The 281,256-nt window shown below is 37.0% G+C and overlaps 11 protein-coding genes, 1 long non-coding RNA gene and 4 other non-coding genes across 16 annotated transcripts; 7 read left to right on the forward strand and 9 right to left on the reverse strand.

Annotated features, from left to right (window-relative positions):
• Positions 1-31,320: 31,320 nt before the first annotated feature.
• Positions 31,321-42,290, reverse strand: nfkbiz (nuclear factor of kappa light polypeptide gene enhancer in B-cells inhibitor, zeta). The gene is made up of 12 exons (XM_007254824.4): positions 41,583-42,290; positions 40,118-40,224; positions 39,875-39,908; positions 39,685-39,782; positions 39,099-39,475; positions 38,810-38,915; positions 37,707-37,853; positions 35,757-35,820; positions 35,249-35,418; positions 35,045-35,155; positions 34,044-34,211; positions 31,321-33,147 (listed from the first exon to the last, which is right to left on the reverse strand). The coding sequence occupies exons 1-12, from the start codon at positions 41,812-41,814 to the stop codon at positions 33,094-33,096; spliced, it is 1,668 nt and encodes a 555-aa protein (XP_007254886.3). The 5' UTR covers positions 41,815-42,290; the 3' UTR covers positions 31,321-33,093.
• A 5,121-nt stretch (positions 42,291-47,411) lies between these two features.
• On the reverse strand, positions 47,412-63,251 carry cep97 (centrosomal protein 97). Its single transcript, XM_007254825.4, has 11 exons — positions 63,013-63,251; positions 58,733-58,878; positions 58,477-58,635; positions 58,288-58,389; positions 55,715-55,828; positions 55,434-55,600; positions 53,995-54,159; positions 53,666-53,814; positions 51,767-52,412; positions 51,121-51,196; positions 47,412-49,891 (listed from the first exon to the last, which is right to left on the reverse strand). The coding sequence occupies exons 1-11, from the start codon at positions 63,074-63,076 to the stop codon at positions 49,409-49,411; spliced, it is 2,271 nt and encodes a 756-aa protein (XP_007254887.3). The 5' UTR covers positions 63,077-63,251; the 3' UTR covers positions 47,412-49,408.
• On the forward strand, positions 63,220-74,169 carry rpl24 (ribosomal protein L24). The gene is made up of 6 exons (XM_007254826.4): positions 63,220-63,306; positions 63,434-63,509; positions 67,174-67,284; positions 67,612-67,748; positions 72,644-72,707; positions 74,047-74,169. The coding sequence occupies exons 1-6, from the start codon at positions 63,302-63,304 to the stop codon at positions 74,125-74,127; spliced, it is 474 nt and encodes a 157-aa protein (XP_007254888.1). The 5' UTR covers positions 63,220-63,301; the 3' UTR covers positions 74,128-74,169.
• On the forward strand, positions 66,719-66,848 carry LOC125786175 (small nucleolar RNA SNORA17). Its single transcript, XR_007428307.1, has one exon. It is a non-coding gene; the product is annotated as a small nucleolar RNA SNORA17 (small nucleolar RNA).
• LOC125786178 (small nucleolar RNA SNORA17) lies at positions 67,365-67,498 on the forward strand. The gene has a single exon (XR_007428309.1). It is a non-coding gene; the product is annotated as a small nucleolar RNA SNORA17 (small nucleolar RNA).
• On the forward strand, positions 68,217-68,346 carry LOC125786176 (small nucleolar RNA SNORA17). Its single transcript, XR_007428308.1, has one exon. It is a non-coding gene; the product is annotated as a small nucleolar RNA SNORA17 (small nucleolar RNA).
• Positions 73,524-73,658, forward strand: LOC125786179 (small nucleolar RNA SNORA17). Its single transcript, XR_007428310.1, has one exon. It is a non-coding gene; the product is annotated as a small nucleolar RNA SNORA17 (small nucleolar RNA).
• Positions 74,170-74,387: 218 nt separating the features above from the next.
• On the reverse strand, positions 74,388-90,377 carry LOC103039009 (interferon-induced GTP-binding protein Mx1; the record flags this gene model as incomplete). The annotated part of the gene is made up of 12 exons (XM_007254827.4): positions 74,388-76,637; positions 77,834-78,064; positions 79,510-79,586; positions 80,066-80,224; positions 81,249-81,384; positions 82,161-82,283; positions 83,223-83,301; positions 83,391-83,589; positions 85,715-85,853; positions 86,609-86,763; positions 87,058-87,195; positions 90,137-90,377. Coding segments are annotated over 12 exons (1,902 nt in total), but the record flags the coding sequence as incomplete, so codon positions are not given.
• A 4,916-nt stretch (positions 90,378-95,293) lies between these two features.
• Positions 95,294-145,342, reverse strand: LOC103039332 (interferon-induced GTP-binding protein Mx1). Its single transcript, XM_022674836.2, has 14 exons — positions 145,288-145,342; positions 114,600-114,672; positions 114,321-114,517; positions 109,593-109,730; positions 107,909-108,063; positions 107,134-107,272; positions 104,554-104,752; positions 104,106-104,184; positions 103,795-103,917; positions 102,517-102,649; positions 101,866-102,024; positions 98,588-98,664; positions 98,224-98,445; positions 95,294-97,119 (listed from the first exon to the last, which is right to left on the reverse strand). The coding sequence occupies exons 2-14, from the start codon at positions 114,653-114,655 to the stop codon at positions 96,895-96,897; spliced, it is 1,902 nt and encodes a 633-aa protein (XP_022530557.2). The 5' UTR covers positions 114,656-114,672; positions 145,288-145,342; the 3' UTR covers positions 95,294-96,894.
• Positions 98,660-99,769, forward strand: LOC111193551 (uncharacterized). Its single transcript, XR_002650595.2, has 2 exons — positions 98,660-99,207; positions 99,651-99,769. It is a non-coding gene; the product is annotated as an uncharacterized LOC111193551 (long non-coding RNA).
• On the reverse strand, positions 125,681-145,182 carry LOC103026741 (interferon-induced GTP-binding protein Mx1). The gene is made up of 13 exons (XM_022674838.2): positions 145,112-145,182; positions 144,834-145,030; positions 140,469-140,606; positions 139,685-139,839; positions 138,911-139,049; positions 136,280-136,478; positions 135,329-135,407; positions 135,018-135,140; positions 133,772-133,904; positions 133,191-133,349; positions 131,304-131,380; positions 130,940-131,161; positions 125,681-126,169 (listed from the first exon to the last, which is right to left on the reverse strand). The coding sequence occupies exons 1-13, from the start codon at positions 145,165-145,167 to the stop codon at positions 125,945-125,947; spliced, it is 1,902 nt and encodes a 633-aa protein (XP_022530559.2). The 5' UTR covers positions 145,168-145,182; the 3' UTR covers positions 125,681-125,944.
• Positions 145,343-156,782: 11,440 nt separating the features above from the next.
• LOC103034347 (interferon-induced GTP-binding protein Mx1-like) lies at positions 156,783-171,588 on the reverse strand. The gene is made up of 13 exons (XM_022674839.2): positions 170,221-171,588; positions 169,942-170,138; positions 169,054-169,191; positions 168,542-168,696; positions 167,844-167,982; positions 164,503-164,701; positions 163,616-163,694; positions 163,227-163,349; positions 161,464-161,596; positions 160,933-161,091; positions 159,130-159,206; positions 158,790-159,011; positions 156,783-157,901 (listed from the first exon to the last, which is right to left on the reverse strand). Exons 1-13 carry the CDS (start codon positions 170,340-170,342, stop codon positions 157,677-157,679), a joined length of 1,968 nt encoding a protein of 655 aa, XP_022530560.2. The 5' UTR covers positions 170,343-171,588; the 3' UTR covers positions 156,783-157,676.
• A 1,861-nt stretch (positions 171,589-173,449) lies between these two features.
• Positions 173,450-184,125, reverse strand: mxh (myxovirus (influenza virus) resistance H). Its single transcript, XM_007254830.4, has 13 exons — positions 184,064-184,125; positions 183,739-183,953; positions 182,854-182,991; positions 180,698-180,852; positions 180,308-180,446; positions 179,498-179,696; positions 179,337-179,415; positions 179,134-179,256; positions 178,089-178,221; positions 177,287-177,442; positions 177,122-177,198; positions 175,257-175,514; positions 173,450-173,935 (listed from the first exon to the last, which is right to left on the reverse strand). The coding sequence occupies exons 1-13, from the start codon at positions 184,120-184,122 to the stop codon at positions 173,705-173,707; spliced, it is 1,962 nt and encodes a 653-aa protein (XP_007254892.3). The 5' UTR covers positions 184,123-184,125; the 3' UTR covers positions 173,450-173,704.
• A 3,718-nt stretch (positions 184,126-187,843) lies between these two features.
• LOC103026133 (interferon-induced GTP-binding protein Mx3) lies at positions 187,844-200,887 on the reverse strand. The gene is made up of 14 exons (XM_007254874.3): positions 200,737-200,887; positions 200,544-200,574; positions 199,406-199,614; positions 197,180-197,311; positions 196,934-197,088; positions 195,175-195,313; positions 194,515-194,713; positions 193,947-194,025; positions 193,699-193,821; positions 191,882-192,014; positions 191,158-191,316; positions 190,958-191,034; positions 189,737-189,991; positions 187,844-189,021 (listed from the first exon to the last, which is right to left on the reverse strand). The coding sequence occupies exons 2-14, from the start codon at positions 200,564-200,566 to the stop codon at positions 188,797-188,799; spliced, it is 1,908 nt and encodes a 635-aa protein (XP_007254936.3). The 5' UTR covers positions 200,567-200,574; positions 200,737-200,887; the 3' UTR covers positions 187,844-188,796.
• A 2,626-nt stretch (positions 200,888-203,513) lies between these two features.
• LOC103037318 (adrenodoxin) lies at positions 203,514-219,241 on the forward strand. Its single transcript, XM_007254822.4, has 4 exons — positions 203,514-204,447; positions 210,312-210,436; positions 210,729-210,858; positions 218,460-219,241. The coding sequence occupies exons 1-4, from the start codon at positions 204,290-204,292 to the stop codon at positions 218,563-218,565; spliced, it is 519 nt and encodes a 172-aa protein (XP_007254884.3). The 5' UTR covers positions 203,514-204,289; the 3' UTR covers positions 218,566-219,241.
• Positions 219,242-227,378: 8,137 nt separating this feature from the next.
• Positions 227,379-280,468, reverse strand: LOC103036999 (rho GTPase-activating protein 20). Its single transcript, XM_007254821.4, has 15 exons — positions 280,124-280,468; positions 262,544-262,629; positions 253,611-253,781; positions 249,288-249,437; positions 246,395-246,436; positions 244,048-244,123; positions 243,870-243,944; positions 243,481-243,547; positions 242,121-242,318; positions 241,840-242,021; positions 240,441-240,605; positions 238,031-238,146; positions 237,725-237,914; positions 233,509-233,623; positions 227,379-233,381 (listed from the first exon to the last, which is right to left on the reverse strand). The coding sequence occupies exons 1-15, from the start codon at positions 280,214-280,216 to the stop codon at positions 231,688-231,690; spliced, it is 3,420 nt and encodes a 1,139-aa protein (XP_007254883.3). The 5' UTR covers positions 280,217-280,468; the 3' UTR covers positions 227,379-231,687.
• Between the last annotated feature and the right edge of the window lie 788 nt (positions 280,469-281,256).

A 281,256-nucleotide genomic window follows, 5' to 3' on the forward strand; every position in this document is an offset into this window, starting at 1 on the left:
AAATTTGTGGTTAAAATATATGTTTAACATCACATTCATTTTGAGGAGTGTATATAAACTAGTAAAAACAAAAGCAAGATATCTCATTGCTGCAAGGATCAGCTATAAAGTTATTGTACCTACACTAAACTGAGTAAAGTACATTTTTTAATTGTAGAATTGTAACACAGAAAAATGAATCATCACAGTTTTAATTTGTCAACACAAAATTAATGTTTTGGTAGCAGATTTTTACTGAAGTACAGTTTTTTATTGCAAAAATATCAGCTCCTAGGACACATTTAATAAAAGTATAGTTTTATCATATGGCACAGTTTCATGAAATATAAGCATATATTTTTTATTAAGAACAACACCAGTACAAAATTAGCTCATCCAAATAAAATATTATTATTATTAGGACACCTAATAAAAAATGTTTTTTAACATATTTAAAAAATATTTACATTTATACTTCAGTTATACAATATTGAGAGATGGATGTAATAGAACTGAACACATAAATCTAACACTATAAGGAACTTCTAATTTAGCAGGTCTCAGCGCTGGGTGGTGGTGGTGGGGGGGGGGGGGGGGTTGTAGCTAACTAAGTTAAGTAAAGCTAAGCTAAATAAACAAAACTGTAATAAAAAAGACTTTCTTTGTGTAAAAAATACAGTAATACATGAAGCAGGAAATCTGGGCACATGTCTTGATAAATCTGGTTGATCAATGTATGGATGATGTTTAAGTCACTGGTATGTAATACTCCAACTCCTCTGTAAGAAAAGGGAAGATTTTTGTTTTTCCATCATACTGCCCTTGTGCACTGTGTCCTTGCTGTGTCAGGTGAAGAAACCCAACCTCAGATCCTGATGGCTGTTTTATTACAGCACAAAAAGCTGCGCTCTGGGATATTAATTCAGTATATCATATTCCACTCTGTGGAATACAAATCAGGGTCATCCTGGTATATTACAAAACCTGTGGGTGTGTTCGGGCTGGGTTATGGGTTATGCAATCGGCCTGCTACTTTCTTGGAAGTATGTCAAGCCTTTACATACAAGTCCCAGCAGCTCAGGCCTCAGTTCTGTTAACCTTTTCTGCTCCCGAGTTCCTGGTGGGTTGAAACTGAAGGCTCATTCATGTTGACTTCTCTGGAAAAGAATGTGTGGGAGTGAACTTTCACTATCTGTATGTCTGTGGGTTAAGTTAATTGAAAGATGGACACAAAGTAGATTTTTCTAGGAATTTGTGACTCATTTGTCATCATATGTCACTTTTCTTATGCAAAGAAAGATATATAAACATACTTGTGTTGTGGCAGGTAATCTGAGTTCAACATCTTCCTCATCATACTTTGACATAAGTGTAAAAAAAATGTGATTTATGGAAAAATATAATGTGAGCAGTGTATATGTGTGTATGTATGTATGCAATAGACTTGAACTTTGGTCCAGAGGTGGGGAAAGTACATTACAAAAAAATGTAATCTTAGCTGGTTCAATAATTTATAATCTAGTTTTATTATCAGCAGATTTTTTGTAGAATATTCAACACATTTCTAACATTTTTATTTAATTTAACCTATTGATCTTTCCATTAGCAGATATTTCTGCTTGTTTTAAGCATTATTAGATTTGAACGACCATCCCTGCTAAGCCTGATATATTTATTAAAAAAATTGGGGTTTTGGGTCCCTTTTCGTGGGAGTTCTTCTGGCCACGTCACGCGCCTTCACGTACTTACGTCACACGTACAGCCTCTTAAAGAGGATCTGGCTCAGTTTTACTGAACACGAGTGGCTGGAGGAGCAATGGAGACTTCAGAAGGGGAAACTCAAACCTCACATTCACTCATAGTAAAACCAAAGAAACAAAGAAGTGACGTTTCTGACTGAGTGTGCTCTCTATCTCTCTCTGACGAAACATAACCTGGAATCGGATTAATTCGCTTTGAAAGGAGACCGCATCACACCCACCCAGTTTAAAATTATTCTTCCGCATGATGGTGCAATTACCCATTCTCACCAGAAAGGGGCCCTAAATTCCAAAACTTACAGACATCAGCTTTAAGCAAAATTCTCCAACAATACAATAGGACACTTTAAGTAGATCAAACACTTAAAACAACCATAAGTTAGTTATTAACAATCATTTAGTAATTAAGGTGTCAAAAGTATTAACATTCATTACTCAGGTAAAAGTATAGATACTAGGGTTTAAAAATACAGATTTGAAAAAGTACAGATAATTGAGTGATAATATAAGGAGTAAAAGTAAAAATAATTACTCCAGAAAAGAATAGATTCTTTCAATTTCAATGCTTGACACCACTTGTAATCAATTCTTATAATACTGCTTTAATAATCTCAAAATTAGGAATATTAGATATTTAGACTACATTTAATAAAAATCACTTGGTAAGATATCATTTATCAGCTATTCAGTTCTGCTCCTAAATATATTTATTTAATTGGAGCCTGTTTGATTTTCTGCTTTGTCAGATGCTTTACAATCAGGCTGACCAATCAGAGTGGAGCTCCATTGAGAAGCAGAGCTCCATCATTATGGCTGCAGGCCAAACAAAAGCTATGAGAACCTTATACTTACGCTAAGCTTCTATTAAGAACAGCAACATGTACTTAATATAAAACTGTTAAGACACAGTGTCACAGTTCAGTTGATATGGTGATACAGTGTTTATGCCAGTAGTGATTAGTCATCTACAAACCTTCTATCAGGGACCATCAAAGTAAAAAGTTACCTTTTTTTTTTTTTTTTTTTTTTTTTACAGAAAAACAATATGAAAACTCAACAAACAAACAAACAGACAAAACATGATGTATGGACTCAACACAGAGTAAGAAACCCTAACTCAACGCAAGCATGTACTAAAAATGTGTCATTTGGGTATAACTTAAGTGCTAAACTGTACAGAAAACTCAGAAGAGTACAGAATGTTGTAATGGAGTGTCAGTACAGGGAATTCATCAAAATGTTTAGCTTCTAAATATGGAGCTGTACATGCAACTGCTGGGTTAGCCTCTTCAACAGAAACAATAATGTCAGCATTTTGAAAATGAACTCTCTGTCTCCTAAATTATCTCCTATACATTATGGTGGCTGTGGAATTTTCTTTTTTCGCAAAGAATACTGCTGTAAATTTACTGACATTAAATACTTTTTAAAGCAATTGTGTTTAATACAAAGGAAAGGGCTTCCCCTTAACAACAATAAGGGCTAATGTCTGCATGGCATGACGAGCATGGCAGATTTGATCAATTCTGAACCCAAGCGAGCATATTTAAGCAAAATCCCCTGCCAATCAGTGTTAGTGTTTGTTGCGCTGGTATAAGCGGATCAGACACAGCAGTGCTGCTGGAGTGTTTAAACACCTCAGTGTCTCTGATGATCTGAGACTAATTCACCAACCTGTGACCTGTGAGCAGTGCTGTTTGGGAAGCATCCTGTGACCACAGATTAAGACTCACCTTTATAAAGTAATGAAGTTTTGCTCTTTTGCGTATTTGCCTCAGTTTAGGAGGGTAAACAGTTCAGGCAAGTTTTGGATTTAGGTCACATTAAAATAATGTGTGATCAGCCTAAATAAGTTTAAAATTTGGTCACAAAAAATAGTACTTGAGCCTTTTCACTTTATTGTCAAGCTAGATGGGAAAATGTAGCTTAAAGCCACTGCAAAGAGAAACATGTCTATATGTAGCTGGACAAATCAAAGACAATCAAATCAGCAGCAAGAATTTAGACTTCAAATGACATTTTCTTATACTACAAAGTTAAAAATAGAATCTGTACCCTGACCCAAGGTCCATTCATCTCGATAAGGATGGAAACTCCACAGCTGCTGGAGAAGACAAAGGGTCTGGAGGAAGCTAAGAGGATTAAGCAATGCCGCATTATTCAACAGGAGCTTCAGAAGTTGTGAAAAGAAGTTCAGATTCACTTGCTTGTGGTTTTTAAATCACGTTTGAACTTGCCACTGAAGGTCAAGCATTACACATTATTTTTGCTTTTTAGTTTTTTAAAGTGTTTCTGTCACATAGGCTTTTAAATTTTCCTATAGCTTCACTTTATAACTCATTTAAGACCAAACAATAACTTCTAGGACCTGGCGTTGTGTTAAGACACAAAATAAATGTTTTGCACATCATTACTAATTGCACCTTTATTGTGTTCTATCCAAATATAAAACTAAAGTCCTCAAATGTGGACATAATATTTCTTAAAAACTCCATTGTATAAAAAGATCATTCTTTGTTTTTACACTAATCAAGTGCCAATTAGCCCAAATAGTAAAAAAAAAAAAAAAAAACATGCCATGCAAGACTTCAGGTTTTACAGGGGTTTATGTAATTTTGTCTAGTTTGGCATTTATTTGCTTACAGTATTTAGGCCGGATTTCCTTTTCAATTTAGTCATATCCAATTTCGCCCCACAGACTAGTAATACTCCCCGGTCACACAATGCTAACAATAAAGATGAGTGGTGTCGGTTTTAGTAGAGAAAAACAGGTTTCCCATCAGGAAGCACCACAATTACCCTCTCTTTGGTAAGGACTTAAAAATCAGGTACATGCAGCACAAACTGATGAGCTTTCTAACAAAGCCAAGCCATGAAGGCCTCATTGTTTCTACACCTATCATCCATATTGATAGCTTCACTGATCTTATAGGAACACTTTCTAGTTCTATAATTACAGACTGCATTGACACTGATTGACATGGTATTGACATAAGTGTTTCTATATTCATACAGGTAGGTAAATAATGAGAAGAAAGGTCACTGACTGCATTATTACTAGGATTTCTTGTAGCATGTTCAAGTTTGGCAGAAAGAACCAATCAGCTTGCTGATTGTGCAGAGAGCCGTGGAGGGAGAAAAGCCTCCCTTGTTGTGGAGATCTGCGCTGGTGCAGTATCCATAAAGAGCTGAAAAATCATGTTTTTGAGTTGAACGCTATAAACAGTTCATGAGGTTATTTTTATCAGATTGTTTCAGAGGAAATCGTAATCTGAGCGTTGGTGTCCTACATTTTGGTCCCTCCCTATTCAAACAGATAGGACGCTGGTCTTGCATGACTGTAAATGACTGCCCAATTGTTTTTTCAAAAACACAGAGGTTGAGATATGTGCCATCTAATTAAGTTTAAACATATATCCCAAGTATTAGTGTAAGTTTGTGACCTTGCTCTACCTAAGCAGTAGTTGTGCCTCACTGTATTCATCCTTTTTTCCTGAAACCTCTGAAACAATAATATGCTAAAATAATAATACGTTTAAAAATTTGAGATTAGAGTGATTTATGGATAGAAGCTTATAGAAAAATGAGTATTACTGAAAGAGCTAGGAAACTATAGAGCAAGTTTTAATCTAATGTACTGTACCTTTGCTGATTTACAGAGGTTGAGTTCAGTCCATCCCCTTCTTTAACAAAATATAGCGACTTAAATGTGCTCCACCAAATGGTTGAGCAGAGGTTAAAGGGTTAAGTAACTGAATCTGCATTTAAATAACTGTCACACTTTGGTAATTGTTAGATATTTGGTACGATGCGCTGAACTCCATATCTCTGGACAAAAGCATTATTCAATGGACAAAAATGGCCTGTTTAATTCTAAGGGATGACATTATTAATATGGTCATGATTTGGAAGGACAACTACACTGAAATGTAAAAAAGCTGCAAAAAAGTTAAAATTAGCCTGAAACACGGCTAGGACACTGCAAGATCTTATTTTTGTCTTTTTCTTAAGCCACTCCTTTTGTTATGAGTCATTGTCTTGCTGGAAGACCCATCCACATCTCATCTTTAGCTTCTCAAGATTATACGGTACCTTCTTAGTTCTTGGAATCATATTTAGCATTTCTCCGCCTCAAACATGGCAAGTTAGAATTAATTTAAGAGATAAAATAACCATGTCACATTCTCCCAATCCTTTTCTAAAGCATTCAGATGTTTATTGGCAAACCTCAGATGAGATGTACATTAGCCTTTTTTAGCAGAGGGACTTTGCGGGCAGAAAAAAAAAACGCAGATTAGCAGACCTGTAAAAGTTATAATTAGCCTGAAACACGTGTCAGTTTGCAACGGTACGCTAAACAGCCATCTGCAACTGCCCTTTTTCTCTTCCCTCTTTTTGAAATGCGAATTTATAAACTGTTGACGTGGCTCAAACCGATGCACTTGTTGTACTCAGACATTTCAAATATGGGGTTTCTAAAAAAGTTCCACTACTTCCTCCCGAGTCTTTATATAGGAAAGTCAGAATTATTGCTGAACATTACAAAACACAAATGGAAAGTGGAAGATAGAGGAGAGGAGCGTCCTCATATTATGTGTGATGAGGAAATGGGCAAAGCCCCCTTTGAAAGGGGAGAGAGAATGAAAGGAAAAGGAGAAATTGATGTTGGGAGTTCCTGAGAAAGAATGAAAGGATATTATATTTTCACACAGTTTGGATCCTTACAAGAAAAGGGTTTTAGCAGATCTCACAGACCTCACACCTGTTATATAATGCTATCAAATTTTTCAGAGGCCTGTTACACTTTCTTGGTGGGAGCGTCAGTTCTGGTTATCCATCTGATGTAATAATTTTATATTGCCGCATCATATCATGTTGATCCACAGTGCGCAGCTTGTTGTGGGAATAAATGTAGCCCTGTGGGAGTGTAAGTGATAGGCTGCTAAACCAAAAAAAGAGAAGAATAAAAAAAGAATGAGGGCCATGTTTCTTGGTGGATCACTGCCGGGAACCTCCGCTGAGAGAGGAAATGCTCGAGCAAGAAGAAGTGGGAGTTCCCACACTATGTAACCTCGGTGTTAACCCGTGTTAACCACTGAGACTGCAGCCCATCTGTCACTCTCGGCCTCCAAGCCACTGAGGCTGCACTTTAGCCACAGTCCTGCTTCTTTCTGGAGGAAGCAAGCAGTGATCCATATCATTTGCTCATATTAAACAGGGAAATTATAAACCTAACCACAATGTTCTTTCTCACGAAGTGGATGAGGATCAGAGGAAGACCTGTTATTTTACATTTAACTTCCCCTTGCTTCATTGCAATACATGTAAATCAATATTCAATCCCATGGAGTGATTCATCACAGTTCATTTCTCTCATGAGGACATGCAGTGGAGCATCATTATGTGACGCTGTAATATCACTACAGTTGATGTAAAAAGTGGAAATAAATATTTAATCCACAAGCAAAACAGCAAAACATAATTTATAGTACTTGGTGGAAGATAGAAACTCTTGTTAGCAAGCACAGACTTGTAGTTGGTCACCAGGTTTGCATACATCTCAGGGGGAATTTTGGCCCACTCCTTTTCACCTAAAATCTCCAAATTCTAAAGGTTTTGAGAATGCCGTTTGGTAACTTGAGTTAAGTTTGAGATCCCTCCAGAGATTTTTTATGGGAGTAAGGTCAGGAGACAAGCTAAGCCACTCCAGGATTTGAATGTTCTTCTTTTTAAGCCACTCCTTTGTTGCTCTGGTAGTAAATTTTGGGTCATTGTCATGCTGGAAGGCCCATCCACGTCCCAACTTCAGTGTTCTGGCTGAGGCCAGGAGGTTCTCTTTTCAAGATTCTCAGCAACTGAGCTGCTGGTTAAGTAGTTACATTTAGATCATTGCATGTCTTCAGAAAGGTGGCATATGGTGCTGCAATTAATTAGTATTGTCCATTCCTTAATTTCTCTTTGAGGGGAAGCTGAAATTAGTTGTAATTAACTTTTATTTTTTAAATTCCATCTTAAATGCTGCAGTATGTGACATCTGTTAAACCATTTAAGGTGGAACGGTTAAGTTAGCTACTGAGATAAAATACTAGCAATTTTTTATGCTTGTTATGAAAAACTGGTCTTAAACCATTTAAATATGGTATTATAGTGGTTAACTTAATTTTTAGAAAGAACTTGCATGTTTTCTTGAGTTGCTTGTGCCGCCATCTTGCCAGTGATTCTCATAGCCTTCTGATTTGAATGAGTCTTTAAAAAATGTCAGTTTGAAGAGTGTTGTAGAAAAGAAAAAGAAAGGTGGGTTTCCCCCCACCCCTCATCCGGGGTACAACTCCCCTACGTGTTCGTTTTGATAGAGTCGCAGACAGGTGGAGTGAAGTTGAAAGCAAACCAAGTATTTATTACAAAGTACTGAATTCAGGAGATACAAGACAGTTACCAGCCGTCCCAGTAAAAGTTCTGACCCCCCTCTGATCTGACTCCATGTTTTATACCCCAAATGACGTGAAACCTGCTGATGAGGCGTTGCTAAAATCATCTCATGTTAGCATGCATAATTTCACGTGTTAGTACTCAAGTTTCACGTGTCTGACCGGACCACTAGTGTCTGACCTTGACTGTGTTCTTCCAGAATTGAACATTGTGGCATTATCTGTGTGAGTGTGCGTCACCCCCGCTTTGAAGCAGCTGCAGGTTTCAGGGAGGCACCCCCACACACACAGAAGGCCGCTTTGATCTAAGAGCCTCCTCTGTAGCAATTAAATTCATACAGAGTGTACCAGTCGAGTTCATACAGAGTGTACCAGCCGATGATTGATGGCCGTTAGTTAGGGTCATGCAGTGAACGAAATGCCTCAAGCATGAGCTACCCTAGTCACACAATAGATTTCATATGTTATATGCTAATGTGTTAATAATGCGTGGTTAGTACGCCATACAATAGATCCTATGTGTTAGTAAATGCCTGATCAAACAATGTTTTACTATATGTGTAAAGAATATATATTGTGATTATTGGTTAATCTTCTATATAAATGCTTATAAAATACAATGTGAGTAATATAAATGCGTATCAAATACAATGTGAGTATTGGTTAATGCATATAAAATACAAGGTTTCACACCTTTATGTAATTATAGATACTAAGTTAAATAATCATAATTGGAAGATATCTGTAAGGTTTCACACAATGATTATGTAATTATAGATGCTAAAGTTAAGTAATCATAATTGAAAGATCTTTGTGAATACACCCAAGGTATAATAAACAGTTACTCTTCAAGAGCTATATACCCCTAACACTTCCCTGGTGTGTTAAGGGTGATGGGCCGTGCTGCTATTCTGCCATACTTTAAATTTAGGCCAAAAGTTCAACTTTGGTCTCATCTGACCACAGCACCTTTTTATTTCTACAGCTCCTCCAGAGTGACCATTGGCCATTTGGCTGCTTCTCTGACCAGTGCTCTCCTTGCAAGGCATCTAGGCCACTTGTCAGCCAGCTACTGTCGTCTTTATTAGCAGTGGTGGTGTGAACAAGACAACTGGACTGCTACTAACTGGAACCTTTCTGTTTTGGATCCAACAATTGGAGGTTGACTGGAGTATGAAGGCGTTGTGGTGAATGCTTCAATCCTGCCTTTTGCTGTGGTGTGACACAATATCTCAACAGTGATTAGTCATTTCATCAACTGCACTTTCTTTATACATTTGCTGTCTTATCTTATCAGCTCTATTTTGGACGTTGTAAGACGTCTATTTTATTTCTGTTTTATTAAAATTATCCATTCCTCTTGTTAGGTGTTGTCCTGACCATGTAAAGAAACGCATAGTTGCTAGGTTACCTGTATGTGGTGGAGTAATACATGGAGAGCTTCTGTTACAATGCATTACCGGCTGATAGCGGCACTCATAGAACGTCTCTCAGCCAATCACATTGCAGGGTCGGAACTAAATGTGGTATAATTTTAGAACTAGAACTACAATCACTCTTATAATGTATCATGAGCTGATAGAAATGACAGTGAGCGAAGATATATATAGGGTATATTAATATTAGGGCTTATCAGAGTATTTAGCCTGTGAATTCTGAGTGAAATTATGCAAAATAAAGACAGTTGTGCTCTTCAAAAACAACATGTAGATTCTGATTTATGCTCTTGTGATTTTTCTGTGGGTACAATCAACAACAGACATTTTTTGCACCAAATGTGGAAGTGTGCTTATCTAACCTGCCTGTGAAAAACATTCCATGGAATGCAGATGTGCGTCAGTTTTTTTCTGTGGGAATCTAATTACAGCTCTAAAGCTGTAAAACTGCCTCGAGTGCTGCTTTAGGTCCTGCGCTTCTGTTGTCATAAATGCAATTAGTGTTGACTTTTGCTCCAGTCATCTGTCAGCATACAGATACATGAAGAAAGGCTTGTTTGAAGGTTGTTGTACGTTGAGCGTATCTGAGAACAAGTTTTTAAACCCACAAACTTTGATGACCTTAGCAAACGAAGGAAAAAATACATGTTGATGAGCATTATATGAGTGATCTGCTATTATCTAGACCCCACCCTCAGAAAAAAACGCTACCAAACTGGGGTGGGTGCCTTGTTTATTGGTGGTGTGATGCCCTTAAGGGTATGTCTGCAGTATTTAGATTTACTAACTTCAGATGTATTTATTAAACTGTAATAAACTGTTTACTAAACTGTAATAAAAGCAAATGTTGCATCTTTCTTCCCTGAAAGTGAATATTGTCGCTGTCCAAAAGCGAGAGAAAAAAGCTTCTAATCTTTCAATGAAAGTCAATGTAAAAATAGTTCATTTCAGGTCAATTTGAAGTAGTTCTATTGGTCCGTTTATCAGGAAAAATAAATCAACAACAATGGAGATACTTGTTTTTCATTGGACAGCGATGATATACACTACAGTTGCAAGAAAAAGTATGTGAACCCTTTGGGATAACTTGGATTTCTGCATAAATTGATCATTAAATGTGTTCTGATCTTCATCTAAGTCACAACAATAGACAAACACAGTCTGCTTAAACTAAGACCACACAAAAATGATATGTTTGCATGATTTTATTGAACACAACATGGTAACATTAACAGTGCAGGATGGAAAAGGTATGTGAACCCCTAGGCTAATGACTTTTTTAAGAGCTAATTGAAGCCAGGATGTGATGAGATTTGATGTGTTGGGTAAAGCTGCCCTGCCCTATAAAAACATACCCCAGTCTTGATTTTGCTGTTTTTAAGAAGCATTGCTTGATGTGAATCATACCTCACTCAAAAGAGCTCTCTGAAGACCTACGTTCAAGAATTGTTGACTTGCATGAAGCTGGAAAGGGTTTAAAAGTATCTCTAAAAGCCTTGATGTTCATGTGTCAACAGTAAGACAGACGGTCTACAAATGGAGAAAGTTCAGCACTGTTTCTACTCTCCCTAGGCATGAAAATGGTTCACATACTTTTTCTTGCAACTGTATATTGCCAAAAGTATCTGCTCATCTGCTCTTGCGTTTGGAGATGTAAGACATGGATGAAGCTGCTCAGTCATGGTAGCCCATTCCATGAAACTCTCTACACTCTACTGTTCTTGAGCTAATCTGAAGGCCACATGAAGTTTGGAGGTCTGTAGTGATTGATTCTGCAGAAAGTTGGAAACCTTTGCACACTATTTTACTTGGAAATGTTTTACCTTATTTTACTTTGCGAACCCATCTGAATGTGAACCACTGACTATAAAGTTGAGCACTCAAATGTTTAAATAACATAAAATGCCTAATCCTACTAGTGGTGCTTGTGATAAATAACCTAGCTAAGTTTAGCTAACCTTAGCTGAAGCTCATTGCTTACCTGTTGATTGAAAAAAATGGCATCTCTGCATCTGTGCACCTGCGTCTTGTAGTCCTTTTGGGCTCCAAGTCTTCTGTATATCAAACGCCAGTATTTACTTAAATTGTACTCCATCTTGGTTAGGAAAATGACAATTTTCTTATTGTACTACGGTTATTCCTTTTTTTTTTCCTGATAGTACTGGGAGGTGTTTGTTGTAGGAGGGATGTGTTTAGACTGGCATTATATGTTGCTCACATTTGTCTCCCAATATGCCACAGTGGTCCTATGAAGGTTTTTAAAAGGTTCCTTATTGTGATGTCACAAAATATGCATAATATGTCCCCTTTTTAGTTTAGGACACCCAGATCACAAATTTTCTTTGTTTCAATGGTGACATTTGGTCAAAGGCATTGATTTGAGTACTTTTATTAGCTGAAAATTTAAAGTTGAATCAATACTGTTATCAGGAAATATTTTTTATATTTAAATATCCTATCCTCGGAAAATCTGTTGTTGATTCAACATTCATTTCTGTTTGGTTGATTTATTGTTGAAAGTAAATTCAATTTTCATCAATGCAAAATCATGTTAAAATAGGCTATTAATCACTTGAGTCAGTCAACACCTTAGGGAATCCCATTTGTAATTTTCATAATGATTTTTTTTAAAAGGAACAAATCCATTAGATAAGAGATCTGAGTGGGCGATCTCCACGCGCTGAAGCACTGCATTTCCCTACTGCTCCCTTATTCTGCTACACGGGCATCACACTGAAAGCCTGGATAAATTGAATTTACAAAAAAAAAATACGGAAACCGGTTGCCTTAAAAAAGTTAAGAACATCAAGTTATTACAACTAAAGGAAAAGTTAATTTAACTTTTTTATTTTTGTTATATTGTAAGACCAGATATGTTGAATTTACTTAAAAAAATTAAGGAAACCGGTTGCCTTAAAAAAAATAAGGAATGGGGAATGAAAACTTGAGTTAGCATAAATTAAAACATCAAGTTATTACAACTAAAGGGGAACTTGATTTATTTCTATGGTAGCCTGGGGGGGAATCACTACACACTGATGGTGAGTGTTAGTCAGAAACAGTTGTACACACCCAGTATTCAAATAGATTGTGACAGAAGCCAATAGAAAAAAAGCTGTTAATGGCAACAAACTAAACTCAGTTATTATAAGTTGGTTCAAATCAAAGGTCTCAGTTTGAATATACAGTATGTGTGCCCACAAATGTTCAAATAACTCAAAATAGTTGAGTATTGTTTAGAAAATATCCAATTTTATGTAAAACAGACTTAAATCATTTGAGTTCAAACAACTTCTGGGTTTACAGTGCACCAGGATTCATCCGTGAGTAGTGTGCATATACACTCATTGTGCCCAAAAAATAACTTACCAATGAGTAGTTGTTGAAATCGAATGATTTATGATTGTAGAGGCCTCAGAGTTGCAGCTGGGCTTGTAGATCCTGCACACTCTTATGCTGCAGAAACTGGTCCCATGCTTAATTGCCGATAAATCTGGTGAAACTACCAGTTGGATGCCTTGCCATGACAGCCAACACATGTGGCTGCAGGATGTGATTTACATTTGCCTTTTTACAGTATATGCTGTTTTTTTGCACCCCTGGACACTTGTTACTTTACAGTACATCCTGTACATTTGCACCCCTGGACACTACATTACACATCTAACTTAAATACAATACTTACTTGCACAGGTTATATATTTATGTATATATTTTTAAGTCTCAGTTTAGAATTTTTCTATCTATCTATCTATCTATCTATCTATCTATCTATCTATCTATCTATCTATCTATCTATCTATCTATCTATCTATCTATCTATCTATCTATCTATCTATCTATCTATCTATCTATCTATCTATCTATCTATCTATCTATCTATCTATCTATCTATCTATCTATCTATCTATCTATCTATCTATCTAATCACTTCTCCCCAAATCATCAAACTAGCAGATTTGACAGTGGGTTTCTCCACAGCAAAGGCAGTACTTATTAAAGCAGGTGTAATGCATGTCTGTTAAGGCAGACCTATTTAATTTTAACAAGTTGGCACAACTATTATATACATCCAAATGGAGATCTTTCAGTTAAACCAGCTTACAATAACTGAGTTTAGTCTGTTGCCATTAACAGCTTCTTTTCCATTGGCTTCTGGCAAAATCTATTTACATACTGGGTGTGTCCCCCATTTTCTGAAACTCACCATCAGTGTGTAGTGATTCACCCCGGGCTACCTTAGGTAAACTTGTAGCTCATATATCATAAATAACTGCTTGGCCTCTGTGTTGTTTTAAGCTGTAAGAACAAGCATCATTCTTCTGAGCTGCTAACTCCTTATTGGCTGTGCTCTCAATACTGTTCACTGTATAGCTAATTTATGTGAACGAATAATTTTAAGAATTAACTCCACACAGTTTTAAAATTAACTAAAAAGTTACTAAATAGTTTTGAAAAATTCATTTGCGGCAACAAATTACCTAAAAATGAGTCCAAAATACTTAAACACACTAACAATGTGAACAGGGATTAGCACAAGTCACTTCATTTACTCAATTCTATATAACAATGATTATGTGCATTATTCACACTCATTAAAAAAAATAATTATGGTCAAATTGTTTGAGTTATTAAACTTAAATGGTTTAAGGCACTCGGTTTTCCAAAATCGTTTGAGTTTATTTAACTTGTCAAGTTTTACATTGCAGACATTTTGTGCTATAGCACGTTCACTAACCAAGAATCTCTCAAACCCAGATTAAGCCTTAACTTAACTTATAGAATTAAAGGCAGTTGATTGGTTTGTTTGCTTTGTAACAATGGGCATGGGCTTAAAAAAAGAGTTTGTGGTGCGTTTCTGCTTTTTCTGTGGTTAGGGCTAGAATTCTTGGTGGGACATATCTGCATATTTCTGATATTAGGTGTCACACAGACCAACCATTGTAACTGAACTGCTTATTAATGTTTTTTAAGTATTCAAAACATAATGAATAACCTTGTTTATAAACTATTTATAACCCCTTTACAAAGTAGCCTTATTTTAAGTGACATCCATAATTTGATTTCAAAAAATGATTTTTTTTTTAAATAAAATCAGGTTTTTTTTGTACTGTACACAGAAACAGAAAGTAGTCTGACAGGATGTCTTTATTTACAGTGCAGTGTTGCACAAGCGTTTTGTTTTTGTATGAAATGATAGCAATGTTGCAATGATAGTGGTACGTTGGCTCTTCTGATGGTGGTTTCAGTCGACTCTCTGCATTCTCTCTCTTTCACCTTTAGGTTAAAAAAAAGAGCACTTCCTCTTAAGGCGTATAGTTTCATGCTATATATGTGTCATTTAGTATTAGTCACTTCTTGAAGCAATCCTCTGACAGAAACTATACTGAACTTATTTATTACATTCCTGGAGGTTAAAAGGTCATACTACATCAGACATCAAATGCCAAAGGTTTTTTGTTAAGAAATATATATTTATATATTTACACGAGACAAGATAAAAAAGTAAACTGATCGCGACGAGCTGTCGAGGTCTATCAGGGAACCATCTCTGATCTGATTCGCCAACTGCACAGCTGTTTTCATCATCACATGCAAAAAATTCCTGCCTGGGTCACAAGGGTTTATGCCTCGTCTTGTATGTGTGTGTGTGTGTTTTCTATGCAAAAACTCTGGTCACAAAATGCTGTTTTTTTTTTTTAAATATAAGAGAGAGTGAAACACGCAACAACACAAAGACCCTCTGACATTCAACTACAGCTTTATTTACATACAGCAGTCCAGTCAAATTATAGCTCGTGTATCAGTGAGTGAGTTTGCGCAGCCAAATAAGAGAGATAAAGAGCCGTTCATTGAAATTGGACATGAAATACCTTTACTGCCTTTACTGCTCTGTAAACGAAAATTTAAATGAGGCTTAGGCGTTGCGTGGCACGTCTTTGCACAGCTTGCATAGACGCAGCCGGCCACAGAGACAACAATAAACTCCTGTGTACAGCAAATGTGCTTGGTTGCAAACATACGCATATCGTTATGAAAATGGAATAACCATAAATAGTGCTGTAAAAACATATTTACCCAAACATATTTCTTTTTTTTTTTAATCATACTTACTATTTTTCAGATTATCAAACCCATTTGTCAGGAAAAGCAATGGTCAGCAAATGGCATTTTGAACCGGTGCATGTTTAATTATCCTTTATGTTTAAAAATCCTTACAAGTACTGTAAATATATTTTTTACTAACTCCATTGCTAATTATTCTATCAATATTTAGTGCAACAGTGTTCCTTACCTCTTACAGGTAATGGTTCAATTAGGATAATTCACTCGTTTTTCATAAAAAAAATACGTTCAAACTTTTTAAATGTTTCACTACTTTATTTATTTTAAAAGACCAACATTTAAACAGTAGTTTCACATAACATTGAAACATAACATTGCAATTTGATTGCAAATATGTGAGATGAACCATTTTTATATTATATGTTGATAACACAAATTAAGGCAAGCAGAAGAAGTTTCATACTGAAGAAATACTTTTAACTATTTTTCCTAGATCTTCAAACTTTAAAACGGGTCAAAATGACCCAGAACATAACAGGAGGGTTAATATGAGACAAAGATATCCTTAAAAAAACTATCTAATCTACCCAAACCAACCTGACCCTATATAAAAATAATTTGTCCTCTAAGCCTGATAACTTGGTTATCTGTTTTCTTTGGCAGCAACAACTGCTGTGAAGCATTTGACATAACTGGCAACGAGTCTTTCACATCTCTGTGGAGAAATTTTGTTTCACTCTTTATTACAGAATTGTTTTAATTCAGCCACATTGGAGGGTTTTTCAGCACGAACAGCCTGTTTAAGGTCATCCACAACATCTCAATCAGACTTTGACTAGGCTACTCCAAAACCTTTGTTTTGTTTTTGTTTTTTAGCCATTCATAGGTGCACTTGTTTGTGTGCTTTGGATCATTGTCCTGCTGCAGAACCCAAGTACTCCTGAGCTTGAGGTCACAAACTGATGACCGGATTACCAGACATGCTACTTCAGGATTGTCTGGTAAACAGCAGAATTCATGGTTCCATCTATTACAGCAAGTTATCCAGGTCCTGACACAACAAAGCAGCCCCAGACCATCGCACTACCACCACCATGCTTTACGTTCAGTATGATTATCTTTTTCTGAAATTATGTGTTGGTTTTACATCAGATGTAACGGAACACACAACTTTCAAAAAGTTTCACTTTTGTCTCATCAGTCCACAGACTATTAACCCAAAGTCCTTTGCAAATACTGTATGTGAAATGGGCCTTTGTCTTATTTTTGGTCAGCAGTGTTTTTTGCTTTGAAAGAGACCCGTTTTGACCAGTCTCTATCTTAATATTAAATCATTAACACTGACCTTAACTGAGGCAAGTGAGACCTGCAGTTCTTTAAATGTTGTTATAGGTCATTTTATCCTGATTTATGTTGTCCGACAGGTTCTATTTAAATGATTCCTTGATTCTACAGGTTTGGCAGTAACAAGGCCTTTTTGTGGCTAGTAAAATTGGATTTTGTTAATCATATTTAATTCAGAGGGAGGCAACTACTTTTACCCATAGGGCCAGGTTGGTTTGGATTGCTTTTTACCTTAATAAATAAAATCTTCATTTAAAACATATTTACTCACATTATGTTTTTCTGATATTAAAGTTTGTTTAAAAAAAAAAAGACTTTTACTGCACTGTATCAACAATTTCTCCATTGGGAGTAATCTAGTGATCTTTAACGTCTGCCATTTGTTTGGGAAGTGCAACCTTGATGAATAAAACTCAGACGCTTTCCACTGGCTCCTGGTACCATTAATTTGCATACTTGATGTCTTCCTATAATTGACACTCACCTTTAGTTTGTAGTTGTTTCCTCAGGCTTCGTTCTCTCAGGCATGGAAAATGTTGTAAAGCCTACAGTAGCCACTCTACTAATGCTCTAATGCTGAATTATGCCATTGGAGAAAATAGTATTTGTTGTTGTTTTGTCCAGTTGTGCCCAATCCTGGTCGTGGAGATATAACACCCTAAAAAGTTTAGACAAAACACACCTGTCATCAGTTCATAATCAGTCAATAGGCTTGTCTCTATACTTCTTGAAAAAATCAGCCTAGTCTTTCTGTTCTTCTTGCTAATAGTGGTTTTCATCTACTGTTTTTGTGCTTTTGTTCATTAAGTGTGTTCTGTGAACAGAAGATTGTGATACCTTCATTTCTGCCCTATGGAGGTTGTTGCTTATTTCATAACAGTTGTTTTTGTATTTATTTTGTTTTTACAACATTCACAATGTTTCTGTCATAAACTGCTGTGGTTTTCTTTGGTCTGTTCAAAAGTCTATAACTTAGTACACCAGTGATGACTTTCTTCTTCAGGGCATTATAATACTTTTGTGTGGGTTCAAACTAAAGGTGCTGAATCTTCTGAACTGTGCATCAGATCCAAATGTAAATACCTGGAAATAAAAACTGATATGTTGATTTCATGTCAAACCCAATTGTTTTTAGTCTACAGCAGAAATAAAGAGATTAGCCTTAATGTTCCAATATTTGTGCAGGGGAGTGTACATATGTGTATATCAAATTTATTTTCAAACAAGTAATTCACAGTTTCTGCATTTACATTTTTGTAGAAAGAGTGTGAGAGAGAGATATTTATGCATAGGGATCTTCACAGTTTAACTCATCAGTCTACTGATCTGTGAATGTTATGCAATTTCTCTCTCTCTATCTCTCTCTATCTTTCTCACACAAAGGTCTTTTTTTTCTCTCTGTTGACTTCTTCTTCCTTCTCAAACAATCCCCACTGTACCCCATGGGCCCAAGTAAAAAAAAATGTACCTATGCATATAGTTAAAGAACATATTGTACAGATTATGCTATCCCTGTATGAGTCAATCTAGATAAGAGCATCTGGAAAGGTGGAAAAAAAAAGAAAATCTATATTCTCCTACCTTTTTAGCAGAAATTGTACAATGTTTGATACTTTTGTGAGTAGCACTTTACACCTGCCTAGCCAACGTTCTCATGTGGGGCTTACATGGGTTGAATGTGGGTCCGGGATCCAAGTGAACATAGGCTCTAACAGGGTTTGTATTACACACTGGAAAAAATGATGAGTTAATTTTTTTTTTCAAGTTTTAAATTAATTTCAGATACATTTAAATTTCAGATAAATTTACCTAATTTCTGTATACAATGTTACCTAATTACATTTACTTAATTTATACAATATTACTAAAATAATTTATGATACATAATATATTATTAAGATAGATAGATGGATGGATAGATAGATAGATAGATAGATAGATAGATAGATAGATAGATAGATAGATAGATAGATAGATAGATAGATAGATAGATAGATAGGTATGCAGATAGATAGATAGATAGATAGATAGATAGATAGATAGATAGATAGATAGGAATGCAGATAGATAGATAGATAGATAGATAGATAGATAGATAGATAGATAGATAGATAGATAGATAGATAGATAGATAATTACTCTGACTGTCACTATAACGCTGTTACCATTTCCGACACCCCGTTACGGCACGTTACTTTAGTAGCTCAATGAACTTGAAAAAAGATTTTTTTTTTTTACTTATCGCATACAGACAAAGGCGCAAGTGTGTGTGTGCGCACTCTATTCATCTGGCTTATGAAACACGCTCTTAGAAGGTGGGGGCCAGGGGGGGGTTACGGAGGCGAGAAATAAAAGTAACACAATAATTACTTTTACTGGTAACTAGTTACTTTTATAATGGAGTAAGTCAGTTAGTAACTCAGCTGCTTTTTTAGAGAAGTAACTAGTAACTATAACTAGTTACTTTTTTAAAGTAACGTGCCCAACACTGTGTATTTCTGACATTCATGTGTGGGGTCTACATGGAATAAGGCTTCCCATACAGGGGCAAACTTAAGCATGGGTATCTGGTTACTCATTCAAGCTATCATATATAGCCTGTTTATCACATGAAAGCAGAACAGTGGATTACATAATCCAGATAAAGGTCAGCAACTGAACACCAACTGCTCATTACCCTTTCTATCTTAACACTTCAGGATCTTCACAAATGGGTCCTTGGAGACATGGTTATTGTTATAACACTGAAGTAAAAGGGGTAATCGTATAGCCTAAAGATAAACCAGTTCTACCAGTAGACTCCAGATGTGAAAAACCTTTAACATAAACAATATTTATAGTAAAAAATCTAAAAAAGGCAAGTGGATGGGATCAACCTGGTGGTGGTGGGGAGGATAAAGGCAGCTTCAGAAAGAAAACTTTTAGAGGTATTTTAAAGTCTGTGCTTGTACTCGTTCAGAAGATAGTATCTGATACGTGCAGCAGATAGTCTGGTCTGCAGTAGGGTCCCACAGTTTCAGTATCTGTTCTCTGTTCCATGAGGATGAGTTTGACACACAATTGGGAACAACAACAATCCAAATCAAACAAAGCAAGTAGGGGCAACACACCTAGGAAGCCGTCCAACAAATATTTACACACTCTTATCAGCTTAACACACTGTCTGCGAGTGATTTTCACTCTTTATTTTAGCAGAGTTGCTTCAGACTGTTCAGGTTGGTTGAATGATGCTTGTGGACCACAACAGATATGTTGTTCTTGACTCATTTACCATTTAACATTTACCATTTTAACCACTCCTGTTTCACAGATCAAGCCTAAAACTCTTATTTGGAAAGGATTAGTTTTAGGTTTTGGTGAAGAAATGTATTTTTACTACAGTATGTTCTCACATAAGAGTTATCTGCATAAATGACTGAGATGGGAGTGGCTACTCGATTTACACTCAATGAATCTTATAACCCTCTTATAGTAATATTGAAATTAGAGTTTGGAAGAAAGCAGCTACATATTTATAACACGCATGTAGCCATTGAGGTTCGACTGACCCGAAGTGTCTGTGCCATTCACAACAAAACTAAATAATTGAGGAAACCACAAAAAACTTCAAATTCCACAGCTTATGAAAAGAACCCCAAGGTTATTTTTTTTACAGTTTGCACAAGGTAAAAGGTGAAAGGCTCCAAAAACAATGACTGACATGAATAATTCTGACTTAATTCAGACTTAATTCTGACTTAATTCAGAATTAAAATCACTAAGCAACTGGTAATAATTACACTACCCCTCCTTTGCAGGTTAAAACTAATCCTGTTTAAACAGGGCTTAAGACAAATTGTTTTGCAGTATCTCCTTGTATATTACAACATTCATTAATATCCCCACAACATGATGCTGCCACGCCCATGTTTCACTGCTCTAGACTGGATTTTTCCAAACAACAGACACTAATCAAAAGTGCAAAATCCAATGAGAGAAAACAAATGGTGAAATAAACTCGGTACATTGAAAAAGCAGACCAAAAAGTCACACTTGGTTTGTAGCTAATTTAGGGTTGGCAACACTTTACAACAAGGTGTACAAACAGGCATATATATATATATATATTTTGCGTACAAATAGCTGGCTTTTAACTCAGTAATGGTATTTCTCAATCAGTTCAAGTATACACTTAACTAGAGTATTCTTGGATGGATTTCACAGTCTGTGCATAAGTAAAAAAACAGTAACTGAGCAGTGTTTAACACCTATTAAATAGTGATAATCAGAGTGTGGGAACTGTATTAGCTTATACACTGAAAAACAGAGGTGCGACAAAAGTACTTTCCTATACTTTTCATAATTGTACCCTTAAAGGCAGCTAACTAAGTTAAGTAAAGCTAAGCTAAGTAAACAAAACTGTAATAAAAAAGAGTTTCTTTTAAAGTCAGAAGAGATTTCTCTTTGAAAAACTGTTTATTTGGGTGAGTAAAGCGCTGTAATTTACAGTAAGCTTAGATTGACATTTCTTCAGCTAGATAACTGCTAGCTCTAGCCTCCCGACAGAGCTACACTCAGGAACCCTGAGTGTTCCGGTAAACCAGGGCACTATTAGCTAGTGATCCATCCCGAAAATACTTACCTCTGAAAGGGGAAATAACTACTGCAGTTGACAGGTAATGATAATGCTGCTCCAGCACTGCTAGCCGGGGTTAGGAGCAGGCTACAAGCTGATAACAATCACCTCTGAACAGGGAAAGAGCTAGCTCGGTTAGCGGGTAATGCTAAGGCTGCTCCAGCACTGCTAGCTGGATTAGCAGCAGGCTACAGGCAGATAATACTCACCTCTGAATGGGAAAAAAGCGGTTAGCTTTCACTTTAGAACTGGCTGTACTTCACCAGAGTGGCTTTACTGAAAATTCACACATAAGGCGCACCAGATTAAAAGGCACATTGACGATTTTTGTGAAAATAAAAGGATTTTAAGTGAGTCTTATAGTGTTACAAATATGGTACTTTAATAAATGAAGATCAGTCAATTAAAAAAATGTCAAGAACTTTGAAAGTATATTTTTGTTTGTTTATTGTTTTAAGTTACTACATGATTCCTTATGTGTTCCTTCATAGTCTGGATTCCTTCATAGTCTGAACTTTTGACTGGTACTGTATGGTCAGTGATGGGTTACTTTTTTCAGTAACGAGTAATCTATCTAATTACTCTGACTGTCACTATAACACCGTTACCATTTCTGACACCCCGTAACTGCGCGTTACTTTAGCCGCTCAATGAACTTCTTTTTTTTTTTTACTTCGCACTTACAGACAAAGGTGCAAGTGTGTGTGTGTGTGTGTGTGTGTGTGTGAGTCAAAAGGAAGGGAAGCAATGATTGGCCTAAGCAATGATTGGCTAAGGTATAGTAAGATTAAGTCTTCAGCCAATCAGAGAAAAAAGGTGGGTGGGTGTTTAGAGCGCATGCATAGTGGCAAAATATCCTTTTCCAGATGGAAATTTCAAACTCACTGAGTCAAAGGTAAAAATGTGCACGTCGACATATAAAGACACTCAGTGTCATTCTCATGGTTAAAAAGGTCAGAAATGAATACAAAATAAAAAGAAAAATGAGAAATGAACCCAATGCCACCAACAGTGTTATCACTTCATTTTCACTGGGTTAAAACAGTCATGCTGTTCTTAGGGGCTTTGTCTCTTTCTTCCTGTCTCTGCTGGGAGATCAACGATGCGCTTCACAGCACTGCACTTTCTCACTTCACTTTTTTCAAGTGAAACGTGTGAAATGACGTAAGGTTACTCTGAATTAACATCCTACTGAGAAACACACTAATGGCTAGTTGTCATTTCAAATTATTAGTAACCAAAAAGTACAGGGCTTTGTAGTCCTGATTCATCATGCCATACATCATGCTATACGAACATACATACATACGCAGTTGAAGGTTCTCCATGCACTGGTGGTCATGATGCTAAGCAAGGTTAAGTGAGACACAATCAGCTGACATTTTCTCTGTTACCTAAGCACTGAAGTGAAAGATTCACTCAACATTAAAGCCTTTTTAAAACACTTTCTGCATTCTTTAATGAAAGACATACCACTCACAGCTACTTGCTACCTGTCACGTAGCACACTGCCTGAGGCTAGAATGCAAACATGCATGACCTGTATGTATATACATGCTTGTTTAAGCAGTAGATCTTTACTTTTCCACCTGATAACTTTTGTTTCATTCATTTTTTCCATTTCTGCAAAATATTCTGACATTATGGAAGCCTTCTGTTGATTGCAAAACGTTTTGGTTGGATACTCACAGACATAGAAAGGCATGAGAATAGCTTTGGATGCCAGACCATTGAAACTTTCAAAGGTAAAAGTTTTTTACTTGTTTTTTTCAAAGCTTGAGTCATGTGTCATTATGTTTTTATTAGCTCAAGCTGAATATTAACACACAAGTCAGTTTGCACAGAATCAATATAACCAGAGGTTCATTTTGCAATATCTCCCTGTATATCACAGCATCCATTGGTATCCCAACAACACGATGCTGCCGCCACCATGTTTCACTGCTGGACTGTGTCAGGGAGATGAATGAGAACAGTCAGCTTTAAATGCTATGTTGAAACTGCCGCATCAGTACAAAAAATTGGACACACCTTAAATTAATAAAGTTTTTTTTTTTAGAATGTTTTGCACAGCAAAATAATACTTAAGTCATCCAAACTGTGAAGAAAAACATATGGAGCTATTTAGTAAACAGAAAAAAACACTTAAACAAAACAGAATATGTTTTACATTTTAGATTCTTTAAAGTAGCTTGGATGATGGCTTCGTAAATCTTAGCTTTATGAGGTAGAGTCATTTGGAATGGCTTTAAGTTAACAGCTGTGCTGAACTTGTTAAGAGTTCATTACTTGACTTTCTTGCCTCTTAATGTGTTTGAGAGCATCATTTGTAAAGTTGTAAAGAGGTAGAGTTACTGGTATACAGTGAATAGCTTTATTTGAGTAATGTTCTAATCCATGTTATGGCTAGAACTACTCAACTCAAGTCCAATAATTTCAAGTATTCAAGTCAACTTTGAAAGTCCCCTCAAGTTCAGTCACAAGGCCCACCAAAAAACTTTGAACAATGATAAAACTGTCACTCATCAGGGCCGTCCCAAGAAAGGAAGAGCAAGAGTAACCTCTATTGCACAGGATAACTTTATCAGAGTTTCCAGCTTCAGAAACCGCAAGTTAACATCACCCAAGATAAGAGCACCTAAATGTTTCACAGAGTCGTAATATACAAAAAAATATACTGTTACGTGATCACTTGAGGGAGTGATGTCAGTGTGAGGGGCATTCTGGGTATCGTAGTCCGGAGACTGGAGACCGCAGTTAGAGCTGAGTATGGGAAAGACAGAAGCACATTTTGACTGGTACTGTTTGTTTTTCCTAGCTTAAACACAATATCTGTCTCTCACAACTCTTAAGAATGTGTAAGTGGCCAGCGATTACATACATTGAAAAGACACCCACACACAAAAATATATTTTTCCATGTCGCATGGAAGCTAAAGAATGCTGTAATGACCTGAGAGATATGCATGTGGAAACTCCTGCAATAAATGTAAATGTGATTGCTGTTATTTCCAGTCCATTGTCTGTTCACATGGACACTTCTAGACAGATTCTGTTAGTCACCATCATTACCACCCACTGCACTGCTATGTCCTCGCAGCACTCTTTACAACGGGCACTTCGGGGCATCCACCTGTCCCTGCGAAATAATTGATTTTTACACAGTTATCCAGGCTCAAAGTAGCCCCACACCTCATTGGTAGAATTCAGAGAGCCCTGACATTTAAGATGAGGCATTAATAACTTTAAAACTGCTTATTAAAAACTACTGTTTACAACCAGTCATGATGAGTACAGTGATGGCGGCACCCAGAGTTTAGCTTACGCTACGGGTTGTAAACAGTTTCAAATGTCAGGGCTCTCTGGATTCTACAAACGAGGTGTTGGGCTACTATGAGCCTGGATAATGGTGCAAAAATGATTTATCAGGGGCAAGTGGATGCCCCAAAGTGCCCGTTGTAAAGAGTGCTGGGCAAAAAGCTCAAAATTAATAGATCTAGGAAAGCTGCAGGAGAGCGGAGGTGGGCTATTTAACCACAGTTAGTACTCTTTATTATGTTTTACTACACCAAAAGTCAATTTTACACCGGAGTTCTCCTTTAAGGCTAAAGATACGAGCTGAAGGGGTGCCGAGTGGTCCAGCGGTCTAATGCGCTGCCACAATGAGCGGGAGGTCGCAGGTTCGAACCCCAGCTCATGCAGCTTTGCCATCAGCTGCCGGTGTTCAGAGGGAGCACAATTGGCCCCGCTCCCTCCGGGTGGGTAGATGGCGCTCTCTCCCCATCACGCTTAAAGGTGGTGTCGGGCGGCACGAGGCGTCTGTGAGCAGATGAATCGGAACCTAGCCGCTGTGCTTTCCTCCGAGCGCGCTAGCTGCTCAGGCAGCAGCTTGGAAAAAGGGGTGACTGACTTCACACGTGTCGGAGGAGGCGTGTGCTCGTCCACATCCTCCAAGAGTCGCAGGTGCCTCCGGTGATGGGGACGCACAAAAGGGGTGGGACAATTGGATAACCAAATTGGGAGAAAATGGAAAAAAATATATATACTAGCTGTTTGGCCATGCACTCGCTAGACCACTGGTTGAAGTATAAATAACAAATGTAACTGTCTGTTACGGTTTAGTGGGGGAGGTGGACTCAAATGCAGAGTTATTTTATTTACCTATTTTATTTATTTTTATTTGCTTATTTATTAGTCTTATTATTTATTGGTAATATTATATTTGATATTACTGATGTGTCTGTATGTGTGTGCAGTTGGTTTGAACTCCCAACCTTTGTAACTGCAGACGGGTGTGCTACCACTGCACTACTTAGAGGCTTTGGATGAGGGCCTTAAATGTGGCAGTGAAGAAAAAGGGCGGGAAAATCAAACAAAGGATCTGCTGCCACATGGCATGGCTCAAACAAAGGAAATTAACTAAAACTTTAAGAAACTTAGGAAAGACTTCTTGAAAATAAAAACTTCAAAAATAAACTGAGATCTGTTCTCTCTCTTTTGCAGCTTCTTTTAAGATCTCTCTCTTTTTTTTGTGAGCCTTTGTTTCTTTTGAGATCTTTTTTTTGTGGCTTCTTTCAATATATATATATATATATTTTTTTTTGTGAGCCTTTATTTCTTTTAAGATCTTTTTTTTGTGGCTTCTTTTAAGATCTTTTTTTGTGAGCCTTTGTTTCTTTTAGGATCTCTCCTTTTTGTGGCTTCTTTTAAGAGTTCTTTTCTTTCTAATCTTTTTCTTTTGTACCCACTGTTACCGGTCACCCCTCTACAAAGGTGTGACGGTGAACTGAGGTTTGGCTGGGGTTTTTAAGCTGTGTTCACAGCTGAGCCTGATTTGAACTAATTACCGCTGGGGATTCTGGGACTTGGAGTTTTTTGCCCCAGATCCACCAGCTCCTCCACCGCAGTGTCCAGGCCCTCTGCTGGTGGTTGGCGGCATATGCCGCTTTCTTACACTGTCCGCATATTTGTTCATGTGTTACGCGTTTTACTGGAGGTTTCCACAAAAGGGCAACCAAAACAGCACTTTGGCTAAGCCTCGACTCCAATTCTTTATCATTGTACACCGGTCACGGACGTAGCACTGTTGGGTTTGTTTTCATTTCATTTGACAAGTTTCCACATCAATGTTTAAGAAGCATCTCTGTTGCTGTGCAACAAAAAGGACACATCTTACAGATGTGAGTAGTTTCTGACTTGGTCACACAGCTGCTCATCAAAACGTTTCGTCGTTTATAGAAACGGCTGATGCGAGTGCTGCACTGCCCCTAGTGGTTTCGTAAGTACTGCACCTTGCATACACACTGCATTCATTTTTAATGATTCACATGATCATCACATTGTAAACTGAAGAGTCAAAAATTGTGAGGCAGCCACCATGCATACTTAACTTAATTGTAGTTAACAGCAAGTACTGTATATCTTAACCCTAAACTGACACACACTCAGGCCTCATATGACCTCTGGCCACAGTTCAACCCCACTCACAAGATAACATCTCACAACTTATACAGGTGTGGGTATTCCCAAGACATCCAAGAGGTAACATTTCATTCAAAAGAATTGCAATTGCAGTACAAATCTCTACAACATTAGAATACACACAAATAAACCTGAACACAGCCAACAGAAGAGTGTGTTTTTGTGAGTAAAGTTATAAGTATTTTGGAACTTGCCACAGTGTACTGTCTCAGTCTCTGCATGAATAAGAATATGACATGTGATCTAATCTGAGGTATCTATGCATGACCTGAATCTTAATCTAAATCTAAAATGTGTTTTGATTTCACTAAGACCTTCAGCAGCTGGATTTTAAGAATAAAGTATCTGTAGTCCAAACAATACAGTCAATTATTAAGTCATAACACAGCATTAAATCTACACCCAATGATGCCTAAACCAAATTTCCATTCATCTCAGGGTGTTTTTTTCCACAGATGTGGAGATAAATGTGGAAACTAAAATACAAAAATAGCATGAACATCATGGCCAAGTCCCTGTCCTTACCTAAACCTCTCTGGAATGCTGAAGTCTAATCTGACACATGCTTGAAATACCAAAAATACACATGAACTGAAACCAAAATACCTCAGCACAGTACTTAGGCTGGTATTAAGAAAATGTTTCCTGGTCTCAGATTCACTGTCATGGCTGGACAGGTGCAGTTTAAGAACTTTATTAAATAAAGTTGAGGTACAGAAAGTGGTTAAAACAAGCAAGGTCAACACCAGCAAACAACAGCAGTAGGGAATACATTTGCCATAAACGAGAGACAGTCCAAGATTTTTACACAACAAGGAGATATTGTAGTCTGGCAAAGATCAGGGTCAAAAGATACAAAACAAGGTCGGAAACGAGAGAGCTAACACAGGCAATAGGTAAACAATTTGCAGAGTGGCAAACCAACAATACTCTGCGATGAGTAAGTGTGGGGAAGGTGAATTTATAGCGGGTGGAACAGGTGTAGTCAATATTCTGGTGATAAGCTTCTTGGGTATCGTAGTCTGGTGGCTGGGGTTCGCAGGTAGAGTTGTGTAGCTTTTAGAGTATAACAGGAGATGTTTTTGTGGTTGCGCACAGCTTTGTTTTGCAGGAATACATTATTCCTGCTAATATTTTCACTATTTTATTAGTTTTGTTTAATGAAACATGTAATGTATCAATTACCATAGCCAGATTAATAAAATATATGATGTGAGCTTTTTTAGTTTAAAATGGAAGACACTATGCTACATTTGCTAACAAACACCGCTTTGTCCCTAGTGTTTTTTAGTTAAATACAAGCCAATTTCTTAATGTATTTGCTTCAAGTTGCCTCAAATATCTTTTAAAAAATTGGTTCTGGGCTCCTCCCTTTCCTGACCTGAAACAAAATCCTACTGGAACCTCCATTTTGTTTCTTCTGTTTTGGTGGCAGGGAGTTAGAGTAGTTTTGTGTATTACTGTTTATTTTCAGGTTTATTTAGTTGTCTTTCTTGGTTAGTTGGTTTTGTTTGTTGATTTGGCCTGTCCTCACCCCTGAAGTTGTACTTTCCATAATTTTTGTCAATAAAATCATCCTGGTTTATTTCATTTCCAGTGTCCAGTGTTTAGTCTGGCAGAGGATCTAGGAAGTGAGCCTGCTCTGATTTACAGTTCTGGTCTGACCCTCGACCAGGAAGCAATTTAGAGAAAAAAACTTGTAACATTTTGAGACAAACTTGTAATATTTTGTGATTAAAGTTATAATAATTTGAGAATAAAGTTGTATTATTTCGAGAATAATGTCATGATGTATTTTGATAAAAAAAAGTTGTTCGGTATGGCATTTCAAAAATAAAGTCATAATATTTCGAGAATGAAGTCATGATGTATTTTAATAAAAAAGTAGTTCAGTATGGCATTTTGAGAATAAAATAATATTTGGACAAAACTTGTAATGTTTAGATAAAAAGTTATACAGTATGGCATTTTGAGAATAAAGTTGTAATATTTTGAGAAAACTCATAATGTCATAATGTCATAATGTATTTTGATAAAAAAGTAGTTTAAGTATGCCATTTTGAAAATAAATGGTAATATTTGAAGTAAAATGACATACAATATGGCATTTTGAGAAAAAAAATCTAATATTTTTATTATAAATTTGTTATATTTTAAGAATAAAGTTGAAATATTTTGTGATTTACATATGGTATGAAACATATATAACTATGCTGTGAAAACAAAAGGCATGTTATATTGATATTGACCCCTCTATCTGGACAGATCAGCTAAATCAAGCTGCTTTTAATTTCCAGTAAAGGCAGTTTCACATGGAAATTCATTTTGCCAGCATGTTTTGATAAGCCATACCATTCAGATGTGGCTTAATATGTGCAAAAACATTCCCACACCCAGAGCAGTGGAGATAATGCCTTCTGGATCTCCACATCACAGATGGCTGAGGAATCGTTAAGATTCAAATTAGGCATCAAATTAGTGAGATATCTGTGGACAGTTACACCATTTGGGAGGCCCCCCAAAACTACTGAGATGGCCATTCCAGAACGGTGTACTTGTTCCTCTGCATGAAGGCTTTAGTAGATATTGAGCTGTGTTTTCTTACTGATTCTTAAACATTGTTCTCAAGAATCTGCTGATACTGACTGAAATCCATGCGACCCTCAACTTTAAAAAGATTCCCAGTACCTGCACTGATCACACAGCCCCACAGCATGAACCACCACCAAATTTTACTGTGGATAGCAGTAAAGTGTTTGTCTTGGAATGCTGTGTTCTTTTTCCGCCATACCGTCCTGCAAAGAACTCAATTTTAGTTTCATCAGTCCACAGTTCCTTATTCCAAAATGAATCTGGCTTGTCTAAAGGTGCCTTAGCTTTAGCATACCTCAAGCAACTCTGTTTGTGGCGTGTGCTCAGAAAAGGTTTCTTCTGCATTACTCTCCCATACAGCCTCTCCAGTGACTCCATCTGCAGTAAGATGATGTTTTTAGGTCTTTGGAGCGCTGGGGGTCTGTGGGTTGACTATGACTGTTCTCACCATCCTTATTCTCTGCTTATCTGAGATTTTTCTTGTTCTGCCATTTCAGCCCTTAACTAGAACTGTATTTGTGTTCTTCCATTTCCTCACAGTGTAAACTGCAGCTGAAATCTCTTGACATTTGAGCTTTTTGTATCTGTCCCCTAAACCATGATGTTGATCTTTGTTTTCAGGTCATTTAAGAGTTGTGTTTTGAGGCTCACATGTTGCCACTTTTCAGAGAAGATGCAAAGAGGAGAAAAACTTGCCTTGCAATTGGTCACGTTAACCTTTTCTCATAATTGAATTCACCTGTGTATGTAGGTCAAGGGCCAGTGAGCTTACCAAACTAATTGTGTGTTCCAGTAATTAGTGCTAAATGTATTCAAATCAATAAAACAACAAGGGTGCCCAAACATATCGTCACTGTCCAATGAAAAACACTTATCTCCATTTTTGTCGATTTTTAGTTTTCTACATAATCTGAACAGACAAACTGTCCTTTACACTTTGCCAAAATTTCTTGATGAACGGACCAATAGAAACTCTTCAAAATGACCTGAAATAAACTCTTTTTACATTGACTTCTATTGAAAGTTGACAAGTTTTTTCTCTCTCCTGTAAAGTTGCTGTTTTGGAGATAAGTGTTTTTCATTGGACAGCGACGATATGCACCTGCCTAATTTTTTGTTTAAAGAATTATTGCACGCTTTCTGTAAATCCTATAAACGTAATTTCACTGCTTAAATATCACTGTTTTCGGCTGCTGAATGATATATTTAACTGAAATTGCCACTGTAATTTTGCTCATAACATGTACTCAAATTTAGACTCTACACAGTAACTGTAAATAACCCCAAAGGTTAATTTTTATTCTTTTCTAATAGTGGAAAAGCATTTAATGCTGTTTATAAAAAAACTGGACTTTTATTTTGAAGGCAGCCTCCGGGACTGCGCGGGGGAAAAAGCGCGCACCGCAAGAGAGTACACGGCAGCGCTGCAGAAAGACAGAGCTGATCACAGGGTTTAGCCCCCGTTTGTAAAGGCACAAGCTTTTACGTAGATTAATGTCGGATTGTTTTTTTTTTTGTTACTTCAAGTTGTGCTCAAGACTGTGAAAAATAAAACCACATTAAACCTTCAGTAAAGTTTCACGCCGTCTACAAATGGGGATGCTACAGTAACACTCACAATGACATTATCAAGCCTTTATTAAGGTGTCAGTGTACAATTATATTATAACAAACATGGAAAGAAAAAACAAGAAACCGAAACTGTCTTTTTAATATCTGTCTATGAGACATACTTAAAACTCCACCAACAGTGTAATTAAGAAAGCTTAGGTTATTTCAGTGATTAACAAATGTAGAAAAGGTACATACACAATACATCAATACAGTGAATAAAAGAAAGTAAAATCCTTCAAATATGTTTCCAGCATCAGGAATATCAAATTAGAACATTTCATTACATTAAAAACAAAACAAAAACACAACTAACAAAAAAAATCCCATTGCCAAGATTATCATTGTTAAAGATTTACAGTATTGTCTTTAGAGCATTAGTCATTGTAACAACAAAAACAACAATAAAAGTTGTGAATAGTAACCCTTCTACCTAACCCACACCACTGTAGACTTGAATTGTATTTATGATGCAAATGTCTGGGATACAAGCAAATCAGCAAATTATACACATCAACTTACATCTGAATATTTAAAAATATCAGTAAAAATATATATAGAAGTTTCATAAAAAGGAGTAGCGAACGCTTGACTAAAACACCGTACCTAAAATTCCCCCGTGTGCTCACATTCTGAGCTTTCGAAGACACTTTCGGTGATGACATGCCAGAACATCTTATGAGTCATTGACTCTCAAGTCATCGACAGTGTTTCGTAAAGTTTCTTGGCACGGATGACGTGCAGAACTGCTTTAACGATCGAGCTTAATCTCAAAGCAGATAAAGAAGATATGGAAGGCTGCACAACCATGATGACAAGCACCAAAAAAGTCTGGGCAGAGGTTGTATGAGATCACACAGCCAACAAATAACTTTTTTTTTTTTTTACAATGTGATTAGTCTGGTTTTTACTGTGCTCATCTTTAAAGCAGCAGACCTTCAGAGCAGTAGTGCAAAAAATACAGTAATAGATGGTGTCAATGTTGCAGTATGTTAAACTGCAACATTTTAAAATATTTATTCTAAAAGCAGAGTGGTCTGGTAGGTTTTTCTGTCCACGTCACATGACTTTATTTACACATAACGTACTTAAATCTCATGCGCAGCCTCTGAAATTGAGATTTTAGATTTTAGAGTCTTCATCTGCTCACCCAAATCCTCCAAAAAACTTATGGACTGTTGCTTCAAACATGGCAAAAAGAGTAAAAAAAAAGAAAATTATCATTGCAGTCATGCAAAAGCTTTGTAACTCAGCTTTTCCTGTTTTTCACTTTTAGAAATAAAGTGAACATTTATATCAGTTTCAAATGTCATCTTGAATTGACCAATAGAAATGCATCCAAATGACTTGGAAGTAAATCCTTTATATATTTAAAGCTATTTTTGTTTGTTTGTTTTGAGATACAAGATTTTTTTTTTGCATGACAACAGCAACACTGTACATTTACAATTACAAATCAACATCAACATTAAAAAAAATATATATATATAATACAAAACAAACCTTTACTATCCGGAGCCCATTGCTAAACAAATTTTAATGTAACCCTCAACAAACGAATCAGAAAATCCTGACTCTTCTAATCGTTTGATGATGGCTGATCTATTCGTTTTAGCTCTGGACTCAACCTCCATATTCCTTCAACTACGCAGTAGTGAACAACTGTAATTGTTTCATAGAAACAACTGACATCTGCCTCATATCGGCAAATGAAACTGTACACAGATTGGACTGCCTAACTGACAGTGTTTCTGACGGAAGGGATCGGCGGGTCGGCTCCTGTTACGGCACAAAAGACCGGGACTGGGCAGAGCGGCCTTTCAGGATCCGACGCACCTGAAGAAAGGAAAAAAGTAGTGGAACGTGATTAGTCTTTAGAAGTTTCTGACTCACATCCCTCACATGAGATTACCACAGGCTAGTTCATCTAGTCTTTTAAGTCTTTTATTTTGAAATAGTTTCTGTAGTTTCTGTACATCCTCTGTAGTTTCATTATGTGTTCATCCATTTCTTGACGCAAGTTCTTCATTGACTGACTATTAGAGGTAATTAGTAATTAGTCAACATGTTGAGTGGGCCAATTTTTGCAAATTGCAGGGAGTGTTGTACAGTTTCTGTTGCGCAACCCACAATTTTTTTTATTGTTTTAAAGCAAGGGGAGCTTTCACGATAATGGTGGCACTGTGAAGCCTTATGTTTCTCTTGTTAAGAAATAGCAGTATATTTACTGTAAAGCTTTAGAAATACTTTTTATATAATTGTTTATGTTTCCAATTTATATGCATGTACTAAATAACCTATACTAGAGTTTGGTAGCTGATTTTTTTTGGGTTAAAATGCAAATTATTATACTAAATAAAACTTAACATACAAATAAGAGATCACTTAAAAATGATGAGTTTCTTTAATTTTACCAAATTGAAAACCTCTGGAATATAATCAAGAGGAAGATGGATGATCACAAGCCATCAAACCAAGCTGAACTGGAGTGGCATAAAGTTATCCAAAAGCAGTGTGTAAGACTGGTCAAAAATCAGAGAAAACTGATGTATAGACTAAAGTGGTCTCTTAATTATTTACAGGGCTGTATTTAAGACTCTTCAATAGACTAATTTAAGACTAATTCAATTTAAGCCTAATTCAATAGATTTAATACAAGTAGAGCTAATGAATCAACCAATTAAAGGAATAAACCATTTTTGCAGCCCAGTTGAATTTACACAGCCACTCACCTGATCCCCAACGGTTCCTTCGGGTACCAGCTGAATGGGTTGCTCATTCTCCAGGTTCTTAGAACTGGGGTCAGCTCCTCTTCTCATCAGCAGCTGCACCGCATGCACCTGTGCCTGCCGCCCCTGCTGTGCTGCAGCCACGTGGAGTGCTGTGTTCCCGTTATAAGCCTGGGTAAAACAGTGTGTATAGGTTTTTAGGTGTTTATAAAGCTGTAGCTAAATGAATGCATGGTCCCTATTTTAGCAATCTATGGGTGAGCAGTCAACAGTGCACTGTGCAGCTTGATTTAGGGCATGAGTATGACTTTGCTATCGTAACGACGGGAAAAGTACACCTTAATTCTAGTAATTAATCATGGGTGTGTTTTGGGTGTAACATAAAATAAATCTATCAGCGTGTCACTTGCCATTCCCTTTAAGAGCCAGGTGTGCTCTGACTTTGGAGAGTTGGTATTTTACCGACGCAGAGCTTCTGCTGAACTTCTTAGCAGAGTAAACTGAGCTATGGATTCGTTTTGTGAAGGTGCGCGAACAGCTAATTTATGGGAAAAGCATGTTATTTTAATCTGTATTCCGTTTATTGTTAATGGAAAAGTTGTGTTTGTGCACTGCTGTTTGTCCTACATATTGTCCTTTGTCCTGTACAGTGCACCTGTGTAGATAAGATAGGAACGGACGTCTGACAGGTGACTGTTATCAACGTTGTAATCAGTCAGTGGCGCACCTGTGGCAAGATAGCAATACGCCAGAAATTAACCTAAACACACCTCAGTTCCAGACCACCATGCCCATTTGTGTATATATATATTCACAAGCACTGTTGCTATTTAAACAACCCAGGTGCAAGATGTAAATATATATATATATATATATATATAGACTCTTGACGGGGTGTTAGATAGCAATGAGCATTGTGACACGCTATGTGCAGGGTGTAAGACATGGCCCCATATTTTATTCATATGATACAGTATTTTGAATCATTAAAAGGGATTCCTCACCTTGGCATTGACCACAGTGAAAGAGTTTGGCTGATCCAGGAAAAGACGCAGGAGCTCGACGTTGGCCTCCTCGGCAGCCATATGCAGGGCAGTGCGTCCACTTTTACGGTCCTAAAACAAGCGCAAACCATCTTTAATGAAGGGCAACTCTTGCACACAAATTATACTCATTAGCACAGCTCTTTCTGATGTAGCAGCTCTTACCGTTGTGCCATACGAGGCACCCATCTGCAGGAGAGTGTTGATACATTCCCCGAGCAGCTTTCTTCTTTGCATCAGAGCTGTGGTTTGTGGGGACTGAGGAGCTCCTATACGGCTCAGCTCCTGAACCACAGCATTGTGGGACAAGACAGCAATGTGGAGGGCGGTGAGACCTGAGTTAATTGTGGAAAAAAACAACAATAAATCATGCTGAACAATAATTTGTGAATTGTTGTACTAAATTGTTCCTTCAGAATAAAAAAGCTACCACAATGACAGTAGACAAGACAGGCAAGTCCGAATAAAAAAGATAGAATTATAATTGGAGCTGCTTTTTCAATGAATCCTTTTTTTTTTACTGTATTGCAACATTAATTTTTCGCAAGAAAAAGAATAATGGAATGGCTTGTTGAAACATGTTTGTGCGTCAATAGTCTAGACGCACAGGAACATGCTTGCGTAGCGCAGATTTAAAATAATGAACGTGTTTTTGTCAGAGACTATTACTCACCATCATAATTCACTGCTTCAACATTCACTCTCTGGCCATTGTTGTCCATCGCTCTTTGAATGGCCTGGGTGGAGACAGAATCAAACCACATCACTTTTAGTCAACAACCAACTCAAATCAACTCAACCACTGATCTGACTTGATACAAAAGTAAACTTCACAACAAACTACACAGTCCCTACATTTTGGTCCTATTTCGAACAGAACCTCTGTAAAAGACACTTAAAGCAACAGTCTGTTGGTGGGTTTTTTTTGGTGATTTGGGGATTTAACGACTTGGTGAGAATGTGTCATTACACAGAGCATATAGTATATTTTTAATTATAAGGTTAATGTAAAAAAATTTCTCCGAGTGCGCTTTGATGCTACTCTGCAATGCTGCATCAGCAGCAGTTTAAAAAAAGAGGCGGTGACTGACTTCACATGTATTAGAGGAGGAATGTGCTAGTTAGTCTTCACCCTCCTAATGAGTGGATTGGGTAATTGGCCGTGTAAATTTGGTAGGATTGGGATAAAAATTAGAATTATTATTTTTTTAAATAATATATATATATATATATATATATATATATATATATATATATATATATATATATATATATATCACATCACACCAGGACAAGAATGCTGCTAGTTAGTATATTTTGTTACCTCTCAACTCATTTTTATTCACGGCTTTCAATTTGTAGGAACAAAAATTTTAAAGAATGCTGCTTTTGTTTTTTAAATTGTCTGCGTTTGTGTGTACAGGGTGTAATAATAACAGTCACTAAACACTGGGTATATTCCTGCAATGCTTTCCCCAAGCTGCACAGATAAAGGAAGGGTTAATTATTAGGGCAGAGTTTGCGTGCCAAGTGCAGTTCACAGTTAATGATTGATAGCAATGTAGAGATGTTTGTCTCGCTTTAAAAAGGAGACTTGTGTTGTGGAACCAGTTTCACTGGATGAGGGGAATTTGTGGCTGCTGCTTTGAGGAAATGAACTTGAGTTTGTAGTTTGTAGGAGGAAGTTGGGAGATATAATAGATATAAAATGTAACAGAGAGAGAAAGAGAGAGACCACAAACGTCAACAGAAACATAAAAGGTTTACAGTGGAATTTTTTTGTTTAATAGGCTGCTTTTCAAAAAGTGTGCATTTATGAGTCATAAATAATTTGTTATTGTATATAACCAATTACGGATTAAACACTACAGATGTTTTCATTTTTACGACTTTTTTTACGAATACTTTTCAGGATTCTTAGGGAGTATGAATTTATCAGCACTGGGGTTGTGAGTTGATGAGAGTCTGGCAATAGTACATAGATCACAATACAGGGGTTATGATACAATATGATACATAGTGATATATTGTGATGCTATAAGTGATTTATAAAGTGATTTATTGCAAATTTAGGAAAACTGCATATTTAGAAAATTTGTATGCATGTTACGTGATTGAAAGTAATAACCAGTTTATGCCTGCAGAGCCATCTAAATAACTGTTAATCATTTCTTACCTTCACATGTACAGATTTGTAAGAAGTACAGTATGTTACAGTATCGATAATTCAATGTATCATATTATATTACTGGATAAAAACTGTTTTTTAGCAATATTATGTTGTATTATAACTTTTTGTACTGTTTTATTATGTTTTTTTTTTACTGCTCTTATCAGATCACAGCATTTGTTCTGTACTGTTTGGTTAACCGTAGCGCATACTCAGTGTTGGACTATTTTAAAAAAGCATGCTGTATTGTTTATTCGATTAGACACGTGATATACATATATATGTATTGTGCAAGAGACACGTCAAACTGGACAAAGCAACTGGTCAAAAGATAAGGACATGTTAACAGTCATCTGGTGCCTTATGAATTAATCTAGGGTGTATTCGACATGCTTGGACAATAAAAATAAAATAAAATAAATGAGTGTAAGTTATGGGTGGATAGAACCTCACCTGTAAGGTCAGGGTGTGGCCCTTCTCAGCACACACATGCAGAGGGGAACGGCCCCAGCAGTCTGCAGTGTTCACCTGGGCTCCCAGAGAGAGAAGGTCTTGTGCAATCAGGTGCTGGTTGGCTGCCACACTCACTTGGAATGCACTCTGAGTTGAAAAAGAAGGAGATAGCTTATTACGTTCTGAAACCTGTTCAAGCCTCGTCCTGTTTCGCCAGTCTGAAGCTGAAACTGTGCGTCACTAAGAAAACGGACAGGCGAGAGTTACATCATAAACTGTATGATTTACGTACTACAGTTAGGCCTGAAACAAAAATTACATTAGCATATAATTGTACAAAAATATGTAATAATCGTGACATTGTCTATTGTGTTTATTTGTATGTTTGTTCACAAATACAATAATATATTTAACAGTATAACCGCATCTCCATACATGCAGTGTGGACTGAAGGAGGTGGGAAAAAACAAAAAGTACATATTTAAACTCTGATAAATTTAGCTAAATAAATTGGCAAAATATTAAAGAGTAAAAAAAGAATGCTCATTCTAACTCATTTTGATATTTGAGTATCTGTGAATTTGAGTTAATGAATGGATATCTGGATGAATGCACAGGAAGGCAAAACAAGGATAGAAGTTATACATATAAAATGATTAATGTTAATTGTTTCAAAAATAGTAAAAAAAAAAAAAAGTAGTTCTAATATTGCATCATTGAAAGTGGCCTCATCTTTAAATGTAAAAATCCAAATATTTCAAAGATTTCAGTACTCCGATACTGACACCTCAATTACTTACGCTAGGTGCCTGTGCACATTCCTAGTATAACACAGTCAAAAACTGGGTGGGCGCCATCTATGTTGGATGGTTGCTATGTGAGTGGGTGAGCGTATTTGTATGTTGGCTTAGAGAAGTTGCATAAATGTATAAATGTAAACATACAAATAAAGGAGTACTGTCAAACATGTCATCTTATACTAAAACATATATATTTATGTATTTGTAGGTTTGGTCCCTATTTGTAGATGATTCAATTCACCTCACATTACTTTTAAGGAAAGAAAATTTAACCTTAAGCGTTTTAAGGTAAATGTTAGTTACCTGATTGTTATGTTCCTTCAGGTCAAGCATGCCAAGGTCGGCCATTTTCTTTGCGAGCACATAAGCCAGAGCTCTTCTCCCCTGGGCTACTGCGATGTGAAGGAACCTGTCAAACATGAACGTTCACCATTAGTTTCCTTATGATCACTTCTTCCTCTTTGTCTAGTTTCTCTTTGAACAGTGAGGTTTCTGTGTATTTTAATTCACAGAATGTAAATGCAAGACTTTGTGGAGCCATTTCCACCATTCTCTACTAAGCTTTTTTTCTGAGAAGTCCTAGAATACTCACGTGTCTCCATCAGCATCCTTGGACATGAGGTCCTGAGGGGTCAAGTTGGCTAGTTTCTCCTCCTCCTGCTGGATCTGCCACTGGAAGAAAGACACTGGAGCGGCTGTGGACACACAGGGCGTGAAGCCTTGCTGTGGGCTCGGGCTTTGGAAAGGGGACATGTATGGGCTTTCTTGAACCTGGGAGAGCTGGCAGCTGGAGTACTGGGGGCTGGGGGTTGTGGTGTAGTAGGTGGGCAGGGGCTCCTGTGGCTCTGGAAGTGGACTGCTCTGTACCTTCACAGAGTCGATAGACAGGCCTCCACTGCTGAAGAGGTCACCAAAACCTGTACAGATGGTTTGTTCTTTTGGGATGATCTCGCTGAGACAACATGAAGACTAGAAAAGAAAAAATGAGAGAACAGACTTATTCAGGGGTTTTTGTAGATACCTTACACACAAAAACACTTTTTTTTTCATAAAAAAAAATCAAGCAATGGTTTATTAGAGTTATTAAAGTCATTATTAGAGTCGTATCTATAATGTCTGAAACAGATGTGTAGTGCAGTGTCTCCTGCATATATGTGTATATAAATATAAATAATTACCAGCACATTGTTTTGTGAAGTAGCAGGCCTTTTAGGGACAGTTTGAGGAAAGTCACTCTCATATTTACGTTTTGCAGACTGCAGCAATTGTGTTATGGCTAAAACAAAAAAAAAAAACACAAGAATAAAAATCATTCACAATATTCATCAAATAGCAGACATTAAATGTAGTTTGTCTTAAAATATTTACCTGGAAATTCTGTTTCGTTGTTAGATTTCTGTGTCTGCAAAGAAAAACAGAGAATATATATCAATAGTTTTCTAGAAATAGAAACACTGATATCTGAAGCTATTTGTGATAACCACCATGCAAATGTATGTATATGTGCATTAGTCAAAAAGGAAGCCACCATTTAAACCAAGTCTCTTTAAGTAAAAGATAAAAATCAGAATACTGTTTTTAATTTACACAAGTGATGAAGTACATGCCTACCTGAATGTCACAGCTCCGTTTCTGCATAATGAGATCCCTGACTGTATTTTTCACTCTTACTCCCTGGTACCGACTTGAATGCTGTAAAACGTCCAGGGGAGAGTCCACTGCAGAGAAAAAAAAACACCACGTCATCTTAAGAAGCTCAAAGATCAAATCTAAACAAATTAAGCTACAAACCACATAATAAACAGAAACAGGAAACATTTATACAGTATAATGACAAAAATCTGTTTCAAAATAAAGCATAAAATATAACATATTTCATTACTCATGTATGTATTTGTTTTAGTTCCTCTTTCTTTCAGGGGAAAGTACTTTGTACAGGCCCTTTGTGTTTTATATACTTTCCCTACACCTTCTTACATTGGAGTTATCTTATTCAGTTGGGTTACTATACCTACTACAAATATTTTCATGTTAACAAATTAATACTACTACTACTACTACAAATAATAATAATAATAATTTGTTGTTATTATTCTATGAACTTATTGTTACACCTTCTTCATTAGTTAAATAATAAATGCTATATATTGCCTCTTTTATTCAAAGATTTACAAAAAGAAACATTTTAAAAACAAAATAGTAATAAATAATACATTAATAAAGTTACAAATGTAATCAGCAACACAATAGAAGTGCGTTAATGATGTATGTTTGAATTAAAATTACATTATATTATATACTTAAATATATTATGAAAGCACATTTCTAATATTTCAGAAAGTAAAATAATAATGTAATAATTTTTATTATATAAAATGTTGCATTGTAACGCCTTATTTCAATCAGTTCGTTAATTATCTAAAAAAAACTGTAGACTGCCACAAAAACAAAGCAACTTTTGCTTTAAAAACCTACAGATAAGCATTTGAATAATAAAATACAAAACAATTCATTTTAAATTTAGCAAAAACAATCATTTTTTTAACCCTCTACAGCATTTGATGAGAAGAAATATTTTAGCTTTTTTAACTTTTTGAGCGCTAGCCATTATTAAAAATTAATAACCACTTTAGTTTTAGTATGATTGTTATGTAGTTAATTTAGCTCAGTTAACTGCATAATATAGCAAATAAAATTAAATTAAACCGTTTTAGAAATAAAATGAAAACAAAATAGATACAATAATATTAATAATAATAATTAAGTTATATAATTATTATTATTATTATTATTATTATTATTATTATTATTATTATTGTAAAAATTATATTATTAAAATAAAAACTGACAGAACAACGTAATAGTTTTGCCTAAAAACACAAAACCACAGAGGGTTAAGTTAACCGCTTAAGTTAAGTATAACAGGTGGTGGTAAACTCCAGCTAGAAACAGCCAGGGTATTAAAGTGTTAACTAGGTTAAATACAAAAACTAATTATTAACAGTTACAGCTATTTATAGTAAATAATTAAATAATTCAGACTTCCGTTAGTAGTGTGTTTTTTGAGGTACGGTACCGGTAACGCTGCCCTGCAGTCCGAGCTCGGTCAGCGGAGGACTCGCCGCGCTGCCCCAGCTCCGCTCCGACTCTCCCGGGGACCAGGGCGACTGCTGCCCGCTGCAGCTGCTCGGCTCCGTGGCGGGAGAAGAGCAGCCGTAAAAGGACCAGAGATGAACCGGACTGGTCATTACATCTGTGTCTCTGTCGAGAACAGCTGAATAGCCCTCGGAGATTCGGTCGATAATCATCTTTTATCGCTTTCAGGACTCTGAACACTAACCCGGACTGAACTACGGGACAAGAGCGAGTCCGAGCATTTATTTAACCGGCAGGTTTAGCCCCGCCCATGATAAATAAATGATGTGACTGTCGACCAATTAGACATTGGTGCTGTCGACCAAAGAACTGTCGACCAATGAGAACACGGCTTTCCTCCGCTAAGCCATTTGGTTCCGCCTACTGCCCTAGCATCCATTCACGTAATGCTGTTCATAAACACTACATAAAAGACTCTAAAAAAGACTTTTAACAGAAAGAGTAAAGTCTGACACCCTCTCAAATCTAAAGACTAGTCACAGACTTGGCTATCACATTTTTTAAAACTGTGTAACAGAGTAAGAAAATCCCTGTGTTTTAAATGAATTTCATAAAATTAGACTCTTTAATGTTCTAAAATGGAGTTTTGGCGGCCCCTACTGGTAAGTGGTGAACTGCAGTTACGCTCTTTGATCCTTCTGAGCCACCATCCCTCAGCAGCAGTCTCTGATTCTCTGTGCTGCGGGTAGGTGCTGAGCTCCGAGTTTTCTTAATAAATAATAATTAAAAACATATTTTAGGTTAAAAATTGTGCTCTAACTGCAACTAGATTCTTTCAGAGATTATTTCCCATCATGCTTCTGGTGGAGTTTACATACAATACATATTACATATTAAGTTACAAATAATGTGTATATTAATACTGTGATTTATCATAGACTCACAACTTGGTCCCCATTAACAGTTTATTTTTCTGTCACACTATTAGTTCTTGATATTTTTTAAGAGAATACATTTTGTGTTCAACTCTGCCTATAAGCTTCTTTCCCCCTTTTTTTGCTATTAACATTGTATAGCAAAGAATCACAATTTCACTGGTATAAACTTGCCATCCTTACACCTAAAGATTTTCAAGTGGTTTCACCGTCGCAGACAAATTTCCAAAGTCGGGTTAAAATCACGAGAGTTATGATATAGTCAAATAGAGTCAAATAGAGGTTGCCTCATCTCGATCGTTTAGTATAAGGTGGTTAAGATTTAAAATTTTAGTCAGTCTTTTTCATGTCCCGGCGTTTAGATAAAATCAACCATGTTTAATATTGAGACCTGGCTCACGCAAATAGTGACGTAAACAATGTCAACAACCAATAGGAGAGCTACGGGAAGCAGCAAGGCAATAATATTTTACACAAGTGTTTCCAAATGATTTGAAAAAGAACACATTTTGCAGTTAATATGCCTTATATAGTTCTTACTTTAATATGTACAGTATTTTAAACACAGGTAGCAATTTAAAGTCATTATATTTAAAGTTAAACAAGGTTGTACAAGGTTGAGGCAAAAAAGGGGGAAAGAAGCTTATAGGCAGAGTTGAATACAAAATGTATTCTATTAAACATGTATCAAGAACTAACATTGTGGCAGAAAAGTAAACTGTTTATGGCGACAAAAGTTGTGAGTCTCTGATAAATCACAGTATTGATACACACATTATTTGTAACTTAATATGTATTGTATTTAAACTCCACCAGAAGCATAATGGAAAATATTTTTAGAAAGAGTCTAGTTGCAGTCTTGCAAAAAGTGATTCCCAGCCTTTGCAAAATCTTAGTCTGTGAGTAAAAAGTCTGTATCTTGTATTTAGATGTGAGAGGGAGTCGGACTTTAGTCTATTTAAAAGTCTTTTCAGAGTCCTTCTAAAGTCTTGTAGTGTATGGACAGCATTAAGAGAACCAACCGATTTGTACGAACAGTCAGTGGTTCAGTGAATCAAACTGTTTGGTTCAGTTCAATTCAGATCACTGATTCAGATTTCATCTATTCCATTGTGCGAATTCGGTTCAGCAAATGACTCGGTAATGAAATGCTGATTCAAGTCCAAGTAGTGCTTAAATAAATGTGAATTAATGTACATTTTACACAGTAGACGTTTAATTGAACACATATGAATCAATTCTGAAATAACCAGACTGAACCGAATCAGAAGAACGACTCAGTCTGAGTATGAGAGAGAGCAATGCTAAGTTAGCTAACCATTAACTATAGCTAAAAGCAGAAGCTAAGTAACCTATTTATTCATGTTGTCTGTTAGCTAAGCTAGCTATAGGTTATATATTTGTTAGCTTAGTTTATTCACAGTTCACTAAGTTACATCACTTATCCACATATTTTATATCCTAGTATAGACTGACAGGCTGTTTTAGTTCTAGTTTTAAAGGTAGTAAGACTATCTACTTTTAAAGTCATTCTATAGTAGCTGATTGTAATTAAAGTACTTCAGCTTTTATGGCTGGGCAAAGTCTAAGCCAGTTAGTGTTTTGTTTTGTTTTGTTTTCCATCCAAACATTTTATATTAAAGCATTTAGATTAAACTCATTCTGTTTTGGCAGTTGGGTTGTAGAATGTCTGTGTGTGTGTGAGTTATATATACAGACTTACCTGAAGCTTCATGCTTGGTCTCTGTGCAGCTTTCCCTCCATATTCAGTCCAGTTTTTAGAAGTGTGAAGTGTGAGAACGACGGAGTTGAACTGAAACCATTATAATAATTTAGTGAGTCAGCTTTTATGGGTCAGCTCTGATTGTCCAGGAACATTCAGTAAGGGAATTCCCAGAACTACAGGGAGAACTCCCAGAGCAATGTTTTCACACACAGTTCACATTGGAGTGTTTTGAAAGTTCCGGAGGCACAGGGTAAAGAAAGTATTTTATCTACTTATCTACAGTGGTATGAAAAAGTTTGGGCACCTCTGATAATTTTCATGATTTTCCTTTATAAATCATTGGTTGTTTGGATCATCAATTTTAGGTAAATATATCACATAGCAGACGAACACAGTGATATTTGAGGAGTGCAATGAAGTTTATAGGATTTACAGACTGTTCAATAATTCTTTAAACAAAAAAAAGTGTATAAATTTGGTGTTTTATTGATTTGAACACTAATTAATGGAGCACAGAATTTGTTTGATAAGCCCTTGACCTACATACACAGATGAATTCAATTATAAGAAAGGGTTTAGGTGAACAATTGCCAGTTTTTCATCTTCTCTGAAAAGTGGCAACATGGGAACCTTAAAACAACTCTCAAATGACCCAAAAACAAAGATTGTTTAACATCATGGTTTAGGAGAAGGATACAAAAATCTAACGCTTTGCTTGATCAGTGTATAATGATATACAGTACAGTAGGTGATCTGTGGTCTGACAATTGCTGTGACTTAAGAAACGTACATCTGATATGTATTCATATTTGTATATTTTCCAGAATAACAATAATTGTGATTAAAAAAGCCACAATGTAAATTATGGAATGTAACATAACAGAACTGGAATGAAACAAACCAGACCCCTGGATGAGGCTAGCTTTAACCTGATGAAACACAATGTACTCACAGTCTTGTCTTTTTGTTCTGTGGTACAATGACAGGGTCTGTCAATAATTTACTATATAAACAGTAAAATAATGAAGGTGAATTCTGTCCAATTTTTTGTAGTCAGGTTCTCATAAACAGTAATGTGTAACTGCTAAGACTGTTTTATGATTCACAGGAAAAACTACAGAATGTTTAAATACAGTTTTTCCTCTCTCACTTTGGAGCATCTGTAACATCAGAATCGAATTTCTCAAAACCAGTTGTTTAAACTGCACATCACCCAGTCACTTGTGCACATCTCAGAAGCCATTTCTCATTTATTTTATAAAAAACAGCAAATTAATGTATATAACTGTCTGCTGTTTCCCAAATCATCAATTGCTTTTGTCATGCAGATCACAATATATTATTATACAGTGAGTATGTACAATGAGGTATTTTAGTATCACAAATCATCTATTTTTCTAACTACATAGCGCCATCTGGTGCAGGGAACGTGTTTCACCTCTCAATACAAAACCCACTGATGTAAAACAGCAACAAATGATAAAGACAGTCTATGGCCTATCACTATTATAAAATCAACAAAAGCCATCAAAGGCCAAAAGATTAGAGCAGGGGTTTCTAGGATCAGAGGTTTAGAGGTGTTAAGCCACACCCCTACCCTAAAAAACACAGACTGTTAATTAATTTGAGAAGAGTTCCTAGGAGGCATCATATCAGAAAAATATAATAATTTAGATACAAATCAGACACACAAACTATTTTGTACAGGGCATAGGTGTGTTCCTTTTTAAACATCAATTCAGCAGATAAAAAGAGAAAACCTTTTTAAATAATTCTATTAAAAATACTTCCTGGAGCTTCGTTATCTGGTCTAAAGGTCTTCACATGAATCTGAATATGGCCCTTTATTCTGGAAAACAAACTGTGTGTGTGTATGGAGGCTGGTGTGTGAGATGGAACTCTGGGCCCCCTATTGATTCCTAAAGGGGAAAATTTGCTTTTTGCAAAGTTTTGCAAGTTTGAAACTCTGTAAAAAGTTCAAAGTTCAAGTATCAATTTTCATGGTTCTAGCTAATAAGTTATTGTAGAGCAGTTTGAAATTTTTGACAAAAGTTTAGGGACACTTTTAAACGGATTCCTATGGGGAAATGTCCCAAGCCTAAAAACGTTCCAAGCCAATTTAATGAGAAAAATAAAAATAAATTATAACTTGTGACATAATGCTCAGTGGTATAATACTTAAAAATATAAAAATACAATAAATACAATACGATACACAAATTAATCAGTGATTCAAAATAGAGGTGTGACATATAGTATTATAGGCAATAATATCACTAAAATCTTTTATTGCAAAAAATACCAGAAAATATTGTGTTATTTTATTTTTATTATTATTTTTATTTTGTTCTATTTGTAGCAAAAGCAGAATTTATATTGTTCTAATTTCCAATTAAATATCTACTAAATACAGATTATATATGTCCAGTATCATTTACAGCTCTAAAAATAAATAAGAGAGCACTTAAAAATGATTAGTTTATTTGATTTTACCAAATTTAAAACCTCTTTAATATAATCAAGAGGAAGATGGAGGATCACAGCCTAAGCATCAAACCAAGCTGAACTGCTTGAATTTTTGCACCAGGAGTGGTATAAAGTTATCCAAAAACAGTGTGTAAGACTGGTGGAGGAGAACATGCAAAGGTGCATGAAAACTGTGATTAAAAACCAGGGTTATTCCACCAAATATTGATTTTAAACTCTTAAAACATTTTTTTGTTATTTCAACTTCATGCTTCGGTTATTCTAGAGCTGTATTTCACTTCAGTCCAAGATTAAAGATCTATGGAGTGCTTTATTTTTATCAAGACATGTTGGATCATTGACTTCTGCTACAATCTGTTGAAAAGAAAATCTAATTTATGGGCGTGTCATATTGTATGCAATAATATCAGCAAATAAATTAAATGTTTTTTTGTTTAGTTTTTTGCCGTGGTTTATTATTGAAATTATTACTTTTTTAATTTCAGTGCTTTGTCAAACACCAATAATATTGTTATTGCAAAAATCCCTGAAACATTGTGATTATTATTTTAGGGCCATATCACCCATTCCCTAATTTAAAATCAATGCTTGTGTTACTGAGGATTAAATATAATTCTAAGAGATAATCCGGTTAGAATTTAAAGAGTAACTAAGAAACCGCTGAACATAACATTTTATTTTCAAAAGTGCATTCATAAAACATTTAAAAAATCCAGTGTGAAATAAATAAAAACTAATTCCAAATGCAACACTGAATACCCTTAGCTGATGCACTGTGTAAAACAACTGAACGTACACAAAACCAGTATGTGCAATGAAGGCATTTCATTCAGTATTTCAGTATGTTCTCAGTGTGATCGGTCTGCAGAGATACTCACTAACAGCAGGGCTACACTGTCTGTCATTGTTTCATTATGTATCTGTACAACTGTACCATTCATTAAGTTACAGTAAAGGGAAAGTTCCTTAAGTAAATAAGCTACAACATGTCAGTTGGCACTCTTTGTGTGTAAGGGTGCAGAATCGCAGAATGTAACTCTGTGATTGAGATCTGAAGCTGTTATGTACATTCTTTAAGTTGACACACTAAGTGCTTGTATCTGTACATAGATCTGTGTAGGTTTGGGAAAAGAAAGGAGTTAAAGGAAACCTACATACAAGGCTGTGCATGGTTTGTTTCTTGGCTTCGATGGTGAAGAGAAGGCTAAGTACATTTTCAAAACCATGAAAAAAGTTGTCTCACAGCTACCCTCAGGGGCTGCTATCAAAAAGCACCATCAAAGTGGAAGTGTTATGCTAGTATTTGAACAGTTTTGGCAAATGAGGCATCATTCCTAGAAGAAGCAAGTGTCCACAGGGGCAATGATGATGCAGTGCTTCACCCCAAAACTGCCATATGGTCCTCGATAGATTTTTACTGCTAGCCATTTTGGCATCTTCTGGGTGAATTATTTCCCATAATGCTGTTTGGAAAGGGTGAAAGGAATATTCCAGCAATTTTCAACTTTCACACTTGCCTTATTTAGTCTGGACTTTCAGGCTTTTCAGTTTGCTCCAGACCAAAATTATAGGGATGTGTAATAAAAGTGCTGTGAACCACAGTCTAGAGCAAAGGACCAACATTTGGTCTGACCAAAAGAGAAGGTCTTGGTCCAGATCAACTAAACTGTGGCTCTTTTCCAGATGGTCCTGTGTTTTAGAGCAATTACAGAATTTTTGAAGCAGGCTATCGTCAACCATAGAGGAAAAACAGAAGCTGCAAACACTTGAGCTTGTGCCCAATGACTTCTATTGAATGCTATGAATGAAATTAAGTTTCACAGGGTGGTTCCTTTGAAAATTGCTGGAGTATTTCTTATATTTAGGCCCAATTCCATTTCACCTCTTGGCTGTACCACTTCCTCTATCCCTCTGTTTTGCATGCGCATGCCAATGGATAGGGGTGTCCCGATTCTTGTTAGGCTGGAGGGGTAGGGGGAAGAGATAGGGCTTTTTAGGCCTTCATACAGAGATTTTTCAGATGCACACTTAAAACCGAGGGTTATGAGAATCACTGGTAAGAACAAGCGACCAACAAGAAACCCACAAATGTAACAATTTTACTTGTTAAAAGTGACAATTAGCACTATAGTACCAGAGTTTAACGAGTACTTTTAATGTTTTATGGCCAAAATCGTCATAACAAGCATAAAAAAAATTGCTAGTAGTTGTAGTAGTCTCAGTAGCTAGGTACTACCTAACTTTCCCGTTCCACCTTAAATGGTGGAACAGATGGCAGGAGCTGCAGCATGTAAGGGGGAATCAAATAAAAGTAAATTATAGCTCATATTAGCTCCCCATCACAGAGAAATTAAGAAATAGATAATAATAATTATTAATTTCTGCATCATCTACCCTCATTCTTAAGACATATGATGCCCTAAAGTTAACTAGTTAACCAGCAGCTAGGCTACTGAACTTTAGCGCTCCTGATGACGTATCGGGTGCTTAAAAGATTGTCCCAATTCTTAGATGGGGGATTTTACCCTTGGAACAGAGTTACAAGAGGAAGGGTTACACTCAAAAAAAGGGGTAGGGGCAAGTGGTAGGGCCAAGGTGTGAAATGGGATTGGGCCTTTATATCTTTCAGCATTTTCCTTTTTATTCATATTTCAGCCTTCAGCAGGGGGCGCTGTCTTTCTGCCTCTGTCTATCGGGAGAGGAGGAGGGCTCCGAGCCTCTCGATGGAGAGAGAACCGACGTGTCCAGTGGCGTTCCTGTCCTGTCTGAAGCTCGTTCTCCTTCCTCTTCAGTCTGGTCCTCTTCTTCCTCCTGTCGCTGCACAGAGGACAGGTACTGCTCCAGCAAGCTGCCGTCCTGACTGTCCCCGGCCATTCCAGGCGACCGTCCAGCCCCTGCAGACCGCACAGTTTCAGGGGATCCGGCTGTGGCTGTGCTGCTCAGACTGTCCTCCAGCACCCCCTGTCGTTCCCCGGGGGAATGGAAGCCTGATTCTGGGATGGAGAGTTCACTTCGCATGGGGGGAGCTGTGGATGTGTCTTTAGGGACAGCAGGAATAGGGCCCAAGGCAGAGCTGCGCGAGGGGGACAGACAGCTGAGCTGCTCTTTGACTGAAGACTGCCACTCCAGCATGGCCTGAAACTAATAAGAAAACAGAAAAAAAGAGAAAACAAGTGTTTTTTTGTGCCATTTGATGTGCTACATTTATGATTGGAATGCACAAATGCATTGAATTAACTGATTATAAATTGTATTAAAGATTACAAAAAAATGTAATAATTATGTATGACAATTTATATCAACTGGTTCTATTGAGTGGGGAAAAATATTGTGTGCTAATTGTACCTTTTACCCATAACATCAACATTACTCATTCTTTCTACATTAAATATCAGAGTTGTCAATCTCAAATTGGACCTTATCTCAGGTCTTTGTAGGTTGAGACGTGGTTAAGTCTTAAGTCCAGGTTATGTCTAAAGTCTCTAAAAAGTAAGTCTCATGTTTCATCTGGTTGTAATGAGACTTCTATTGTCCAGTCTGCTATGATATTCAAAACATCTACAGTATTATTATTACAGAATTATCGAATTTCAATACCCAGCCATAGTAGGGAGTGATTCGGGAAGGGACTTGATTTTGATACTGCAGACTTTGCAGTCTGTGTTTCTTTTACTGCTGCTGTCTTGTTTGAAGTTCTAATAACTAAATGTAACTACAAGCGATACAACAGCGTGTAGTGTTATCGTCATTTGAGGTACTATTGTGTGAGGTATGTACAAGTGTAATATGGTTACCATGACAAACAGAAAGGAAGCTAGTCAGACGTTTCAAAGTTTCCTCTATGTTAATATGGCAAAAATATAAAATATCCCAAAAATCCGGTCTGAAGTCTCTGCTTGTACACCTTAAGTGCATCTTGTGTCCCCATCTCTGATGAATATTCATTAATATTTTTTGTGCTGCTTTTTCTGTTCCTTTTTTATTTGTTTACGTAAAATATAAAAATAAATAATTAAACATAAAATGAAAGGGAAAATAAATTCTTTAAAACTACTGAAGAAAACCAATGCCTCCCTTTCTGTGATCTTATTCAGCATGTGTTTATCTTGGCAGCAAACTGTGCTGATAAATGTGATTTCAGCCGTCCACCCACAAACCAGACTCACTGTCATCTTGCTGTTACATCTAAATGGTTCCTTATGGTCTATATTATAGGCTGTCACGGTTGCTATGACACAGATCTCCACTGTTAGTGAGCAGTCCTGTCCAGCCACGGATCATCGAATATATATGAGTGACTGTTGCCAGGATTATGTTTAAACAAAGAAGGAAGACAATAAGTGTGTGTGTGTGTGTGTGTTAATACTGACTTGCTTCCAGAGGAACTTCACAGCTTCTTCCTGAACCATCCTCTGCAATTTTTCTTCTTCTTGTTGCCGCCGTACCCTAATCAAACACACAGATAACAGACAAAAGACAAAAGATGTAAAAATCTACAGAGCATACTAGGGTTTTAAACTGGTAAGAACGTGGTGTTATGATACATATGATGATACAGGGGTTACAATTTAATATTTTACAATACATGTATTTTATGATACCTTAAGCAAGGCAATATATAGCAACTGTTTAAATCTTATTTTAGGAAAACTCCCATATTATTTTTAAAAAATGTATAGATGTTTATATTAACGTTAATAAAACTACCGTACATTTCGCACTTAAAATCTTTACATTTTTCCCAAAAATCCTCAGTGCGCCTTATGTATGAATTTTACCAGTCATGTTGTAAGGAGCAGTAAAGCCACTGGAGTAGTATTAGCTTTAGCTGCTAATCATGCTAAGCTCTTGCTCTTTTGCCATTCAGAAATGAGTATTATCGGCCTGTAGCCTGCTGCTAACCCCAGCTAGCACTGCTGGAGCAGCATTAGCATTAGCCACTAATCAGGCTAAGCGCTAGTTAGATTAACATCCAGTGCTCATTTGACTTTGAAAGAAAATACAGTATATATTTACCTCTCCAGTTCTGCTGTCAGGTAGACAATGTGATCCTGCATCCTGCGCAGCCGAATCTCGCAGCGCACCTCTTTGGCCTGTGGGTGCTGGTGTCGAGTCCAATGCCCCCGCCACCATGCCTGAATCTTCACAGCTGCTTCATTTGGCTGGCACTGAGTAGCTTTAGGACTCTGCTTTCTGGGCTGAGAGGCTGTTTTCTCTGTGCTGTTTTCTAGTACAGCCTCTCCATTCAGAAGAAAGCTTTGGTCACTGGTGGTGTTTAAAAAGACTCCTGCATCAGCCTGGGCGACTGATGTTAACTGGTCAGCACTGACTCTTTGAGTTTCAGGGGTTTTAATTTGAGAGCTCTTTTCCGCTTCCATTTTCCCAGGGTGAGAGCGGACAGGATTAGGTGGAGCCAGAGAATCAGGCTCATCTAGCTCCTCTTCTTCACTGTCTGGGGGAGAAGGTGAGGCAACGGCAGAGCTGACTGGAAGAAAGGCTGACTCTGAGGAGAGGAGGCTGCCATGAAGCTTCTCTTCATCTGTCTGCACATCCTCCAGAAGCAGACTCTCTTCACCAGACGGGGGAGCCTGAACGGCTGTATATTTAGCTGGAGACACACTGCCCATCCAAGAGTTCACCCGAGGAACTAGTTCAGGAGGATCTGTTAACAACAATGTACAGAAAGAACAGGGGGTCAGGGGGAGATAAATGGAGAACTATGTTAAAGATTTCTTATCAGATTTCTAGAAGACACTAAGTATTTTTTGCACTATAAGGCAGACTAAAATCCCCAAAATCATCAGTGCACCGTATAATCCAGTGTATTATGCATCAATTTTAACAGTCAGGTTGTTAGGAGCAGTAAAGCCACTCTGCTGAGGTACAGCGTTATACAGGAGTTTCAGTTTAGTTCTCATTAGCCGATAACTATGCTAAGAGCTAGCTCTTTTGGCGTTCAGAGGTATATTGGACATTTTTGTTTACTTAACTTTACAGGTCTCACCACCCAGCGGCAAGACCTGCTGAATTAGAAGGAAAACCTCCCATTTTCTTACTAGTTTAGCATAATGCACATAATCCGGTGCGCCTTATGTATGAAAATAGACCAGGAAATAGACGTTTATTGATAATTTATACAATTTATATATGTTATATATAGTTGATGTGTGAAGTTTACATGCAGTCATTATTGGTGTGAGGGTTATGGCAAAAAAAATAGATATCTGCCATTTATGAAAGCTGATTAAATCATATTCTGAAGTTCGTTGTAGAGTGGGTTTGGTCACAGACGCTCATTAAAATCCAGCATTGTACTCGTCAATGTGTATTTAGACTTCGCTCCTTCACCTTAACCATATCTGACTTAAACTCACATATTTACTCACATATATGTACTTGGTCCACAACTAGGCTTTCAGTGTGTATAAGATTTAACTGTATCTGTTGTTTAAGGTTACGCTGAAGAAATCTGAGATAGCCCTTATTTTTCTCACTACATTCACTTTGCTTAACAGTTGGTGTTGTTTCAGCTGATGCCTCACCAATACTCCTCCATAGGTATATCTGGTTACCGCGGCCAAACAAACAAATTTTAAATAAAATCGTATGAGACCCTAAAATGTTCATCAAAAAGATTATTTTTTGCATGATGTGGAAACCAAAGAATGTATTTATTCACTGTTGCAAATAATATCTATTTATGTTGTTTTTAGGCACAGACAATTTGAGCAAGAAAGACTTTTTTTTTAATACATCAAATATTCTCTACAAAACAGCTAAGCCATGTAACTTATGCATGGACTAGGACTACCCACCAATCATTTGCAAAGCTTTGAACACTAGACAGTTTAGTACAAGCGCATGCTTCTCTGATACCTACTCTCACATTAATCTAAGATGTACTTGGTAACCAACCTGACTGACTGATGACCGTACAGTTCTCAATTATCGCCCCTCTGTCTTTGGCTGGATCAGTCATGTGCTGTTCCACATCCAGCTGAGTTGGGCGAGGAGGACTTGGAGAGTCACGGTGACCTCCCTGGAGCAGCTGTCTCTGATGATGCCTGCAGAAAACATAGGTAGAATGTACAGGACAGAAAAGCCCAGTAAAGATAATGAAGGGGTTGAAATAATGCATAACATTTATGTTCCCTTTAATTCATCTATTCATTACTGAAATAGCAGTGCTGCTACATTAGATGATATTTAAAAGGTTCCTAAGATAAGATGGATCTCTGAGGCACCTCTGCTTGTTGAGAATTCTCTCCAGCTTGGCATCCTCAGCAGACTGAAGGGCTGATGTGGAAGTTAAAGGACACGTAGAAGCCAAGTACTGGACTAGCTGTATGTGTTGCCCTGGACGGTATGTGCGACCTTTCCCTTGACTGTACAGCCACTCTGCTTTCAGTCTGAAAAGCATCCAAAAGAAGACAGTACATAAAACATTATTAAAGGGGCATATAGTAGACTCTATCAATTATTACGGTAGACTTAATTTAATAGTTTAAACATGTATTTCAGTAAATCTTAATGCAAGATTGTTTTCAGATATTCAAATACTCTTTCATGCAAAATACTGTTATTTCTTTTTTTTCATCCAATTAAACAGGATTTTTTACACTCTCTGTAATGAAGTGTACAGTCTGGTATGCATCATTTGAAGCTCTCATTCTTTTTTCATTGATTTTGAAATGTCTAGTTGTGGTCTCTAGTATGAATAAATGCCATGTGAACTGTTTTTTGTGAAAAAAACGTGCTCTGGTGATCCGGTATAACGCTGCCTTAGTCCGGTGGAGGAGTGGTGTGGGGAAAAATACAATAAGATTTTGGCTCTTGCTCATGAATATTCATACATTTTGCCTACGACTGGCTAACATCATTAAGAGGCAAAGAGATGGACAACAGTTACAAACGTTTTAAAATAAAGACATTTTTACACTAATAACAGTCTTTGCAGTTTCATATGTTACCTTACAATAGGTGTTATGCCCTGCTTAGTGCAGTTTAGCTTCTGACCTAGTCTTAGAGTCTCTGTAAAATGCAAAATCCAGCGGAGATTCTATATAAGCCTAGTTACTCACACACAGAGTTCCAGAAGGTAAAATTGTGGATTTGTACTTTTATCTAGTGTAAACAGAACTGTTTTTTAACAAACATCTATCTATCTCAATTGTACTTCATTGGTGGTGTTCCATAGACAAATTCTAACCGTTTGTTCCTTAGCTAAAGCATAGAACACTGATGTGTTATTTGCACAAATAACACAGGAATGAACTACCATGCTGTTCCTAGATCTGTTAGCTCCTGTCTAATGAGACGTGCCTTGCTGCTTGGCTTCAGTGCTGCCTCTGGGCAGTTGCAAGTCAAGGTGGGTGAGGCCATGAATACTAATTCATGAGTTGGCGTAGACACTGTGATTTTCCTGATCGACTCGTTTTTTTTTAGAATATTTTCTTTTATTAGCTACTTCAGGCAGTGGAGTTTAAGGAACAATTTTATGTGCAATACTACTATTATCAAAAAAAATTATATTTTTGGCATTGCTATAATATTACTGAGAACAATACAATACTGTAGCATATTTAGAAATATTATGTCAGATATGATTAGTATATGTGAACAACTAGTGTTTCACACAGCATGAGTTTCACACAGCATGACCAGCACTCCCACTTCCACTCACCCTTCTTTCTGTGACACAATGTATCCATCAAGAACCTTCAAATTGAGGCACCAGCTCACGACATACGGACGATAATCAAACCCGGGCAGAGAGGGTGTATCCATTACACAGGGGTTGTTCATGATGGACAGCTGCTCAAGGTCAAGTAGAGGAGCCAAGTAGGACACCTGAGAAAGAAATAATATCATAATAATGGAAATTCATTTCATTATTGAAATGAAACGTACCTAATGAGTGTACTTTATTTATAAATATAAATAAATAAATAAATTGGTAACTACCTCACTGAGGTCCCGTATCTCGTTCTCAGCCAATGAGAGAACGGTCAGGCTTAAGGGGAAATGAGCAGGGGCTGTGCGTAGAGTTGTGATGATGTTACCATGGAGAAGCAGCGTCTGGGGGGGATCAAACATTGCATTTATATTTTGTCCTACATCTGTTTGTTTTTTTAAACAGCCATTACAATGTATTACTTTTCTGAAACATCAGATGCAACAGATATTTGGCAGCCAAAGTTATTCTAGGGCTGGGGCGACGCGTCGACATAATCGACGTCATCGATTACAAAAATACATCGATTTGCATAACGTGCGTCGGCGCGTCGTAAACATGGCGGCGCCTGTGGAGAGCATTAGAGGTTAGATCGGGCCCAAAAATTCCAACTGGCTGTTTTCGGGCTGTTTTAATGAGCGAAATATGATCAGAATTATGTTAATTAACACGGTAACATAGAAGCATAGAACTATTATTTAATTAAAATGATTTTTAAGAACAGCTAAACACAGTTCTGCAAGTCAAACGCGGAGGAGTTCACGTGCGAGAGACACAGAGAGAGAGAGAGAGAGAGAGAGAGAGAGAGAGAGAGCTACTCACAGGTGAAGGTTCTCTTTGATCTCCTCGTGCTCATATTCTAGTCCCATTCATAATTCTGCAGCTCCCTCAGTGTTTTCTGCCGTATTTTGCGGCTAGCGCGAGCGCTTACAACTGCGCGAGGTGCCGCCGCGTTTGTGCCGAATCCGACTCTCTGCTGAATCTGACTCCCGCTTCGCGGACAGAATCGGCACAACACCCCCGCTGTAGAACTGCGGTAGTGAAAACAGCGCTTATAAATAAATTAGTTTAGTTTCACTTTCAGTTTTCGTTATTTTTTTTTTAAATAAAAATATAATTAAAAAACAGACGCCTACATCTCGGACTATTTTCTGGAGCCCGGGTCGGATTTACGGGCGGGCCTCGGGTCATGTCGGGTTCGGGCAGAGAATCTAAGCTCTAGAGAGCTTGGACTCCGGAGAGCAATCTCCAGCTACAAAAAAACGCCAGCGGGCATCTAAAGTTTGGGAGCATTTCACGCAAAAGGGCAACAATGTGGTCCTCTGCCATACGTGCAAAAGGAGCACTTGAAGCGCAAACATCCAGGAGCACTATGTCAACAGGGTCACACAGTAAGTTACCGTTTACATCAGGGTCTCCGCGGGTGTCCTTAAAAAGACTTAAGGCTGTCTACCAAAGGTTTTAAACCTGCCACAGGCAGAAATTATACATTTTTGGTTTATATTTGTGCATGGCATTTCGCAGTTTCCAGAAACAGTAGCATTATTCATACGTTCAGGTGTTTAGCTAAGCTAGCTGCCTTAAGTTATTTTAGCTAGCGCCGTCGGCGCTGCGGTGTCACACCGTTTTCTGTCACCGTCGGAATTTTGTGACCAGTGCTCACGGTTATGAGCGTTCATTGGCAAAACGGAAGCTTTCTATACCTACACCTTACCCTCAGCCCTAAACTGAACCGTTTTGGCCAGTCGGGGTAAACATTAGAAACGAACACGTTTCGAATCGGCCAGTGCACCGGTCTGCTGAGAACTACTTGCCAGTGGTCACAAAATCTAGCGGTCACAGAAAACAGTGCAACACACGGTTGTGATGTATGGGAGCTTATCCATTTTTAGCGTTATAGATCTAAACAACGTGTTGTACATGTAAGTGATTATAAGTGTGGGGTTTGGTTTAGTAGGCTTGTGTTGTTGTTGTTGTTGTTGTTGTTATTATATATAAATATAGTAATTTATCGTTTGCTTTAAAACGTAAAATAATTATTTAAATATTTTTCTCAATGAATAGATTAGTCGACTAATCGAAAAAAAATAATCGTTAGAATAATCGTTTAAAAAATAATCGTTAGGGACAGCCCTAAGTTATTCATTCAAAAATCAGTCAAAAATGATGTAAAATTTATGCAGTACACCATATAGGTTTTTGAAGTGAAAGATGAGTTTTACAGGGCTAGGATAATAGCTAGCGTATTAATCTCATGTGTAACTTTCAACTCACATGTGACTTTAGTAGCGCTACTGAGGCAAATTTATGATTAGAATAGCACTACTAAGGTAGATTTATGATTAAAACAGCTCTACTGATGTACATTTATGGCTAGAATAGCCTTGCAGAGGTGAATATAATGTGTAATTGTATAATGTATAATTACCATATTGGATTAGTTCTACAGAAGAAAACCTATAATTATTAAAGGACTGTTAAGGTATATTTGTGATTAGAACAGCACTTCTGAGGTAAATCTGTGTCTAGAGTAGTTCTGCTGATGTAAATGTACTGTGCTTTGTTGGTATGCCTGCTGGGATATTACAACTGTTCGGAGTTTAATAAATAAAAATATATATAAAGTGCTAAAGTACCTTTATTCCTGTTTTTTTGTTTTGAAAAGCAAGACAAAAATACATTCAAGCTATTTATTTGTTTCAAGAAGAAAATAAAGTGGCACACTTAATGAAAACATGAAAAAACAGCTAAATATTTTCATTTCATCCATCCCTAGTTCTAACTGTCATTCTGCAGGACCCACCTTTAAGGCAGTGAGCTTAGACAGATCCCCTGTGCTGGAAATGTTGTTGTCAGATAAATCCAGATGCTGCAGAGCCCCACAGCTGTTCAGCTGCTCAATCACCTTAGAGAATAGAGAACCACAGGATCATCAGAGACCCCAGAATGTCAGTATAGTACTTAAGTTTTATTTTTCTGTTACTATACCAACCTTTATGTTGTTGCCTGCCAAGTTAAGCCACTCAAGGTGCACCAGGTCTTTCAGGCCCTCGATGTAGCCAATACTGTTGTTAGGCAGGTTCAAGACCCTTAGTTCTGTAAGCCTCGACACCCCCATCATGCGAACTAGACGATTACAGGCCACAGATAACTGTTTAAAGGAAGAAGAATACAGACCATCAATATGCAGAACTTTAATAGATTTTAATAAACATTTGAGGTAGGTGTGAAGCACACACTACAGGTACCTGCAGAAGAGCTGCATTCTTCTCCAGATTTTCCAGCTTGATGATGTGGTTCTGGTCTAAGATGAGGGTGTGGGTGTCCGGAGAACAGGAGAAGTTGGGGTCCAGCTTGTGAAGGCCCTGACTTGAAAGGTCAGCTAAACCAGGTCCTACACAACAAAATCAACCAGAACAGTTTAGATTATACAGTAACTCACTCGCAGTGTCATACAAACAACAAACACCGCAAAGTTTGTGTACACTAGACTCCAAATTCACATTTTTGACACATTTTAAACTTTAGAATAACAAAGTTGGTCTGGTTTAAGGACGTCATGATTATACTGTCACTATATGTAAGCCAGCAGATCGTTTAAGGGAGCAGCAATGTTATTTTACACTTTATTCTGTTTATTGTTGATGTAAAAGCTGGATACTGCTACTGCATAGCTAAGATAGAATTAGGTGGCTGTCTGTTGACTGTGGTCAGGGTTTTAATCAGTCAGTGGCGCACTTGTATTTCCCACCACCAAGATAGAAACACACCAGATATTTACCTGAACACACCTCACTTCCTGACCACCACACCCATCGGCGTAGTAAGTATGTCTACATTCTGTTAGCTGGGTGTAAGATAGCAATGAGTACCCATTTGCACTGGGTGTACAATAGGGCCCTATGTGTTACTTAAAGAACCAAGGATTCTACCACTGGGCCTGAAAGGATCTTGTGTTTTGGCAAGAACCTTGTAAATAGCATACTCAACCCGATTATAATTCAGTATTGTACGATATATTACAATACTGTAAACAAGGCAAAGTATTGCAATATTTTTCAAATCATATTTTAGGAAAAATGTCTTTAAATAAATGTCTTAAAAAAAAACACCATTAGAAACATTCAGAAAAGTGAGATCTAATGGCAGAATTGCTAGAATCTAGTGTGCAGGGTTTAAATACAACACATTTTAAACCACTGAACTGAAACTTTCCATGTACACTAATAATTAAAAATCAATACTGGGATTTTAATAATCCATATAGTATTTCAAACCCTAATATCACAATACACCTCTAACAGATTTATACAATCAGTCCCCACTGAAAACAGAAACTTACAAAAATGTTTGGGAGTTCATGTAAACATCAAGAAAGCATGTACATTATCATATCATTGCTGTCATGTAAAATCATTGTATCTCCAAGACAATTACTTTATAGGAGAAAGAAAAAGATCAAGACAATATAGAAATACTTTATTCCAAGTCATTTGGAGTGTTTCTATTTAGACACAAGGTAAAAAAAAAAACTGTCAAAACGGGAAAACAAAAAAGGAGACTTTTGACTATGTATATCAACAGCAGCAACAAACATAGTTTTTTATTTTTATTAATACAATATTGCAAATATAAGTCTAGTGTAGGGGTGTGCCATCTTGTACCGTACGCAATAATATCACCAACATTTTTGAATATTATAAAGAATATTATACCATGAAATATCCACCCACTAATCACCCACTAGCATGAAGTGCTGTAAGATTTTCGGTGAAAACACTGCGCTGACTTTAGACTTGATAAAACACAGTGGATCAACACCAGCAGATGACATGTCTCTCCAAACCATCACTGATTGTAGAAACTTCACACTAGAGCTCAAGCAGCTTGAACTGTGTTTCTCTCCACTCTTCCTCCAGATTCTGCTTCCTTGATTTCCAAATGTAATGCAATGCAATGCAATGCAATTTACTGACGGTCAGTGATGTTTGGAGAGTCATGTATTTTGCTGGTGTTGGTCCACTGTGTTATATCAAGTCCAAAGTCAGTGAAGTGTTTTCCCAAAAAATCTTACAGCACTTTGTTAACAACTTTTATGGAGATACGGATTTCATTTTCCAGCAGGGTTTTATTTGGATTTTCAGTGACTGTAAGCCATAATCGTCACCAATAAATGAAATAAACGCTTAAAACAGAACACTCTGTGTGTAATACATCTACAGTTGTGGTCAAAAGTTTACATACACTTGTAAAAAAACATAATGTTATGGCTGTCTTGAGTTTTCAATAAGTTCTACAACTCTTATTTTTCTGTGATAGAGTGATCGGAACACATACATGTTTGTCACAAAAAACAGTCATAAAATTTGGTTCTTTCATAAATTTATTATGGGTCTGCTGAAAATGTCACCAAATCTGCTGGGTCAAAAATATACATACAGCAACAAAAATTGTCAATTTTGGTGATGTAGCGAGTTGTGTCAATCAAATTAGCTTCATGTCATGGCCTCTTCACTTCTTGTAAGTGATTCTGATTGACTACAGCTGTTGACTTCTCATGAGCCCATTTAAATAGGGCTCATTTGACCCAGTGATTAGACTCAGCTACAAAAGCTACAATGGGAAAGTCAAAGGAACTCAGTGTGGATCTGAAAAAGCGAATTATTGACTTGAACAAGTCAGGGAAGTCACTTGGAGCCATTTCAAAGCAGCTACAGGTCCCAAGAGCAACTGTGCAGACAATTATACGCAAGTATAAAGTGCATGGAACAGTTGTGTCACTGCCACGATCAGGAAGAAAACGCAAGCTATCACATGCTGCCGAGAGGAGATTGGTCAGGATGGTCAAGAGTCAACCAAGAATCACCAAGAAGCAGGTCTGCAAGGATTTGGAAGCTGATGGAACACAGGTGTCAGTCTCCACAGTCAAGTGTGTTTTACATCGCCATGGACTGAGAGGCTGCCGTGCAAGAAAGAAGCCCTTGCTCCAGAAAAGGCACCTTAAGACTCGGCTGAAGTTTGCTGCTGATCACATGGACAAAGATAAAACCTTCTGGAGGAAAGTTCTCTGGTCAGACGAAACAAAAATTGAGCTGTTTGGCCACAACACCCAGCGATATGTTTGGAGGAGAAAAGGTGAGGCCTTTAATCCCAGGAACACCATGCCTACTGTCAAGCATGGTGGTGGTAGTATTATGCTCTGGGGATGTTTTGCTGCCAGTGGAACTGGTTCTTTGCAGAAAGTAAATGGGATAATGAAGAAGGAGGATTACCTCCAAATTCTGCAGGAAAACTTAAAACCATCAGCCCGAAGGTTGGGTCTTGGGCGCAGTTGGGTGTTCCAACAAGACAATGACCCAAAACACACATCAAAAGTGGTAAAGGAATGGCTAAACCAGGCTAGAATTAAGGTTTTAGAATGGCCTTCCCAAAGTCCTGACTTAAACCCCATTGAGAACATGTGGACAGTGCTAAAGAAACGGGTTCATGCAAGAAAACCATCACATTTAGCTGAACTGCACCAATTCTGTCAAGAAGAGTGGTCAAACATTCGACCTGAAGCTTGCCAGGAGCTTGTGGATGGCTACCAAAAGCGCCTAGTTGCCGTGAAAATGGCCAAGGGACATGTAACCAAATACTAATGTTGCTGTATGTATATTTTTGACCCAGCAGATTTGGTGACATTTTCAGCAGACCCATAATAAATTTATGAAAGAACCAAATTTTATGACTGTTTTTTGTGACAAACATGTATGTGTTCCGATCACTCTATCACAGAAAAATAAGAGTTGTAGAACTTATTGAAAACTCAAGACAGCCATAACATTATGTTTTTTTACAAGTGTATGTAAACTTTTGACCACAACTGTATATAACATATACATTTCCTATTTTGAACTTAATTACTGAAATGACTTCTGACCTTCAGCAGAATTACAGAACCTTAAACCTACAAACACCTTAAAATGCCTTTACAGTGTTTCCAGTAGAAGATATACTCGATACAAACTATAACTTACATACCTACAGATATGAACTGAACAGGTTACATAAAGCGAATAAAGCTCTGACAGATTAATCCCTCGCTTCTAGCTAACAGCAGTAACTGCTAACACGAACAATACAGCTGCGTTACCGACAGTACACACACACAGCTTGTCAACACGAACCTAACGATAACAGACACTCAGGCTAAGCTAGCGCAGCAGTATAACTACTCAATACTAGAGGTGACTAACTCAGGTCCGGTTGGTAAAAATCCACCCCAGGGTTTTGTACAAACTGCCTGTGCCTGTGTGTAGCTCAACTGCAGAAGAGCCATCCAGGCCGTTGGTACAAAATCCTGGGATGGAATTTTACTTTCCGGACCTGGGTTAGCCATATTTCTTTACTTTCTGGATCTGGGTTAGCAACCTCTACTCAATACCAGAAATGCGTCTATCCTTATATCACAGCACTGCCTCAGGTATCATTAATAAACCAAAATATCATAAACACGCCGGTTACAAATCCCAGCACAGCTCCGTACCTTCATAATTAGTCATTTGTGTGACCGGATCAGATACGATAGCTCGCCTCTCCGTCGCCGCCATGCTTCCCGCTTGAGTCGTCCACCGCCAGGCAACCGACGGCAAATCTGATTGGTTGATTTAATTAAAATTTAAAAATATTTTTGCACATTTTTGCGAGACTCTGCTTCAAAATACGATTCCAGCTGTGTGGTCCTTTTGCGTAAATATGACGTTTTCACCAAGTCGGTATCTTTATAAACCGGATACCCACAATTCCTTTTCCTCTTCCCTGTCGGATTCGCCGCCATGAAGTAAGCGCAGTCCCGAATAATCCGTAAACATCTACCTCTAAATCCATTAAATATCCGTGTTTTTTTGGTCCGGGGGTGAATTAAAAGTATGTTATTTAGATATTCTTGTGATATTTGTGACTTGCAGGGTCGACTTGTGCAGTTTCAGCGGGTACAAAATCTATCCCGGCCATGGCCGGCGATATGCCAGAATCGACGGAAAGGTAACGCTTAGCTACACTGAACCGAACACGCCACAGAGTTGTTATTCATTTCACACTTATTTATACGTGTTTTATAATGTAATGTAGCTTAATGTAATCAAACATTGTGTTCTCATTGGTTGCAGTGTGCTGTTTGAAATCTGACTAAACTAGTGGTAGTTTATTTAGTTGGTGGCTAACTAGCTTAGCTAGCTTGCTTCAACCCGGCCTGTGGACGCCACGGGCAGCTTCTGTACAGGTCAACTTAGCTAATGCGCTGTGTAATGGCTGTTTGGCCAAAACTAACTTAAGTTACCGTTTTTGTTTGGGTGTAACGAGACTACTATGGTGGCTTTGCTGTACCAGTAGGGTATTTAGCTAGCTAGCTGGCTAACCAGGTCCCGGTGCTTTTGGCTGGGTTTCTGAACTAACTAACTAACTTAACTGACTGCCTTTTAAGATGTTTGTAGAAATGTTGACAAGTCAGCTCCACTTGTAACGTGGCTAGTTAATAGTGTGCAGTGTATAATTATTATTTTAACTGGGACCCAGACATGTGTATCTAACCTAGTTAGCTAAGTAACTACAAACCCACTCAGAGCCCATGCCTATCTAGAACCCTCCTAGCCTTGCCCATGTCCAGGGTTCATACAGGCATGAAAAACCTGGAATAGTCCTGGAATTTGAAAACAGGAATTTCTAGGCCTAACTACGTTTTTTTTGGATAAATAAAATACCCTTAAGTTTTGTAAAAGTCATTTTGGGTACAATTCTGTGTTTATTGATGGAGATAATTGAGCTAATATGCATCAGCTCAGAATTAATTTTGTAATTTAGTCCTACATAATGAAGCTCAGGATCTGACACACATTTTATTATTAAAATTGTCAGCATTTATTAGGTATATTTTAGGCCTACTATAATCAATTTGCCTTGTCTTGAAGATGCAGAAAAGTCATGGTACATAAGACAAATATTGTATATAGTGTAGGTAACACATGCACAGTTCCTTTAGGCAGCACGAATCGATGGGTATCATGCGAGTCCCACATGAGTAGTTTTGTTGGCCGAGTATATATTCAGGATAAGGGTCTACCCACTGGTAATATATTTACTTTTTGCTAGACACCCTGACTGGGTTGCACTTGTTTTGCGCAAGTTATTTTCTTTAATTTGTTTGTAAAGTCTCTACCAAGTCTTGTTACTGCTAGTTGGCTTTTTACTATCCTTTCATTAATATGGTTGCACCACAAATGCATGTCATATCTTAACTAGTAACAACTAATAACTTGTGCGCTGAGTAATAATTGTCACTTTTACATGAAGGAAAAAACTGACAATCTACGTGTTGCCATGGAAATGTGGTTGATCATGACGGATGTTTTATCGATGACCGTTTTAAACAGCCTTAACAGCATTACTCTGTTAGTGCTAGTGTGGATCGTGTGGTCATGCCTCTTCAGCCTTGGGGCCATTTGGACCCCAGCAATTCAAACCAGCCAAAAATGATTTTAACTAATTTTGTTGGTAAAATCTGTGCCACGGGATTAGTGGTTCTTGCATTACAACATCACTACATAGTGTTGTTGGCTTAGGTCATACTAATCTCACTATTTCCTCAAATGTGTGAAACATTTTATTTCTTATAGCAAAAATAGCTAAAACAGCCTGGGGTCAAACTGGCCACTCAAATAACTAATTTTGTATGGTGCATAAATATGTACAGGACTTCGAAATTGTAAAAGTATTAACTTTACTTACGTGCACTGAGATCTGTTGGCTCATCACAACAAGAGGAGCCAAATCTTTCAGCTCATCTTTTACCTACTTTGTAGAGGTGTGCCAAAAAATCGATTCACATAAGAATCTTGATTCTCATTTACTACGATTCAGAATCGATTTAAAATGTCCCAAAATCGATTCTAAGGTCCAATCCCATTTCTTCCCTTGGCCCTACCCCTCACTGTAAGTTCACACTGCAGCGGCACGAAGCGTTTTTCGCTCCGCCTCCCACTGCCCAAAGCGACAAGTGGCCGCTGCAGTTTGAACTTACCGTCAGACCCACACAGAGCGTAGGTGTATGAGAATCACCGGTAAGATGGCAGAACAAGCATTATATTACCTTAGATTAACGTGTAGTTTTAATGTTTTATGGCAGAATGCTTCATAACAAGCATAAAAAAGATCGCTAGTAGTTAGTTTCCGTTTCTGTTAGCTAGCTAACTAGCTAACTTTCCAGTTCCACCTTAAATAATGCAACAGGTGGCAGCGGGCTGCAGCATTTAAGGCGGAACGGAAAAATAACAATAAGCTAATCAGAGCTAATTTCAGCTCCTCATCACAGAGGAATTAAGGAATGGACAATATGAATTAATTTCTCCACCTCCTGCCCCCTTTCTGAAGAAATACAACGGCCTAAAATTAACTAGTTAATCAGCAGCTGCTCCTGAACTTTAGCGCTCCACTGCTATCATCACATCAGCCCAGCAGCGTCACCTACACACCACCGCTAGTAGCCTGGTAATAAAGCAGTGTTATTTATTATTTATTTATTGTTCATTAACGTCATTGTGATATCCCAGTGATTCCTCTGTCACTGAAGACCCACATTCCTGCACATTTTATTGTTTTTGTAACACATTACCTTCTCCAGGACCAGTGTATATTATGGAGGCTTTTTTTCAATAAGATTCATAAGCCAGAAGCAGAAATTTTTATAAATCAAATCGTTTTGAGTCAAAAATCGATTTTGAATCGAATCGTGGCCCCCAAAATCGGAATCGAATCGAATCGTGAGATAGTAAAAGATTCCCACCCCTACTACTTTGTATAAAGTGTTTGAACAAAAAATTGCAAGTCAGTTCCCAAAGCTCACTCAAGAGCTCCATTGCCCTCAGGACATTTATCTAGCTAAACTGTATGATTTGTTGGTGCTTTTCACAAGTTGACTCCACTTGTAACTAGCTAGCTAATAGTGTGCAGTGTATAATTATTATAACAACCAGGTCCCAGTAATGAGACGAATACAAATTTATTCATAGTCCATGCCCCCTAGAAACCTCATCAAGCTGTGCCCATGTTCATCCATGTGAGTCTCACATGAGTATGATGATTTATAGTGTATGCCCAGTGGCAATATGTTTAGGATTTCTTAGACACCTGCTAATTCTACATTTATTTATTTATTAATTTGTGTTTTATGGAGAGAAGTTTGCTCCTTCTTTGCTAGGATTGCCCCTTGAGGCGTTGCAATGCGACTGACCTGTCGTATTTGTGTCATAAGGTGGCATAGAACAAAGGGCTATGTTTACGCCTCAAACCCTCTTCAATGGGTTCTCAGTGTCTTTATAGTCCTACAAGATTTAACAATTTAACAATTGCCATTCTAGGAAAGATATTAAGTAGACATTAGAAAAATGTTTGGTGGAATTAAGCCACAAGATCGTTAGGTCATGTAGTAAAGGTTGGTGATCAGTCTTGGGCAATTCACACTTAACAATTCTCATGGTTCATCACAATTTACCTGATGCTTGGTATTAGCTATAGTGACCTTCTTTTACTGTAAATACAAGCTGCTTACACTAGTTTTTGCAGACAATGCATTAGTATTATTTCATCTATTTTTGCTGTTATTGCTATACTTCTTTCTTGTGCTGACATTATCTTTCGTTTTTTTTTTTTTTAGGTGTTCCAGTTCTTGAACGCCAAGTGTGAGTCTGCTTTCCTGACAAAAAGGAACCCCAGGCAGATCAGCTGGACCGTTCTGTACAGGCGCAAGTACAAGAAGGGCCTGTCTGTAAGTTCAGCTACTTTGTTTTATTCAGTGTCTGCTGAGGGTAGAATTCTTTGTGAACGGTAAAAGTGTGATCATGGAGGATTGCCCCTTGAGGCGTTGCAATGCGACTGACCTGTCGTTTTTTGTGTCATAAGGTGGCATAGAAGAAAGGGCTATGTTTACGCCTCGAACCCTTTTCTTCAGTGGGTTCTCAGTGTCTTTATAGTCCTACAAGATATAAAGCTCATATTGCTGTTAAATGTTATTAGAATATATTGTTATTAATGTTAGACAAACATACTTATCTTTGCTTGTGTTGTAACCTGGTATATTTTCTGCTCTTAACAGGAAGAGGCATCGAAAAAACGCACCCGCCGTGCTGTCAAGTTCCAGAGGGCCATCACTGGTGCCTCTCTGGCTGAGATCCTGGCCAAGAGGAACCAGAAACCTGAGGTCCGCAAGGCCCAGCGGGAGCAAGCCATCAGGTTTGTGTTTAAAACATATTTATTTTTTATTGTGTATATGTATAAGTGCACACTGTTTTCTTCAGTATTTAATGCCTATTTATTTATAGTTATAAAAGAATAGGTTCTAATTGTTTAGAATTATTTGTTTTCAGGTAACTTTGTACTTTGCACTGCATTAGCAGTTGACATGATACAGAAAAAAATCAGTTGTAATTTATTGTAACCTTATATAACTTGGCAAGGGTTGCTGCTCAGTTTGTGATTGTAAAATTAGTTTGAGTGGTACCCTTGTAATAACCAACTGCATAATAGTCATTAATTGTGACCCCTTTGTTGTACTAAGCTATGCAGGTGCATCTCAAAACATTAAAATTAGAATTTTAATGTGCCATTATGTTTAGGATTTGTTAGACACCTGCTAATTCTACATGTATTTATTAATTTAAGTATGTTATGGAGAGAAGTTTGCTCCTCCTTTTTAAATGAATTGCCCCTTGAGGCGTTGCAATGCGACTGACCTGTCGTTTTTGTGTCATAAGGTGGCATAGAACAAAGGGCTATGTTTACGCCTCGAACCCTCTTCAGTGGGTTTTCAGTGTCTTTATAGTCCTACAAAAAGTGTCTATACCTACACAACAATTGTCTTTCTATGAAAGATATTAAGTAGACGTTAGAAAAATGTGTTTGGAATTAAGCCACAAGATCGTAAGGTCATGTAGTAAAGATTGGTGATCAGTCCTGGGCAAATCACACTGTTAACAATTCTCATGGCTCATCACAATTTACCTGATGCTTGGTATTAGCTATAGTGACCTTCTTTTACTGTAAATACAAGCTGCTTATACTTCTTTTTGCAGACAATGCATTAGTATTATTTCACGTATTTTTGCTGTTATTGCTGTACTATTGCTATACTTCATAGAAACATTAACTTTGATTTGATTGATATTCTAATTTTAATTTATTTGTTCAATTCAGAAAATGTGAAACGTGTACAGATTTGTCTATGCACAAATGCACAGGCCTTTCAACCGGTTGCATGTGGACGTTACAAAGGTGTTCCCTGCGTCGTTCCGTTTTAGTCATTTTAATAAATGGGAAATGGTGTTATACAAGCTTTATTTCCTATAAACTAATAAATATAAATTTTCGTTTGAGCTTCATAACACTTTAGCAAGCAGCATATAGGCAAACAAAAGCAAAACCTTCCAGTTAAATTCAATATTATTTTCCTAACCCACCGGAGACCCCAGCAATCGCAGTCTTCTCTGGAACACTTGAAAGCGGAACTAAACTGTTTTCATACACTGCACGGAGGATGTGCATCAGGCAAACCCCTGCTCTCTGATTGGATGGCTGCATCGCATTGGATGGATTAAGTTCACCTCGGCTCCTTCAGTCAGTATGGGCAGGGTCCAAGTCCTGTTAGAAAATGAAATCAACATGAAGTGCTCTAAAATTACCTGTGGACCAATGCCAGCAGATGATGTGGACCAATGCCAGCAGATGATGCTTCCCAAACAATCACTAACCATAAGGAAACTTTACCTTTCATTTGAAATTAATGGTACCAAAGTGTGCTGGAAAAGTGGCACAAAATCTAAGTTGCTTGTGGTTTGAGGAGTTATGTCTGCTGTTATTGGTGCACTCTTATATCATGCCTAAAGTCAGTGCAGCATCTACCAGGAAATTTCAGGTCACTTAAATGTAGGGCTGTCCCTAACGATTATTTTTTAAACGATTATTCTAACGATTATTTTTTTTCGATTAGTCGACTAATCTATTCATTGAGAAACATATTTAAATAATTATTTTACGTTTTAAAGCAAACGATAAATTACTATATTTATATATAATAACAACAACAACAACACGAGCCTACTAAACCAAACCCCACACTTATAATCACTTACATGTACAGCACGTTGTTTAGATCTATAACGCTAAAAATGGATAAGCTCCCATACACCACAACCGTGTGTTGCACTGTTTTCTGTGACCGCTAGATTTTGTGACCACTGGCAAGTAGTTCTCAGCAGACCGGTGCACTGGCCGATTCGAAACGTGTTCGTTTCTAATGTTTACCCCGACTGGCCAAAACGGTTCAGTTTAGGGCTGAGGGTAAGGTGTAGGTATAGAAAGCTTCCGTTTTGCCAATGAACGCTCATAACCGGGAGCACTGGTCACAAAATTCCGACGGTGACAGAAAACGGTGTGACACCGCAGCGCCGACGGCGCTAGCTAAAATAACTTAAGGCAGCTAGCTTAGCTAAACACCTGAACTTATGAATAATGCTACTGTTTCTGGAAACTGCGAAATGCCATGCACAAATATAAACCAAAAATGTATAATTTCTGCCTGTGGCAGGTTTAAAACCTTTGGTAGACAGCCTTAAGTCTTTTTAAGGACACCCGCGGAGACCCTGATGTAAACGGTAACTTACTGTGTGACCCTGTTGACATAGTGCTCCTGGATGTTTGCGCTTCAAGTGCTCCTTTTGCACGTATGGCAGAGGACCACATTGTTGCCCTTTTGCGTGAAATGCTCCCAAACTTTAGATGCCCGCTGGCGTTTTTTTGTAGCTGGAGATTGCTCTCCGGAGTCCAAGCTCTCTAGAGCTTAGATTCTCTGCCCGAACCCGACATGACCCGAGGCCCGCCCGTAAATCCGACCCGGGCTCCAGAAAATAGTCCGAGATGTAGGCGTCTGTTTTTTAATTATATTTTTATTTAAAAAAAAAATAACGAAAACTGAAAGTGAAACTAAACTAATTTATTTATAAGCGCTGTTTTCACTGGCTGTATTCGAAATGGCATACTACATACTACTCGCGTACTAAATCTGCCTAAAGCTAGTATGCAGTACGCAGTATGCGACCAAACTGAGAATCTGTAGTGCACTACAGGTACCCGGATGGTGTACTACTCCGCTCCGATTTCGCAGTGTGCATGGAGAGCTGTCTTCGTGGTGTACTGCATCCCAACATGCATTGCGGCTGGCTCCTCCAGCTCGCTTCAGAAAAAAACAAGATGGTGGCGAGTGCGAGAGATTTTGAAATTATGGAAATATATATATTTTTAAATTAAGGGAATTATTTTGGAAAGTATCGGCTCACCGCTGTCGAGCCCCTCCGCTGCCGCGCGCTCTCCGCGGCCGGGACCCTCCGCTGCCGCGCCGAGCGCTCTCCGCGGCCAGGACCCTCCGCTGCCGCGCCGAGCGCTCTCCGCGGCCGGGACCCTCCGCTGCCGCGGCCGCGCGTTCTCCGCGGCCGGGACCCTCCGCTGCCGCGGCCGAGCGCTCTCCGCGGCCGGGACCCTCCGCAGTGTGCAGCAACATACAGTTTTAATAAATTATTCTGTTATTTTAATAAATAATGTCCTCAGTTTTAATAAATTATTCTGTTATTTTAATAAATAATTACCTCAGTTTTAATAAATTATTCTGATATTTTAATAAATAATTTCCTCAGTTTTAATAAATTATTCTGTTATTTTAATACATAATTCCCTCAGTTTTAATAAATGATTGTTATATTAATAAATAAGTCCATCAGTTTTAATAAATTACTCTGTTACTTTAATAAATAATTCCCTCTGTTTTAATAAATCGTTCTCTTTATTTAATAAATAATTCCAATAAATCGTTCTGTTAATTTAATAAATAATTACCTTTGTTTAAAAAATTGTTCTGTTGATTTAATAAATAATTCCCTCAGTTTTAATAAATCGTTCTCTTTATTTAATAAATAATTCCAATAAATCGTTCTGTTAATTTAATAAATAATTACCTTTGTTTAAAAAATCATTCTTTTGATTTAATAAATAATTCCCTCAGTTTTACTACATATTTTTCTTTTAAATAAGGGAATGATTTGAATACAAATTAATAAAATTGTTTCACTTGTGCAACGTGTCTCATTTCTTTTATAGTTGAGATTGTGTAAATATGAATAAGAGTTTGTTTAAATGTTTTCTTCTTGATGGTACTTACATAGATGAAAATAGTAATCTACTAAAATAAATAGGAAAACGTATTTAAATATAACTGGAACTTTCTTGGGTTGTTTCTGTTTACAACTCACTGTGAGGAATTCGGAGCACTACAGAGGACTGACTGATGTGTCATGGGGCCATGTAGGGTACTACAATCAAAAGTGTTGCAGTACCGAATACTACATACTGGGCAGTGTGTAGTATGCAGTACATACTAATGCAGTATGCAGTACGCAGTATAGTAGTATGCCATTCCGAATACAGCCACTACCGCAGTTCTACAGCGGGGGTGTTGTGCCGATTCTGTCCGCGAAGCGGGAGTCAGATTCAGCAGAGAGTCGGTTTCGGCACAAGCGCGGCAGCACCTCGCGGTCCGCGGTGTCAGTTGTGAGCGCTCGCGCTAGCCGCAAAATACGGCAGAAAACTCTCTCTCTGTGTCTCTCGCACGTGAACTCCTCCGCGTTTGACTTGCACAACTGTGTTTAGCTGTTCTTAAAAATCATTTTAATTAAATAATAGTTCTATGCTTCTATGTTACCGTGTTAATTAACATAATTCTGATCATATTTCGCTCATTAAAACAGCCCGAAAACAGCCAGTTGGAATTTTTGGGCCCGATCTAACCTCTAATGCTCTCCACAGGCGCCGCCATGTTTACGACGCGCCGACGCACGTTATGCAAATCGATGTATTTTTGTAATCGATGACGTCGATTATGTCGACGCGTCGCCCCAGCCCTACTTAAATGACCAGTGTTGTAGGCGTTTAGTGTATTCAATAACCAGTTACACTTTGAATTGGACACAGTTGGAGATTTTGAAGTGATTCAACTACACGTTATTAAAAAACACGTTTGATTGAATGCTTGATTACCCATGTAGTCCATGTGTGTTATTCATATTAGCTCTTTCTCTCTTTAGGGCTGCCAAGGAAGCCAAGAAGGCAAAGCAGGCCACCAAGAAAGTCCCTGCCCAGAGTACTAAGGTAAGAATTAAGTTTATTGGTATTTCTGGATTTTTCATTCATGCTGACTGACCCTCCTTGCTAATGCGAACATAATGGGTAGTATGGAGGGCAGCAAAATGTACTATTTACTATCTCAAATATATCAAGACACATACTCCCAGCCTTTAAATTTCAGCATTGTGAATTAATGTAAAATACAAATTAATTCTGATCTAACAGTATCAAATGTGTTGGATCTGAATACTATGTATGACCCAAAACAAGCTGACAATAATTCAGTGTGTTGTTTGTGTATGACCATTTTATTTTGATATATTTATTCTAATAAATGATATGTGTCTGAGCGTATTGTGGATAATCAGTGGTTAAACACTGACCAACTGCGCATTTTGTGCCTTTTAGGAAGTGTCATTTAGTCCGGTTTACATATCAATTACAAAATGCTGTTTATAAATAACTAGTATTAGTGCATTTTTGTCTGTGAGCAAATGTATAATTGCATATTGTGAATTTCTTTAAATGTAATTGAACAGTATCATTTTTGCCCACTTTTTCTCACACCTATAACAGCACATCTGATTTAAGAAACTTTTACTTTTTTGTATGAAAATAGAGTAAGCTTTTTGAATACTAGCCTTGATAAATGCTTTGTTTTTTTAAGCTCAGTTTTATTAGTTTTAAAGATATTTAGGGTGTCTAGTCTCTAGTTATGAATGTGCATCAGCATTGGCTTCAGCAGAAATGTAAATTTTTGTAATCAGATGTTTCCATTGGCCCAGGATTGTTTAGAGTTTGGTGATTGCAGTATCTTATGTGACTTTTCTATTATGTTTAATTGCCCCTTGAGGCGTTGCAGTACGACTTCTTCTGTCGACACTGTGTCATAAGGTGGCGCAGAACAAAAGGGCCATGTTTACACCTGGAATCCTCCTACACAGTGGGTTCTCAGTGTCATTATGGTCCAACAGGTGTTAAATATTCTTTAATTTAAAAAATCAGTTGTCTGAGGAGGACATTACATTGAACCATGCATTGGCATGCCTGTATCAATCTGAAAACTGCTGCTGTTAAATGTTAACTGTTGTAGTCCAGAAGTGTTTTTGTGGTATTAGTGTTGCAAAAAAAATGTTTTGTACAGAAAACAGAAACATTTTGGTGAGGGAAGGAAATAGACGTTAAATATTTTGAAATTTAAGAATGCAACATAATTAGTCTTGTAACATGGCTATTTTATAATTAATCTAAATCTGAATTTAAGCTCATTTCTGAAGTGTACTTAACTCTTTCCTTTCAAATGTAATTAATTTACCCAAGTTGGTTTTGTATAATTAATTCTTTTAAATTATTTTTCTTCCAGGCCCCTTCTAAGGCTGCACCCAAACAGAAGATCGCTAAGCCCATGAAGGTCAGCGCTCCTCGTGTTGGTGGCAAGCGCTAATTGTTTTCTGGTGTTTTGTGTACAAATAAAAATTGATCACCAAACAGTTTTGAGGGTTTTTTTTTCTTCACAGATGTGGGGGAAGGCTATTCTGTCTGATCTAATTAGTTAAGAATTTGGACATTTTACAAGCTACAATGTGTAAGGTGTTTTGCTTCTGGTTCAATTTTATTACACAACTGTGTTCATAATATATTTTGATAGAGAATTTACATCAGCACTTAATGCAGATAAAGGTACTTAATACACAATGCAAAGAATGGTGAAACATACTTTTATTGAAGCATAACCGAAGTGAATTTGTAAAAAAGTTTGTACTGTACTGACATTTACCATGTTCAAGAACTAAATAATACTGTTCTGGTGTGTTTGACAACTGGGAGTGTTTAAACTAAAGATGCAACAAAATGTTTGATTAAAACCAAAAAAAAAAAAGCATTTAAAATTATAGGCAGAGGGAGTTGAAACAAAGCATCTTTTTATAAAATAAATGATCAGAAAGAAAAAAAAATGCTAATGAGAAAAAAAGACTAAAGTGCAAAATAAAAGGACAATATTATGACTGACAATTAGCAGACAAGACAATTGCAAGACTTACTTTGGATGACCATATACAAACAGACAAAGGCGTTCACATGTTTGAGCCATGTCGCTCAAATCAGAATTTTATTTTGGCTATCTTGATGGTTCACGTTCACAAATATAACTGACCTGTATCTGTGTAATGTGTACAAATCTGTCCCTGAAATGTCTCGCGTGCACCTTGGTAAACGTTGCTGCCTTCACCTACAAAAAAAATATATTTGATAGACTACTGGAAGCTTTATAAAGGTGAAATAAATGTGTTAGCAGCTCATATGTGCAGCATCTTTTACTGGAGTGGAGAGTAAACAGCTGGTCTGAAGTTTATGCTCAGGTCAAGGAGGTGAAAAAAGACCAGGCTGTTTGCTTTTGCTGTTTTTGCAGCTATAGCTGCGCAGCTGCACCAAGAGATGTGTGGGTACGAGAGAGAAGCACGTAGCGCATGCACAAAAGCAAAAAGATGCAGGAGTTCCAATTTGACCATTTACATTCATGCTGCATGTCCATGGATCGGATACGTATCCGATGTAGTACCGTATTTGGTAGTGACTCATCTAATTTGAAAAAAATCGGATTTGGCACGTTCACATAGCCATGAAAAAAAAATCAGATTTGAGTCACTTCAGCCTGGTAATGTGAACGCAGCCAAAGGGACAAGGAAGTGGTGAAGAGGGGAGAAGCTCAGGTCAGGGGAGTGAGCATCACATGGATTTACGTGGAAAACACTAGGAGGCAGGGATGAACAAACAAAGACGGGTCTGAGCCGGGAAAAGAGATGGGAAGTAAAAATATAAGTGGACAACTAGCACAAATAAAACAGGAACTATCAGCCAAGCTAACCTCTTTGCTAAAAAGCCTATCAAAGAGCTAAGCTAACTACATTACATTAGACTTATCTAAGTAAAATAGTAATGCATCAACAGCTAGCAAGCTAATACATATTGTAATACATAAGGTAAATTAAACCTAATCTTATTCAAAGTTTTCATTCACTCCTGTCGTCATCTACTTGAAGTAGAAATACAAAATATGTAAAGCTAAGCATAAAGTTGATAAAGATTTTTGCTAAAGAAAAATAAGAGATTTACTGCATACTTAGATTAGAAAGTAATTGATTAATTTAGTCAGTTTTTTGGTGAACAAAGAAAACGTACAGGGGTTGGACAATGAAACTGAAACACCTGGTTTTAGACCACAATAATTTATTGTCCTGACGGACAGTTCTGGTGGAAAAAGGAGAGTTGAGGTGCACATTGAATTCTGCGTGGTTTTATGTTTTTTGGATACAATCCAAGTTAGCACCCGAATATCCCTTTCAGACAGCTTCCTCTTGCGTCCACAGTTAATCCTGTTGGATGTGGTTGGTCCTTCTTGGTGGTATGCTGACATTACCCTGGATACCGTGTCTCTTGATACATCACAAAGGCTTGCACAGGCATGCACCAACAATTTGTCCTTTTTTGAACTCTTTTTTTTTTGTCACCCATAATGTTGTGTGCATTACAATATTTTGAGCAAAATCTGTTAATTGAACCTTCACACTCTGCTCTTACTGGTACAATGAGCAATTAATGAAGATTGGCCACCAACTGACAGGTGTTTCAGTTTCATTGTCCAACCCCTGTAGATGTGGCTAAGTTAGTTAGATGTTTAGTGTTTTGCGTTAAGAGAACCAAAAGGCACAGTATTCTGATAGTGGTTCCTTAAACAAAGTTACTGAGTTTTTCTTGAGCGGCCGTGAGACGCTCTACACGGTTCTGCATGTTAATGCGGAGTCTGCTGATCTCTGACTCCTCACGGAGAACCTCAGTAACATTGGCTCCATCCAGCAACCCCAGCATCTCTTTGCAAAGCAGCTGAGAAGATTCCTTTAGCATGAAGTACCGTATTAGCATGGGCACCTGGTCGGCCAATCGCTGCACTACGATCTGTCAGAAAAGAGAAAACAATAACAGTCGTCCTTAATTATAGTGTGGAAACTGACATTATTTGTTTGATACTGATTAAGTAATAATTCATTATATTTCCAAAAGTATCGACTCATCACATTGCGTTTGGTGATGTAAGGCTTGTATGGAGCTTCTTGACCATGGAAACCCATTTCATGAAGTTCTCTACTGTTCTTAAATTAATCTGAAGGCCTGTTGGAGGCCTGTAGTGGTTGACTGCAGAAAGTTGGTGACCTCTGTGCATTTCACTCCTCACTCTTATTTAATGTTGACAGAGTGAGTTGCTTTCATTCCCAATTGCTTACACCAGACATCCCAAGTTGCAAAAATTAATTTAAGGGAAGTTCCCCCAGACCTAGACTTGGACCCCCAATCACCCACCCAGTCACTTTAACTCACCTTAACATGCCTATTGTAATCATTTAGTCCCCCGTGGGCAATGCTGCTAAAATCACTATTACAAACTGTACAGCGGGCAAGACTTTCACTGTTTTTTACTTTTACCAGACATGGATATACTTTAGAGTAGTCTGAGGTAAAATTATATGAAATGAGATGCTTCTTCTCTTGCTCACATCCAGGGGAGGAAAAAAAACACTGCCCGCCCACACTAAAAACTGATTGGCTGAATCACAGACTGTTTGCACTGTGCGCTTCATGATTATGCACATAAGGGAAGCACCTTTCCTCTTATTCCCACACAAGCGATTGGGGGAAAAAAGTCTGTCACCTGCATGCTTGTTTGTGTTCACTCTTGGGCCACTTTTATTACATTCTGGGAGATTTTATCTGACTTGCGGGCATCAGGGAGCCATTATTAATATGCGGTAGACTCCCGCAACTTCCAGGAGATTTGGGACATCGGTTTCACTTTGTTATAACATTATTGACAGACATACAGAGCCAGAACTATAAAGGTTATGTCACTGGGTTATAAAAGACCACATCTCCTTTATTATGGTATAACACCAGTATTATTCAATCCCCTTGCTTACATTTATTATTTATCTGTAGGGCATGCTGCTCCAGTATAAGAATTTTTATGTATTTTAAATGCCCTGTTATTTAAAAATTAAACAAGCCAATATTCTAACAATAATCAATAAGGCACTTCAACCCAACACTGCTTTGCTTTTATGAATGAGCAAATGAGCCACTGAACTAGTAAAGGTTACCTCATAATAGGTCCTCAGCATTTTAGGAAACATGCTCTTGCTGTCGAAGCTAGAACCTTTTTTCTTCTTTTTATCTTCAGATTTCTTTTTGTCCTCAGCAAATTCTGCCTGGTTTAAGATTTTGAAGTAGATGTCATCTTGTGTGTAGACCAGTTGCTCCATCTCAAACTGCTCCAGGATCCTCTGCTCCGCTTTGGCTTCTTGCTTTGACTGAATGTTGTCTATCTTGTTCTGCCGGCGTAATTGTAAGGAATGAATGTCCACTTGCTTGCCAAAGTATTCATACATTTGAACACACATTTTGTCACATTACAACCACAAACTTAAATGTATTTTATTGAGATGTTAGGGGATGAGCCACTATAAAATAGCACATAATTGTGCACTGGATTTTTTTTGTTTTATTTTATTTAAATAAAAATCTGAAAAGTGAGATGGTGCCCTTACAGCTGCAAGTCTTTTTGGGTATGTCTCTACCAGAAATTCTTGTCAATTCTTTGCTAAATAGCTCAAGCTCATCCAGGTTGGATGGAGAGCGTCTGTAAACAGCAAGTTTCATGTCTTGCCACAGAAGCTTAATGGGATTTAGGGCAGGACTTTGACTGGGCCATTCTAACATAAATATTCTTTGATCTAAACCCTACACTGTAGCTCTGGCTGTATGTTTAGGGTTACTGTCTTGCTGGAAGGTGAATCTCCTTCCCAGTTTCAAGTATTTTGCTTCAAACAGGGTTTCGTCCAGGATTGATCTGTATTTAGCTCCACCCATCTTCCAATCAATTCTGACCAGCTTCCCCGTCCCTGCTAAAGAAAACCATTCCCACAGCATGATGCTGACACCATCATGTTTCACAGTGGGGATGGTGTGTTCAGGGTAATGTGCACTGTTATATTTCTGCTACAAATAGCGCTTTGCCTCTAGGACAAAAACTTCAACTTTGGTCGCATTTGACAACAGATCTTGTTCCACGTTTGTGGTGTTCCTACATGGCTTATGTGAAACTGCAAATGGGCTTTCTTATCTCTTTCTTTCAACAATGGTTTCTTTTTGCCACTTTTCCATAAAGGCTAGATTTAAGGAGCGCACAACTTAGAGACTAGTAGTTGTCTTGTGGAGAGAGATACACTCTTATCTGAGCTGTGGATTTCTGCAGCTCCTCCAGAGTGACCATGGGCCTCTTGGCTGCTTCTCTGACCAGTGCTCTCCTTGCTCGATTTGTCAGTTTGGGTGGATGGCCATAGATTGAACAGTGCTCCTTGAATATTTAATATTTTTTTATAATCTAACCCTGCTTTTAACTTCTACAAAACTTTATCTCTGAACTCTCTGGTGAGTTCCTTGGTATTCTTGTGCTGCAGTTGCAGTTGATTGCACTGGAATTTATTTAGGGGTTTCAGAGTGAAGGGGATTTAATACCTTTGTACATCACACTTTTCAGATTTTTATTTGATTAGAATTTTGAAACCATATATAATCCACTTTGTAAGGTGACAAAATATGAAAAGTTTAAGGGGTATGAATACTTTGTGAAAGTCACTGTACATTACATCAGAAGAGCAGCTGAAATCTACTTAATCTCAGATACAGTATTAAGGTAGTAAAGTGAGTTGACGTCAAGGATTACACTGCAATATTCTTCTTCAAAGTCTTAAAATATAAAATATTAAATACTTACTGTTGCAACACAATGGAGGAAAGGATACATGCTAAAGCATTCTTTGGACACATCTGAGAAACATTTCTGGATTTTCTCTGAAAAACATGAATTTGCATTGGTTTAATAAATGCACTTAATAATCTAATACTAGGACGTTTGTTAGTAATCCAATCAACACATTTACATTAATGCATAAGATTATTATTATTATCATTATTATTATTATTATTATTAATAATAATAATAATATTAATATTGGTATTATGATTATTATTGTTATTATTATTAATAATACATTCAATTAAATTTTATATTTTTATAAATACCTGAATCAATCCCTTTATCCAGTGTGATCTGGCTAAAATCAATACTTAAATCCTGATCAGTGCATTTAGCTCTGAGAATAACTCAAAGAAATGTAATTCTAAAGTGTAGCCTACGGGCCCAGATCATTGTAATCCCCCACTGCTGTCAAATGTAAAAAGTTGAATTTGAATTTAAAAAGTGCATTCAAACATGAAAAAATATATATGACTATGGTAAAATGTATGTTGTGTAAGTGATGTAAACCTACCTCTTATGAGCATGAGTGTGTAATTGGCTGGTCCCTTCAGTTGCATCACAAGCCTCTGCACCACCGTCTCAAACACATTATAATCACTGAAGCCAGGCAGCTCTCTTCCTCTGTGTTTCTGGTCATACTCATTCACCACGTTCTGGACCGTCTGATAAACTGTGTTACATTTATGTTTAAATTAAGCAGATTAGCAGATTAAACAAGCAGATTATTCCACTGAATAGATATAATTACACCCAATTTAATCCAACAACAAACGCTTGTTTAACTGTAAAATACCTAATGTGATCTTAAAGGAGAACTTTGGTGTAAAATTTACTTGATGTAGTAAAATATAATAAAAAGTACTTACCTTTGTTAAATAGCTCACCTCCGCCTTCATACAGCTTTCTGAGATCCAGCAATTGTGTGCTTTTTGCCCAGCACTCTATGCAACAGCTGTATTGGGGCATAAATCGCTTTTTGCACCGTTATCCAGGCTTAAAATAGCTCCACACCTCCTTAATATAATCCGGAAAGCCTTGACATTTAAATTGAGGCATCAATAACTTAAAAAGTGCATAAGAAGCTTATTAAAAAGAGGTAAATCACTGGGTGCAACCATCTTTGTACTGATATGTCATAGACATAAATACATAGACTCTGCATAGCCTGCCTCCTGGCGTAGCAGCTGGCGCCTCTTTATCAGTACAGTGATGGCGGCGCCCGGAGCTACAAAGAAGCATTACAGGATATAAACAGTGTTTTTTAGTAAGCTTCTTGTACAGTTATTAATGCCTCGATTTAAATGTCAGGGCTCTCCAGATTCTACCAAGAAGGTGTTGAGCTACTTAAGCAATTTATGTAAAAAGCAATTTATTGTGGCAAAATATGCCCTAATACGGCCGTTGTACAGAGTGCTGGGCAAAAAGCACAAAAGTACTGAATTTCAGAAAGCTGTAGGAGAGCGTTGGTGGGCTATTCAACAAAGGTAAGTACTTTTTATCATGTTTTGCTACACCCAAAGTTCTCCTTTAATGAGTCAAAACTTTTCCCTAATCCTTATCATAAAATTCAGCACTGGACATTTAAAAAAGAATATCTAAACAAGCCCAATTCATTACGGAAACAAAAGAAGTTCATAAAGTAAAATCTGAACTTTTTTAACACAATGTAAAGTCCTTTTTGGATAATATCTTACATGATGAATCTGTACTGTCAAGATGGTCCATCCACTTCTTGAATTCTGCCCGGAGCTGAACAAACAAGTTGTCGTCACTGTTACTCACTTCTCCACGTGACAGGTGATTGATCTTGTCATTGAATTTCATCACGATCTGTTTAAACAACAACACAACACTTAGTAACGCAAGCTTAAACACTGATTTGACACTTTGTTAGATGTGGCCACTTTATATCTACATCTTTTTTCTGTTTTATTAGAAACACCTACCAAATTGCACAATTTGTATTTGCACATGAATATTTTAGTGGTTGATCATTCTCAGCCAGAGGTGTCAAGTATTGAAGCATAAATACTTTGTTACTTTACTTAAGTAGGATTTTTGGTTATCTGTCCTTTGCTGTAATAGTTTTTCAGACGATTTTTATTTCTACTCCTTACATTTTAAAAATTGGGCAAATTGTTCACTGTGAGATAATCATGCCAGCTGTTTAGACATTAATAGCTGAGTAATTTTAAGAATGGAGTAAATCTGCACTGCTATACAAGCTCTCTAAGTTATGTCATCCAAGTTTAATTTTCTAGTGTTTTCCCATTAAAATGTATAATAAATTATTTGCAGAAATGTGAGAGGTGTACTCACTTTTGTTAGAAGTGGTATATCAGTTCTGCCTGTTTAACTATTTATTTGCAAAGTATTGCCAACCTTGTCTACTTTGTACTGACCATTTCTCCTGTCTAAATGTATTTGATTGGGTTCTGATTTCTGGCTTGTTATCTGACTTCTCTCTATAGTTTTAATCTCCATTGTGTTTGTGCTCGGGTTTACACCCAGCATTATCTATTATTACAAACATCTGATTTGTCCATCATGTTATACAAACCCTAGTAGCAGTTTTTTGAGCTCTGAAATAGAAAATGGTCACTTACACTAATAAAAAAGACCTTCCTCTTCTGTGGATCCAGTGGTGGGCCACCATCACAACGACTCAGCTCTTTTCTCAGGTCCCACAGTTGCTTATTTACCTGCTCCAACATCACAGGCAGGGATTTCTAAAAAAGAATAAAAGCAAAATACAAAAATAAATACATTTAAATATAAATACATTTATACAGTATACAGGATATTTATAGATTTATAGAACACATATGACAATTGTGAGCACAATGTCCATTGAGCACACTAACAACTATAAGCACAAACTTCTTAAAAATAATTAATTAACTTACTTGATATCTGAAACAATTATGATTACTGCTGATACTGTAGTTTATAAATCTGGAAACATCTCCATGCATTTTAATAAGGAAAACTGTTCAGATTTTTCCCGAAGGCCTTGCTGTATTTCTTTTGCCCAGAACTCTAATGGACTAGTGACATAAATGTCTAAAATATATTTTATTGAGATTTTAAGTTAAAGCCCAAAACACAGTAGCACACATTTGTGAAATGACAATAAAAAATGATACACAGCTTTTAAAGTTTTTAATCAAATAAATATCTGAAAAGTGTGACAATGTTGTGGAGAGGTTTAAAGGTTTAAAAATAGAAAAGGCATTCTACAACTGCAAACCTACCAAGATATGACCATCCACCCAAACTGAGAGAGAGCACTGATCAGAGTGGCAGCCAAGAGGCCCATGGTCACACTGGAGGAGCTGCAGAAATCCACAGTTTAGGTTGGAGAATCTGTCCACAGGACAACTATAAGTCGTGCACTCCTCAAATCTGGCCTTTTTGCAATGTGTGGTTGAAAATTAACACTGTTCATTACATTTCTTCACACGTCACACTTTTCAGTTTTTTATTCAATTAAAATTTCGAAACCCATGTATAATTTTTGTTCTACTTTACAACTATGTGCCACATTGTGTTGGTCCTTGACCTAAAATCTTAAAAAAATACTTTTAATTTTGTGGTTGTAAGGTTACAAAATGTGATAAAGTTCAAGGGGTATGAAGCCACTGTATATTGTATATAAGTGTATTTACTTTGATGTGGTCAACCAGTTCCTGAGTCAATCTGCTGGCAAGGCACTTAACAGTGGCTTTCTCCTCCTTCAGAAGGCAACTGCCAATAAAAAGATAGTTTCAATTAGGTGCCAATTTATTATAAATGGGTCACAAATAACAAATTATATGGAAATAAATATAGATAACCTGAAGTGTTCATGATGTTTGAAGAAATCTCTCTCCACTCGAGTAGCCTCATCCAGAGAGATCTTCTCATCAATCTGCTTCTGGCCACGGCATTTAACAACGATGTATCCTTTGCTTAAAGAGATAACCTGATTTCTGACAACATCCAGAACGTTTTTCTCTGTTCCTTTATCAACAAGGTCTGGCTTAGTGAGAATGGCTGTTAGAAAAAGAGACACACCAAAGGACACTTTCAATTACATTCTTCACACAACCGTTTACACTCAGCACTCAATCAATCAACCAACCAACACACACCGGTGAGAAGTGCTAGAAGTCTATTGCACACAACATACTCTCAACCAGAAACAACCATCCACCTGGAGGACTGCAATGGGTACTACGGAGTTGACCCAGACCCACAGTGTGCCAATCCATATCTAAACATACAGTCATACACATATTTACACATACTTACACTCACAACAATTTTTACAACAGTATACAATTTTTCAGGGCAATTTAGAGTAGGGGTGGGCGATATGGCTCTAAAATAATATCACAATATTTTATGGTATTTTCACTATAACGATACTTTTGGCGATGTGACAAAACTCTAAATTAGAAAAAACATTTAGAATTTTATTATTGCATGCAATATGATATGGCTAACTGAGATTTTAAAAAAATAATAATTTTATCAGATTTGTAACAGAAGATAATAATCCAGAATGTCATGATACTGGACAGATATAATCTGTCTCTAGTAGATATATAATAGGAAATGAGAACAGTGTGAATTTTTCTTTTGTTAAAAATGGTAAAAAAGTAGTACCCTGATGTGATAATTAGGGGTGGGTGATATGTCACGATATTTCAGGGTATAATATCGTTCACGATAATCAAATTTTTTGGCGATATTATCGCGTATGATATGATATGGCACACCCCTAATTTAGAGTATCCAATTAACCTGGTTCATTTTTTCTCATCTAAAGTTGGTTGTAAGAGTGATTCATTACACTGTGGCTCCCCAGAGGAAAGATTAAGGCAAAAGCAAATCGTCTCCAACACAGCAACTTTACAGGAGATATATAAAACCTTGTTAACTTTCAATGAAAGTCACTATGATCAGGATATCGCTGGTTCAAATCCCGGTCATGCAGCTTGCCATCGGCTACCAGAGCCTTAAGGGAGCACAATTGGCCTTGCTCTCACTCCAAAGGGTGATGTTGGTCAGCACAAGGCGTCTGTGAGCTGATGTATCAGAACCGAGTCGCTGCGTTTTCCTCCGAGTGCGGTGTGATGCTACTCGGCAGTGCTGCATCAGCAGCAGTTGGAAAAGAGGTACAGTCTGACTTCACATGTGTCGGAGGAAGCATGTGTTAGTCTTCACCCTCCTGGTGTGTTGGGGCATTAATAGTGATAGGGGAGGCCTAATGAGTGGGTTGTGTATTTGGCTGTAAATTGGGGAGAAAATGGGATAATATTTAGAAATAAAATAAGTAAAAAAAAAAAAAAAGTAAATGTATAAAGACTTAAGATATTCCAAAATTTATACAGGCAAGTACTCCTGTCTACAGTCAAATAAACATCTATATTATACATGCTTATGTCATAACCCTGCCACCATCATGTTTGACAGATGATGGTATACATCTCTTTCCCACATTCTTCATATCCACTTAATCCAGTAATATTACAGTTGGCTGAATTTAGGGCACATCTGACATTCACTAGTGATCCACATACCACTTGGAATGGTTCCAGCGTTTCCTAGCTGGAAATACAGACACTATTTTGAGTTTGTATCAGCTAAAGATGATCAAGGTTGGTTGTACACTCTACCTATTTTCAAAAACAAGTAAAATTTGAACAAATGTTTGGAGTTGCAGCGGCACACTTACAGAACAAGTCCACAAGGTGGAGCCAAGCTTCCAGTACAGTGAGTTTTGGCAAAACTGTGATGTTGAGACAGTAGTAACTTACACGTTACTTAGTTACTTTTAAAATCAAGTAAACCATAAAGCAACTAAGTTTTTTTTTTTAAGGGGTAATCAGTAATCAGATAACTTTTTCAAAGTAACTCTACCATCACTGGAGGTGAATCCTTTAACATTAATTACTGATGCTTCATGACAGGCATACTTTATACAAAGCAACTAAATGCAATATTTGGCTAAACCAATATAAATAAAGCAGAACATGTACATTTTATTCATGTATTAATTGCTTACTTTCAAACTTAGTTGCTTACTTTCAAATACAATCCATTGTAAACATGCACAATGGTAAAGTTACAAAAAGCAGTCAATTGTTTAAAAAAAACTTTGCTTATACTTTACCTAGTGTTCTTTTTCCTTCAGGGTCCACTTCCTGTGCCATTCTCAGTGCCTCTGTAGTTGCAATGTCAACGTTGCATGGAACCACTGCTAAATTGATGGTTTCATCCTTCCTAATGAACCTATGTATGAGATTCTTTATCTTTGTAAAAAAAGGAAAGAAAGTATTAAAAATACTGCCATGAAATGTGCATCACTTTCAAAGACTTGGATCATTCCAGAGAATACTAGTATATCAGTGCCTGCTGTCCTCTGAGGAACTAGATTCTGTCTTCAGCTTATTTCTTAAAGATGATGGACCCTTGATACTTTGTTGGAACATTTACGCTTTTGTCCTTTTATCACTAGTTCACTTTCCATGTCTTCTAATTTGTACAATTGTAAAATATGTAAAATATTTTAAACTAAGGGCCCTATCTTACACCCTGCACAAGACATGCAGCGATGCTCATAGCTATCTTGTACCCTATGAACAGTCTATTTTCATGCCTTGCATCTGCAACATAAAAATAGCGAACTAATGATGAGGTCAGTTTCCTCTGCTAAGAAGAGCAGAAGCACTGCACTGTTAAGGTACCAATGCACCAATGCACACTGCCCACACTGCCAAAAGTACCAATTGGTCTCATATAATATTCAAATTTTCTGAGACATTGTTATTTGTGTTTTCATTATCTGTAAGCCATAATCATCAACAATAAAAGCAATAAACGCTTAAAATAGATCACTCTGTGTGTAATACATCTATATGAGTTTCACATTTTGAACTGACTTACTGAAATAAATGAACTTTTTTAATGATCTATTTTTTAAGATGCACAAGTGTGTATATTTTTGCTTTGGATAAGAACATCTTTTTAAAGTGTAAATTTGAATCATTTTTTCAGTCACACTGACCTGATCTCCAATATCCTCAGGCTGACCTTTCACAGGAACTCTGGCGATCCCAGGAAGATCAATCAGTGTGAGATCACACACTTCAGGAGACTTAATCTCTAGTGTGATGAGCTCATCACAGATTCCAACTCCATCTCCAGCCAGTTTGTTTTGGGCTAGAATTATAATCACATAAAGCATTTCAATTCAAAACATATCTGTTTGTCTATAAAGCATTCCTACAAACAGTGTTAATTATGGCTGCTTAGTTAAATCAGAAAGCTTAATATCATGTTTGTTTTACATTTAGCTATATCTTCAGCAAGCAAAATATATAATGCATTTAATATACAAATAATATATGATACAATGCAAATGTATTGCAAGATATTTCATGATTTATCTGCTAAAATCCATGTATGCATTTTAGGCCTGCAACACATTCCACAAAAAAGGTTGACTGTACTAACCTTCTTTAACATAACGTTCAACAAGTGCAGGGTTATCAAACTCAATCTGCACATTGCTGTAAGATATGGTAGCTCGCCACTGAACTCCATTTTTGATCTTCCTCAACTTCAGCTCCAGAGGACATCTGGTAACAATACCTACAGTAGACAGAAAACATTATATTCTTATTGAGTCCTCTACATGTTAAAAAAGAATACTATTACCATAACAGTATCATGGGTATCAGACATTTTTAACAACAAACATTTGTTTATCACACTGTAGATATTTATGTACATATATTATAATTGACTTTGTTTTAAAATGTATGTACATATATTTTAGATATTTACAGTATGCAAGTAATGAAAATTTTAGTCGACTTATCTGATCATCTAATCATTCCTTCTATTCGTACATTCTCCTTGTGAAGCTCCTGATCCGGTGCACGTTTTATTGCACATTGACTGTTTAACGTTTAGGGGCCTAGACCAACAGTGCAGTAGATTTTGATAATTTGACATATAGACAGAAGTATTAACCTAATTAACAGTATTTTCCTAACACCAACTACTTTAACTAAGGTTAGTAATGTTAATGAAGAAGTTAGCCCTGTTTAAACTCACCTTATCATGCTTACTGCAGTAGTTTAACCACCACAGGTAATATAGAAGTCAGAGTTTAAACTGTGCAGCGAGCAGAACTGTTCTTATGTCACTTTATCCAGAAAAGACAGATTGAAGATGTAATGTGTTTGTGTACATTCTTTTTTTCCGCTCTGTCCCGCCCACAGTGAAACCTCATTGGACAGCTAAGCATAAGGGGAGGCCAATCAGGATGCCCTATTTCTTACTGTGTTTGTGTGTCCGCGTGCGTGTGTTTTCCTCGCTCCCCCCTTTTTTTCTCACGTGCGCTCTCGCTCTCTTCTTCATCATGCATTTAAGGACGTGTCGACAATTAAATTCCGCGTCGACAATTTTTTTTATAGTTGGGGTTCTTGATTACGTCAACTAATCATTGCAGCCCTACTGTAAGTGTATTTTATTGGGCATAATTTCTGAATTCTGCAGATCTCTAATCTAAACCATGTAAATAGTACTGATATTTAAATTAATTCTGTGTTTTAATCAGCTAGGGCTGCAACGATAAGTCGAATGTAATTGTGGACACATCCTTAATGTGTGATGGAGCGAGCAAGAGCGCACGTCAGAAAAAGGCGTACGGTGAGATAAAGGGCATCCTGATTGGCCTCCCCTTCTGCTTAGTTGGCCAGTGAGGATTCAGTGTGGGCGGGACAGAGCGGAAGAAAAAAAAACACAAACACGTTTCATCTGACTCCGCAATCCTCTGTTTTTACTGGATGGAGTGAAATAAGGACAGTTCTACTCGCTGCACAGTTTAAACTCTGACTTCTATATTATTTGTGGTGGATTAAACTACTGCAGAAAACGTGTCAAGGTGAGTTTAAACGGGGTTAACTCCTTCATTAGCATTACTAACCTTAGTTAAAGATCTCCTTCCACTAAAATACAATTTTTCTTGTTCTTTGTGAAATACAATAGGTCTCTCTGAGTTGTATTTTCATACTGCATATAAAACTTTTCCTCAACCTCCATAGTCTGCAATAGATTGTAGAGGTGTAACGATACGTGTACTCTTTACAAACCGTCACAGTACTGGGGTCACGGTTCGGTTCGCATAAATGCAGGCAGAATACACGGTACACATGGCAGTATACTATAGGAGGACGAAATGTACACACAAGTGTTGCACCCGTCGCTGCGCTGAAATCGAGCCCTGTTATAGGAAATGAATGGTCCACTGTCGCTTTCCAGTGTGAACGCACGCACTTTCTCGCCCTCTCTCTAGTAAAATAAAATGTTTAGTAAAACAAGAAGATCAGGAAAAACACTCGAGAATTAGTATTCTTGGCCGCGCCCACCTTGGCTCCCGACCGCCCACAGACAGAGCTGAAGCCATGCAGACAAAAATAATCAGATTGGTCAACTACTAAAATAGTCATTAGTTTAAGCCCTATAATCAAGTATATTTTGTTGGCTCCATATGTCAGTGTTTAGTTAAAAGTTTAAGTAAAAGTTTGACACTGTACCAAACACTTTCCTAAAAATAATCTAAAAAGAAAGAAGCAAAATGGAAAGTTATGAAGTGCTGTTAAGCTATTTTTAACAAGGCATTATAAGTGTTTCAAATATTTGGTCTTTGAATATTAGTTTAATATGTTTTATTTAATTACATTTTTATTTAATTTCATTATTTAAAAAGGAATATTGTCAGTCAGTACATTTAATCTATTTATTCTTTACATTACATTACATTACATTACATTTGGCAGACGCTTTTGTCCAAAGCGACTTACAATATTGAAGTGCAAATAATAGAAGAGGTTAAGTACAAAAATAATAGAAGTTAAAAATAAAACATCTATAGATAGGGCCTTAAGGAGGTCAGAGGGAAATAATGGGATATAGGAGTTGAGAAGAGGAAGAAGGAGTTGAGGTTAGAATTAGTTAGTTTGTTAGAGGTGTTAGGAGAGTAAGTGCTCTTTGAAGAGCTCTGTCTTCAGGAGTCTCTTAAAGATAGCGAGAGATTCTCCTGATCTGGTAGTGGAAGGTAGTTTGTTCTACCATTGGGGAACTCTGTATGAGAACAGTCTGGATTGCTTTGTGTGAGTGTTTGGCAAAGCGAGGCGACGTTCATTGGAGGAGCGCAGCGGCCGGGAGGTAGCGTAAGCCTTCAGGAGCGAGTGCAGGTAGGAAGGGGCCTGTACTGTCATCACCTTGTAGGCGATTGTAAGCGCTTTGAATTTGATGCGAGCAGCAACCGGTAGCCAGTGGAGCTCAATGAGCAGCAGAGTGACATGTGCCTGTTTTGGTTGGTTGAAGACCTAACGTGCTGCTGCATTCTGAATCATCTGTAGTGGTTTTACTACACAGGCCGGGAGGCCAGTAAGTACGGCATTGCAGTAGTCGAGGCGTGAGATTACCACAGCTTGTACCAGGAGTTGGGTGGCCTGTTGCTTCAGAAATGGTCGAATTTTTACTCTGTTAATATGTAAAGGACAGTAAAAAAAATACTCACCACTTCCTCGGGGTAAAGCAACTCCAGATAAAGCCTCCAACACTGAACTTTTCCCAGAGCTCTGATCTCCAATCACTGCTATACTTGGTAGAGGTAAATCTTCTTCAACACCAAGCTGCCTCAGAGAATCAATCAGGTCAATATAGGGACGAACTCTGTCCTCAAAGTGGCCATGAAACACCCTGTCCAGTGATGTACTGTCAATAAGAAATGGTAAAATATAACGAATGAGAAAGCCATTGATAAGGAAAATCACAAAAAAAATAATTCAACAGTTATATTCAGTTGTGCAGTTATCTTAGACATACTTGTTTTCACAAGATAAATCATCTTCAGAACTGTATTGTTCCTTTTCCATTTTCAAGAGACAAATGCTGTGGAAACAAGGAAAAAATGTTTTAATACTTTACAGAAGCATTTGGATGTATTTTACTAGATTAAGATAAAAAGAAAATTACTTACCACTCTTCACCAGTCTTTAGCAGGCTGATGCAAATAAACAAAAAGTTGATTAAAAGGAAGCTCTTATATATACAGCAAGTAGGGATGCTGTCATTCCCACAGGAACATCACTTTTGAAAGTAAAACTAAAAAAGTAAATAGCATGGGGCTTTCCAGTCCAGACTGTGAACAGCTAAATCTTTGTGCCAACAGCATGAAGCAGAGATTTTCCCGTTTTGCTTCCAGGCTGATGTCATTCTTTATTTATTTATAAGTGGATCAACAGAACATCACCAGATCACACACACACAAAAAAAATCAACTTTTACATGAATAATAAACAGAATACAGAATAAAATAACATTTCTATTTCTGTAAATTACCTGCTCGCACACCTTCACAGCGTGAATGCACAGGTCAGTTTGCTGTGCTGAAGTGCAGAAGCGCTACGCCATTAAAATAGCAATCCACCAAAGTCAGAGCACACCTGACTCTTAAAGGGAAAGGCAAGTGACACGCTGATTGATTTATTTCTTGTTACTCTTAAATTACATTTATGATTAATTAAGAGAATTAGTACACGTTTTTTTGCAAATTTTTTTTAATCTATTGTTTTAATTATTCAGCTGTTTTTCTTTAAATAAAGTCTGATTTCTTCATATTGTCACAAATTGACCCAGGCAGGGAGACGAGGAGACGGGCGCAAGTGCAGGTAGGGTGAAATAAATAATAATTTAATAAATAAATAACAAGTAAACAAAGAAACAAGGAACAAGTAAACACGTAACAAAGATAAACGAATAACCAAAAACCAAAACAAACCAGTGAAACTAGTGAACATAAACTAAACAAAACAAGAAGTACTAATGATAAACAAACAGGGAGTAAATAAACAAAGAAACAAACGAGGGACTGAATAAATACAAAACTAAACTGGGCAGGGATAAATATATACAAGGAAATAAACAAGAAACTAAACTAGACAGGGAATAACTAAACTAGACAAGAATGAATAAACTAAACAGGGCAAGGAGAAAACAAAGGAAAATAACAGGGAACTAGAGATAAACAGAGGAAAACACGGAATAAGGAGCACGGGAAACAAACTAGGAATAAACACGGAGCTAGGGTTATAGAAACGCGGAGAAACACAGAGAGACAAAACAACAGAGGTTAGTGCAAAGACCGACGGAGGACAAGTGACAGAGGAGGGCTATTTAACCAAACAGGACACACACTAGAATAGGAAACACCTGGGGAAGGGGCGGAGCTACAAATGAGAAACACCTGGTGGAAAACTACTGACAGGAGACACAGAGGGGCACAGGTCACGTGGGAATAACACACAGAGACATGAGACAAGACCAGGACGTGACACATATATTGTGTAATTTTATGAGACAAAGTAAACCCAATAGTAATAAGTCTTAATTTAAAGCCTTAATGTTTGATATAAATAAATAATAAAAAAAAATACTGTGATATACTGTGAAACCGCCAGAATCTTGTAAAATACCGTGCTATGCATTTTTGGTCATACCGCCCAGCACTAGTTGGACTACAGTTTTTCCATGATCGCATGAGTTCACATCATGCATTTTCTGTCGTGGTACCGCTTGCCACGAGATCATCATGGTTTAACTTTGATCACAGTAAGCAGTAGCACAGTGGAGGCGTGGAAATGCACCACCGTGATACGACGTCTTCTGACTTCTGATTCCTCCCAGAGAGCCTCAGCAACATTGGTTCCAGCAACCACAGCATCCCTTTGCATACAAGCTGTGCAGATTCCTTCAGCATAAGGAAAACATCTGCCTCTTATTTCACTGCTAACCCCAGAGGTTACTCTGAAAAATAGTAATGCAGTTACACCCACAGCAGCAACATCCCCTAGTGTAGCAGATTCCTTCATAATGAAATATCGAATTAGCATGGGCAGCTAGTTGGTTAACCGCTGCACTACAATCTATCAGGAAAGAAAAAACGATCACAAAAGGAAATTCCCTCCTGCAAATGTTGTGCATTTATTGCTAGGTTAAGTGTTTTGCTCTTTGCTCTTGATAGTTTTTAAAGTCATGCAGAAAGGCTTGCCATGAATTTATGAAGCATTAAAATAATCCAGCAGATATTTTTGACATTTAACAGCTATGCCAACATGCTTAATATTCATGATTCATTAGGGTGGCACCTGACTGCTCTGGGAAAAGATCGAAGTGTTCTTCTGATGGTGCACTGATGAACATTAATATTAGCCAGTGTGAGAGAGGCCTTGAGTTGATCAGAAGTTACTCTGTGCTTCTATAAGATTGTCAGGGTGAGGTGCAGGGAAGACGTGGAGGCGGACGTAAATGCAGGTAAGAAAGAAATATTTAATAAATAAATAACAAATAAACAAAGAAACAAGGAACAAGTAAACACGTAAACATAAAACAGGGAGATATATACAAGGAACCAGGGAGTAAACTAAACCAACTAGAGAATAAATAAACAGGGAATATATACAAGGAAATAAACTAATAACTGAAACTAGAGAAAGCAAAAAAAGAACAAAGGACAAGGGCTAAGGCTAAGAAAACAAGGGCTAAAGATAGATAATAAGAGAATGAGAGAACGACAAAACAACAGAGGTTAGCGCAAAGTAGTGATGTCAAACTCGAAACGCAGAATCGAACTGAATTGATTCATTTGAATCACGGTGTTCCGAAACACTGGCCGTTTCTCAATCTGCGTTCTTGTCTGTACTTGTGTTCTTGTGGACTCATCATCATCAACATCATCAGTCGCATCACAGTTAGCCAAGTACACAACTAATACCCGGATGTGTTCTTGCTCTTTACGCTCCTCTAAGAGGGTGACGTCATCAAGTACACAGCTGTTCCAATCACACAACAACTGTCCCGCTTCCTCCTGTCCTCGGGAGTCCGCACTCGCGATCCGAACTTCCCAAGTCCGTACTTGCACAGTACAGGAGTACAGACTTGTGTACTTGTGTATTGAGAAACGGCCACTGTTTCGAAGTCCATATCAAAAGGGGAAAGCCACGTGACGTTTTAGTCCGCGCTTAAGTTCAAGCAGCTGGTCTGAGATCAGAATGCTTGGTCTCATATCTGCCCAGAGGAAAAGACCCTATGGATTACTGGCTCAGACACTCTGCCGTCTTTCCTCATTTGTTTCAATTAACAAAAAAATATCTCTCAATTCCAGCAACCCAGCAGTCCAAGCACTGTGGAACAGATCCTGTTTATTAATAAAAACAACTGATTACTTGTAATGTTTAATAAATAATGTATCACACAAGCATTTCCCTACCTTGCAATGTAAAATGAATAATGCCAGCTATATCAATCCACTGACTAACAGTGTATCATAATGAAAAATACATCTTAATGACATTAATACAGCCCTGTTCTTTACAAAATTATATGTTTTCACAACTAAAATTTATTTAGGGACACAATAAGCTATTATATTTCATATTTCATGTCATTTTTCATTAAAAAACACATTACTTCTGCTCTGTTAAGAAAAAGTTGTGGATTTAGGACCTGGTTGCCCACTAAATGTCACTGTGGCGTGTGATGATTCGAATGTCCCACAAGATCAAATCATTTTCCAAAGCCCCACTTTTGCCATCACTAGCGCAAAGCCCGACGAAGACAAAGTGCCACAGGAAGACTATTTATAAGAACAGGAAACAATGAACACCTGGGGAGACAGGTAACGAGGGGCGGAGTTACAAATAAGACACACTTGGTGGAAAACTACTGAGACAGAAGACACAAAAGAGCACAGGTCACGTGGGGATAACACACAGAGACACGAGACAGGGCCAGGACGTGACAAAGATCTTGCCGACTATTACACGTCTTGCTCTTATAGTGATCTTTGTTGTTCGACCACTTTTGAGGAGGGTAACAAGGGTCTTGAATTTACACCATTTGTACACAATCTGTCAACTGTAGCTTGGTGGAGTTCAAACACTTTAGAGATGGTTTTGTTACCTTTTTATGTCTGATTAGCATCAAAACCTATTTTTCTGAGAGCACACTTCCACAAACGTGTTGTGAAGAGCAGACTTTGATAGATCCCTGTTCTTTACATATAACAGGGTACCCACTCACACCTGATTATTATCATCACATTGATTGAAAATATCTGACTTTAATTTACCCCTAAAACTGCTATTCACTGTATGCACTGCCCCCTTTTTTAATAAATGAGCCAGCAGAATATTAAGAGATTACACCAACAATTCTGATAAGCCTTATCTGAACTGTTTATTTCGTTTCGATAGCAATGACGCACTGACACACTCTGAATTAAGCTGTGCAGTGCACAGGGAATAGTTGTACCAGGATAAAGGGGGAGAAATAGTTATTCCAAGATAAGGGAGATACATAGTTGTGTCAGGCTAAGGGAGAGGAATAGTTGTGTCAGGAAATAGGAGAGGTTTAACGTTAGTTCAAGTTAAAGTTTAAAGTTATTTCAGAAAAAGAGAAGAACAGTTGTGCCAGGAGAAGGTAAAGGAATATTCAGACCAGAATAAGGGCAATGTATAGTTGGGCCAGGACAAGAGAGAGCGAAAGGTAATTCAGGAAAAGAGAGAGGGAAAGTTGAGCAGGATAAGGGAAACGAATAGTTGTGTCAGAATAAGGTGTAATAAATCAGGACAAAGGGAGAGGTTTAGTTGGTACAAGAATGCGTTTACTCCCACAGCAACCCCACTTTTCAAAGTAAAACTGAAAAAGAAAATAGCACGGGGCTTCCCACTGTCCAGACTGAAAACAACTAGTTCTTTGTGCAAACGGCAAGATCCAGAAATGTATTCATTTTGGATTCCAGCCTTAAAGAAAGTTAATTGTGTTCATTGTGGATAAGAAAGAGGTTTCCTTTTATCAGGATAAGTGAAAGGAACAGTTGTTTCAGAATAAGAGTGGGGGTCAGAATGTGGGATTGTGTTCAAAGAAGAGTAAGATTTTCTTTTTTGTATTTGTGTTTTTAAATGTTTTTCGTATGGAACTTAAGTTGAACGACTGCCACAGACAATTTTTGTGTACTCTATAGGTCTATATTATAAGTATCATTCAAAGATATGGAAAATATGTTGCCAAAATATGTTTACACTAAAGTAAAAATGTTTTAAAACATTATAAAAAACAACAGTAATAGCATTTTGACAGTGGTTGCACTGTGATTGACTACGTGTAGCTCTGGAACAGTGAATATGTGTTCGTGGTTTGGAAGATTTAGTCGATATTGATCCAGGTTTGTGACAACAAAATGTGAATCTGTGAAGGAAATTAACTATTTGGCAAATGTATGAAGTAGGTGTGTTGCTTTATTTAGAATGTAGAAAATGTATTTAAATGTATTCTGGTAAACATGTGTTGGAAAACAAAGATTAGTGACAAGTGAGGGGCAATTATTTAATTGGAGAAAAGACAGAATACGTTAAAAAGTCTCTCCCCCCGTACTGCCAACATCTCAGCGTATTTGTACCTTTTTAGGTCCCCTCAGGCCATTGCCTTATATGGTAAAAGTCCATGTCTCTCTGTACATCACCTGGCCAGTCTTGACCAGTCTGGTCCTTTAGATACACGTAGCTTCCAGAACCTTCCAATGCACTGGTCAGTAACTTGTGCCACGTATGTTTTATGGTTGATGCCCAAGGGATGTGATCGTGTGGTCACCTGTCCTGCACGCCCATGTGAGACATGGACGCACATTCTAATCTCTGCAGTTAGTCACGTATCTCCAGTCACAATTGCATACATGATTAAGGAATAATTTACCCTCCTTATTGATTGTGAATCACCTTAATGAAATAAATTTCCATCACAAACGTTTCTTAGCAGCTGTCAAAAACTGTAACTAGAAATACATAAAACAAAGATAATTCTGTAATTATTAATATTATATGTCTTTTCTTTAGACAAAATACAGATGTTTCCTACACACTCATAAACTGAAGAAAAAAAAATGGTACAGGAAGAGGTCTGGCTGGCCCACATGGCAACACCTGGCAACAGTTCATCTTAACATGGACTAATCCAGACTAATCAGCAGTAAAGAGAAGACTTAGAGGACTAGTATATATATATACTATATATATTACGGCCATAAATTATTCTAAAATTACAATAGAATTGTTTACTAGAATAAATGCTTAGACAGTATATTGTGCGCTAAAAACAGCTATTGTGTGTGTAATATATATCAATATATATGGTAAATAAACACAGTACTTTACTGACATACAAATGTACTGGAATAAAAGTTGCTGCACCTAAAGTGCTAACTCGGATCAAATCTCTTCTTCAAACAAAGTTGCTGAGCTTCTCTTGAGCGATGGTGAGACGGTCCACGCGGTTCTGAGTGGAGACCCGACGTCTGCTGACTTCTGACTCCTCCCGCAGAGCCTCAACAACATTGGCTCCATCCAGTAATCCCAGCATCTCTTTGCAGAGCAGATGAGCAAATTCCTTCAGCATGAAGTATCGGATTAGCATGGGCACCTGGTCGGCCAATCGCTGCACTATGATCTGTCAGAAAAGAGAAAACGATAATAGATGTTTTTGACAACAGGGAACAGGAACTGGTGTTTAGATAGTCAAGTTTTATAAAACATAATGTTCCTTCAGGAGGAAATTTATGCAGTTTTTGCTAGTTTAAGTGCCTTGATTTAGCTTTAGAAGTCATTCAGAAATGCATTCTAGAAATTGATGATGCATTAAAATAAACACACCAGCTTGGAGTTGGTGGGTTTCCACCCATTAGCTGTTCGTTTCAGGTAGTTTCACAACATTTCGATTGGATTAAGGTCAGGACTTTGACTTGTCCATTCCAAAGCATTAACTTTTATTATTCTTGAACTTATCTTTTGGTAGAATGACTTGTGTGCTTAGGGTTGTTGTCTTGCTGCATGACCCACCTTCTCTTGAGATTCAATTCATGGACAGATGTCCTGAAATTTTGAACATTAACATTAGCAAATGTGAGAGAGGCCTTCAGTTGCTTTGAAGTTACCCTTTGTGACTTTGCCTATTATTACACGCCTTGCTCTTGAGTGATCGTTTTTGAGCTTTAATAACTCTTTTTCTGAGGTCCTCAGAAACCTTTTTTGTTCATGCCATGATACAGTTCCAAAAATGTGTGCTGTGAAGAGCAGACTTTAATAGATCCTTGTTTTTTAAAATAAAACAAGCTGTCCACTTAAACCTGATTGTCATCCCATTCATTGAAAATACCTGACTCTGAGTGCACCTTCAAATTAATCTAGGTTACTCTAGGACTTGTTTAATTTGTTTAACTGGGTTCTGTTTGTTTTCTTTTATGTCATATAAATTATGTTTTAGGTCATATTAATGCAAAAATATAGAACATTCTGAGGGGTTCACAAACCTTGAGGCGCCACCGTACTGCCAAAGTGTACTGCCACAAACTACAGAATAATCTGGGAAATTAATCAATTACAATCACACTGAAATAGTGAGGCGATTGCAAAACAGCCTCAAAATAAGCCCAGTTATCCTGTAGTGTGGAAAAGGCATTACCAGACTAATCTCAGAGTAGACATTTTTAATTCTGGTCCATAGAAATTTACTTGGCCCTCTTTATTAACCAATCACTGAACTACTAAATGTTACCTCATAATAGGCTTTCAGCATATCAGGATAATTGTTTCTGCTGTCAAGGTTAGCACAATTATCCTCTGAAGGTTTCTGCCCATCCATAACAGGCTGAGTCTCATTTAAGGTTTTGAAGTAGATTCCATCCTGAGTGTAGACCAGTTCCTCCATTTCAAACTGCTCCAGGATTCTCTGCTCCACTTTGGCTTCTTGTCTTGACTGAATGTTTTCTATTTTGTTCTGGGGACGTAATCAAAAAGAATTAAGGTACACAGTGTCAGCAGAGCAGCTGGAATCTAAATTAGTCAAGCTTAAATAAAGTATTAAGGTAGTAAAATGAGTTGACATGTTGACATTCTTTATATCCTTAAAGAGTATTTACCGTTGCAACACACTGGAGGAAAGGGTAGTTGTTAAAGCAGGCTCTAGATGCCTCTGAGAACTGTTTCTGGATTGTGTCTGAAACGCATAAATCACATTAAAACAGAGAACACAGTATGTGTCACAAAATTCCAATGCAAAGTGAATACCGTAGAATTATTCAGAAGCTACTTTTAGGTAGTGTACCTCCCGGTGAGAGATTGTTTACTGCTAGTAGACATGCCTCTACAAAACAGGTCAAGATAGTGTGTCATCGTGCAGAGAAAATTGGATGGTTGTTTTAACAACTTGCCAGATATCTAGGCCGTCCATCAGCCGGTCACCATTGCCTTTAACTGCAGTGGTGTTTTGAACAAGAAACCTGGACTAGGCTTTTCCCGATCCGATATTTGGATCGGATCGGCCGCCGATACTTGCAAAAATCAGATCGGCAGGCACGAGAAAATGCCAGACTCCCGATCCAGTTCGCGATCGCGATCGCACTATTTAGATAATCAATTCCATTTTTGCTGTGTTTTCGCCAGTGAGAGTTAAATCCGGTCCGGTGAATTTCACCAGCTCAGCATTCCAGCGCTCAGATTTAAATACATGGCAGACGGAGCCTGGAGTTTCTCTACAAATGTAAGTAATTTTCTCCTGTATTTCCACTCACCGCTGCGTGTGTTTATCAGAATGGTATATTTTACACTGTTTTAAGTTGTTTTCCAGGGTTGTTTTTGCCTGTACGTTATTTAATGTAAGACCTGACCGGGTGAAGCTACCGTTAGCTTATCGCACTAATTTACCGGGTAAGCTAACACGGATCTAGCCGAGTTACAGTGTACCAAACGCGGCTGCAGCGCAGAAGAAACCCCGCTAGGAAACTAAGATAACCCGGCCGTCCAGTATAAAACTTTTAACTGTTTTAAGTCACTGTTACGTATAACTAAGTGATTTAATGTGTAAATAGTTTAACTGTTAGACTGAGTTACTGTGGATTACAGTGTAACTGAGTGATTTAATGTGTAAATAGTGGAATTATGCGCTGTTAGCTCTGTTACTAATTCAGATTATTTTTTCCACAGGGATGAACGCGGGCCAGGAAAGATGAACTCCGGTCAGACCGGCTGGAGGCAGCATTAGCTCCCTTTATGAAGAGTTTTTTTCTTTGAATTTAATAAAGTTTTCTATCTCTTAACATTAATATTTTTGCTTGTTGTGTTTTTTAGTGTCATTATGCTTATTGTAGTATCTCATCTCAACTAGTGGGTATGGGTAAATTTCACAATTATTTGCAAAAGAAGAAGTTTATGACACATGTTATGTTTCTTATTTATGCAACTAAAAGGTAAAACTGTTTGAAACGTATCTTAGTTTGATAAGTTAGCTTTGATGGCTTATACAAAATATTTATTATATTATGGTTAACTGGCTGACACCTGAGCATATTGAAATGCTCGTCTTTGTACAAAATAATCTCCCAATCATATTTTCTACTCAGGTTGTGTGTTTTGCTATTTTAATACAATTTACAATAATATTTGAACTTATGGCTTTTTAAGCATTGGTTTACTGATGGCATTTCTGTTTGTTATTTATTATTTTGTCTATTTTGAGTTTATTAATTGCTAAAAAAAACAGGTCAGTTTCTCCTTACCAACCATTGTGTATTATTCAAACACACCTTATTCAGCTGGCTACTTGTTATCAAGAGTAAAACGCTTTTCAACATGAGTTTGACAACAAAGTAAGTTGGTTAAATAACTTTAAACTTTAATACATGCTCGGATAGGTCGGTATAGGTATTGGCCGATATCGGTATCGGATCGGAAGTGCAAATAAATATCGGTATCGGATCGGAAGTTCAAAAAGCTGGATCGGGACATCCCTAACCTGGACTACTACATACTAGAACCGCATCATCTATAGTGACAAATCCAAGTTCTGTTTGGGATCTGATGATGGTTACATTCAAACATGGTATGCCTTGCTGCCTTCCGCTCTGCCCGGCGCTCTGCTGGACAGTGGCCAGTTGTGGTTGAGTTGTCCTCCTGTTGACGCCAAGCGTCGCCTGCTGATAATAGGTGGAGTTATTTAAAACTCGTCACCTCTGCGACCAGAGTTTTGTAGATTTGAGTCGCTACAGCCTCTGTAGACCTGTATCTGTTTATTACCATCAGAATAAAGCTCTGATTCTGCTCTTCCTCCTCTTATCTCTTTATGAGTGTAGGGAAGTGTTGTGCAGCTCAGGAGATTCATTCATCGTTAATATCAGTCTTAAGTCTGTGATTATTGTAGGCTGAACTACAGTTTCTCCTTGGTCGCATGAGTTCACCTCATGCATTTTCTGCCACAGTACCGCTTGCTGCAAGGTCAAAGTTAACCATATTAAACTTTGGCCGCAGTAAGAGGTAGCGTGGTGGAAGCATGGTTATGGGCGGGGAAACGCACGGCTCCACCACAGTGACACAGCGCTCTACCGCTGGAGAAACAATAAAATTCTATTGGAGACAGCGTACCACTGCGCGCCTACCGCGTTCAGTGTGTAAGCACCTTTATGCAGGTCTTCAAACTTCCATTTTATAGCGGGATAATGTTTGATCACACACAGCAAGGCTTTCCCAGGAATCTCTCCACCAGATGGGAACACTTCCTCAGCCTGGATGGCTGCAGGATGTGGATTACATGGCAATACTGCTGATAGAAATAGACTCTTTTTTGGGCTCTCAGAGGCTACTTTTAGGGAGCGTACCTCTAGGTGAGAGATCGTTTACTGCTAGACATGCCTCTACAAGAAACTCAAAGGCATTTTGCTCAGCTGACAGGCTTTGAAAGGACATGCATTGGATTGGTGTGTTGTATATGTATAAATTACCATATATTTGGGCTGTCTATCAGCCAGCCACCACTGCAGTTTTGTACAAGAAACCTGGACTGCTACACACTGGAACCATATCATCGTCATCATCTAGTGATAAGTTCTGTTTGGCATCTGATGACGGTCAAGTATATGTTGTGAGTGCTTCAATCTTGCTTTCTTCATAAGAGTAACAGCTCAACAATATGTACAGGACCTCCTGCAGACACATTCAGGGCTTCAAACTGACATTTTTTCAGCAGGATAATGCTCACCCACACATCATAAGTTTCCCAAGAATCTCTGCACCAGTTTGAAACACTGCCTTGGCCTGGCTGGTTACAGGATGTAGAGTATAGTGCAATACTGCTGACTAAATGTAGTTACAACTTAAGAAATAGAAACTGTGACTGTGATTAGACATGTAAAAGATGGAAACCTACCTTTGATGATCCTGAGTGTCTCAATAGCTGGTCCCTTCAGTTTGACCACAAGTATCTGCACCGCCGTCTCAAACACATTATAATCGCTGAAGCCAGGCAGCTCTCTTCCTCTGTATTTCAGGTCGTATTCTTTCATTATAGTCTGGACTGTCTCGTGAACTGTGTTGCATTTAAATTTGGGACAGGAAAATGTTACTTGAAATAATGTCATTTAATCATTTATAGCAGTTTAAAGCTATTTTATTAGACTCACTTTTCACTTTCTATCAGACCTTTTTGTTTTTATGTTTCAACTGGTTATTAATGACATAATAAATAACCATTAATGTACTCTCTTATAAATTATACCTTTTATTAGGATAGTCTTATTTTAAAGTGATATCAAGTATTAGAAATAATACAGAAATAATATATCAAAAATCAAATCAAAAATCAAAAATATACAGATGCAATATTTCTGTTTAAAACCCTAATATTAAAATGCACTTGACTGCCTAATATTAGGTCTATTGATGTGGTAAACAGGAGCAACATTACAAAAATGTTGGTTTATATTGTTTTTTTATGCAAACAAGTAGTTTCCGTATTCTAATCTATGCAATTATTATATGCCACTACTATGTGTTTTTTGTATCTCTAGAGTTTACTTACATGAGGTTTTTGTGCTCTCAAGATATTCGTTCCACTTTTTGAACTCTGACCGGAGCTCAACAAACAAGTTGTCATTATTACCTGCGTCTCCAGTCGACAGGCGGTTGATCTTGTCATTAAATTTCATCATGGTCTTAAAAAACACAAACACAGTGCTTTAAACATGTAAGCTCATGACTGAATTTACAGTTCATTTTATGCTTTTTAGCCACATTCTTTTAGAGTGGTTAGGTGTTTCAGGGTCAAATTACACATTTTTTTAAATTTTCTAATAGAAAATAACTGAACAAATTCACTACAGAAAACATTGTTTCTATTTAAAATAAAACTAGTTAATTCCGTAAAATGTAGTTTTTATTAGTTCTTTTTTATTAGTTATTAGTTCTTTACACGGTAACATTAACCAGCTCGCTGCTAATGTTAGTCTGTTAGGTAGCTTGCCGCTAATGTTAGCTAGCTCTCTGTTAGTTCTCTCCCAGGTAACATTAGCTAGCTTGGCACTAAAGTTACTATGTTACCTAGCTCACTTCTAATGTTAGCAAGCTCTCTGCTATACTTAGTTCTTTTCCTGGTAACATTGGGTAGCTCGCTGCTAAAGTATGTCTAGCTAGCTCGCTGTTAAGGTTAGCTACCTCTCCGTTAACCTTAGTTTTCTCACCGGTAACGTTAGCTAGCTGTCCACCAATATTAGTTCTTTCCACGGTAACATTAGTCAGCTTGCTTCTAATGTTATTTACCTAGCACACTGCTTATGTTAGCAAGCTCTCTGTTACCTTAATTCTTTCCCAGGTAACATTAGGTAGCTCGCTAATAAGGTTAGCTAGCTCTACGTTAACCTTAGTTCTCTCCCCAGTAACGTTAGCTAGCTTGCTGTTAAAGTTAGTATGTTAGCTAGCTCGCCGCTAATGTTAGATTGTTCTCTGTTAACCTCCCTGGATTAGATGTTTATAGTGGGCCACTGTGCTTTCCTACCGGCATTAAAAGCACAGTCTGAAAATGTAATATCTACAGCAGATTTACAGTAAATCTAAGACAATTTAAGACCTTTATTACCAGATTTTAATTCAAAGCAATAACATTTGATTTCAGGTAATGGGCCAAAAAATATCCTTTTGTGGGCTGCAATTGGTTGCAAGTCTGAGACCCCTGCTGTAGAGAATGTGAAGTTATGTTCACTTCTAAAATCAAAAGGAAATGTAATTTGACCAATAACAGCAATTCAACAAGAAAATAATTTTTAATAGATTTGTGAGTTATAGAATATACATTTTCACTCACTGTAATCAAAAAGTCTTTCCTCTTTTGTGGATCAAGTGGTGGGCCAGGTTCACATTGACCCATCTCCTTTCTACAGTCCCACAGCTGCTTCCTTATCTGCTCTGAAAGCAGAGGCAGTGATTTCTGAAAAACAAAAAGAAGAAAAAACATAAAGGCATTTTTTAAAAAACCTGTCTGTATGTTGGGGTTTGCATGAATACCATATTTATATTATTTCTTTAATTATTATTTTTTAAATATTCACATAATCCAACTCTTTTTTTAGAACTGAATTTTGAATTTTAAGATCACATAAAAATATGGAAACTTACTTTAATGTGGTCGACCAGGTCTTGAGTCAGTTTGGTGGCGAGACACTGAACCGTTGCTTTCTCTTCATTCAGAAGGCATCTGTTCATACAGAAAGCAGGTGTGAGTGGGTCCAAAGTAACAAACGTCAACTGATCAATGTAGTAAGACTCTGAAATGAATATTTCCTGCCCCTTTGTCCAAAGGCCAAATACCAATTACAGAACATGTTTTTTTGCGAGCTTGGATTAAATTGGACATTTATATTACATAGCCTAAATGTATCTTTGTATTGCTATTCAAAAAAGCAAATGCAAAATGACAATTTAGAATATATAAATTGAACACTAAACATCCCCATAGACATACTAACAAAGAACACTATATTTACCTCAGTAGTGCTGTTCTAGTCACATATTTAGCTACCTCAGCAGTGTAACAGTAGTCATGACACCCTCAAGTTAAGTTTACCTGAAGTATTCATGACGTTTGAAGAATTCTTTCTCCACTCGAGTAGCCTCCGCCAGAGAGACCTTATCATCAATCTGCCTTTGGCCACGGCATTTAACAATGATGTATCCCTTACTTAAAGGGATAACCTGATTGTTGACTATATCCAGTATGTTTTTCTCTGTTCCTTTGTCAACAAGGTCTGGCTTAGTTAGAATGGCTGTTATAAAAAAAAGACACACACACAATTCACATTATTTAGATGCTTTATAAATGTGTTTGTAGTGAGAAGGGTCCACCACTAGGTGGAACTAACCACACAGATAAGATTAAAAGCTGTTGCGTTTTGTTGAGCAGAGAGCGTTCAGAATGTGACAAGTCAGCATCCAGGAAGCATCTACTCCTCACTACTTCTAACAGCTTTATATAGTCTGAGCACTTGTTAGTTTTAGAACAGAAATAAATAGGAAAATCCCTCCTGGACTGTTCTTCATATCTGGCCTTCAAGATAAACATTAATATCAGCAGTCCTTTAGTCTGGTACACCAAGAGCTGACCGTTTATTTACAGTAAGCTTAGATCCCCAAATTTCTCCAGCACTAAGACTGGGGCCCCAGCATTAGCAGAGGTGGAAAGTAACGAATTACATTTACTCACGTAGCTGTAATTGAGTAGATTTTATGAGTAATTTGTACTTTTTAAGTAGTTTTGAAAATTGGTAATTTTACTTTTATGCAAGTACATTTTGACACAAGTAATTTACTTCGCTACATTGGAAAACTCCCTGTTATTGAGTAAACATAAAATGCTGGGGGAAAAAAAATGTCTGAATGAAAAAAAATGATGCTCGCCTGTAGAATAAAGAGGCAATAGCTTCCTCATGCAATGCAAAATGTGCCTGCCCGCCAGACAGAGCTGTCAGCTTTCAAAACTTTCACATCAAACCTGCCAACGCATGTGGTAGTAAGTATAGTATATGTATATTCTAAATTCACTGGTTAGCTGTGGATTTACTTTACAAAGACCAGTAATCTCCGTTCATATGCAGCTACACAGATTATACAATCTTCTGTATTTAGTAAAATATCCAGTACAATAATCCCTTTATTAAAAATTGTACAACCCAAGCTAATTCTTTGGCAGAATTCTGCCTTTATGGTTTTCTGAAATACAGTGAAGGTTAATGGAGACAAAAGGTGTTTGTTATCCTGTATGTTAATTTATTTAACTAACGTGTATAAATGCCTAAATTAATAATATATAAAATGCACTGAAAGCTGTATGAAATGCGTCTGTCGGCGCAATGTTAACAGGCGATTGAGGCGATTGATCATGGATAACATAGATCCCTTTTAGACATTAAACAACGATAAACTAAACTGGAAACATATCAAACTGCCAAGGTTAGGTAACAAGTTAGCTAACAGAGCTACGCTACGTTACGTGCTTCACCTGCGTCCACAAATAGAGTTTACCTTTCTAAAAGTCTTGCCCCACCCTTATTAATGTATCTTAATAACTTAACGTCAGCGCTGTGGAGCGCTGACTATTAGAAATACTGTCTAATGTGTGGTTAATTTATAAAAACAGACAATTCTAGACTTAATACAGGCTTTATGTAAATGAACACAGCGCTGAGGAGTTTTTAAATAAATAAATGCATTTCACCGGCTTGGTTAGATGAACTGGCAACATCTCTGCTGTTCAGAAGATGTACAACATAATGCAAATGTTATGCCTTTTTTATTGATTAATTACCTATATTTTGATACTTACATGAAATCCTTGTTGAAAATAATTTAACTTAATTTATTAAAGTACTAATTATTAAATTATTATTATTCCTTTTCTATTTGTGTTTGCAGTTTGGAAATGTATGTTGTGAATTATACTAATATATACTAAAAATATAACTTACCTAAAAAAGGAAATCAATTGGTCATTCATTACTAAGTGAAATGTCTTGTTTTCTCTTGTGTATTTTTATTTACTCTTTAAGCAAACAAATATGTTTTATCCGATTACTTGATTAATCGAATCGATTTTTCAGTAGAGTACTCGATTACTAAAATAATCGATAGCTGCAGCCCTAGTTTCCTGAGCTGAAAAACTTGTTCCTTTTCCAGTTTCAGTCTGCATGAAAAGCACAAGCAGCTTCTCCTCCTGCTCCGCTGTGCACATGGCCTCCATAATACACAGTTTAGATACACACTCCAACTTACGCACAGAAGATTAATCTTTTTCTTGGGCAAATATGTTACTTTTGTATTGCTTATGTATATTAACATGCTTTAACTATTTTTTTCATATGTGCTATTATTATTATTATTATTATTATTATTATTATTAAGATTTTTAATGCACAGTGCGTGATCCGTGTGGGGGAAAAGCCCCTGCACTATTGTTATATATCGGCTCATTCAAAAAAAAGGACCCACAATACATCCACAGCTTAATAAAATCATTTTTGGAGTACCTTTTACATTTGTTGATGATCATTGCCTAAAATATTAATTTTGTAAAGAAAAAAAAACATTATCTACGTTGGAATAAAAGTCCTGGGATCTAAATGTTCTAAATATAGCTGTGTATATACTTTACCCAGAGTTCTTTTTCCCTCAGGGTCCACTTCCTGTGCCATTCTCAGTGCCTCTGTGGTTGCAATGTCCACGTTGCATGGGACCACCACTAAATTGATAGTTTGTTCTTTCTCAATGAAGCTTCGTATGAGACTTTTAATCTATGTGACAAGAAAAAAGCTTTAGAACTTCAAGTAATAGTGCTGTGTAACTTCTAGCACTTATATAGACCCACAGTCTATAACCCACAGATGATACAACATCAGACAGTGTGTGAGGAAGCCGTAGCCTAAATTTAGAGAAGTGAGCAGGGGACCAGATGGTTGTTGGTTCAGTTCCCTCAACCCATAGGAAGTGATGATGGGTTAATAAAGGCTCAGGGCTAACTTGACTTTTTTCACTTCCCCGTTCTCCACCCTCTCTTTCATCTCATATCCCCTACTCATTATCCTCTCTAACAGAAGAGGACATCAGGGCTTTAAGCAGTAGTATTTAGGAGAAATCCGATGTGAAATGGACTTGGGATGAATGTACAAATGGATTTACAAACTTTTGTCTGATAGCCCGACTTCTTTTATCTCCAGCTATGCTTGTGATTACTAACACTAGTCACTCTAATCACCCTGTGCAGATTACTGTACCTCCTTTTTTCTATATTATGTCCTATTCTTTGTTGTAGTGTGTTCATAAAAATAAGGTATGTATTCTTTTATTGATCCTTCTAGTAAAATTGTAAAACTCAAAATATTAACCGGCTATATAAAACAACCTGAGGCAAACTGTTGTTTTACACTGACCTGATCTCCAATATCGTCAGGCTGACCTTTCACAGGAACTCTGGCGATTCCAGGGAGATCGATCAGTGTGAGATCACACACATCAGGAGACATGATCTCCAGTGTGATGAGATCATCACATATTCCAACTCCATCTCCAGCCAGTTCATTCTGGGCTATTGGACACATTTACATTACATTTTCTTTTTCACAACAATATATATATACTATATAAAAAGACATATATAAAATATATAAAAACACATATATGAATGTTTTTCTTACTGTCTGACATGAAATCATAGTAAACCTTTCCCGTTTTATATCAATTAGGATTATTCAAATTATTTTTATTAGCCAAATATCAGATTAAAGAGAGAGAGAATTTTTAGTCATTTTTATCACTTTCTAAAAAGTCAAAAGTTCATAAATATAAACATGCTTTTACACAATTTGGGACAGCCCATATGATGATGTCATGTCTTTGGAAGCTTCTGATTTGATTCTGGTTAATTGGCATCATCTGTGTTTATTAGAGACACACCTGTGGACGCATACCTAAACAAACTGCTTCTTTGTGTAACATCATGGGAAAGTCTAAAGAAATCAACCAAGATATCAGGAAGAGAAGTCTGGTATATCCTTGGGTGCAATTTCCAGATGCATGAATGTGCCTTGTTCATCCATAAGGACAATAATGTACAAGTACAAACAAGTTAGGAATGTCCAGCCATCATACAGCTCAGGAAGGAGACGGGTCCTGTGTCCCAGAGATAAATGTGCTTTGATCCACATATTAACCCAAGACCAAAACAAAATACCTTGTGTAGATGCTGCTGAAGCTGGTAAGAGTGTGTCCTTATCCACAGTAAAACAGTGAATGTACTGTATTAACATTAACTCTGCCAGGAAGAAGCCATTAATTCAAAAGAAACGTAAAAATGTCAGATTAATGTTTGGAAATGCACACAGAAACAAAGACCTTAATTTTTGGAGACATGTCCTGTGGTCTAATGAAATTAAAATGTTACTGTTTGGCCATAATGACCATTGTTACATTTGGAGGAAAAAAGGAAAAGCTTGCAAGCCTGAGAATAACCATCATAACGGTGAAATACGGGGGTGGCAACATCATGTTGTGGGGTTGTTTTGCTGCCGGAGGGACTGGTGCACTTCACAAAATAGATGGCATCATGAGGAAAGAACCTTATGTGGTACTGAAGCAACATCTCAAGACATCAGCCAGGAAGTTAAAACTTGGGCACAAATGGGTCTTCCAAATAGACAATGACCCGAAGCATACTGCCAAACTGGTTACAAAGTGGCTTAAGGATAACAAAGTCAATGTTTTAGAATGGCCATCAAAAAGCCCTGATCCCATCTATTGTGAGAAGCTTGTGGAAGGATATCCAAAACGTTTAAACAAGCCATATACTTTAAGGGGCAATGGTACCAAATACTAATGAAATATATGCAGAAAGTAATAAAAATGCCTTAAAAATTTGGCAAATATATATAATTTTATATATATTTATATATATATATAATTTTGGTGATCTTAATTGACCTCAAATGGGAAAGGTTTATTCTTATTTAATGTCAGACACTGAGAAAACATGCATCTGTGTAATTTTTTTATAGTGTATGTAAATTCATGTCTGGTTTTAACTGAATAAATATATATGTCATAAGCAACTGTCCTTACCTTCTTCAACATAAGTTCCAACCAAGGATGGGTCATCAAACTCAATGTACTCATCTCTGTAAGATATGGTAGCTCGCCATTGAACTCCACCTTTGATTTTCCTCAGCTTAAGCTCTAGAGGGCATCTGGTAACAATACCTACAGCAAAACAGAAAACACAGTTTTAGTGGTTCCCTTGCTTTAATTCACCATCTTTAACCTTAACAATTGTGGCCAGAGTCCAGCTAGATTTGCAGTCTTAAATCGATGTACAAATAAGGCCTTACTTTGTCTTAAAATGTCTTAAATCCACCCTCTAATGGTCCTAAAAAATGTTGGATGGTAAACACTTTTTGCATGTTCAAGTTTGATATTCAAGTTAAGTGCACTCAATATTGTTTTTATTGAAAATTGTCTTTACAATATTAATTACAATATTATAAAAAGTCTTAAATTTATTTCCCCAAACCTAAAAAATCCCTACTAAAGCTACCAGAGTATGAAGCTTTTAATTTCACATTCACATTTTCAGTTCCACCTTGCATGTTACATTGAGCCTGTAGTAGGTGTTCAGTGCTTAAAGAGTTTTTTTTATATATACAATTTTGCTTCTGCTACAGTCCACATGAAACTACACCTAGATTCTTACATGAATGTTCTGTTCCACCTTAAAAGCTAAAGACATTTATCACAAAGCCTCTAAAAATGCATTAGCCTGAAACCTGTGTCACCTCTGTAGACTGTTTGACTGCCACAGCAGCATTTAAGGTGGAATAGTAAATTCAAACAACTCCACAATGCTCTTTACAAGTAGTGCCATGGCCTGTGCAGGTGCTACCTTAATGAAGAAACGAGCCAAAACGTTCCCTCTTTTGTCTTGTTGTTCGTGGTGTTTATGTAACTGTCATAAGAAGTATACAGGGCACAGGGGGCATACCTCATCCAATAGCACTGAATGCTGTAGACATCACCAGAGAGTAGACTCTTTAGGAGCAGTGCAGGATGTAGGAAGTGAATATAGGCAGGTTTATAAATGCTGATGAGTAGCAGCACTAAAGGAACTGCATGCACATTACAAAACAAATGTTTTTACACTTTTGAAAGGTTAATGTCTTAATTAGAGAGGTCAAACACTCCCCAATCCATCCCCTAATTTGTGCCCTGCCGCTTTTGCTTTCCATGGATGTAGGATATTGGGATCTACAGTGGTGTGAAAAAGTGTTTGCCCCCTTAATGATTTCTTATTTTTTGCATGTTTGTCCTTTTTAAATGTTTCAGATTAAGGACAACACAAAATGCAGTTTTTAAATTAATGTTTTTATTATTAAGAGAGAAAAAATCCAAACCTATATGGCCCTGTGTAAAAAAGTGTTTATGCCCTAAACCTAATAACTGGTTGGGCCACTCTTAGCAGGAACGACTGCAATTAAGCATTTGTGGTTAGTTGTAATGAGTCTTTCACAGCACTGTGGAGGAATTTTGGCTCCACTCTTCTTTACCAGACTGTTGTAATTCAGCCACATTGAAGAGTTTCCGAGCATTAACTGCTTTTTAAGGTCATGCCACAGCATCTCAATAGGATTCAGGTCAGGCTATTCCAAAGTCTTTGTTTTTCTTCAGCCGTTCAGAGGTGGACTTACTGGTGTGCTTAGAATCATTGTCCTGCTGCAGAACTCAAGTACACTTAAGCTTGAGGTCACGAACAGATGGCCGGATATTCTCCTTTAGGATTTTTTGGTAGACAGTGGAATTCATAGTTCAGTTTATCACAGCAAGTCTTCCAGGCCTGAAGCAGCAAAACAGCCCCAAAACATCACACTACCACCACCATGTTTTACTGTAGGTATGATGTTCTTTTTCTAAAATGTGGTGCTACTTTTACGCCTGATGTAATGGGATACACACCTACCAAAAAATTTAACTTTTGTCTAATCAGTCCACAGAGTATTTTTCCAAAAGTCTTGAGGATCATCAAACTGGTTTCTGGCAAAATTGAGACGAGCCTTAATGTCCTATTTGCACAGTAGTTGGTTTTTATCTTGGCACTCTTTTTTTTTGCCCAGTCTCTTTCTTATGGTGGAGTCATGAACATTGACCTTAATGAGGCAAGTAAGGTCTGCAGTTCTTTGACCTCTTAGATGAGTCGTTGCTGCACTCTAATTCTGGTCGGCCAGCCACTCCTGGGAAGGTTCACCACTGTTCCGTGTTTTTGCCATTTGGGGATATCAGCTCTCACTGGGGTCCCAAAACTCAGAAATGGCTTTATAGCCTTTTCCAAACTGATATATTTAATTACTTTCTTTAATTTTGTTTCTGAATTTCTTTGAATATTGGCATGATGTCTAGTCTTTGAGTATCTTTCGGTGTACCTCACTTTGTCAAGCAGGCCCTATTTAAGTGATTTCTTGTTTGAAAACAGTAAAAACCTTAATTTAAAAACTGCATATTGTGTTTACTTATGTTGTGTTTGACTAATATTAATATGTGTTTGATTTTCTGAAATGAAGAAGCGGGCAAACACTTTTTCACACTACTGTATAACTGGGAATGACATTCTATCTTGGTTGATTGCGTTCCAGCAAACATTCCAATAAAATATTTTTATTAGTGGTGTCAAATACCACTAATTATGAATTTTACAATGGCAATATAAAATGATATTTATGTTAGTTGTGTCAGTTTCTTAAAAAAAATATTGTACCATTTCAAAATTGTGGTTGAAATATGATTTGCAAAATCGGATTACATTTGGTATGTGGTTGTATATGGATACAATCCAGATATGACAAAAATCTTATATGGGCTAGCAGTCTGAACAGAAAATGCAGTATTCAGAGTATCTGGCATTTAACATGTCAGTTTCCTTCACCATGACCGGAATTGCTCACCATTGGATTAGTTAAATCAGGTGTATTGGGATTAGGAAATTTGGCATTTGAACACGGAACTGTGTAGTGTGCAAACACAAAGGTGGAAAGTACCCTTAAAATTTCTCATTGTTTATTATGTGCCAGCACTGGTAAATTATGTATTTGGATTTTTAATACAATACATGGTATTGTATAATAGAAACAAGTTTCTGTTTTAACAGAAGTAGTACTTCTGCTTTCATAAAATCCCACCACACTAAAGAGCTTTTATCACGTAGTATACTTCCTCATCTTAGCAAACATTTACAGTGTGCACGGTTACGGCAGTTCCTCTGTCAGATAAAATCATGTCCATTTTCACGCTTAAAGCAGCACTTCACTAAGAGTTTTACTTTAAAATTATAAGTAGTAATATGCCTGAGTAATGAATGGACAAAATATTCCAATTAAATCTATCAGTGTCCTGAGACGACCATCCTTGCAATGTCTAATACATTTAATCTACATTCAATAGGTTCTTTTAAAACAAAAAAAAGGGATTTCTGCTGGACTTTAAGTGCTGTCCTCACTGTTGTTTTAAACACATTACACCATACACGGACAACCACATAAACAGACACCCGACTGAGTGTCTTCTGTATAAAACTACTAGACTCACTCCAAACAGCTGTTGCTCAGTGAACACAACTGTATGTTTCCGTATGACTGCAACTCAAAGGATTTTTGTTATGATTTCTCATGTTATCAGTTTTCTGAGTTTTCTGCTACACTGTGTACACAATGTTTATTTACATGAACCTGCATTAAAAGTTAAATTAAATCTTTAATTAAATCTTCTACTAAAAAGTCATTTGTATGGGTGTTGATGTTTTTTTTTTGTGGACAATAACAATATATATCTTCTTCTGCTCTGAAAGGTATGGAAGCCCATTTACTTGGGCTAAGGGTCCTCCACTAAATCATAATTCTTAGATATTAATATTATTAGATTACATCCTCAGACTTAGTATTACATAATTATGGCTTAGCATCTCAAAATTATGATGTACTATCTCATACTTTTGACCGAATATATCATAACTATGGTTAACTATCTCCACTTTAATTTAGCATATCATAGTTATGACTTATTCTAATTATTATAACTTAACATCTGTAATTATGACTTCATATTTCATAACTATGACACATTTTCTTATTAGCGTCTCATAACTATGATTTATTATTTCATAGTTATGAATTACTATCTCATAAGTATGACTTAATATATCATAACTATGATTTACTATCTCAATCTTAATTTAGCATGTCATAATTATGACCTATTATCTCATAATTATGACTTAATATCTTATAACTATGACTTGCAATAATTTTAACTTAGCATCTCATATTTATGACCTATTATTTCATAATTATGACCTATTATCTCATAATTATGACTAGGTGGAGGTCCTTTACTTTTTTTCCCAAGTGGTGGAAATGGGCTTCAATACACATTCTCACCAGAGAGGTCTCTAAATCCCCAAAGTCTCAAACCCTGCCGTCTATACCTTGAAAAGCCTGAATCTGTAGTAAACAGATTTAATAGGAATACAGTTTTGTCTACCATGTTGAAAAACACCATCGATTACAAACATTATACTTCAACTTTATGCACTGCTCTATCAGGTAATTAAAACACAGAAATTGCTTAAAATAAGTTTTCTGCAAAATAAGTTGTCTGCAAAAATGATTTTTTTAATTTTCTAAATTTGTATTTATTCATGTATATGTGGATTATAACATAAAATAATACATAAAAGACTGAAAAATGCTGATCGTTCAATGTGCATTTCAGAATCACTTAAGACGTAAAGGATAATTGAAAATTACTCACCACTTCCTCGAGGTAAGGCCACTCCAGATAAAGCCTCCAACACTGAGCTTTTCCCAGAGCTCTGATCTCCAATCACTGCTATACTTGGTAGAGCTAAATCTTCTTCAATACCAAGCTGCCTCAGAGAATCAATCAGGTCGATTAAAGGACGAACCCTCTCCTCTAAATGGCTGTGGAACAGCCCCTCCAGTGGTTTACTGTCAATAAGAAACAGTAAAAAGTTGTACATATAAATAAAAAAACTAATATTTACTTGCACTAACATTTTTTTTTACAAACCTGCTTTCACCAGAAGAAGAAACATCTTCAGAACTGCCCTGCTTTTCTGTTGCCATTGCACACAGTAAAAATTCTATATGGAACAAGCACATTTTAGTAGCTTTAAAACTGTGCAACAGCATCTGTGTGTATTGTATTAGCTTAGCATTATAAGACTGTAAAATTATTTTACCTACCACTCTGCCTTCAGCAACCTGATACAACTGAACTGAAAGTTTAGTTCATGTATGGCCATATATAAGCACTCGCAGTCGGAGGCAGTGCCAACAGTGCAACACTGCATCTGAAACTGAAAGTTCTGCATTGGAATTTCCAAGGCTATAATGTTGGGTTTTCAGGTATGTCTTTAGATTTCAAATAAATAGGTGTGGCTGAAGTCAGCTGAAATAATCATCTAGCATCTAGAAGTCTCAACAAAAAAAACAAAAAACAAATTAAATGTACTTCATTGTACTTCTATTATCAAATATTATTTTGGAAGATTTGCTGCACACACAGAAGTGTACTGGCCCAACCCCTTAATATGGCAGACCCTGACTTTTGGGTTTATTGCTGATAAAAAAATCATGGGGCCCAATCTTACACTTTGCACCTTGTGCGTCATTTAAATAGCTATGGTGCTTGTGAATATACACTGCCTGGCCCAAAAAAAAAGTCGGCACCTGGATTTAACTAAGAAGATGATCTGGGGTTGATGCTGCAGTTGGTCAAGTCTAGGTTCAGCAACAGTATGAATATAGACCAGGTTATTCCATCAATGGATTTTTTTCTTCCCCAATGACGCAGGCATATATGTCAGGATTCATGGGGCTGGAATTGTGAAAGAGTGATTCAGGGAGCATGAAATCATCATTTTCACACATGGATTATTCACCACAGAGTCCAGACCTTAACCTCATTGAGAATCTCTGGGATGTGCTGGAAAAGGCTTTATGCAGTGGTCAGACTTTACCATCATCAATGCTGCTGCAAGATCTTGATGAAAAATTAATGCAACACTGGATTGAAATAAATATTGTGACATTGCAGAAGCTTACTGAAACAATGCCACAGTAAATGTGTGCTGCAATCAAAGCTAAAGGTGATATGAATATTCAATCCAAACCAATCTTTCCTTGAGGAACATTGCTTTTAAACATTCCAATAATTTTCTCATGTATTGAACACCTGTTTTAATTTTAATTACCTGTTTTAAAACGCTTTTTTTTTTTTTTACTTTATTTGCATTTTCTACACTGTCTATTTTTTTTGGATTTAGGTTGTGCATTATTTGTAGCTGATATGGGGTTGTGCATTAATTATTATTGATTTGGGGTTGTACATTATTTGTGATTAAACTTTAATTAATCTATTACTGAATTAGGTTGGACATTATTGAGCCCTTTCAATGAATAACCATAAATCAACCATTGCTTATTTTGTTTCATCTTTTTCTTATTTGTACATAGAAAATTGTCTAACTTACAGTATTAAAGACAATAACTGATTTGTCTTATAAGGGAGAAAGGGATGACTCATATATTGTTATTTATCTATTATTAGCTGAAAGTTTTATATGCTTGCATATTTACAGGTGTATGTGTGTGCGTGGACATGTGTATAAAAAAACTATGGTGCTTTGTGAGCTATGGTGTAGCTATGGACATGGCAAACAAACAATAATGATGGGAATTTCCAAACCATAAAACTTTTGATTTTTGACATTTTTTACAATCACTGCCCATTCTGTGTTTGCCCAGGTGCTGCCTATTTTTATACCAAATTGATATCATTGTAAAATGAAGCCATTTACAGCTGCACTTTCTTTAGAAAAGTACAACTTATGAGTAACTAACTGTAAGCTAGGTTTGTTTTACTTTCACTTGTATATTGAATGTGCATTTTTAGTACCTTATATTCTTAAATCTGCATACCATAAGACCACTGCATAAGACCAAGGTCCCACTGCCTTGGTCTTGGAATAAGGTGCTGTGGATGGATGTAACTAAAAGTGAGTTATGCAGAGCTTTCAGACCTCAAATAATGCAAAGAAAACAAGTTCATATTCATAAAGTTTTATGAGTTCAGAAATCAATATTTGGTGGAACAACCCTGGATTTTAATCACAGTTTTAATGCATCTTGACATGTTCTCCTCCACCAGTCTTACACACTGCTTTTGAATAATTATGATCATCCATGATCCTTTTGAACATATTCCAGGGGTTTTTAAATTTGGTAAAATCAAAGAAAATCATAATTTTTAGGTGGTCTCTTATTTTTTCCAGAGCTGTTGTGCAATGGTAAAGTCCAATGAGCTCAATGCAGATCTACGAAGAATGATCGAAAACTTGAAAAAGAAATAAGGAATGTCTCTTAATAACAATTGAGCCCTTCCAACCAATAAACTAAATAAAATATTAATTTCATTTGAAGAATTCAGTTCTTCTTTTTTCAATGTGGACAACTTTATATATATATATATATATATATATATATATATATATATATATATATATATATATATATATATATATATATATAAAGCCTATTACAACAGTAAAGAAAATAACTGATTTCTACAAAAAAGGAGAAAGGGTTGTTGTAACTTCCTCTCAAGTCGAAATCACGAATCAAATGGTTCTTTACATAACGGGCTTTAATCACAAAATGATAACATGCCGTGAGAACTGTTGACATACAGACAAAAAAAAGAAAGAAAGAAATGCAAATTATTTCCACGTAAAGACATCAAAGGAACAACGCGACCATACTTTTACATGACTCAGCAGAATTTGTCACGTTACATCTTTACAGTCTTACAAACATAACAGTAACAAGAACACAGATGTACCTCATTGGCCGCTTTCCCTTGAGAGAAAATTAGAAATCTTCAGTCCTTCAATGCACTATGCACTTTATCCAGACTCCTTTATTCATTGCTGATCTCAAACAGAGAAGTCAGCGAGGTGTCTGCCTGCTAGCTTGGGCTGTATTCGGAATGGCATACTACATACTACTCGCGTACTAAATCTGCCTAAAGCCAGTATGCAGTACACAGTATGTGACCAAACTGAGATTCTGTAGCGCACTACAGGTACCCGGATGGTGTACTACTCCGCTCCGATTCCGCAGTGTGCATGGAGAGCTATCTTCGTGGTGTACTGCATCCAAACATGCATTGCGACTGGCCTCTCCAGCTCGCTTCAGAAAAAAAAAACAAGATGGAGGCGAGTGCGAGAGATTTTTAAATTATGGAAATATATAACGTTATATATTTAAATTAAGGGAATTATTTTGGAAAGTATTGGCTCACCGCTGTCGAGCCCCTCCGCTGCCGCGGCCGAGCGCTCTCCGCGGCCGGGACCCTCCGCTGCCGCGGCCGCGCGTTCTCCGCTATGTGCTGCCTTAATGTAGTAAATAATTCCCTCAGTTTTAATAAATTATTCTGTTATTTTAATAAATAATTCCCTCAGTTTTAATAAATTATTTTGTTATTTTAATAAATAGTTCCCTCAGTTTTAATAAATTATTTTGTTATTTTAATAAATAATTCCCTCAGTTTTAATAAATTATTCTGTTTAATAAATTATTTCCTCCGTTTTAATAAATCGGTTCTTATTTATTTAATAAATAATTCCAATAAAGTATTCTGTTATTTTAATAAATGATTCCCTCAGTTTAAATAAATTAGTCTGTTACTTTAATAAATAATTCCCTTCGTTTAATAAATCGTTCTGTTGATTTAATAAATAATTCCTTTAGTTTTAATGCATATTTTTCTTTTAAATAAGGGAATGATTTGAATACAAATTAATAAAATTGTTTCACTTGTGCAACATGTCTCATTTCTTTTATTGTTGAGATTGTGTAAATATGAATGAGGCTTTAAATGTTTTTTTCTTGTTGGTATTTACATAGATGAAAATAGTAATCTATTAAAATAAATAGAAAATGATATTTAAATAAGTGGAACATACTTGGGTTGTGGGGGCTGCTGCTAAATGGTTGTTAGAATTGGGTTAACTGCACCTACATTAAACTCTAAAATAAAAGCAGCAATTGCTGTTCTGGACAGTATGCAGATCTCATTAGTTTTAATAATGAAAAGGTAGGACATTTTTCATGTTCTTTCTGTTTACTCACTCTGAGGAATTCGGAGCACCATAGAGCACTGACTGGTGTGTCACAGCAGGACCGTGTAGGGTACTACAATCAAAAGTGTTGCAGTACTGAATACTACATACTGGGCAGTGTGTAGTATGCAGTACATACTAGTGCAGTATGCAGTACGCAGTATAGTAGTATGCCATTCCGAATACAGCCTTGGTCCTGAGTGTCCGTAGCGACTCTCAAAAGTAACATCCCAGCAACCTGCAGGAGCAAACTTTGGTTCCTCCCTTAATGAAGACTTATCCCCCCATATCAAAACAAAAAATATACATGAAATATATGAAATTATGCTTTACTATTAAACTATTGTGACCATAAATGTATATATTTATGAACTCTATATTTTTAACCTAATATTTATTAATCTGTTATTTATTTACTTCGATGGCAATTACAGTTGTTATATGGTTATTCAGTGGAAAGGTTCACTTGTCCATAAACACAGACTATAGGCAGGCATAGCCACCTCTCCAGTGCCTGAAAGTGAAATCTGCTCCTTACATCTCTTCATATAAAAGGAATTTTGTTTGGATTGTCTGGGAAGCGCCCTTAGCCACATGCCCAGGCCAGCCTGTTTATAGTTAAGCAATGTTTACATTTAACAATTTTTGGATGCTGTTCAAAACCTAAGCTCCAGGTCCTGTTTTGACATCTTCAAGCTTGAGTAAAGTTTGCAGAGGAACCCGTGAAAAAAAAAACCCTTCTGTGGAACGTTTTATGGTCAGGTGACAAAAAGTGGTGGAACAGCAAACATGATTCATTTTTAGAATTTTCTGGTTCTTTAGCTGTTTTTTCTGTTTATGTGTGTGACTGTTGAATAGTTGTGAGTGGCGAATTAGTCCACCTCAAACCCTATCCTGACAGGATTAGTTTCTCAGCGGGACGTCTGTAAAAAAAAATTACTCTTCTACTCAGTGATTAAACTCTTGCATCCCGACTGCAACTGAAAAAACAGGAGGACCAGTAAGTTTTTTGGCTTTCTCAGTCACATGACATCGCGTTCAGTAGCTCCTCCATTTCCACTCGCTGTTGTGTTTACGTGTATCTCCGTGGAAACGCGCACCCACAGTGTAATTATGATGCGTGGCAGTGGACAAATAGCTATTTGAAACTCAGATGACGAAACTCAGAGATGTGAGTCTGGACGGGACTAAAATTACTGGCGAACCACGGAGTTCATTGAAAAACAGTAGACAATTCAGCCTGTAATTTTCTCAGAGGACGTCTGAGAAAAACACGTACATGGTCGTTCCAGACGGGAATAAAATCACAGAGGACCCCACCTCCTCTTGAACAATTGTACTTTTTTTTTAAAAGCAACCAGTAAAAGACTCCTTTGGTTTTCCTTCTACACATGAATCTCTTTTTCCATTTTTTTTATTACCATCATTTTATTTTTTTTTTACTTCCCTATTTACCCTAGAGAATTTATTCTAAAAAGAACAATAAAAATATTTGATATTTGATTTGATGATTATTAATTAATAGATTTTTTATTAATTGATAATATTGATAGTTGTTTTTGATTAGGGCTGTCAATGTTAAAACATTAATGCACGCAATTAATTTGAAATCAGTAATGCGTTATTTTTTATGTTAATTTATTACAGCATCAGCCTTGATCACCACCAAGCTGTCACAAACCCTTTCTTTCACTCTCTCCCTTCAAGATAGTCTCTGATGTCATGTGGTGAAAGCTATTATGCAAGATTATGAATTTGTCCCCGAGGCTAATAGACAGCACTGTAGGAACCTCCATAAACAAACATCTTAAACTGTCTTTTCCTCTTTTGACAGGTGGTAGAGCACCTGTAAGGTTGATAATTTTTATTCTCTGTTGAATTAATCCTCTTGAAGGAGTTCAAAAACTGCCTACCCAAATGAGTAGTATAGTGTACTTAAATGAATGTTCTGTTCCATCTGGTTTTAGGCTGCGGTTAGTGCAGACGAGTTTGTGCTGACCCATAAACAAACTTTTAAACCTGTTGTTCATCATGCTGTTATCATTTCTAGCGGAGGAGGTAAAGTTGTTTGCGGGGCTGGAATGTTATTGTTTTCACAAGACAGGGCACCTAGCTGGTAACTGCTTAGCCCTTAACAAAAGATAGTCCGTAAACAGGTTGATGGTCCAGCTAAACCTGTAGTTCTTGATTGTGGCTGTGTACTGCCGGATGAGTTTTTAATAAACTCTTTACCGGACCCATATATAATTTACGTGCTGAAATTAGCTTGAAGGCAGATAAAACTCTGGTTCTTTTTAACATTCAGACACATTGGAGCTGTGCAGTCTCTTATCTTATCTAAAACTTTATCATTTGGAGTAAATTCTGTTTGTAGGTCGTATGTTGAACATAGAAAAAAGGTTCGATGGAACAGCAAACATGATTAATTTTACCCCAAAAACACTTCACCAGCTGTTACACATGGGGGAGGTAGCATCATGCTCTAGAGCCGATGTGGCCCGCACGCATGAAACATCTGGCCCATGAGGTTGTTTGAAATATAAAGAAGGATACTGAAAATAAATAAAATGCTTCTCTGAGCTTTTGTTTACATTCCTCCCCCATCTCTCTGTCGTGCTCAGCGTGACTTTAGTTTCTGCCCGTTCTCGTTTTTCCGCCCATTCATGGTCTCCCTATCTCCTTATAAGGGCATTTTTTCCAGCCGTGTCCCAGCCGCGATAGTGTATTGGACCCTAACGCCACAAGTTTGGCTTTCTCGGTCACATGACATTGCTTTCAGTAGCTCCTCCATTTCCACTCGCTGTTGTGTTTATGTGGATCTTAGTGGAAACACGCACCCAAAGTGTAATTATGGTGCATGGCAGTGCACAAATAGCTATTTTATTCAACACGAGGTGACAAAAGTCAGAGGTGGTCAGCCAGACGGGACTAAAATTACCGGAGGACCAGGAAGTTCAGTGAAAAACAGTAGATAATTCAGCCTGTAAATTGTTCCGGACGGGAATTAAATCACAGAGGACCCCCTATAAAACAGAAAATTACCCCAGGGCCCCCTGAGAAACTAATCCCGGTCAGATAAGACTTTAGATATTTGTTAAAAGAAACAGCTTATTTTTGTTGTGCATTTGTATTATTTTGTATTTTCATTTGGTATTTATTATTTAACTTTTTTTTTAAGCAGCCAGTAAAAGACTTATTTTTGCACCTGAATCTCTTCCTCCATTCCTTTTATTCCTGTCATGTTTATTTTGTTTACTTCCGTGTTTACCCTAGACCAGACATCTTAAAGGAGAATGTAACACATGCACTGTACAAAAAAGAAAATGCTGAAAAATAGTGCCAGTTTCTAGCAGTATTATAAATTTTTTTCTGGTAAAAATGTGGCCTTGTCTTGTGAAACAATTGCACTTTGGATTAGAAGCAGTAGTTTCAGCTTCAGTTTATTATAATTTAAGCTACAGTGAACATTGCAAGATTACTTAGCTAGGTGGCTGGGAAAAGCCCAAGAAAAAGCCCACTTATATAACAATATATTTCAAGTCATATCCAAGTAATATGCAAGAATATATAGGGCTTTCCTATCAGTTAGATGTAAGTATCTCTAATGAAGTGGAATATTAGTTTGTACTGGACACCAATAGCCCTTTATGACACAACAGTGTTGTCATTTCACAATTTGGTGTTTTTCTAGAAAAAAAAAACTGTACAAGCATTTTCATTTTAAACATTGTCAGACTCTCTCCCACTTCCCTCTCTCTCTGTCACTTCCACCACAATCTTTTCATTTTCCCTCTATCATTATACAGACATAATCACATATTTAGATTTTATTGCTGCAGTGCAGTTTGTAAACACCATGCCTAGTTTAATTAACCGGTAATAGCTTGGCAGTGTTGAAGGTGGTGTGTCTGGTTATATAACTTCAATACATAAGGCAACATTTAAGAGTTTCCCTTTAGAAAGCCATTTGATACACTTAATGCATTTTAGTGCATTACACACTTATCACTAAGTGCAATCTTAAGAGGAAAATTCGCATTGTGTTTTAGTTTAATAGTGTTCAGCAGAACCATACGCAAAAACTGATTGGAGTGTGTGTCGTAGATATTATACTCAATTGTCACACTTTTATCTATGTGTCACATAGGCCAGACACAGGACAGACACTCGCAGATACGAATCACAAGGTTTATTAACAGAGGGATTAGGTTTACAGGAGTAGTGAGGGACAGACAGGGTCAGTAACCAAATGGCAGCAAACATAAACAAACATTTACTTTTATTTATTTAACCAGCTCAGTCCCACTGAGACACGATGATCTCTTTCCCAAGGGAAGTCTGGCCAAAACAGCAGCCTAAACAGCAGTTTCAACATTTAAAATAGACAATTCACAATTACTCCATAAAACACCAAACAATAATGTACAAAATACATAAACATATACCAGAGAGAGTCTGGGTCATACACGTGATATCCTAACACAACAAAAAGGGTAGTAGGCAAGAGAGGAGTCAAAAAATACAAAAACAAGGAAGGAAGGAAGGAAGGAAGGAAGGGAGTAAACTGAGGGATATATATATATACCGGGGACGGCAGGTGGAAACAATCAGTAGCTCGGAGAGCGGGAACATTGAAGCAATACCTAATCAGTGGAACAGTGGAAGTTCGTTGTGAGAGTCCAGAGAAGGCAGACTGACACTATGCTACATAATTAAAAACTAAGACACAATTCACCCCAAAGCCAATTGGGTTCACACACAAAGAGTGAAATATAATGGAAAGTTGGGGGCCAAAATGGGTACAATTATCAATAAGTATGTATGAAGTACATTTCACAATATATATTATATAATACACACAGTTTATACTATATATTATACATATACTGTAAATTCACTCAAACTATCTGGATAAAACACACACTATTAAAAACACATACTCAACCATGTACCCACTGAAAACATGCGAGAATAGAGATTCAGTTAATTAATAATATACTGTAATCTTCTAAGGGCTGCAGCTATCGATTATTTTAGTAAAAAATAAGCTTCAAAATAGAAAAAAATAAGCTTCAAAATAAGCTCTTCTCAACTAAAACCTCCGCCGCCTGCTCCTTCTTCCCATGCGCGGGTGACGTAACGCTGAAGGCGTTGTCAAATTAAAAGCGCGAATTACCGCGCGCTGAGTATTTAAATAGATAAACGATTACTCGAGGCACAGAAAATTGCTCGGTCATTTTTTTAAATCGAGTAACTAGAATTACTCGAGTAATCGTTTCACCCCTACTTCTAATCAATAATAATCTCTATTCCTTCTATTGGTGTTTTCACACCAATAATCACAGAGTAATAACCGGCTCCCCAGCTGATCAGCTGGACTGTGTGTGACAATAAAACAGTGTTTAATGTCCAATTTAAATCCTGAAACTGTAATTTAAAGATGTTTAAAGATGTTTGCATTCTGACAGCAGTGTGAAATATATGCTGTTATTCTGTGTTGAGGAGCAGAGAGCAGTTTTCTGTATTAAAATTATTAATAGTTTATTATATTAGGATTTAAGCAAAATCTCCTTGTGAATCAGTTTATTCTAGATTCGCGCAGCAGCGCCATCTACCGGCCAAAAACCGCAGAACACATTCAGTCATTTGAACTGTCTGTCCAGGGGGCGTAGCAGCAAATTCTGGGCCTTGTACACTCTTTTGTTCAGTGGACCCCTATCCATACCAGTTCACAAGGAACGTGAGCGAAATAAATCAGGATTTTTCATGGGTGGAAAACGAAAACGGGTGGAAAATAAAAACAGGTGGTAAACAAAAAACAAAGGCTATTCTGGGAAGCAAGACAAACACACTGGAGAGAAACACGAGGGAGGAGGAGCCAGGGAGAGAGGAGCCGGGGCATTCCGGTCTGTGTACAGTTTGACAGTTTGATTCTTGAACTGAATACAGAGCTGAAGAAATGAACACACGAAAACAGAAACGGGCATTCAGTCCTTTGGGTCAACAAAACGAACTTGCGGCTCATTATTTTGATTGAGAAATATGGGCGGGCTTTAATCGCGCCTCCTAGAGTGACTGTGTGTTTTTGCTTGTGAGATCTTCAGTAAAGACGGGGCGAACACAATGTTTTCTACCGTCGTTCAGTCTTTAACACATGTAGACAAGTTCTTTCCGTCTGATTAAGTGGTTATTTGTTTGTATCCAACGAAAGAAATGGTCAAGACACTACAATTATTATTTATTATGTTGCGGCTGTCCTTCAAGAAAAAAGAGCAGTGTCATTTCCTCATTTGCCTCATGATATCATAAAAAAGCCAATTTTTTATTTTATAGGGGGTAAATTGAATGGTGTGACAGCACAGCCGGCCTAGGGGCCCTAACGCCACCAGGGGGCACACCAAGAGTACCAAAACACCATGATAAAAAATACATGTTTTATAATGTTGAATAATACAAATGAAATGGTACGGCGTTTTAGGGCCATACAAAAAAAAACATTTCACTTTGAGAATAAAGACATAATATTTCGAGTATAAAGACATAATGTTATGAGAATAAAGACGTAATATTACAAGAATAAAGACGTAACATTACGAGAATAAAGTCGTAATATTACGATAATAAAGTCGTAGTATTTTAAGGGAAATGTAGTTCTAACTGCGTGGGTTGCAATTAAAGAGCGAATCACTGACAGATGCATTTTCCGCTAATTATCTGTTACAGGGCTAATTGCCATTTATCTATTATTTATTATTTACATTTATAACCTGCATATTAATGTAGATTCTAATGTTATGTTACAGTTAGATAATACAGTGTCCAGATTTTGCCATGGAGGCCGAGCCTTCAGCACCCCTGCCGCCAGAAGCCTCCCGTGTGGGAGAGCGTGCGCTGCTGCTCCTGCCTTTTAGTTGGGTTTTTGTGACCAAAGGAACAGAAATACAGTAAATTACAGTCATAAATAAGGAAATAAAATTTTACTGATGCAGGATGATTGTCTCTGTGTTGTTAAGATCAAATATACTGTGAAACATGCGTTTCAAAGTTATCGTCTATTATTTCTACAATGTGGAAATGTGTTTATTAATTTCTCAATAACTAGTAATATAGGGCTAACATGTATTAATTAAACAAACATAATTCATATTAAACTATTTCTAATATTTCCCAGCAATGTACTGGAATAAAAGTTGCTGCACCTAAAGTGGTCATTCGGATCAAAATGTCTTCTTCAAACAAAGTTGCTAAGTTTCTCTTGAGCGATGGTGAGACGGTCCATGCGGTTCTGAGTGGTGATACGACGTCTGCTGACTTCTGACTCCTCCCGCAGAGCCTCAACAACATTGGCTCCATCCAGTAATCCCAGCATCTCTTTGCAGAGCAGATGAGCAAATTCCTTCAGCATAAAGTATCGGATTAGCATGGGCACCTGGTCGGCCAATCGCTGCACTACGATCTGTCAGAAAAGAGAAAACGATAATAGATGTAACAACAGGAAACAGGAACATAATGTTCCTTCAGGAGGAAATTTATGCAGTTTTTGCTAGTTTTAGTGCCTTGATTTAGCTTTAGACGTCATTCAGAAATGCATGCTAGAAATTGATGATGCATTAAAATAAAAAAAATATTTTTAACATTTATCAGCTATGCCAACATGCGTAATATTCAAGATTCATTATTTTTGCAGCCAGATAATTCTGGGAGAAGATCAAAAGACTGAAATTTAGATTATACAGTGATGCTTGAAAGTGAACCTCTTTCAGTATTTGGTGTGATCTCCTCATTTTGCAGCAATAACTGCTGAAATTTAACATTTCCAGTAGCCTAACCATTGATCAATCCTTCACACTGGCTTGGAGGAATTTAGCCAAATCCTCAGTACAGCTTTAACTCTGGGATGTTGGTGGGTTTTCACCCATTAGCTGTTCGTTTCAGGTCGTTTCACAACATTTCGATTGGATTAAGGTCAGGACTTTGACTTGTCCATTCCAAAACATTAACTTTTATTATTCTTGAACTTATCTTTTGGTAGAATGACTTGTGTGCTTAGGGTCGTTGTCTTGCTGCATGACCCACCTTCTCTTGAGATTCAATTCATGGACAGATGTCCTGAAATTTTGAACATTAACATTAGCAAATGTGAGCGAGGCCTTTAGTTGCTTTGAAGTTACCCTTTGTGACTTTGCCTATTATTACACACCTTGTTCTTGAGTGATCCTTTTTGAGCTTTAATAACTTTTTTTCTAAGGTCCTCAGAAACCTTTTTGTACATGCCATGATACAGTTCCACAAATGTGTGCTGTGAAGAGCAGACTTTAATAGATCCTTGTTTTTTTAAATAAAACAAAGCTGTCCACTTAAACCTGATTGCCATCCCATTGATTGAAAATACCTAACTCTGAGTGCACCTTCAAATTAATCTAGGTTACTCTAGGGGCCCTATTGTAAGGCATGTAGCGTGGGGCGTTGCCATCGTACACCCAGTCAACAGTCTATTTTTACGCCATGCGCACACGTCCTTAAAATAGCAATGAACTTCTGGAATATATTAACGCTGATGGGCGTGGTGGTCTGGAAATGACGTGTATTCAGGTAAGTGTCTGGCGTGTTTCTATCTTGGCGGCAGAAAAACGATTTGCGCGATTGATCCTGTGAAAGGACGTCGAAATTCAATGGTCAGTGGCGCGCACCCAAAACTGAATCACCATCATCCTGTGCTCCAAAAAAACCCATACCATCACTTCTTTACCAAAGTAAAAAAAAAAAAAAAACTTACCCAGAGCCTTCAGCAATTAACTATAAAAATAAAATATACTTAAAAATCTGCATGACAGTTATAAGGACTTATATTTATGTTCAGTATTCAGACTTAATAACTGTAACTTACTTTCAGCAGACACAGGCATTGTGCTGTTTGAGAATTTTAACAGATGCTTATTCTCACTCAAATGCTGGAGTTTTAGGAAATAAAAAATAAACATAATGGACAAATCGACTAAACATATATTTTTTTAATTTCACTTCGCTATTATTTAACTAAAAATTCACTTTTATTATTATTTTTTTATATATATCTGCCAAATCCGGTCGTATCAAGTGTCGTATACCGGTCGTATAAATAAGGTCGTATCAAGTGTACTAATTCATGGTATAAACATACGTATAATTAATCAAAAGAAATCAGGCAAAATGCACTGCGCCTCTCTCTCTCTCTCTCTCTCTCTCTCTCTCTCTTTCTCTCTTTCGCAGCGCGGAGCTGAATTCTGCGCGAGGATGCAAAACTCCGTTTAGTAAAAAAAAATTAAGATGAATAAGGACCTTTAAAGTTAATCAAATATTGTCAAATATAAAGGATAGGTTGAGGTTTTGATGAGCTGTTTCAATGAATTAAACTGAAACTAACTGAAACCGAAACTTTTATTATTCTGCGCACTATCAGAAAGCCTGTGATTGTTTTAAATTAGTTTTTAATACTTTATATTTTGTATTATTTATTGTTTAATTCATTTGAATTATTTTACCGATCAAATTATATAAAAAAACATTAAACAATTATATATTTTTCCCCACAATTCCCATGTTCTTCGTTCACTCATATAAATTTTATAATTATTTATCATTCTTATAATTTTACTTTATATTCACTAGTATTATTACATTCCTTATTTTTTATGTATCAATTTTTATGATATTTTAAAAATGTCCTATTTTTTCTTTTTTACCTATATATTTTAATTGTCTATAGTAAATGTCAGTTTTTATTTCTAATTTTAAAAAAATATAAACAATAAACAGAATAAAGAATAAAATAACACTACACTTCCCTTATTTCAGCTGCTTCCCTTATTTGAACAGCGTGGCGCAGTCAGTTTATGCGCTCTTAAAATAGGAATGAACAGAAGACAGAGAGCAGCTGCCTCTTAAAGGGGATGGATACAGACACACTGATTTTTTCACGTTACGACCAAAACACACCCATGAATAATCAAGGGAATTAAAACACGCCCTTTGCGCCGTTGGAGCTGTACAAGGCGTATTTTTCGCGCCCTTACAATAGCAAAAGACACAGGACACGCCCCTAAATCCAGCTGCGCAAAGCGCAATTAACTAGTGCTACAGATCGTTAAATTAGGGCCCTAGGACTTTGTTTAACTGGGTTCTCTTTGGGCTCTATTTTAACGATCTATAGCGCACTAGTTTATTGCACTTTGCGCAGCTGGATTTAGGGGCGTGTCCTCTGTCTTTGGCATCTTGGGAGCGCGAAAAATACGCCTTGCACAGCAAAGGGCGTGTTTTAAATCCTTTAATTAATCATGGGTGTGTTTTGGGCGTAACGTGAAATAAACCAATCAGTGTGTCTAGATCCATGCCCTTTAAGAGGCAGCTGCGCTCTGACTTCTGTTCATTCCTATTTTAAGAGCGCATAAACTGAGTGTGCGTCACGCTGTTCAAATAAGGGAAGCAGCTGAAATAAGGGAACAGTAATGTTATTTTATTCTTTATTCTGTTTATTGTTTATGTAAAAACTGGGTTTGCAACATTGAATATTAATCAAGCAATTAACAGCAATCATTAACACGGAATAGGGACTCTCATTTACAATGCCACTGAGCATTTACAGTTTAAAAGGGATTAAAAATATTTTTTAAAAATTAAAAATAAAAATTGACATTTACTATAGACAATTAAAATATTTACATAAAAAAGGAAAAATAGGACATTTTTAAAAGATCATAAAAAAATAAAGAATTTATATCATATATATATATATATATATATATGAATGCATGAATTAAAAAATAAATAATATTAAATCTAAACTTATTAAAAAACTAATTTAAAACAATCACAGGCTTTCTGATGGTGCGCAGAATAATAAAAGTTTCAGTTTCAGTTAGTTTCAGTTTCAAATCATTGAAACAGCTCATCAAAACCTATCCTTTATATTTGACAATATTTGATTAAGTTTACAGGTCCTTACTCATCTTAATTTATTTAACTAAACTGAGTTTATATTATTGGTAGCCTTGCGCTGAATTCTGCTCCGCGCTGCGAAAGAGAGAGAGAGAGGCGCAGCGCATTTTTTTAAATTAATTTTACGTAAATATAGTGCGTTAATACCATGAATTAGTACACTTGATACGACCTTATTTATTAAAAGACATTTTTAAGAAAACAGAGGCAATCCCGCGCCGCGCGCGCTGCCAAACCCGCTACGCGCGCCTGCGGTCTTTTTTGAGCGCTGGACCAGATTTTCGTTAATGAATTAATATATTTAATATTTTAATAAATTTGCCCTGGTGATAAGAAAAGAACGCTAACATATAGCTTTATATTTCTGTGTATTTTAAAAGTTTAATTTTTTTTATTATAATTGACGGACAGCCCCAGAGGCCAGGGTGACAATGTGCTTTATTTTTCAGATATATAAAAAAATAATAATAAAAGTGAATTTTTAGTTAAATAATAGCGAAGTGAAATAAAAAAAATCATGTTTAGTCAATTTGTCCATTATGTTTATTTTTTATTTCTAAAACTCCAGCATTTGATTGAGAATAAGCATCTGTTAAAATTCTCAAACAGCAGAATGCATGTGTCTGCTGAAATTAAGTTATTAAGTCTGTGAATTGAACATAAATATAAATCCTTATAACTGTCATGCAGATTTTTAAATATATTTTATTTTGCTCTTGGTAAGGTTTTTTTTTTTTACTGTGGTAAAGAAATGATGGTATGGGTTTTTTTGGAGCGCAGGGAGCATGGTGATTGTGATTCAGTTTTTGATGCGCGACTGACCATTGAATTTCGACGTCCTTTCCCAGGATCAATCGCGCAACGCGTTTTTCCGCCGCCAAGATAGAAACACGCCAGAAATATACCTGAACACGGGGTGTACGATAGGGCCCTTTGTCTTCTTTTATGTCATCTAAATGATGTTTTAGGTCATATTTATGCAAAAATATAGAACATTCTGAGGGGTTCACAAACCATTAGGCGCCACTGTACTGTAGATGCCACAAACTGCAGGATAATCTGGGAAATTAATCTATTACAATCCCACTGAAATAGTGAGGCGATTGCAAAACAGCCTCAAAATAAGCCCAGTTATCCTGTAGTGTGGAAAAAGCATTACCAGACTAATCTCAGAGTAGACATTTTTAAATTTGGTCCATAGAGATTTACTTGGCCCTCTTTATTAACCAACCACTGAACTACTAAATGTTACCTCATAATAGGCTTTTAGCATATCAGGATAATTGCTTCTGCTGTCAAGGTTAGCACAATTATCCTCTGAAGCTTTCTGACCATCTATTACAAGCTGAGTCTCATTAAAGGTTTTGAAGTAGATTCCATCCTGAGTGTAGACCAGTTCCTCCATTTCAAACTGTTCCAGGATTCTCTGCTCCACTTTGACTTCTTGTCTTGACTGAATGTTTTCTATTTTGTTCTGGGGACATAATCAAAAAGAATTAAGGTACACAGTGCCAGCAGAGCAGCTGGAATCTAAATTAGTCAAGCTTAAATAAAGTATTAAGGTTGTAAAATGAGTTGACATGTTGACATTCTTTATATCCTTAAAGAGTATTTACCATTGCAACACACTGGAGGAAAGGGTAGTTGTTAAAGCAGGCTCTGGATGCCTCTGTGAACTGTTTCTGGATTGTGTCTGAAATGCATGAATCACATTCAAACAAAGAACACAGTTCGTGTCACAAAATTCCAATGCAAAGTAAATACCATAGAACTATTCAGAGGCAACTTTTAGGTAGTGTACCTCCCGGTGAGAGATTGTTTACTGCTAGTAGACATGCCTCTACAAAACAGGTCAAGACAGTACAGATTGTACAGAGAAAATTGGATGGTTGTTTTAACAACTTGCCAGATATCTAGGCCGTCCATCAGCCGGTCACCATTGCCTTAAACTGCAGTGGTGTTTTGAACAAGAAACCTGGACTGCTACATAATAAAACTGCATCATCTATAGTGACAAATCCAAGTCCTGTTTGGGATCTGATGAAGGTTACATTCAAATGTAGTGTCTTAGTGGTGAGTGCTTTAGTCTTACTTTTGCTGTGAAACAACACACTGCCACAACTGCTGGTATGATGATCATGGGAGCCATTAAATTTAACAGTTGTTCTCCACTAGTAGTGACATGAGGGACACTAACTTAATGAAATGTGCAGGATTTCTGGCAGATTTAAGGTGCTAACACACTGAACATGGTATGCCTTGCTGCCTTCCACTCTGCTGGCCAGTTGTGGTTGGGTTGTGCTCCTGTTGACGCCAAGCGTCGCCCCTGCTAATAATAGGTGGAGTTATCTAGAACTCATCTCCTCTGCGACCAGAGTTTTGTAGATTTGAGTCACTACAGCCTATGTAGACCTGCTCTTCCTCCTCTTATCTCTTTATGAGTGTAGGGAAGTGTTGTACAGCTCAGGAGATTCATTCATCGTTAATATCAGTCTTACGTCTGTGATTATTGTTAGCTGGACTACAGTTTCTCCTTGGTTGCATGAGTTCACGTCATGCATTTTCTGCCGCAGTACTGCTTGCCGCAGGTCAAAGTTAACCATATGAAACTTTGGCCGCAGTAAGCGGTAGCGTGGTGGAAGCATGGTTATGGGTGGGGAAACGCACTGCTCCACCACTGGAGAAACAATTCAATTCTATGGGAGACAGCGTACCACTGCGCGCCTACCGCGTTCATTGTGTAACCTTTATGCAGGTCTTCAAACTGCTGTTTGCAGGATAATGTTTGATCACACACAGCAAGGGTTTCCCAGGAATCTCTCCACCAGATGGGAACACTTCCTCTGCCTGGATGGTTGCAGGATATGGATTACAGGGCAATACTGCTAAATAGAAATAGAGACTCTCAGAGTCTACTTTTAGGGCTCTCAGAGTCTACTTTTAGGGAGCGTACCTCTAGGTGAGAGATTGTTTACTACTAGACATGCCTCTACAAGAAACTCAAAGGTATTTTGCTCAGCTGGCAGGCTTTGAAAGGAAATGCATTGGATTGTTGTTTTGATAAATTACCATATATTTGGGCTGTCTATCAGCCAACCACTATTGCCTTCAACTGAAGTGGTGTTTTGTACAAGAAACCTGGAATGCTACACACTGGAACCATATCATCGTCATCATCTAGTGATAAGTTCTGTTTGGCATCTGATGACGGTCAAGTATATGTTGTGAGTGCTTCAATCTTGCTTTCTTCATAAGAGTAACAGCTCAACAATATGTACAGGACCTCCTGCAGACACATTCAGGGCTTCAAACTGACATTTTTTCAGCAGGATAATGCTCACCCACACATCATAAGTTTCCCAAGAATCTCTGCACCAGTTTGAAACACTGCCTTGGCCTGGCTAGTTACAGGATGTAGAGTATAGGGCAATACTGCTGACTAAATGTAGTTACAACTTAAGAAATAGAAACTGTGATTAGACATGTAAAAGTTGGAAACCTACCTTTGATGATCCTGAGTGTCTCAATAGCTGGTCCCTTCAGTTTGACCACAAGTATCTGCACCGCCGTCTCAAACACATTATAATCGCTGAAGCCAGGCAGCTCTCTTCCTCTGTATTTCAGGTCGTATTCTTTTATTATAGTCTGGACCGTCTCATGAACTGTGTTGCATTTAAATTTGGGACAGAAAAATGTTACAGTTTACAGCTATTTTATTAGACCCACTTTTCACTTTCTATCAGACCTTTTTTATGTTTTAACTGTTTTTAATGACCTAATAAATAACCATTAATGTACTCTTTTATAAATGATACCTTTTATTACGGTAATCTTATTTTAAAGTGATATCAAGTATTAGAAATAATACTCAAAAATATACAGATGCAATATTTCTGTTTAGAACCCTTATATTAAACTACACTTTTATCTTGATTGCCTAATAAATTGATGTGGTAAACAGGAGCAACATTAACAAAATGTTGGTTTATATTGTTTTTATGCAAACAAGTAGTTTCCATATTCTAATCTATGCAATTATTATTTGCCATTATATGTTTTTTTTGTCTCTCTAGAGTTTACTTACATGAGGTTTTTGTGCTCTCAAGATATTCCTTCCACTTTTTGAACTCTGACCGGAGCTCAACAAACAAGTTGTCATTATTACCTGCGCTTCCAGTCGACAGGCGGTTGATCTTGTTATTAAATTTCATCATGGTCTTAAAAAACACAAACACAGTGCTTTAAACATGTAAGCTTATGACTGAATTTACAGTTTATTTTACGCTTTTTAGCCACAATCTTATACAGTGGTTAGGTGTTTCAGGGTCAAATTACACATTTTTTTGATTTTCGAATAGAAAATAACTGAACAAATTCACTGCAGAAAACATTGTGATTACTTAAAATAAAACTAGTTAATCCCGTAAAATGTAAACTAAAATAAAGCAACAGTATTATTACTTAATACTTAATACTGAAAAACTTCGTAAAGCGTGCAGATTTTGGTCTGAGAACCACAGTTGTAAAATACAACCAAAAATATTTGTTATTTATTATAGGCTTAGTCAAGACTAATTTTGACCTTTCAGTTGGCTAACTCACCGCTACCTAGCTTTACGTTTAACCCTAGTTCTCTCCCCGGTAACGTTAGCTAGCTGTCGGCTAATATTAGTTCTTTCCCCGGTAACATTAGCCAGCTGTTACGTTAGTTCTCTCCCAGGTAACATTACCTAGCTTGCAGCTAAAGTTAGTATGTTAGCTAGCTTGGATCTAAAGTTACTATGTTACTTAGCTCACTGCTAATGTTAGAAAGCTCATTGCTATACTTAGTTCTTTCCCTGGTAACATTAGGTAGCTCGCTGCTAAAGTATGTTAACTAGCTTGCTGTTAAGGTTAGCTACCTCTCCATTAACCTTCTCTCCCCTGTATCATTAGCTAGCTTGACGTAAAAGTTAGTATGTTAGCTAGCTCGCCGCCAATGTTAGATAGTTCTCTGTTAACCTCCCTGGATTAGATGTTTATAGTGGGCCACTGTGCTTTCCTACCGGCATTAAAAGCACAGTCTGAAAATGTAATATCTACAGCAAATTTACAGTAAATCTAAGACAATTTAAGACCTTTATTACCAGATTTTAATTCAAAGCAATAACATTTGATTTCAGGTAATGGGCCAAAAAATATCCTTTTGTGCTGCAATCGGTCACAAGTAGAGAATGTGAAGTTATGTTCAATTAGAAAGTCGAAAGGAAATGTAATTTGACCAGGAACAGAAATTCAACAGAAAATAATTTTGAATAGTTTTGAGTTATAGAATATAAACTTTCACTCACTGTAATCAAAAAGTCTTTCCTCTTTTGTGGATCAAGTGGTGGGCCAGGTTCACACTGACCCAGCCTCTTTCTACAGTCCCACAGCTGCTTCCTTGTCTGCTCTGAAAGCAGAGGCAGTGATTTCTGAAAAACAAAAAGAAGAAAAAACATAAAGGCATTTTTTTAAAAACCTGTCTGTATGTTGGGTTTTGCATAAATACAATATTTATATTATTTCTTTAATTATTATTTTTTAAATATACACATTATCCAACTCTTTTTTTAGAGTTGAATTTAGAATTTTTAGATCACATAAAAATATGGAAACTTACTTTGATGTGGTCGACCAGATCTTGAGTCAGTTTGGTGGCGAGACACTGAACCGTTGCTTTCTCTTCATTCAAAAGGCATCTGTTCATACAGAAAGCAGGTGTGAGTGGGTCCAAAGTTACAAACGTCAACTGATCAATGTAGTAAGACACTGAAATGAATATTTCTTGCCAAAATTGCACAAAATTTAACACTTGTCCAAAGGCCAAATACCAATTACAGAACATGTTTTTTGCGAGTTTGGATTAAATTTGACATTAATATAAAAATATTTATTGAACACTAACACTATTTATTGACATACTAACAAAGAACACTACATTTACCTCAGTAGTGCTGTTCTAGTCACATATTTATCTACCTCATCAGTGTAACAGTAGTCATGATACGTTTACCTTAATAATGTTATTGTTATCCTAAAGTTTCTTAGGTATTGTAGTTTTAGTAATACATTTACATTAGTAGTGCTATTTTATTCATATTAATTTACTTTTTAGTTTAGTTTTAGTCATAAATGTACTTAATGTACATAAATGTAATTTTAGTCATAAATGAGAAAAGCACCTAATACTTTAGTAAACAAAAATGCTAACCATGGCAGAGTAAGTTACCTCAGCTAGCATTACTACACTAGTCCTGTATAGCCTGTATTTTTTAGCTGGAAAAGTTTTTGAAGAGGAAGTAAACTGATGGAAAGTGTGATAAGTTTATTTCAGTTAATTAATGCAAGTACACCTGCCATTTTCATGCATGCTGTGTTATACAGCAGCATCCGGGAGAAAAAAATTCTAAGGCGTGGACCTGTTTTTCTCTGTAAAACTTCTGTTGTAAAAAAAAAAAGCGCTATGTAAGTAAAATGGAATTGAATATAACCTTCAGCCAAATACGTCCGGTTGCCAAATATTCCAAATAATCCAGACAAATTAGAAATGACATCCTCAAGTTAAGTTTACCTGAAGTATTCATGACGTTTGAAGAATTCTTTCTCCACTCGAGTAGCCTCCGCCAGAGAGACCTTATCATCAATCTGCCTTTGGCCACGGCATTTAACAATGATGTATCCCTTACTTAAAGGGATAACCTGATTTTTGACTATATCCAGTATGTTTTTCTCTGTTCCTTTGTCAACAAGGTCTGGCTTAGTTAGAATGGCTGTTAAAAAACAAGACACACACAATTCACATTATTTAGGTGCTTTATAAATGTGTTTGTAGTGAGCAGGGTTCACCACTAGGTGGAACTAACCTGAAGAGATTTTAAGTAGTTTTGTTGAGCAGAGAGCATTCAGAATGTGACAAGTCAGCATCCAGGAAGCATCTACCCCTCATTATTTCTAACAGCTTCATATAGTCTGAGCACTTGTAAGTTTTAGAACAGAAATAAATAGGAAAATCCCTCCTGGACTGTTCTTCATATCTGGCCTTCAAGATAAACATTAATATCAGCAGTCCTTTAGTCTGGTACACCAAGAGCTGACCGTTTATTTACAGTAAGCTTAGATCCCCAAATTTCTCCAGCACTAAGACTGGGGCCCCAGCATTAGCTGCTAACCACTAGCCTGACCGACAGTGCTACGAGGATCCCTGAGCATACAAGGTGCTATATGGAATGTAAATCATTTCATTAAAGCATTTTAATAACCAAACATCTCTAATTTATTTCACTGCATAATAACGACGGTAAAATGTGCTACAGTGTTTAAAGCTTGTTCTGGGGTAACTCTGTCCTGTTTTAGTGGTTGTATGCTGTAACACTCTCAGCTCTCCTCGGTAAGGGCAGTCAGTTTATGAGTTGGATCAGCTGTGTGTAATATGCTGTAAACATGCGGGCGGAGTTCGCTGGTGTTGCGCTGAAAACAGTCCCCTGGCGATCTCTGCAGGAAGGATCAAAGAGGTTTTGGATTCTGTTATAGATGAATTCATGACGACATGGGACCCCAGCCTTAGTGCTGGAGAAATTTGCGAATCTAAGCTTACTGTAAATAAACGGTCAAATTATTTCAAATGATAAAATATTGGTTTTAGATCTGTTGTATTACAATTAATAGTAATAATAGCTTTATGTTGTTCCTTGATTTTTATAAAGCTTTTGATGTATTAGAACATGGATTCATTCTACAAGATCTCTCTAAGGTTGGTTTTGGAGAGTTTGCAGTTATGCCACTCCTGGTGCATAAATTCAAGCAGTTTAGCTTGGTTTGATGGCTTGTGATCATCCGTCTTCCTCTTGGTTATATTCCAGAGGTTTTTTAATTTGGTAAAATTAAAGAAACACATCCTTTTTAAATAGCCATTTATTTTTTCCAGAGCTGTATGACACTGAGGGAGTTGAAATGACTAAGAAAGTGCTGTAAGAAACATTACATAGCTTTCACAGATCTGTGACACATCTAACACTATGGGCTCTTTTGGGATAAATAACAATAATTTTTGTTTTCTGCAATCTTTAGCATAAAACCTTGAATTTACAGACATGTTTTGTCTAATGAAGAAATAATAAACATACAAGGAATACCACAAATTCTTCCTTACAGTATGTAAATGGACCTGACCTTCTACTTAAGACCAGATTTGAAATAAATGTTTATGGAAATTGAATTGCTGCTAAAGGTTTACTGTAAATATGGAGGATTAATGGAAACTAAGCTGCTTCCATTTAGAAAGTCTTCCCAGCCAACATGTTAATGTGGAGGTCATATATTGTAAGACTCTGAGTAGGTTTGTATGTATGGGTTGTTTGTGTAAAACTTCAGTATAAATGAGTGGGGCCCTTCAGTACAACTCACTCTAAATATCCTAGGGTAAGGATAAATATGAGCCTAAATATCATAGGGTCCCGCTCATTTATACTGAAGTTTTATGATGAAGCATTACAAAGAGTGCAGAACTAGGCAGCGAGTCAAAAACAGACTATTTACATTATAATTGAACTATAAGGATATTATGATTTAATTATAACAGTGGTAAAAACAAAGGCAATTTTTAGCTAGTGATTTGTCCTTGTAGCTTGTTTTAGCACTAAACACGCAGACTACAGGCCGCCAAGCCTGACCACTGGAAGGAACCCTGAGTGTTTCGGTATGAAAGGGCAATTTTAGCCAGCGATTTGTCCCGCGTATCTTGTTTTAACACTGTAAACATGCAGACTATCGATAGTTGTTGTGTACAGTAGTGTGTATTTGTGTGTATTTTTGTTGATTAGACCTGGTTAAACTGTGTTTATTGAGCTTAACTTTTTTTCCAGTTTCAGTCTGCATGAAAAGCACAAGCAGCTTCTCCTCCTGCTCCGCTGTGCACACGGCCTCCATAATACACAGTTTAGACACGCACTCCAACTTTTGCACAGAAGATTAATCTTTTTCTCAAGCAAATATGCTACTTTTGTATTTCTTATGTCTATTAACATGCTGTAACTATTTTTTTCATATGTCATATTATGATTACTATTATTATTGGGGTTTTTTTTTGCATGATCCGTGTGAGGGAAGGTCCCACAATACAACCACAGCTTAATAAAGCTTAATTTATGTAGGTTGGAAGGAGGACCTTGGGACCTTGCTAAATGTAGCTGTGTATATACTTTACCCAGAGTTCTTTTTCCCTCAGGGTCCACTTCCTGTGCCATTCTGAGTGCCTCTGTGGTTGCAATGTCCACGTTGCATGGGACCACCACTAAATTGATAGTTTGTTCTTTCTCAATGAAGCTTTGTATGAGACTTTTAATCTATGTGACAAGAAAAAAGCTTTAGAACTTCAAGTAATAGTGCTGTGTAACTTCTAGCACTTTTATAGACCCACAGTCTATAACCCGCAGATGATACAACATCAGACAGTGTGTGAGGAAGCCGTAGCCTAAATTTAGAGAAGTGAGCAGGGGACCAGATGGTTGTTGGTTCAGTTCCCTCAACCCATAGGAAGTGATGATGGGTTAATAAAGGCTCAGGGCTAACTTGACTTTTTTCACTTCCCCGTTCTCCACCCTCTCTTTCATCTCATGTCCCCTACTCATTATCCTCTCTAACAGAAGGTGACATCAGGGCTTTAAGCAGTAGTATTTAGGAAAAATCCAGTGTGAAATGGACTTGGGATGAATGTACAAATGGATTTACAAACTTTTGTCTGATAGCCCGACTTCTTTTATCTCGGGCTATGCTTGTGATTACTAACACTAGTCACTCTAATCACCCTGTGCAGATTACTGTACCTCCTTTTTTCGATATTATGTCCTATTCTTTGTTGTAGTGTGTTCATAAAAATAAGGTATGTATTCTTTTACTGATCCTTAAATTAATTTTTAAAACTCAAAATATTAACCGGCTATATAAAACAACCTGAGGCAAACTGTTGTTTTACACTGACCTGATCTCCAATATCGTCAGGCTGACCTTTCACAGGAACTCTGGCGATTCCAGGGAGATCGATCAGTGTGAGATCACACACATCAGGAGACATGATCTCCAGTGTGATGAGATCATCACATATTCCAACTCCATCTCCAGCCAGTTCATTCTGGGCTATTGGACACATTTACATTACATTTTCTCTTTCACAACAATATATATATATATATATATATATATATATATATATATATATATATATATATATATATATATATATACACAGTAGTATATAAACCAGAAGTTTACATGCACTATATAAAAAGACATATAGGCATGTTTTCCTTATTGTCTGACATGAAATCATAGTAAACCTTTCCCATTTTAGGTCAGTTAGGATTATTCAAATTATTTTTATTTATTTATTATTTTATGATCTTAATCCAATTGAAAAATGATGGGCAAAGCTGAAGAGGCAAGTTCGAGTAAGGTGACCTACAACAACAGTTACACCAGTTCTGTCACAAAGAATGGGTCCATATTCCTAATGAAATGTAAAGGTATGTAAACTTTTGACTTTGCAAAAAAAAAAAAAAAACATTAAAAAGCTCTCCTCTTATTATTCTGGCAAATATAAATAATTTTGGTAATCTTAATTAACCTAAAACAGGAAAGGTTTATTCTGATTTTATGTCGGACAGTGGGAAAAACATGCATATGTGTATAGTGTATGCAAACATCTGGTTTCAACTGAATATATATATACTGTAAACTCTTTTAGTATCATAATGAACTGTCCTTACCTTCTTCAACATACGTTTCAACCAAGGATGGGTCATCAAACTCAATGTACTCATCTCTGTAAGATATGGTAGCTCGCCATTGAACTCCACCTTTGATTTTCCTCAGCTTAAGCTCCAGAGGGCATCTGGTAACAATACCTACAGTAGACAGAAAACACAATTTTAGTGGTTTTCTTGCTTTAATTTACCATCTTCAACCTTAACAATGGAGTCCAGCTAGGTTTTCAGGTTGTAAAAGGGAAACCAGTACTGTGGAGTTCTATACTTTAGTGATCTGAAGTCTTACAGTCCTTACAGCATCTGGCTTGCTTGCTGTGAAGTCTGCAGTACAAAAATGCTAAATTACACCATTACACCAGCTAATGTAGCACATACTACATAATAATCTTAATAGTCAGGGGTCATAAACAATATAGTATATAGCAAAATCACCAGCTAGTCAACACTCACAATGCTATTGGTTTGCTGTTACATACAATCTAGACCCGTATCTGTTGCATATTCCATTTAAAACTCTAAATCTGTAGTATTCATACCCAGAAATTTAAATTTATATTTTACAAAAAACAAACAGATTTTTAAATGTAAGGTTTACATCAGTGTATTGATTCACGCCATGAATATTTAATTTTAATTAATTTATTTATTTGATATTCAAGTTAAACATTGTTAAACATACAATAATCACAAACTTATTGTAAAGTAAAAATTGTTGTTTTTTTCTTTGAGTAATATTACAAAGTCTCAAATTTAATTTCCCCATACCTGCAAAAAACGTGATCTGAGTTTACTGTAGAACTATTCATATATGAGCAACTAATTTATCCCTACTACCACCAGTGTATGAAGCATTTAGTTTCATATTCACAATTTTAAATGTGACGCACGTTACATTGAGCCTGTAGTAGATGTTCTTTAGATAGTAGTAGATGATACTTTTCTGCTTCTGTTCCACATAAAACAGTCCACATAAAACTACACCTGGATTCCTAGATGAATGTTCTGTTCCACCTTAAAAGCTAAAGAAGTACAGTTCAAAGCCTCTAAAAATGCATCAGCCTGAAACCTGTGTGTCAAAGCTTCTCCATAGACTGTATGACTGCCACAGCAGCATTTAAGGTGGAAACAAACAACTCTATGTGAGTGATTTACTAAAGGCAATAAAATGTGTTTAAGAAACCTAATTAGCAGATTCTTACACGTAGTGCCATGGTCTGTGCAAGTATTACTGTAATTAAGACACGAGCCAAAACTTTGCCTCTTTTGTCTTGTTTTGTCCGTGGTGTTTATTTTACTGTCATAACAAGTGTGCAGGGCACAGGGGGCAACCCTCGTCCTATAGCACTGCAGGTTGTTGACATCACCAGAGAGTAGACTCTTTAGGAGCAGTGCAGGGCGCAGGGAGTGAATATGGGCCTGTAAATGCTGATGTGTGAAGTACACTGAATGTGTAGCAGCGCTAAAAAAAACTGCATGCAGTTACAAAACTAATGTCATAATTAGGGAGTTTAAACACCCACAGTCCCTCCCCTTATTCGCACCCTGCTCTTCTTTACCAGATTGTTTTCCTTCTTTACCGGAATTACGCCACATTGGAGGTTTTTCTAACATGAAGTGCCTTTTTAAGGTCATGCCACAGCATCTCAATAGGATTCAGGTCAGGCTATTCCAAAGTCTTTGTTTTTTCAGCCATTCAGAGGTGGACTTACTGTTGTGCTTAGAAGAAGTTTGAGGTCACGAACAGATGGCCGAACATTCAAACAGCTCCAGACCATCACACTACCACCACCATGTTTTACTGTCGGTATGATGTTCTTTTTCTGAAATGTGGTGTTATTTTTATGCCATATGTAATGGGACACACCTTCCAAAAAATTTTACTTTTTATTTTTTTCCAAAAGTCTTGGGGTTCATCAAGATGTTTTCTGGCAAAATTTAGATGAGCCATAATGTTCTTTTTGCTCAGCAATTTTCATCTTGGCACTCTTTTTTGGCCAGTCTCTTTCTTATGGTGGAGTCTTGAATGCTGACCTTAACTGAGGTAAGTGAGGGCTGCAGTTCTTTGGATGTTGTTGTGTGGGTCTTTTGTGACCTCCTGGATGAGTTAAGGCTGTGCTCTTGCGGCAATTTTGGTCGGCCGGCCACTCTTGGAAAAGTTCACGACTATTCCACGTTTTTTCCATTGGTGGATAACTGTGGTTTAATGGAGTCCCAAAACTTTAGAAATGGCTTTATTACCTTTTCCAGACTGATAGATTTCAGTTACTTTCTTTCTCATTTGTTTCTGTATTTTTTTGGATATCAGCATGATTTCTAGCCTTTGAGTATTTTTTGGTCTACTTTGCTTTGTCAGGCAGGTCCTATTTAAGTGATTTCTTGATTGAGAACAATAAAAACCTTCATTTAAAAACTGCATATTGTGTTTACTTGTGTTGTGTTTGGATAATATTTAAATTTGTTTGATGATCTGAAATCAAGAAGGGGGTAAACACTTTTTCACATATCTGCATAACTGGGAACCGTCTCATCTGAGTGGATTGCATTCCAGTAAACATTCCAGTAAAATATTTTTATTAGTGGTGTCAATTACCACTGTAAAAAAACTGATTAATAGATTTCTGTGATTAATCACACTTAATCACACTTCTTTAAAGACTAAGATTTGAGCTAATAATGGATTTTTAAATGTTAATAAAATAATCAATGTTAGAATGGCAATATAAAATTGTATTTATTTTAGTTGTGTCCGTTGCTTAAAAAATAATTGTACCACGTTGAAATTGTGGTTTGAATATGATTAGCAAAACTGGATTACATTGGTATGTGGCTGTTCAGACTGTCAAAGTCAAAAAAATAAATCTGGACACAATCCAGATATGACAAAAATCTTGATTTGATGAAATGCAGTATTCGGTGTATCTGGCATTTAACAAGTGAGTTTTTACCACTATGACTGGAATTGCTCACCATTGGATTAGTTAAATCACGTGTATCGGGATTAGGAAATTTGGCACTTGAACACGGAACTGTGGAAAGGTGGAAAGTACCTCAGTATTTGTCATTGTTTATTATGTGCCAGCACATCTAAGGTATGTCTACTGCATTGGTTATTAATTACTATCTCATAATTATTACCCTTACTTTTTTTTTCAAGTGGCGGAAATTGGCCACAGAGTGGTCTCTAAATCCCCAAAGTCCCAAAACCTGCACAATTTAGCTTAAAAAGCCTGAATCTGTAGTAAACATATAATACAGTTATCTACCATGTGGGAAAGTGCCATTGATTACATAAATACCTAAGCATTTTAGGACAGACTTCCACATTATGCACTGTTCTTTCAGGTAATAAAAACACAGAAATTGCTTAAAATAATTAAAAGTTTTCTGCAAAAATGATTTTCTAATTTTCTAAATTTGTATTTATTCATGTATATGTGATTATAACATAAAACAATACTTAAAAGACTGAAAAAAAATCCTGCTTTAGATGTAAATGCTGGTCATTCTATGTGCATTTTAGAATTCACTTAAAACGTAAAGGATATTTAAAAATGACCAGAGGTGGAAAAAGTAAAATTGTAATTAAGTAAAAGTACCTTTACTTTAATTCTACTCAAGTAAAAGTAAAAGTACCCATCTAAAAATCTACTCGAGTAAAAGTAAAAAAGTACTTAATTTAAATGTACTTTGAGTAAAAGTGACTTTTAATTATTTGATGTAAAAAGTACAACAAATCATAAATTTAAATTGTTTTTAATGAACTATTATTCCACATAATAATTTGGACCTTTCAGGCAGTATTTGTTCAGACCACCCCATAAAACATTTTCAAGAACATGTGGCATAGGTTTCTATGATAAATGTTTTTTCTTTACCTTAAAAAATTATGGTCATATAGGTGACTATAAAGTGGATTTTTTTTAGTTTTACAGGTCATTGTTATATTTTAACTTTTAACAATTGCTATGCTTTTTTTTTAACATTCAAACAGATTGTTTATGTTAAAAATACTTACCACCACATGCTTTCACAGGTTTGATGTGGAAGTTTTAAAAGCTGACAGCTCTCTGACATTTTGTATTGCATGAGGAAGTTATTGCCTCGTTATTCCACGCGTGAGCATCCGTGCTCCGGCGCATCCGCGCCAATTATTATTTTTTTAATTCGGACAATTGTGTTTTTCCCAGCATTTTATTTTTTACTCAGTAATAGAGAGTTTTCCAATGCAGCAAAGTAGATTACTTGTGTCAAAATGTAGTTGAGTAAAAGTAAAATGACCTATCTTAAAAACAACTTTAAAAATTACAAATTACAGTAACTTGAGTAAATGTAATTAATTACTTTCCACCTCTGAAAATTACTCACCACTTCCTCGAGGTAAGGCCACTCCAGATAAAGCCTCCAACACTGAGCTTTTCCCAGAGCTCTGATCTCCAATCACTGCTATACTTGGTAGAGCTAAATCTTCTTCAATACCAAGCTGCCTCAGAGAATCAATCAGGTCGATTAAAGGACGAACCCTCTCCTCTAAATGGCTGTGGAACAGCCCCTCCAGTGGTTTACTGTCAATAAGAAACAGTGATAAGTTGTGCATATAAATAAAAAACTAATATTTACTTGCACTAACATTTTTTTTTACAAACCTGCTTTCACCAGAAGAAGCAACATCTTCAGAACTGCCCTGTTTTTTTGTCTCCATTGCACACAGTAAAAATTCTATATGGAACAAGCACATTTTAGTAGCTTTAAAACTGTGCAACAGCATCTGTGTGTATTGTATTAGCTTAGCATTATAAGACTGTAAAATTATTTTACCTACCACTCTGCCGTCAGCAACCTGATACAACTGAACTGAAAGTACACTCAATGTATGGCCATATATAAGCACTCGCAGTCGGAGGCAGTGCCAAAAGTGCAACACTGCATCTGAAACTGAAAGTTCTGCATTGGAATTTGCAAGGTTATAAGGTTGGGTTTTTCAGGTATGTCTTTGGATTTTAAATAAATAGGTGTGGCTGAAGTCATCTGAAATAATCATCTAGCATCTAGAGGTCTCCTTTTCTTTAAAAAAAGTTCAACAAAACCCCAAATTAAATGTACTTTATTGTACTTCCATTATCAAATATTATTTTGGAAGATTTGCTGCACACATCAGAGTGTACTGGCCCAAACCCTTAATATGGCAGACCCTGACTTTTGGGTTTGTTGCTGATAAAAATCATGGGGCCCAATCTTACACTTTGCACCTTGTGAATCATTTAAATAGCCATGGTGCTTGTGAATATACACTGCCTGGACAAAAAAAAAGTCGGCACCTGGATTTAAGTAAGTAAATGATCTGGGGTTGATGCTGCTGTTGGTCAGGTCTGGATTTGGCAACAGTATCTGCTGAAAGAATGAGGTCAGCTCACTACCTGGATTTTTTCTTTCCTGATGGCACGGCCATATTCCAGATGACAATGCCAGGATTCATGGGGTTGGAATTGTGAAAGAGTTCTGAGTTCAGGGAGCATGAGATCATCATTTTCACACATGGATTGTTTACCAGAGTCCAGATCTTAACCTGGAATCTGTGGGATCTGCTGGAGAAGGATTTGTGCGGTGGTCAGACACTACCATCATCAGTGCTGCAAGATGTTGGTGAAAAATTAATGCAACACTGAACTGAAATAAATCTTGTGACATTGCAAAAGCTTATTTAAAAAATGCCACAGTGAATGTGTTCTGCAATCCAAGTTAAAAACTGTCCAAACAGATATTAGCGTGTGAGAGGGATTTTTTTTGGCCAGGCAGTGTATCTACACAGATGGGTGTGGTGGTCTGAAAATGTTGTGTTCAGGTACATTTCTAGAGTTTAGGTAAATTTCTATCTTGGCAACTGAAACATAGGTGCGCCATTGACTAATTAAAACCCTGACAAATGTCAGCCTTCAGTCCATTGCTATCTCGGCTATGTAGGTGCACCGCTTCTCCCCTGCTAGTTACACACACAACGACATGCAACAGTGCACAGGCCCGACTTTTACATCAACAATAAACAGATTATAAAAGTAAATAAAATTGCTATTCCCAATAATGAATGCGTAAACGAGCAGCTCAATTTAATCTGCTGAGAAGTGCAGAAGCGATGTTCTGTTAAAATACCAATCTGCCAAAGTCAGAGCACACCTGTTTCTCTCCGCCCCCTAGCCCCAGGTGTTTCCACTTCCCATGTTTGTTAAATAGTCCTTCTGTGTCAGTGTTTGCTGTCGGTCTTTGCACCAGTTCCTGTCATTTGTCTCTCCGCGTTTTCCTAGCCTTAACCCTAGTCCCTTGTTTATATTCTTGTTTTTTTCTAGTTTATCCTTTCTTGTTTATTTTCTTGTTCATTTCTGCGTTCCCTAGTCCCCTGCTTAGTGTTTAGTTCCTAGTTTATTTCTTGTATATATCCCTGCCCTGTTTGTTTTTTTTTATTTCTGTTCCTTGTTTGTTTCTTTGTTTATTACTCCCTGTTTCTTTTATGTTATCGTTACACCCTGTTTGTTTTGGTTTGTTTTCTTGTTCTTTGTTTATTTGTTTCTTTGTTATTTACTTAATAACTTCCCTGCCTGGCTTCCCTGAAAATTACTGATTTGGCTTGGACAATAAGATTTTTTTTTTATTCATGAAGGCACTTACAATACCTTACAATAGTAAAGACAATAACTGATTTCTTCCAAAAGGGATGAAAGAAATGTGGTTATTTATTTATTTATTTATTATTGATTGGAGTAGTGTATTTTTTTTATTTATTTGTATTTATAAATATATGCTTGCATGTTTACAGGTGTATGTGTGTGTGGACATGTGTATTAAAAAAAACTTGGGACATTAATGCTGCAGTGTGTCACGAAGAGCAGGCAGGAAGATGAGGAGGCGGAAGTAAAAGCAGGAAAATAAATAAATAAATAAACAGAAACAAAGATACAAACCAAAACAAACGAGGGATAACAAAAACATGAACAATAGGGAGGCTAAACAAGGAAACAGACAAATAACTAAAACTAGATAGATAAAACAGATCAAGGTAATAAACAAGGATAAATAAACTGGGAAAAACAAGAAAAAAAATAAAATAAATACTCAACTAAGGACTAACAAGAAATAAACACAGATAAATAAGGTGCGGTGAACAGAGGCTATAAACGACAGAACAAGAAATTGGTAGATGTGTCAAGACAGAACAACAGGAGAAGTGACACAGGAGGACTGTGTATACAAACAGGAAACACACACTAAACACAAACACCTGGGGTAAGGGCGGAACTACAAATGGGACACACGTGAATGGAAAACTACTGGGGAAGAAACACAGAGGAGCACAGTTCACATGGAGATAACACACAGAAACAGACAGGGCAAGGACGTGACACAGTTTTGTGAAAGTTTATAGATTTATGGTGCTCTGTGACTATGGAAATGGCAAACAAATACAATAATGATGGGAATTTCCAAATCATAAAACTTCTGATGTTTGTCATTTTTACAATCACTTGAAGTGCTGCCCATTTGATGAATTTATTTTATTAATTTACACAGGCAACCAAACTGATATCATAGTAAAATAAAGCTGCTTACAGCTGCAAAGTTTGTTTTACTTTCACTTGTGTATTGAATGTACATTTTTAGTACCTTATTCTCTCAAATCTGCATTTTGTAAGATCACTTCATAAGACCTACATAATGCCTTGGTCTTGGAACAAGGTTCTGTGGACTGATGAAGCTAAAAGTGGGTTATTTGGAGGACAGGTGGAAAAAGAACACAGCATTCCAAGACAAACTTGCTACCCACAGTAAAATTTGGTGGGGGTTCATCATGGCTTGGGGCTGTGTGATCAGTGCAGGTACTGGGAATCTGGATAAAGTTGAGGGTTGCATGGATTCCAGACAATATAAATTGAGAACAATGTTCACGAATCAGTGAGAAAGTTGAAGTTGCGCAAAAGTTAATATAGCAAAACTCAATTATGTCAGTCGAGAGATGACAGCTGAGAGTAAAGACCTGTGTTAGAATTTTCTGGTTTTTGAGCTGTTTCTTTTTGTTTATGAGTGACTGCTAAATAGTTGTGAGTGGCGAATGTTTGGAATGTTTAGTTAGTTTAGTTGGAAAGTATACATTGTATAGGTGGACAGATAAGTTAGGTTCTTTACATCATTTAGCATGAAGTAACACAAGGTCTATACACACCACCTAAGAGATTGGTGCCAGTATTTTATTTTTGTTTTAGTTTAGTTTTTGGTTAGGCAGTTTATTTATTAGATTATTTTATTAATTTCTTTGCTTTGGCTCACAGTCCGTAGTCCACCTTAAACCCTATCCTGACAGGATTAGTTTCTCAGGGGGACGTCTGTGAAAAATAGCAGCGGTTGGAACGACCCTGCTCTCATTAAAATTTTTCGCCACGGACTGCACCCTGAGATTCAAAGAGGGCTTGCATGCAAAGATGACTCACTCACCCTGGACCAGCTCATCTCCCTGTCTATCCGTCTAGATCAGCTCCTGTCCCGTAGACTCCTAGCCACCCTCCCGTTTCTCATCCTGTGCTACTCCAGTCTCACAATCCAGTTCTGGAGATTGCACCTTCACCTGTCTCTGAGCCCATGGACATCAAACGATCCAGACTGTCTGTCGCTGAGAGGCAACGCCGAATTCGCCTTCACCTGTGCCTCTATTGTGGTGATCCAGGTCATCTGAGAGCTATCTGTGAACTCTACTCAAGCGTCTGCTTAACGTGGTACGTACGATTATTACTGAACATATAGAAAAATGTTTCACATTGCCTGTTATTATCACCACTCCAACGGATGTGTTTTGTGTCTCAGCGCTTGTAGATTCTGGGTCGGAGGGGAACTTTATCAGCACGGACCTGGTGGAGGAGCACGCCATACCCACGCAAGATCGCCCTAAACCCATCTCTATCCATGCCATTGATGAAAAGACTGTGCGTTCCAAGCCCGTGACCCAGCAGACTCTTCCTCTCACTCTCCAGACCAGCGCCCTTCATGTGGAACAACTCTCTCTCTTCGTGCTCCCACGCACCGAACATCCACTGGTTTTGGGAGCACCATGGCTAAAGACACACGACCCCATCATTTCATGGAGCCTGGGAGACATCACCGCCTGGTCTCCTTTCTGTCGTGAGAACTGTTTATCTTTAAGCTCCATCTCTTTGCAATCTACCTCTGTCGAAAGCCCTAATTCAGTAGATACCCCTGTTATTCCTTCTGAGTACTCTGATTTTTCTGACGTTTTTAGTAAATCTAAAGCTACCCAGTTACCTCCGCATTGCCCCTACGATTGCTCCATTGATTTAGTGTAGGGTTCAGTACTGCCCAAAGCTCGTGTATACCCACTCTCTCGTGACGTGGAGAAGGCTATGGAGGAGTATGTTAGTGAAGCTCTTGCGCAGGGTCTCATTCGCCCATCCAAATCCCCTGTCGGTTCCGTTTTTTTCTTCGTCAAGAAGAAGGATGGGGGATTGAGATCCTGCATAGATTACAGAGGTTTAAACGACATTACCAAGAAGTTCTCTTACCCGCTTCCGTTAATTCCATCAGCCCTAGAACAATTATGTAGTGCCGTTCACTTCACCAAACTCGATCTCTGCAGCGCATATAATCTCATCCGCATTAGAGAGGGTGATGAATGGAAAACAGCATTTTCCACCACCAATGGCCACTATGAGTATCTGGTCATGAGTTACGGTCTCGCTAACGCCCCAGCAATCTTCCAGTCGTTCATGAATGACATCTTCCGCGATTTAATTAATCTTTTTATAGACGACATTCTTATCTACTCCCCAGATCTTCCCACGCATTTCCAGCAAGTCCGCCAAGTTCTCCAACGCCTGAGAGAACATAGTCAAATTTGCCAAAGCCGAGAAATGTGAGTTCCATACTCAGAGAGTCACACTTCTCGGCTACGTTATCAGTTCTTCCGATGTCTTTATGGACGATGATAAGGTAACAGCATGGGATGGGGGATAGGGAACTTCTTGCTGTGAAGTTAGCTCTTGAAGAATGGCGTCACTGGCTGGAGGGGTCCGCCCATCCGTTCACTGTGTATACTGATCACAAGAATTTGGAGTACCTGCGCACGGCTAAACGACTCAATCCTCGACAGACCCGTTGGTCTCTTTTTTTCTCGCGGTTTAACTTCTCGATCTCATTTCGTCCTGGTAATCATAATACTAAAGCTGATGCGCTGTCCAGGGTTTACAGCACTGTGGACAGCACATCCCAGCCTCAGGAGGCTGAACGCATTTTTCCTCCCTCAGTATGGTTTCTCTACGCTGTGTTCTACTGGTATTAACCCTGGTTCCGTTGACTACTCTTGTGTACCATCTTACTTTCAATAAAACTATTTTATTGTATCCGCACAAGTCGGATTCCTGTCTGGCCCTGACACTTCCCTATTTACCCTAGACCAAAACATTTTTTTTTTAAATTATTTGATTGGTTATTAATTAATTGATTTTTAATTACTTGATTAATACTGATTCTTTGTTTGTAGGGTTGTTAACTTTAAAGCATTACCGCACTTGATTAATTTGAATTCAGTAATGTGTTAGCATCAGCCTTGAGAACCATCAAGCCTTCTCAAAACCTTCCGCTCTTTCCTTCCAAGCTGCTATTATGCAAGCTAATTAATTTGCCCCCGAGGCTTAAAGACAGCGCTTTAGAAACCTGCGTAAACAAGCATCTCAAATGCACATAGAGTTTATGACAAGTCATAAAGTTATCATTTGGAGTGAATTCTGTTTGTAGGTCGTATGTTGTTTGTAAAGGCTTGAACAAAGAAAAAAGGTTTGATGGAACAGCAAACATGATTAATTTTACCCCAAAAACACTTCACCAGCTGTTTCGCATGGGGGAGGTAGCATCATGCTACAGTACATAATTCAGCCTGTAACAAATACATGGTCGTTCCGGACGGAATGAAATCACAGAGGACCCCCTATAAGAGAGAAAATGACCCCAGGGCCCCCTGAGAAACTAATCCCGTCTAGATAGGACTTTAGATATTTGTTTTAAAAAACAGCTTATTTTATTGTGCATTTGTATTATTTTCTATTTTCATTTGGTATTTATCATTTAACATTTTTTTAAAGCAGCCAGTAAAAGACTCAGGTTTATTTTTTGCACCTGAATCTCTTCCTCCATTCCTTTTATTCCCGTCATTGTTTTTTGTTTACTTCCCTCTTTACCCTAGACCAAACATCTTTTAAAGGAGAATGTAACACATGCACTGTACAAAAAAGAAAATGCTGAAAAATAGTGCCAATTTCTACCAATATTATCACATCTTTTCTGGTAAAAATGTGGCCTTTTCTTGTGAAACAATTGCACTTTGGAGTAGAAGCAGTAGTTTCAGCTTCAGTTTATTATAATTTTTGATACAGTAAACATTGCGAGATTACTTAGCTAGGTGGCTGGGAAAAGCCCAAGAAAATATATAACTTATATAACATTATATTTCAAGTCATATGCAAGTAATATGTAAAAATCATTTTAAGCATTGTCAGACTCTCTCCCACTTCCCTCTCTCTGTCACTTCCATCTCTTCATCTTCCCTCTATCATTTTACAGACATAATCACATATTTAGATTTTATTGCTGCAGTGCAGTTTGTAAACACCATGCCTAGTTTAATTAACCGGTAATAGCTTGGCAATGTTAAAGGTGTTGAAGGTGGTGTGTCTGGTTAAATGAACTTCAATACATAAGGCAGCATTTAAGAGTTTCACTTTAAAAAGCCATTTGATACACTTAATGCATTTTTAGCGCATTACACACTTATCACTAAGGGCAATCTTAAGAGGAAAAAGACAATGTTTTATGCAGCTGGGCACAGATCCTGAAATGGCACCTGCCTTTTCGCATTGTGTTTTAGTTTAATAGTGTCCAGCAGAACCATACTCAAAAACTGATTGGTTCTGAGTATGTGTCGTAGATATTATACTCAATTGTCACACTTTTATCTATGTGTCACATAGGCCAGACACAGGACAGACACTCACAGATACGAATTACAAGGTTTAACAGAGGGATTAGGTTTACAGGAGTAGTGAGGGACAGACAGGGTAAGTAACCAAATGGCAGCAAACATAAACAAACATTTACTTTTATTTATTTAACCAGCTCAGTACCACTGAGACACGATGATCTCTTTTCCAACGGAAGTCTGGCCAAAACAGCAGCCTAAACATCAGTTTTAACATTTAAAATAGACAATTCAAAATTACTCCATAAAACACCAAACAACAATGTACAAAATACAATCTGCTGGATCAATAGGGTTGAATGTTCCAAGAGAGATTAGTTCCTCCAGATTCAGAGTGCTCTGCAAATTACATAAACATATACCAGAGAGAGTCTGGGTCATACAGGTAGGCAAGAGAGGAGTCAAAAAATACAAAAACAAGGAAGGAACTGAGGGGTATTTATATATACCGGGGACGGCAGGTGGAAACAATCAGTAGCTCGGAGAGCGGGAACATTGAAGCATTACCTGATCAGTGGAACAGTGGAAGTCCGTTGTGAGAGTCCAGAGAAGGCAGACTGACACTATGCTACATAATTAAAAACTAGTGCACAATTCACCCCAAAGCCAATTGTGTTCACACACAAAGAGTGAAATATAATGGAAGGTTGGGGGCCAAAATGGGTAAAATTATCAATAAGTATGTTTGAAGAATATATATATATATACACAATATATATTATATAATACACACAGTATATACTATATATTATATATATACTGTAAATTCACTCAAACTATCTGGATAAAACACACACTATTAAAAAATACATACTTAACCATGTTCCCACTGAAAACAGGCGAGAATAGAGATTCAGTTAATTAATAATATACTGTAATCTTCTAAACAATAATTATCTCTATTCCTTCTATTGGTGTTATCACACCAATAATCACAGAGTAATAACCGGCTCCCCAGCTGATCAGCTGGACTGTGTGTGACAATAAAACAGTGTTTAATGTCCAATTTAAAGCCTGAAACTGTAATTTAAAGATGTTTAAAGATGTTTATGTAACTGATAAATTATTTTATTTGTATTTTTTTATTAAAATATTTTTTTTTGTAATGTGAACTCCACCAAAACCTTTTTAACTAAACTGAGACTAATTATCTGAAGCAAGATTGCGATAAAAAAAAACAGGTTTTATATGTTGTATGTTTGTTTATTAGTAGATGATTTTGGTTCCTCCTTACCTTGTTGTAGCTGGGGCCCTAATTAGCGCTACACCTGCAGCAAGCACATGCGAGCTTTCGCGCTATTGAACGGGTAAGACGTGTTTTTGTGGCTCTGATCCCATAGTTTTAATAAAGCTCTAAAATGAAATAATTATAAACCTCTACTATAAAGTAAGTGCTTAGGACTGTGTGTGAGAAAACTGAGCTGATATAAACGTGTGGAAACCGAGTTTTGGTGACTCTAGAGAATTTTGGTTCAGCCTTTTTTCCCCACTATATGTATGTAGGGGCTGACGAGAGAGCTGCTGCTTGCTGCATGTGCTAACTGTGCCCCATGCTATATTTTGTGCAAGTATGTTCATGTTTTGTGCAATTTAATGAGTTCTACTGAATATTTTGAGGTCTAGTTGGTTCTAAAATATTATAATAAGCCACTATACGATCAGATGTTTAGCCTTTTACAGTATCTATTTTATATTACTACTTTATATATTTTTTATAAATACTATATACATATTTTTTTAATATATATATATATATATATATATATATATATATGCTTTAGAGTAAAAAAAAAAAAGCTTGTCTGTGCTGGATCATATAGTATTACTCCACAGTTTTCTGTCCTGCATCTTAGCTCTGTGCTGTTTCATGTAGTATTAAACCCCAGTGTTTGTCATATTATTTTTTTTTTATTGAACCATTTTGCATTTTTTTGTCTTGAAAAACTTGAAAAACAGTCTTTGTCTTGAAAAACAGTTGCATGTGCTAACTGTGCCCCATGCTATATTTTGTGCAGAGAATAAATCTTCAGACTTCCAGTCCCCGTGTGTGTGTCTTCTTATGTGGCGACGATCTGAAGTCTGCTACATTTACATTCTGACAGAAGTGTGAAATATATGCTGTTTTTCTGTGTTGAGGAGCAGAGAGCAGTTTTCTGTATTAAAATTATAAATAGTTTACTTTATCAGGATTTAAGCAAAATCTTGAGAATCTGTTCATTCTAGACTCGCGCAGCAGCGCCATCTACCGGCCAAAAACATTCAGTCATTTGAACTGTCTGTCCAGGGGTGTAGCAGCAAATTCTGGGGACTTGTATACTCCTCTTGTCAGTGGGCCCCTATCCATACCAGTACACAAGGAACGTGAGCGAAAAAAAAATCAGGATTTTTCACGGGCCCCTCTTCCTTCTCAGGCCCTGGATAGTCCGGTCCCACTGGAGTGCTATAGAAAAGCAGCTCTCCAGCCCAGAAGGTTGATGAACAAACTTGCAAAACAGTAGATCTCAAAGCAAGAAAAAATAAACACACAGCCCAAGTGGGTTCCAAAACGGGCGAGAAACGGAAACAGGTGAAAAAAGAAAACGGGTGGAAAATGAAAACGGGCGGGAAACGAAAACGGGTGGAAAATGAAAACGGGTGGGAAACAAAAAGGGTGGAAAATGAAAACAGGTGCTAAACAAAAAAGGATATAAAGCGAACACGGGTGGAACCAGAGATCACGCAAAGCGTAAGCGAGGAAGACAACAGGCAGGGTAAACAAAGGCTCTCCTTGGAAGCGGGACAAACACGATGAGAAGCGCGATAGAGGAGGAGGAGCAGGAGCATTCCAAGTGCCTTTTCTTTCCATCAGTCTGTTTTTCTGCCTGCATATCTCTTCAGCTGTCTATCTTTCAATCTGTTTATCTTTCTGTTAGCCTGTTTTCCAACTGTCTGTCTTTCCATTCCATTTCAACTGCTTTCTTTCAACTGTTCATCTTTCTGCCTGGCTTTTCAATTTACATTTTATCTCTCCATCTTTCCGCCTGCTAATATTTCTATCTGTCTGTCATTCCAACAGTTTTTCTTTTTTCAGCTGTTTGTCTGTCAATCAATGTCTTTCCAATGTTTGTCCTTCTGCCTGCCTATCTTTACAATTGCCTGACTTTCCATTTATTTCCGCCTGCCAATTTTTCCATCTGTCTGTCATTCAAACTGCCTCTTTTCATGTTAATCAAGCTGTCTGCCATTCTAACTGTCTGTTATTCCAACTGTCTCTCTTTCCAACTCTGTCAATAGAACTGCTTTTCTTTGTATCTTTCTGCCTGCATATCTTTCCCACTGTTTGTCTTTCCAACTGCCTGTCTTTTCAGCAGTCTGTCTTTTCATCTCTCTCTCCTTCTGTCTGCCTATCTTTTCAACTGTTTCTTTCAATTTGTCTGTCATTCCAATTGTTTTTCTTTTCAACTGTCTTTCAGTCTATCTTTCTGCCTGCTTATCTTTCCAACTGTCTATATTTCTTCTGTTATTCCTGCTGTCTGTCTGTCTGTCCATCTGACTGTCTTTCTAAATGCTATTTTAAATCTTATTGCCTGCCCATCTATCCAACTGCCAGTCATTTAAACTGCCTAGTTTTATGTATGCCTATCTTTCCAACTTTCTGTCTTTTAAAGTGCCTATTTTTGTCTGCTAATAGTGTTCAACTGTCTGTCTTTTCATCTGTCTGTCATTTCAACTGCCTTTCTTTTCATTTGTGGACCTTCCTGCCTGCCTGTATTTCCACTCATCTATCTTCCTGACTGTCTGTCTTTCTGATTCTCTTTCATGCAGTTGTCTTTGTTTCTCTTTCTTTTGAGATGATCCCCCATATTGTCTGGGTTGGTGATGGTGTGAGAACATCGTTGGATTTGTCTGCCTCTTACCCGTCGGCTGATCCAGAATTAGAGGTGGGCGGATCGATCCAAATATTATCAAATTTTGTTACCAATGCTGATCTTGATATTGAGCAATACTAGTGTAAAAAGATCGATCTTACAGCTTTTTTTTCTCCTGCAAACACTTCATCAGAGTCTGCTCTCTGTCTGTAAGAGTCGCACTGCTCTCTGTTTATTTCAGAAAGAACAAAATTGCACTGAAAGAAAGAAAATTCCTTATTTTTGTTGTTTTTCCTAAGAACAATTATATTTGAAAAAAAGAAACAGAGAGAAAGAACTAGAAAAGATGTTTAGAATTTTTTTTATTTTTGTATTGTATTATTGTAGATTTATTTTCATAATGTTAAGGTAAACTTTGTTTTGGTACTGTTTTATTGTGATGTGCAATGTTTGGCAATTCTATCCTGGGTCTTTTGGATCCTTTGGATCTATAAAGCTTAAATATTAAAAAGTATTGGTATAGTTATCTATCAGCAATACTGGAACATATGGTAAATGGTAAATATGGAACAAATGGAGTCCTGTAATGGTTCAATACAGGGCGAAACATTTAGTTGCCAAATAAAGGTTGATTCCGGATTTTACGGGACGGGTGGCAACCCTAATATCAACAGTAGTAAAAACAGTAGTAGTATACAGTTTATTAGCACTTACATGTATTTGAGTATATAAAATCAATCATACACAGTACTATCTAACTTTTATCTGTGGACATGTTTCTGTGGGTTTTAGATGCACAAAAAACTGCATAATGCGTTGTTATCAACTACTATAACTTGCAGTGAAATGGCTAAAATAACAAAAAAAGATGCGGAGCTTTCAGACCTCAAATAATGCAAAGAAAACAAGTTCATATTCATAAAGTTTTAAGAGTTTTCATGCATCTTGGTATGTTCTCCTTCACCAGTCTTACACATTGCTTTTGGATAACTTTATGCCACTCCTGGGGCAAAAAATCAAGGAGTTCAGCTTGGTTTGATGGCTTGTGATTATCCATTGTCCTCTTGATTATATTCCAGAGGTTTTCAATTTGGTAAAATCAGAGCTGTGTATCATTATTTTAGTGGCATGAATTATTATAAAATTACAATAGAATCGTTTATTAGAATAAATCCTCAGACAGAATATTGTGTGTTAAAACAACTATCATGTGTGTTTGTATTATATGTTAATATATATATATATATATAAAAATAAGCACAGTACTTTTCTGACATACAAATGTACTGTAATAAACATTGGTGCACCTAAAGTGCTAACTCGGATCAAATCTCTTCTTTAAACAAAGTTGCTGAGCTTCTCTTGAGCGATGGTGAGACGGTCCACGCGGTTCTGAGTGGTGATACGACGTCTGCTGACTTCTGACTCCTCCCGCAGAGCCTCAACAACATTGGCTCCATCCAGCAACCCCAGCATCTCTTTGCAGAGCAGATGAGTTGATTCCTTCAGCATGAAGTATCGGATTAGCATGGGCACCTGGTCGGCCAATCGCTGCACTACGATCTGTCAGAAAAGAGAAAACGATAATAGATGTTTTTGAAAGAAAACTGGTGAATTATACAGTGATGCTTGAAAGTATGTGAATCTTTACTTTCAGTATTCCATATGATCCCTCTTTATAGCAATAACTGCAGCTAAATGTTTCCAGTAACTCAATCCTGCACACTGGCTTGGAAGAATTTTAGCCCATTTCTCCATACAGAACAGCTTCAACTCTGGGATGCTGGTGGGTTTTCTCACATTAACTGCTCACATCAGGTCCTTTGACTTGGCCATTTAAAAACATTAACTTTAATCTCCTTAAACTATTCTTTGTTAGAATGACTTAGGGTTGGCTGCTTGGGGTTGTTGTCTTGCTGCATGCACCTTCTCTTATGTTTTAGTTCACGGACAGATGTCCTGATATTTTCCATTAGAGTTCTGACCACCACAATGTTTAAACCAAAAACTTCTATCTTTGTCTCATCCATCCTCAGAAACCTCCATTGTTCATGCCATAATACACTTTTAAAAATGTGTGCTGGGAAGACCAGACTTTAAAAAAAAAAAAAAACCTGACTCTAATTGCACTTTTAAATTAACTGCTAATCCTAAAGGTTACTCTAGAACTTGTGTAATATTGGATCATTATCTCAGTAGATAATTCTTTGTTTAATTGGATTCTCTTTATCTACTTTTAGGACTTGTGTTAGGTCATATTAAGGTTCACAAACCTTCAGGCACCACTGTACTGTAGATGCCACAAACTACAGAATAATCTGGGAAGTTCATTAATTACAATGTGTGGGACAGGTGTTACCAGACTAATCTCAGACTACTAATTAGAAACTTTTTGTAGATATTTTTGGATGGTCCTCTTTATTAACCAACCACTGAACTACTAAATGTTACCTCATAATAGGCTTTCAGCATATCAGGGTAATTGCTTCTGCTGTCAAGGTTAGCACAATTATCCTCTGAAGCTTTCTGCCCATCCATAACAAGCTGTGTTTCATTCATTGTTTTAAAGTAGATTCCATCCTGAGTATAGACCAGTTCCTCCATCTCAAATTGCTCCAGGATCCTCTGCTCCACTTTGGCTTCTTGCTTTGACTGAATGTTTTCTATTTTGTTCTGGGGACATAATAGAAAAGAATTAAGGTACACAGTGTCAGCAGAGCTCAAATAAAGTATTAAGGTAGTAAAATGAGTTGACATGTTGACATTCATTAAATTCTAAAAGAGTATTTACCGTTGCAACACACTGGAGGAAAGGGTAGTTGTTAAAGCAGGCTCTGGATGCCTCTGAGAACTGTTTCTGGATTGTTTCTGAAATGCATGAATCACATTCAAAGAGAGAACACAGCACTTGCCACAACATTTCAATGCAAAGTAAATACCATAGAACTGCTGATGACCACTGCCCAGTAAAAAGGCTCTCAGAGGCTACTTTTAGGTAGTGTACCTCTAGATGAGATATCAAGACACTCAAAGGCATTTTGCTCAGCTGGCAGACTTTGAGAGGGAGTGTGAAAATTGGATGGTTGTTTTGACAAATTGCCAGATATCTAGATGTTCTATCGGCCGGTCACTATTGCCTTCAACTGCAGCTGTGTTTTGAACAAGAAACGTGGACTGCTACACACTGGAACTACATCATTTTCATCATCTACTGATACATTGATGTGAAAAGGTATTTGCACCCTACAGATTTCTTTTGTTTTTGCTTTTTTGTCATACTGATATTTTCCAGATTATCAAACAAAATTTATTATCAGACAAAGATAACCTGAGTAAATATAAAAAGCACTTACATCTGTGTGGAGGAATTTTGGCCCAATCTTCTTCGCAGAATTATTTTAATTTACTACGCCTGAGCTTGATTTCACAAACAGATGGCCAAACATTCTCCTTCAGGATTGTCTGATAATCAGCAGAATTCCTGATTCCATCTATTACAGCAAGTTGTTTAGGCCCTAAAGCAGCAAAGCAGCCCCAGACCATCACACTACCACCACCATGTTTTACATTTAGTATGGTGATCTTTTTATGAAATCATGTATTAGTTTTACACCAGATGTAAATGGACACGCACCTTTCAAAAAAGTTCCACTTTTGTCTCGTCAGTCCAAAGAATATTTACCCAAAGTTCTGGGCATCATCAACATCACTGGGGATCATTGGTAAATGTGAGATGGGCCGTTGTGTTTTTTTGGTCAGTAGTGTATTTTTGCCTAGGAACTCTTCCATAAAGACCAATTTTTGACCAGCTTCTATCTTATTATTGAATCATTGACACTGACCTTAACTGAGATAAGTGAGACCTACAGTTCTTTCAATGTTGTTCTGGGTTCAATTATGACCTCCTGGATGAGTTGTCCATGCCCTTTTGGAATAAATTCATCGGCCAGCCACTCCTGGCAAGGTTCACCATTGTTCCATGTTTTCTCTATTTGTGAATAATAGCTCACTGTGGTCTGTTGGAGTCCCAAAGCTTTAGAAATTACTTTGTAACCTTGTCCAGATTGACAGATGTCAATTACTTTGTTTTCTCATTTGTTTTTGAATGTCTTTAGATCGGGACATAAAGTGTTGCTTTTTGAGATCTTTTATCTGCTTTATGTTGTCAGACAGGTTCTAGTTCTAGATCTAAGTGATCTTAAAAATGCAAAAACAAAAGAAATCTGTAAGAGGGCAAAAGCTTTTTCACGCCACTCTAAATCCAAGTTCTGTTTGGGATCTGATGACGGTCAAGTAAAGCATCTATGTGTTGAGTGCTTCAATCTTGGTTTCTTCATAAGAGTAACAACTCAACAATATTTACAGGACCTCCTGCAGACACATTCAGGGCTTCAAACTGCCATTTTTACAGCAGGATAATGCTCACCCACACAGCATAAGTTTCCCAAAAATCTCTACACCAGTTTGAAACACTCCCTTGGCCTGGCTGGTTGCAGGATGTATAGTATAGTGCAATACTGCTAACTAAATGTAGTTACATCTTAAGAAATAGAAACTGTGACTGTGATTAAACATGTAAAAGTTAAAAACCTACCTTTGATGATCCTGAGTGTCTCAATAGCCGGTCCCTTCAGTTTGACCACAAGTATCTGCACCACCGTCTCAAACACATTATAATCGCTGAAGCCAGGCAGCTCTCTTCCTCTGTATTTCTGGTCGTATTCTTTCATTATTGTCTGGACCGTCTCGTGAACTGTGTTGCATTTAAATTTGGGGAGAAAAATATGTTAATTGAAATAATGTATTAGTCATTTATAGTAGTTTACAGCTATTTCATTAGAATCACTTTTCACTTTTAATAAGACCTTATTAAGACCTTAATAAGTTATTGCAAAATTTCTGTTTAAACTCCTAAAAATTGATTAAGCAATATTAGATCTATTGAGGTGGTTAACAGAAGCAACATTCCAAAAATCTTGGTTTATTTTGATGATGAAACAAGTAGTTTCCATACATTTAAATATATGCAAATTATTATATGAAACTACTATGTATTATTATTTTTTTCATATTAGAAATGCTTTTTCTCAGTAAAGGCCTGTTTGTATCTGTAGAGTTTACTTACATGAGGTTTTTGTGCTGTCAAGATGTTCCTTCCACTTTCTGAACTCTGACCGGAGCTCAACAAACAAGTTGTCATTATTACCTGCGTCTCCAGTCGACAGGCGGTTAATCTTGTCATTAAATTTCATCATGATCTTTGAAAACACCAACAAACACTTTTAAACATGTAAGACTGAATTTACAGTTTATTTAATGCCGTTACTCAGTCTTATACATTGTTTGGATGTTTCTGGTCAAATGACACATTTTCTTGATTTTTTAAATAGAAAATAACTGAACAAATTCTCTAAAGGAAACTATTTTTTATGTGTAAAATAAAACAGTTAATTCTGTAAAATGTAAACTTAAATAAAGCAGTATTTGAATTTAATATTTAATACTGAAAAAAAAACATTAAAGTATGTTTCTATAAATAATTATCAGTGTCCATTTATTAAAGTGGTGTCTGGTAACATAAAAATTCACAAAAACACAAAATTCTAAAGCGTGCAGATTTTGGTTTTCACCCCGGATAGGGTGTAAGTCCCCAGTGGCACAGTTGCACAAAGGGGGTCTCCAACTGAAACGCTTGAGGACAGCAGTTGTAAAATGCAGCCTTAAGTTATTTATTTATTATAGTCTTACTCAATACTTATTTAGACCTTCCAGTTAGCTAGCTCACCCCTAATGTTAGTATGTTAGCTAGCTCTCTGCTATTGTTAGCTAGCTGTTTGTTATCTTAGTTTTTTCTCTGGTAATTTTACCTAGCTTGCTGCTGAAGTTAGTATGTTAGCTAGCTGCCTCCTAACGCACTCGGTTATCCTTAGATCTCTCCCTGGTAACTTTACCCAGCTCGTCACCTAAGTTAATACATTAGCTAGCTCGCCACTAATGTTAGTATGTTTGCTAGCTTGCCGCTAAAGTTAGTATGTTAGCTAGATCAACACTAACATTAGCTAGCTCTCTGTTAAACATATTTCTCTCCCCAGTAATGTTACGTAGCTCGCCGCTAAAGTTAGTATGTTAGCTAGCACGCCACTAATAGTAGCTGGCTCATCATTAACCTTCGATCTCTCTCCCAGGTATGATTACCCAGCTCGCCACTAAAGAATTATGTTAGCTAGCTCATTGCTAAAATTCATATGTTAGCTAGCTCGTCGCTAATGTCGCTAACGTCCGCTAACCTTAGTTCTCACCCCAATTACATTACCTAGCTCACAGCTAAAGAAAGTATGTTATCTAGCTCGCCGCTAATATTAGTATGTTTGCCAGCTTGCCGCTAAAGTTAGCATGTTAGCTAGCTCGCCACTAACATTAGCTAGCTCTCTGTTAAACTTAGTTCTCTGCCCGTTAATGTTACCTAGCTCACCACTAAAGGTAGTATGTTAGTTAGCTCGCCGCTAATGTTAGCTAGCTCTCTTAACCTTCGATCTCTCCCCGGATTAGATGTTACCATTGGGTCACTGTGCCTTCTCCTGACATTGTCTGTGCTCATTGTTAAACTTTCTCTTCACAGTAGGTTTTAAAAAAGACATGACTGGGTAACAAAAAAAAGTATTTCCACAGGGTGACAAAATATGATTTCCTTCCACGCTGTGACACTCCAGAATCTCTTTTCATGTGATAAAGTTAATTCGATCGAGTCTGAGCTAGGGTGTCCCACAATTGAAACAAAATACAAAATGCCCTGGACAAAGTTTCTTTCGCACAGGCTGCACTAACACGGGTAACTGGCCAAAAAGTAAAATTATTTTGGTGAGTTATAGAATATAAACTTTCACTCACTGTAATTAAGAAGTCTTTCCTCTTTTGTGGATCAAGTGGTGGGCCAGGTTCACACTGACCCATCTCCTTTCTACAGTCCCACAGCTGCTTCTTTATCTGCTCTGAAAGCAGAGGCAGTGATTTCTGAAAAAAGGAGAAAAACATAAAGGCAATTTTTTAAAACCTGTCTGTTCGGTTTTTGCAAAGGTGGTGCAAAGGAAGTTGAATTAACCCTGTTGATTAGAAAAATCTGTTTGATATTTAACTTGTTTTATAGAGTATGCATCTAAATAAAATCCATATATATGTTTAATTATTATTTTAAAAAGTATTAAGTATTCACATAATCCAATCATCTTTTTAGAATTTGATAAACAATAAAAGAAAAATCATAAAATATGTATATTTACTTTGATGTGGTCGACCAGGTCTTGAGTCAGTTTGGTGGCGAGACACTGAATTGTTGCTTTCTCTTCATTCAAAAGGCATCTGTTCATACAGAAAGCAGGTGTGAGTGGGTCTAAAGTAACAAACATCAACTGATACAAAAATATAGGGAGGCGCTGAATTGAACATTTGTTTCTAAAATTGCACAAAATGAAATATTTCCATAGGCTAAATATATCTTTGTATTGCTATTCAAAAAAGTTTGAACAAGGAAAAATACATTTACCTTAGTAGTGCTGTTTTAGTCACACATAGTCATACCTCAACAGCGTAACAGTAGCCATGACACAATTACCTCAGTAGTGCTATTCCAATCAAAAAGTATCTTAGGTACTGTAGTGTTAGTAATACATTTACATTAGTAGTGCTATTCTATTCATACATTTACTCAAACAGAGCAATTTTAGTCATAAATGTATTTCTGTAGTGCTAAAAAAAGTAACATTTTAGGGAAATTCACACAGAGAAAAGCATCTAATATTTTAGTAAACTAAAACGTTAAGCATGGCAAAGTAAGTTAGCCTAGCTTGTGTTACTATACTATTCCTGTATATCTTGTATCTTTTAGCTGGAAAACCAACAGTTTGTGAAGAGGTAGTAAACCGATAGCAAGTGATAGCAAGGGAAGCTGTATGCTTAATTTTTATTAATTTATATACCTGCCATTTTCCCCTCCCTTCATGCATGTTTTTATTCAGCAGCCTTCAGGAAAAATAAAATCCTTTTGAGGAAGTTTTAGATAAAATTTTAGAGGAAACACGGCAATATAACTATCAGCTAAATATTTTCTATTGCCAAATATTCGGTGCATCCCTACAAATTAGAAATGACATCCTCAAGTTAAGTTTACCTGAAGTATTCATGACGTTTGAAGAATTCTTTCTCCACTCGAGTAGCCTCCGCCAGAGAGACCTTATCATCAATTTGCTTCTGGCCACGGCATTTAACAATGATGTATCCCTTACTTAAAGGGATAACCTGATTTTTGACTATATCCAGTACGTTTTTCTCTGTTCCTTTGTCAACAAGGTCTGGCTTAGTTAGAATGGCTGTTAGAAAACAAGACACACACAATTCACATTATTTAGATGCTTTATAAATGTGTTTGTAGTGAGCAGGGTCCACCACTAGGCGGAACTAACCACGTAGATAAGCTTAAAAGCATGTGACTGTTAAACCAGTGGGTCTGCCTCTTCTTTTAGTCTCACAAAGGCTATGATCAGACTCAGTGGCGGACTTAGCAATTTGGGGGCTCAAGGCGAATTTAGCTAGGTGGCCCATCAACATTAATATGCGAGAAATAAGTTTCAGATATAACACCAATGTATGTCAAAATGGAAAATATTTATTTAAAAAAAATAGTTAAAAAAGAAAATTAAAGCTTTCAATGCTAATTGTACTTTTTATATGTGCAATCAATAAACATATCTTTAAATAAAATATACATCCGAATGCCAAAAAAAAAAAATAAGTAAAGCAGTGTGACTGAGAGCATTTGTGTGAGTGAGTCAATCAGTCATTTTTATCTAGAATTGTAACTGAACTTAATGATAAGGAATAATTATCAATCACAGCAACATGTAGAGTGAAAATATGAGAGAGAGAGGAGGCAGAGTTTGTGTAAGTGCATGTGTGACAGAAAGAGAGAGAATGAGTATGTGAGAGAGACATCTGAGTGAGTCATGAAGAGTGACCCTGTGTGTGAGTGTGAGTGAATGAGAGAGAGAGAGAGAAAATGCATGTGTATGAGAGGGAACATATGTGGGGGCGAAAGAGAGAGAAAAATGGTATGTGACTGAATGAGGAGAGATTGGGGGGAGTGTGTGTGTGTGTGTGTGTGTGTGTGTGTATACACAGTGTTGACACACTAAAAAAGCTTGTTATTTTGGAAGAGCATATGTTTTTAGTTTAGCCTCTTCCTTCTTTTTTCTTTTTTGTAGCGCCACTTGGGTAGTGGTGCTTCATGGCTTCGCTCACAACCCACTTGTACACTTAATTTCACCTTAATTCCGTCTTTCACAAGCAGCGCGTTCGCGGTTCACATGGCATGGATGGAATATTCCATTATAACGCGAAAGAGAGGGGGTGTGGACGGAATCTGTATTTATTTGTAATTTATTGTGTTGTCTTTGTTTCCATTTTAAACATACAAGAATCACCATTTATGATCTGTAAATTACTGTCCAAAGGGCCCCAATTACCAGCTGTAGGCCTATGGGAAGTTGTCAGCTAGTCAGGGGGCCCCTACAGTGGGCTGCAGTGGGAGGGGCCCAAGGCAGTTGCCTAGCAATGCCTCTATGCAAAGACCGCCTCTGATCAGACTGCCAGCTCAAACCTGATTTTTAGCATATTTAGATTGTTTCCAGATTAGTTTTAAAAGACTACTCCTTGGTATAAAGGGCTTTAGATCAGACATATTGTGAAATATATAGGCTTAGGACTGAATTAAGATCCCAGTTCAGCCCTGCTTGTGATGTCTGACTTGCAAATAACAGTGCAGACAGTCATCCTACCAGATCAGATTTGAGAAACAAATCCTATTTGCCTGCAGTCTGAACATGGCCAAAGTACTTGCTGTATGCAGGCAACAGTATTCTGTGTAATAAACTAAATTAACATTAAGCAAAATTGACACCAAACTGTAATTATTAATTAAAAAACCTTTCTTTCAAAGTCAAATGAGCTAACTGTTAGCACTTAGCGGCTTAAACCGCCTGACAGTGCTAGACTGAGGAACTCTCTGTGTTCTGGAAAGTCAGAGAGATATTACGGAGGCGGCGCTTCCCATTGAAAATGAATGGGATACGTCGCTGTGCATTGTCGCGATGGAGCAGTGTAAATGCAGCGTTACCGTGCGTCCACACCGAACGCGACGCGAGCGACAAAGCAGCCGGAAGTCATTCATTTTCAATGAGAGCGAGCGACACTGGGCGACAAGCAGCGACGCGGCGCGACGCGATGCGAAGCGGGCGGTTTGAGCGACGCGAGAGAGTTGACCAGAACTTGACTTTATGCAAATGAGCAGCGACGCGCGGCGGCGACTACCAATCAGAAACAGATTATCATATGTCCAGCCTGAAATCGCTGCTCTGATTTTCGGTTCCTACTGAAGAATTATTCATTACATTTTACAGAAAGATGTATTAAAACTGAGGGAATTATTTATTAAATTAAGAGAAAGACTGTTTATTAAATTAAGAGGATGATTTAATATATTTAAGTAAACATATTAATTACATCCAAGAAATTATTTATTACATTAAGTTAACAATATTTGAAATTATGGACAAATTAAGAGAATGATTTACTACATTAAGGAAAATAATGTATTATATTTGAGTAAACCTATTTATTGTAATATGAAATAATTATGTTAAATAATTGTACTTTAAAATAGTTATAAAAGTTTTTAATGTTTAGGAATTGAGTAGAGAGGCTGAACCCTTGTTTCTGTATGTGCCGTATTTGGAAAACGCCCACAAGCGACAGCTCGTTCTGAGTGAGACACGCCCCCAAGCGACTCATCGCCTGTTGGACAGGCGACACAGAGCGATTTTATCGCGTTCGGTGTGAACGTACAGTTAGTTAGAGGTTTGTCCCATGTAGCGGTTAGCAGCTAATGCTTATGCTGCTCCAGCAGTGCAGGCTGGGGTTAGCAGCACGCTACAGGCTGATATACTCACCTCTGAACGGCGAAAGAGATACTGCTTAGTGTGGTTAGCGGCTAGCGCTAATGCTGCTACAGCCTTGGTGCTGGAGACACTAAACTGAAACTGTATAACACTGTACTTCTGTAGAGTGACTTTACTGCTCCTTACAACCTGACCGGTGAAATCTATCTATCTATCTATCTATCTATGCTTTACATATTTTTCCACATACGTTATTACGTTATTATGATTACTATAATTTTTATGAATTTTCACAAGATCTTTAATGCACAGTGCGTAATCCGTGTAGAGGAAGCCCCTGCACTGTTAATACATATGGGCTCATTCATTAAAGAAGGTCCCACCAAACAAACCCCAGCTTATTAATTCTATTAATTCTAGAGAATTAATCTATTAATTCTAGAGTACTTTTTTTAATGTGTTGACAATCATTGCCTAAAATTTTCATTTTGTAAAAAAAAAAACGTTATATATATAATTCCTGTGAGGATGTGAGAATGTAGCTGTGTATATACTTTACCCAGAGTTCTTTTTCCCTCAGGGTCCACTTCTTGTGCCATTCTGAGTGCCTCTGTGGTTGCAATGTCCACGTTGCATGGGACCACCACTAAGTTGATGGTTTGGTCTTTCTCAATAAAATTTCGTATGAGACTTTTAATCTATGTGACAAGAAAAAAGCTTTAGAACTTCAGTACGCTTACTTTTACTTTTACTTTTAAAGTTTAGAGAAGTGGGCTTGGAACCAGATGGTTGTTGGATCAATTCCCTCAACCCATAGGAAGTAATGGTGGGTTAATGAAGGCACAGTGCTAACTAGACTTTTTCCACTTCCCTGTTCTCCACCCTTGCTCTCCACCCATCATCTCTAACAGAAGAGGATATCAGAGATCTAAGCAGAAGATCAACAATTTCCACAAGTACTTAAAAGAGAAAACTGGTGTGAAATGTCTAATAGCCCGCCTCCTTTTGCTTCCAGCATTTCAAAATACAGCACTTTAAGCCAAAGCTTGTGACTACTAACACTAGTCACTCTGTGCAGATTACTGTACTTCCTTTTTTTCTATATCATGTCCTATTCTATGTTGTATTGTGTTTATAAAAAGATACGATATGTATTCTTTCATTGATCATGTCCAGTGAATGCCTATTTTTGCAAGTTGCCCTTATTAAATCTCTGTGTAAAATGAAACGACTTAAAAAAAATAGTTTTACACTGACCTGATCTCCAATATCGTCAGGCTGACCTTTCACAGGAACTCTGGCGATTCCAGGGAGATCGATCAGTGTAAGATCACACACTTCAGGAGACATGATCTCCAGTGTGATGAGATCATCACAAATTCCAACTCCATCTCCAGCCAGTTCATTCTGGGCTATTGGACACATTGTATAATTGAATCGTGATTTTCCTTTATAAATCATTGGTTGTTTGGATCAACAGTTTTAGTTAAATATATCATATAGCAGACAAACACAGTGATACATGAGAAGTGAAATGAATCTAAAGAGAATCTCTAGAGGCTGCTATTTATTTAAAAGGAAGATCTACTAAATATTGATGTAATTTTTCTGTTGGGATGCCCAAATGTATGCATCTGCCTAATTTTGTTCAAAGAATTATTGCACACTTTCTGTAAATCCTATAAACTTAATTTCACTTCTCAAATATCACTGTGTTCGTCTGCTATATACTTATATACTCTTTTAGTATCATAAGCAACTGTCCTTACCTTCTTCAACATAAGTTCCAACCAAGGACGGGTCATCAAACTCAATGTACTCATCTCTGTAAGATATGGTAGCTCGCCATTGAACTCCACCTTTGAGCTTCCTCAGCTTGAGCTCTAGAGGGCATCTGGTAACAATACCTACAGTAGACAGAAAACACAACTGTAGTTGTAGTTGTAGTTGGTTTCCTGCTTTAATTCACCATCTTTAACCTTAACAATGGTGGCCATTGTTGGGAGTCCAGCTAGGTAGGCAGACTATGACTTATTCTCTTATCTTATAATTATAATTTATTATCTCATAACTATGACTTACTATCTCATGATTTTAATTTAGCACCTCATCATTATGATTTATTACATCATACTTATGACTTAATATCTCAGAACTATGACTTACTACCTCACAATTTTAACTTAGCATTTCAATTTTATGACTAATTATCTCATAATTATGAATAACTATCTAGTAATAATGACCTAATATTTCATAATTATGACTTGGCGGATACATGACTTCAATACACATTCTCACCAGAGAGGTCTCTAAGTCCCAAAACGTGCAGAATTAAGCTTAAAATTGTATGCACTGTATATGAAGTAAATAAGCCTTTATAGCTATAAAGTTTACCATTGTGGAAGATGCTGTGATCGATTACAAAATACTTCATTATTTTAAGACAGGTTTCCACATTATACACTGTTCAATTTGGTAATGAAACTAAGATATTTCTTAATTTTTTGTTTTATTTTCTAAATTTGTATTTTTATATATATATATGTGGTTATAACGTAAACTAATACATAAAAGACTGAAAAATATCCTGTTTTAGACGTAAATGCTGGTCATTCTATTACTTAAGACGTAAAGGATAATTGAAAATTACTCACCACTTCCTCGAGGTAAGGCCACTCCAGATAAAGCCTCCAACACTGAGCTTTTCCCAGAGCTCTGATCTCCAATCACTGCTATACTTGGTAGAGCTAAATCTTCTTCAATACCAAGCTGCCTCAGAGAATCAATCAGGTCGATTAAAGGACGAACCCTCTCCTCTAAATGGCTGTGGAACAGCCCCTCCAGTGGTTTACTGTCAATAAGAAACAGTGATTAGTTGTACATATAAATAAAAAAAAATAATATTTACTTGCACTAACATTTTTTCTACAAACCTGCTTTCACCAAAAGAAGAAACATCTTCAGAACTGCCCTGCTTTTCTTTCTCCATTGCACACAGTAAAAATTCTATATGGAACAAGCACATTTGAGTAGCTTTAAAACTGTGCAACAGCATCTGTGTGTATTATATTAGCTTAGCATTATAAGACTGTAAAATTATTTTACTTACCACTCTGCCTTCAGCAACCTGATACAACTGAACTGAAAGTACACTCAATGTATGGCCATATATAAGCACTCGCAGTCGGAGGCAGTGCCAACAGTGCAACACTGAATCTGAAACTGAACGTTCTGCATTGGAATTTCCAAGGTTATAAGGTTGGGGTTTTCAGGTATGTCTTTGGATTTCAAATAAATAGGTGTGGCTGAAGTCAGCTGAAATAATCATCTAGCATCTAAAAGTCTCAACAAACAAAACCCCAGATTAAATGTACTTCATTGTACTTCTATTATCAAATATTATTTTGGAAGATTTGCTGCATAAAGTTATCCAAAAGCAGTGTGTAAGACTGGTGGAGGAGAAAATGCCAAGATGAATGAAAACTGTGATTGAAAAACCAGGGTTATTCCACCACATAATGATTTTTGGACCTTTAAAACTTTATTAATATGAACTTGCATATTGATGTTTGCATTATTTAAGGTCTGAAAGCTCTGCATCTTTTTAGTTGTTTCATCCATTTCTCATTTTCTGCAAATAAATGACTATTTTGATAGGACATATAAAGATATTTCTGACGTGACTTGAAGGCAGCATTAGAATCGAGGAAACGGCTACCAGCAAATGAGGTAGAAAACCTTGGGATTTTCACGTGCAGCTCATGCTAATCACATGCACTGCATGTATATTCTATAATATGCTTTTTCTTTCCAGCTTAACCACAGTAAATTGTATTGTACTGTCAGTCAGAGAAATCGCCACTGTAAGTGGAAGTGGCATAGAGGAAGTGACGACCTAAAGAAGCATCCAGCAAGCGTGAGAGTCATTTAATGAAACTCTAGAGTACAGGGATGTGCACAGGAATCTTGAAGGGCAGTTGCTCTAACCTGAGCTAACTCTAACCGCTCTACTCCCACGGCATCTTCAAACTCCTCTGGGGTCTCTGCTAGTCGGCTGAAGCGCCGCCCGGTCGTGTACTGCGCTTCTTTTTTTTCCTAATAAAGCGTGCTGCGTGTCCCCCGCTACGCCCCCGCGCCCCTCCCTTTTGCCTATCTCTCGAGGTGTCTGAATCTGAATGTGTAACGGAGAGGAGGCAGGATGCAAGTGCAAGTCTGTTTTATTATCCATATTAGAAAAAGTAAACAAACAACAAAACACTACGGAATAATATAAAGAAAAGGTAACTGAAACAAAACACTATGAAACATAAACTATGATAAACTAAAAGACTGAAACAAACAAGCAAAAATAACAAAGAAACAAACTAAATAAAGCAAACCTGAAACACTAAAGCCAAAAAAACACAGCGGGAATGAGGCTTACACAAAACAGATATACACGATCCGGACAGAGTAACAGGACACAGTCAAACAAAAAGCACGACAGAGAACAAAGCAACACATGGGGTATTTATACACAGGTACACACTAGGGACACCTGTGGAGGTAATGAGGGGGCGGAATTACAAATGAGACACAAGGTGATAACACTAATGACTAGGGCAGGAATAGGGTGGAGACTGGACAATAACAAAACAATGCCATGTGCTCAAGAATGCACATGGCTGGGAGCACAAGACAGATAAACAGAGGACAGGAGCACATAGAACCAAAATAGGGTAAAACACAGGACAGACAGGCTAATGTGTGACAGAATGATTGACTCTGAAAACTTTGTTTTACGAAACTTCAATCAAAATTACAAATTATAAAGAAAATCTTGTTGAAATATGAAATCATATTTGCCTATATTATTTTTTCCCCTCCCTCGGAAGGGCAATATCAGCCAAAAACTGCAAAAGGGCAGTTGCCCAAGCACATTGGGCCATAGCGTCTGCATGTCACTGCTAGAGTAGACTTTATTAAGCTAGCATTGATAGTAGTACCTTATATACAATAATGACTATGACATTGTGTATAATCTATTCTAACCAATATGAAAAAAAGTATATAGTTATAAGAAAGACAAGAGGAAATCTGTGCTCACTAATAAGTTCAGTGAGTTAAAAAGGTCAAAGAAACCTCAATTTGACAACGGATGCATCGGATATCATGAAAGTTGTTTTATTTCAGTAATTCAGTTCAAAATGTGAAACTCATATATTATATAAATGTATTACACACAGAGTGATCTATTTTAAGCATTTATTTATTTTATTGTTGATGATTAATGCTTAAGTACTGCAAAATCGAGTTATAACTTTACTGTGCGAAACCTTAAGTTAACCATGCACAGAAGTGGCGTTGACTTTTCTAAGCTTTATGGCATCTGGGAAATAACATCACACAGTGGAAACATGTATTGTTGTTATTGTTGGCAAGGTATGTTGCAACAGTGCTCTTTTGTGCTCTTAATGCAGACAAGTACATTGAGATCTTAGAGCAACATATGCTGCATATATGCATTTTTCAAAAGGACAGTGCAAAACCACATGCTGCACACACTGCAAAGCAGCACACTACAGCAGGAGATTTCTGAAAAAAAATATTATTCAGTAAATGCTTTTATTTATGTATATATGTATTTTTTATACAGTACAATAATAATGAACAAAAAGCCCCCCCACCAAAAAAATAGAATAAAATAAAACACTTTTACATTAATTTTTGTTTTGCAATATGAAATGCTGAAAAGGACGTACAGTATCTCACAAAAGTGAGTACACCCCTCAGATTTTTAAAATATTTTATTATTTCTTTTCATGAGACAACACTGAAGATATGACGCTTTGATACAGTAGTCAATGTGAAGCTCCTATTAAAGTGTAAACTTGCTGTGCCCTCAAAATAAATCAAAACACGTGCATTAATGCCTTGCAGAGGAAGCTGAAGGTAAATGTGATGGACTAGGCATATATGTCTTCAGACCTAAACCCAATTGAGCACCTGCGGGGCATCCTCAAGTGGAAGGTGGAGGAGGACAAGGTTCCTGACATCCACCAGCTCTGTGATTTTGTTCATTTTTGCTCACTTTCGTTGCCAGGGGTTTAAACAGCGTTTAATGGATGTCTGTTGGGTTATTTTGAGCAAAACAGCAAATATACACTGTTATACATGCTGTAAACTGACAACTGTACATTATATTAAAGTGCCATAACTTCAGTGTGGTTCCATAAAAAGATATAATTTTTTACAAAAACAAAAAATCAAAATAAAATTGGCCAGAAAAAAGTCAATTTTAAGTAATTGCAAGGAATATCATCCCAATCTTTTCCTGTTTTTGGGGTTGTATTAAGAATCAAACCATCGTACTAATTTGCGGATATTGTAAAAGATTTACTTCACAGTAAGTAAAAAAAACAGAATAAGTGCATCATTTTAAAGGTTAATGGTGATGCTGATCCTCTCCTGTGCTTGCCGCAGTCGCTCCATGCGCTGATACAGCTCTGCCCTCTTTCGCCCCGCCTCCGAATCTTCATTGAGAAGTTTTCCCATATCAGCTCCATCCCGCAGGTTCATGGTTTCAGCTCTCAGCAGAATGGCAGCTTCTTTCATCATGAACAGAAGAACCAGCATAGGCACGTAGTCTGCCAGCCGCTGGTAGACGATCTGTTTTTAAGATTAAGAGGAACGCATGTCAGTTTCAGTTAATCAGTTCAATACATTTTCATACACACTTTTCCAGACGTCCCAAGTCTCCTGGAAGTTGCGGGAGTCTACCGCATATCAATAGCGGCTTTCTGATGTCAGATAAAATCTCCTGGAATCTAGAACAAGTGGCACAAGAGTGAACATTAATGCACACGCAGATGACACCGATTTTTTTTTTTTACCCCTATCACGTTTGGGAAAGAGAGGGAAAGGGATAGAAAGGCACTACCCTTGTGTGAATATTCATGAAGCGCATGCAAAACAGAGAGGGTTCTGATTGGCCTGTTCTATACAAAGAGTCTGTGAGTCAGTCAATCAGTTTTTAGTGTGGGTGTTTTTCCCCTTCTGGACGAGATGCATTCAGTGAGAAGGAGCATCATGGCGGAGACAGAGCCTTCCGTAAAGAGGTATAAAAGTATAAAATTTATTTTACCTCTACTCTAAAGTATATCCAACTTGGGATGTCTGCTATTCATTTTCCTTGAAAGCCCCTCCTTTATATTGGGTAAGCTATGTATTTCTAATGCTTATGCATTTAGTTGTGAAGTTTATGCCTCCTTTATTTTGCCAATAAAACCCCAAAATTCAGTGTCTCAGAAAATTAGAATATTATATAAGACCAATTGGTACTTTTGGAAGTGTGGGGAGTGTGCCAAGTCCTGCTGGAAAATGAAATCCACATCTCTATAAAAGTTGTCAGCAGAGGGAAGCATGAAGTGCTGTAAGATTTTGTGGGAAAACTTAAACGGCACTGACTTTAGACTTGATAAAACACAGTGGATCAACACCAGCAGATGGCATGTCTCTCCAAACTCTCCAGTGTTTTCCCAGAACATCTTACAGAACTTCATGCTTCCCTCTGCTGACAACTTTTATGGAGATGCAGATTTCATTTTCCAGCAGGATTTGGCACACTGCCAAAAATTGCTAAAAATTGGTCTTATATAAAATTCAAATTTTCTGAGACACTGATTTTGGGGTTTTCAATAAAAGAAATAAACGCTTAAAATAGATCACTCTGTGTGTAATACATCTATATAATATATGAGTTGAACTGAATTACTGAAATAAAGTAACTTTTTAATGGTATTACTTTTTTTGGAGATGCAACTGTAATTAAAAAATATTGAACACGTTTTTGAATGTGACTTTATCAGAAAGTCTAATTAAAAGAAGACTACCTGCAACTCCCTTGAGTTGTGTAAGGCAGGCATTCATAGCAGCACATGTTTTAATGTTTATTGTTATTGATTTCTGCAATATCTTGATTGCCACGCACCTCGTAGTAGATGATCAGTTTTTCAGGTGTTAGCTTTCTGGTGTCGAACACGGCGCAGTTGTTGACAGAGGTCGCATTCTCTCCTGTATCTAAACAAACAGACTCATACTCCTGCCTCTGCTCCACAAACCGGAAGTCCACCAGTTTCTGAGTGAAGATGGGGTCCTGCGTGTACACGAGTTTCTCCATGCTGATGTATTCCAGAAGCCTCTTCTCCACCTTGGACTCTTGCTTTGACTGAATTTCTTCGATCTGGTTCTAAACACATGTAGATTGACTGTTAAGACTTTTTCCAGCATAATACTGTAAATTGAGACAACATGAAGCCTATTACTTTTGATTACATATTCAGAAGACACATGTTTACTATCCTAGGTTTGTTATTGATCTATTAATCCTAAAAACTGTTATTTATTATAGAGGCCGATAATATCAATCGTCATTTTCCCACCAGAAAATGCCCCCTGAGTGGCAAAAAATTCTACAACATGGCTGTGTTTCTTAGGGGGAAAGCAGCAATGAAACAAGCATCTATAAGCTCAACTTAAAGGCAAATGTTCTCTGGACCAATTCTACCTAGTTCAACAAGTTCACTTCAGCAAGGATTGGTCAGTTAGTTCATTAGTTGGAATTTGTAATTGTGTTCTGTAATTTGTTAACACTCTCAAATAAGCAAATAAAAAAACATTATTTTAAAAAATGCACTGTGAAATTGTTCATAATAAGATATGTGAATATGCACATGTGTACAGAATAATACAATCTTCTACTAGTTACAGTATGTTCGAAAATTATATTCTGGGCCACAGTAACAAGGAGTGTAAAGCTCTGGGCCATGGTAAAAATAATTAGTAAAATTCTGGTTTACAGTATAAGTGTATTATAAAGTTCTGGGCCACAGTAAATGATGTTTGTAAAGTTTTGGGCCACAGTAAATGATGTTTGTAAAGTTCTGGGACACAGTAAATGATGTTTGTAAAGTTTTGGGCCACAGTAAATGATGTTTGTAAAGTTCTGGGACACAGTAAATGATGTTTGTAAAGTTTTGGGCCACAGTAAATGATGTTTTTAAAACTCTGGGCAACAGTAAATAATGTTTGCAAAGTTATGGTCCGCAGTAAAGGATGTTTATAAAACTCCGGACCACAGGAAATTGTGTTTTTCAAGTTCTAGGCCAAGTTAACAAAGGGGTGTAAAGTTCTGGGTCATGGAAATTATATTTTGTAAAATTCTGGTTTACAGTAATAGTGTATTTATGGCCACAGGTAGGAAGATTTGTAAGGTTCTAAGACACAGTAAGGAAAGTTTGCAGAATAGATTTCTGGGCCATAGACGGATTTGTAAAACTATGGACCACAGTAATGGTGTTCTGTAAAGTTCTGGGCCATGTTGAGGAAGATTTGTAAAGTAATGGGTCAGATCAATAGGGTAGTACTGTTCTAAGCCATTTGTAAAGTTAAAGACCTGTAAGAAAATGTTCTAAAGTTCTCAGACACAGCAAGAAGAGTTTTTAGGCCAAAAAAGTCTGATGAAAAAAGGTAAAGGAGATTTGTAGCATTCTGAACCACAGAATGATTAATAAAGTTTTGGCCCATGGTGACCATGGTGAGAGAAATATATAGGCCAGTTTCTGTAAAGTTATAGAGCTCTGGAAAGGTTTTAAGGTTCTGGGACACAGTAAGAAGTGTTTGTAAAGTTCTAGGCCAAAAAAGGAGGATGTGTAAAGTTCTGAGCAACAGTAAAGGAAGTTAGTACCATTATAGACCACAGTAAGGGAATATTTTCCCAGTATTTTCCATGTTTTACACAGTTTAAAAGAAGCTCTAATTGCTTCACTTAAAAGATAAAAGATCATTTTCACTTACTAGAATCATGTACCTCAAATGAGGGAAATTTGGGAAGCAGAGCTCACAGACAGTTCTGAACTCAGTTTGTACAATTCCTAAATAAAAGTAAAATGAAAAACACATTTACACATTACACTTTTTTAACAGTTAAATATTTAGCTGGGTCTGGTTTTCTCACATTACCTCTGATGATCTTCACAGTCTCCACAGCTGGTAGTTTGATTTCATTAACATGCTTCTGAACCAGTGATTCATACACACAGTAATCACTGAATGTTATCAGCTCTTTCCCACGATGTGCCTCATAGTTCTCAGTCATCTCCTGAACTGCCGCTCTGACTTTATTCAGACCAAAAAAAGAGAATGTGAGTGAGATGAGGACAGATTTTCATTAGTCAGATTATATTATATTATATTAGTTATATTATCATCAGAATATGATGATCAATTGTTACTTCCTGCTTCCAAAAAATATAGGGATCAACAGAATATTCAGCAACAACATTTGTTCAGGAGAAAATGACAAAAACACTTTTTGAGGCATCTCAGGAAAAGTAAAAAATGGTATGACTTAATTACTTTACATCATATTGTTCTTTGTTGGGATGTTAAAAATGTTCAGTGTTCAATAAATATATAGATGTTTGTTGTAGTTCGGTCATTGCATTGTGTTTTAAAAAACAAGACAACAATATATAGGGTTATTTTCATTTGTTCATTTATGAAAAAAAGTGGCAAAATGAAAGAAAACCTGAAAAAAATACACGTTCAATATTCAGCTTTGGCTAATTGTTTTTTTTTTCTATTAAAATGTTTGACCCAAAAAAATAATTTAAATGCAGCTCTCCTTAACAATAACAAACAAACAAACAAACAAACAATGAAAATGAATGAATAAAAAAAAAACAAATGAATAAATAAAATTTACCAAACATTCATAAAATAGAAAAACACAATATAAAAAGATCTGTAATGAATGGCGTACAGCTTGCTTTGGAGTCTCTCAGTAAGCCCTCCCATTGCTTGAACACAGGCCGCAGGAGAGAGTAGAGGTTTGCCTGTCCTGATGCTCCAGTCCTGCAGAGCTCGCTGATCTGATCACTGAACTCCAGGATTTTCTACACACACACAAATATAAACAAGACACCACTTACACCTCAGGTAAGACAACATAGAGGATGGATGCTATTCTGAATCAACATTACATTTTTAAGTTCCTGTTGTATCGCAGCATACCATAATTTCCAGGCTATAAGCTGCTACTTTTTTCAACAAGTTTTTGAACACTGCGGCTTATTTAACGGTGCGGCTAATAGATTTTTTCTTTGTTTTACAGCCTAACTTGCTAGCTTTATGCCGCCATATCAATCAAAACATTGGAAATCTAAGCTTACTGTAAGCTACTCCACTAAACTAAAAATCCTAATCCTAAACTAAAAAGGCTGGAGTACTGCACAATGAAGAGCACAGCTAAGCTCCCTAAAGCAATATAGGCTAGGCTAGGCTAGGCAACACCTCCATGATAAAATCTGGATTAAACTGTATTATCTAACTGTAAAACTACAGCATTAATAATCAGCAGGTTATAAATTTAACTAACTGAACCGCAATCACAGCAGCATTGTAAAAGATCATGAGCGGAGAATACTCCTTTCCCTCCGAGCCTCTTAAACTGGTGGCTCGACTTTATCCTTGTAATATTACAACTTTACTCTCAAGATTTTTCCTAGTAGACTGTATTTTTTAAACCAGTCATATCGCAGCACTGTTCAGGGTACTTAAAGTAAAATTTGGGTACCTAGCCTATTTAATTAAAACTTATGTAACAACCTTCTGTGTAAATACTTCATGTTATATAACGTGGACAACTCCGTCGTATAGTCAGGTGCTTTTGTTTTTTTTAAGTGGGTGATGGAGCTGGGTCCTTTGGGTGGTCAGCACCCCTCAAAATTCTGATCCTAGAAACCGCCCTGAGGTACAGTACTCTGGTAATGACCAATCTGCATATATTCTGCTAAATACATGCTTACCTTGCTCAGATAAGGACCCAACTTCTCTTGCTCTAGTGGAGGACCATGACCATAGTTCCTCAGCTCTACCCTCACAGCAGACAGACGGATCTGAATCTGCTCCGTCAATGATGGCAGTGATGCCTGCAGACAAAAGGAGTTTATCCCTCATTCCGTGTTTAGAAGATACAGTCTAGAACTTTAACCATCAAGCTGAGACTTGCCCTGATATGTTCCACCAGGTCTTTGGTGAGCCGGTTGGAAAGACACCGCGTCGTGACTCTCTGTTCCTCCAGAAGATAGCTGTGGATGATAACATATGCCAGTGAGATTAATGGTCTATAATCACACAGGTTTTTCATTTCCAGAGACAGAATTCTGTTACCTGAAATGACTGTGGTTACGGAAGAATTCCGTCTCCAGTCTCGTGGCTTCAGCCAGGGACAGGTTTTCATTGATGTCACTCTGGCCCCTGCATCTCACGATGATGTAACCCTTTTTCAGCGGGACAACTTTACCCTGCATAATCTGTAAGATATCAGCTTCTGCCCCTTTATCCACCAAATCCGGCTTTGTTAGAATGGCTGATTAGAGAGAGAAAGAGTTAATGAAGTGTTGATTGGTCCTATATTAAAATGGCATTATTAATAATTGTAAATAAATGTGTATTTACAAATGAAATTATGAATACACTATTGATTATCCACTGTTTATTATTAGGTTACTTAAACAGCTATCTAGCTCATTTCTATATAAAAAAATTCTATGTAGCAGAGACTCTGAAAAGTGTCCAATTCCTCAGCACAACACAGTAAACTATGCAAAAAGAGATATGTGATCGAAAACATTAAAATGAATTACAAGTACACATGTAATTCAATATAATACTTTAAAATCATAAAGGTAGTTCAAACTACCAAAAAAAGGGTTAACACTTGTACATAAATTATGTTAAAAACGGGATTGTTTATTGTTTTTTGTGTTTTAAAGTCCAAATCTGGTTCTAAATCCAAGTTAGTAAAGGTAAAGTCAATTTTTTTTGTCAAGTCCAGTTGCAAGTGTTCAAGTCATGTGACTCGAATCCACACCATTACAAAGAAATGAAATCCAACAAAATTAGCTAATTTGCAATGCTTTTCAAGTCAAATTGCTTCTGTATTAAAACAGGCAAAATAGATTTTATGCAAATTCATACCTAACGTTCTTGTTCCGTGAGGATCCACACCCTGTGCCATCCGCAAGGCCTCAGTTGTTGCTATGTCAACATTGCAGGGCACCACAACCAAATTGATGGTTTCTTTCTTCTCAATAAATTTCAAAATAAGCCGCCTAATCTGAAATCAAACAGGTCAGTGATAATTCAGACCAGCATAGGTCTAGGGGTTTAGAGGTTTAGGGTTTTGTCAATTTGAAACTGTGGAGGAACCATTTACGATTCCTCAAAGCACCTTAAGGAGTTCCTTCACAGTTTCAAACCTAAAAGAACCTTAAAGAACTTCTAAAATAACAATGTTTTTAACAGTGTATAAATAGAATACATATGTAGATTGGTATATTATATAGTACATGTTTAATATACACACACCTGATCTCCAATATCTTCAGGTTGTCCTTTTACAGGAACTCTAGTAATACCAGGGAGGTCAATCAGTGTGAGATCACACACATCAGGAGACGTGATCTCCAAACTGATGAGTTCATCACAGATTCCCACTCCTTCTCCAGCGAGCACATTCTGAGCTACAGGCACAAAAAAATCCCTTTCCATTCATAATAAACAACTGTAATCAATTTTAAAGGTGATCTAGGCAGCAGTAAAACCTTAACTCATGACAACTCACTATTATTTACTTATTTATTTTATATACCTATGTATTACCATATTTAGTGATTTTTAAATACAGGAATTTGTACCAAAAAGATTCCACAGAAATTATGTGATCAAAAACATTGTGTAAATATTAATAACATTTAAAATGTATTCTTTAAAAGCACAAAGGTAGTCCAACCATCAAACAAAATCAGAAAAAACATTAGCTTGGGCTCATAGGGTTAACACATAAATTATATTAAAAACAGATTGTCAAATGTTTTTTTCACAAAAATAATTTCCATTTAAAATAAACAATTATAATCAATTTTAAAGGTGATCTAGGCAGCAGTAAAACATAAACCCATGACAACTCACTATTATTTACTTATTTATTTTATATACTTATTTATTACTATAGTTAGTGATTTTTAAAATATACAGGATTTTTTACCAAATCCAATATATCATGATATCAATAACGCACATGCAGATATAGGCCCTATGTTACACCCTGCGCAAGGCACATTGCGAGCTCATTGCTATCTTAAACCACGCTAACAATATATTTTTGCACCTCCACCATTTACATTTTAAAGAAGCTTACGAAAATACCTACACTGATGGATGTGGTGGTCTGTAAGTGAGGTGTGTTCAGGTAAATTTCTGGTGTATTGCTATCTTGGCCACGGAAAACATAGGTGTGCCACTGACTGATTTGAACCCTGACAACACAGATGTGCCTTGCACACTTAATGCACGCACACCCAAGTTCGTAACACACACACGGACACGCAGCAGTGCACAAACCTAATTTTTACATCAACAATAAACAAAATACGCTATAAAATAATACTGCTGTTCCTGTAAATGACCCGCTTCACAGAGTGACCAAGCAGCTCAGTTTCTGCTGCTAAGAAGAGCAGAAGCGCTGCGCTGTTAAAATACCAATCCGCCAAAGTCAGAACAAATCTAACCCTCAAGGAAAATGGCAAGGGACACACTGGTTGGTTTACTTCACATTATGTCCAAACCACATCATTGATTAATTAGGAGAATTAGTAGATGTTTTTTGTGCATTTCAAGCGTTTTTACAATAGCAAAGACACACTGACACGCCCTAAATCATGCTGCGCAGTGCACGGCTACCAGCTCGACTCCGGACATTAAACACCCAGGGATGTGAAAATTGTGCATATTTACACTGTAACTATATAATAACAATAGAAACAGCTAGAATATAACAATAATATAATTAACAATTTGCTTAGTTAAATGATTCTTCATATCAGTGGAACAGAACCTTCTTAAAAAAACAAATATTGGAATATAATGCATATCCTATGACACTAAATATATTAATCTTTGAAATAGAAGCAAAAAAAGGCTCTACTATAGTTGCAGGTCAAAAAGTTAATATGTTTTCTAGTTGATTCTTAAATATAATTTTAGACTTTCAGACTATAAATAAACACATATACCGCATATATGTGTTTTACCAGTATACCAACTCTTCCTGTTCACAACACAACTGCTGCTCTCAAACACATTAAAAGAGCAAGAAATTCAAGTTATTAACTCTGGACAAGTTCAAAACTGTCATCTAATCAAGGGATTCCTACTTTTAAGACTCACAAATATAAAATATATTCTGGTTTATGAAACACGTTTTTGTTGACTAAATAATTCCATTTGTTTCTTTTCACAGTTTGAATGACTTTAGTATTAATCTACAATGCAGAACATTTTAAGATAATGAAAAAACACTGAATTCAAGGTGTGTCCAAACTGACTGTTACTTTTTACTGTATGTAATAATATTTAATATATATTTAATAACTTATATACTTAGATACTCTTTCGTATCTAAGTGTATGTTCAGATAATTGTTAATTTTGACTAATTAATATTACAATATGAAGCAGCTTTACCTTTTCTGACAAAGCTCTCGACCTGTGCAGGGTTAGTGAATGTCTCTTGTGTGTCTCTGTAAGAGATAACAGCCGTCCAGGTTGCACCTGCTTGCATCTTCCGTAATTTCAGTTCCAGTGGACATCGAGTGACAATACCTGAAAAAAAATATATATATATATATATATTTTTTTTTTGGCTTACTCAACTTACAGAGTCTCTGAGAATTTGTTAGTAAAGTTATCAGCAATACATTACAAACGGTATACCTTAGAAGCTAATTTAGAAAAACAGTATACATTATCTCCAAAAAATAAACATGTAATAACAAGTGCTGCACAATAAATACAGCATTATCAGATGTATATCATTATTGCTGATAAAGCTGACCATTGTGAGTTTAAAGTGGCTTGCTAAATAATTCATAGTCCATGAACTTCACATTTTTCACCTTACGACGACAAACTTCATTGTATTTTTTTTATTTTGATTTTAAGTGAGAGATCAACACAAGGTAGCACATAGGTGTGAAATGGAACGAAAATAAAATGATAAAAAAATAAATAAATTGTGACTGTGGTCAGATCACGACAATATATATTTTTTTCTTGGCTAAAAAAAGCAGTGTGTAAGACTGGTGGAGGAAACATTCCAAGATGCATGAAAACTGTGATATAACCAGGGTTATTCCACCAAATATTGATTTCTGAATTTAAAATTTGATTTTCTTTATTTAAAATTTGGGAGAAATTTTGTCTGTAGTTTATAGAATAAAACAAAAATGTTAATTTTACTCAAACATTAATATATAAATAGCAAAATCAGAGATACTGATTCAGAAACTGAAGTGGTCTCTTTTTTTTCAGAGCTGTATATTTCTACACTATAACAGACTGATTTCTCACCACTGCCTCTGGGTAAAGCTACGCCAGATAGTGCCTCTAAAACAGAACTCTTTCCAGAGCTCTGGTCTCCAACCACAGCGATGGACGGCAGGGCGAGGTCTTTCTCAATGCCGATACGCCGCAGATAGTCGATCATCTCGATGTAGGGGCGCACCTTCGATTGCCATTGCTGGAGGAATATTCCATTCCCATCTTCAACTGAATGAACTGCATGCCTTTTGAAATAGCAGAAACATTACCATCAGAACCAGAAAACAGAAACCAGGACCAGCTTTCATTTAGCAGATTTTATGGAAAAAAGTATGTAATTTAAAGAAATTCTTACACTTTTTCAACTGTAGACTCAAACTCTACTATTACTTCAGGTGGAGGTGAGGAGTCCATGTCTGTAATAAATGCTTAGATGTTATATAATGGTAATATCAAAGTTCCATATAGAAATCAGCTGGAATCAATCAATCTATCTGGAAACCTCAAGGCTATGTCCACGATTGCAGGAAAAGCAGATTTGATTCTTAAATCAAGGGTGCATTTCCCAAAAGCTTATACTTAAGAGTGATCGTTAATTAAAGAGTGTTTCATAAAACTCTTGAATAGCTAAAGTATTATGTAAACATGCTCACAAATTAAAAGTGTCCCAATCATTTTTCTGAAAGTTTTTTATTGGGTACTGCTTGCAGTTCAGCACCATAAGCACCAGAGAAAACGACATGAGCAATAATCAAAGATTAATTATTTTCGTGGCTGGCGGATTATATTATATATATATATATATATATATATATATATATATATATATATATATATATTATTATATACACAATATCACTTGCTGCAATGATGCAAATACATATACAGCTCTGGGAAAAAAATAAGAGGCCACTTAAAAATGATGAGTTTCTTTGATTTTACCAAATTGAAAATCTTAATCAATATAATCAATATAATCAAGAGGAAGATGGATGATCACAAGCCATCAAACCAAACTGAACTGCGTAAATTTTTGCACCAGGAGTAAAGCATAAAGTTATCCAAAAGCAGTGTGTAAGACTGGTGGAGGAGAACATGCCAAGATGCATGAAAACTGTGATTAAAAACCAGGGTTATTCAACTAAATATTGATTTCTGAACTCTTACAACTTTATGAAGTTTTAAAATGAAGGGAGAAATGTTGTCCGTAGTTTATAGAATAAAACAACAATGGTTATTTTACTCAAACATGTACCTGTAAATAGCAAAATCAGAGAAACTGAAGTGGTGTCTTATTTTTTTTTCCAGAGCTTCACATATAATTTTGTATATTTATTAATCTATGTGTGCTTTACAAAGTATGTCCGTTTGCTATTTTAATTTCAGGATATGTATAATAATATTGATTAAAACTCATTTCTATATTTCTGAGAGTAATAGTGAATTAATTCTACTATTTGGCAGTGCTGAATTGAAGTTTATTGTTTGACTACTGTTTAAAGGGGAGCAGTAAAAAAAAAATGTTCTGTAAATTAATTTATTAAGTTTTGCTTGGCAAAGCTCTTTGGGAATACTCACAGAACTGCTTTGTTCTTTTCTCATGTCATGCATTAATTAGTTCAGTATTCAGTGGGAATAATGCAAAATACTGGAAAAAGAAAAAGCTTATATTTTATTTGTAATAAATTATACTGTTCTACTGTATGTTGCAAAATAAGAATCATCTACTTAAAAAATACTTTAAAATACATTTTACTAAGCAATTAACTATGTGCAGTGGATACAGATACAATTTACTGTAAAATAAAGATCTGGCTATGTTATAATTGAGAGTTTATTAAACTTTTAAAAGTAAATATAGAAGAAAAGTTTTGGTTCAGTTTTAGCATCTATAATAACTTACTTAAAAAAAACGAAATAAATAAAAGAGAAGTAAAATGATGAAAAAATAAGCAATGATCCACAACACAAGTTCTAAATGAATAGTATTTTAGCCTACAAACAGCATAAATAAATTACAGTTTGGCAGCTTATGTAAAAACCTACCTCTGGTTGTGGGTTTGCAGATAGAACACAGGCTGCAGCAGTTCACAGCTGTGCTGATTTACAGAGAGAACATCTATATATAGTATTTTAGGAGAAAATTTTAAGAGGCTGGGGTAACTCAGGGGAGTTCCATGTAGGAAAGTAATGTCCTTTCCTAATCTCTCATTATTATCTCATTATCATAAATCTAGAGTCAGCATCACACGTGTTTAATTTGAGTAAAAATAAAGGAAGTCTAGGATGAAAATACCACAGTTTACCAAAAGCTGTAACTTTGCATAACATTTTGACTGATCTGTTAAAGGAAATTGTCTATAGGAGGGGAAATGGAAGTGGTGTATGTGAAAGTGTGAACATCTGTTTTAAATCTATAAATATATATCAATATTACACTGAACGTGGTTGCACACTCAAGAAACTACATAAGGTCAGCACAATTCCTGCTTAAACTTGCTGCTCTGTAGAAAAACAGAACTTAAAATAGCTTGCCCTGATATGATATTTAAATCAGCTGAACAAACAATAATTAATGACAATGTGAATTAAACTAGAGTGGTATGAAAAAGTTTGGGCACCCCTCTTAATTGTCATGATTTTCCTTTATAAATCATTGGTTGTTCAGATCAGTATTGTCAATTAAATATATCATATAGCAGACGAACTCAGTGATATTTGAGAAGTGAAATGAAGTTTATATGATTTAGAGAAATTGAGCAATAATTCTTTAAACACAGTTTGGCAGGTGCATAAATTTGGGCAACTCAACAGAAAAATTACATCAATATTGAATAAATCCTCCTTTTGCAGAAATAACAGCCTCTAAACACTTACTTTAGCTTCCAATGAGAGTCTGGCTTCCGATTGGAGGTATTTTGGACCATTCTTCTTTACAAAACATCTACAGTTCAGTCACCACAGATTTTCAGTAACATTCAGGTCTGGGAACTGAGATGATCAAAGACAAAGGGGGTCTGCAACTGACACGTTACAGAACCAGGCTTTAAAATGCAGCCTAAAATTATTTATTTATCATAATTTGACTCAAGACTTATTTAGACCTTCCAGTTAGCTAGCTCACCGCTACCGTTCGTATGTTAGCTTGCCCGCCGCTAAAGTTAGCTAGCTCACCGCTAACCTTAGTTCTCTTTCCGGCAACTTAGCCAACTCGCCGGAGAGGTCAGTATGTTAGCTAGCTCAGTTTGTTTAACGTTTTTTTTTTTTTATTTAATGCATGTGTAGCCAGGTGGTGAATTGAGAACACACCTTTAAAATGTGTGTCTGTAACTTTAAGAAACACAATCAGAAGTGTTGTCACCCTGAGAGAGGAAAGGGAGGAGCTAAGAGCATGGCAGAGAAGGAGGCTCAAGCTGCAGTGAATGGTGGTGCTCCATTTTAGGATCCATCCAGAGCCATCCTAATGAAATAAGAGGTAAAAATCAGGAAATACTGAACAATATAAGGTTTAGTTGGCCTATAACAGTAGTAGATGCCTATATTGCCTTTCTAAACATGTATTTTGGATGAATCACAACCAGATGCGGGCAGATGGCATTGTTTCTGTGGGGTAGTGTGCTCCTCGTGTTCAAGCCTTGTATTTTTCTGGGTTACAGAAGCTGTTTATCCAAGTTCTCTTGATGAAATGCTCAAATCTTGTTGAGTAAAGCTGAGTAAATCGAGGTGAGCTTAAAAACAAATATAAAAAGAGCTCTGTTAATGGTATTAATGTGGTATTAATGTTATTTATCTATTTTCTGTAATTAGTGCCACTACCAAATACTGTGCTGTGTTCTAAGCTAGGGTTTTACAGTGTATATATTTTATTTTTATTGTTTTGAGTACAATTTAATCAGAATAAAATACCCGGAAAAAGTTCTTTTGTCATTTGGTGTGCGTCCTTTCCCCGGTGACACATGATTCCTTATGTGATCCTTCATAGTCTGGGGGATGATTAATTTAGAATGTAAAAAAAGAAAAACACTGAATGACAAGGTGTGTCCAAACCTTTGACTGATACTGTATACTTAAAGAAATGTACAGTATTGTGCAAAAGTTTTAGGCACCTGTGGGAATTTCAGTAAAGAAAAAGCTTAAGTAAGTGTTTATTAGCTCAGTAAAACACCAGCATTACAATAAATACAAACAGCAATTTTACAAAAAGTAACTGCTTTCCTTAAAGCATCTCCTAATCTCTTCTCATCTGAGTTTATTAGAGTTATTTCTAGTTCTCATCATATCAACACCTGGTTTGGTAAATTGGTAAATTTGGTAAACCAGGTGAGCTGCTGACCAAACTGAACTATATATAATAATATACACAGGCTGGCTGAGGAGCATACAGGAGAAATCTGTAATCTCTACACTTTGTTCTTCAGCTTATAACATATATAACATACTTAAAAAAGGGGAATTCCTTGCTATGTTTTAACTGTATGTATGTTTATTTGCATATATTCAAATCATATTTGGTGTTTTTTTCAGGTAAAAACACTCTTATTACTGAGATAAATGGATTGTAATTTGCTTCGGTGCCTAAAACTCTTGCACAGTACTGTATTACAATAATCTCATAATAAAAAGTTTGATTCATACAGTACTAGCAGTTCAGGTTGAATTTTGTCATCAAACTGTTGGTGTTCAATATCAGTGTGTGCTAGTGTCTATGTTACCTTCTGGCTCTTTTAGTAAGGTTACAGTCAGACATCAGTTAATAATTGCTCATCTGTCCAGTCATTCACTGATGTAAAACTGAATGTTGTGCTCCTCTTACACCCATTATCAGACCAGCTGCCCCACCCCCGTAATGATAACTTAAAAACCTGAATGCAGTAACTGCAGTGAAAGGAAATCTTATGGTTTAAAAAAACAATTTTCATTGTATGAAGAACACTATTTCAAATTGTAAAACGTAATAATAAGTATTCATTAATTTATGCATGAGTGATTTTACTTTGTTGCATCACCATAAAACAACATTCAATCTTCCTAAATTGTATTCTTTTGATACTCTGTCTATCTATCACTAATCTAAGTACTAACTTCCTGTTAGAAAGTGCTGCAGATTCTGGCCTGAGCTTCTTTTAGCCGTTGTAGACGCTGAAACAGTTCAGCCTTCTTGCGTCCTTTTTCTGATCCTTCGCTCAGTAGTTTCATGACATCTGCGCCATTCCTCAAGTCCATCATTTGATCACGCAACATTTTAGCTGCATCCTTCAGCATGAAGAGCTGGAGCAGCATTGGAAGATAGTCCGACAGTCTCTGGTAGGCAATCTGTAAATATCAAAGCATTGAGTTTTAATGGTGCCACAATGCTGTATATAATACTGTCAGAGCTGTGTGGAGCTACTCTGAGCTTGTTAATGGTGTAAAAATAGTGATTTATTTGCCTGTTCAGAGCATCAGCTAAATGAGCTGTATTGCAAAATGCTGGGGGAAAACACCAGTGGGCTATTTGAAAAAAGTTCATATTCATCACCATGTTTCACTACACCCTGAATTCATTCTTTCTCCTTTAGCAACTTCTTCAGCATTCTGAATGAAGATTTCTTTTTTTTAATAATTTTATTTCTATTTTTCCCATTTTCTTACCCAACCCACTCATTAGGACTCCTCCTATCTCTAGTGATGCCCCAACACACCAGGAGGGTGAAGACTAACACATGCTTCCTCCGATACATGTGAAGTCAGCCACCGCTTCTTTTCGAGCTGCTGCTGATGCAGCATTACCGAACAGACAGCACGCTCGGAGGAAAACGCAGCGGCTCGGTTTCGATAAATCAGCTCACAGATGCCCTGTGTTGCAGACATAACCTTGGGAGTGATGTGGGGAAAGAGCTCCATCTACCCACCCGGAAGGAGCAGGGCCAATTTTGCTCCCTCTGAGCCCGAAAGCTTGATGGCAAAGCTGCATGAGCGGGGGTTCAAACTGAATGAAGATTTCTAAACTGAAAGAAATACAGTATTCAGTAAACAATTTCAGACCAACCTCATAGTACAGGACCGTCTTTTCTGGGATGAGCTTTCTGCTATCAAGCGCCGCGCACCCGCTTGATGAAAAGATGCCGTCATCATCGTAGAAGGCTTCATCATTTAAATCCTCCTGACTTGAGAGTTTGGAGTTGCTGAGTTTCTGCTGTAAGATACTGTCCTGAGTGAAAACCAGCTGCTCCATTCGGATGAACTCTTTGATCCTGGTCTCCACCTGGGCTTCTTGTTTTGACTGAATATCATCAATCATTGTCTATGGAATACATTTCAAGAGTAAAAGCAGTTTAGAAGTTCAGAAAGGTAATGTATTTTATACTTTGTAAAAAAAAAACGTCCTGGGGATTATCAAAATGTTTGTTTGCAAATATGAGACAGGCCTGTATGTTAATTTTGGTCAGCAGTGTTTTTTACCTTTTTGCTCAGGCTCTTTTTTATTATTGAATCCTTAACAATGATCTTAACTGAGGCCTGCAATTCTTTAGAGGTTCTTTTGTGATCTCCTGGTTGAGTAGTCCATGCCCTTTGGGAGTAGTTTTGGTATGCCGGCTCTGATTCACTTTATATTTATGGCATATGTTGGATGTTGACAACATAACAGTCAGATATTTTGCTATAAAAAGTATGGAATGCTTTTACTTCCTTCGTATAGAAACCCAGCTGGCACACTTGACCTTCAACATTGACATGTGGTTGAAATATGGTTAAAGTAATGTTGTGTTTTTGAGATCAGATGTTCAGAGATCAGATTGGTAGTGGTGGGTAACTCTTTATACTTAGTTTTACTACAGTGATGTAAGATTATTGTTAACACTCTATTTACTAAAGGATTTTCTACTTTTAGCTACTTGTAATTCAAGTTTTTTGTTTGTAGTTGTATAGTTCCTATATCTCAGAGATGTAAATTCAAAAAGAGAGAGAATAAAAATAAAAATGTTTAAAATTGTATTTGTTTTCCCTCTTCCATACAGTTTTAAGCATCCTGAATGTGCCGAATGAGCTATGGTTTATTAAAGGTTGAACGTACGATGTTAAAACAATGTAGTCATATTAATGTTGATTCACTTTTCAAAATAAACACCAAATCCAATGTTGATTCAACTATATTATCTACTTTGAAATGCCAGCTGGGAAGTCATTTTAGTTACAGCTTTGATTACATTTTACACGTTGAAAAAACTACATTTTAGTTTAAAATGAATTCAATAAAAAAGTAACTTACCATGACTATGTATCTTAGATGAGGGTAGTTGTCAAATGACTTTTCACACACATTCTTAAACTCATCTTGAATGATCTCTGAAAAGAAAAATGAGCAAAATTAGTTGCCTGAAAATCCTGAAATTCTGTTGCATGGAATTATCTTAAGTCACCCAAGTTTTCTAATCAGAATTTTTCTCAGCGTGTTTTGATGTAACTCACCTCGGATGATCTTCAGCGTCTCCATCGCTGGTTCTTCAAGAGCCTTCACCTGATGTTTGACTAAAGACTCCAGAGAGGAGTAGTCACTGAACGTCAGCAGCTCCCGGCCACGGTGCAGATCATCATATTTATAGATCATTCTGTCAACGGCTTCTTTGACTGAATTCAGAACCAAGCAGAGAGCACAAGAGATAACTTATATATAGCATCTTTTATTATTGTATATTTTTCCCTTTTTCTTCCTAATTTTGCACGGCCCATTACCCAACCCACTTATTAGGACTCCCCCTATCACTAGTGATGCCCCAACACACCAGGAGGGTGAAGACTAACACATGCCTCCTCCGACTTTTCGAGCTGCTGCTGATGCAGCATTGCCGAGTAGCATCATAGCGCGCTTGGAGGAAAGCACAATGTCTCGGTTCTGATACATCAGCTCACAGACACCTTGTGCTGCAGACATCACCCTTTAGTGATGTGGGGAGAGAGCGCCATCTACCCACCTGTAGGGAGCAGGGCCAATTCTGCTCCCTCTGAGCGCCGGCAGCTGATGGCAAAGCTGCATGAGCGGGGGTTCGAACATGTGACCTCCCGCTCATAGTGGCAGCGCTTTAGACTGCTGGACCACTCTGTGCCCCATATATAGCATCTTTAAAGCAACAATAATAAGTGTAATAGAACTAAAGCTGATTGAGGGAAACACTGTTTGAATGATTCCTCTTACATGATATCTGGCTGCTTCTAAGATATCCATCCCACTGTTTGAAGACTGGGCGCAGCAGAGCATATAAGTTCTTGTGCTGAGAGTCCCCTGATCTCGCCAGTTCATGGATATTATCACTGAACTCATTAATAACCTGAATAAGAGAAAAGAAGAAAGAAATTGTATGGAAACAATGCAACTGAAAAACATTTTTACACAGATTTATTTCACATATTTTCTAATTTTCTCCTAAATTTAGCTAGGCCAACCGAGTCTCAAGCAGCTGTGGTGGGTAAGCGATGCAACAACACCAGGAGGGTGAAGACTAGCACATGCCTCCTCTGATACATGTGAATTCAGCCACCGCCTCTTTTTGAACTGCTGTTGATGCAGCATTGCTGAGTAGCATCACAGTGCACTCTAAAGAAAGGGCAGCAACTCGGTTCTGATACATCAGCTCACAGACGCCTTGTGCTGAGCGGCATCGCCCTAGGAGTGATGAGGGAAAAGAGCGCCATCTACCCACACAGAAAGAAGCAAGGCCAGATGCTACAGACCTGGGTTTATGATGGGGCCTTGTGGGCCCTAAATTGGTGATCAATATATGCTATATTACCTTTATAATAATATATTTGGATAAAAAGTCTAGAGTTCACTAAGATAAAAAGTCTAGAGTTCACTAAGTTCTGCTAAAACAGGTGTCTGACCCTTTCTCTGAGGCCTGTACAGTCTGTACCAAGGCGTGAGGTGCTGGTCGAGGCGACCTTGGGCTTTGTCTGACTTCGGCTGAAAAAGCCCAGACGTTGCGCAAGATCAGCTTTCTCTCACAAGAAGAGTGCCCAAGTGAAGGAAAGGTGGAGCTTAAAGCCCCCACCTTTGTTCACCCAAATACTGTATAAAAGTGTGTGTATTCCTCTGTATTATCAGAACACTGAAGCTTCCTGACACTACCTGGCTGACTTCAAGAACAATAAAAGATCAACTTAGAACTTCGGAAAGACTCGTCTTCTCCTTTCTTTAAACTTGAGGCACTCGTCTGTTTTTATCTTCTTTCTTTTGAACTTAAAACTTTTGTAGTGATGCATGACTAGATAAGTTTTAGAGCTCATTTTAGCTAGCCCAGGCTTCCCTTTCTGGGAGGCCTAGAAGAGTCGTGAAATATCCGCGACAGCCTTCGCCAAAGACTATCGAGATTAAAACTTGTCTTAATGCACATTTGTGTCTTTTTTTTCGAGAACATATCTTTTTAGTAGTTTAATGACTACTGCTTTAGTAGTCCACTGACAGTGCTGCATGGCTCATTGAAGCTGCTTTTTTATTTTCCAGGATTTTGTTACTGCATTTCACCTGTCACACCTTTAATTCTTTCTCTTCACTGCTGAAAATGGGACCTACTCCATTTTTAAACTGAGCTTAAGTTGTTGCCATGTGGGTTAGCCAGATGTCTTCCTGCGCCAGTTGTCTCCAGTTTCCAAAAGTCTTTTGAAGGCGTAGGAAACTCTTTATTATATTAAACGACTAAAACAGCCATGGCAGTGTACTGTTAACTGTTGTATCATTTAAGGTAAATGCTTTTTGTACAATTTCAGGTTACTCACTGGTGCTAAAAAACGCTTAAATGGCAAAAATAAACTGAAGACGAACTTTTGACCTGTAGTGTATATTGTATGCATTTCTAATTACAAGATTGTTCTATGAAAATGTAATTTACTTGCTCTAATTTTATTGGTAAATAATTTTGCGTCATTAAAATATCATCTAATAAAAAATATTAGATCAGAAGGTATAGACAATATATTTTTTATATTATGGAAAGTTTTTTTTCAGATATAGGTTACCTGACTCAAGTACGGTCCCATCATATTATGGTCTATTGGTGGACCCTCCTGATACTTCTTTAGCTCTGCTTGCACCTGAGAAAGGATGCTCTGAACCTGGTCTGTCAGGTGTGGAAGTGATTTCTGTAGGATAGATAGGAACATTCTGTTTAGAACAGCATTATTTCACAATAGTTTTTAAGTCAAACAGTAGAATAAACTTAGGGCTGTGTAGATATGTAGTTGTGAACCATCAGCACGTATCTTACCTTAATGTGGGCAACCAAGTCTACGGTCAACTTTCTTGCCAAGCACTCAGTGGTGGCTTTATCTTCATCCAAAAGCGAGCTATAAATAAATGGTTAGTTTGGTTACAATACAGTGTAAGTTTTAATGCAGTATATGTATTAAGTAGAAAGACATGTTTGGGCAGAGAAAGAATGGGAGTGAATAGGATGAATGAATCTATCTATCTATCGTTCTAGCTATCATTCTACCTATCGTTTTACATATTATCCTATCATTCTCTCATTCTATCTACTGTTCCACTTATTGTTCTATCATTCTATCAATGAATCATTCTATGAATGTGTAGATATCTATCTATCTATCTATCTATCATCGTCCTATCTTCCTTTCTATCGTTATACGTATTATTCTTTCATTCTCTCATTCTATGAATGTGTTTATTGTTCTATCATTCTTTCTATCATTCTATCTTTCATTCTATGAATGTGAAGATAGAATCGATCAGTCTATCTATCGTTCAACGTACCATTCTATCAATCTACTTATTGTTTTATCATTCTTTCTATTGTTCATCCGCTATTAACTTACCTGAAACATCGGTGTTTCCTGAAGAAATCTTTCTCAATTTGCATGGCTTCACTCAGAGAGATCTTATCATTAATATCCTGTTGACCTCGGCATCGTACAATGATGTACCCTTTACTGAGCGGAATGACTTTGCCCTGGACAATCTTTAAAACGTCCCCTTCTGCTCCTCTGTCGATCAAATCTGGTTTTGTAAGGATGGCTGTGAACAGATACCAGAAAAATTACAATTCAAATACAATACAAGAAAATGTGAAATAAATACAAGATAATACACTTATTGACGAAATATAACATTTGATGGAACAATGAATTCTGAATTACACCAGAGAATTCTAAAGCAAAATGTTTGAACATCCGTCCATAACCTGAATCTCAAAAGAAGATGGGTCATGCAGCAAGACAGTGACCCTAAGCACACAAGTCGCTCTATTTGTTTAATTGGGCTTTCTTTATTTACATTAAGGACTTAAAAATCATCATGCATAAATCTAGCAAATTCTATAGGGTTCACAAACTTTCAAGCACCAGTGTATAATTATTCGTGTACATATATTATATAATTACATTACAACTCATTTTTTTCTTTATGAAATGAGTGTATATACTGCGCATAAATGAAATCATACATTACATTTTTAAAAACAGAGATTTTACATGTACCAAGAGTTCTGCTTCCATGAGGATCCACTTCCTGTGCCATTCTCAGGGCCTCAGTTGTGGCTATGTCAACGTTACAAGGGACCACAACCAAATTGATGGTTTCATCTTTGGTGATGTATTTCAAAATAAGACTGCGGATCTAGAAATATGAAAAAATAGAATTGTGTAGGTAATGCAGTGATCAGTTAATGTTTTCTTTGTATAATTGATTTCTTATTATATCACAATCCCATTTTCTCTCCAATTTAGAAGGTCAATTACATCTTCATTCAGTAGGACTGCCTCTATTTCTAATAATGTTCCTAACTCTAGCCCATGCCTCCTCCAATACATGTTTAACCAGATACCACCTCTTTCCAACTGCTGTTGATGTAGCATTATCGGGTAGCCACTCAAAGGAAAGCACAGCTACCCATCTCTATTGCATAAGCTAAAAGAGACATGTAGTGACTGACATCACCATTGGGAGTGAAATGGGGAGAGATCACCATCTACCCACCCAGACAGAACAAGGTCAGTTGTGCTCTCTCAGACTCTGGCTGCTGATGGCAAGCAGCTGGAACCGGGATTTAAACAGGCAATTCTCAGATCATAATGGATGGGCCTTAGACCACTGGACCACTCCAGTCCACTTTACACTTACACGTTACACTTTAATGATATTTTTATGTATACAATTAGGCCTGTCATGAAAATTACTTTATAAATTTATCGTACAATACATACACGTGACCTCAATAATATTTGACAATGGCGATATTGTCTATATTGTGTTTATTTGTATGTTTGTTTACATAACAGTGAACATTTTAGACAGTCATGTAATGACCAACGCTTCAATACCTGTGACTCAGTAGGTTAAGAAAAATATATATATATTACCCAAACTATGATTAATTAAAATATTGTTGTCTTTAAAAGGGTATGAGTCAGACAGGCCTAGATACAATGAAAATTTAAAAAACTACACTGTACACTCTTAAAAATACAGATGGGTTTTGTGCACAGTGCCACACAGGCATGGTTTTCCAAGTGAGTTCTACAGTCATGAAGAGTCAGGGTGATGCTTTGTTTTTTGAACCTACATTAGCCAAATAAAACACAACACATGATTCATCCCATCACTGCAGTCATCACTTGTATGGACAAACCAAAAGACTGTAAAAAAGATGGACGCTGTGTCGCCGTTCCCATATATTCAATGAAAATGAAGCCAAATCTTCCGCCATGTTGGCGATTCTGAAACCCGAGTCTGCACAGTAGAGGCCAGAGGAGGGAGAAAGACTGTGGAGAGACAGCCTACTCATTTAAATAACCCCGCCCCTGAGGGCTGCCTCCACAGAGCTACACACAGTCTGTGGTCCCGCCCATACAGTCACTGGTCCCACCCCGGCTAGGTGTAACCCAACCCTTTTACAATAACCACACCTTTTTGAATAGAGCTGAATAACGTTTAAAAAACTAATTCTGTGGGTATATACAAATTAGACAATATAAGCAGAGGTTACACTAGCTGTTGCATATAATAAATAATGGAGGTATAATTACAGTATACTGGAAAAAAAAATGTGATTAAAATTTGTCTGTTTTGTCATTGAAACCTATGGGGATGGGTGGAGTTACACAGCTTTCTGCAACCGAACAGCAGGGGGCGCCCGACCTGTGGTGGCTTCACTTTTGAGAGACGTATTGGGACACCTGCACATTCATTTTCTTCGTTCGTATAAAATATATTTGCTATTATTATTCTTCTGCTCACCTGGTCACCAATATCATCTGGCTGGCCTTTCACTGGCACTCGTGTAATTCCAGGGAGGTCGATCAGAGTGAGGTCACACACCTCAGAGGACGATATTTCCAAAGAGATCAATTCATGGCAGATCCCCACCCCGTTTCCAGCCAGAACATCCTGTGCTGTTTCACAGAACGTAGAGAAGAAACTCAAATAGCAGACTTTGTAGAACATAGACCTGGATATGAGTTATGATTAAAAAAATACACTCGCCTCTTCTAACCAGACTCTCCACCTGTGACGGATCATAGAACGTTTCTGAGTGACCTTTGTAGGAGATCTTTCCCTCCCATTGCCCTTGTTTCTTCCGCAGTTTTAACTCCAGAGGACAGCGAGTGACGATGCCTATGGGGTGAATTGGTTGAGTAGGTGAGTTACTAAATGACCAGAGAAATGGACAATAGAGTTATTTCAGTCATTTGTGAAGTCAAAAATAATAATTCATAAGCCTAATAATTCATGTATAATTGAAATGCAATTAAACTTTAAACCTCAGCTTAATTAGCTAAAAATTGCACTTTAATTCAGTGACAAAAACAGCTCAACAGTGATTGGTGCCAGACATCCTGCAGCAACATGTGTTGGCGGGGCTTCATGTCTTCAATCCACAACCCGAAGATTCCAAAGACATTAGCTAAACACAATTCTATTTTTATTTTTCAAATTTCATATCAATAAATTATTCTTCAGCCATTTTATTTTTCAGTTTAATTAATTAATCATATTTAATTGTGGAGAATTTCTATTGGTCCATTCATTTAGAAATTTGACACACAGTAAAGGACAGTTTGTGTGTTCTAATTATATTGTAAACAAAAAACAACAAAAATGGAGATACTTGCTTTTTATTGGACAATATGCAAAGTTAACTTTCTGATTTAACAGTATATGGAATTAAGCCTGTACCGTAGACATAGGAAAGTGTACATTTCTACAAACTATTTTAGTTGAATAACCCCAAATTTGCGCTTGGCCCAGCGTGGAAATAGTTCCATTTTTGTTTAATAAGTTAATTTATGTTTGTTTGAAAATACAGGAAATACAGTTTGTCAGAATCTACAGGATGAATTGCTCATATATGGGACACTCCCTAATGTGAGACACATTTATTATAGCTTTATTTGCTCTAGGTCTTCCTCAAATAATTAAAAGGTTAATAAAACAATAAAGCAATGGGTGTGATGACCTGTAATCAGAATAATCACATGACGTCTCAAATGTTCAACCTTAGATGAGGGCAGAGCAAATATTATTCAGATTATAAAGGAACATATAAGGAATCATGTAGTTAACTTAAAAGAGTTAAACAAAACAAAATGTATTCTGATGAAATTGTCCTGTGCAACAGTGCAGTCTTTGGGACTGCACTGAGGATACTTTTTTTTTAAATCAGACCTTAATTTCTTTTAAAAAAATCCTTTACTTAGTTGAGTAGTTCTTGCCATAATCTGGATTAGAACATTACTCAAATAGGGCTATTCACTGTATCTCACCAACTCCAAGAAGCAAGAAATTCACATAAAATTAACTCTTGACAAGCTCAGCACAGCTGTTAACTGAAAGCTTGAATTCCAGGTAACTCTACCGCATAAAACATTTTTGGTTAGTTAATAATTCCATATGTTTTTTTTCATAGTTTAAATGACTTTATGTTGTATCCAATCCTGTGTTTTATTGTGATTAGTTACAGAATGTTGTTGTAATTAACATTTTTTGCAACTGACACCTCTAATGTAAATATAATTCCATTTTGCCAATCCTACATACACATTTGAATATCCATTGTTAAAAACATCAGTCTTAAGAAGAAGAAAATGTGTGATTAATCCCGATTAATCATAAAGCATTGTTTTGATAAATCTGATTATTATTTGATCAGCTGATACAACTAAATATGATGCAGATTTAAATAAACTACATGTGTTAATAACGGACACATTTTTCAACGTGGAAAAAGTTTGGCAGGCATAAAGTGTGACCACGCCCAAAACAATGATACGTGCGCAATTTAAAAAAATACCCAAGATGAAAATGTATGACAGCTCAAAGAGCAATTAAAACGTTATTTGTAAAACTTTTACTAAACTTATGCTAGAACATGTAGCTTTTTTTGTTTTTGTACTTCCTGTGTAATCATTAAATAATTTAAGTTTGTTTATTTTTACAGTGTGTCTAAAACTTCACATTACCACTATCAAACTATAACCAAAAAAGAATGATGCTCTGTATTTGTAAAACAGAACTGAGGTGCTGGAAGTGCTATAAATAAAACAAAGCACACTCAAATCCATGCAAAAATTATTTAAAGTCAGAAACCTTCTTCACACACAGAGAAATAACCTGTCATTTTACATATCTAAACCTTGAAGAGGGTCTCTTACCATCAGTCTTTTAAAAAGCACATTTTTATCACATGGTTTTACGAAAAAGCTAATTTACCACTGCCTCTCGGTAGAGCCACCCCAGAAATGGCCTCTAGGACGGAGCTTTTTCCAGAACTCTGATCTCCAACTACAGCGATGGAGGGCAGATTTAGGTCCTTGTCGATGCCAAGCACCCTCAGAGAGTCGATCAACTCGATAAAAGGCCGAACTTCATTCTGCAAGTGGCTCTGGAACGTGACATCTCTTTCTGACGAGTGTTTTTTGCTTAAAAAAGTGAGAAACAAAAGTTACTCCTAGTTATAAAAAAACAGTGGTGGACAAAATGCAGACAATTGTGCATTGCTTCAAGCTTCTTTCATCTTTATGAAACATGTTATGTTTTTGCACTAATAAGCCAAAGGTAACAACAAAATTCCCATAATGTAGAGGAGTACAAAGCATGATATATATATAGCTTTGAAATTGTAGTGGAATTAAAGTAAGAAAGCCACCAAAGATTAAAATACATCAGAAAAAAAGAAACTCTAAAGACATATTTCTCCAAATCGGTGCATTTTTTGTGTTCCCAAGAAATTACATAAATGTGCACACAAAAAAACTTTCAGTCCTGTTACTCAAAACATAAAAAGTAACAGGAATGAGTGCCAGTAACAGGGGCAAGTTCCTGTAACAGGATTCAGTACTGGCTCCAGTGATAGGAGTGAGTGCCAGTAATAAGAGTGAGTTCCAGTAACAAGGATGAGTGCCAGTAACAGGAGTGAGTGCCAGTAACAGGAGTGAGTTCCAGTAACAGGAGTGAGTGCCAGTAACAGGAGTGAGTTCCAGTAACAGGGATGAGTGCCAGTAACAGGAGTGAGTGCCAGTAACAGGAGTGAGTGTCAGAAACAGGACTGAGTACTGTCCCCTGGTTTATTGGTTAACCACTTTTTTCCAATTCTGTTTAAATGTGCACACAAAAACTTATACCTCCTACTTTCAACTTAAAATTAAAGGAATTTGTGGACATGCTTTCAAATGTGCTTTTTAAATGTCATATGAGATTTGGTAACAGGACTGAGAAAAATGTAACCGTTCAGATTAGAACCTGAATTTGACCAGTACATGTTTTGAATAGTTTAATAATACCAATAGTTAAATATTATTATTAAATATTACTTTCCATTATTAAAACTACAACTATGATTACTGCTTACCTTCCCTCCAAGTCCCCATCCATTGTTTTATCTGTAAATGAAAGGATGAATGAAAAATTGGTATTGTCCAAAATCCTAAAGTTTTTTTGTATAAATAACACAGTTTGATTAGCACAAATTTAAGGAAAACTTAGGAAAAAATGAATGTTATGAAATATATCATGCTAGAAAAAAAGATTGATTGATTACTTACTCTATCAATTTACCAAATTGTAGACCACCAGCTTCGGCAAACATGCAACACAAACAACAAAGCAAAGTGTATGTAATATATCCTTTTCTTTGTCCAGCTGTAAAGTGAGTCCTCTATTTCTAACTGTACAATTTACTGTTTGCACCTGACATAGACAAGACCAAGGTTCATCAAGCATGTTCAGGTTAAACATTGATATTGATAAAAGACAAAAGAAAAAAAACAAAGGGTCATTTACTGGCAGTGTAGTCATATTTGTGACCTAGTTTCCTTGTTTAGATAAGTTTCGATATAAAAAAATGAAAGTGTAAGTAGGCTAATGTATGATTTTATTTATGGATAATAATAATGTTTACAATGTATTTATGATCTGTAGGGTTTTAGAACAGAAATGTTGCATTGCCCTATTATGTATTGCTAATTATCTGTCCAACCATTAGTATTTGTGAAAATGAAGAATCTTAAAAAAAACTTGAATCTGCTGTGTGGGATCATTTTGAACTTGAGGGCAAACACATAAAGTGCCTTTTTCCCACCAGATGTCACTGTGGTGGGTGAAGTTTGCATGTCTCACAAAATTCAATCTTTTTCCAAATTAATTGGTTTCTTTGATTTGATCTCCAAAAAGCCCCACGTTTGCCATCCAGGATGAACCGAAACAATACTCAGCAAGAAAGAATAGAAACAGTATATAGGGCAGGTTTATATTGTATATATACAGAACAGGTGCAAACAATCTAAGAGTCAGGTGATCTGGATCTGAGTAGTGGCATGTGATCATGAACGGGTGTGAGATCAGACTATGGTGAATTCTGAACAGTAGAGTTCATAGGCAAGAGTTTGTTTCTAGACACATGCATCGAAGATTTCAGTAATGTGCTCTATTTAGAGCAGCCATGATACAGTTGAACTGATAAAAGATAACCTTGCTGTACCACCCACCGCCAACAACTGTTTGTGTTGTTTCTTCGAATATACATATACCTTTATGCTACCTTTAAGTCCTCCTCTGAAATTCCTGCTTATGAGGTTGGAGGTCCTATTTACGGCTTGACATGCTTTCAAGTGTTTTTTGGTCGGGTGCCATTGGACAACATTAGGAAAATCCTTTTGTTTATACTATTGATCTATTACCATAAAGAACAGGAGGTATGTTTTGCCCAACTCAAAGAGAATGAAGCGAATAAGACACGCATTAGGTCAGTGATGTTTTTATCCCATTAGAACTATAGAATTATACTAGACTTTAAATTTTTTTTTTCACATATTGCTATTGATTTTATTAGTTAGCTAATAACAACCTGCAGGTGTCCAAGTGTAAGCAGTTTATAATAGGAACTGCCTGCATCAATTTATTGAAAGCTTGTTACGGACACGCCCCCAACTGGAAAAATCGGTTACTGAAAATAAATACAAGTTTGTGGTGCTCTCATCTTGTAAATACGATATTTCTGACATGACACGGCAGCATTAGGTGCATTCAAAATTACCCGGTAAAGTTGTTTTCTTGCAATGAAAATGAAAATGATTGTTATGTAATTTTAATTGTTTTTCTTAAAAAACAAACAAACATTTAATTAATATCATGCATATGTATGTCTTCATTTTTACCTCAGAAATTAATGCATGAGAGAGAGAGAGAGAGACAGACAGACAGACAGACAGACAGACAGATAGATAGATAGATAGATAGTAGGGATGCAACGGTACAATGTGGACACGGTTCGGTTCGTATCGCGGTTCTTGGGCCAGGGTTCGGTTCGATTTCGATATATATTAATATTATCTAGCTCCAACATGAATTACATTTTTAGCCCTTTCTATATTTTAAATCAACAATGTGCTTCTACTCACACTTGCAGAGGCAATATTAAATAGAGAAAAGAAACAGATTATTAAAAATCACAAAATGTATTATAAAAAAGGAACACTTATTTCTACCATTAGTCAAAAGCAGGCAGATTTAAATAAAGTTCAGTAATATGCAAAGAAATGCTCGCGCACTGTGCTTTATCTGCGGACTGTCTTTTACCTTGTTTATCAAACTCAACGCTGAAGCCAAACTGATCCCAAACAGAGGGTTTATAAACTGACATCACCTCTTTAAATTTCTCCTTTTCCTTTTCGCGTTCATTCATCATGATCACGCAGCTGAGAAAGTTTTGTTTAATTAACCCCTTAAATCTTCAGCATCTGCCTGCATCTGCCAGCGTCAGCTGATTTGCTACTAGGAAATTCAGAAAAAAATCTGATTGGTTGTTGCATGGTTGTGGAGAGACACGCTGAGAGAAGTACATAAAAAAGTTTTCCCTTGGGTCTTAAGCAGTCCTTAGAATATCGCCCACAGAATACAGTGTCTAATCAATAATCATATATAAAACATTAAAGTTTTGTCACCAGCGAGACAGATAAGGACCAGAACCAGACAGTGACAGCTGGACAAAGTCAAACTTTTTATTTTATTTACAGGGAATTAGCAGACTCAAATTAAAGTGCTCTTTTTTCTGTAGAGAGGAAAAACAGCGGTTGGGCGAGGGTGGGGTTTGTGGGGTGGAGACGGTGAAGACAGGGCGGGGGAAGCAGAAACATACCGGCAGTGTTAAAAAAATACACTGCGTTTCCTCATGGAGCAAAGACTCACTGCTCCTCCAGCTCTGCTTTAACTTTCTGCCCTGTGCTGAGAGTGTCTTCACATTCCTCAGCTGCACGCGCTCAGCAGCCCCTCCCCCGGCCACTGCGGGAGCGTTCATGCGGGGGCATATAGTACCATGTTACAGCGGCAGAGCGTTCGTTCGCGCACCGAAATAACGCGGTCCATCCGGGTGTATCGAACCGAACTGGCCGAACCGAACGGTTCGTTAAAATACCGAGAACCGTTGCATGCCTAATAGATAGATAGATAGATAGATGAAAAAAAAATCCATTAAGGTCCAGTGAACTTTGCTGCTGCAAATGAACGAGTAACGGGAGGTTCTGTTTGAAGAGCTTCTTATTGGAGGCATGGATGACAAATCAGTGTATGTTGAAAGCTGATAGGTCAGGAACCATCAATAGGTCCCGCCTACCAAAATCTGATTGGCTGCTGAGCTGTCACTTCTGTGTGTGTTGTTTTAGCTTCTTGACTCCGGTGTTTATTTGATAGTAGTTTCGTCCAATAGTTTACTTAGCTTTTATATTCGGGTGTTGGAGTTTTGTTCAGTAACAGCAGTGGACAAATTATTTCAGTTTGATTAGATTATTCCTTTATCTAGCTGAAATATCCTCGGTTTGGACCTTGTTTCTGGTTAAACAGGCCGGCTGTGTGTTATCTTCAGGGTTATGCAATGTAATCTATCTATCTGTGGGGAAACTCTGAACTCTGCGCCGAGCTAACAGCGATTAGCATCAGCTGCTAACACACTAGCGCTGTATACTTCCACCGGGGGCTGAAAGGAGAGCCTGGCAGCGGCTTTCCGAAGGACTAAACCGGCTAAACAGCCTTTACTCTGCTTCATCCGCCGGAGGAGTGGACTTCATCTACTAAACCTGTTCTAGCGTTTATTCGGCTAAAACCATGTCTTTATCTGCGGCGGCGAGGAGATTAGCGGGCTGGAGTGTGGTGCTGCGGAGCTCCTCCAGGACTTTGCCTCCACTGAGCAGAATACCTGTCCTGAGCAGAGAGTGCGTCCAGAGGAGAGACATTACCTCTTCTAGTGTCGTTCAGCCTCTCAGGTAACTGAAACACCCCCTATATAAGTTACACCCTCACTTCACTACTTAGCTAACTAGATAGTTAGCTTTACTGCTAGCTAACCTAGGTTAAAAAGCCTAAAGGTAACGTTAGGGTGAACTTGGCTAAGCTAGCTAACTTAGCCAACCTAGCTAACCTGCATTTGACTTTGAATGGAAGCTTGGTAGCTAACCTAAAGATAGCTGGCTAACGTGGTTAGTTGTCTGACTGCAGTTAGCCTTAGTTACCAAACTAGCTAACGCTATCTATTAATGTTCTACAAAATAAATTAAATACGTTACAGCTCTTGTTACTTACCTTCAGTAAATAATAGCTAGATTAACTAACTAACTACATATTTAGCTTTAATGCTAACTATCTTAGGTTACATAGTCTAAAGTTAACGTTAACATTATGGTGAACTTGGCTAAGTTAGCTAACGTTACCTGCGTTTGACTTTGAATGGTAGTTAGCTAGGTTAGCTAGCCAGGCTATCTAAGAGGCTAAGTGGCTATCTGACTAGGAGTTAGCCTTAGTTACTAGATAGCTAGCTATAAATGCTTTACTCAATAAATTAAATAGCTACGTTACAGCTTCTGTACTTTCAGTTAACGTTCCAAAAATATACATTTACCTTATATATTTTACTAGTTAGTATTTATTATTATTATTATTATTATTATTATTATTATTATTATTTAATAATCTATCTACTTTAATTGGTTAAAGCCTTAAGAAGAATGAAGTTAGGTTCCCTTAACATCCATTCAAAATACATGCAGGATTTTTTCTCAATTTAGGTGTAGTTTGAAAAATATTATGTCTGGTCACCTAACCTTTTTTTTTTTTTTTTTTTTTACATACAGTCCCAGTCAATATTTGAACCCACCTTTAATGTTGTGTGGTTTTTTTTTGTTTTGTGTATTGTGGTGTAATACTAAAATCCTCCAAACACAAAAAACAAAAAACTAAAATATGTTTTAAATTTTAGATTCAGTTTACAACTGTGCGGAATTTGTCAAGAGTTAATGACTTGAATTTCTTGCCCTCTTAATATGTTTGAGAGCATCAGTTGTAAAGTTGTGAAGAGGTAGAGTTGGAACACAGTAAATACCTCTATTTGAGTATGGCAAGAACTGCTTAACTAAGTAAAGAAAAGAAAGAAAGAAGGTATATTTTTCTGTCACAGTTGCAGGTTGCGGGTGCTGTTTTACATAATACATTTTACAGTAAGATTAAAGATAGCTTATCTTGATTAGAGCCATGTTTCAGGTTAGTCTGCATTTAGAGATGCAGAAGATACAAATGAAGGACCTCTTGATCATGTTTAGCTTCTAAGTCTAAGTAGCCAGTCCACGAGAGGCAGAATAAACAGTCATAGACCTTATAATTGTGGTTACCCATACGTCACAAGCTTTTTACAGGTGTCATTAGGTAGGCACTTGCATTCATTAGTGTTTTATCAATATCTCCATCAAGGTTAAGAATTAGGTCTTCACCTTTACCCAACTTCACAACTGTAGAGCCACACCTGCTTCCTCGTGACTTAAAGCTTTCCCTAGCCCAACTGACACTGTTAATGCATGCTCAGTGGTCAGTACCACCAGATTCATATAGATTTTACATGCAGATCACTTACACTTTATCAGCATATGCAAAAGATCTTATGATCTTGTAGCTGTCGATATGTCCGTGCCACATATCGCCACCTAACTGTAGTTTTAAATCTTCGTGTTTCATGACATGTACAGCAGACAGGTTATGTGACCTGGGAGGTATTTTAAATACATGCAAATAAGTTATAATATAGAGAAAAAAGTGAAATAATACAGGAAAAGGTGACACAATCATAGATCTAAATTGTGGTTAAGACTAGGGCCAGTCTCATTCTTTTCACCTATTTTATACTGACACCTTTTTACATGGGTCATTAGGTAGGCACCTAAATTCCCTAGTGTTTTATTGAGTTAAGTGTATTACGACACCTCCTGAAGGGTTGACAGTTAGATTAAGCCTCCAAGCTCACTTAACCTACCTATCACTTACCCAGCTTCACACCTGTAGAGCTGTCTACATATTTAGCCTCACAGACACTGTTAATGTATGCTCAGCACCCTAGCAGAGCACTAATGCAGTGTCACAAGATTTATGACAATGCATTAAGTTGCATAAATTTTCACCAAGATCTTGCGTTAGTGATGGTAAAGTCTGACTGCTGCACAAAGCCTGCTCCTGCACATTCCAAAGATTCTTAATGAGGTTAAGATCTGGACTCTGTGGTGAACAATCCATGTGTGAAAATGATGATCTCATGCTCATTGAAACCAGCTGACATTGTCATCTTGGAATCTGCCATCAAGAAAGAAAAAAATCCATTGATGGAATAACCTGGTCTATATTCTGTATATTCAGGTAGTCAGCACACACTGTTGCTGAACCTAGACCTGACCAACTGCAGCATCAACCCCAGATAATTTGCTCAGTTACATCCAGGTGCTGACTTTTTTTTTTGGCCAGGCAGTGTAATAACAAGCATGATCCAGGCAGCAGCAAAATATTTCACAGTTGCAGTTTATCTGAGTTCAGGTTCACATTCTTTCATATTATAATGAACTGTTTTACATAATCCCTTACTGTAAAAGTGACGTTAGCTTATCTTGACTAGAGGCATTTCAGGTTAGTCTTCATTTACAGCTCCTGCAGATAGACATAAGGACCTTCTCATGACGTTGGTCATGACGTATTGATCTCCTCTTGAAAATTTTATGTCTGACCACCTAATTAATATTTATTAAATGTCTTTCATTTCATTGATTCATAACCCTCTTTTCTCAATTCTCCATTATACTTCACAGCATCTGTGTTACTGAAGAGGATAAAATACTCCTAATTAAGTAATTACCATATGAATTTATTGTTGGTAATTTCACAGAATTTGTGAGAATTCTGCCCCCAATGCCCAGAATTCTGATATTACTTGTATAAATCTGCTAATGCTGATGCATACTTATAACTTACAAAGGGACTGGTATAACTTTCGAAACCAATGCAATATGTACATACCTTGCATTTTGGCTTTCAACCAACTGTATGCAAACAATAGCTAATGAAAAGCTAATATTTAGCATAACATGGTAATTAAAACAACAGATCTATTGAAACTAATAAAAATCAGCTTAAATCAATAGATTTTTAAAGTAGCGTGTCATGTGTTGGTCCATTCTAGTAGCATGGCTGGCATTGCTCGGTCTTTTTCCGGCATGCAGTAAACACTAGAGACGGGACGATCGATCGATCACATTATCTGAGTTCTTTTCAAAATAACGAATGGCTCAGTGTTTGATTAGAGGTGTCCCTAATTAGGGGAATCTGTACCATGTTTGCTTGGCCTCTCTGTGGCATGAATGTGGCATTTGGCCACGCCCAAGATCGGTAGCTGAAAAAGGAAGCAATTTCGGCCTAAAAACACTGATCAGTCCATCTTCAATAAATACGTCAGCAAGTATCGGTTTGAAGTTTCTAGACCTTGACCAATGCCGATGATTAACAAAAAAAAGGCAAAAAAGAAGCAAGTATCAGCCAATAACAATTATAAGTTTTATTTGTGATTTTCTGAATTAGTGAAAGGCAGTTTTTTCTTAGTCTAATGGTACAGAGATCAGCTTCCACTTTGAATTGATTGCCTGACCAGGAGATGATAAACAATGCCTGAGGCTTTTCACGTAAGAATTATCAGAAGGGAAAAGGACAGTAGATAAGAGATGGCACAATACCATGTCTTCTTTACTGATCCTGAATTCCTGCCTATGTTAGCCTGTACAGTATTACTATGATCTTTTTTTTTTTTTTTTTTGTAGAAGCACTTCACTTAATATGAGCCTCTAAATTGAATACAATACTCAGTCTAAATTTATCACCGGCCTGAATCAGATTCATTCTTCTTTTCTGTTAGATATACAAATGTCCAGAATTGTATCAACATAATACTCATACCAGTAGATGCTGAAATGCTAAATCTGCTGTAGTACTATAGGTTTCATTGATGTTGTTGGAGGTAGGAGGTTATTTAACTGTAGTGTGTATTCATGCTTATCAGTGTGTGTGTGTGGTTTACCTTGGCCTGATCATATCTGAACAAATCTGGTTATTGATTTGCTTTGGTTCATTCAGTAGATATTGCCTAAGCATGAAGGAAAAGCCCTGTGTGAAAACGCCACCATTTTACAAACAAATGCACTTTAATACAATTAATAAATAAGATATATTTATTAGATCTAAGTCGATTAGCAGAACATTAAATCCATGTTTCTACACTTTATGTACATCCATTTTAACATGTTTAGGACCCAAGAGTAGAACAACCAAAAAGTACTGTAGCAAAAAGCACTTTGTAGTTCTGTAATTGCAGAGTGTAGACTCTATTTCTCTGCATATATTATTGTCCTCTTTCACCCTGTGACTCTAAAGACAATCACAAGTCCACCACAGAGCAGCTATTATTAGGGCAAAGGGTCATTCTCAGCGCTGCAGTGACACTAACATGTTGTTGTGCTGATATGGTATAGCACACTAACACCCCACCATCATGCCTGTTGTGTGACAGCAGTGCATAAAGTCAAGTAAATACAGGGTGGCAGCTTTAGCTAACGTTCATACATATACAAAATTAAATATATATCTGTGATTATTAAGCCTGAGTTGTTGCCAGACAAGGCAAGGACATATAAGCCGCACTGTACTATAAGGCACACTATCCACGAAAGTCCGTTTTCTTGTATAATTTCATACATAAGGTGCACCAGACTGTAAGGCGCATTATAAGTGACACTAGTAAGGAACACGGGTGTTGCCATGTTTTTCTTCTAATTCAGCGAAGTCAAACGAGTGTTGGATGTTAATCTACACAGATTTCTCTCCAGAAACTTGTTTATTTGGGTGAGTAAATCGCTAGCCGCGGTGAGCAGCAGAGCTAGCCGTGCTCAGCTGCATATAGCACTAGTAAATGCCGCCCGGCAGCGCTACGCTGAGGAACCAGTACTGGTTAGACAGCAAGCTATTAGCTAGTAGTTTGTCCCACGTAGCTTGTTTTAACACAGTAAACATGCAGACTACAATTCGATTTACTTACCTCTGTACGGCTAAAGAGGTAACGCTGCGGTTAGGGGCTAATACTACTACTGCTCCAACCATGGTGCTGGAGAAACTATACGTAAACTTATTTATAATGCTGTACTTCAGCTTCAGAGTGGCTTTACTCCCTACAACCTGACTGGTAGATTTCATACATAAGGTGCACCGGATTATAGGATGCACTGATGATTTCTGAGAAAATGAAAAGATTTTAAGTGCACCTTACAGTGTGAAAAATACGGTTTATTTGAGGCTGCAATGGGCACAGTCCCACCAAAACTGCACAATTGAAGACTCAAAAAACCTAACTTGGTTTGGTGACTCTTGTCAGTCATCGTATGATTTATCTGTGGTGGTCCTGTGGAGGTCTGACAATTGAAAAAGAAAGGTGAAACTAGTGTCATAAAGTATTCAGAGAAACCGATACAGGAATAGTCCTTAATTATTAGAATTGAAAAGTGTTCCTAAATGATTAAACAATGATGGTAGATGGTAACAAGGCAGTGGTGCTTATGTTAGGACAGATCAATTACTTACATTAAATGTGATACAGTATTTATTCAGGGCTTTTCTTCCACTAGAGGGCAGTATGCTCTCAGTCTTTACCTTGATAGAAGGTTAGAACAGACTGTTACTGTTATTGTTCTTGATGAGCCATAAATAAGCTAGCGGTTATATACATATTGCACAACAACAGTATCTCTCTTTTTGATTGTCTCTTTGGTCTTTAATACAGGTCAGAAAACAAGGTGACTGTTAATTTCATCAATCGAGATGGAGAGAAAATTACAGTCAAGGCTTCCCCTGGTGAATCCCTGTTAGATGTCGTCGTTGATCAAGAACTTGACTTCGACGGATTTGGTGAGTGTGTACATTTTTTTATTTCTGAAACATTCCCAAAGATTTTGTCTAAATGGTCAGAAGTGCCGTTAATAATGCTACAGTTACACTACACAAATAAAGTAAAATGTTGTTGAGATTAGATGTTCTGTCTGAGTAGACTAGATGAGAGTTTGATAAAAGAAAGACAAAATAATACAAAATAAAATGTAAATAAATATTTGTTTAAAAAAACTTTAGAACATAAAGATTAAATATTGACATTAAAATGAGAGAAAGTCTCACCCTTTAATTTGTTTTCTGTTTATATCAGGAGCATGTGAGGGAACTCTAGCTTGTTCTACCTGTCACGTCATTTTTAAAGAAGAGGTTTACAAACAGCTCGGACCCATCAGTGATGAGGAGATGGACATGCTGGATCTTGCTTATGGTCTCACAGACACGTAAGTTGCCTTTTCTGCTATTCTAATTTCAGTCATTGCTTACAAAAGGCAGTTTTGGGACTTTCTCTCTTTCTTACCCTCTTTTTCTCACCCGCTCTCTTTATCTCACCCGCTCTCTTTTTCTCTCCAGCTTTTTTTTTTCTCTCACCCACTCTCTCTCTTTCTCGCTCACCCGCTCTCTCTCCATCACCCGCTCTCTCTCTATCACCCTCTCTCTATCACCCTCTCTCTCTCCCGCTCTCTCTCTCTATCACCTGCACTCTCTCTTTCTCTCTTTCACCTGCACTCTCTCTTTCTTTCTCGCCCGCTTTCTTTTTTTTCACCTTCTCACCTTTCAGCTTTTCTTTCTCTCTCTCTCTCTCTCTCTCTCTCTCTCTCTCTCTCTCACCCACTCTCATCCACTCTCATCTTTATTATGATTATTTACAATATTGTTATTGACATATTTTTATTTGTTCGTTTAAGAAAAGATGCATATTTAAATGGAAATGAGGTTGGGGGCAATGTGATTATTCTTAATTGTAAGCGAGAACAACCAGTGTGCACTCATCCAGAACCTTTTCAGTATTATCTGTACACATTTTCATTCATGCAGTTATCTAAAGTGCCCATGGTGTGGCAGCAGAGCAGTGCATAAACCAGTCAGCAGCACTAGAAGATGTTGAAATCAGCCAGTTGATAGGTTGGAGGATTTGATGTTTGTAATTTTTGAGTATTAAAGCCTGCACACAGTGGACATGCAGAAGCATGCCCAAATATTTGAAACCATTGTTTTTAATGGAGGGACTCGCATTGACTGACGCCACATGTGCACCAGCACTCTGGGACTCTAAACGCTGTAGAATTCCTCAGAGCACAAATTTTATAATTTAATTGAAACCAAAACAATAACTCACATTGCTAATTTATTAATTGTGACTTACCTTGTATATTTTAGATGCAATGCAAAATTCTAACATTTAAAGAAAACCTTTAACTTTTTGCAGTATGTTTGACTTCAGTGCTTTGTTGTGAGGTGTGTGTTGTTGCAATTGGTGTGCAGTGGTCAGTAGAGTGGTTGATTGTGCCATGCTAGTCAATTACACGAAACTACGCATTTTGGCGTTCTTCTAGTACACTTGTACAATTCCATGTTTTAACGCATTGTTTGATCTTGTGCTTCATCATGTTGTTCCAGGTGTGTTTGTTGTGAGCGTGTTCGCACTGTTTATCAACGCTAATCTCTGGCTGGTTAGCACGAATGCTCTCTCACACATAGTTAAGCAATAATACACAAGAGGTTCATGCTATAATGTGTAATATTGGCACTGCTGTGCCTCGGTTGTAGGCACGAGGCCGCAGTGTGTATTATTGCGATTATACCACAGTTCCATTATCGCTGTTTATTAAAAGATTTTGAGTTAAAGAGGGAGAGAAAATAAGATCTGTTTTGGTTTTAAACACTCCTGTGTTAAAATAGTTCCATAGCTGCTCTGCTTGTAGCTGCGCTGTTGTAAGCGCTGCATTATCGTCCATTTCATTCAAAATTGTGGAAATCTAAGCGTATTGTAAATAAATGGAAGCGCTTTATTCACCCAAATAAACAGGTTTCAAGAGAGGAATCTGTGTGGATTAAAGTCCAGCGCTCGTTTGACTGAAAGAAAATGTTTTTTTTTTTAACAATAAAAAAGTTTTGTTTATTTCGCCGCCCCCCCAGTGGTAAGACCTGTGGAATTACAAGAGTCCACCTTACGTTCAGCTTAAAAAATACCCTCTATAACCTGGAAATTATATATTTACTTAAGTTTTTATTTTAACAGTAACAACTCTTAACATGATATTGGTGTCTCATAATGTGTGTAATTATGCATATTTATGAATCACTGGGCTTATTTATTTGTGGGACTGCGTCTTTGCCTGTGCCGCCTATTGGAGACATGGCGTTTCTGCACTGTGTCTATGGAATCCAGCGGCTCCCAGTGGTGTTTAATGACATCACATTTGGTTTGTATTTGGCTTGTAAGCTCTGCATCGTTTCTAGGTTACCTGTATGTAGCGGAGTAATACATGGATAGCTTCGGTTACAGTGCATTACCGACTGATAATGTCGCTCATAAAACGCCTCTCAGCCAATCACATTGCAGCTTTGGAACTAACTGTGGTATAATGTTAGCATAAGCTGCACAATTACAAGCTGAGCTCAGTTTCTCAAAAGCATCGTAGCATTAAGATTTAATTTAACATGAACAGAGAGAGAGAGTGCCCAATGTGAAGCTTGCTTGACCATTATCTAATTTGCTTTTAATCCTTCAGTGCCTTCATAAATAAATTGTTCATATCCACTGAATTAATAAAAAAAAATCAGAAAGTCAAGTAGTAACTCAAAGAAAGCTGTTGTGTAACTGATTTGGAGGGAATTGCTTTCATTCAGCTTTATCCCTCTCTACTAGGAAGCATTTTTCATGTTAAAAGCTGATTAAGAGGGGATTGGTGCTATTATATTCGTGCTGTTTCACATTTATGACCTGAATTACAGGCCCACCTCTAATAGTCACAGGTTTTTTTTCTTTTTTCTTTTTTTTTTTTTTAAATGTACCAGACTGAGAATCAGACCTAAAATCAGGAAAAAACAGATGGGTCTTAAAAAGTGGTGTAGTCAAATGGCCTATTTTCTGATTGGTAGTTCATTTAGTGCTTTGTGTAACAGAGAAAAAAAATCTTCAGATTCTGCTGTCACACAAGTAATGAATTATTTAGAATGTGTTTTTCAGAAGTTTTGTTTCCATATATTCCAGTTTTTTTATGATCTGAGCTAAGTATTGATGTAATAACAGAAAGATTTTAAGTTAACATTTAATAAGAACCTGTAAATTGGATAAGAAAAAAAACATTGTGATACAGATTCACTGATTCAACACAGTGGTCACAAGGTAAAAGCTTATTAAACATAAAATAAATCCCCCTAAATTAGAATTTAATTATAATCTAATTATTAATGAATGTTGTGGACAAGCAAGAGCTCTTCAATAACTCTAAAGCAGTGTTGAGGGAGATAATATCTGTAGTAACAACATGGCTGCAAAAAATTTAGGGAAAACTGACATTGCAATATTTTGTTGTTCTGCTATATCTGTTATGGTATTAAGAAATATAGGCATCTTAAAAGATCACCTTAATTATAAAAAGAATAGAAGGCCTTAATTATATGTGTTAAAATGTCTTCATAATTCATATCCTAGCGTTCATGAAAACAGATTTGGTTGTTTACCTTTACATTTTTAAATTTCCAAATTTGATATGGATGTTAAGTGACCAATAGCATTATTTATAGTTTAAAAGGCGCAGGTATGTTAATTTCTTGCTTTTAGCCAGCAGATGCGGTGCTGTAGATGAGTTTAAATATAATAAAATATAATAAAAACCAGTTGCAACATTTTGCACTGTACCCTATTTTCAGTACACAGTTATTTTTTTTAGTTTGTGCAGGGTTAATTAAGATACTTATTATTATTGATGCGTGGAATTAATATATATATATATATATGTATATATATATTGCATTACCAGTATATTATTTTTGTAAATTTTAACAATATTGTATTTTGTATTATTATTTTTGCATTGTATTATTGTAAAAATATTGTATCATAGGGTTGTGCCGATGGACGATATCATCACTTTCGTGTGCGACACATTATTGATATTTGGCATCAATATAGGATATTTTTTGCATTTATAGTATTTTGTTATACAGGAAAAAATTAGGTTAGTGTAGTTGAATTCTAGACATTTTAACAGCAGCAGAATTGTTCTAATTTGTCAATTTATGGCCCTTGGATCAGGTGCACTCAGTGTAAACTAAGCTATGCACTTTGTTGCTGGTTTTAAATTGGTTGTCACATTCTGTGAAACTGACGCCAATAAATCCATAATTCCTGTTATTTTGTTCTCTTCAGTAACACAGTGCTTTGAAGTCTCATAAAGAACTGTCTTGTGATACAGTGGTGCTTGAAAGTTTGTGAACCCTTTACAATTTTCTATCATCATCAGATGTCCTAAAAGTAGAAAAAAGAACAATGTCACAAAATATTATACTTGATCATTTATTTTTTTAAGTAGAATGGTCCAGTATTACATATTTTTAAGTGGCAAAAGTCAGTTTAAAGGTAAAATTAGAGTCCAGTGATTATCAATCAATGGGATGACGATCAGGTGTGAGTGGGCACCCTGTTTTATTTCAAAAACATGGATCAATCGAAGTCTTGAGTCCACCATCAGAAGAACACTGAACAACAGTGGTGTGCATGGCAGGGTTGCAAGGAGAAAGCCACTGTCCTATAAGGAGAACATTGGGTGAATGTTTTGTGGACGGATGAGAGTTAAATGTAAAACCCAATATTGCCCAGCTCTACTGTAAGTCTGTAAAATATTGGTGGTGTTTGTTTTTTGCGAAATTAATGGTATAAATTTAATTTCCTAACACCTGCAGATACTCTGTCCTGTCAGTTCAGTTCATTATTGGTGCTGCAAATGTTTTATTATTACAGGATCCCCATAGTTTTGAAGTTAAATAGCGACATTGACCTCAATAGCAGTAATTATTTATTATTGTATGATTAATGTGTCCCAGAGAACATCACCTTGTTTTAAACAGTTTAAAACGTTCTGCTCTATTAAAGAACGCTCTTAGACTGAGCTCGTACAGAAAGTAGAACTCAGGCGAATTAATCAGGTCAGGGTCGTAGGATTTTCGATAGAGAATATTAAATCCAAAAGGTCTGTAATACGGATAAGATTTTAAATCATTCAGTTCTGAAAATTCTTTCGTTTTTTGAGAATTCATTCAGGCAGATTAGAAAAAATTAGGAGGAAATAAATGACCCTAAGTCCTCCTCACCCATCCAGCCTTAGAGCGTGTGTCTGCATGAGCCGATCTGTAATGTCACAAGAAGATTACTAATGAAGCAGATTGCTAATCACCGTCAAAAGAACAGTGGGATTAGAGCCTAATGCCTTATAGGTTGCACTGCGGATTGTGTTTGGTCAGAGCTGTGTTGTTGTTGATGTTGTTCTTTCATTGTGTTGACATTGTGTCTCATTAGCCTAGATTCCTAATGAAAGTGTTCATTAATCTGAGTAAAAGAATGCGATCTGATCTAATTGTGTAATTGTGACCCCAGAGAATTAAGTCTGCATGCGGTTAAAAAAATTTCATTCATTCTTTTTTTTTTTTTTAAGATGGTGCTTTTGAAGGTAAAAACTCAGTGAAACAGTTTACTAGATATGTTTTATTTATTTGTTGTTCTTTAATCTGCAGCTGCATTTTGATCTAAAAAAACTAGTCATCCATAGTGGCCAGTGGGTAAAATGTTTGTTTATTACAGTATCCAGAAATTTAAATTATAATAATTGTTTTTCTTACCAAATAAAAATGTATTAAAACATCAGACTATATTTGTAGGCAAACAGTGGATCCCATATACAAAGAAAGAGAGGTCTGTAAATTTTACCATAAGGGTACTGCAACTGTGAAGTTGAAGTATGATTTTTAGGATTTTTAAATAATTCATTTGTATTTAATTGCATGAAATAAGTATTTGATTACCCTCCAACCAGCAAGAATTCTGTCTCTCACAGATATGTTTTCTTTAAGAAGCCCTACTAGATTTTGGCCAACAGTATAGTTCCCTCAGTAAGCACATTATAGATAGGTTTTTGCTGGGTCTTCCAGCATGACAATGACCCAGAACACAAATCCAGGGCACTTAAGGAGTGGCTTTGTAACAAACATTTCAACATCCGGGAGTGACTTAGCCAGTCTCCAGACCTAAACCCAAACAGAAAATCTTTGGAGGGAGCTGAAACTTAATGTTGCCAAGCAACAGCCCTGAAACCTGACCGAACTGGAGAAGATCTGTATGGAGGAGTGGGACAAAATCCCTTCTGCAGTGTGCACAAATTACAGGAAATGTGTGTATGCAATCTGTGTATGCAAGCAAAGGTTCCTGTACCACATATTAAGTTCTGTTTTGTTTTTTTAGTTGTTGTATCAAATACTTATTTTACTAACTTATTTTTAATTAATAAATAAAAATAAATAATACAATGTGATTTTTCTGGATAAACATTACAGACCTCTTTGTTCTTTCTCCAAGAGGCCAAAATGCAGATACACTAACATATTAACAATCAAAAATTTAAATATATAAATGTGTGTGTGTGTGTGTGTATACTGCATGCAGTAGTCACTCTCTATCTGTTATCATTTCAGGATTGGCCTTGAACCTTGTCTCAGCATCGAATCTTGTCTGAGTAGATAAATGAGCCCTCTAGTTATGTCATTTTTTGAACAGTGAACTGTAAGGACCTTCTCTCTGTCAAGATGCACGTTCTCTCTGTTTATTGCCTTGCAACTCGAGTAATACCAAATGACTGTGTTGCATAAGATCAACATGTTGTGTTTTCAGTTGATAACTGAGATATCTAACAGAAATATGTATAATACTGTATTGCAGTATTTCCTGACTTGTATATTGGTTTGTGGCTATATTTACTAGAGGTGCTGATACACAGTGTGCGTGTGTGTTTTCCAAATGTTGTGCTGTTATGATTGCATTTAAACATTAGCATTAGGGATGTACAGTTATAGCGGAATTATCTGAAAGCATATGGTCAGTATTTTAAAGCAGTGCTTGCTGACATATTTATTTTATTTTATGTTGGGGGGGGGGGGGACTAAGCGACACTGGGTGGCACGAGTACAGTTGGCTAAAACTGTCCACGCTACTTTAAAATTCATTGATTTAAGCTAGTTTTCATTTATTTTTATTGGTTTTAAATTCATTGTCTCTCCATGGTTTCTGAATGTATATATCATTATTGGCATCGGCAACAACAGATACGGTACACACCTCTTCTTATTCAATGTGTTTTCTTTCTATTTTTTTTTTTTTTTTTTTTTTTTTTTTTTTTTACATTGTACGTGTAATATTGTAGACAAAAGCTGTACAGCAACACGTGGAATTATTGAATATATTTTACACTTTAGATTGTTCTAAGTAGCCACATTTATCTTTAAAGGACAGATCTGTACACTCTTGGTATTTTAATCTCAGTGTCTTCTTCATGAGGGAGAGTCACCTGGAATAGTTTTCTCAGCGTCTTGAAGGAAGGAGTTCCTGGAGGTGCTGAACAATAGTTGCGGATTTTCCATGAAGCTCTATTTCACAAACTTTTTTGTGCAGATAGCTACAGGCTAATAAGATGTTTTATGCTTTGGTTAGAACTGCAGTGATATGTTTCATTGTATTGTCATTGCATTTTTTGTGTTTGATTTATATTTTCACTTGGGCTGTTTGTATTATAGGGATTAAGTAGAAAAAACCATTATTCTGAGGTTGGTTTTGCTTTTAAATTTTCCTTTTGTACACCATATATAATTTTTTTTAAATAAAGCAAATGTTTTTACACGATTACTGTAGTTTCAGTAAACAGCACGTTTTTAAACTGTTACAATAAAGTATTTTTTTTCCTGATTTCTTATAATATTTATTTCCTAGACTTTTTAAAAACAGACCTGAGTTTTAATATTTCTCTTCTCTTTTTTTGTCTTCCATCCACAGATCCCGCCTGGGTTGCCAGATTTGCCTCACAAAGTCGCTTGATGGTGTCACAGTACGTCTGCCAGAGGCTGTGGCAGATATTAGGCAGTCAGATGGATCTGCTTAGCTTCACCTTCAGGTGCCTGCAGCTACTGCACCCATTCAGTTAGTGTATACCAATGTCATTTCAAAAGATTTAAGAAGATTGCAGTTCCAGGACCTGCGTGATGGTTTTGACTGATCACCTTTGTATGATGAGTGTCTTGTCATCCTGTCTGGGATGCATTGTAAGGGTCCACCTGTAGAGCTCCATGCAGGTTTTTTATCTGTTTATCAACAGAAGTTGTATTTTTACTCCATTATCAGGAATAAAATCAGAAAATGTAATTACACTAATATTAGAACTAACGATAATGTTTTTTTTTTTTCACTACTATAACAGTATCATTTTTAAGATACATAGCTTTATTATAGTAGTGATGATACACTGATGATACACTTGATGTGTAGTTCTTTGAGGAAGTCCCTACTGCAGGTCAATGCAAGCCGATTTTAAGGCCCAATGATGAGACATTTATTGTTCATAGGTTTTAAATGAGAAGCTAGTGTTTTATCATGACATAACACACAAGGGATGTTCTGAAAAAGGTTAATAAAGTTAATTTATCGTATTATAATGTATTAAACAATTAGTGCCTCATTTAAACCAAGATGTGTAATTATTGGATAATGTGTAGTCTTCTATAGAATATTACTTTCAACTGTAATAATAACATTTTATTAAAAAGTAATTGAATAAATGAATTTATGAATGAATTTATAATTACCTTTGTGTTTGTGTCTTAATTTTTACAATCTCATGTATGCAACAGTTTTGAACTTTGAACTTTTAGCTGCACGGTTGCTTAGGGGTTAGCACATTCGCCTCCTAGCTCTGGGGTCTTTTGTTCAAGTCTCTATCTGGGTGGGATTTCCATATTCTCCTCGTGTCTGTGTGAGTTTCCTTCAGGGACTTCCAGGTTTCCTCACACAGTCCAAAAATTGAGTAAGTTTGTGAATGTATGTATGCTCGGATATGGATTGGCACCTGGATCAGCTCCTCAGTGCCTGATGCAGTCCTCCTCCAGGTGGACAGTCGTTTCCGGTTAAGAGTACGTTGTGCGTGTGATTGGCTGCCACTTCCCACCAGTATGTGGATGAGTGCAGAGTGTAAATGGTTGTGTGTAAAATGTGATTTGTAAAGCGTCCTTGGATGTTTAGAAAGGCATTTTTAAAAAGTGTAGCTTTATTCATTCATCTACATAATTCTATACGCTGGGATGCCAAATGTCATGGGATAGAACTATGTGAATTTATCATTAAATGTTACTGCAGGGGATTGCTTGGGAACAGCCACAACAGTATAGGCTGTAAGATGTTATCTTTAGGTTAAACACATTATAATTAATTTCTCATTTTTGACACAACTAATGTAATTTAATTTATTTTTGTTAATCTAATGCTGATATTTTATAAAAAAAAAAGAAAAGAAAACTAAAATACATAAAGCAACATGCGTAGAAAAAATATTTGTAGTTTAAGCACAAGCAACTGGTGACAGTATGAGAATGAGATCATTCATGTTTGCTGTTAAAGAAGAACTCTGGTGTAAAATGGACTTTTGGTGTAGTAAAACATGATAAAAAGTACTTACCTTTGACTATTAGCACACCTCCGTTCTCCCACAGCGTTCCAAGATCCAGAAGCTAACTAAGTTAAGTAAAGCTAAGCTAAGTAAGCAAACTTTAAGTAAAAGAAGGCTTTATTTCAAAGTCAAACAAGTGCTGGATGTTAATCTACAGAAAAAATTTTTTTTCTTAAAAACTGTTTATTTAGGTGTGGAAAGTACTTCTGTTTATTTACAGTAAGCCTAAATTCCTGAATTTTTCTACGGCTGGTGCATTAGCATTAGCGGCTAATGCCTCCAGACAGCACTACTCTGAGGAACCTTGAGTGTTCCAGTAAACCAGGGCGATATTATCTAGTGTTTTCTTCCCACCTAGCTTGTTTTATCATGGTAAATGTGCTGGGGACAGTCCGATATATTCTCACCTCTAAACGGGAGAAGAGCTAGCACAGTTAGCAGTTAATGCTATGCTGCTCCAGTTGTGCTATCCTGGGTTAGCAGCAGGCTACAGGCTGATAATACTCACCTCTGAACAAGGAAATAAGAATAAGCAGCTAATGCTAATGCTACTCCAGCCCTGGAACTAAACTGAGACTTCTGTTTAATGCTGTACTTCAGTGGAGTGGCTTTACTGCTTCTTACAACCTGACTGGTAAAATTCATACATAAGGAGTATGATGATGATTTTTGGGAAAATTAATGGATTTTAAGTGAGCCTTACAGTCCAAAAATATGGTACATCATAATTATTTACAGTTAGCTGTTAACTTGAGCCAAACATTGATTATGCTTGAGTTAAATCACTGCATTTCCTCGATTAGTCAGATTGAAAGTCTGAAACCCTGCCTGGTAACTTCTCCCACTCTAGGAAGTTTGATATGAATCATAGACTGTAAATAGCTGGACAGAGCATCGTCTCTTAAAAGTGAAGCCAGCACAGGTCGGGCGCTCCCTGCTGTTCGGCTGCAGAAAGCTGTGTAACTCCACCCATTCCCATAGGTTTCAATGGCAAAACAGACAACTTTCAATCACATTTTTTGCTAATATACTGTAATTCTTCCTCCATTATTTAAATGCAGCAGCTAGTGTAACCTCTGCTTATATTGTCAAATTTTTATATCCCCACAGAAATCGGTTTTTAAAACTTTATTCGGCTCTATTCAAAAAAGAATAGGGGCGGGGTTATTTAAATGAGTAGGAGCTCTCCACAGTCTTTCTCCCTCCTCTGGTCTCTACTGCGCAGACTCTGGTCTCTGAATCGCCAAAATGGCGGAAGATTTTGGCTTCATTTTCATTGAATGAATGGGAACGGCGACACGGCGTCCATCTTTATATACAGTCTATGATATGAATGGTTTGTGGTCTCATATCAGAAGATGAAAGGCTAGTAAGGCTTAGCCGGAGTGTGGGGAGAAAATATTTCAGATAGTAATCTTGTCCTCTCATCCCCACTGTCTGTATAGGTCACTCTCCATGCTCCCGCGTTCACATGAAAGAGGAAGTGGCTCCATGTGAGGGAGGAAATGTCAGCTTTGAAGGCCATCTCAAATTTTAATAAGAAAACACAGGGACAGGGCTTTCTCTGAAACGATGAGAGCTGGAAATTGATGACAGACATGGAAAGGAGTCGCTGACTAGGAGAAATTAAATCTTTTTAGTCTTCCTGCTAAATGTGCTGCTTTGGTTTTAAAGTTTGCTAAAATGTGTGAATCTGTAACATGCTTTTTTATCATTGATAGGGTCTTATTAAAAAGGATGTAGTCTAGCAAAATACTGCTACTAAAATATACCCCAGAACATTCAGAAACAACAGCTGTAGTCCGCATCCACTTTAATTTCCCTTTATTTAGCTTAATACCTGCACTTCATACGTTTGTTTTTCTAAAACATGACTTTCCCTTCCCCCCTCTGCAGCACTAGGAAACATCCGTGAGGGTAAGTGGCTGTTAAAAATGTGTGTGTTGGTGGGGTATATAAAACTCAACAGAGCATCAGGTTGTAATAATAAATACAGCCAAGGTGTGCAAAACTGTCATCTAAGCAAGATGTGCAGAATCTTTTGAAGAATCTAAAATATAAAATGTTTTTGTTTTGTCCTTTTTTTGTTTATTAAATAATTCCATGTGATTTTCTCCATATGCAATGCAAATATATAATAAAGAACCACTGAATTTAAGATGTCCAAACTTATGAACGGAACTGTATGTCATGTTGATGGAAACTCCTTAGGAACTATTTTGCCTTCTACCAACTGACATGTTGACCTACTTCTCCCTAAAACAACAAATTTTATCAACACTTCATTCAGTGTATTTGTAACCCTTTGGTATAATATATAACATTGGACACTGAACACACAAAATCCTGAGGCACAATAATTTCAAGCACCTATTAAAGTACAATAAGTTATATGCTTTATTTAACAATAATCAAACAGTTTGATGAAGGCTTAAATGATAGAAGGTGAAGTGAGCACGGAGCTACACAAGACGCTACCTTGGCTTACCTAAGCTACAGAACTGGAGCCATTTACCTTTCTAATAAAAAATAAACTGCTCGAAAAAGAACTTATATCCCTTATCTACGGTGGCCGAGAAAGCCCAACGCAGTGCAAATTGAAAAGCGCTGCAAAAGCACAAAACACATCCATCAAAATTACAACACAGGTGCAGCAAATAGAAAAACGCGCTGCAAAAAGAAAAACGCGCTGCAAATAGAAAAACGCGCTGCAAATAGAACCACAACACAACGGAAGTGAGTCACAACGGAATTTTCCCGGGGGACCTTAAAAGATGCTGTACCAGCTGTATACAAAGGACAATAAGTGGCAAACAAGCTTCTGAAAAGTAAGTTATGTTTATTACCTGTGATTACCACGGTTGTGTGCATATTATTAAAAGTTCTGCTTCACAAAACGCCTTGTTTGCCACGTATTGTCCTTTGTACACACAGTGAAGTCCGAGACGTTACTGAAGACGCAGCTTAGCTGGTACAGCATCTTTTAAGGTCCCCCGGGAAAATTCCGTTGTGTTGTGACTCACTTCCGTTGTGTTGTGGTTCTATTTGCAGCGCGTTTTTCTATTTGCAGCGCGTTTTTCTTTTTGCAGCGCGTTTTTCTATTTGCAGCGTGTTTTTCTATTTGCAGCGCGTTTTTCTATTTGCAGCGCGTTTTTCTTTTTGCAGCGCGTTTTTCTATTTGCTGCGCCTGTGTTGTAATTTTGATGGATGTGTTTTGTGCTTTTGCAGCGCTTTTCAATTTGCACTGCGTTGGGCTTTCTCAGCCACCGTACTTATCAAGTTAATTGTCCAACATTCAAAAGGCTTTAAAGTGACAGTTTGTAAATTTGGGGGATTTGGAGACCTCTGTGGTGAGAATGTGTAATTGCACAGAGACTGTGGAAGAATACTTTAAAGGAAGGTTAATGTAAATAATTGCTGTGTTTTGCTGTTAATTAATGAAATAATGTCAAAAATGATGTAAAGAGCAAATACATCCAATGAACCTTCCAGACTACTGAATATTTGATGGATGGTTGTGCCAGATTACTGTGGTGGAGTGAATGGCAGCAGGTTATTTTTTTAGTGATGAGTCAAAGTTTGGACACATCTTATCATTTAATGTTTTTATTTTATTTATTTATTTATTTATTTTACGTACATTGTAAATTAATACTGAAGTGAAGTACTGGACCTGCTTTGTGTTTAAATCTTTTTAAATGAACAAATTAAATCAGCAGTCCTTAAGATTGTTTTTTTTTTTTATTAAAAGCAGTAGTGATTTTTAGTGAGAAGAGGGCAAAATATTATAATAAAAATACTTTATAAAGCATTTATCTGAGATGCTGGTAACTTGTAGTTTCTGAGGCTGGAATCTCTTGGTCTTCCTTTCCTGGGACCCTCCTGATGAGTGCCAGTTTCATCATAACGTTTTTGATGTTTTTGTTTTTTGCAACTGCACTTAAGGATACTTTCAAAATTCTTGACATTTTTCAGATTGACTGACCTTCATTTCTTTTCTTTATTAAGTTTCAGTACTTCTTGTCATAATATGGATTACAACATTACTCAAATAGATCTATTCACTGTATCTCACCAACTTTACCTCTTCACACCTTTACAACTGACGCTCTCAAACATATTAAGAGGCAAGAAATTCAAGTTATGAACTCTTGACAAGTTCAGCGCAGCTGTTAACTGACAGCTGGACATTTCAGGTGACTCTACCTCATAAAGCTGATTGAGAAAATCCAGATTATGATGTGCAAAACTGTCATCTAAACAAGAGATGCCTAATTCTGAAGAATCTAAAATATATATATTTTTTATTTGTTTTTTTGTATACTAAATAATTCCATATGATTTTCTTCACATGCAATGCAAATATATAATAAAGAACCACTAAATTCAAGGTCCAAACAAGACTGGTACTGTATGTCATGTTGCCTTTTACCAACTAACATGTTGACTTAATTCTCCCTAAAACAACAAATTTTATCAACACTTCAATAAGTGTATTTGTAACCCTTTGGTATAATAACTATCTGTAAGGCAACTTTTAGATGGCAAAAATCAAAGGATAGCACATTTATAAAAGTTATGAGGTGTTATCTTGTAAGTCAGTTTGAACACCCTGTCGTGTGCTCATGACAAGGCATACATTTTGAGTGAGATGAGTGAGACCTGATAGTGGTTGAGGGATAAAAAGATTTTTTAAATAAAATGTTGCGCTTACCAAAAATGCATCATACAAAGCATTACCTCCCACAGTGGACAATGCAGTGGGGTGGTGATAGTGCATAATAGTGACTGGCAAAGTTTACTACATAATTAATATCTTGATTTTTTTGTTGAATGAACCAATAGAAATTCCCCCAAATTACCCGAAATAAACTCTTTGTGAAAATCCTCTTCATGATTTCTAATTTTATTTCCGTGTTTGTCACTTTTAAATGTTTCAGATCATCAAAACAAATGTAAATATTAGTCACAGACAACATCAGTAAACACAAAATGCTATTTTAAACTTTGTTTTTATTATTAGAGGGATAAAAAAATCCAAACCTACATGACCCTATGTGAAAAAGTGTTTCCCCCTAAACCTAATAACTGGTTGGGCCACCCTTAGCAGCAACACATTTTAGCCCACTCATCTTTGCAGAATTGTTGTAATTCCCATCGGACCCATTGAACAGCCTTTTTAAGGTCATGCCACAGCATCTCAATCAGATTCAGGTCAGGACTTTGACAAGGCCACTCCAAAGTCTTCATTTTGTTTTTCTTCAGCCATTCAGAGACAGTGGACTTGTTGGTGTGTTTTGGATCATTGTCCTGCGGCAGAACCCAAGTTCGTTTCAGCTTGAGGTCACGAACAGATGGTCGGATATTCTCATTCACAACTTTTTTGGTAGACAGCAGAATTCATAGTTCCATTTATCACAGCAATTCTTTCAGGTCCTTAAGTAACAAAACAGCCCCAAACCATCACACTACCACCACCATATTTTACTGTAGGTATGATTTTTCTGAAACACACATTGGACACAAACTTTCCAAAAACATCAACTTTTGTCTCGGCAGTCCACAGAGTTTTTTTTCTTGGGTCCGGAGAGTTTTGTGAATCATCAAGATGTTTTTTGTCAAAATTAAGAAAAGCCTTAGTAATATTTTTGCTCAGCAGTGTTTTTTGTCTTGGCACTTTTTTTTGCCCAGTCTCTTTCTTATGGTGGAATCATGAATGCTGACCTTACCTGAGGCAAGTGAGTCCTGCAGTTCTTTGGATGTTGTTGTGGGGTCTTTTGTGACCTTTTGAATGAGTCGTCGCTGCTCTCTTGGGGTAATATTGGTCGGCTGGTCACTCCTGGGAATGTTCACCACTGTTTCATGTTTTTGTCATTTGTGGATAATGGCTCTCACTGTGGTTTGCTGAAGTTCCAAAGCTTTAGAAATGTCTGTATAGCTTTCTTTCTCATTTTGTTCTACTTTGCTTTATCAGGCAGGTCCTATTTAAGTGATTTCTTGAATGAAAACAGGCGTGCCAGTAATCAGGCCTGATTTGTTCCTATTGTAAACTGCACAGACCCCATGTTGTTGGACGTCCAGTTCAGGCCTTGACTACAAAACCTGTAGAAAAATACCTGAGCTGCATAACTACAAATATTTTGACAAAGCATCCCAGTGAATGTTTGTACTCGTCTGGCTGGTTCAAAGGTTCAGCTGCAGGTGACTATGATCGGATGGAATTTGGCAGAATGTCAAGTAGTTAAGAGGGTCTGCTGGTGCACTTCCTTTTAAGTTCATTTTTCAAAATATTTGCAGACATGTGACCAGCTTAAACCTACACTTTTTAATTCCTTTTAAATTGAAATCAGTAAAAAAAAAGTGAGAACAGGGCAACAAATAATAAAAATACTCTGTGAATCATTTAAACGCTCTTATCTGGGGTGCTGTTTGTTAACTTGCGGTTTCTAAGGCTGGTAACTTGAACTGATATACCTTTGTGAACTTATCCTGTACAAAAGAGCTGTTCCTTTTCTGGGGCAGTCCTGATGAGAGCCAGTTTCATCATACCAGAGTTCCCCAATGGTGGAACAAACTACCTTCCATTACCAGATCAGGAGAATCTCTCGCTATCTTTAATAAACTCCAGAAGACAGAGCTCTTCAAAGAGCACTTACTCTCCTAACACCTCTAACACACTAACTACTTCTAACCCCATTTCCTTCTTTCCCTCCCTTCCTCCTCTATCCCATTATTTCCTTTTGCCCTCTATTAGGCCCTATCTAAAGATGTTTTTTTTTTTTTTTACCATTAACTTCTATTACTTTTGTACTTCATTATTGTAAGCCGCTTTGGACAAACACATCTGCCAAATGTAATGTAATGTGAAATAAGCTGTGGTAGGCCACACTGAGAGTTTACTCCATTTTAGTATTAGCTTGTGCTAAATGGCAAAACACAAACAAGCAAATTTATGTTTTATTATCTTATTATTTGTAAGCACTTACATCTCCCTCATCTGCTGACGTGCCATAGACAGTAGGTAAAGATCCCACCCTCAGACAAAGTCTGCTGGATAATCCTGCTGTGTACTGAGGTTTTCAACTAGAAGACTGACATGGTGTTTTTAAAACTGATCTAGTGGGTGAGGCTCTGGTGGGAGTTGACAGGTAAGGGAGGCCAGTGTGGTTCTAGGCATCTTTCCTTATTGTGTCGTCATCCAAACGCCTCATAGAAACAGTCAAATTCAGTTGAAGGAGTAAAACCCAAGCACTACATTTTCACAAATGACATTTTATTATTATGATTGTTATAAACCACATGATACAAATGACCAGATTTCTGTGGCGATTGCAAATACCTTCATATATATTGGAGCAGCTGCAAAGGCATGTTTAATTATGCACTACAGCCTTAAGACACTATTCGAAGCATCTCATAAATATAAATACAAGCATCGTAGGAACATAAACACAAAGCATCTTATAAACATACAGTACATAGAGAGGCAGAGGTGCAGTATTTTTGAATAATGGATAATGAAGGTACTGTAACTGGTGCGTAACACCCACCATGTTACACTTAATCACCCTAAACATATATAAGGTAATACATGGACACAGGATTGGCAGCAATGTTGCAGAAAAAAATATATATGTATGTATATGAAATATCTTAAAAAGTCTTTTGGAAAAACAAAACACTAAGACATTTTGTTTGATAGATTATAGATTTGACTCTGCTTCCTATGCACACCATCATTCATTCACTCACACTCAAGCCATACATACATTTATAGATAGTCTTAGATTCTCCAAAAATATATGTCTAATGCATAAATACAGTACTTACAGCAATATGCAATATTCTCTTATAGCACACAAACGTATTGGCTTGTTCATGTTTGTACGAGCAGCTATCAAGTAGCAAATTTACATTAAAATATATATGCAGATCTGTCCTATATCTTAACTCACACACAGTCCAGTCATAACATAATGACCACCTCCTTGCTTCAACACTCGCTGCCCATGTTTTACCCATTTTGCCCATGTTGTTATGGTATATAAGTGGATCAGAGACAGCAGTGCTGCTGGAGTTTTTAAACACTTGTTTCCACTAACTCCTCCACTCGTCTTATAAACTCCTGCCTAGATGCTCCATCTTGTAGATGTAGATGCCCACAGTACACTGCCCTGCCCACTGGGTGCTGTTGACTGAATATTTGTTGTCTGTTCTCAGTCAATCAGTGACACTGAGCTGGCAACACTTTTATCTAATATAAAAATTAAAAACGTTATTGTAAAAATAGTACCAGGACAGTTTTTACACAAAAAATGTGGTATTCATTAAAGTTTGTGGGATCTAGATCAGAAAGAAAATCTAATTCTACAACATTTTCCTGAGCATGTGTATAATTTACGCAAAATAAGACCTGGATTCATACTTTTACACGTTTAAGTACCACTAATTGGCATTCATTAAAAAGAGACCAAACAATAATAAAAAATAAACATTTTTAGCTGCACACATGATTATTATTGAATATTTAGGTTTATAACTGATCACTTTACAATAAGGGCAACAAATAACTATCTATATGATAATGATAAACATTTTTAAATGGTTGGGTAATGTCTCAACTAATTATTAATTGACATTCCTTGAGACTCAGAGTGAAACGATTCCTTGAATAAATCAAGTACCTCGATTACAAAAAAATGATTACGTTTTTTTTCTGCCTTGAGGATTTATTTATTTAATTGTAAAGGTACTTCACACATTAGTTTTAATGGTGCACAACACATTTACGAAGGCGCCTCGTTTTACACAAAAATCTGACCTTGCCGTCTTCTCAGCTTAACAACTCAAAAATGTCTCAACACATAAACCCAATATTTACAAATCTGGAAAAAAATAAGAGACCACTCACTTAAAAATGAGTTTCTTTGATTTTACCAAATTGAAAACCTCTGGAATATAATCAAGAGGAAGATGGATGATCACAAGCCATCAAACCAACCAAACTGAACTGCTTGAATTTTTGCACTAGGAGTGGCATAAAGTTATCTAAAAGCAGTGTGTAAGACTGGTGGAGGAGAACATGCCAAGATGCATGAAAACTGTGATCAAAAACCAGGATTCCACCAAATATTGATTTCTGAATTCTTAAAACTGTATGAATATGAACTTGTTTTCTTTGCATTATTTGAGGTCTGAAATTTCTCATTTTCTGCAAATAAATGCTCTAAATGATATTCCAAATAATTTGTCAGGATAGAATAAAACCACAACGTTCATTTTACTCAAACATATAAATAGCAAAATCAGAGAAACTGATTCAAACTGAAGTGGTCTCATTTTTTTTTACAGAACTGTGTATATATATATGTATATATATGTATAGTATCAGGTTTCATGCCTTTACAATTACAAGTTTACAATTTAAAGGTGTACAGTTGTGTTTTATCTGATTACTCAACTAATCAAAATAATTAAATAAAATAGCTGCAGCCCTACCTAAGGCATTATTTAATATTACAAAATCTTAAGAAATGGTTAAGAATGTTGTAACTAACATTCAGCTGAGACTTTAGTCAAAACATGTGCAATAATGAAAAATAGTCTTAACTAGTGTCAATAAATAAATAGTACTGTTGATTCATTTATCTCCCCTTGTTGTAAAGTGTTCCCACTAATGTGTTTAAAAACTCTGCACCGCTGTATCTGATCCACTCATTCCAAATGGTCCTGTCTGTGACATATTTTATAGAACTACAAGTCCACCTCTATGGTCAGTGGAGCTGATTAAAAAGAAATTAAGTGTAGAAACAAGTCAATGGTCATAATATTCTGAGTGGACTGTGTATACTGTAAGTGTGGCATTAAAGTTCTCCTTAAACCCTAATAAAACACTTTAGTAGTTTAACTGATTACCTGATTATTTACACTTAATAAAGCAGTAAGTGCAATAGGAAATTACACAGTAACTAATTACATATCTACACACTGTTATGGTTTGCAGTATCAAGTTCATGTTCTTAATCATATAATTATTTTAAAACCACTTGTATTTTGAATCGCTTTTGATGATTAAACCCAAAAAAATAAAAACACAGAGAAAAAGCTACACCTTGCTCTTATGCTTACACTGCAAAAGCTCCTCAACACAACATCAATTAAGGATCCAATTGGTTTAAGAAACATAGAGAAACAACAGGAAAATCAATACATTTCTATTATAAACTCTTAACCTATACATTTATTTTACTTTTAACTTAGCTTGAAAGTATTTAATCACTTATATTTTACAAACACTTTGAACAGTCTGCTTCATTTTTGATTGTATTGATAATTGAGATTAATACGCTTATAATAATAAGTGCAGCAGATAATCACAGTTGCCTTTAAAGAATGCACTGTCCACGTTTAAAAACATCATGACGTAAGGAAATCTATTTACAAAGGGATGAGCGAAAAAGGCATGTACACTATATGTTCAAATTATTGTGGACACCCTTTATAATGTATTCATTCAACTTTATGTACTTTCAATACAACCAACTTGCCTAGTTCCTGTAGAGAAGTACTGCCACTGGAATTGAACCCTCTGGAACTGAGCCAAACAGTGCCAAACATAAACCTACTGCCACTATGCCTAATACCAGATGTGGGCTAGATGGGTATAAAGCCCCTAACCTTGAATTTAAATAGGATGGAGGGGTGATCATCCAGCTTTGTTTCCTCAATTAGACAGTAGAGACAGTTACTTTGACAAAATTAGTAAAAAAAAAAAGGATAAACTCTCCTTGAATACCCTTGATTTGGGTAGAAACAACGAATGAGCAGGTGTCCCAATACTTTTGACCATATAGTGTATATACACACAGCAGGCCACAGCCACATGCTTCCAATATACAAACCATATTTACATTAAAGATTACTTTCTAAACTAGTCCTAGAATTCTCCATGCTTTCCGTGTTTCCTGATTCTAAAGAACAGAGGTTTCAAACCTATACATATTGGGCTGGTGTGGTTGCAGGTTTTAATTCTTAAGGCCAATTTATACTTCTGGTTTGAGTTGATTTGTTACAAGTGGTGTAGCTTGCGCGAGTGCCCTACAAGGCTGCCTGAATTTATACTGCATGCATGCATCCTCGTCCCTGCATCACTCTGCAGTTTAAACCGCGAGACGGGAATGCATGGGGCCCAATCAAATTTGATGCTGCATTGCTACATTTCTAGGGAGCTACGCATCGGGCTATGGCGTATGGTCCGTGGCTATGCGTAGGTTTGACGCAAGAGTATAATTTGGCCTGTAAGCAAGCAGCATCAAACCTAATTCCACTTGTTTATTCAACTGGTCTTCAAAGTTTTCAAAGAACCCATAAAGGACCTTCTATTTGGCTGGAAAAAAAACATGCAGCAACAGCGGTCCAAAATGTGTACAGGTCTGATACCCCTGATCTAAAAGCAATTTATTAATTGACCACAGTAACGATTAACAATTGTATAAGATCAGGTCAAAACAGGGAAAACCACTTTGGGACAGAATTTTGGAAAATGCACAACTTGTGACTAGTAAGTCAAACGTAAGACTCCTCCGCAAAAAACATCTTTTCAAAGTCCTCAAGCCGCGGATCGCTGCACCTCCTTATCCACTCCCGCTTGCCATGGACAACTGCCAGTGCCACTTCCTGACTCTTCTTTACATTACTCTGGGTATCATCACCTCCATGCAGGGTGAAGTAGTCCTTCACAGCCTTTGTGGCAGAAGGAGACAAGCAAGGTTCAGTGGCTCTATCATGCGGTTCCACATCGGATACCTTGAGTCCATAATGGAGGGAGACAGAATCTCTGTCTTGGTTGGCTATGGCCTGCCTGTGCAGATACTCCAGACTCTTCGCGGACTCCCGGTCTAACCCCAGGAAAGTGCTTCCAGGTTCAGATGCTCGGCGCTGACATGAAGCGTATCCATGAGACGTCTCTTCGACAGGAATGAGGGAGTACGATTTCTGCCTGTACAAGGCCAAGCATCGACCACTTTGCCCGTAGAACAAAGACTTTGGCAGGCTGCTGTTCTCGCCTCCAGTTGTGTTAAAGGTGCTCTTTTGAATATACCTCCTTCCCAGGTTTGTCTTGCGCAAGATACACGCCTGATTGTGAAGTTCTCTCAGTTCTTTGACTGTTAGAGGTTTCTCTGAGGCAGGGTAATAAACTGGCTTGCTGTTCTGCGTCTGAAGCATGGCTTCTTGATAGGAAGGAGGGCTGGTAGATCTTTTCCTACAGGTTGAATTGCTTGAATCAAGACTTTGATTCTCCTTGATGTGGTCAGTCTGGAAGGAAACATCAGACTGGACAGGTTGATCCTCTGTTTCTTCATGTTCAAGGCCAATTCTGTCTTTTGACAAGGACAGTCTGTGGTCTCTCTTGAGCCAAGTATTTGGATGTAACCCATGCGTACTTCTCAGTTGGATCCAGTCAAACCTCTCTTTAGGTGGAGATTCCTTTGGAGAAGGACCTGTTGGGCCAGGTGACGGTATGGACACGAAGCCAGGGGATCTGGGAGAACTGGTCACTATTGCCTTGAAGGTGCCCACAGGTTGAGAGCAAGGTTTGGCAAAGTCAGCTGAGTGCTGAGAGAAAGCACTGTCCAAGGAGCTAATTGAAGAGCGTGTTGGAGAAGCCGCGGGAGAATAAAGACTGGAGCAACTGGCATCTAGATGCAGAGGGGGAGGTTTAAGGTGCTCTTTACGCTCTTTACGAACAGGTCTTTCTTTCTGACCACTCTGGCTAGAGCTACTTTGCTTGTCCAACCTCAAGTTTTTCAAATGCTTAACAAGCATCTCTGCATCGTTTTTGCCTTGGCTTGCGGCACCGTCATAGCTGCCCTTTCGGTTTCCCACTCGCTCCAGGTACTTGCTCAACGACGAGGTCGAAGACCAGATGGCAGGTTCAGAACAGCGCCTCAACTGACGAATTCCCTGTTGCAGAGCAGGTACCTCGCAAGGGGAACAGGGGCGAGGGGAGGACGGGCTCACTGCAGAGCTAGTTTTTACAGGATGGGCAAGTGGGGAAAGCAGGTGGTGTGCATTGAGGGTGTTGTCTTGGTCAGGCTGGTCCAGGTCACAGTCACTCAGGGTAAGCACTGAGTCACAGCTGCGACTGTCTGGCTTCCCCCGCGACCTCTGCATGGGCTGGAAGGGAGATCCAGAATCATCGTTCAGTTCATTCTCCAGACTGTCATACGATGAGTCTGTCATCTGATAAGAGGAAATGTCTGTGCAGAAAGGGGAACAGAGAACGTAAAAAAGAGTGAGTTTTGTAAAGTATGCACGGTGCAAGACTGAGTTTGTGTCTGAAAATATAAAATAAGTCTGTTGACTTCCTTAAGAAGGAAAAGTTACCTGATCCATGACCATCTATATTGCATCTTTGAGGAAAACCATCAAACAGGGTGGTGACGTCTTCTCCCATTACTGCCGTGCAATTTTCAATCATTATCCTTGCCAAGTCACAGACCTGAGGAGGAAGAAATACCAAAATTAGGTGAATTAGGTAATATTAAACTAGAACATGGGGTTCCTGCAGAAACTGAGAATGACTGCAGGTCAGAAGTTGCTGTGGTACAGGAGTTGGTTGCTAAGGTTTTGGCTTTGGAAAGCCTGTTACTTTCCCTTTTAAATTGTGCTACATTCATTAGGAATATGCATTTGTGGGATGAGCAGCCCATGAAAAATTTTCAAATACTCAATGCCAAACTTATTCTGTCATTGTCATTTTGGGATGCCAACTTGCCAACTGGTACTAGGGCTTACTCCAAATAATGCCACAACTTGGTTTTGTGGAACACCAGCAATAAGTCGAAGCCCTAGCGCACGGGCCCTTTCCAATCAGTCAAATACGGCGCGATGCCCATTCTTGGAGCAGAGACCTACTACCAAAACTTTTGCTCGAAAGATGGCTGGTCCAAAGCAATGGAGTGAAAGGGGGAGGAGATTTCAAAAATGCACAATGATTTAGCTGAAAATGTAAATCAGATTGGTTCATAAAGCATAAACCTTTCTTAAAGGAGAGTTTTGGACACAATAGGAAAATGTGTGTAAAATGTGTATAAAACATTCTCACCACTGTAATCACACTAATGAATTATTCTGTGGAACTACATTTGAACCAAATGTGAAATAATTCAAGGGATTAACCAAAGGCTTTAGTGTCTCTGAAGTTCATTGCTCCAGTTTGAGATCTCAAAGGTTAATTCTTCGTAAGAAACGCAGAGTAGTCCTGGAGACCAGATTTGCTTATAAATCTGTTGTTTACTAATCCTTTTTGATTAGAGCACAAATTAAATACACACTGCAAAGTGGAATGATGTCAGCAGAGGAAGCTTAGTCTAGGTTTATTCTGGTTCATTTTTTTGTTTGAACCCAACAGATGTGCGTTAACACTCTGTTTTTGATTTCTGCACTGTTTACAGAAATGTGTTTGCAGTACATGCGTCTTCTGGGAAAAAGAGTTTCAGCCATAAAAATGTCAAGGATCGTTAGTTTTTGGGAAAACATTCATTTTTTCAGACAAATTGCTTCACTCCTGGTTAGTGTGTATACAAATTTTGGAATGCAGTTTACGGTGTTACAAAAAACTGTTAAATGACGAGTGGTCAAACATCACAGTATGATGCACCTTTTTCATACACTCATCGTTAAAGGAATCATAGCACAAAATAGTTGCACATAGCTGTCAAATAGCAAACGTATTTGAAAGAAAGGTCAAAGTTACCAGGAACAATGAATGATTTAACATTTAGGATCCTATTTTAGCAATCTCAAAGTGAGCTGTCATTCATGCAACTTGGTTTAGGGCGTGTCAGTGTGTCTTTGCTATCGAAACATCAGGAAAAGTACACCTTGCGTGACTCAAAATGCGTAAAAAGCATGTACTAATTTTGTTAACATACAATGAACCAGTCAGCGTGTTACTTGCCATTACCGTTAAGAGCCAGGTGTGCTCTGATTTTGGCAGATTGCTATTTCAATAGCGCAGCTACCTGGATGTGTCCAACACTTCTCAGAAGAGGAAACTGACCTGCTTGTTCACACTGTGAAGTTGCGCAAGCAGGTAATTTACGGAACATGACAATGACCTATATTTTGCTTTGATGGAGAATGTTATTTTGTATTTGTATATATGTATTCTGTTGATATAAATGTTTGCATAGGTGCCAACAGGCATGAGTTATGGGTTTGTTCACTGCTGCCTGTGCGGGCTTGGGTGTACGCATGTTGGGCATGAGCCTGTGTTCACAATTTATTTCCAAGAAAGCAACGTACGTTTGACAGTAGACCTCTGTCTAGGTTGTATTTAGTCAGTGGCACACCAAAAATACAGACTGTTCACGGGGTGTAAGATAGCAATTAGCATCGCAATGTTCCTTGCACAGAGTGTATGATAGGCCCTTCGACTGATATGGGCAACTCTTGGTCCTATTTGTTGAGCCACACATACACAAGTAGTGTGAAATGCATATCCTTGCTGTCCAATGAAAAACAAGTATCTCCAAACCAGACACTTTACAGGAGTGAGAAAAAACATTCTGAACTTTCAATGGAAGTCAATGTTAAAAGAGTTAATTTCATTTTTAAGTATTTCTATTGGTCCGTTCGTCAAGAAATTTAGGCAGAGTATAAGGGACAGTTTGTCTGTTTAAATTATGTAGCAATTTAAAAATCGACAAAAAATAGAGATACTTGTTTTTCATTGAAAAGCAACGATTTATCACTCAGCAGAAGTCTCTGCATGTAGTTGTAGAGAATTTATTGGTGTCCTACAATAGTAATCCATCTCATGCAACTTGAATATTTTCATGCAGTTGGTGGTAGTAGTAGTGAAGTGTTGATAGCATGTCCAATAGTATCCCACACATTTTTAGACACACGTAGAGAAGTCTGGTGACGGGGTTGACCATTTTGCATAGAACCTTTGTCTTTAAGGCTTCTAAGTAGACAGCAGCATGTGGACAAGCATTGTCTTAATAGAATAGTATTTTTTATAAAATAGACCTCAAAAGACTTAATAAAGTTTTTGTAAAGTCAAAAGACAAAAAATAACATCTTTAGATTTACAGCGCTGTATGAAAGTGTACGCTCACACAAACAGCTAGTGACCGAGAGGGGCTGGCAGGAAAGAATCCTCTACTCTTATTATTTTCCCAAATAAAACAAAAATACAACTAAAAACCTCACAAATAAATTCAATACAAGCATAGCTGGTGCTTCCACTGGTTTACACAGGCGACACTGCAGCCAACGGCGCCAAGATCCGTGTCGTTGAGGAATGTCGAAATCTAAAAACTCTCTGCGCTGAACAGCAACACAGGCCACCACATGCATATCCAAACAAACCGCAAGAGGCGAGAGCTCCATCATAACGGATACTGTGAGAATGGCACTGACCTCAAAAATCTGAAGGAAATGCCTGAAATATTTCCCAGTGAGCTGCTGTTTCCAGCAACTAGCTCAAAAACATCTCCAAAACAAAAACAAAACGTGTGAAAGATGATCCTCACACAAGGAAACAGATATATGCCAAAAAACTGGTGACACTTTTAATAAATTAGTTTTTTTTGTGGGTGTGATTCAGTGCAGAAGAGGGTACAAGTTGTTTTTTATTTTTGTGTTTTTCATCCAAAATCAAATGTAAAAAAATTGAAATTTAAAAATAAATGAATACGGGCAAGAGAGCCAGCAAAAAACTGTTTTGAGTTTTTTCCAAACAATAGTGCATCTCAAAAATTAAAAGTTACTTTATTTCAATAATTTAATTCAAAATGTGAAACTCATATAGTATATAGATGTATTACACACATAATTTTTTATTTTGGCTTACAGCCAATCAAAACTCAAAAGTCACTATCTCAGAAAATTTTAATATTATATAAGACCAATTGGTACTTTTGGCAGTGTGGGCAGAGAGCCAAGTCCTGCTGGAAAATGAAATCTGCAACGCTTAAAATACATCACTGTGTGTAATACATCTATATAATATTCGAATTCCACATTTTTAACTGATTTATTGAAATAAAATAACTTTTCAATGATATTCACTTTTTTAATGCACCTGTAGGTTACAACAGGATTTTAACCCTAAAATATTTACAGTCATGTTCCCACAATAAACATTAATGAGCTGCTTGCTAATTTTGAATTTGGAACTTTTATTTGTTAATGGAGCTTGATTTTAGATTGACTTTATAATTTTAGTTGATAGTGGAATACAATTTTCTAACTGTTGTATTACTGATTTTTGTTTTAGTATCGTTTTTTAACCTTTCACTATTTTTCTTGTAAAGCTTTTCTCATTTTCAGGATATTTGGTCATATAAGCTGTGTTAATATAAACAATTAATATTAATGATGCATTAAATCAAAATTCATGGCAGATCTGTTCAAAGAAAGAAAATGAGTTCTTTTACCACTTGTCAAACACATTTATTTTTTATTTTATTCAGTTACTACTATTAATACTACATTTTTTAGCTAAACATTTTCTGTAGCCAAAAATCTAAAAAAATCCTAATTTCCAACATAGTTAGTAACCGCTGATCTGGATGAAAGACCAACCTACCTTTTTGGCACCTTCTCCTTCCATCTCAGGGCTGCTCTGTGCAGAGGAAGAGAGCATGCTGGGAGAAATGCAAACAGCAAGGTTGAAGGCATTCATCTGGTTTTCCTCAGCTCGGAGCTGGATGTTATAGAGCACTGCCAAAATGTGCTTCAGGAGGAGGATGTTCTCAGAGGGGAGTGAGGTCACCAAACTGAAAGATAGGTAGAAAGATTTAGTTTCAAATGAGATTTTTTTCCCATATTAGCTCTGGATTTTTAACTGTGATACTGAGTGTCTGATTGAGATGTGGTTTTAAAGCAGGTCTACCTCTGAATAGCCTGTAACTGGTTGTCTTCTGCTTCATCGGATGAATCCATGGTGGCCATCCACTTCTCATAGAGATCTGATAGTAACAAGCTGCCTGGAATGCTCCGCAGGAAGTCCTACAATGTTTAAAAAAAAACACAGGACATACAGGAGTTGGACAATGAAACTGAAACACCTGGTTTTAGACCACAATAATTTATTGTCCCGACGGACAGTTCTGGTGGAAACAGGAGAGTTGAGGTGCACATTGAATTCTGTCGTGATTTGAGCAGCTGTGATTTTATGTTTTTTGGATACAATCCGGGTTAGCCCCCGAACATCCCTTTCAGACAGCTTCCTCTTACAGCGTCCACAGTTAATCCTGTTGGATGTGGTTGGTCCTTCTTGGTGGTGTGCTGACATTACACTGGATACCGTGGCTCTTGATACATCACAAAATCTTGCTGTCTTGGTCACAGATGCGCCAGCAAGACGTGCACCAACAATTTGTCCTCTTTTGAACTCTGGTATGTCACCCATAATGTTGTGTGCATTGCAATATTTTGAGCAGAACTGTGCTCTTACCCTGATAATTGAAGCTTCACACTCTGCTCTTACTGGTGCAATGTGCAATTAATGAAGATTGGCCACCAGGCTGCTCCAATTTAGCCATTAAGCCTCCCACACTAAAATGACAGGTGTTTCAGTTTCATTGTCCAACTCCTGTATATCACAATACTGGACCACTAGCAAAATTCTCAAGTAGATTAGATTAGATTTCTTTTTATTGTGAATCATATGAATCTAAACTGTTTCTAAGCATTGCTAAAGATAACAAATATTCAAGCAGTGTTTACCAAACTTAATGGTTAATATATTGTAGATAGATTGGATATATAGATATATAGGATGGATGGATGGATGGACAGACAGATGGGTGGGTGGGTGGATAGATGGTTGGATGGAGTGACTGATGGATGGACTGCAATGGACTGCAATACTTTGATATTTGCTAATGATGATCCATGTGGAGCTGCATGTGCCAGCTGCTTAAATCTGATCATGCGATGCCACTCAGAGCACTTCTTAATTTGACTGACAGCAGTTTCTCAGAACAGCTTAAGGGTATTTAACAGGAGAGAGGATTACATTTCTCATTACCTTCCTGAGGTATAACACGATCACACAACATGACTCATATATAACACTGCTGGTGTAAGAGCAGAGCAGTACATGTACAATATCAATCACTGCCATAACTGAGATATATACTCAGAAATGCTTATATTGTACTTGAGAAACATCATGTGAATTTGAACACATACTGTATCTTTTTTTGTTGGAGTTTCAGGTATAGAGTGGCGTGAAAAAGTAATTAACCCCCTACCAATTTCTTTAGGTTTTGCTTTTATGTAAAATTTATATTTTTTGAATTATTAAACAAACTTTAAAATCCAATAAAGATAACCTGAGTAAATCTAAAAACACTTTTTAAATTATAATTTTATTTACTAAAGGAAGAAAAAAAAACAATGCAATCCAATCTAGTCCTGTGTGAAAAAGTTTTGGCCCCCTAAACCCAATAACTTGGTTGTGCCACTCTTAAGGCAACAACTGCAATCAAGCTTTACTGATAACTGGTAATGAGTCTTTCACATCTCTGTGGAGGAATTTCGGCTTTACTCTTCTTTACAGAATTGTTTTAATTTAGCCACATTGGACTTTGGGGTTTTCGAACATGAAATTACAGATGAAGCCAAATAGCTGTAAATACTGTTTCCTACATCTTCGAAAGTCTCTTGGAAACTGAAAAAAAAAAATGGGTACAGAAAGTCAGGTCTGGCTGACCCACCTGAAAACAGCACCTTTAGCTCAGCTTAACACTGGACTAAGTCTTCTTAGTTTTTGCAAGAAAGAGAAGAATTAGAGGTCTGACAGGAAAAGAACAGAAATAGTCATTGATAAGATGAGAAAATAAAAAAACAGCTTGTCTGGGCCATACAGCACTGCTACTGGACTACTAAACAGGACTGAACTTATTATTAAAGGAAAAAAAATGCATAGCCAAGCAATGGAAAAAAAATGATATGCAGTGTTCTGAGCAAATAAATATATTGTTTTTGTTCAGTGTGCTTATATAACAGCTTTTCCAGTAAGTCCGAACATGTGGGATGCATATGCAGTATTTTCTGAGGAACACAGAAACATAAACAGAAGGGCAAGTGTCACACGGACAGATAATAACGTCTGATAACAAACACACATCCATCTTTACAAGCAAATAAACATGCATGAAAAGAGGGAAGTCAGTAGCCATAGCTTCCATACAAAATAAGGCTTTCCTGATCATTTATGTAGCATGAATATACTGCAATAATATGTAATTCTGCAGTTTTATTCATTTATTTAGATATTACAGAAGAAAACTCACCTTAAACACAGCAGCAATCACAAAGATGGACTGACGGGCCAGCTGAATGTCCTGGAATCCAGAGTCCAGTATGTCTCGTAGCTCCCTGCACGCCTTGGCCCCGGCAGAGCGCCGGAAGATTCCCCGTGTGAACGGCCCCTCCTGGTACAGAAACACCAACATGTCCTACAAAAAAAAGATAACATACAGAAAACACAGTTAAAAAACAATATACAAATAATTGGACTTCAAGTTATTTAGCATTCTGTAACCTAACCTAACTTGCTCCTGAGCTCCCTCTAGAGTCTGCAAAAACATTCTCGTTTGGAGCTATGCTTAAATGACACGCTTTTCACATGCATTTCTGGACAAGCTGAGAGATACAGAACTGTTATTAAAAGTGACAGAAGCATGAAGACTGAAGTGATAAAAGTAATGTTACAAGAGTTTACAAAGTCCTGACTTAAAGTTACCATATTTTTCGCACTATAAGGCACACTTAAAATCCTTTAATTTCCCCCGAAATCATCAGTGCGTCTTATGTATGAATTTTTCCAGTCAGGTTGCAAGGAGCTGTAAAGCCACTCTGCTGAAGTGCTAACCGTGCTAAACGCTAGCTCTTTCGCCGTTCAGAGGTGGGTATTATCAGCCTGTAGCCTGCTGCTAACCCCAGATAGCACTGTTGGAGCAGCATTACCACGTAGCATTATTAAATGCTATATGGGATGAACCGCTAGCTAATATAGACCTGGCTTACCAGAACACTCAGTTTCCTCAATGGGCAGCATTTATTAGCACTAACTGCGGCTAGCTGCTAATGCTAATGCTGCTGCACCCAGCCTTAGATGAATCTGGAAATCTAAGCTCACTGTAAATAAATGGAAACGATTAAATTTGTGTAGATTAACAGAAATAAATCTGTGTAGATTAACATCCAGCTCTATGAAATCATGGGTGTGTTTTTTGGCGTAATATGATATAAACCAATCAGTGTGTCACTTGCCATTGCCTTTAAGAGCCAGGTGCGCTCTGACTTTGCTGCATTCCTATTTTAACAGCGCGGTGCTTTGTGAGTCTCAGCAGAGGATATTGATCTTATTTTATTCTTTATTCTGTTAATTGTTGAGTTAAAAGTCGGGTTTGAGCTCTGCACACCTATAGGAGTGGACTCTGATGATTGACTGTTGTCCTGGTTTTAATCAGTCAGTGGCGCACCTGTGTTTTCTGCCGCCTAAATAGCAACACACCAGAAATTTACCTGAACACACCTCACTCTCAGACCACCACACCCATCAGTGTAGATTTATTCCTAAACTTTGAAGCTGTTTTAACAGCGTTAAACTGTTGACAGGGTGTAAGATAGCAATGAGCATTGCATAAGCCAGGGTGTACGATAAGGTACTTAAATTCCAAAACTCACCATTATAGGCTTGGGGAGGCTGTTTTCCGTGCACACCACACTGAGCGGCAGGCCAAAGAGCCGACCAGTGGTGGGGAGAAAAGGAGACGGGGGTGGATCATCCAGCTGAGTGCTGGAGCCACGCCAAAAAGCCCAGTTGATGAGTGAACGGCGTCTCTTGAATGGCTTCTGGTCTGGATCAACTAAGCAATGTGAGAAGATAAAAACAATGCTTAGTACCAAGTAAAAGAAATATCAAACATTAATTAATAACATTCCAAAAGATTATAAAAGCACATTACCTGCAAAGGAGTGTCCTACAGCCACTCTACTCGGCTTGAGGATGAACTGACACTGGCTGTCGGTCTGTAACTGGTCAAAGAGCAGCTCCACTTCTTTGTCTTTGTCTGGTGGAGTAGTTGCTTCACTTTTCACATCACCGGTTTGACTCAGTGGCTCTCTTATGTGGCTCATTTGAATGCTGAAAGGATATTCATGACCTGTGCAGAGAAGAACAGAGTAAAAAATAAATGAGCATTTGGTATTAAAATGGTTCCAATATGACAATGTGTGTCCATGTGTGCGTAAAAAGTGGGGGTTCACAGCCAAGATAGCAATTAATGTCTTACTGTTGACATATGTCTAGGTTTATTGCAACCAGTGTTGAACCTGTGTTTTCCATTCCCACGATATTGGAAAAAAATTGACATTGCAATATTTTTTTTTATGATGATATATATCGCGATATTAAACAGCCCAGAACCTGTAACGTCACCAGCCCCACCAATGATCCGCGCGCTGTCTCGTGTACAAGCTCCGGACCGACCGAGAGCTGAGTCAGCGCTTTAGAGTCAGCCAATCACTCACTTGTATTTAATATCATATTAACACTGAGTATCATTATAAAATCTATAAATTCATAAACAGTAACTTACCAAGACCACAATTTTGTAAATGATAATAAAATATGTTGCAAAAATAAACCGTATTTTTCGCACTATAAGGCACATCATATTATAAGGCCCACTTTCAATGAACGTCTATTTTCTGGTCTATTTTTATATATACGGTGCACCGGATTATAAAGCACATTATGCACACTAGTAAGGAACAATGGTGTCGCCATGTTTTCCTTCTAATTCTGCAGGTCTCGCCGCTGGGTGGATGCTCAAAATGTGCTGTATTTTAGTTTTTTTTTGTAGCTTACTTCAGGGTCTTGGTAAGTTACTGCTTATGAAACTTTTTACAAACATTACAAACTTTTGCCATGTATGATACTCTTATTATATTTAATTTCTTTATATTTAAGTAAGAAATTAACAAAGCTTTAATGTTTTTTTTTTTGCAGTTGAATAGTCTTGAAAAAAAAAAGTTGTCATCACCATGAATATCACTATCGGAAAAATACCCAGAAATATTGTGATATTATTTTAGAGACGTATGTTATGTCCCTATTTACAATGTAAAAAAATAACAATAACAAAAAAGAAAACACTTTGAATAAGAACAGGAGTGTTTAAACTGTTGACTGGTACTGAATATTATCTTATTTTATTAAAATATCAACAGATTTCTAAATCACACACTTCTAGTCAGGTTGGTGTTTGACAACAGAATTAAAAAAATGCTATAAAACCCTAAAACCAATGATAGGAAACTCACCAATGAGAGGGTAAGGAGAGTTGTCTTTTCTGGAACTCACCCACAGCTGGTAGTCCTTCACACAACCCTGCATGCCAGAGAGAATCATTCAGAGAAATGTTGTGTACTGAGACAAAGAGCCCTGCAGGGGCACGTCTTTTCTCGGTACAGGTATTCGGTCTAAGGTTATATATACAAAGTTACCTACAGTACTCTGGAATTCTGTGTACTGTTAGTGGTACCTTGATTTTATTAAGAACATTTCTGTGCTGTCATTGCAGCCATAAGACTCAACAAACCACTGTTTATTTTCCCCTGCAGCCTTTTTTTTTTACACATAACTGACTAATCATGTACTTACATAAGAACTATTCTAAATATTCACACGCATGCAGTGTGCAGAAACTTACCACAATGCCGAACTGCTGCAGCGCCAGACGAGTAACTTCATTAGCACTGTCCGAATTACTCACAGCAAGGGTTTTCTATTTAACGAGAACAAATTTAATCAGATCAGTATCAGATCATTATTCAATATACCCAAAATTCCATGTAAATATTGAGTTTATTGAATGTAATAGCACCTACATATGAAAAGTCCTTGGTGTACACTCGAAGAGGGATTGTTTTGGGGTGATCCTTCTCTTTCTCGTCTTTTATCTGACTGCAGAGAATAAACAGAGGTGAAATTAAAACAATACTGAAAGATACAATTCTCTTAAATCACGAAAGCATGTAAAACATTCGATGTAGCATTGTTTTAATAAGTTTATGCAATGTCACAATATTTATTTCAATCCAGTGTTGCATTATTTTTTTACCAAGATCTTGCATTGATGATGGTAGAGTCTGATCACTGCATAAAAAAATGCATTAATGTAATAACCTGGTCTATATTCAGTATATTCAGGTAGTCAGCTGACATACTGTTGCTGAAACCTAGACCTGACCAACTGCAGCAACTCATTTGCTTAGTTAAATCCAGGTGGTGACTTTTTTGGGGGCCAGGCAGTGTATGTAAATCACTTATTTAACAATAAAAACCTACAAACACATTTTTTACAATGATTTTGAGATTCTTGAAACTAAAGGTATTTTTGGTGTCGTGAGGACGCAAAAAATATGCCCTGTGCAGATAAAAATGCGCAAAAGGCATGCACTAATTCTCTTAACTTATCGTGGGTGTGTTTTGGGCGTAATATGAAATAAACCAATCAGAGTGCCTGTTGTCATTCCCTTTGAGAGCAAGCTAAGCTAAACTCTGATTTGAGATCTGCATTGGGTCTTGACAGTGTTGCGCTTTTACAGGTCTATTTTAATGGTGCGGGTGCAATGCGTGAAAATAGATTGTTGAAAGGGTGTAAGATAGCAACAAGCTTTACGACATGCATTGCGCAAGGTGTACAATAGGGCCCCCATAACATTGTACTTATGACTATTTGTATAATTATACTATATTTCCGAAACCCTTTGTAACTATTTTTCTTAATTGCATAAGGAGTAGGGATAGAAAACACTCTTTAACACAAAATGCCTCATAACCTTGGATTAAAGAACATTTGTAAAAAAATCGTATTTTTCCCAAAACCCTTTGTAACTATCTAATTTGTAATTTATTACATGTATAAGGGGTGGTTTTCCTAAACGTCCCAAATTATAAGTTCTTCATATCCTTGTACTTAAAAACATTCAAACAATTATTAGCTTTTCCTAAACCCATTCTATCTTATTTTTTATTTATTACAGTTACAAGGAGTGGGTTTGAAAATCATTTATATTGCTAAGCACTTAGTAACATTGTCCTTAAGGACATTTAACATTTATCAGCATTACCCAAAACCCTTTGTAATTATCTTATTTGCGATTTATTAAATTTAGAAGGGGTGTGTTTCCAATACCATATTTTTTGCACTATAAGGCGCATTAAAATACTTACATTTTTACCAAAAATCGACAGTGTGCCTTATAATCTGGTGCTCCTTATGTACAAATTTTACCAGTCAGGTATTAAGGAGCAGTAAAGACACTCCACTAAAGTACAGAGTAATACAGGAGTTTCAGGTTAGTTCTCCAGCAGTATTAGCATTAGCCGCTAACCGTGCTAGCCATTTGGCTGTTCAGAGGTGTGTATTATCGGACTGTAGCCTGCGTATTTACCGTGTTAAAACAGCTATGTGGCATGAGCCGCTAATTAATACCGCCCTGGCTTACTGGAACACTTAGGATTCGACAGTATAGCGCTGTCAGGCAGTTAGGCAGCATTAGCGGTTAGCTGCTAATGCTAATGCTCCAGCCTTAGTGAAAATCTGGAAATCTAAGCTTATTGTAAATAAACGGCAGCACTTTACTCACCCAAATAAACAGTTTTCAGAAGAGAAATCTGTGTAGATTAATATCTAGTGCTGGTTTGACTTGTCTGACTCAGCTAAAAATGTTTTTTTTTTTAAGAATTACAGTTTTGTTTACTTAGCTTAGCTCTACAGGTCTGAATTAGAAGGGAAACACAGCGACACCCCTGTTTTTAACAAGTGCCGCTTAAAATGTGCCTGATAATCTGGTGCACTTTGTGTTTAAAAAAATACCAGAAAATAGACGTTTATTGATAGTGCACCTTATAATCCGGTGCGACTTATAGTCCATAAAATATGGTAATACTTTCTCAAACCCTCTGTAACTATCTAATTGATTTATTAATTTTATAAGGACTGGGTTCCAAAACATTCTTTTTAGTGAAGTACTTCATAACCTTGCATTTAAGAACCTTTGTAAAATTATAAGCTTTTCCCGAAATCCCTTTGTAACTTATTTGTGATTTATTCAATTTATAAGAGATGAGATTCCAAAACATTTAAAATGCTAAAAACAGAATGGATTCTCTGGCTATTACTTGACATTTTTCCCCACAACAAACATTTTTTTCTCAGTCCCACTGTACCTTTTCATAAGGGAGAGCCACTTTTCCTTCTGTTCCACAGAGCTGATGGAGAAAAACAAAAAACAAAACATAAAATCTTTAATCAATAAAGCCCACTGTTAGAGAACTATCATCTGAGCAGCGTTATCACCCTCTGGAAGCTATTCACAGAACATGGTCATGCTCTTCAGCTGGGTTACTTCTGCTTCAGGGTTTAATAGATTTAATCCAGAATCCATATCAGTTCAGCTTTTGGCTTGTTCTCCTTGTAAATAAGTTAAAAAACATGAGCATGGTCTAATCAGGCCTGATTCTGATTCCAGAATCAGTATTATATAGATGCAGTCTTTAATTGAGGCAATTAACATAGTTTTTCAAAAACTAAAAATATATCTTTAAAACAGGGCAATATCATCACGAACAAATCAACATGTTTGCAATTCTAGGTCAACCACTTTTTTTTATCAAATGCTTATTTTGGCTAAAACAGTCTTTCCATAAAAGGATGGACACATGCATGACAGGGAATTAAAAGTGAAAATATAAAGTGTTTAAGATAGAAAGTATAAATAAGCAATAATACACTCAAGGCTCATGCTATAACATGTAATATTGGCACTGCAGCAGCGCACCTGATCTTCAACCAACCAAAACGGGCACATATTACACCACTGCTTATTGAGCTTCACTGGCTACCGGTTGCTGCTCACATTGAATTCTAAGCTCTTACAATCGCCTACAAGTTTGTGACAGAACAGGCTCCCTCCAACTTGCACTCGCTCCTAAAGGCTTATGATTTCCCTTTATCTTAATCATCAGAATGCAAATGCCATGTTCTCTATATTAACAATAAAGCTGCATTTAGCAGAAGTTGCTAATGCTGCTAATGATTTTAGACATGCGGAGTAAATCTTCCATTTAGATATAAAACAGTAGGCCACACAGTGTCTAAAACCCATATGATGGTAAGCTTGAAAATGATCTACCCACAGTTTGACGCACAGCATGAGACTTGAAACTGTCACAATGGGGGTGACCCAGGCAAGTAGACGAGGAGACGGACGCAAGTGCAGGTAAGGGCGAAAATAAATGATTTATTAAATAAATAACAAATAAACAAAGAAACAAGTAAACACGTAACAAAGATAATAAACCAAAATAAACGAGGGAAACTAGAGAACATAAATAAACTAGAGATAATGAAAATAATAAACAAAAAGGGAATATATACAAGGATCTAGGGAACATGAAATAAAACAAGAAACTAGAAATAAACAAGGAAATAAACTATAAACGAGAAAACAAGAAATAAACAAGAAACAAGGAACTAAGGCTATGAGAGACACTGAGAAACGCTTTGAAACACAGAGAGAGACGAACGACAGGTGAATGTGCAAAGACCGACGAAGGACAAGTGACAGAGGAGATCTATTTAACCAAACAGGAAACACACTAGAATAGGAAACACCTGGGGCTAGGGGGCGGAGCTACAAATTGACACAGGTGGAAAAGTACTGAAACAGAACACAGGGGTACAGGTCACGTGGGACACACACAGAGACATGAGACAAGACCAGGATGTGACAGAAACATATTGCCTGCATTGGAACCAATGGGCCATCATCTTATAATACTGAGCTTGACCATGCTGGTCGACCAGGATGACCATGATGGAAAGAATACCAGTATATGGTACGTTTTCTCTTTGATGAGCACCTTTTTATCCACATTGATCATCAAAGAAAATACCAGTGATACAGTGGCTTGCAAAGGTATTCGTACCCATTGAACCTTTTCACATTTTGTCACCTTACAACCACAAACTTAAATGTATTTTATTGAGATTTTAGGTAATTGACCAACACAAAGTGGCACATAAGTGTGAAGTGGAATGATACATGGTTTTCAAAATTTTAATCAAATAAAAATCTGAAAAGTGTAACATGCAAAAGTATTCAGCCCCCTTTACTCTAAAACCCCTAAATAAAACCAGTGCCATCAAATGCTTTCAGAAGTCGCTTAATTAGTTAATAGAGTGCAGCTGTGTGTAATTTAGTCTAAGTATAAATACACCTGTTCTGTGAAAACATTTTTTTTAGGGAACACTAGTGAACAAACAGCATCATAAAGACCAAGGAACTCACCAGACAGGTCAGAGATAAAGTTGTGGAGAAGTTTAAAGCAGGGTTAGGTTATAAAGAAAACATATCCCAAGCTTTGTGCATCCCAAGGAGCACTGTTTAATCCATCATCCAAAAATGGGAAAAAATATTCTGCAACTGCAAACCTAACAAGTCATGGCAGTCCAAACATACTGACAGATCGAGCAAGGAGAGCACTGGTCAGAGAAGCAGCCAAGAGGCCCATGGTCACTCTGGAGGAGCTGCAGAAATCCACAGCTCAGGTAAGGGAGTATTTCTGTCCACAGGACCACTATAAGTTGTGCACATTACAAATTTCAAAGAAAGACGTGGAAGAAGGTGCTGTGTTTAGATGAGACCAAAGTTAAACATTTTGGCCTAAATACAAAGAGCTTTGTGTGGCAGAAAAGAGACACTGCTTATCACCCTAAACACACCATCCCCACTGTGAAACATGGTGGTGGCAGCATCATGCTGTGGGAATGGTTTTCTTCAGCAGTAACAGGGAAGCTGGTCAGAGTTAATGGAAAGAGGGCAATCCTTAAAGAAAACCAGTTTAAAGCAAATGACTAGAAACAGGGAAGGAGATTCTTCTTCCAGCAAGATAATGACCCTAAACATACTTTACAGAGCTGTAAAGTTTGTGGTTGTAAGGTGACAAATGTAATAATAGGAAGTTATGCAGAAATCCTGATGTCTGTAATTGGTGCCTCTTTTGTAAATTTAGTAATAGTGAAAGGTCAAAATGGCAAACGGTCAAAAGTGTACACTACCTGAATGTAGCCACACAGTTGCAGGTGGGCCAACCCATGACGAAGCTTTTTTCAGGACTGTTACTTCCCTCACACACTTCATCCATACAGTTCGCCGTCCACATTTCACAGACACGTGCCTGGGCTTTCAGCTTGAAGTTTGTTGAAGATCTGTACATGAAAAAAAAAAAAAGAGACAGAAACCCCCTAATGGTAAACAGCGTGTGGTTTTTACATTTAAATGCCCAGCATATCAAAGCAAAATCTGCAGTTATGCTGCATGTGATCTGTGTTTTTGGTAAGATTAACAGGAATTGCATTAACCATAGGTGTTGGGCAAGTCATGAAACCAACCGCAATATAGCCAAGGCAAACATATGACTGGTACTTTATTAGCACTTTCAAAACACACTTTCAGTTCCCACTCGACATCTGCCCCAACTATCACCATCAAGATCTCGCTTAGTCATTTTACTGACTGTCTCACAGTGTAGAACAGAAAATGAAAGAGTGATAACCATGTGCAGACATAGGGTCTTGTTTTCTAAACCTGTTATAAATAAACCAGCCCAGCCCAGTATGTTTTACAGCTTAAAATGAACCAGTTTTGGGTTTATTCTTACGTTTAACCCCTTGTGCAACGTGACATTTATTTTTACTTGATGGCCTGTGTAATGGCCCATAATAACCCTAGGAGGGTGAAGATGAGCACATGCCTTCAATGAGCCCAATACTCTGCAATACTGTCAGCCCTGATGCTGTCAGTCTGCCCATTCAGGACAATATTTCTCCTAAAGACTCCATTTCCCAGCATTCTCAGCCCATGAATTACAATGATTTGGCTGAACATGTGACTCTGCAGCATTCAGCCTCTCCCTCTTTCTGATTGCTCATTTCCCACACCTGTTTGTATCTGTATAAATAGCCCTTTGTTCCCTTGGTTCTCTGACAAATATTATCTGGTTTACTAGCTTTGTTACTACGTGGTTTCCTTGCTTTCTTACCTTATTGTTTTCGACCCTTTTCTGCTCTAAGTTAACTCACTTGTCTAGCCCTCTAGTTCTGCTGTTTATTTTTTGTTACCAACCTTGCTTTCCTCTCTGACTACTCTCTTGCCTCATTCCTTTACTCCTGACTGTTTAAGCGTGTACTGGCTCTCAATCGTGCTCTCTCGGACTCTGGCTACTGATGGAAGCAGCATGAAGTGGGATTCAAACCAACAATCATCTGATGATTCATGACTTTTACTTGACCTATTTTCTAAACAGTTTGGAAGGCCTGTGTAATGGCCCATAATAACACTAGTAGGATGAAGAAGAGCATATTCCTTATACCCTTATTCCCTTCGATACATGTGAAGACAGACAAAGGCTCTTTTCAGTTAGTGCTCTCAGAGGAAAGCACCAGATCCCCAGCTCTGATACATCAGCTAACAGATGGCTGTGCTGACCAACATCACACTAAATGATGTAGGGAGAAAGCACCATTTACCCACCAAAAAAGAGAGCATAGCTCTCAATTATGCTCTTTCAGACTCTGGCTGCTGATGGAATAAACCAATCAGTGTGCTAGTAGTTATTCAATTTAAGAGCCAGGTGAGCTCTGACTTTGGCACGTTTGTTTCTTAACAGCACGGTGCCTTTGCGTGTCTCAGCAGAGGATACTGACCTACGCATTTACACTGTGAAGGTACGTCAGCAGGTAATTTAACGGACCTCAATGTTATTTTATTCTTTATTGCGTTTGTTGTTAAGTTAAAAGTCGGGTTTGCGCTCTGCTCTAAACAAACCTCACTTCCAGACCACCATGACCATCATTCCTAAACTCTTAAGCGCAAGTGCAAGGTGTGAAAATAGACTGTTGAGGGGGTGTAAAATAGCAATGAGCATGACGACAGGCTTTGCGCAGATTGACAATAGGGCCCCTAATCTTCATCTGCAACATCTTTACCATTGACAGTGGTGTAAAGAGTTGACTATCATTTGATGTGGCACACACAACAGTAAAGAGGGGGGAGGGGAAGGTGTTTGAAGTTCCTCTTAATGTTTATAGTGTGCTCCGTGCACTTTAGTCATGAATTCAATCAATAAGATCATTATCAGCCTCTCTTTAGATCCGGTGTCAATGAAAAAAAAAGTTGTTGTCAAACAAACTTGTTATAAAAGGTTCATGGTGAATAAAAGTACACCACTGTTCCATCTCAGTTTGAAAAATGCAGTGCATTCTTGAGGGTCACTTCTGACCACCGGTCTGCATGTGAAAGTGGCACTAAACCATTTCTCTGCATGTGATACCAAATATAGGTCAACTCTGGAAACCCCGCTTCCTTTTATGAGTCGGCAGAAGCAGTCTTTGGCATGGTGATAACGCCGGGTCAACATTAGGAAAACGTTGAGTGAGATAAGCTTGGTACTGCAGGCCCCACAGACTTCACAGGGGCTGCCAGTGGCTTTGATCGCGAGTCTGGCCTCAGATTGAGATAATTGGCCCTCTGGGTGGTAATTATGGAGAAGGGCCCCTCGGCTGTGCAAGGCACCCAGGGAAAGGAAGGGGATGTGGGCCACGGGATCCCATGAGACTAAATAAAAAGAGGAAAAGAAAGGGTGGAGGAATGTCGCCAGTCTTCCCACCACTGGCACTCACCCGTACCCTCCCATACGTCTCTCCCCCGTTTCAGCTAATGCTACTGCTGTACTGTTTACTCCTGTGGTCTGCGTACTACTCACTGTCATATTACTGAGTTGTACTTAGTGGTTTTCTAAATATTTCATACAGCACATTTCTGCAAGCTAAGAAAATCAAATGTTTCTACAGCTGTCTGAACCGCTGATTATATTTGCTGGACTAATAGAGAAATCACTGCTGCTCAGACCAAGTTTTAAACTATGTCTGATGAAAGTTAAGTGGATTATTTCTGCTTTATGCTCCAATATCTGAATATCTAAACATGGAATTGTGATAAACTAGAATCACTCAGGTTTGTGGATTGTGGAGTCGATGCCAGTGTTTTAGAGTGACCTCATGTCTTTGCTACCTCCTGGCTGGTCTGATACTGATGGATGCTGGAAATGTTGTGATGTATGTGCGTGTCCGTGTTAAAACCCTTGCAGAGTAATTTGAATTTTTCCAGACTTGATGTGAAAGACACCATTAATTTACATGTTACATGTGTTAATTTTCAAAATCCGACTTGCCTATTTTTCATTTGTTAAAATTAGGCTTGGTGTTAAAACCTAAAAATTGAATTTGTTTACGGTGAAGATCATGTCTGAAATAATCCCCTCTTCCTGCAGTATCTGGCTATATTCCAACTCAGGAGTATAACTGACGTTTACAACAGACTTCTCTCTGTACTTTTTGGTGAATTGCAGCCTGGTCTTCCTACTCATCTTGCTAATAGTGTTTTTTTATCTTTTGTCTCTGTACTTTTGTTCATGAAGTTTTCTGTCAACAGTATATTGTGATACCTGATTCCTGCCCTCTGGAGGTTGTAGATAATGCCACGAATAGTTGTTTTAGTGTTTTTACTGTTGTTTTCTTTACAGAACTCACAATGCTTCTGTCATAAGCTGCTGTGGTTTTTCTTGTTCTACCTGTTCATCACCTGTTATTTAGTACACCAGTGAAGACTTTCTTCTTCAGGACATGCCATATGGTTGTACTAGCAATGGCCAACATTTGTGCAATGCTTCTGATTGATTTTCCATATTCTTTCAGCTTCACAGTTGGTTGTTTTTCATCAATGTACCCATGTTTTTTGTGCCAGTAAAGTTTATACACATTATCATCAACTGAATATGGCTCAAAAACTTGATGATCCAAAATTGTCTGGCTTTCAAATAAAAAATGTGCAATAAAAATATATATAGTTTATAAGATACGGAATCCTCAATGTACCTTTTGGCTGGTTAAATGGTACAAATTTGTCATTATTGCTGTTGAGAATGACTTTGTACTTCACATCTGACCCTGTAAAGACCAATATTGTATGTTTGAGGATACAATTATGAAGATTGTACCTTTGAGTACAAAAACAATTTTTTTTTTTAATAAAAGTGTTTTTTAGAGTGTCCAATACTTTTGCTCACAAGAAAAATGTGTGTTCAGACAGAAGGATGTTAATATCTGGAAATAAAAGCTGAAATGTTGATATTTTGTCTCATATTCATCTTTTAATGTTTTAATTTTTTTAGTCTACAGCAAAAACAATGTCATCAGCCTCACTGTTCCAATACTTTAGTAGGGCACTGTACATATTGCTTTCTCTTCCACTTGACACACATTTCATTCTGTTTGCATCTGCCTTTTTCTCGTTGTCCTAAAACAAACCAAACAACCACATACTTGGCCTTGCTGATGAGCAGGATGTCGGTGAAGAGGAACAGGTGTCTCTCCTGTGTCTGCAGGCCAGTCTTCAGCTGGGCATAGGCATGAGAAATAAACATCCGCCCAGGGGTCAGGAACGACTGCACCAGCAAGCAGGTTTCTGGGCAGACTGGAGACAAGCAGTTTTCCCTGGAAAGCAGATACACATGAAAACCACCTGTTATTACAGAAAAAAAATGATGCACTGTGATTGTGTTTACGCATAAATTATACAAGATATGAACAAAATGCTGGAATTGGGGAACAATCAGTTCTGTTACCACAGACTATAAACCCTCTTGCTGACACTTGGCACTGAACGTGGTGACCTTAGATTCATGTGCACTGTGAGCATCATTCTATTGGCCATGCTTTAAACACCTGTTTCAGACAGACCTGTTGTGTTAGCAGTACTTCTCCAAAGGGGCATTTGCACATCAGCAATGGGGACAAATTGTCCAAAAGTAGCTAAATGTATTTAATTTAATTTAATTTAATTTAAAGTCATCCAGATTATGAAGGAACACATAAGGAGTTATGAAGTAATTTAAATATAGTGCTGGGCAATTACGGATAAAAAAAAATCATTCTGATTTACGATCCCTCCCTCCTTACTAAAAATCAAACTACAGATAACAAAGAAATGGTTAAAAACTAGGTTTTATATACATATAATCTGTTTGGTGTTCAGATGCTTTGGGTTGAGTCGACTCATTGAATTAACCAATAATCCAAAACATTGTTTTCAAGCCAATGCAATTATATTACACACTGACTTTATGTACACACAGCCGAGGAGCAACTCACAGACACTGGATTATACTTCAGAACGTGGGTTTGTGACTGAAAATTGAGAAATAATGACTTGCCAGGGTAAGACGAATAAACACTTCAGAAATGAGTAGCGTTTTCATATATTTTAGATAAAAAGATAAAATGTCTGTATGTAAAATCTCGATTACTCCATTTTGAAATCACATTAAAACTGCAATTCGGATTAACTGAATTAATCATAAAAAACGCCCAGCACTAGTTTAATATATAAAAAAATAATTTGACAAATATAAAAAATGCAAAAATGATACATTTATTTATAAAAAAAAAAAAAAAATCAAACCAATCTAGCCCTGTGTGAAGAAGTGTTTGCCCCTTAAACTTAATAACTTGGTTGGGCCACCCTTAGTGGGTCTTTCACATCTCTGAGAACGAATTTTTACCCAAAATTGTTTTAATTCAGCCACATTGGAGGATATTTTAAGCCATTTAGATGTGGACACACCTTCCAAAACGGTCCAGTTTTGTCACGTCAATCCAAAGAATATTTGCCCAAATATTCCATAGTATTATATCCAAGATCAGCCAAAATAAAACACAGTAAACTGTACTGTGTTACTCTGAACTGCTCCAATATGGCACTTAGGCTCAAAACACAACATATTTGCATTCACAACAAGAAAAGAATAGGGGTAGAGCTGCACATCACAGGTAGTGGACTGGCCTGCCTGTAGTCCTGACCTGTCTCCAGCAGCTTTTTTATAATAAAAATTTAAAATAAAAATGAAGCCAAAATCTTCCACAATGTTGGTGATCCTGAAACCCGAGTCTGCGCAGTAGAGACCAGAGGAGGGAGAAAGACTTCGGAGAGACAGTCTACTCATTTGAATAAACCCGCCCCTGAGGGCTGCCTCACACAGTCATTGGTCCCACCCCAGCTAGGTGTAACCCAGCCCTTTTACAATAACCACACCTTTTTAAATAGAGCTGAATAACGTTTTAAAAAACGAATTCTGTGGGGATATAAAAAACTGACAATGTAAGAAGATGTTACTCTAGCTGTTACATTTAAAGAAAGGAGGTAGAATTACAGTATATTGGGAAAAAAAATGTGATTGAAAGTTGTCTGTTTTGCCATTGAAACCTATGGGGATGGGTGGGGTTACACAGCTTTCTGCAACCGAACAGCAGGGGGCACCCCACCTGTGGTGGCTTCATTTTGAGAGATGATGCTCTGTCCAGCTATATACAGTCTATGATTTCATCTTATTACAAGGCATTCAATAAACACAACAATCAGTAGTACATTTAAAATATTAGATATTTTGTTTTGTCTTCTCTCTAAAGGTTCCAAGAGAAATCACAAGAAGGTGCAGTCTGCAGCAGGTCATCGTCACAAATCCAAACTAAGACCCGGTGCACCACACTTGATAATAGAACATGGAAGAGGATCAGTTTAAACTGTCCTACTTGGACATTTATCGTGCTGAGTTTCTGCTTAACTCTCCTTTACAACAGCTGATCCAGTGAATTAATGCCCTGCGAACAGCATGATTAACAGGATCAAGTGTTTAATACATGGGCTGGAACTGCATGCTGCTGTTGGCAGGTTGAGATCTAGAGAAGCATTAGCAGCCGATACTGTAAACTCTTACAAGCTTGGAAATGAGAAGGGAAAAATTATGATACTTCCATCGTTCTCTTCCAACTAGTCATGCACAATATATCATTTATATCATACAGTGCACAGTACTAGTCAAAAGTTTGGATACATCTTTTTTTTAATTCTATGTTCAATGTTCACTGTGAGCACTGTGCTCCCCATGCAAAATACCACATACCATAAATTCTTTACCACAGAAAAAAAACACCTCATCAGAGCCTTTAGCAATCAACTATAAAATAAAATATACTTTAAAATCTGCACCATAACTATCAAAGTTATTATTAGTTATATTTATTTCTGACATTTATGTTCAATACACAGACTAAATAACTGTAGCTTAATATAGTAGATATAGGCCTTATAGTCTGCTGTTTGTGAATTTTAACAGATGCTCATTCTCACTCATTCTCTCACATCCTGCAGTTTTGGAAATATAAAAAAAACACAGAAAAGCACTTTGACTGAACAAAAAATTATTTGATTTTACTTTGCTATAATTTAACTAAAATTTGCTTTTTTAACTAAAATATTTTTTTATATTTGAAAAACATCAAAGTACAGCATGAACAAGCAGGTCAGTTTCCTCAGCTGAGATGCACAAAAGCTAAGATATGAACGTGCCAAAGTCAGAGTATGTCTGGCTCTTAAAGGGAATGACTACTGGCACACTGATTGGTTTATTTCACGTTACGCCCAAAACACACTCATGAATAATTAAGATAATTAGCACAGGCCTTTTATGCGCTCTAGATCACTAAAATAAGGCCCATGATATTTGCTCTATTGTTTTGAACTCCTGGATTCAAATTGGATTCAATTGGATCCTGGATACCAGATTTCGTGTATTCCAGCAAAGTCATCCTGCAAATACAACATCATTTAACTTCATTACAGTCATGAAAAGAGCCAATTATTATTCAGATTACAGATGGATGGATCACTGTGAACCATAATTCTCAACATGTAGCAATGATACCGTTTTGGCCCTACACCCAAAAACTAATGAATCAACAAAGGAACTAACGCACAAATAGCTTAACTGGCATCTAGGTCAGCGAGCGTCTGCAGGGTCACCAGTGCGTGGGAAAAGTGATCAAACCTCCAGTACCGCTTTAACAAGGTTATTCTCTTCCAGCGAGTCTCGGGTCAAAGCCCAAGGCCTATATTTAGCCTCTATATCCACCCTCAGCATTATCCTTCTGAGAGGCTTAGCAATTGCAGCAAATGCTGATAGAGTCACTCCAGGTCTCGGAGCCGGTGTGAGAATGCGACTCAGTTCCTTGGACAAAGTGCTGTGCAACGTTTTCACAAGTTCACTAGTGCAGCGTTCTTCACATGCAAAAGATTTAAAGGGTTCAAGTAGGTTGAAAGGTTGCTGTGTGTGGACGAGCATTATCCTGCTGAAAGTAATGCCAGATACCAGCAGATGTCCTGCTTGTTTTTGTAGTTTGTTACTACACTGTAGTATTTTATAACTACAATGAACAAAAATAGAAACACTTCTGGTTTTGCTCCCATTTTTTATGAGCTGAATCTTAAAACTTTTTCTATGCACACAAAAAACTTCTTCTCCTTTGCTGAACGTGCATTGTGAATTGTGAATTTAATTTCTCCAATATAAGTCGTTTTTAAAGACGTTTCAGAGAATTTGGCAGTACATCCAACCGGCCTAACAAAACCCGAGGAAAACAGCAAAACAACAGTAATCGGCCCTTTAATCAGGCATTTAAATGGCTGTTTAAAAGGCATTTAAGAGCGGTTTTCTGGGAGTAAAAGCGTGACTTCAGCTGTAACTAGAAACATCTGCGCTGCAAAACTGTGCTGGACTGAGGTGCACAGCTTTCGAAAGCATCTTGTGCATCTTGTGCTTCTCAGGCAGCCACAGCCTGTCACTTGCACAGACACGGAGACAGCGCTGTGTATCTACTTCTTGTGTCAAGAATCAAAACATTGCAACATGATGTGTTTGATTTTATTGCCTGAAGTGACATTGCACGTCCTGCGCTGTGACTATTGCGCATGCGCACATCACGATGACAATTCTTAAATGATATATCGTGCAGCCCTAGTGGATGAGCATTATCCTGCTAAAAAATGAAAAATGGGCAAGCATTATCCGAGCAAAAAAATGTCAGATTTGTCTACATTTTTCTCACATGCAAAAGTTTCCTGGGTTCCTGTAGGTTCAAAAAGTTGCTGTGTGTGGATGAGCATTGTCCTGCTAAAAACAAAAAATGCCAGATGCTAGGAAACACATGTGGCTGCAGGATGTCCCTTTTTTCTAATTGAATATATTACTGCAACACTACTAGTATTATCTTATCATTTCATTTCTGTTGGCAACACCAAGGGGTTCATTTGGTCCAATAAAATATTATAGAGATAACTCTTCACAAAGGTTCAAAAGGCCCCTATAGTGACACATACAAATGTGAACTATGCAGTGCAGATTCACTGTATTGCAGCTCACAGTCGAGGGCTGATTTCTCCACACTCTTGGTTTTACAGACAAGTTCGCATCTGCTTAGGATGTCAAAACGAACCACTGTATCGGCCACAGCGACCACGATATTACCCAAACACCTTTCTTCCCTAGAAACAAGAGACACACCAATACGCGTCGACAGGCACGCACACACATACTCACACTCACACAGGCATGCACTGCAGTCGAAAGCCACACGTGAAATTGACACACGTATAAACACAGCACAGCTGAAAGGGGAATGTCTAAAAAAAAAAACAAGTGTTCAGATCTGAGGACAGATAAGTTTCTACGAAAGCTTAGATCCCCAACCAGATTTCCACGATATGACAAGAAAAGTGAGATAAGCATGTGAAATATTACTTAACGATCCAACCTCAGCTGTAGCCAACCCCCCACCACCCCTCCTAAACAGGCCTATCTAAACCTTCACATCAAGTTCCAAAGTATAACCAGAGAAATGCCGTAACCTAAAATAACATCCGTTTGTCCAGGATGAGATGCTCACTATCAGCAGAATGGGTTTGTGCTATCATGTGATTGCTTCCTCTTTAGAGAAATCACTCCCTGCATCACATTTAATTTGTATTCTAGTTTACCTGATATGCATGCTAATTGTAACATTTTTAAATGTCATAGTCTTTAAAATGTGCAAACTATTATCTATCTGTACAGTATTTTTTTTATTAACACGTGTCTGCAGGATATCTTGCTTTTTTGTAAGTGATTTTATTAATATATATATAATACTAGTCTTAATTTATTATTTTATTTTGGTTGACAACACAATAGTTAATTCTGTCCAATCAGAGGACATTTTTCTCACATGCAAAATATTTCAAGTGTTCATTTAGGCTTAAAAGGTTAAAAGATTGCTGTGTGTAGACAAGCATTATCCTGCTGAAAAATGCCAGATGCCCCCCTTTAAGAAAATAAAATACAGTTTCTGAATCAGTTTCTCTGATTTTGCTATTTATAGGTATATATTTGAGTAAAATAAACCTTTTTGTTTTATTTTATAAACTACAGACAACAATTCTCCCAAATTCCAAATAAAATATTGTCATTTTGAGCATTTATTAGCAGAAAATGAGAAATGGCTGAAATAACAAAAAGATGCAGAGATTTCAGACCTCAAATAATGCAAAGAAAACGCAAAGTTCATATTCAAAAGGTTTTCAGACATCAATATTTGGTGGAATAAACCTGTTTTTTAATCACAGTTTTCATGCATCTTGGCATGCTCTCCTCCACCAGTCTTACACACTGCTTTTGGATAATTTTATGCCACTCCTGGTGCAAAAAATCAAGCAGTTCAGTTTGGTTTGATGGCTTGTGATCATCCATCTTCCTCTTGATTATATTCCAGAGATTTTCAATTTGGTAAAATCAAAGAAACTCATAATTTTTATGTGGTTGCTTTTTTTTTTAGAGCTGTATATTAATACATTACTAGTTTTGTCCAGTGCTCTAAAACACCTCTGTCTTGGTCAAAAATGTAAAAAGTTTATAATAAACAATGTCAGATCTAGTGTAGTTCAAACAGCAACGCAATGGTATAAACCACACTATAAGCACCATTGTTACTGAAATTTTGTTATATTGTTGTTTGACCAAGATTGAGGCAAAATGCGCAGCACCTTGTCTTGGGTTCACCTTGAATATAACCATATAAAACTCAAAGTTCAGATTAATAAACTTAAGATGAGTAAGGACATGTATTGTCATATAGAGCATTCCTTTTGCAGATATTTATATATGATCAAAAACATGCAGTGCTTTCATACCTTAAACAATGCAAAGAATATTCGCAAAATCAATATTTATATAAAACTAACAATAATAATGTGTTTTATCTCAGGAAAAGTTCAGAAAAATCTATATTTGGTGGAATCATCCTTGTTTTTATTTACATATTTTATGTGTCTTGGCATGCTCTCCACCAGTCTTTCACGTTGCTTTTGCAGCTTAGTTTAATGGCTTGTGACCACCCATCTTCCACATTTTTTTTTATTTGGTAGAAATTTTGTTAGTAGTTTATACAAAAAAAAACAATGTTAATTGTTTTACTATTTACATATATATATAAATAGAGCTGTATATGTTGTGGGATAGCAGCTGCAGGAACCTATGGGTGTGCAAGATCTACAGGCCCAGCTGCATCATCTGTGGGTAAATGTGTGTCAGGATTATATACAGAGCCTCTATGTCTCCATTCTAAACCATATCTCATCTTGTAGCCAGGCTGGGATCTCCTTTTAATTGTACAGTTTTATTAAACAAATGCATTAATTTTGTCTAATATATGTAAAAAAGCACAGTTTGCTAATTCCTCTGTTACACATGGCGGTGAATTCTGAGACTGCACATGCAGCCTTTGCAGATACTTTGCTGACACTGCAAACAAAACAGCCCCACAACCCACACAGCTGACATTTTACAAATGAGAATAATGCATTTTTGCTCATTTTTACCATGTTGATTTCTCTGACTGACTTCAGTGTTGAGCACTTGCTAAATTTACTGTTCTTTCCACAGTATGACCTGAGTATTCCATGACTATTACACTTGTACGCTTAGATTACTGGTATATAATACATAATTCCAGTATCCAGGTTTGTGCAAAAGTAGGACAGTTCCTCTTTTGTGTCTAAGTTCCCCTCGTGTTCTTCCTCACACCCTTAAGAAGTTTTTTTCTGTCAGTGTTGACCTGAAACTGGATCTGTAAAGCTTCTTTCAGACAGACACTACATAGAAAACGTGCTCTATACCTTTAAAAAGACTTCCAAAATCGCTCCAAAATCATAACTTTTAAATAGTCATTATAAATAGATTAAGGTAAGGAGTGTGTTTGGGCAAGCTAGAGTGAGGTAAGGTGAGGTAGACCAAGGTACAGAAATGCGAAGTGAGGTAGGGTGAAGTAGAGTAATCTAGAATGAGGTAGAGTGTAGTAGACCAAGGTACAGTGAAGCAAAGTGAGGTAGGGTGAGGTAGAGTGAACCAAAGTAAGGTAGAGTGAAGGAAAGTGAGGTCAGGTGAGGTAGAGTGAAGCAAAGTGAAGTAGGGTGAGGTAGAGTGAAGCAAAGTGAAGTAGGGTGAGGTAGAGTGAAGCAAAGTGAAGTAGGGTGAGGTAGAGTGAACCAAAGTAAGGTAGAGTGAAGGAAAGTGGGGTACAGTAAGGTAGAGTGAGGTAGAGCAAGGACGAGTAAAGCAAAGTGAGGTAGGGTGAGGTAGAGTGAAGCAACGTGAGGTAGGGTGAGGTAGATGAGGTAGGGTGAGGTAGAGTGAAGCAACGTGAGGTAGGGTGAGGTAGAGTGAAGCAACGTGAGGTAGGGTGAGGTAGATGAAGCAAAATATGGTAGAGTGAAGGTAAGTGAGGTACAGTAAGATAGAGTGAGGTAGAGCAAGGTATAGTGAAGCAAAGTGAGGTATAGTGAAGCAAATTAAGGTACAGTGAGGTAGAGTGAAGCAAAGTGAAGCAGAGTGAGGCAAGGTGAGGTAGAGCAAGGTACAATGACGCAAAGTGAGGTAGGGTGAAGTAAAGTGAAGGAAATTGAGGTACAGTGCGGTAGAGTAAGGTAAAGTGAGGTAAAGCAAAGTAGAGCAAAGCAAAATAATGTAGAGTGAAAGAAAGTGAGGCAGAGTGAGAAATAGTGAGGTAAAGTGAGGCAAGGTGAGGTAGAATGAGGTACAGCGAGTTAGATTGAGGTAGGGTGAGGTAGATTGAGGCAAAGAGAGGTGAAGTGAGCTAGAGCAAGGCAGAGTGAAACAAATTGAGGTACAGTGAGGTAGAGTGAGGCAAAGTGAGGTAGGGTAAGGTAGAGAGAGTTAAAATAAGGTAAAGCAAAGTAGAGTGAAGCAAAGAAAGGTAGAGTGAAGCAAAGTGAGGTAGAGTGAGATAAAGGTAGAGTTAAACTAAATTCCCAAGCAGGTGAAGTGTTCAGTTTATCACATATATAAAGGTACATGGACAAAAGCTAATAATACCTGGACATTGTTCTGGATCTGGTCAGAGCTTTGCTGATGACCAGGGAAGGAGCAGACTGCCGGCGATAAGACATAGCCTTCATCCTCTGTAAGAGAACACAAGAGAACACAAACCAGTGTTCATTAATTGTATAAACTTGTCTTACACATTCCCTTTACCATTTCACTTTGTTATGCTAATGTTTGCACTTTATGTGCAGTATGAGTACTTGTGTATGATTGAAACAACAATACAGATTTTTGGATATGAACTTGAACATTTTTTTATCATGTATTTATTCTTTGACGTGTCGTTTAACGTACTAAAACCAGACCAATTTATTTTTCTTTTCTAATTTTTAAATGTCTCACTTTATGTGATGTCACAATAAGGAAACCCGCATAGAACCAACATAGCACTGACTCTAATCCCCCCACCAGAGCCCCACCCCAAAGAAATGCCATTTCAGTTAGCTAGTTAAAAACCTCAGACAGCACACAGAAGAATTATCCAGAAGACTTTTTCTGAGGGAGGGATCTGTACCTATTGTCTGTGGCAAGTCAGCAGATGATGGAAATGTTAATACTTTCAAATAATGAGTTTTATGCTTCTATCTTAGTTAAGAATAATCTAGTGGGCACATGGGACGTGGCCAGGAACAGCTTATTTGCATAAAAATGACAGAGCCCTTCAATGGCTCATTCTGAAAGGGACTGAAACTGGCAGAAATAGAGCTGGTAAGATGTATATGAGAGAGAACTTCATGAAAAATGTTTCAGGGAATCTCCAAAACAGTAGGTATTGAGATGTGGGAGAGACATACACAATATTAGGCAGGTAGTTTACATGTTAAGGCTCATAAATGTTGTTTATTGGCTATGAAGCAAACTTTGCCCATTCTATAATGAGCTCTAACTGCTGATAGATTCATTGTGCTGGTGACATTTGAGAAAATTGAATTTAAATGAGCAGCTCTCCATTGCCTAATGTGACACAGTTTTTTTTTTACCCATAACTTAATTTAATCTAACGCACAACTGGTCAAATTAAACCATCAGAATCAAGAGGAACATTTTTCAGAATAAATAAAATAAATCTCAATTAACCTTCAGTATATGCTGAGAAAACATTGAGGTCAAAAAGTAGAGTAGAAATAATTTCTGTTCGGCTAAGAACTTTCTGGGTTAGAGCAGGACTCTGAATCTAATGCATTAACTAAGGGCATTAAGTCATGGGACATCATGTGGTCTCCATGTACTTCCCATCAAACCACAGAGACCTCCTAGGGCACTAGTCTGTCTATAAATCAAGTGTATACAAATTTCTCATTACCCTAAATGTAGTAAATCAACCAAATCTAGTTTCCTGTCCAAAGTTTAGAGCTAAGAGACTAATGATGCTAACAAGTACTAGAAGCTAATAGCTCATACCTCAGGAATTAATGTCTAGATCAAAACATTCAAACAAAACCTGCTGGAATCTCAAATATGCTTGCTTATGTGGTTTCTTACTCTATACGATATGACAAAAAACCTTCTAGAGCTAGAATGAGACTGCTTTTTAGGCTATTAGCCAAAGTGCTATCACTGTAGTAATGATGTCAGCATGCTGATACCATGGTAGTGATGTTGGACGAGGCCAGTAGCCGCCATGCCAACCAGTGTATATATTTATGCGGACTTTGAAACACACATTCCTTTTACAATATTATTTCAAGAAAGGACACAAAACCATAGCTAACCATAGATTATATCTGTTCTTGGCAGCAAAAATGCTCAATAACTTTTTTCTCAGGCAAACATGAACTTATCCTTGCACGTGTGTGTGTTTAATAAAGATCAATCAGTACGTCAATAAGTTAGTCAGATTTTTATGTTTTTTGAACACAGCAGTTCCATGATGAGTTTACCAAATATAAATGCTTCTCCAGTAAATTTTGCAAAACATTTTGCAGATGTGCTGATAATATAAACATCAGGCAAATGTTCAGCCACCCCATGTTTCACCTCTTTAAAAAAATTTATCAGAGTTATTTTAATAACGCAAGATTTCTGAGGAAACTCAGAAACAAAGCAGCTGCAGTTGTTAATATTGGCAGAACAACAGAGCGTTCCTGATGAAGAGGAAGAGATAACACAACAGTGTGGTGAGTGGAGGAGTTTTAATCAGCTTAGACTATCAGGGCCTGCTGGCCCACAGGCTGTGTTGCCTGTCAAAAAAAAAAAAGGAATGCACGTCTAAAAATTAGCTGACTATTGTTGAAGTTCAGTGTAAGAAAAAGGAAAAGGTTATAAACTTCCCTGTTTCAGTTTTGAGTTTGGCTTAGCTGTGGCACTCAGTACATTCTTATAAGACAAGGCTTTTCCATTCATGTTTAATAACCCCATTCACACTAAGCCAAAAGGATTAAGCCAATCATTCATATGATTCATCTGAGTAAGGTACTGAGTAAGGTACGTTAGTAGAATTTTGTATTATACAGTAGTGCTAGGTTACATAACCTCACATAAATATGAAAAAAATATATTTGAGAATAAATAAATAATTCTTATTTTTTTTAACAAAGGCAGGGTATGTTTAAGTTTGTATCAGCTGCTCAAAGTAGTGCTCAGTGTTTGCATTGTCCTCAATTTTGTATTCATGTCAGGACTACACACAAGATTGTATGGGCCCTATGGTCCACCCTGCGCAAGGTGCATCGTGACGCTTATTGCTATCTTACACTCTGTCAACAGTCTATTTTCACACCTTGCACCCACGCCTTTAAAATATACCTATCTATACTGATGGGTGTGGTGGTCTGGAAGTGAGGTGTGTGTGAGGTGTGTTCAGGTAAATATCTGGCATGTTTCTATCATGGCGGTGGGAAATACAGGTGCAGCTCTGACCGATTTAAACCCTGACAACAGTCAACAGTCAGCCGCCCAATCCTATCTTAGCCATGCAGTGAGGAAATTATTAACAGATATACCAACAAACAACAAAGAAATAAACAAATTACTGACAGAGACTAGTTAAGTTGGTTAAAGGTTCTGAAAGTCAGATTTAATTCAGTTCAGTACCTTTAGTAGTTCTAGCAGCATTTTATGTCATCAACAACTGAAAGGCAATTCAAATAGATTCTTCAAATTTTATGTTTTTTTCACTTCAAGTAGTCTAACAAGAGATACATAAAGAATACAGTGTGTTTGTGGGAAAAGAGCATCTAAAGTGCCTAAAAACATACGTAACAGACGTACATAAGTAAATACAAAGAGCAGTTTGAGTTTTCTGGGCTAAAACGCTCTCTGGTTTATTCTGATAACCATTTAAAGAGCTGATTTGTCACTTTAGGTTTAATTCAATTCTAAATATTCAATCAATTTCCCAGCCATATTTCGCAGTTGATCTGCAGTGAGTGTGGTTTGTTTTTAAAGTACTTCATAATCTGGGGTATCTGGGTCTGAATGGTGTGATAATTGGGCAGGATATATTGGCCATCATCAGAAACAATTAACCAACAAAAAAACGTGAGTAGTAATGCCAGACTCTCATAGAGTGACTCAGGTCATTTTCAGTGATGTGGAGACGAGCAGAGAGTCAGTGTGTGAAGGCAGTGTGATCAGCTGCAAGATCAACAGTCTGTTGTCACAAGTCACATCGTACAATTCCAGATCACAGGCAATTTAAAAGCACATCACATTAATGAGGCCCTGCAACCACGGGCTCTATCTTTTCTGAACACATACTCCAGATGCGCTACACTGAAAAAAAATGATGGGTAAAATTTACTAAAAAAAACGTTTTGCAACTTTCTGCATTTGCTTTTTTTAAGTCAATTTAATTTCAGATAAATGTAGGTAACATCAACTCAGTTTCAAGACTTAAATGTTACATAGAGTAAATAAGTGAATTGAACTTAAAATATTTAAACCCAACTGAAGTTACTTACATTTATCTGAAATTAAATTTACCTAAAAAAAAAAAGTTCAGAAAGTTGTGAAACTTTTTTTTGTGTGTGTTGTCCAACAAGACAATGCTTACCCATATACTACTACCATCTCAAGAGCTTGCCTTGAAGACAGATGTTCTGAATGCTGAATATTTAAGCTGTGGGACACATGTGGGACACAAATTACTTCTGTATGTTTAGCTCAATAAATATCATTAATTGTTCTTTTACATTTCTTATGAATTAGCATTGCAATCTGACCCTTTCTTCTTGATCCAAATAATCATGCAACTATTTCCATCATTAGGAGTGTACTTAAGTCAATCACTGGGAAACTGAATTTCAATTTCAGTTTGGTTTGCTGCTTTCGCAACACATCACTGCACATTATTGCAACACATGGGGTTTTGTATTTTGTTTAAAGTTTCATTACGCATGACAGTGATCAGATACAGTCACAGTATGATATCTGATTAATTATGAAACTTGACTGGTTGAGGAAGGGGCTTATGTGTTTTTATGGAGCATGCTCTGAATGAGCTCTGTAACTCTGTTCACAAAAGCCTTTACTGTAGTGCTGGGCGTTATGGCCAAAAATGCATATAATGGTATTTTTCAAGATTCTAAAGGTTTCACGGTATATCACGGTAAAAAAGTATTATTATTTTTTGCATGACTGGGCTTTAATATAGGTTTGTGAGTTACTGTACTGTTAGGAGTACATATAACATTAAACATTAAGGCTTTACATTAAGGCTTTGATTAGTATAGGGTTTACTTTGTCCCACAAAATTGCACAATATATGAAGAAATCAGACTTTATTATCAGAAAAATAGCTAAAGAATGTAAACAATAGACCTTAAAAATAGATACGCTAGCAAATTTACCATGGCTCCCTTTACAAATTAAATATTTTAGCAAATAGTTTCATAAACACTGTAAACAAACCTAAAATACTCAATGTTTAAGTATTCAAAGAGATATTTCTCAAAAGCTCTGAAGCTATTCGAGGCGTTACAGTATTTAAATCAGCTACAATTACCTTCTTTCTCCAGTTAAAAAATCTATTTGAATGATCCTTCAAGCTACAGTATTAATATATTTAAAAGGGCTGTAGTTACTGCTCTATTTTACTGGGATAAAAACACTCATACAGTAGAAACAGCAGCAGGAGCTGTTCTGATTTCTCTGCAGGAGGGAGCTAGACCGTTTGACTCTCTTCTTTGATGGTGTTGCTCCGCACGACGCTCCGCAGCGCCCTCTAGCGGTATGGCGGTATGAGAGAAACACATACCGGTTCAAGTTCACCCCGCGGTATACTGAATGAACCGGTATACCGCCCAGCACTAGTCCACTGTAAATGCTAGTTACCTAGCCAGACCCAGGCCTGATTACTGCCACACCTGTTCTCAATCAAGAAATCACTAAAATAGAACCTGCCTGACAAAGTGAAGTAGACCAAAATATACTAAGGATATAAGCCAGACATAATGCTAATGTCCAAAAAAATTCAGGAACAAAAAAATGAGGAAAAAAGAAATTAAGATATATCAGTCTGGAAAAGGATATAAAGCCATTTCTAAAGTGTTGGACTGCATGACAGAGTGCCAGGACAAAAACTACGGCTGAGCAAAAAGAACATGTTATAAAAAGGCATGTTAATGATCCCCAAGACTTTTGGAAAATATTCTGTCAACTGACGAGACAAAAGATGAACTTTTTGAAATGTATGTGTCCCATTTTCTCTGTGCAAAAGTAATACAGCATTTTAGAAAAACAACATATTCACACCTACAGTAAAACATGGTGGTGGTAGTGTGATGGTCTGGGATTGTTTTGCTGCTTCAGGACCTGGAAGACTTGCTGTGATAAATAGAACCATGAATTCTGCTGTCTACCAAAAAGTTCTTAAGGAGAATATCCAGCCATCTGTTTGTGACCTGCAGCAGAAGAATGATCCAAAGCATACCAGCAAGTCCACCTCTGAATGGCTGAAGAAAAACAAAGTGAAGATTTTGGAGTGGCCTAGTCAAAGTCCTGACCTGAATCCTATTGAGATGGTGTGGCATGACCTTAAAAAAGGTGGGTTAAGCTTCAAAACCCTCCAATGTGGCGTAATTGCAACAATCCTGTAAAAAAAGTGGACCAAAATTCCTCCACAGTGCTGTAAAAGACTCATTGCAAGTTACTGAAATGCTTGATTGCAGTTGGTGCTGATAATAGTGAAACAACCCGTTATTAGGTTAAGGAGCCATGTAGGTTTTGATTTTTTTTAATTCCTTAATGATGAAAACCTTCATTTAAAAACTGCACTTTGTGTTTACTTGTGTTGTCTTTGACTAATATTTCAACTTGTTTGATGATCTGAAACATGTAAGAGTGACAAATATGCACTAAAATATAAAATTATGATGGGGCAAATACTTTTTCACACCACTTTTAACAAATACAAATAATATTTTTTTTACAAATAATAATAATAATAATACATTTAAATATAAATAATATAATTTAAAAATAACCAAAAAAAGTGGTGAGGAAAACACCATGGCATAGAGGGTTAACATTTATTCACATAAATTGCCAGTTGAGGCCTAATGAAGAGAAATAAATATTTCTTTATATACAGCTCTGGGAAAAATAAGAGACCACTTAAAATGATGAGTTTCTTTGATTTTACTAGATAAAAAAACTAAATTGAACATAATCAAGAGGAAGATGGATAATCACAAGCAATCAAACCAAGCTGAACTGCTCCAGAAGTGGCATAAATTTATCCAAAAGCAGTGTGTAAGACTGGTGGAGGAGAACATGCTAAGATGTGATTACAAACCAAGGTTATTCCTCCAAATATTGATTTCTGAACTCTTAAAACTTTATGAATATGAACTTGTTTTCTTTGCATTATTTGAGGTCTAAAAGCTTTGCATCTTTTTTGTTATTTCTCATTTTCTGCAAATAAATGACAATATGTTTATTTGGAATTTGGGAGAAATGTTTTCAGTAAATTTTACTCCAACATATACCTATTAACAGCAAAATCAGAGAAACTGACTCAGAAACTGAAGTGGTCTCTTATTTTTTCAGAGCTGTATCTCACCTCTAAAGCTCTCTAGTAATTCTTGGAAATCAAACTCTCAGAGCGTGGGAAGAATATGTACAGCCTTTAGTCTTCCTCAGAAATGTCGTCTATCTTTTTTTGTTTTAATCTATAAATACATAAACACATGCACAGGAACAGGTTTTTTTTTCTCGCAACTGCATCAAAGCAGGGAGGAGGACAGTCAGGAAGTACCCTGCGTTCCACCGCCTGGTTTTGAGAAACAAACAATTTCCAATTTCCACAGGGAGCCTGCAGCGGGCAGTGTTTCCGAGAGACACCATCCAATCCACAACATGACCTTAAATCACTCACCAGCAAAATTCCACTCTTCTGACTGCTGGAGGTGGAGCATGAATGACCAGAATTTGAGGCCAACACTCTACTCACTACTTAACTGTCTATCCTGAGCAGTTTTCCCCACAAGCTAAAGATAGACTGAAGTTTCAGAGTTTGCTGAATGTGTGCTTCACTCTTGTCCCTTGATCGAAGCTCTATCTTGCCTTGATTTGCAGATGTGTCTCTCATTAAATTTGGGGGGAAGTGAGGCAATATGCCCCTAAATACACTGTTTATACACCTTTCACAAGGTACATTTCAAGCACTTCTAAGGTCCATTTGCAAGTTTTTCCAGCACCTTTCAAATCAAATCAAATTGTATTATTGCATATGATATGATATAGCACAGCCCTAACTGAGATATTAAAAAAAACAGGAATTTTATCAGATAACTGTAACAGAAGTCAATAATCCAGAATATCATGATACTAATAATGCCCTACAAAAATCTCCATATATTAGGGCTGCACGATATTGGAAAATTTTTACATTGCAAATGTGCTTTATTCAGCAATATATATTGCAGCATTAAACAACGCAGGGCCCATGACATCACTCGCGTCCGGACCGATCAAGAGCTGAGTCAGCGTCAAGTACTCAAAACAGCAAAACAACAGTAATCGGCCCTTTAATCAGGCATTTAAATGGCTTTTTAAAAGGTAAATAAGAGCGTTTTTCTGGGATTAAAAGCATGAATTCGGTATGTAACGGTATTTGTATTCTTGTAAACTAATACAAAATTGTTGTAAACTAATACTAAATAGACTGCTTTCAAGATTTTTTTTATTGTTAATTTTTCTGTGATATTATTGCATACAATAATATATAGCACACCCAGAATCCTTACTCCTACTTAACTTCCCAGTGCATATCGTCGCTAAAGAGTTTATTACAGGTCATTTTGAAGAGTTTTTATTGGTCTGTTCATCAAGACATTTTGGTACAGTGTAAGAGACAGTTTGTCTGTTCGAATTATGTAGAAATTTAAAAATCGACAAAAATGGAGATAAGTGTTTTTCATAGGAAAGCGACATTATCCATAATATGAATAATAAGCTGCGAAACCTAAACGGGTCAGTATTTAGTATTTTATGCTGTCACCAAAACAACAGTCCCCAGTTCTGACTAGGCCTACTGGTCAGCACTGAAGACATTCAGCCTTTGTTTCAGTCTGAGCTTCTTTCTGAATGAAGCACAATAGAGGGCACTCTTAAAGGCATACTAACAAAAACAGCTTCTTTAATTAAAGCAGGAAAATGGTGAAAATAAACTGCTTTGGTAAATATGCTGCTTTGGTAAGTGTGCATGTCTGGATAGGAAAAAAATACAATGTGATATGCACTGTTTAAGATATAATATGAAAAGCTAATTGCAGATTTGCATTGTTATTATCTCTGTTCAGCAGCAGCAGGTTAGCCTTGTGTTTGTCCACTAGAGCACTGAGGCAGGGACTGAACACATGGGGCTATGAAAGGGAGGCTCAGTCACATTGGACACATCAGGCAAAATCCAGTGTTCTCTCTGATCTTCTTTCAGTCATCCAACATGCCAGACTATAACTATCAATTTGGTAAAGACAGCCATTTAACACCAGCTTTCTTTATATAGAAAAATATTAGGGATGGGACAAAATATTGTTTTTACGATGTAATGTATCATTTTGTTTGCTTGTTTTATTTGTTTTTTTTGCAATACATTATCCATAAATATCATATCAAGATATTTATTGAAAAATAGGCATTCTAAATTTCTTGAAGGGGACACATCATGCAAAACTCACTTTTTTCTGCTTTTGCTCACATATTTTTTGTTGTTTAGTCCAATGCAGCTCTATTATTTTTTATAAATTCCAAAACCAATCCGCCTAAATGTTGGATATATTATCTTCCTACTTAAAGGAAGACCAATCAAATTATTGAACACTTAACATTTTTAATATCCAAGCAGACCAACCAAATTAGCAGTACATTTATCTTAGAAGTGCAATTTTAACATATGAGTTTACTTTAGCAGTGCTATTTCAGTAATATATTTACCTCAGAACTCCTATTCTAGTAATAGATTTAGCTCAGCAGTGCTACTCATGTGAGTGTGATTAGCACAACACATTTATCTTAGCAGTGCAATTTTAAACATGAATTTACGTTGTAAATTTAAGTAGTGCTATTTTAGTAATACATTTACCTCAGAACTGAGATTTACAAAGAGACAGCTGTTTTCATCCGCAGCTAGTTTTTTTAATTGTTTGATAAACAAACAAATGCTAAGCCTCAGCTTACATCATGTGTTAGCCCTGTAAAGCTCATATCTTTCACCTGACAAAAATGCAGTTTGTGAGGAAGTAGTAAACTGATATCAAGTGTGATCAGTGAGGCTGAATACTTTATTATGTTAGTATGCGAGTAGAGTGTAAAAATTTAAACCTGAACTTAAATCTGATGTTTGTGGACTCTCCCTGTTGGCTCTCTTCCATACTCCTTAGTATCACAAGAGTCACCAGCAATGGACAAAACTACTTTAAATTTCCTTATCAGAGAAGAATTGAAATATAGGTTTCAATAAACATTGTAGTGCTGGGTGGTATTCTCAAAAATGTATATCATGGTATATTCAAGATTCTGAAGGTTTTGCGATACATGACTGTATTTTTATTATTATTATTATTTATTTATATATTTTTTCATGACTGGGCTTTAATATAGGTTTGTGACTGTAGGGAGTACATACAATATAAAGCACTTTAAAGGCTTTAAATGAAAGCTTAGATCAGTAAAGCGTTTACTTTGTCCCAAAAAAAATACACAATATATGAATAAATCAGACTTCATTAGCAGATAAACAGCTGAAGAATGTAAACAAGAAACCTTAAAAAAGAGATATGTTTATCAGTCATGTTTAAATTGGTTCTCCAGTCAACAAATTAATTCAGTTCAGTGTGGTTTAATATTTTCCTTCAAGCTACAGTATTAATATATTTAGACAAGGCTATAGTTATTGCTCTTGAAGTTTTTTCACCTTATATCCACTGTTTTAGGGAGTTTTATCACTTATACTAAATAAGTGATTCTGTACCGATTCAAGACCGATTTTGGGCTCGTCTGGGGGATAAGAGGAACTTTTTATGAGCTGTGGATCAATTGCAGATTTCCATTTCTCCTTTTTTCTCAAAAACAATTGTGAATGCTTTGATTTTTCGTTTGCTGCTGTTTTTCTATTTTACTCTCGTTTATAGACAAAAAGACTCATACTGTGAGGAACAGCAACAGTAGCGCCTCAGATAAAGTTCTGTTCTCATATCACATAATGGTTCTCCAGGCAGGACAGAATGAGACGAGCATTTAACTCCACAGGCTGACCTATCGTCACTCCAGTGTTTTAGCTTGTTATGCTAACTGCTAAGCTGTATGCTTCTTTGGCGGCGCTGTCCTACGCAGTGCTTCATAGCACCTCTAGTGGTACGGTGGTATGGGAAAAATGCATGCTGGAGGAGAAATTAAAACCTGTATATCGCCAAGCACAAAGTCACTGACCTGTATAAATTCTCCAAAAGTGCTTTTTTCTTGCAGTTTTCAGCAGAATATTTTCAGTTGCCAAATATTCAAAACATTTCTAATCCATATTAGAGAGAATGTCCTCACAACAACACAGACGCTAGTATTAAACACTAAGGCTTTCAATTAAGGCTTTGATGGGTTTACAGTTGGGTTTACTTAGTCCCACAAAATTCCACAATATATAAAGAAATCAAACTTCATTAGCAAAAAGAAATCAAACTTCATTAGCAAAAAATAAAAAATAAATAAAACAGCTGAAGAAATATTTAATGCATTTCTAATCCATATTATAGAGAATTTCCTCACAACTACACAGACGCCACTTAACTGAGAAGGTAAAAAGGGACCATGTCGACTTTGTGATCAAGACGAACTAAACCATCTTAAGTTCTTGACCAAACATCAAACCCTCATTCTTTATAAAGTAGCTGCCAAACTCAAACAATCACTCTTTGCTGGAAAAATTTAAATCGAGTCATTGTGGTGCTGGGCAGTTTTTCCAAAAGTATATTATTGTATTTTTCAAGATTCTGATAGTGTAGAGATATATCACAGTAATTTGTATAATTATTATTTATTTATAGTTGTTTGCTTGACTGGGCTTTTATGTAGGTTTGTGACTATCTGTATTGTTACGAGTACATATAGTATTAAACACTAAGGAAGGCTTTAAATTAAGGCTTTGATTACTGTTGGGTTTAATTTGTCCCACAAAATTACACAATATATATATGTAGAAATCAAACTTCATTTGCATAAAAAAAAAACAGCTGAAGAAATATTCAATGCATTTCTAATCCACATTAGAGAGAATTTCCTCTCAACAACACAGACGCTGCTAAATTGAGAAGGTAAAAAAGGGACCATGTCAACTTTGTGATCAAGACAAACTAAACCATCCTAAGTTCTTGACTAAACATCAAACCCTCATTCTTTTTATAGTAGCTGCCAAACTCAAACAATCACTCTTTGTTGGAAAAATAAAAATCACACAGAGGTAAGCTGAAGTGAGACAAATCGCAAAGGCAGTGAAAAAAAGAAAAAAAACCCAACAAATGAAACCAACGATGACAAACAGGATGGCTTGACCACTGACATTCCAGGCCGGAGAGAGGGATCCCCGAAATAACTCGCCTCCGTGTAAACATGGAATTACGTTAAATACAGCACAGTTCAGACAGGCCTTAGCAATCAGGGGCGCCAGGGCTAGCAGCTCCTGACCACGAAGCCAGAGACGCGCTGTTGACAAGAGTTTTCCACCTCCTTATTACATTACAAGCCATGCATTCCCAACGGGCGTCAGAAAACAAAACAAAACAGAAAGAATATAATATAGAACATAATTAACCATGCTAAAGAGCTTTAACCAAAAGAACAAGGATAGAGTGCTTAGATTAGATTTGCATTACTAAAGTCACTATGAGAACTTACAAAAAGCTACACTGAAAAAAATGATGCGTAAAATTTACTTTAAAAAAGTTTAGCAACTTTCTGCATTCGCTTTTTTAAGTAAATTTAATTTCATGTAAATTTAAGTAACTTCAACTCGGGTTCAAGACTTAAATGTTACATAGAGTAAATAAGTGAACTGGACTTTAGTCAGTCCTTTCTTTTAGTAAACTTTACTTCATTTATTTTTGCTGACTCAATTCTTTCTTTTAGCAACCTTTACTTAATTTCTGCATACAATATTACCTAATTACAATTACTTAATTAATACAATATTATTATATATAATTTTAGTTAAAATACACATCCAAATATTTACATAATCTCAAAATTTAAGAAAAAAGTCTCACTGTCTCAACACATGGATGGCATGTAATACATTCTTTTAGTATACTAGCAAAAAGAAAGTTCAGTTTACTTATTTACTTTATGTAACATATAAGTCTTGAAACTGAGTTGAAGTTACTTAAATTTGAAAAGATGCAAAAGTTTTTTAAAGTAAATTTTACTCATAATTTTTTTCAGTGTAGTTCTACAGGTTACATGTAGTAACATCCTTCGCTTTGTCCTTTAAAACACATGAATTAGCCAGAAAAGGGTGAACAGGCACTTTAAATCACTTATTCACTCCATTTTCTTTACTAACTACTGCAGGATATAAGTGACTCAAAACAAAGATTCTCCCCTAAAATCTACCTGATTCAAATGTGTACATGTGCTCCACATGAAGAAAACAGATTACGTCAATCCCACTACTGCCTCTCAGGTTAATACTTTTAATTACATGTTATTACAGTGAATAACATGCCTGTCCCACAACATCTGATGAGCTATTATATCTGAATTCACACCGTAAATACCCACAACAAGCCACAAAACCTGCTGTACTGTATTATGCGCACAAATCTCTGCAAGATCACACAGGCTCTCAGCCGGACGTTTAAAAAAAAAGAGACAGAGAGAAAAAAAAAGAAAAGGCTTCTGTTTGTTTCGGCTCATTGAGCAGCCTCAGTACGGAAAGATCCGGAGTGTGTCTCCACCACATGCCATCGCATTTAATGCATTTAGCCCATTATAGCTTCATTCCCCCTCGCTTTATTTGGACAAATCGATTCAGCAGATTGGAGTCAGCTCATAAAAGCCACAGGGAAGCGAACAAATCAGCTTGATAGCCGCCTGCAAATCAGAAGCAGTGACAACTAGGGTTGTACAAAGTATTGAACGCAACACTTTAAAGAGCTCAGACAAATAAACTTTTGTAACCAATTTAAAGATCCAGATTGAGGCCAAAACTAGGTGAAGCTAGAACAAATGTCAATGAGAAGCAAAACCCAAATCTACGCTTAGTTTCCAGGAAAGCAGGACCTGGGGGTTCAGACAGTGATGAGTATTTTCAATCATTTGGACATTCGATTCGATTGAATATTGTGATACTATGCTTATTATATAACCATATCTTAACTGCCACCACCCTAAATATAGTAAATATACATTACATTTACCTCACCAAGAGTAACATAAAAAAAAATTAAACAGTACAAAACTAGTATACTTCAAAAACAATGGACTAATGCAATGAACAGGGTACAGTTCACAGTTCACAATTATTCACAATTTACATGGCCTATTACCCAACCCACTCATTACTAGTCCCTCTAACCCCCAACACCAGGAGGGTGAAGACTAGCACATGCCTCCTCCGATACATGTTTTCAAACTGTTGCTGATGTGGCATTGCCGAGTAGCATCACAGCGCTCTTGGAGGAAAGCACAGCGACTCTGTGCTGATACATCAGCTCACAGATGCCTTGTGCTGATCCACATCACCCTTTTGGAGAGATGTTGTTAGAGAGTGCCATCTACCCACCCAGAGAGAGCAAAGCCAATTGCTCTCTCTCTCAGGGCTCTGGTAGCTGATGGCAAGCTGCATGAACAGGATTTGAACCGGCAATCTCCTGATCATAGTGGCAGCACTTAGCCCACTCGTTTAAACCCATGATAATGGTAGCTCACTAGTAGGTAGTGGTGTTATTCACTGCGCCACACCAACTACAACAGTGTGCATTATATCATCTATCTATTTAGACATTATCGTAATTATGACAACAATAAATGTCACCACATGTACATTATCGACCCCGCATAGCTATTACTATTTTACTAAATTAATAAAATGGTGCTCTTTGACTGTTCAACACTTTATTACACATAATGTAAAATACATACAGTAAACAGACTGTAATTACTGACATCCCAAAATTAAAAACCCAAACTCAATAGATCCTGCTGCCTAATATTATGTAGGTCTAGGTCCCCCTCATGTCATGGACTACAGAAGAGCTCTGAAGGTATCTTGTGGTATCTGGTACCAAGACATTAGCAGCAGATCCTTTAAATCCTGTAAGTCATGAGCTGGTGCCTCCATGGATCACATCAGTGAGTCTTTGGCAACCTTGACCTGGTTGCCAGTTCAACAGTTGCTACCTCACATTCTTGTGACCACTGCTGATAGATGCAAAGCATTGCACTCTAAAAACACCCCATAAGACAGCCATCAAGCCATTACAATTTAGCTTTTCTATTTCTCCTACTTCGAATCTTCATCAAACACATCTAAACAACTGACTGTCCGCTGCCTACCGATGTTGTTAAAATGATAACAAAAGCTCTTTACACGACTCTTTATAGTTTTAATGTTATGGCTGATAAACACAGATACACTGTCAGCTAAAAAAATGCTTGAAAATAAAGCTTTAGAAGATCCACTTTCACCACAGAGATTGACCCCAGAGATTGTTTTTGTATAAAGGATATAGGTGAGAATGAGGTCAGTCTTACACCTTGTCAAATCCAGCTCACTTGGATTAACAAAAAAGTATCAAAATCAATAACAATTCCTGGAAATTGTATCCTAATTATGGGGCTCAAAACTAGGCCATCCACAATTAACTTTTGGCATAATTAAATTATAGAACAAAATTGTATGTGCTAGAATTAGACAGACATATATACAGACAGAGATCGATACAGCACAGTCCTTAAACTGTTTACTTCAAATATGCATTACATTTAGTTTTCCAAAAGAAACAGTTAAAAAAATGACAAGTAAAATAATATACATGCGTATACATGAGAAACATGAGTAAAAACTAATATACTAACCCGTGTACTGTTATGTTTCTACAAATGAAACATTAAAGATACCACCACAGTTACAGTGGTCTGCACAGGTCCTGAATGTAGCCTACATAAGCATAACTAATCTATCTATCTATCTATCTATCTATCTATCTATCTATCTATCTATCTATCTATCTATCTATCTATCTGTATGTCTGTCTATATATCTATCTATCTATCTATCTATCTATCTGTCTGTCTTTCTATCTAGCTATCTATCTGGGACATCGTGGTACTACTTTTTTGCTGTTTGCAGAAAAGACAAAATTCTCACAGTTCTGATTTCCTGTTAAACCTAAATCTTCTAGAGACAGATATCTGTCCAGTATCTTTTATTTTACTTCAATCCTTTAATCTGTTCAAAACCTCAAATAGGGGTGTGCCATATCATATCATATGCAACAATATCGCCACATAAAATAATAAATAAATAATAATAATTTTGCTGCAGTAGAGTATTGTTGAAAATATAGTTTTTTTATTCAGTGCTTTGTCATATCGGCAAGAACAGCATTATCGCAAAAAAAAAAAAAAAACTTAAATATTGTTAGACTATTTTAGGGCCATATCCCATACACTTAATTCATATATATCTTACATCTATAAATACAATCATAAAGGTTTTTGACTTTTTATGATTTAAATTGTAAATATTGCACTGTTTATTTTATCTATTTTTGTACTGAGTGGCTTGCTGTCGCTTTGCTGCTGTAAAACTGTGAATTTCCCCACTGTGGGTCTAATAAAGGATTATCTTATTTTATCTTATCTACCTATTTGTCGTTCTATCTATCTATCTACATTTTTTAGTAACATATTGCAAAAATACCCTGAAATATTGTGAGACTATTTTATGTCCCATATACCAGATGGAAAAAATGAAATATCTATCTATCTATCTATCTATCTATCTATCTATCTATCTATCTATCTATCTATCTATCTATCTATCTATCTATCTATCTATCTATCTATCTATCTATCTATCTATCTATCCCTATTAGGGGTGTGCCATATTGTATAGAATGTAATAATATCGTCAACATTTTGTATTACTGTTATCACAAAAAAACTGAAATATCTATCTATATATCACAAAAAAATTAAATATCTATCTATCTATCTATCTATCTATCTATCTATCTATCTATCTATCTATCTATCTATCTATCTATCTATCTATCCCTTTTACATGGTGCCATATCATATTGTACATAATATCGCCAACATTTTTTAGTAACATCTTGCAAAAATACCCTGAAATATTGTGAGACTATTTTATGTCCCATATACCAGATGAAAAAATGAAATATCTATCTATCAATCTATCAATCTATCTATCTATCTATCTATCTATCTATCTATCTATCTATCTATCTATCCCTATTAGGGGTGTGCCATATTGTATAGAATGTAATAATATCGTCAACATTTTGTATTACTGTTATCACAAAAAAACTGAAATATCTATCTATATATCACAAAAAAATTAAATATCTATCTATCTATCTATCTATCTATCTATCTATCTATCTATCTATCTATCTATCTATCTATCTATCTAAAATACCCTAAAATATTGTGAGACTATTTTATATCCCATACACCAGATCTATCTATCTATCTATCTATCTGTACTGCATATAATTTAATTTTATTACTATTGATACAACTATAATTGTCTTACAAAGTCACAGCTATCTAACTTAGTAAATTTAATAATATCAAACCAAACAAATCTTTTTCTGTGTACAGAGATAGAAATTCAATATGAAAATCAACATGATCAATTACAAATCTGTCCACTTTTATAAAAATGTAATAAAATCACAGAGCCAAAAATCACATATGTAATGAGATTTAGGGTGGATATTTCAAACAATGGTAAAGAATGGTATTCTTTTGTATTATTTATGCATGGTTCCTCTTCCAGACCAGATGCCAGACACTCAGCAACATCTCCCACTACAGTTCTGAAGAAACAGCATGCATGCCTTCACACACTCACACACACAGCACTCCAGTAAACAGCTGCATTTCACTCACCCGTTTGTTCTCCATTTTTGTGTCCTCGGTGGAGATAGATGAGGAGCGGCTCTGGCTGATGTTTATTTGCTGCAGAGGTGACATAGTTTCCATTCAGGCGCGTTTAACAGGTGGTCGGACTGATCCAAGCACAGCGACCCCCCTCCTCTACCCCCCTCCTATATCTATCTTAAAGTTCTCCCAGCAGATCAAAACACACAGCGCGGACCTGAACACACACTTCAGAACACATCCCGAATCCCGAGCACAGCTAAAGCACTGCAGCGGGACTGCAGCGGAGAAACGACAGCGCCGCGAGCTCGGTCCATAGCCGGTAACATCCACCGGGGAGCACGCGCCAGTGCCTCGCGCTCCAGCGCTCTGAATCAGCCACCAACTTTCCATTCGGTTATTAGCGGCTCGCGGGGGATTCGTTCTACTGAATCGGTTCTTTTCAGCGACTCGCGTGAACCGATTCAGAAGACGGAATCAATCTGAATCAAACATATTATATACTATACGAGCTACTGCACGTGCATTACCGCTACGCACAACGTTGTTAAACATTGTTACAACGTTTTACAATTTATTTTCCTGTCAAAAAAATAATAAAAATAAAACATAACTAGAATTCTGGAAGGTTGTTAATTTTGTTGTAATATTATCAACAAGAGGCAATGTTACCCAGTGATGAGGTTGCAATAACATTGTGTAAACATTATAACAAAAACAGTGGTTGTAATAAAAAATGTATGAAACGTTGGGGCAACTTTGTGTTTTTGCTAGGAAGCCTCAATTCTCAAACTGATATATTGTTACTTTATTGTTTTGGTGCCAACAACGTTGTTAAAACATTGTTGCAACACCATTGTAAAAAACGTTGTTAAAACATTGTTACAACATTCTAAAATTTATTCTCCTGTCAGAAAATTGACAATAAAACATAACTAGAATTCTGGAAAGTTGTTAATATGTAATATTATGACCAGGAGTCAATGTTACCCAGTGATGATGTTGCGACAACATTGTGAAAATGTTTCAACAAAAACAGTGGGTGTAAGAAGGTAGAAGATATTGGGACAACTTTGTGTGTTTGCTAGGAAACTTCAACCCCAACTCAAAAGATAATTCAATGATGATCCATTCAACTCTAT

This window comes from Astyanax mexicanus, chromosome 21, assembly GCF_023375975.1.
Source record: "Astyanax mexicanus isolate ESR-SI-001 chromosome 21, AstMex3_surface, whole genome shotgun sequence".
Lineage (NCBI taxonomy): Eukaryota > Metazoa > Chordata > Actinopteri > Characiformes > Acestrorhamphidae > Astyanax > Astyanax mexicanus.

Excerpts from the sequence above, each read along its gene's own strand:
- nfkbiz (XM_007254824.4), bottom strand. The coding sequence starts at position 41,814 with ATGATTATCGACCGAATCTCCGAGGGCTATTCAGCTGTTCTCGACAGA. Across the intron at positions 40,225-41,582 it reads ACTGCAGGGCAGCGTTACCG|TGGACTCTCCCCTGGACGTT; the intron begins GTACCGTACCTC and ends TTTTCTCTGCAG. Across the intron at positions 33,148-34,043 it reads AAGGAACCGTTGGGGATCAG|GTGCGTCGGATCCTGAAAGG; the intron begins GTGAGTGGCTGT and ends TCCTTTCTTCAG.
- cep97 (XM_007254825.4), bottom strand. The coding sequence starts at position 63,076 with ATGGCGGCGACGGAGAGGCGAGCTATCGTATCTGATCCGGTCACACAA. Across the intron at positions 55,601-55,714 it reads AGATACGGGACCTCAGTGAG|GTGTCCTACTTGGCTCCTCT; the intron begins GTAGTTACCAAT and ends TTTCTTTCTCAG. Across the intron at positions 51,197-51,766 it reads CTGACAGCAGAACTGGAGAG|GGTACGGCGGCAACAAGAAG; the intron begins GTAAATATATAC and ends GTGTTTGATTAG.
- rpl24 (XM_007254826.4), top strand. Across the intron at positions 63,510-67,173 it reads ATGCCAGAATCGACGGAAAG|GTGTTCCAGTTCTTGAACGC; the intron begins GTAACGCTTAGC and ends TTTTTTTTTTAG. Across the intron at positions 67,749-72,643 it reads CAGCGGGAGCAAGCCATCAG|GGCTGCCAAGGAAGCCAAGA; the intron begins GTTTGTGTTTAA and ends TTCTCTCTTTAG.
- LOC103039332 (XM_022674836.2), bottom strand. The coding sequence starts at position 114,655 with ATGGCAACAGAAAAGCAGGGCAGTTCTGAAGATGTTTCTTCTTCTGGT. Across the intron at positions 114,518-114,599 it reads TCTTCTTCTGGTGAAAGCAG|TAAACCACTGGAGGGGCTGT; the intron begins GTTTGTAAAAAA and ends TCTTATTGACAG. Across the intron at positions 102,025-102,516 it reads TGAGAGCACAAAAACCTCAT|TTCACGAGACAGTCCAGACT; the intron begins GTAAGTAAACTC and ends AATGCAACACAG.
- LOC103026741 (XM_022674838.2), bottom strand. The coding sequence starts at position 145,167 with ATGGAGACAAAAAAACAGGGCAGTTCTGAAGATGTTGCTTCTTCTGGT. Across the intron at positions 140,607-144,833 it reads GGCCTTACCTCGAGGAAGTG|GTATTGTTACCAGATGCCCT; the intron begins GTGAGTAATTTT and ends TGTCTACTGTAG. Across the intron at positions 133,905-135,017 it reads GGAAAGACTTTTTGATTACA|ACCATGATGAAATTTAATAA; the intron begins GTGAGTGAAAGT and ends GTGTTTTTTAAG.
- LOC103034347 (XM_022674839.2), bottom strand. The coding sequence starts at position 170,342 with ATGCTGTTGCACAGTTTTAAAGCTACTCAAATGTGCTTGTTCCATATA. Across the intron at positions 163,695-164,502 it reads AAACGTCATGAATACTTCAG|ATGCCTTTTGAATGAAGAGA; the intron begins GTAAACTTAACT and ends CTGTATGAACAG. Across the intron at positions 159,012-159,129 it reads TCCTCCAGTGTGTTGCAACG|AACAAAATAGAAAACATTCA; the intron begins GTAAATACTCTT and ends TTATGTCCCCAG.
- mxh (XM_007254830.4), bottom strand. The coding sequence starts at position 184,122 with ATGGACTCCTCACCTCCACCTGAAGTAATAGTAGAGTTTGAGTCTACA. Across the intron at positions 177,199-177,286 it reads GACTGTGAAGATCATCAGAG|GAATTGTACAAACTGAGTTC; the intron begins GTAATGTGAGAA and ends ACTTTTATTTAG. Across the intron at positions 175,515-177,121 it reads ATTTGAGGTACATGATTCTA|AACCAGATCGAAGAAATTCA; the intron begins GTAAGTGAAAAT and ends ACATGTGTTTAG.
- LOC103026133 (XM_007254874.3), bottom strand. The coding sequence starts at position 200,566 with ATGGATGGGGACTTGGAGGGAAG. Across the intron at positions 197,312-199,405 it reads GGCTCTACCGAGAGGCAGTG|GCATCGTCACTCGCTGTCCT; the intron begins GTAAATTAGCTT and ends TTCACCCCATAG. Across the intron at positions 192,015-193,698 it reads TGGGACCGTACTTGAGTCAG|GTTATTAATGAGTTCAGTGA; the intron begins GTAACCTATATC and ends TCTCTTATTCAG.
- LOC103037318 (XM_007254822.4), top strand. The coding sequence starts at position 204,290 with ATGTCTTTATCTGCGGCGGCGAGGAGATTAGCGGGCTGGAGTGTGGTG. Across the intron at positions 210,437-210,728 it reads ACTTGACTTCGACGGATTTG|GAGCATGTGAGGGAACTCTA; the intron begins GTGAGTGTGTAC and ends TGTTTATATCAG. Across the intron at positions 210,859-218,459 it reads GCTTATGGTCTCACAGACAC|ATCCCGCCTGGGTTGCCAGA; the intron begins GTAAGTTGCCTT and ends TTCCATCCACAG.
- LOC103036999 (XM_007254821.4), bottom strand. The coding sequence starts at position 280,216 with ATGGAAACTATGTCACCTCTGCAGCAAATAAACATCAGCCAGAGCCGC. Across the intron at positions 238,147-240,440 it reads TGATTGCTGCTGTGTTTAAG|GACTTCCTGCGGAGCATTCC; the intron begins GTGAGTTTTCTT and ends TAAACATTGTAG. Across the intron at positions 233,624-237,724 it reads AAGGAGAAGGTGCCAAAAAG|GTCTGTGACTTGGCAAGGAT; the intron begins GTAGGTTGGTCT and ends CTTCCTCCTCAG.